General features: G+C 40.9%; 17 protein-coding genes and 1 non-coding gene across 20 annotated transcripts in view; 10 read left to right on the forward strand and 8 right to left on the reverse strand.

The window, feature by feature from the left end:
- Positions 1-39,806: 39,806 nt before the first annotated feature.
- tbc1d32 (TBC1 domain family, member 32) lies at positions 39,807-94,487 on the reverse strand. Its single transcript, XM_063901489.1, is given in 36 exon segments — positions 39,807-40,791; positions 46,937-47,125; positions 50,592-50,617; positions 50,620-50,731; positions 52,231-52,385; positions 54,959-55,074; positions 56,185-56,254; positions 62,836-62,919; positions 65,826-65,951; positions 66,025-66,118; positions 67,769-67,813; positions 67,815-67,878; positions 69,711-69,824; positions 76,702-76,790; positions 77,023-77,142; positions 78,780-78,898; positions 79,534-79,621; positions 81,148-81,286; positions 81,562-81,632; positions 83,155-83,356; positions 83,874-84,001; positions 84,897-85,039; positions 86,503-86,592; positions 88,243-88,380; positions 89,497-89,587; positions 90,638-90,697; positions 90,986-91,130; positions 91,219-91,280; positions 91,366-91,469; positions 91,691-91,769; positions 92,103-92,222; positions 92,773-92,844; positions 92,992-93,169; positions 93,302-93,466; positions 93,555-93,711; positions 94,433-94,487. Coding segments are annotated over 35 exon segments (3,873 nt in total). The 5' UTR covers positions 93,710-93,711; positions 94,433-94,487; the 3' UTR covers positions 39,807-40,671.
- A 328-nt stretch (positions 94,488-94,815) lies between these two features.
- hsdl1 (hydroxysteroid dehydrogenase like 1) lies at positions 94,816-98,430 on the forward strand. The gene is made up of 5 exons (XM_063902087.1): positions 94,816-95,253; positions 95,537-95,979; positions 96,101-96,184; positions 96,665-96,808; positions 97,073-98,430. The coding sequence occupies exons 1-5, from the start codon at positions 95,031-95,033 to the stop codon at positions 97,142-97,144; spliced, it is 966 nt and encodes a 321-aa protein (XP_063758157.1). The 5' UTR covers positions 94,816-95,030; the 3' UTR covers positions 97,145-98,430.
- An 871-nt stretch (positions 98,431-99,301) lies between these two features.
- gja11 (gap junction protein, alpha 11) lies at positions 99,302-102,049 on the forward strand. The gene is made up of 4 exons (XM_063902088.1): positions 99,302-99,421; positions 100,273-100,425; positions 100,621-100,806; positions 101,438-102,049. Exons 2-4 carry the CDS (start codon positions 100,297-100,299, stop codon positions 102,044-102,046), a joined length of 924 nt encoding a protein of 307 aa, XP_063758158.1. The 5' UTR covers positions 99,302-99,421; positions 100,273-100,296; the 3' UTR covers positions 102,047-102,049.
- Positions 102,050-102,861: 812 nt separating this feature from the next.
- Positions 102,862-105,048, forward strand: gja13.1 (gap junction protein alpha 13.1). Its single transcript, XM_063902550.1, has 2 exons — positions 102,862-103,060; positions 103,649-105,048. Exon 2 carries the CDS (start codon positions 103,676-103,678, stop codon positions 104,534-104,536), a length of 861 nt encoding a protein of 286 aa, XP_063758620.1. The 5' UTR covers positions 102,862-103,060; positions 103,649-103,675; the 3' UTR covers positions 104,537-105,048.
- An 828-nt stretch (positions 105,049-105,876) lies between these two features.
- Positions 105,877-109,509, forward strand: LOC134877190 (gap junction Cx32.2 protein-like). Its single transcript, XM_063902609.1, has 3 exons — positions 105,877-106,030; positions 107,224-107,362; positions 107,909-109,509. The coding sequence occupies exons 2-3, from the start codon at positions 107,234-107,236 to the stop codon at positions 108,524-108,526; spliced, it is 747 nt and encodes a 248-aa protein (XP_063758679.1). The 5' UTR covers positions 105,877-106,030; positions 107,224-107,233; the 3' UTR covers positions 108,527-109,509.
- A 316-nt stretch (positions 109,510-109,825) lies between these two features.
- Positions 109,826-120,115, forward strand: c15h1orf198 (chromosome 15 C1orf198 homolog). Of its 2 annotated transcripts, none has more exons than XM_063902181.1 (6): positions 109,826-110,192; positions 111,181-111,231; positions 111,601-111,726; positions 112,030-112,197; positions 112,761-113,229; positions 117,726-118,505. In XM_063902181.1, the coding sequence occupies exons 1-5, from the start codon at positions 109,875-109,877 to the stop codon at positions 113,211-113,213; spliced, it is 1,116 nt and encodes a 371-aa protein (XP_063758251.1). In that variant the 5' UTR covers positions 109,826-109,874; the 3' UTR covers positions 113,214-113,229; positions 117,726-118,505. The 2 variants fall into 2 exon arrangements, with proteins under 2 accessions (XP_063758251.1, XP_063758250.1); XM_063902180.1 differs by lacking the exon at positions 117,726-118,505 and adding an exon at positions 118,564-120,115 and having other exon boundaries at positions 109,827-110,192; positions 112,761-113,171.
- Positions 120,116-123,630: 3,515 nt separating this feature from the next.
- Positions 123,631-127,645, forward strand: clec11a (C-type lectin domain containing 11A). Its single transcript, XM_063902432.1, has 5 exons — positions 123,631-123,914; positions 125,135-125,240; positions 125,427-125,534; positions 126,150-126,233; positions 126,586-127,645. The coding sequence occupies exons 1-5, from the start codon at positions 123,828-123,830 to the stop codon at positions 126,996-126,998; spliced, it is 798 nt and encodes a 265-aa protein (XP_063758502.1). The 5' UTR covers positions 123,631-123,827; the 3' UTR covers positions 126,999-127,645.
- A 354-nt stretch (positions 127,646-127,999) lies between these two features.
- On the reverse strand, positions 128,000-134,695 carry selenol (selenoprotein L). The gene is made up of 9 exons (XM_063902431.1): positions 134,498-134,695; positions 133,563-133,641; positions 133,410-133,463; positions 131,719-131,764; positions 131,191-131,318; positions 130,944-131,058; positions 130,172-130,294; positions 129,750-129,887; positions 128,000-129,223 (listed from the first exon to the last, which is right to left on the reverse strand). Exons 1-9 carry the CDS (start codon positions 134,676-134,678, stop codon positions 129,092-129,094), a joined length of 996 nt encoding a protein of 331 aa, XP_063758501.1. The 5' UTR covers positions 134,679-134,695; the 3' UTR covers positions 128,000-129,091.
- A 572-nt stretch (positions 134,696-135,267) lies between these two features.
- On the reverse strand, positions 135,268-154,436 carry ttc13 (tetratricopeptide repeat domain 13). 2 transcript variants are annotated; one of them, XM_063902143.1, is made up of 23 exons: positions 154,256-154,436; positions 152,773-152,867; positions 151,301-151,376; positions 151,153-151,223; positions 150,946-151,011; positions 150,134-150,226; positions 148,760-148,876; positions 148,571-148,681; positions 145,838-145,920; positions 145,555-145,696; positions 144,657-144,831; positions 144,362-144,518; positions 143,878-144,008; positions 143,659-143,791; positions 142,760-142,852; positions 142,476-142,559; positions 142,081-142,165; positions 141,792-141,898; positions 141,230-141,365; positions 140,757-140,836; positions 140,546-140,624; positions 138,645-138,724; positions 135,268-138,543 (listed from the first exon to the last, which is right to left on the reverse strand). In XM_063902143.1, exons 1-23 carry the CDS (start codon positions 154,419-154,421, stop codon positions 138,429-138,431), a joined length of 2,475 nt encoding a protein of 824 aa, XP_063758213.1. In that variant the 5' UTR covers positions 154,422-154,436; the 3' UTR covers positions 135,268-138,428. The 2 variants fall into 2 exon arrangements, with proteins under 2 accessions (XP_063758213.1, XP_063758212.1); XM_063902142.1 differs by having other exon boundaries at positions 141,792-141,901.
- A 722-nt stretch (positions 154,437-155,158) lies between these two features.
- Positions 155,159-158,637, forward strand: arv1 (ARV1 homolog, fatty acid homeostasis modulator). The gene is made up of 5 exons (XM_063901488.1): positions 155,159-155,304; positions 155,513-155,632; positions 155,996-156,149; positions 156,470-156,694; positions 157,394-158,637. Exons 1-5 carry the CDS (start codon positions 155,209-155,211, stop codon positions 157,519-157,521), a joined length of 723 nt encoding a protein of 240 aa, XP_063757558.1. The 5' UTR covers positions 155,159-155,208; the 3' UTR covers positions 157,522-158,637.
- Positions 158,638-163,242: 4,605 nt separating this feature from the next.
- fam89a (family with sequence similarity 89 member A) lies at positions 163,243-170,208 on the reverse strand. Its single transcript, XM_063902144.1, has 2 exons — positions 169,793-170,208; positions 163,243-167,615 (listed from the first exon to the last, which is right to left on the reverse strand). The coding sequence occupies exons 1-2, from the start codon at positions 170,039-170,041 to the stop codon at positions 167,337-167,339; spliced, it is 528 nt and encodes a 175-aa protein (XP_063758214.1). The 5' UTR covers positions 170,042-170,208; the 3' UTR covers positions 163,243-167,336.
- Positions 170,209-175,364: 5,156 nt separating this feature from the next.
- On the reverse strand, positions 175,365-179,264 carry sprtn (SprT-like N-terminal domain). Its single transcript, XM_063902225.1, has 5 exons — positions 178,660-179,264; positions 178,060-178,159; positions 177,805-177,933; positions 177,435-177,717; positions 175,365-177,158 (listed from the first exon to the last, which is right to left on the reverse strand). The coding sequence occupies exons 1-5, from the start codon at positions 178,983-178,985 to the stop codon at positions 176,266-176,268; spliced, it is 1,731 nt and encodes a 576-aa protein (XP_063758295.1). The 5' UTR covers positions 178,986-179,264; the 3' UTR covers positions 175,365-176,265.
- Positions 179,265-179,808: 544 nt separating this feature from the next.
- exoc8 (exocyst complex component 8) lies at positions 179,809-183,549 on the forward strand. Its single transcript, XM_063902224.1, has 4 exons — positions 179,809-181,091; positions 181,698-181,951; positions 182,090-182,338; positions 182,531-183,549. The coding sequence occupies exons 1-4, from the start codon at positions 179,936-179,938 to the stop codon at positions 182,936-182,938; spliced, it is 2,067 nt and encodes a 688-aa protein (XP_063758294.1). The 5' UTR covers positions 179,809-179,935; the 3' UTR covers positions 182,939-183,549.
- A 3,493-nt stretch (positions 183,550-187,042) lies between these two features.
- On the forward strand, positions 187,043-225,626 carry LOC134876808 (E3 ubiquitin-protein ligase TRIM9). The gene is made up of 12 exons (XM_063901975.1): positions 187,043-187,881; positions 203,891-203,986; positions 208,548-208,670; positions 213,317-213,427; positions 215,639-215,792; positions 217,897-217,983; positions 219,700-219,863; positions 220,440-220,578; positions 222,665-222,789; positions 222,991-223,169; positions 224,354-224,516; positions 225,221-225,626. The coding sequence occupies exons 1-12, from the start codon at positions 187,087-187,089 to the stop codon at positions 225,266-225,268; spliced, it is 2,184 nt and encodes a 727-aa protein (XP_063758045.1). The 5' UTR covers positions 187,043-187,086; the 3' UTR covers positions 225,269-225,626.
- Positions 225,627-229,549: 3,923 nt separating this feature from the next.
- On the reverse strand, positions 229,550-233,529 carry c15h1orf131 (chromosome 15 C1orf131 homolog). The gene is given in 10 exon segments (XM_063901977.1): positions 229,550-229,987; positions 230,512-230,659; positions 230,907-230,941; positions 231,042-231,128; positions 231,231-231,326; positions 231,725-231,787; positions 232,250-232,350; positions 232,602-232,778; positions 233,303-233,350; positions 233,353-233,529. Coding segments are annotated over 9 exon segments (771 nt in total). The 5' UTR covers positions 233,369-233,529; the 3' UTR covers positions 229,550-229,987.
- On the forward strand, positions 233,499-243,163 carry gnpat (glyceronephosphate O-acyltransferase). The gene is made up of 17 exons (XM_063901976.1): positions 233,499-233,691; positions 234,420-234,611; positions 235,095-235,271; positions 235,346-235,475; positions 236,027-236,154; positions 236,311-236,386; positions 236,622-236,773; positions 236,857-236,987; positions 237,924-238,168; positions 238,706-238,804; positions 238,957-239,133; positions 239,421-239,500; positions 239,780-239,920; positions 240,090-240,189; positions 240,284-240,377; positions 241,082-241,143; positions 241,226-243,163. The coding sequence occupies exons 1-17, from the start codon at positions 233,668-233,670 to the stop codon at positions 241,267-241,269; spliced, it is 2,052 nt and encodes a 683-aa protein (XP_063758046.1). The 5' UTR covers positions 233,499-233,667; the 3' UTR covers positions 241,270-243,163.
- A 790-nt stretch (positions 243,164-243,953) lies between these two features.
- trnal-uaa (transfer RNA leucine (anticodon UAA)) lies at positions 243,954-244,036 on the reverse strand. The gene has a single exon. It is a non-coding gene; the product is annotated as a tRNA-Leu (tRNA).
- Positions 244,037-269,463: 25,427 nt separating this feature from the next.
- Positions 269,464-288,358, reverse strand: part of LOC134876603 (exostosin-1) — a 170,692-nt gene continuing 151,797 nt past the window's right edge. Inside the window, exons 11-14 of the mRNA XM_063901620.1 lie at positions 281,842-281,931; positions 274,734-274,894; positions 273,714-273,885; positions 269,464-270,254 (exon numbers count right to left, since the gene is read on the reverse strand). Of these exons, the coding sequence (XP_063757690.1) occupies positions 270,069-270,254; positions 273,714-273,885; positions 274,734-274,894; positions 281,842-281,931 (609 nt within the window). The 3' untranslated portion in view covers positions 269,464-270,068. The remainder of the gene's footprint in view (positions 270,255-273,713; positions 273,886-274,733; positions 274,895-281,841; positions 281,932-288,358) is intronic.

Below are 288,358 nucleotides of genomic sequence, written 5' to 3' on the forward strand. Positions count from 1 at the left end.
TAATAATTGTTCCTTAGGCAGCGCCCTCAAAAAGCCGCCTAAAACAGTTCTTCATTGTCCACCTCCCTCTCCTTGTATTGAGAGTTGTTAGATGCTTTTTTTCTCCAGAAGGTGACTTGGCTTTTGCCCAAAGCAAACTTCTATTCCTTTGTAAATTACTGGGGAAAAAAAGCAGAAGATCCTGCAGGGAATCCACCCAGGAGATTTCATTATAAGATCCAAGCTGGAGTTTGAGGATTCATCCATGCACTTTATTCCAAGCAGGATAAGACTCTTTGTAGAAGCGTTCAAACATCTGCACTGACAATTGAATATAATGAGCATCTATATAGGGGAGCTACTGTATATACAGTATATGTGACATGCAGGGTATGTTTGAGGTATAGGAGGCCAAAAGCAGTAGGTTGTAATAAATCTGTTCCTGTGAGGTAGATGTTTAACGGGTGGAAGCAGGGCATGTCTTCGCACCAGGATGAATGTGGTGCAGTTCAGCAAGTTAAGGGAAACGTCCGCCTGTTGAGACAGAGCTATCAATCTCTCCATCCGAAGGGGTCAATGTCATAATGGTCCGGCGCCAGTCAACAGATCGTGTAATCGATACGTAGACCAGCGAGATGCCAACCAAGCCTTCTTTACGTCACTTTGAAACAGACAGAGAATCTTTAAAGTGCTCACATGAGAAGTGTGTTCCCTCGGATCAATAATGAGGAATTTGTCCAGGATTATTTGTGGATTGTGATCTGTTTTTGAACTGGTTTCCTGCACTGCTTCTCCTGTTGGCATCTCTTGGGTTTTCTGTATTTCTTGACAGTGTCATCTAAAGCCTTCAGCAGGATTCACCGTGACAGGAAGCCAGAGACAAATGCTGACAAATATAAAGGTTTCAACAGTTGATAAGTGAGATTCCATCATTAGTACTAGCTCATTAGCTTCACAAACAACATATAATGTTTTAACAGGAATGGTTCCTCTCCGAAAAATAAGATGCAATACTAAGAAAATCAATGCAAAGATATAAAAACCCTGTAAATAAAACCAAACGTGTACAATAATACCTTCATAGTTAAAAGGGTATAAATATTAAAAGGCCAACTTAGAACGAAATGTTGCTATTAAAACTGTTCGATAAATAATACAAATTAAAACCCTTTAAGACCAATAAAATAATGTAAATAATGACCATTATAAAGACCATTTAAAGGCGGTTGTCGCTAATAAAAAGCTCATCTAAAAAAATGTCGTTTAAAAATGTAGAAATTCCACAAGGACTTAAATATCACTAAGGGGCGGGACATCACTAAGCCTTCCAATCAGAGCAGACTGGTCTCTGGTTTCAGACAGAGGGTGAAAAGAGGGGCTGCAGCACAGGCAGTATGAGAGAAATAAAGAGCTTTTTGAACATTAAGGCATGGAGACATGTAACTAAATACTAATATCAACCTAAAAAATGAGCTTAATAGGGCCTCAAATCTGTTGATTCAATCCTCAAACTCAGCTGCTTTAGCAAAGGAAAGCTGGACTGTTAATTATCTTGTCTTATATTCCAATAATAACCAAACTAAATATATATCTCTGACAGAACACACCGCCAGTTTTCATCTAATGTGATTCTATCTGCAGATGGTTGTCTCAATGTATCTAAGTCCTGTGATAATCAGCTTCTCCACGCCAATCTCTGCTCGTGTCTCTGCTCGTCATCCTGTTGATTCTATTTCTATCATGCTCTGGGATATTTCTTCTTCTGTGTGTGTGTGTGTGTGTGTGTGTGTGTGTGTGTGTGTGTATGTGTCTGTGTGTGTCACAGCGAGGCTGAGGGTGCGTTTCACAATTACGTGGATCTGAACACGGCCGTCTTGACTGACAGGCGCTCTGCTTGTCTCTCAAAGGGCCAGGGAGGATTGAGTCGCAGTAATCCGGCACACACACTGCTGGGATTTCACACCGAGACTCCGTGCCTTTACTCTGAATTACTTGCTGCCAAGGGAATTTCACACTGACACACACCAGGAGTCCCCTCTGCTCCTACTGTGTGTGTGGGTGTGTGTGTGTGTGCTGAGAGAGTAATTAGATGATTGATGGTGATTGATGTGGCTGCCCAGGGATTAAAGAACACACACACACACACACACACACACACACACACACACACACCCTTCCCTCTCCTCTGCTCCTCCCACACCGGTCACCATCAATCGGCTAATTGCTTTCCACTTCAGTTCGCTGAGGATTGAATCACTATTCAATTAGAAAATTGAGCCATTGTCCCACGAGACTTCAGCCTCAGAAACACACTCAGACACACACACTTAGTAGCCATTCAGATGTTGAAATAAAGGGGTATACGTGATGAGGCGTTTCATTCATTTGATTATTCCCCTTCTCTGAGATAAAGAGGTGAAGGGAGGGGGAAGGAACACTTCTGCAGATCAGTTTTGAGTCTGTACAGACCGAGGAGTATGATACTAGTCAGATTTAGAGATAGCAAGGTTAATAAATATAAAGCAGGGTTAACACTTTTTGAGAACGGAGGAAAAGCAGTTTTGAGTCTGTTCGAGTTGAGGTCTGTTTTATTGATGTCATCGACAAAATCAAGGACTAAATTGTATTCTGCAAATGGAAAAAAATGGAAAGCATAAAGTCAGATTTGGTAAAAAGGCACTTTTATTCCTGAAGCACATTTTAACAAAAAGGAAGTTCAAATAAAGAAACATTAAAAAGGTAAAATAGGACTAGCACTTTAAGGAAAAGCTTTCTGCAGATCAGTTTTGAGTTAAAATACATGCGCGTAAAAAAGAGACGTGAGGCAAAAAGCAGAATCTGCAAATGGCGTTTCAAAGGAAAATGTAAAGTCAGATTTAGTGAGAGTACTAACTAATGCAATGAAAGGCAAGTTCATATATATTTAACTACAATAGCAAGGCAATTCAGAGAGATATTAAAAGGAAAGACTGTGAAAATGTTACAAAAGTGCAAAAAAATCCCTGTTAGAAGGAAGTAAAAAGCAGGAAAGCCTTCTGCAGATCACTCGAGTCTGATTAACATGCAGCATAAAAGGCTTATGCGTTTCAGAAGATGGTCTCCATGTTTCAGCCTGCAGGAAACCGAGAGACTCACGTAATCCTGTCCACGAGACTATGATTGGCAGGTGTAGGTCTCCGTGTCCTTTCTGATAAGGTCTTCACTGCGGAGCCAATTTTTTTCTGCAGACTGAAAGTCGACAGAGTGAATCCTTTTTCAGAAGTCAAGGACACCGCATGCATGTCGATATGGGGAAAAAAATCCTCTTTGGTAAAGTTTTTATTGCCTGAGGATTAAATGTCTGCACCAAATCAAACTGCATTTCGTCCAGTAGCTGGTGAGATTTTCCAGTCTGGAGCAAAGTGTTACACTCATTACCTGGAGCCTCCAATAACCGCTGGCATGGGTAAAAACGATCAAACATTTTACTTATTACTGACCAGCTCTAGCCCAGTTTCACCCCAGAGCTACTGACCAAGATTTTGATTCAGAGCTTTCGATCTGGCGTGCTGTTTCATAATCAGGATCAAAGCGCTGCATAGGGATACGGTTAGTACTGCTCAGCATTAACTGTGCAAGAAAGTAGGTCTGATAAACAAGTGTTTGCCTGCTGCAGTCAATGTTTCCAATCGAAATCCCACCACTAATTAGCCTGGAGATGTTGCAGCGTTGCACTTTATTTTGTGAGATTCCCTTAATTCACAAACACACTCACACACACACGGACACACAAGTCAGTCGCAGTGTAGGCCCCTGTTTGCTGTAATTAATCAGCGATGTGGGACAGAATGTAAAACACTGAATTTAAATGGAGAGAGCAAATATCAGACGCTGGCTCTGGCCGCGCATACACGATCAGCTCCCCTCTCGCCCACCTCGTATAATAGGCCGTCTTTTCTACCAATTACAAGGCTTATCTCTGCGGGGTGATCAACCTGTTTGCCCCGTCAATAAATGAACTGTGGCTTTGGTTGTCTCAGGAGTATCAAAGGAGCCGTCCGCTTGATAGCATGTTAAAGATCGACAGCAGCACGGTGCCACTGAGACCCCCTGCTGAGACGGGATCTAAACTACAGTTTACTCCCCTGCAGACGCTTTGGAGAAGCACTTTTTCAAATGTTGTCTTTTAAACACAGGCTGCTATTATTAAAACACTGCCTCATTGTGTTAGTTAGTGTAAGGAAATTCAATTAACCCACGTGCATTCAATTTTAAAAGCAATATTTTATATATGAAGACTATTATTACTGTTGTGTCCGATGCCATGCTCAGGGCGAACCACGGCCGGGTCCAGGAAGTGAACTGGGACCTCTCCAAGAATTAGTCCACACTCCATATGTTAGATCTGTTCGGGGACTTGAACCGGCAACCCTACGATTCTCAGTCCATGTCATCTAAGACTGCCGCACTCATACTCGAAATGAGCAATGATTTTTTTATTTTTAAAGATATTATTTGGGCCATCAGTGTTTTGAAAGGGGTAGAAAGAAGGGATGACACACGTATTATTACAGGTTAGACCGAGCGTGGCAAACAGGCGCTATTGTCAAACTGTCTTATCTACAATTGTGATCTGTTACAATAGCATACCTTTCGAAAAATCCACCTTTGACTGAATATTCAATAAGAAAAGTGAGAACTAAAACGTTGATTGGACTAAAAAGCGTTGTGAATTCCCAGTGGGGAAACTCATTTTCCACTAATTTAACCCACAATATCGACATAACATTCACAGTCCAGAAATCTTGGGCCCCATGAAAGATTTCAATTTAGGCCCCAGCACGGTGCCTCGTGGATTCACTTCTTTTATGAGCAAATATTGTTAGACCACGGAGTTGCAGATCCCTTTTGAAAGCTAAATGTCGGCAGGTATGATCATTAGCAGCTAGCTAGCTAGTGTGTTGTATCATGGCATCGAGTGTCAGTGAATAATACCTTTCTTTTGGAAAAATTGAGTGACTAATTGTCGCCCTTTTCTTTCCCTCTCAGCTTTCTGCTCTTTCTCCTTTCGTTTTTGATAGCCGGACTTCATCACTGTTCATTCACGGAGGCAGAGCATACACATTTCTCGTGTCCGGCTGCCAGAATCATACTATACCATTCAGTAAAAAGGGAGAGGGGTGAAATGATAATATCATACATAATTCAAGGATTTTTTTTATAGCAAATCACAACCATATATAATTTGCTTATTTTAACAGATCAAATGATTTATTTCATTTCAAAAACTTAAACAAGACAATGCTATTAAAATAATATTGATAGCCCTCAAAGGGCCCCTGTCAGTGCTGGGCCCTTAGAATCATCCTAACCTTCCCCCCCTGGCGGCACCCATGCTGGGTATAATATTAAACTAACATAGATGACACGATAAAAAGCCATTCTAGATGTGATGAAAAGCTCAAAATAATAACGCTGTAGGAATATAAAGTCCTCACAATATGAACGAGACAACCCTCAACTTTTCAATTTAAGCAAAACACACAATATATTTGTTAAATGAGATTAATATCTGAACCATGAAAAGTTAAGTATTCTTTTGTCTCCTCTTTTGCGTCTCACTGTCTGTAAACCACAAACGGTTTTCCTGCTTGGTAAAGTAAACCCAGGAGAATGCTTTTTCTCCAGCGATGCTCTCCCTCCCGACATTAACGATTGTTGTAGCTGATAATATCTCTAATGAAGCAAAGCAGTGGTTTGAAATTCAGAGGTGGAGGGGACATTTTAATCAGCACATGCACTCTTTTGACAGCAGTTCAGCTACTTTTGGTTGAAAGTAAATCCCTTTTTATATCGAGTGAAAAGGAAGTGGATGAGATGCAATGACACACTAAATGCAAAGCTATTTCTGGCTCCATATGAGAACATTTACATCTTCAACTGATGTACTTTGTTTAAAACATTGGCGACTCTTTGTTTCCACTGGCTGGATGAGAAACTTTTGAGACGAGTGGCTCTCTAGCTCTTCAGCTTGGTCCTTTCATCCGTTTGTCCTTAAACTCACCTTCCCACACCCCAGTTTTTGCAGACAAAGGAGAGGTTGCAGCTTTTGTGAATCTGGACTTCTTGTAGTCTGCTACTACATTTTATTTTGTAAAAGCAGTGTCTTTGATGTTGCGTTGAGCTGCATTGTGGAGTGGCATGCTGCAGGACAAGTAATTGAGCTCAAACTGATCAACAAAAATGAGATTTTTATGTATACCCTCCACTAACGCTTGCATCTACGCGTACGCTTTGCTATCCTGCACACTAATAGCTTCTCATTGGGCTCTGGATGGAAACGATAGCTTTAGTTTAGCTGCTAAAAGCTCTCCGCCACAGGTGAACGTGAACAGCACATTGGGTGTGACCAACCAGTGAAACACACACAATGTTATCTCAAACGCCCCAAATAAAACCATCTGTCTGCTTTTAAACAACATGTCGTCCAATGAGTAAACACACTAAGGCCAAGGCCAGTTTTTCCCACCGCTAACCGCCTTTCATATCATATTTTATTTAGCATTTCCACAATCCCAGGGTCTGGCAAGCCTTACGCTCGGTTCCATGTGTTTTTCACTCCTGGAGAAAACACATCCCCTCCCTCCTGGGATACACAGATAACTTGTGATATGTACAGCGCTGTAATAATGTTCTCTCGGTCCAACAGCACAGCTTTATTACTGGCCCTATATCTTACCTCCGCATATGAAATTGAAAACAGGACTTTGTTGGAAGTTGTATTTTATTTCCTGTGTGTCTATGTTTGTGTATCTAATCATTGAGCCGATAAAAAACATTTATTGGAGTGTACAAACGAGGACTATACGGTACATGCTGGTGCGGAAGGCTTTATGAAATGACATACGGGATAATGAAAGCATGGCAGAGGGAATAAAAGAGGGTTAGCAATATTGCTTTATCTCTCTTTTTGGGAGATATATAGTATAAAGAAAGTAACAAGCCCTCCTTTTCGTTTCCTAAAAGCTGTGAGCTCAATGATAGGTTATTATTTGGCTTTTTTCTGCCACTGACACCCATTGTTGGACATGTATTGTATAACTTTAACAGGTTTTTCTTGCCGTGAATTCATGTTTTTATACTCCGTATTTCCTTCCCTGCACATGTGGAGATTATCTGTATCTGTGTGTTTTATCCCTGCCTTTCTGTGTGTGTGTGTTTTACGCTTTCCAAAGCTCACCGCAGGAGTTAATCAAGAGGCCCTGCAGCGTATGTGTGTCCCATAAAGCCTCCATACTCCCCCGCAGGCTTCTTCCCCCCGGTGTGTTTCTCCCTCACCTCATCTTTTAAGTATGCATTTGTTCCCTACGCCTCTCGAATATAACACTTGAATCACAATCAGCTTGAAGCTCCTTTTCCACCACCTCAAAGATAGAGTGGTCTTACACAAGCAACCACATCACCATCTATAAATATGTTATGATCACTGGTTTTATTGAGGTTCTTCATCCATTCACGTAAAAAGGATTCATTTTCTAAATTATTTTGGTTAGTTCCTGAACACAGTGACATCATCATGGAACCCTCGCTCTTCTATTGGCTAGCGCTCAGACACATTATACGTGATATAGGCTAAGGGGCGGGACAGCTCTAAGCAGGGTTGACCAATCACAACAGAGTCCACCAGCTCACCAATCAGAGCAGACTGGGCTCTGGTTTCAGACAGAGGGTGAAAAGAGGCGCTGCAGCACAGGCAGCATGAGAAACATAAAGAGCTTTCTGAACATTAAAGCACGGAGACATGTCCCAGTAGAGGCTTTCGGTCATGTAAAATGGATTTATTTAAATAGCAATTTCCTGTTGGTATGGTTTATAGAACACACCGTGTTTTTCTTGGATGGTTTGAGCGACAGAATAAGTGAGACAAAATGATGAAAGATTACAGCAATCACACAGATTGGTTGGCATTAGAGATAAACACAGACTAGTTTGTGTTTATCTCAATGCACAATTGTACCATCACCTCCGAACAAAAGGAAACATTAGATCGGGGGGTGGGTGGGGGGGGGGGGGGGGGTTTAGCAGGAAAAGACCACATTGCATAGTCTTTGAGTCCACTCTGCTCAGGCCTGGTGGTTGGAACAACGTGTCGTAAATGTCACGTTGTTTGATTAAAGTGTGGGAAATGTTCTGTGTGTATGGGTCGTTGCTTTTGTTTTTATCTCCGATCGCTGATGTTGGACTCCTGCAGGTTTTTGTTCCCCTCTGATAGCCGAGGAACAAAACACCTGGTGTTAGATTAGGCGTGGCTCATTACCCACCAAGAGGGAAAAGACACATCTCCTCCGACTCCAGAGGAGTGGAGATAACAGGTGAACTTTAAGATGTTTTACAGCCGAAATAACACTGTGCGGTATCAGTCTTTTGACAATATGTGAAACATGATGCTGCAATAGTCTGCAAGTCATCTGTATTCAATATGTCATATTCTATAACTCTCAGGCTGCACTACTGAGAAGCAACACTTTTGATAAAGTTAAATGTGTTTAGTGCAGAAAACACACACTCAATATATTTAAATGGGAATCATTTTATAACATGTTCAACACCTTTGTATAAAGAGGCCCTATTATATAGGTTTTAGTGCATGTAAACGGTTTTCAAAGGCTAAAATCCGAGGTGCTTTCTCTTTGACGCTCCAATAACTCCTGTTTTTTTTTCGGGACATAGTGACGTCACGACGTAAAACTAGGGCTTCTATCAGCAAGCGCTCCAAGACATTGTATGTGATAGGCTAAAGGGGCGGGACATCTCTAAGAGGTTGACGAATCACGACAGAGACGGCCAGCTAACCAATCAGAGCAGACTGGGCTCTGGTTTCAGACAGAGGGTGAAAAGAGGAGCTGCAGCACAGGCAGTATGAGAAGAGTAAAGAGCTTTTGGAACATTAAAGCATGGAGACATGTCCCAGTAGAGGAACAATATACACATGAGAACCTCAACAGTAGCAGAATAGGCCCCTTTTTGAATGATAATAAGAATAACTCCTCTAAATACTCGTAATTACTTCAGTCCCTTAAACCTTTTACATCACGTGTCATCGGGATAAATTGAGGTTAAAAGCTGTCCAAAGACACCCAGCTGCTTTTAATCAATAATGCATCACAGAGATATTGAATTAAACTCCCTCATCTCTGTAGCAGAGGTGGACCACAGTGGGTGGACGATATCTAATGACATTTCCAGTGAAAACACACAATCTGCCACCGCGCCAGATAACCAGTTCCTCTCTCTTTCGCCTTCATCAGTTCCCTGACAGCATTTCTTCTGATCTTTCTCTGACGCAGCCTTGCTCTCGCTGCCTCGCATTGATTAATTCCACAGGGCCGCCGTCTGATGCTTTTTTATGGCCCGTCCTCCCACCATCGCCCCGGGCTAGGCAGACGACCTGAGGGATACTGACTCAATGGGTTGCAGCTCGGAGAAATACAGAGAACTTTCTTCGCCATAGATCAAGACTCTTCTTCTTCCTCGCCGAGTTGTTGATAGAGAGTTTGGAGGAGAAAAAACGCTGCAAGCTTTCAGAGGGGAGACTGCTCGACAGGGAGGCAGCAGCTTTTATAAAACAATGCCCAACAGGGGGGGTGTAAACTGTGTAGCTATATGTTGATAGGGAGGTACAGTACACTGTGGCTGTCATGCTTTTCACAATAAAGCCCCTGAGTCTTTGCTAGCAGAAAGATTGGGTCAGGTAGCATGTCCCTTCTCAGCGGGGTCACATGCTGCCTCATACATTACCTTTTATGCAGCTATAAGACGCGTCTCTGAAAAGATTTCTGCCCTTTGATACCCCCCACCCTTTATTCCTCAGTGTGCTGTGTGTGAGTTTCAGGCTGCAGGATATACCTCTCTGATGAAGCATGAAGTGTGTGTGAGTGGGCGGCAGCGTGCAGATGAACTGTGTAGTGTGACAGACTGCAGATCAGCCAGGGTCTTAACCGAGACATGATGGGAAATGCATTGAAAACCATTTATCAGTGCACATTTCCACTTCAAGAAAAGGGTTCATCGGGAGCCATTTTCCTGCAGGCACTGTCCACGTTTGATTGCACTTGTTGCTCCTGGCAACAGATAGGTGTGACGGTGCACGCTTAGACTACATGCATTGAAATGTGTGACTATACTTTTGCCCTCTTCTGCCATTTGGATAATCAGTATTCATAGGACTTGGCCTTTCTTGGATTTCATGTTATGTGATAAAGAGGATTAGGACGTTATAGACCCCCTGGGAAAGACTTTCAGAGGGGGGAAGGATTGTAATGCTCCCGCTCAGACAGGATGTCAGACTCATCTGAGAGGGGATCAGTTGCTCATACTCCTACTGTCTGACATTTCTACAGAGATCAGATTTGGAGCAAGCTACGGTGTATAATGCGAAGCTTTAAAACTCAGTGAAAGCGATAGAGAGACCCCCGATGAATTGGTGAATCAGATTTATAAGTTCTTTTCAAAAGATCTATCCTCAAAGACTGTCAAAACGTTTCTCTTGTCAGTTCACACCATCTTTCATTCCCACTCTGCTCTCTCCACTTTGGGGTCAGTACCTTGCAAGACGGGTCCCGAGATAAGACATGAAGAGTCACAAGCTGATAAAGAAGACAGACAGTATTTCTCTCAGACAAAGTATGCCTTTTTGTTTTCTGGTATTACTCAAGTCTCAGACAAATTCAGAACTGCATACAGCCTAGACTTTGCAATACAACTTAAACCTGTGTGGACTTTAAACTGTACGGGATACTATTACAATTATTTATTAGAAATCAATCACCCACATGCAATCAATTGGCATGATTATTACATCTTTGTATCAAAAACAAGCCTTTAAAATCAACCAATACTTGACATCGTCCTACTTTGACATGTCGAACATGGATTAGTGGAGAGAAATAAAGGCAGCTTAACTTTTCTGCTGTTCCCATTTAATTATTGACTTGTTTAGGATTTGAAAAAAACTTTTAGGACTTGGTTTAGGACTTAACTCGGGCCTTAAAAGCCAAGACATACGTGTGTCGATACACATACATGTAAGTCTAGTTATAGCGTAATCTGTCCAGTGTCCAAAATGTTTTATACATCATTGATTCTGGGTATCCGCTCAGAAAAAAAGACCTGAATTGTTGTCATTTTAAGTGGGTTTATCTAAACAGATATGACAAAACTGCTTCAGATTCTTCTAAAAATGTGGAAATGTGGGCAAAGTGTTGTGCTGAACTCTTAAGGTGACTTTCCAAGAGTACAAACTGAATAAAAGTCCTCCCCACAAGAGCCTTGAAGCACTAAAATAATTTTCCTGAGAATATTCAAGGCTGCAGTGAAAAACATATTTCCCGAGCATGAGCTCCTGAAAAAGAAGGTCATAAGTCTCTCTGAGGATTGCAGCCTCGGTGGCCGGAGGGGCTCTTAAACCAGAACAGAATTTATTAGATATTATGTTGACTCATAAAAGATATTAACTGGGTTATGACACCCTAACAAAACTTTGAGAAAAGGCGCATCGTTATGACGTGATGAGAGGTCAGGAATGGGAGTAGATGAAGCTCGTTGTTTAGACGCAGGATGTCAAGAAGCTAATGAAAACGCCGCCACAGCTAAAGCTAACACCTCATTATGAAAAATACCTGAGTGACAGGTGAAGGACACGACGGAGGACAAGAAAGAACACCTTCAAAGCTCATCCCAGTGGATTAAAACACTATGTGATAAAGGGAACCTGTGTCTTTCCTCGGGAGTTATGCTTTACTTTAGTTAACTTTAGTAAACACCATATTTTTTAAAGACACTGCTCAGAGGATGCTAATGCACAGCGACTCAAGGCGGGACAACACATCCCTGGAGTGAAAGTGTTTCCTGGAGATAAGATTGCAGGATCTTGCATCATTATCCTTCCCCGTGATTTTTCCACATGGTGTCCTTTTTTTTTTTTTAAACGTTGTTTTTAATGTTGTACGTCACTTGCCGTTTACGAGCCTTTCATTTGCGTTTGGCATTTTTACATTTTGGTTTCGCATCTGGAGTGTTCTGTAGTGACAGCAGGGGGTCGTTCCTTAAAAGAGCAGCAGCACAGAGAGGTATCAGAGAGGACATTTGAAGTCTGAAATATGATGACGATGTAACGCTTTTACAGCTTAATGTTCAATTAGACATCCTTCAAAACCATGCAGGACAGCTACAGTGTGCTTAAGGAAGAGAAGGAACACCCTTAGGGATATAAAGACCACTTGGATAATGTAGGGGTTTATATTTCCTGTAGTGTGTTATATAGGTTTTAGTGCATGTAAATGGTCTGCAAAGGCTTAAATCCAAAAGTTCCCTCCAGAGGGAGTTTCAAAATAAGAGCTCAATAGTATATTTTGTTGTATTTGTTGTAGAAAATGTCATTTCCACCGGAGATCCGCGGCTCATTCTTTGCACAAGAACGCTATCAACCCTGTACACACACATCCGAAGAGCCTTCTCACACCACTGATGTTTGACACAGAATGTAAATATGTACAGCTGGATATTTGCATAGGAATTCAATTTGTAGGAGACAGGGTTGAATTATTTGACAGTGTTCATTAATCTAAATCAGACGAACATTGGAGCCATCGTGACACCTGGGGAATATGAATGACTCTTTTTTCTTCTGTGATACTAAACGTACTTCGACGATACATTGGATTTACTAAATGACAATCTGGATTTTCAAGCGTGCAAACTTCACAAGTAAAGTTTGTGAAGCCTTTTTGTATTGCTTGTAAGTGTTATTTGTGCGAGGACAGTCGGCTCGTTGATGTGTGTATTTCCGTCACGTTGTCAGTGTAGCTTCATCCGGCCTGTCTTCTTGCTTGTTACTAACTGTCATGTCATGAGCGCGGCGGAGAAAAAGCAAGTAAACAAAAAGCTGCTGGGCCGTGCAAGAAGCGACGGACAGGCTGCACCACACACACACATCGATTCATGGTCATACAAACACACACACACACACTCAACAACACTGCTTGACGTCTCTTCTTAGCTGTGCACTCTCACTGTCAGAATTTCATCCTGCTGGTTGAGCATGAAATGTTGGAAGGAGATGTGTGTGGTGATGGTAGAGGAATCAGGACATGTGGCATAACACACACACACACACACACACACACACACACACACACACACACACACACACCTGTAAAAGTATCACCCCCGCATGTTCAATCATTCAGAATAAAGTGTTTCAAACCAGTAAGTCATAAGACGGCCTGTCCTCTGCTCTCCAGAGTGCAGCAATCCTGAAGCTATCAATCTGTGTGTGTGTGTGTGTGTGTGTGTGTGTGTGTGTGTGTGTGTGTGTGTGTGTGTGTGTGTGTGTGTGTGTGTGTGTGTGTGTGTGTGTGTGTGTGTGTGTGTGTGTGTGTGTGTGTGTGTGTGTGTGTGTGTGTGTGTGTGTGTGTGTGTGTGTGTGTGTGTGTGAAATGAACCCTACAAGAGCACACCAGTTCACCATGATAGATGAAGCTGTAATGGCGGTTGCTTTAGAAACCTTATCATCCATCAAACGACTAAAGCTATTTTCATTTAGCACTTTACCCTCAACACTCATTGATGAGTGACCCTGTTGTTCATACCACACACAGAGACACACTCTCCCTCTGTCCTGGGATCAAGTATTGATCATCTCAGATTAATATCAGCAAGGCAAAAACGTATAGTACGCAGTTAGTGAGGGATACATTTTTTACAGGTAATACATTTTAAAGTAATCATCCCGACAGACAGAGGGCACGCTGATTGGACGGTTTTGACTTCCAGTATCATCAGCACAACACAATCCCACGTGGGGGGAATTCAAATTTGCTGGACTAAGAGCAAATTTCTCACAAGTCAATTTATTTTCTCAGGTGTCTGCTCAACCTAGCAAAGAAATAACCAATTATTACTCTTATCGAACTCCATGTTATGAATTATGACAAATAGGTAGAGAGAGGGCGATAAAACAGAAAATCTTACAAAGTAATAATAAGGTGAAGATTACTGTGGGTGTTTCTTAATGGACCTAATGAGCTGCTCGGAGTCGGATACAAGCATAACACCCTGCAGTTTTGGGTAAGGGGTAATGTGCATCGAGGCGGTCAATAATGAAGAAAGAACGGCGACATTACTTCCTGTCTGTCTTCTTCTGCTGTTCCATTTAGTGTTTACTTCCTGTCTGTCTCGTTCTGCTGTTCCCTTTAGTGTTTACTTCCTGTCGCTCTTCTTCTGCTGTTCCCTTTAGCGTTTACTTCCTGTCTGTCTCGTTCTGCTGTTCCCTTTAGTGTTTACTTCCTGTCTGTGTTCTTCTGCTGTTCCCTTTAGTGTTTACTTCCTGTCTGTGTTCTTCTGCTGTTCCCTTTAGTGTTTACTTCCTGTCGCTCTTCTTCTGCTGTTCCCTTTAGCGTTTACTTCCTGTCTGTCTCGTTCTGCTGTTCCCTTTAGCGTTTACTTCCTGCCTGTCTTCTTCTGCTGTTCCCTTTAGCGTTTACTTCCTGTCTGTCTCGTTCTGCTGTTCCCTTTAGCGTTTACTTCCTGTCTGTCTCGTTCTGCTGTTCCCTTTAGCATTTACTTCCTGCCTGCCTTCTTCTGCTGTTCCCTTTAGCGTTTACTTCCTGTCTGTCTCGTTCTGCTGTTCCCTTCGTTACGTCTGCTGTTCCCTTTAGCGTTTACTTCCTGTCTGTCTCGTCTGTTCCTTTAGCGTTTACTTCCTGTCTGTCTCGTTCTGCTGTTCCCTTTAGCGTTTACTTCCTGTCTGTCTCGTTCTGCTGTTCCCTTTAGCGTTTACTTCCTGCCTGTCTTCTTCTGCTGTTCCCTTTAGTGTTTACTTCCTGCCTGTCTTCTTCTGCTGTTCCCTTTAGTGTTAACTTCCCGTCTGTCTCGTTCTGCTGTTCCCTTTAGCGTTTACTTCCTGTCTGTCTCGTTCTGCTGTTCCCTTTAGCGTTTACTTCCTGCCTGTCTCTTCTGCTGTTCCCTTTAGCGTTTACTTCCTGTCAGTCTCGTTCTGCTGTTCCCTTTAGCGTATACGTTCTGCTGTTCCCTTTAGTGTTAACTTCCGTCTGTCTCGTTCTGCTGTTCCCTTTAGTGTTTACTTCCTGCCTGTCTCGTTCTGCTGTTCCCTTTAGTGTTAACTTCCCGTCTGTCTCGTTCTGCTGTTCCCTTTAGCGTTTACTTCCTGTCTGTCTCGTTCTGCTGTTCCCTTTAGCGTTTACTTCCTGTCTGTCTCGTTCTGCTGTTCCCTTTAGCGTTTACTTCCTGTCTGTCTCGTTCTGCTGTTCCCTTTAGCGTTTACTTCCTGTCTGTCTTCTTTGAAGTGTTTTTTCAGTCCGCATTGGAGTTCAAATGACAGGTTTCCCACTTGTCCAATAATTGAGCAAATGAGCCAGAGTTCCTTTTAGGTCAGGTTGTGAAAACACCCTTAAAGTCTGCCTGAGTTGAAACTTCAGAGTGGTAGATTCAGGGTTCATTTCTGCTTGTTAATGATTCAAAGTACTGATCTTCACATTTGCACATTTGTAATTACAGAAGTCTGTATCTCATGCAATCACAATCCCAACTGAAGCAAAAAGTGAAATCAGGACACTTTGTTTGAGTTATGTCTGTGTGCGCTCTCAGATCCTCACTTTCAGATTGATTGCAGAGTTTGTTTTTGTGCTCACTCAACAGTTTCCCATCAATACGCCTCCATAAAACATAATCCCAAACAAGACCGCCATGCCTGAACGAGAGATGGGGCAGAGAGATATGGCGCATAAAGCTAATCCATGAGCTGTGAATTATATTGCCACCAGCATTGCTTGTAAAAGGTCAGTTCCTGCGTGTGAAGCACATTGTAAACACACACAAATGTAATGTTTTCAATTAAATACGCCTGAACAGCCCGACTGAGACCAACAGGCAATAAACATCCATCCATCCATCTGTAGGAGCTTGTTTCAACAGCTGACATTTTGCAATGATATTAAACACTCATAATTGAACATTCAAAGTAGAAATATGGAGGCAATTGTGTAAATGCGGCCACTGGAGTGATCCCATCACTTTTCTCTAAAATGCTGCGGTTGACTTTTGTGGTTTTGGATGAAAAGCTATTGGATTTTCATGAGATATGGCACAGGCATTAATGTATTATCAGGATGATTTGTAATAACTTTGGTAATTATGTTTGTTAAAGGGTTTTTTAAGGGCTATCATGAGGTCCGATACCTTTAAAGAGGCCCTATTATGCTCATTTTCATGTTCATATTTGTATTCTGTGTCTCTACTGTGACAGGTTTAAAGCTTTAATGTTTAAAAAGTGTCATACTGCCTTGGTTTTTCCCTTTCCTGTAGCGTGTTCTAGGTTTTAGTGCATGTAAATGGTCTGGAAAGACAAATTTACAAAAAATCCCCGTCTGAAATGCCTCCATTGGACACCTTTGTTTACTTCTCAGACATAATGACATCACTGAGCAACACTCACGCTTCTATTGGCTAGTATACAAACACATTGTACATGATAGGCTAAGGGACGGGACATCTCTAAGAGGTCGACCAATCACAACAGAGCTGCTAACCAACCAATCGGAGCAGAAAAATAAAGACCTTTTTGAAGATAAAGACACAAAATACAAATGTGAACCTGAAAATGACGTTCCTTTTCAATAAAGACAAACTACACCAACATATTTTTGAACTTAAACATCTGCATCTCAACTGTGAGTGAGCATATAATAACATTTTGCTCAAAGCACATCCTCACAGAGCAGCTAGCATGTCAGTATAACTTGTTTGGTTGTGGTGGAAGTCATGATCATCAACATAATGTAGAGTTAACCAGAGCTTCATAACCCTTGTTGGGGGGGTGGACAAAAGCATCATGGGAAATGTAAGAAATCACTAACTGAATCAGGGGGAAGGGGAAGAGTAGCAAAAAGGTTTATTACTACACTTCATCTCAAAATATTATTTCCTGATACAATACAGTACAGCAAACAACTTTATTATATCAATATCAGAGGTGTGTGTGTGTGTGTGTGTGTGTGTGTGTGTGTGTGTGTGTGTGTGTGTGTGTGTGTGTGTGTGTGTGTGTGTGTGTGTGTGTGTGTGTGTGTGTGTGTGTGTGTGTGTGTGTGTGTGTGTGTGTGTGTGGTCATCCGGTGGTCTGTGCCGTCTTCCTGTTTTTTTTATTGCTACATTACTGTCACTCGGATGGATGTCTGTAGTGCAGATGCTCCGCTGAGCCTCCTAATAAAACTCTGTGGGAGTGTGTCTGCATCTGTGGCTAAAACAAATGACTGTGGAGACTCTCACAAACATAATATCACACAGACGTCTTGTCAAGCCATCAGGAAATAAATTAGGGAACAGGGGGGATAAATGGGTGCATTGTGTATGTGTGAGAGGGACTGCCAGCTGTCTGGATATCAGTAGGACATGTTTGGGTTTATTATTTTATATGAAATTGATTGGGGAAAGAGGGTTTTAAAGGACTGGGAAGGGAACAAAACAAACACTTTTCAAAAGCTGACATAAGAGGAGAGGAAGGAGAGGGAAATTTGGATTGTGATGATTACATTTTGACCCAAATGGGGCTTTAATATAATTTTGATTTGTAATGAGCCCCTTTCAGATATGCTCTGCAAAATGATCTTGTGGAGCTGTGTGTGAGAACTGGACATCAAATGAAATAACGTTTTATTCATATAGCCAAATGTCAAACCGGACATCAAACATAGGGTTACAAAAAGTTACCTGTGCTGAAATGAGAAAGCAGATTAACGTCTGTCTTCTCTGAGGTATCGAGCATTCATTCAGGTCCTTTCTATCTTTCTTTCTGAAATGGATGAACCATTTTCATTCAAATTTCATTCCATTCCCTGTATTTGGGCCTTAATAGAAAAGCAATTTGGCTCTGAAACTAATCCTAAAACACATTTGGATCGGCTCATTGTGCATAATGGGATTGATTTTTAATTTAACAATTTTGTATTACTTTTCCAGTAGTCGAAGGCCTGGCCTTAATGTAAAACTTTAACCCTCAGCCTCAGACTTGCTGGTAAATATACGTGGTCCTATCATTTGTTTCCATTTGGTTTGTTTTTTTATTCCCTCTTTTTGGCTTTCTTTCTAGATCCAAAACCAGTGAACTATGTGGAATGTCACCATATGATTTCACCCTCTGTCTGAAACCAGAGCCCAGTCTGCTCTGATTGGTTAGCTGGCAGGCTCAATTGTGATTGGTCAACCAGACAGATATGTCCCGCCCCTTAGCCTATCATGTACAATATGTGGGAGCATTAGTCAATAGGAGCGCAGTTCTTACAGAGTGATGTCACTATGTTCCGGTAGCAAACAAAGGAGTGTAATCGAGGCCTTTCAGCCACTTCTGAATTTTAGCCTTTGCAGACCATTTACATGCACAAAAACCAATATAGGAATGGGTAAACCTTGAAAAGCACTATAGAGCCTCCTGATTTGTTTCGTCTGCTCTGTCGCCTTGCTGTAAGGTTGTACAGTTCCCCACTGTGGGACGAATAAATGGTTTCTGATTTCTGATGAGACACAAGTGTCTGTGCATGCTACATCGATAGTGTCCCTCATCTCTCTCCATCTGTTCGTCCTCTTAACAAACTCTTTAGTCGAGACGGAACACTGCCTCGAATCCTCTCTTCCCCTCTCGCTGACATCCCTCCATTTATTCCGTCTCTCAGACAGTAATTACTGACACAGTGCTGCATGCCAATCAGAGACAGACTGAAGGATGTGGAATCTGAATCAGATACAGCACCAGAGAGTATGTAGTTCTTGACATGCGGAGTGATTTATTTTTGCGACTTGTCTTCCCTTCTTACTAAAGGGAAAAGGGGTTTCAGGAAAAAAGGAGGAGAAGGAAATTGTGTTGCGGTTGATTGGATGTGGGTAGAGAAATAAACCTCTCTTAAAGCCAGACTTCAATTACACTCACAGACACAGGAGATTGAGGTTGAGAAGAGGGGAAGGATGATGGGAAACATATTTAGATGTTTCAGAAGAAGATAGAGCCTGCAAAACATTTATTTTGGTATTTTCTCTCATCTTTTACTGTTTTGCACAGCACTTTCCAAAGAAAACTTGTCTTTTATTCGTATTTATGATATAAAGACATGTTTCTCTTCGGTAAATCTAAATTATTTAGCTGAATAAATATTATATATCCTTTAGTTTCACGCGTTTCTTTCATATTTCTTCTCATTTTTTCTGTTTTTACTTCTTCTCTCGCTGTGTGATGCCTGATTTTGACATCTCCAGACCAATATTAGTAATTAAAGCCACATTAATCTCTGACTCACACTAAACTTCCAGCCTCTGCAGCTGCTATACCCTTTCATTCTCTTTTCTGTAGAACAAAACACAGTTCCTCTCCTCCTCTGTATCTAATTAATGCTGCCAAATTACCGGTTGTGTCCATATCTTGGAGTGCAAAATGAGGGGTTTTCTTCTTCTGTGCTGCTGTTGCTGCTGCTGCATATTCAAGCAGTCTTAGTTTCAAAACGGTGAGAAAAACACGGTGCATAAAAACAGAACCTTCAATACTAAGGTTTAGATATTTAATCTTCAGTTTGCATCACTGTAGCGCGAAAAATGATCTAATTTAAATGTACAATTTGGACCCAGTCACATTTAGATATTTAGCTTTTAAATGTATTTGTTGTCGTACTTAATAATAATATTGTTCAGGTTGATTTGAGTTAGTTATTTCACTGTTTGTTACTTGAACGAATATCCAGCTCACATGACTTTGTTACAGTTGGATTACGTTTATTTTGTAGGGTGACTTTTTCACTATATCCTTACCCTAAAATCAACAGTAAATGCACATTTCAAAATGGTGTTTTCAACAATAAATATATATTCCCCGCTCATCTTTCTAATTCTTCTTATCCCAGATGAGTTTGGCTTCTGATAATACAAATAATTGCATCAAAAATAAACTTTTGGGGACAAAACTACAGTGGTTGGTATTAATAAAAGGTAGCATCACAAGGTTTCTTTAAAAACGTTTTCTCCAATGTCTAATCTAATTTCCTTCCATTCCCTGTACTTGGCCTTTAATAGAAAAGCTATTTGGCCCTGAAATTAATCCTAAAACATATATTTGTATAACCTCATTGTTCATAAAATAATTGGTTTTAAATTTAAGAATGGTGATTACCTTTGAAGTAGTCAGAGACATGGCCACAGTGTAACCCTTTAACCCTCAGAGTGAGAGAAGCTTTTATACATTTAAAAGCCAGAATGATATTTCCATTCAAATTTGAGATATTGCAGAAGAAAAGATCAGTGACGCATTAAAGTTTTGGAGATTATGTGTAGTAGATCAGTTATTTAAGGCATCTATACAAAAACACATTCAAATAACCGTTGAATTCAGAATGGAAATGTTTGGAAAGTGCTGACTCAAGTAGAGGTTGTAGGACTCATTCCTGTCCCTGAAGCTGGAATTTTTTAAAACTTTTTTTAGTTTTAAATAAGATTGAACTATTAGAGCTTATAGCTTTTCAATAGCACGCATAAATAGAAAAATAACAACACTCGAAAAAACAAAAATCAGTGTGAGGATAGCAGGAAGCCAGCATCTCTGTGGCATCTCTTCTTCATTATTCAAAAACACACTTTTGATCCAGAGAATCCAACAGTGTTGCTTTTTCATGTATATGATATGCTTTATTAAAATGAGCTCTATTCAATCCATATCCTAACTCACTACTGCTTCAGACAGTAGCAAGAATCCTCTCCACCCTCAACCTCCACCTGCATTTCCCCGGGCGCTGCACAATAGCTGCCCACTGCTCCTAGTACTAGGATGGGTTAAATGCAGAGGACCAATTTCACTGTGTGTGCTCTGCTGTGTGAATGTATGTGACAAATAAAGAGGGTTTCATCCTCCGATTCTATCATTAGGCTCAGCTCTGTTGTATGCGTGCTTGAGGCTTTCTATTCCCAGGTTAATTTCCTCTGCTCTCTGCTTGCTGCTATGTTAGGTAGCTGCCGGAAAATGCATCCCTTTGAGAAGAAAACATGCTGCCAAGTCAAATATGATTGCTAATGTATTATATGGTGACTGAAGTGAGTACTAATCAGGGGAAGGCAGGTTGTCTATATGGCTTCAGTCATTGTGTCTGAGTGGCTGTAAACCACTTCACATGCAGTAACATCTAGGTGGGAGGTGATTGTAAAGGATATCTGCTTATTGCTGAGACTATGAGTCAGTACACACTGTGGAGACAATGATAAAGAGGCATTGTCCTGCAAATAATACCACAGCAGCACTGTGCATTGCAAAGACCGAGTCGAGAATACTAGTAAAGCAAAATTGCAGCGTAACACATGGTTCTACCAACCTATAAACAAGAGCATTTGTTTCAGGGAAGTATAGTGCCGCTTTAATAACTTCACACACACACACACACACACACACACACACACACACACACACACACACACACACACACACACACACACACACACACACACACACACACACACACACACACACAAAACAACTGTGTGCTTGATATAAATCCTAGCTGTAACCTCATGACAAATTCAATATGCAGCCACAGATAAAACAGAACAGTCTGTTCTTGTTCATAAAACAATAAATGTGTCTTTTGGGTGCAAAGTTGAAAAGAACATAATATACTTCTCAGATATATTGACTATTTTCAGTGAGGTTCTTTTTATATATTCTTTTTTAGCAAAAATTAAGTAGCTTTTATTTCTCTGTGCTTATAGGCCTACATGTAGCAGATCTATGTATGTAAGGGCCCGTGAGTCCTGTGTGTTGCTAGCTAATGGACGCTAATCCGCACTGATAGTCTATCGCTGATAACATTTAACCACTACCTTTTTTTTCGTGGAAGTTTAACAGCTACCCTCCTGTTCCTCCTTAGCTTAACACTGCTAGCTCTGTCAGCACTGATGACGTTATTTTTACCATTGTGCTTTTATCAACATTAGAGGTGTCAGTTGTTAGCAACTTTAGCTGTAAGACCTGCTGTTAGTACTGTCAGCTGTTAGCAACGTTAGCTGTAAGACCTGTTAGCTGTTAGTACTGTCAGCTGTTAGCAACTGTATCTGTAAGACCTGTTAGCTGTTAGTACTGTCAGCTGTTAGCAGCTTTAGCTGTAAGACCTGTTTGCTGTTAGTACTGTCAGCTGTTAGCAACGTTAGCTGTAAGACCTGTTAGCTGTTAGTACTGTCAGCTGTTAGCAACTTTAGCTGGAAGACCTGTTAGCTGTGTAAGACCTGTTAGCTGTTAGTACTGTCAGCTGTTAGCAACTTTAGGTGTAAGACCTGTTAGCTGTTAGTACTGTCAGCTGTTAGCAACTTTAGCTGTAAGACCTGTTAGCTGTTATTGCTGTCAGTTGTTAGCAACTTGAGGTGTAAGACCTGTTTGCTGTTATTGCTGTCAGCTGTTAGCAACGTTAGCTGTAAGACCTGTTAGCTGTTAGTACTGTCAACTGTTAGCAACGTTAGCTGTAAGACATGTTAGCTGTTAGTACTCTCAGCTGTTAGCAACATTAGCAAGACCTGTTAGCTGTTAGTACTGTCAGCTGTTAGCAACATTAGCAAGACCTGTTAGCTGTTAGTACTCTCAGCTGTTAGCAACATTAGCAAGACCTGTTAGCTGTTAGTACTCTCAGCTGTTAGCAACATTAGTAAGACCTGTTAGCTGTTCGCAACATTAGCTGTGTGTACCGTCAGCAGTTAGCAACATTCTCTTTTAACACTGTTTGCTGCTATCCGACTCCTATTCTTCTGCTATGTTGAGAGCTGTGTGAAAGCAATCCCTAAAGTGTGGATATGCAACAAATATTGTCCTGAGAACAAGAACAAGCATAAAGGTTCTGCTTTCACTGTGAGATTAAACCAGTTACTGGAACTCTTTGACTCACAATAATGACGTAAGTTGCATAGTGCTTATTTTTTTTACCATTTAGTTTTCTTATTTACCTTTTCTGTACCTTAGTCTTTCATTAAGGGAGAAATAACATGGCCACCACGCTCACAAATGCACACAGCGAGCGGTCAATATTTCACATGAAATGAATGCTACTGTAAAGGGATTTTCTAAGCCTGCACTGCTAATGAGTTCTGCAATCACTTACTATTTCTTAAGGCACTTCCAGCGAGAGAAGAAGGGACGCACCTCCCTTTGTTCCTCCCTATGCTGCTGGTTAACTGACTGTTCAATCAATAGCAGCAAGAGGAGGCTGAATTTTCCTGAGGTGGTTAATTGGAGTGGAGACTGTTTTGAATGTAAATCACGAGGACATGGAGTGTGTGTGTGTGTGTGTGTGTGTGTGTGTGTGTGTGTGTGTGTGTGTGTGTGTGTGTGTGTGTGTGTGTGTGTGTGTGTGTGTGTGTGTGTGTGTGTGTGTGTGTGTGTGTGTGTGTGTGTGTGTGTGTGTGTGTTTCGTGTGAACTAAATTATAACCCTCTATATACCCATGCAATGACCTTTTATTATTCACACCCAAATACAGTCCATTCCTTTACATTTACTTTGATTTAAATCACCTCTGCAAACACTCCTACATGCATCGCACATGTATGCATTAGCATAACCTCTGGGTTTAATGGTGTACATCTATCAGTGCTAAAAAAAATCACATACCGTTACGCTGGTGGTGTGCTGACAGATGTAGATATATGCCTGGTGAATATTTTATATATACAAGGCGGTAATGATGGCATTAAATGCAAGGACACTGTTGCAGTTTAAGGAGTTGGCTCCCATGTTTACCTGCTAAAAATACACCATCACGACCAGCACAACACCAATTTGCAGACACAAGCAGAATACTTTATTATACATTCTGACCAAGACCTTGTTTACAGCTTGCATTGAAATAGGATTTGTATCGTAGCATCACATCTGCCGTCTTGATACTGAGAATCTATTATACAAATGCTGTGTGCATACTGTACGTACGCTTGTGATTACATTTCCTGCTGACATTAAAAAAAGGAAAGCAGTTTTGAAACCAGCTCATTGAAACCTTGCTCTTTCGTCTTATTAAATACAGGTTACATTTGTCCGCCTCATCATCCTGCACAAGCCTAAAGGAGACGGTGGTTTGAGGTTTTCATCACAGTAATGGGAGGCACTGAAAGAGAGAAGGACTTGTGCCTCATGTTTTTGATTCAAAGCTATTGTTAAGTTAAAAATCAATTCTCCATTCACTGCTGCTAACTTGAGAATCTACATGAATCCACTGGGTGCTAATTAAGGAGGTGTGGCAAATGATGGCATAAAAGCAAAGTGTGTATAGATACATAAATAATGTTAGTAGGATTAGAATTGCTGCCTTTTTATTGCAGAGACAATTTGTTCAACAAATCCAACAAGAAAGCTTGACACAGTTTGACCTTCATTTGGTGCTTTTTGCCATATGATTCATTGCATTTCATTCCTTGTATACGTCGGCTGACTTTCACTCAGTACACCAGATAACTGACCACATACAGTACCTGTTAACCCAGTGAAAAAGGGCACAAGATCCCAATTTAACTAAGGTCTATCTTGTTGTTTATATGTAACATTTAAAGGAATAACGGAAATTAAACTAACCTCATTATGGCTTCAGAGGATTTTACCCACAGTTACATTACAAGTCCCCACGATGTGTTGAAGCACCGTATCAAACCGGATCTAACAGCCCTGCAAATCTCTATTCCGGTCAGGTTTGGTTGAACTTTAAGAAACCCTGCAGAGATGATCATCTGTCTTCTATTAATGTAGAAACTCATCAGGGCCGCATTAATATAGAAATGAGCCCCGAGGCTTTAATGCCTTAATTTGTTTTTGGGCTGCCTGCAATCATCATCTCATCTCCGGACTTAACAGCCTCGCTCCATTATCTGACCAATCTGCATGGAAGACTGCTTCAATGGCCACTCTCTTCTCAGTGTGTGTGTGTGTGTGTGTGTGTGTGTGTGTGTGTGTGTGTGTGTGTGTGTGTGTGTGTGTGTGTGTGTGTGTGTGTGTGTGTGTGTGTGTGTGTGTGTGTGTGTGTGTGTGTGTGTGTGTGTGTGTGTGTGTGTGTGTGTGTGTGTGTGTGTGTCAGAGAAAGATGTATTGTGACCACTTCTGCTGTGTGTGTGTGTGTCAGTGTGTGTTTTGCCTTAGTTTCTGGGGCAAATGTTTACAGCTGAATGAGTGTGTGAACAGTATTAGGTTGTCTTTGTTGGAGAAGTGTGTGTGTGTGTGTGTGTGTATTGATAAGGAGAAGTTATCTTCATTTGCTCAATGTGTGTTACCCTGTATCATTGTTTTTTTTATCAGCTCGATAAGTGTGTGTGTGTGTGTGAAAGAGTTATTGTCTGTTTAGTCCCTGGGGGGTCATTGTGATCAATGAAGATCTGCCCTCTTAGTTTAGCCCCTTTTGAATTGCTTTGAAAACCGGCAGCAGCACAGAGAGACAAACACCAGTTTATCTTCCTCATTTATCTTTCACAGGATCTTGTTGTGCGTCCCACAAGGCCAGGTGTAGGTGTGTGTGTGTGTGTGTGTGTGTGTGTGTGTGTGTGTGTGTGTGTGTGTGTGTGTGTGTGTGTGTGTGTGTGTGTGTGTGTGTGTGTGTGTGTGTGTGTGTGTGTGTGTGTGTGTGTGTGTGTGTGTGTGTGTGTGTGTGTGTGTGGGAAGGACAGTGTTTATTTTTCCCTCCACTCTGAGACAGATAGGTCATAAGTCTCTGTGACTTTTTCTTTGTTTTCATGAATGATTCAGGCGTCAGACGTTGAATAAAGAACACCAACAGCAGCAGCGCCTCTTCAACACTGTATGTTTTGTTTTCTCCACTTCAATTTCAAAGAACACTGGGGAGATTGATATGATGCAAAAGATTTGTTTTTCATCTTCGACTAACATTTCGAGGGTCTGGTGGTGAATCATACTGCAGGTTTGAGGGTTCATCCTGTGTTATGTTGTGTCCTGAAAACAACTCCTCTGCTGTGTTCCTCACAACTAAAACCTCTGTTTGATGTCTTTGCAATGAGTTAGTTTTTTTTTCTTGGTGGTAAAGTAATTGATGTATACCCATCTACTTTATTCTTAGAACAACTATACTTTTATTAGGAAATCATGGAGGATTTTTTAGCAAAGACCAAAGGATATATTGTCTAATAATGGACTTTTTCATAGCATTAATGGTTTCTCACACATTAATTAAATCACACCTTTTCCAATCTTTTAGAATTTGAATTGAAATTGTGAATAAAAAGATTTAAGAAAATAACAAATCAAAATATAGTTCGTCCTCCTTTACGTGATTACTTCACTCATATATGTGACCTTTTTATTCTGCTAAGTTGCTTCCAATATATCAGCAATGAACTAAAGTCGATTGAGACATCAAATGATCTCTTCTTTGTTCCTTCTTTTTTCAAGGGTTGTTGTTTTTTCACAAGATGCAAGTTCACGTAATCCAATATACCCTTCAACTGTGTCAACATCTGGGATGAATATTATTTGCAGGGATTTTCATTTAACTCTGTTGCTTCTTGTTGTGAGCAGACAACAGAGAAGGGACGTAAGAAATAGTATTAATGTCAGTTAAAGCCAATGCAACCATACAAAACTTAACCAATATAAAGCCAAACTAGTGTTACAGCCCGGCTCATAGGCTGCAACGAAGATGGGAGACTAGTGCTATAATACTCCTCACCTGTACAGATTACCTGTTGGTGGTGTGTTTAATTATCAATGATTGACTTCCAGATACGACCTTATAAAGGGAGGGAGAGGTGTTTCATTTTCAGCATTTTTTCCCATGTGCTACTTGTGCAGCTCTGTGTGTGTGTGTGTGTGTGTGTGTGTGTGTGTGTGTGTGTGTGTGTGTGTGTGTGTGTGTGTGTGTGTGTGTGTGTGTGTGTGTGTGTGTGTGTGTGTGTGTGTGTGTGTGTGTGTGTGTGTGTGTGTGTGTGTGTGTGTGTGTGTGTGTGTGTGGGCTCCTGGTCTCCAGAGTGGTGACATTCAGAGACATTGGAAGGCGAGCCGTGCCATGCCGAGCTAACACTCTGACATTGTCCTGACATTTCCCTCCTGCTGGCTCCCACTCGCCTGCCCGCTTAGCTTCTGTGCGTGTTTCATGAGTTAGTTAGTGTGGGTGTGTGTGTGTGTGAGAGATTTCAAACTCGCTGCCAGCCTTCTAGATTCAAAGGAGAGGGCTCAGCAGTTCACTAATGGGGTCTGGAAAGAAAAAGCGTGGAGTCATTCACTGCAGTGGGAGTGTGTGTGTGTGTGTGTGTGTGTGTGTGTGTGTGTGTGTGTGTGTGTGTGTGTGTGTGTGTGTGTGTGTGTGTGTGTGTGTGTGTGTGTGTGTGTGTGTGTGTGTGTGTGTGTGTGTGTGTGTGTGTGTGTGTGTGTGTGTCATAGCAGCAACTTTTACACTTTCTTTACAAGCTAATGCATATTTTGAAATCTGCAGACAGAACATAGATGTTTTTTTCGTTTGACCCAAAACACATGCCCATCTCTGCAGGATCTCCGTCCAAGATAATGTATTACACACACACACACACACACACACACACACACACACACACACACACACACACACACACACACACACACACACACACACACACACATGCAATCATCCAACCCTTTTCATACACGTTTAGTCCCTCTGATTTTATAATTAAGCTCAGTTTTTGAAGGTTTTCATCAGGAGATTCTACCCAGAAGTTTCCTTTTGCTGCCATATTAAGACAGCTCATCTAAAAAATATATAGTTTACATCAGGCTTTTTTGCGTATCCAATTATGGACATTTTGTTTCACTTGGTTTGTTTTTTAAGTCCTACTTTACTTTACTACTAGCTGCCATCTATTGCAGGTGTTGCACTGACAATGGATAGAGATAAATAGTCCCAGCTCATGTGGGAAAATGTTTTTGAAAAGCTCCTGGAAAAGATCATTTTGTTGCTTAAACATGCAAACATCAACCAAATCTGAAAGTTTTGATTTGAGGACTTAAGAAACACTACTGGGAAGCTAAAAAAACCTTAAGAAGAAGTGAGCAATCAGCTGTGAAGGTGCCTTTTGAAAGTCAACACATGTATGTTTACAGTGTGGTATCACTGCTACTTAAATCTAATTAGCATTGAGGGACATCCATCTGTAAATGAATCATCCATCCCGTCACTCTGATGTCAGATAAAGCAACTCATCAGACATGATTTGTGATAAAAATGAGACCTGAACTCTAGAAAAACCCCAACACTGGTTTAAACGTTCTGCCAGGAAACTCAATTATCCGTCCTCGCAGTCGGAGAAGCTGTAGGGATTGACTTTAAGACTTAAGTAGTGTGGGCAGTCATGGCCGACGGTCTCTGAGTGTCACCGGACTCAACTTGGTGGTCCGGTACTCCGTGGACCGTCACACTGTGCAGAGGTCCCTTCGTGCCGTGGGGAAATGATGTGGTGGATGGAAGGAAGCGGCTTAGATACACTGAGCAGGCAGCCAAGGTTGGAGAGTCTCGGTAAGCCCTTAACTTGTCGGCCACGTCCGGAAGAAGTTTACTCAGGGAGGCTGGGATTTCAGTTCAGGGATTACAGCCGAGGAGTGAGATCAGCTGGAAGCTCTGACTGAAAACTGGAAGAACAGCGAGGAGCTCCAGATCCAAAACAGGAGTCATAACTACAGTTTTTGTAGGCTCTCTTTGTGCTCTTTTTTTGGTCTCTATCAACTCCTAAATAAAATATCTGGCACCTAATCTGCTACATAATCCACTTTATTCACTAGCTAGTCTCTCATTGTGTCTTTTACTATTTAAGGATGGACAGGTAGATAAAGTACATTTGCAAGAGCTTGTTTAGTCGTGTTTCTGACTCATCATGCTCTGTTTTTGGTTTCCTCCACTCACTTCTAAAGGAAATATCTTGCTCTTAATCTGCTAAATACTCTACTTTATTCACTAGCTACTCACTCATGGTGTCTTTTTACCATAAATGCTGGACAGGTAGTGTATAGGTAGATTTGCAAGAGCTTGTTAAGTCCTGTTTCTGCCTCTCCTCATGCTCTTTTGTTGGTCTCCTCCTCCCACTTCTAAAGAAGATATCTGGCTTGTAATCTGCTAGATACTCAACTTTATTCACTAGCTAGTCTCTAACTGTGTCTCTATGCTGTTTAGTGCTGTGCAGGTATATGTATGGTGAGCTTAGCAGAGCCTTTCTGCTGGAAATATGTGGAAACAAGGTTGAGGTATAAAGCCTTGCTGCACAGACCTCTACAGGTAGAAAGTGTAGCTTAGTGACTACATTTCTGCTGCAGGGCCTGGGGAAGAAGCATGTTGTCAACACTAGAAAATCAGATTTGGTGCAGTTACCCTCTGACCTTACACTTCTGTACTAGCTGGAAGAGAAACATCATGAAATAGTTACAGAATAGTCTCACTCGTTATCACCGCAGATCCACTCTGACAGTGGGAGCTGATGGTCAGCCTGCTCACCTTCTCTGGCTCTGCAATAAATCCCTTTCACTGCAAGATGATTGAATTATTCAAACCTTCGCAGCATCAATTATGCATAAATACATTTCTGGTGTTTCAGTGGGGGTTTTTCGTGTAGCAGTCAACAGCTCGTACTGGTGTTGGGAAGGGTAGTGTCCATATCGAGCTTCAAAGAAACTCATTCTTTTATTTTACTTTGAAGAACTGTGTGCAGCTTGCTGCTCTGTTCTCTGCAGCAGAATTTATGTACATGTTCTCAGCTCGTGTAATATGGATTAGTAGTAGAGTTGAGTTATATGCTTGGGTAGTTTTGAAGTGTTAAAGGTCTAAAAAAATGATATAAAAGCACCATATTAAAGCTAAAACTATGAATGTTATAGAGAATCAGGTCATATAAATGATCTAATTGCAATTTACTCAGTGTACAGGACCTTTTGCTGCCTGAAGCGCTAAAGGTCAGCCATCCCATCAGCGTATTGTCTTTAATTGTGATATTAATTAGCTTGAAATCCTGCTATTAGTTGAGTGTTTGGATAGCAGGGTAGTCAAATGTCAGGCTAATCAGTGCTGAGATGTAAGAGGGGGTTTAAATTGTAAGGATCAAGATGAGCTGCTGTTAGCCGGCTAATACCACACAAGCTAATGCTTAAGCCGGATAGTTCTACATTAGCATACAACGATGAGAGACGTTTGCTTTACGTTTAGTTTCGCTTTCTCTTTCATTAAACGTGGATTAGTGATGTGTGCCTGATCAAATTCATCAGCAGGCTTTTAAGAATCACTATTTGTACGTTACGTCCCCCGTTTGCTTCCTGCATGGCTGTTTCTCTGCACGCTGCTTTAAGCTGCTTCAATAGATATGTGGTTCTCTTGTGTGCACGGAAACAAGCTGTAAACAAAACATGCACATATTTCTATTTCACAGAGCTATAGTGAATGCACAGACTGTTTGTTTACACACAGAGACAACATTAGCATTCACGTGGAGTGGTGTTTTTCATCCCATGCTCTGAAATACTGTATATTATTGCCCTGTTGCAGTTTCTACAAACTCCTGAGGGAAATACGCCTCTTTAGCTGCTAAATGGTCCAATATGTTCACCAGATTGTTGCTAAATTTGTTTGTGGTTGCCTTTTGTGTCAAGGTTGATAAGAGTGACCCATAAACAGCAAAGTTTTAGGCCTTTGAAAACTAAAACAATTAGCTTGCAAAACTTGCAAAGTAATTACACATAGTAATCACTTTTTCTTGAGCCTAAAGGAGAAGACTGGGCTTATTTTGAAGGAGGTTTTAAGTTGGCATGTACTAAAACAAAAAGGTTCAGTCAAATGCTTAATACAGGCATATTCAGACAGACAGCAAGAAGAAAAAACTGAGTTTCTTCAACATTTAAACGTGTTCGAGATACGAGAAATACAAATATTTACCTGAATTTAAACATATTAAGTCCCCTTTAAAAAGAAACATGTGTCAGGTGAAGCTTTATTCTCGTAGCTAAGGTTAGATCCTTTGTTATTTGGTTTGTCTACTTAATTGAGAGGACAAATACCAGCTTATTTGAGATGAAAACTGCTCAATAAATGTGGATTTTTGCACAATTATGGAGGAGGTCGGGATCAGCATGTGCTTTTTTCACTGCAGAGGTTTTGACTTGATATAGGGATGCTGTGAAAAGCAAGAGTTGAGAAGATAGGGAGACACAAAAACTGAAGCAAGCAAATAATTCAGCCCTTGATGTTATCATGCAACAAGGAAACAGAGCAGTGGTCTCCAGGGGGGTGATTTTTGGATAATTCTATAAGGCATAAAAAGTCATTGAGTCAGAGAGAGGAAACTGTGCCCGTATGAAATCCAGAGACAGTGAAAGAGTTGTCAGAGATGTCACACGGCTGTCATTGCATTCTCCTCTTCCTACATCCATCATTTCCCCACCTCTCCTCCGTCAGAGCCTCCGGGTTTATTCACGGCACACCTGTAGGGGACTCGCTGCTCCGCTAACGATGCTTCTCCTCTCGCTGACCTTTCCTGCCGCAGAACGAGCGACCGCGTGGCGTTTGAGGAGAGACGACGGCTTTTCAGAACACCTGGTTTTCACACACACACACACACACACACACACACACACACCAGCATGTGAATATAAAAGATACTACACTTTACGACAAATCCCTGAAAAATATTGAATGTTGGACCTCAGTTTGACCGTGCTATGACTACATCCAGACTTCATTTTTGTCTTTTGGCTACACACGTGTTTCATACATGAATCATGCTTCACAACATACAGTATGAAGTCAAGCTACAGGGGTACTACTAGGGTGGGTTAGGGCCTTTTTCACCTTTTAAAAGCCAGATCAGTCTTTGTTCCTCAGTTTGGTCGTCCGGAGATTGAATTGGGGTTTCATTTTGTCCGTCTCAAGTGCATTTATTTGAAGCTGTGAAGACCTGACTCTTCTGTAGTCTAGGAGGTTCATATTCTGGCAAAAACATGACCCGGTGCTTCAGAGGGAAAGTTCACCCGGTCAGAGGTCATTGGTGAAGTCGTACATCTGCTTAAATAATGCAGAACACACACATTAACATAGCCCAATACAACACAGACTACCTGTGTGTGTGTAACAGCGTTGATGATCGATACAGCTTTGCAATCTTTAGGAAAGATCGGGGGTTAGAAGTGCAAACTAGGATGAACGCCTGATGATAATCTGTTATTATACTTCAGGCTTTTTAGGAAGGATGTTCAAACAGTATGCCTTGGTTTAACAAGAGAAAGGGGTTCCAGCATTAGGACTAAACTCTCCCATCTCCATTACTGGGCTTCTCTATGGGAAACATCCATGGTGATCTCCATGCAAAGAACAAGGCAATTCCAGTGTTTTGAGACTGTAGCACCCCCTCAATACTTCTAGAGTTCTTCCAAATGAAAGATCTACTTGTCATGCATGCTGTTCCTCAGATAGTTTTAATTAATGGAGCTGTAGTCACACAGTAATTGAATGGAGATGTGCTCAGCATTAAGCTCCCTCTCTCTGAGAACATCAGCAGTAAACAGTGGTTACTCTATATTAGCAAAATGGCTCTGAGCAACACAGAGAGAGAGGAAAGAATAACACACTTTATCTGTCGTGAAGCTCCACTGTCTTTGATTTTGTCTGTGATCATAGCATCGGGGAAAAGCAGCCATGGAAAATGTTATTTTAAGAAACATGGTGACAACATATAACAGGATAGCTCACACTTTAGTCTTGAGAGTGTGTGTTGGGGGAGCTGCTGCTCGGTGTGTCGTCGTACCTCTTCAGCTTTTCATTTCCCTCCTCCACTGGGCTGAGACATGGAGGCTGGGAGGCCGCCGGGGGAATGTCAGGGATCAGCGATACTTTGTCCCCAGACACGACATCGCATCAAAACCCCGCTGCTGCTGCTGCCGGGAAATGTGCTCACCCACCTGATGTTCTACATATTTATGCCACAAAATAGTGGAATGAATTGTATTTTTTTAGGACTTTTGGGGGCAGGTTTATATCCAGGGTTACAGTAGAGAAGTTTTACTTGAATAGAAGTCTATGAGAAAATGACTCGACTTCTTACTTGATTTATGACCTTGGAGAACATTTTGCCGAGCTGTTTATGGTTTCAATCGCTAGTTTTGAGTCTTCTTAAGTACAGAATGATGTTCATTTTGTAAAATACAGTCCCTTTTTAGAGTAAAAAAAGACAAATAAATGAGGTATTCTTTAGGGCTTGTGGTAGGGTGCTAACATCTTCACTTGATTCAACAAGTTGGCTGTAAAATCAATCAAAAACTTCACGTCTAACCTTCAGAGAACCTTTGGTAAAAATCTATGCAATCACCTCATAAGTCAGTTTAAAACTTCTTAACGGGATTTTGACGTAATATCTTTTTACTTAGTGCTGCAGTTCAGCCTCTGTGTCACTAATGGATGCCATTTAATTGCCTCCTTAAGAGAACAGGAGATTCCTCCCGTCATGAAATGCATTTTTTTTTATTACATTACTAGCAAGAAACGAGGGAAGGAGTTAGAATAATGAGACAAAAAGGCAACATTCAGAAAAACAAGTCAGAAATTTGAAAAAAGTCAAATCTTTCAGGAAAAAAGTGATAATTTTGAAGGAATAGTCAGAAAAAAAGTCGAAACTTTGAATAAAATAATCAAAATGAAAACAAATTGGGAGACAAAAGTGTGAATTTTGAAAAGACGATGATTAGGGCCACATGAAGAAGGAGTTAGATATTTCTATATCAAGTTTTTTATTGGCTATAATATCCACTGCTTTTCAGTCATAAATCCACCACTTATTAAGGTGACGTGTCTTGCCCAAGGACAGGACAGTGGCGGTCAGGGTGGGACGTTCCCTGTTCCCCAGCTGCCCTTATCCTTATTTATTCCAGAGCAAATGACACCTTTATTAGACGGGTATAAATCCCAGGCATTGACTGTTTTCTAATGCACAAAGGAGGTATAATTAATCAGTTTTGTCAAATTAATTGTAAAGCTTTTGAAGATCTGTGGTATGTTTGTGTGTAAAGGAGAAAATAAATCCTGTTAAGCCAGAAATCAGGCAGCGAAAACACTGAGCTGTGCGGCGCTGGTCGTTGGCCCTCTAAATGGCATCTGAGCTCTAAAGAGGATTAGGTGAGATTAGTTTCAATACCTGTGACAGTAAGTTTTAGGCCACTAAAAGGTGAGGAGACATTAGAGTTTTGATCTCTTTCTGTCTCTATAAAAAAAAAGGTCCAAACATCAGACAAATGAATATCCATGATTTAAACTAAACAGCCTTTAAAGACTGAGAGTTTTCGAGTGCCTCATTTTTGTCCAAAGGTTCCTGTGCATTAATGTGAATAACTTGGTCCAAATCAGTTTTCTGACTCCATCTTACTGGAATCCAACAGGTCTATTTTCTCCTCCTCAGAGCTGCAGACATGAGGAGCAGCTGTGGGAGTAACGTGTTAAACAAAATGTTAATTATGCATTTTTCAATACGCTGCTATATAATCCTGGGACCCTGTCCAGCCTAATGAGGCGTGGTGTGGTTGTGTCGGGGCTATGAGAACTGAGAACTTAATTAATGCAGGCATATTGGTATGAAATTAAACCGGCTTCCCGTTGGTTTTTGAAGTCATCTCCAGGCTGTACTGATTGCTTCGCCTAAGTCAATTTTCGAAGCCAATTTTCTCTATAAGACAGAGAATTAAGCCTCAGTCACTTCCACGATGATCCTGTCTGCTGTTTGTTGCCATGAGGTGACCAGCAAACCCGGGATATTTCTGGATTTACGGGGATTAGGAAGCAAACTCTTGATTTTTGCTCAACAAATCCGAGGCTTGGATGCAATGAGGGGAGAAGTTAAACCTGGAGTCTGTGCAGGGCTTTGGGTCTTTCCAACGAGGAGTGTGAATGGGAATTATTATTCTCTCTGCAGCCTCTCTCTCAGACTGTCTGACAGCAGCAGTGTTGATAGCGGCAGGGTTTGAAAAGAGGGACTCAGGGAAAAGCTTGTAGCATGCATCCCAAACAAGAGCGAGCCACACTTTAATCTAAGCGAGACAGAGCAACGAAACCAGGAGGAGGAGGACGGGGGATTATATCGTCTGCAGTTTTGAGATCGATAAATAATTCTAAGTTGGTGCCCTCATTAAAAAGAGGCAATAAAAATAAAATGCAAAGTTCTTGTCTTCATTATGAATGTCAGTGGTCTTTCTCTACATACTTATCAATAAGCCCTGAAATACATTATGCACCATTCAGCTCCAAATCCCCAAACTCCTCTGATTCACATGCACACAATGAACAATGCACTCCATTGTGGAAAAATATTGACCATAGCAAATGGAAATGCTAATACAAAAGTCCCCGAAGAGCAGAGCAGCTCCGGCGAGTGCATACACCATGATCAAAAATATGACATCTATGGCTGCTACGATTGGATTTTTGCAGGGAATCTGCAAACAAAAGCATTACAGAGGCTGGAAACAAGGAGCTACAGTAGCCAGAGGAAACAAACTGTGGAGAGGAAGATTAGAGATGTAGATAAGAGCCTGATAGAGAGAAAAAGCAGCATACTTCCTGCAGCAAATAGAAGAGATGAAGATTAAAATCAGAGGAAATAAGGTTGGAAAAAGTTGAGTATAATCAAGGAAACAGTGACAATTACAAATGAACATCAGCGAGATAAAAGCCAATGAAGATAACAACGCAGGGTTGATCAAAGAAAAGGGTTGGCAGACATCTCTAGGTGTGTCCTGGCACTGATTAATCAGCCTAATCACCTCCAATTATCCGCCTCAAATTGCTTGCTGTCAGTCTAAGTGTATAATTAAGATCAACAGCACAGCAGATCATTATACTGTAAAGGTTTCCATCAGAGTCATCATCTCTAAACTGTGTCCCCTTCTGAGGTCAGTCAGCTCCCGCTACCATAATGAGCTTTACGAGGATAATTGAAATAAACAGCCCAGTATGTCAATGGGTTCTGTTTGATGAATATGAGGGCTGATTTGAAGAGGAACTTTTTGGACTCTCAATATATTTAAAGGGGCCATATGACGCTCGTCTTTTAGGATCTTATTTCTATTTTTTCGTGCGTCTTCTGTGACGATGCTACCATGCTCTTCAAAAAGCTCTTGCTGACGAACTTCTTTTCACCCTCCGTCTGAAACCAGAGCCCAGTCTGCTATGATTCGTTAGCTGGCCGACTCGAGATGTCCCGCCCCTTAGCCTATATCACGTGCAATGTGTTGGATTTACTAGCCAATAGAAGTGTCAGTGTTACATAATGATGTCACTATGTTCCGGGAGAAAACAAAGGAGACAATGGAGGCGTTTAAGGAGGGAACACAGGGATTTTTGCCTTTGCAGACCCCTTTACATGCACCAAAACCTCGGTGCATGTAAAGGGGTCTGCAAAGGTCAGTGTTCGAAGTGTTAGGTAGTGATGTCACTGTGTAAAGGAAGTAAACAAAGGAGTCCAATTGAGGCACTTCAGGCAAAATGTGTAAGTTTAAATATGAGTTTATTACCATTATCAGTTGATTTCTGACATATCAAAGCATAAACTCCTCCCTGCAGGCCATCATTTTACATCACCACCACCATTGGCGTACAGCTGACTCAACTAGAGCCTTTAAAATACAAAATACAGAAAGATGAACACACCTTTTGCAAAACCTAAACACCAGTGAGCTGAATATGCCATCTAACGTGTGTGTAGCGTCAGTATGAGCCTCTGAGAGAGTGCCACTCCAGGTTCGTCCTCTCTGCTGCAGCAGCCATTGAGCGTGTCGGCTCATCCATACCTCAATAATGTCGTTTTGATCTCTTGAATCCAATCCTGAATATTCCACCAGTGAACCGAGTTTTACGGGAATGTTTAAGTCCGACATTGAACTCCTCGTGCCTCGGAAGTGTCCCCGAGGACTTGATTCCTCCGCTACCTCTCTGAGGACACGCACAGAGTACAGTTCATCAGAGGTCAATAGAGAGATGTTATTTGCGTCTGCTCTGAAGGCCTCTCGTGGAACATCAATAGACGCAGTTTGAAGCTGAATTATAAAACGTTCTTTTTATATTTACTTTGATCTTACTAAATGAGAAACAGAATGCTGTACTGCCTTTTGGATGCAGTTCATTAAGAGTTCATATTGTGTTAGTGCAAACAAAGCAAGATGTTTCAATATTTCTCAAACTCTAGAGAGGTAAACATTCCTTCTGCAGTTTCATTTATCCATCCACTAATGAAGTCCAAATCTTCCCGAACTTCTTATCAAATCCATTTGAACAAACACATCATGTCACTTGAGTTAAAGAGGCTCTATTCTGCTCATTCTCAGGTTCATATTTTGATTCAGTGTCTCTCCTGGGACATGTCTCCATGCGCTAATGTTCAGAAAGCTCTTCATGTGTCTCATACTGCCTGTGCTGCGGCACCTCTTTTCACCCTCTGTCTGAAACCAGAGCCCAGTCTGCTCTGATTGGTTAGCTGGCTGGCTCTGTTGTGATTGGTCAACTGCTCAGAGACGTCCCGCCCCTTAACCTATCACCTACAATGTGTTGTAATGTAGCCGATAGAAGCGTGAGTGTTACATAGTGATGTCACTATGTTCTGGAAGTGGAGTCCAATGGAGGCGTTTCAGGAGGGAACACAGGGATTTTAGCATTTGTAGACCATTTACATGCACCAAAACCAATATAAGATACTACAGGAAAGGGAAAAACCCAAACGTATAATAGGTGACCTTTATTGAGAATATTGGACTACTTTGGAGGATTTGAAATGCCCCAGTATTACTTCAAGAGAGAGACGAAACTCTTCTTTCTTTGTCTCTTCTTTCTTTTTGGAAGGTTATCTGTCGCCCCTACCTGCGTGAGATGCTGCGCTGCCAGGCTGTTTGAGTTTCATCATAAAAATGGGGGTCAGACGTCCCCTCACTCCACAGAAGTTTGAACAGTTTCATGAACTGTGCAGCGGTTTGTTTCGAGCCCGAAGTGCCATCCATCTTGCCGCTGTGAACATCCATTCCTCTCAGCAAAGCGGAGTTTGCTCACAGGGATAAAAAAAACAAAAAACTTCTAGATCTTCTGCAGCTCTGACAGATTACAGCCCCCCCCCCCCCCCCCCCCATCACTGTCTCTCCACTAAATCAATCTTACATTCTGCACGGCGCTGCGCAGCGTCCACATGGATTCAGCTGATGAAAACGCCGCTGACTGACACGTCTAATATCACAGTGCCCGCTCAAACTCTGGAAAGTGGAGCAAACGGTGACATCTGGTAGCAGACCGACGGGTAAAATGAGACACAGCCAAATAATGATCCAGATATTCCAAAGGACTATCACTGTCAACTAAAACAAGTGACTGATTTGAGCTTAAAGACACCAGCAGTTCCCCATGGAGGCCGTGCATGCACACTGTGTTGTTTTGATTCCATGTCTGCAACTTATTCACCAAGTAAAACACAAGGAATACAAACAGAGTTCTTTATTCCCTTTAAAGTGACGTGCACCTCCTGTGAATACCTCTCCGTGCCTCGGGGGGGTTTTTCTCTCCTCGCCCGTCTTGAACAAACTAAAGTCATTATCGCCGTCAGCCTCTGCAAATCAAATTGGAAACTCTCTTATTGGTTTTCATGTTTGTTAGCGGCCTGACATCTGCATGTTTATCTCATGCGCTCGTTCCATGAGAGACAAATATTAGTTTACCTCGAGCAGAACAGAGGCAGCTACAGTGGGACGTATAGCCTCTGAGACAGGAGCTCCTTTAAATGCATTTTATGAATATTAATTGGGCTTTTTCTTCTAGGTATTCATCATATAAGTTGATTTTGGGCTCAGGTTTGTTGTGTTAGGGGATGTTGAAGCAACTCTCTTGGTCGTACTTGTTGTGTAACAGCTCGTTGTGTTTTTTAAATCGTCCATCTTTATTAACTTATGGACGCATGAGCCCTTTATTCAATAAATCCAGCTGCTACAGCCTGCATAACAGCTTGTATTTAACTATAACATCGATTAAAAAACAGCTAGCTAGCTCTTTGAGTGTAGTTTGCTGTTTTATGAACCAAATCTTCACATCTGTTGTTTACCTTGAAAAATAACAACACGTTTCAGGGAATGAAAATTTACATATGAGCAACTGGCGTGTAAAAGAATGAATAATACACCTGAGTTTTGCTTTATTGGGCTGTGAGTTTCTCTGTTGATTCTCTAAATCGCTCTCAAATTTGTAATGGTTCACATGCAGAAATGTCTAGCAAACATGTACTGCTGTGATGTGACAATTCAAAAGTAGTTCCACAAAAAAGTAGACTTTTAACTCAGTTTTGATGCAACCAGTCTGCTGAATTCGTCAAAAGGCATTCGTTTGAAAGTCTTTCAGAGTGTGATTTGAAGTGTTGCCTACAAGTGGGAAACAATACACTGTACATGCAGCTGTAAAGTTTAACACACTGTGACCTGAATGTGCAACGCTCCCTGTGGTAAAGTGCTGTTTGTAACATGATAAACATTCCTCTGCCGCTGCTGGTGGATGGATGAGTTTCTCCTCGTTTGTTATTCAGGCCTCAGTCTGTCTGAAGAGGTACGGCAGGACAGCGGTGCAGCGAGAGGAAAGGCTGTGGGTACTAATGAGACTCTACCACAATGATAGAGGCGTCCTCCTCATGCATCTTTCATACAAAGACCTGCCCGAGAACACACACGAGAGAGAGGCGCTGCTGCATCGTTGCGTGTCCCGGCATTAATGATGTGTGTGTGTGTGTGTGTGTGTGTGTCGGAGCCATGAAACCATCACAGCGTGTCATTCGAAAGGTTGTTCGTCTGTCTGGACAATAGTTTATTCTCACTTGAAACACTTGGAACAGCAGCGTCTTGCAGGACACATACAAAAGGTCTGAGATATTTACACTGCAGGAAGGAATAAATACAGAATACAGGTTTGATTGTTTGATCTTTCAAACTGTTGTTCATGATCGTCACATATTTACATCGTGTGCGGAAGCTCTTTACAGGTCACGTTGTTGCAAGAAATCACACTTCACTGCATTTAAGGACAAGGCAGGTGGTATCCAATATGGCACATCCAATGAAAGATCATCCCAAAAAACGATACAGCCTGTCTCTGGATACTTATCGAGCCTCAGCCCTTGGCATTTTGGAAATATATTCAAAAAAGGCTGGAATAAAACCGATTTCAAGGGTAAAACTGGTTCAGTAATTACCTTTCACAGCTGGGCTCTGAAGTCCATTTAAAAGGTGAATACTGCTTTAGTTTGGGACTACTTTCATAGCAGATTCTTCCACATTTGTTATTCCACCGACACAGAAAAATGTCAATAAGATGTTTCAGTCTTTCCATGATTTGTTGTCAGTAACACAAGCTAAGAAAACCAACATGCTCATCCTTTAATTTCAAGTAGCAAACCTGAGTTATGTAGCGCACTCTCTCCAGAATATCGCATTGTTGTTGTGATGAGAGACTTTTATAAACACGAAGCATGTCGGTCTCTTCTCTGTGCTTTGCTGAAGTTACTTCAGAGAGTTTCGAGAGACACAGCTTCAGTTTCCTCACACCAGAAGACATTCCGGTATTTCCTGCCTCTGTCCTTCCTTTAAGCGCAGACTTTAAGAGGTCATACGTCCTGTAGTAACACGGGAACCCGCTCCTATGCCACCGGGTTGCGGATGGTTTTCATGTCGGTGAGGACGATGTGTCTGTAGCTGTGCTCCAGACCTTCCATCAGCTCCATGTAGTCGCTGACCTTAAAGCCCCGGATCGGCTCCTCCTGCAGGTAGGAAGACATTGCACCAAATTAAAGGGGCATTCTACCATGTTTTGGACACATAAAAGGTCAGTTTTCCTTTTTACTGGGGGCCCTACTCAACTAAAAAAAGCTCTTGCTTACTTTCGTCTGTGATTCTATAGGAATAAAGATAAAATGCATATCTCAAAATAGGCTTCAAGTTGACATATTTGTAACAAAAAGTCTGCATATCAAACTTGAGACGATGGAGATAGGGTGTACCTTTAAGACGCTGTAGGACCCAGGATTATAGGAGATGTAGGATCCAGCATGTGGTGCAACTCGACCCACACTAAGCTGCTTTTGCTGGTGAAGCCATTAATAGTATCCCTGCTGACTAAAACACAGCTTTTTTCACCTGGCTGTCAGGAGGCTGAACTCTACCCTGCCTCCCACCTCTCCCCCCTGCCCCTATCGGACCTGGATTTCAGCACCCCACACACACATCCAGCACCAGACACGTTCTATGCTGCTATGGACAGTCTTTTGCACATCTTTTACTGTAATATATTCATCATTCAAGTGACCTATGTTGTATATATTGACTGTTGTTTTCTTATCCTCAGGATTGTGGGAAACAGTATTTTGATCTCTGAACAAACAAATGGAAAAATTGACAATGAAGTTGACTTTGACTTGCCTCTGAATATGGAGCAGTGATGATACTAGACTTTTTATGGACATAAGATAAGAATCAATCAACAAAGATTCGTATTTGTAGGATAATCTGAAGCTTAAGGAGATAAAAGTGTATGTATAAAAACTAGTGTTGAGCAATAGGTATGTTTTATTTCTGCCTTTGACTATTTTTTACCATTTTGTTTATTTTGGGCCGTCCTGAACCCTAGTTTGAGATCCACATCCAGTAAATCTGAATCCTCCACTACCAAGTGTCAGTGGTTTGGTCCGGAGGCAGACTGTGGCTCTACTTTATCACCAGTCGCCTTTGTGAGGAGGTGAAGTGTGAAGGAATCAATTTAATCTTTTCATTAAAACAGCTTTACATTCAATCTATTTCAAAGTCACAGGAAATCAAATTAAATCTCCGGGAATCGAATGCTGCATCGCGTCGAGTAAACACCACTCTCGTTCAGGTAATGAGGTTTAACGTGTCCAGAGCAAAACAATACCATAATAAGAACTAAAGCACGCAGGTATACTGTGAGAGTGACAAGAATGCAAAGCAGGCAGAGTATATTTTATTTAGCTGTTTGTCTCGTCAGTCTTTTAATTACAGCTGCCATCACTTATGCTAAAGTATGCTTCTGCCACGACTCCTCACCTGACCTTATGAGCAATGCAAACACAGCGAGAGACTAAATAACACCGACCGCTGTGCATTATGTGGTGAGTGGCATTATCTAATTAACAGACTGCGCTTACAGAATACTAACGCGCAGCCAACGCCGTGATTTCCATCCCTCAGAATCCAGGCAAGGCCTAGAAAATCCCGTCAGCACTCTGCTAATTTACTTCCGTCAGTTTGAGTTTTTTGAAGAATCTAATTAGGCTTTCATTCACGCACCGACAAGGACGTGAGAGTGAGGGAAACAGCCAATGCTGAGAGTACGACTTAAGGTTAGAGACTAGGTAACGATTATTCATAATGCATTGAGGTCAAACCACTAAGACTAATTATAGGGTTCAAACGTTTATTCACAAGGTGAGGGAGAATCCAACGCATGTTTATTTTCAGCAATAATGACTCTGCTAGTGAACTATTAGGATGCCTTTATAGACTCTACATACTGTAGGTAGTGTTTGGGACGTCAGGTATTGTTTTTTAGACGAGTTTTAGATGGTGCAGTTCGATTTTTTGCAATGAAAAGTGTCGCAAGAGCAATTAGATGTGGGTAAGGCATTGATTTCTCCCTTTAGGTGAATCGTAACAACGTCCATCAACCGCTGAAGAGAGTGTGAGTATGTTAGCGTGGTGCGATTAGCATTTAGTGTGTAGCATCTCCTGTGCGTGCATGGCTGTATGTTCTTTAAACTCCACAACTACAGAAAGAGACGCCGTTTTGGCTAAACTCAATTTAAAGTCAACTTTGATTGGATTTGACGTCACGTGTAAACATGGCTGCGTTTTAAGAGGTAAAGCTCACAGTTAAGCTAACCCCTGAGCTAGATACGATCCGTGTCATTATGCTTCAGTCTCTACAATGAAGAAGGGATGTCCGTTTTTAATGCTTTTGAGCAGTTTAATTTAGCAGCCGTTACTGTTTTGTTTTAATGATCTTAATCCCTCATTTAGATAATAAACTTTAGAGCCTCAAGAGGTAAACCATGGAGTCTAATACCAAAAAAGCAAAGAATTCAGTCTGAAATAATACGGTTTTCTGTCCTAACTTTTGTTTTTGTTTTTGTTATCTATCCTTGAAATCATTTCCCCACCGCCGCCTTAGTTATCTCCCGGTTCACGATCTCACTGTCCCTTTTTTATAAGGGGTAATATCATGCGTGAAGATAAACCACATAGGAGAGAAATAGATTAAGAGCAAATGGAGCGAAAAGGTTTTTATTATTTAAAAGGAGCAAATAGAGCGGCTACAGAGGGGTGATCGCTCAGCGGGGAGTCGGTAGCGACGGGGAGGAATGAGCTTCCGTCTGATGGAGGACTCTGCTGCTGTCATTATTCCATGGAGCCATGAATCACTACAGAAAACACACTTTCTTTGAGAAAAAATCCCCTTTTAATTACATGCTGTTATAAATTAGAGGTCACACTCTAGACTTGATGTACGGGTGTTAATAAAGTGTGGCTTTATTATCAGCAGCAGCTACATAAATCTAAATGATATTAAATCCATATATCTTTCCCGTGAATCTTCTGTCCAGACGGTTCATGTACCACTGCTCTTCCTCCGGTCAAAATATGACTGCACTTCACTTCAGTGTTCATAAAAAGTTTCCCATTTAAAGAGTCCCTATTGTCCCCCCCCCCCAGCCTGAAACGCCTCCATTGGACTCCTTTGTTGACTTCTGGAACACAGTGACATCACTCGCGCTCCTATTGGCTAGCGCTCCAACACATTGCACGTGATAGGCTAAGGGGCGGGACATCTCTAAGCGGTTGACCAATCCACAACAGAGCCGGCCAGCTAACCAATCAGAGCAGACTGGGCTCTGGTTTCAGACAGAGGGTGAAAAAAGCATGGCGACAAATACAAATATGAACATGGAAATAATCTTAAGATGTCCTCAGAGACACAGAGATTTTAGACTGAGATTAATCTTGAAAATCACCCAAACTAGAGTAGCTAAACCTTTGTAATTATAGCACTGCTGACACGGTAGAGTAGAGTAAAGAAATACGCCGTGGAAAAGACTTGGGTGTGTATTTTCGGGAGTATTAGACAGAAAAAGCAAGATGCAAAGCGGTGAGCGTCTAAGAAATAAAGAGGAATATGAATTCTTTGACACACTATATCTGTGATTTTAACGTTTTTCAGGTGACACGAGCTGCTTAATGCTCTCTGTAATCATCAAGATGTATGAACCATTAGCACTTATGAGATCATTAAGTTTGCTAATTATTGCATTCATTACCAGAGGTTCCTACGTTTTCTTAAGCCTGCGCCCCACATGACAAATGAGTGGTATTAATCCTCAATGAGTTTGTGCACAGAAGTGGAAATGATCAGGAATGTAATGTATCTTAGAGCCTGACGAGTGCCATTGGATAGTCAAAAGACAAATTGAAACAGCGCCCTACTATGCTAATTTTCAGGTTAAGATTTGTATTTTGTCTCCACGCTTTAATGTTCAAAAAGCTCTTTATTTTTCTCACACTGCAGCACCTCTTTTCACCCTCTGTCTGAAACCAGAGCCCAGGATGCTCTGTCGTGATTGGTCAACCGCTTAGAGATGTCCCGCCCCCTTAACATATCTCTATCAACTCTGGAGGGATCTTGGGGATTTTAGCCTTTGCAGACCATTTTCATGCACAAAAACCGGATGTCCCACCCCTTGGCCTATCACATAGTCAATAGGAGCGCGAGTGTTACATAGTGATGTCACTATTATGGTTAAAGAAGAGTTGTTTCCTGAGAAATGTCATTGTTGTTCCCGCGCATTAGAAATGATTTCACGGACAAAATATAAATATCTTCAGTAATACTTCATGTATGTGGTGAAAGGCAATTTGTCTCTTGGATTTATTCTGGTCTGTGGTCTCATTTAACCTCTGTCTGCGTCTCCTCTCACCGCTCCAGCTCCACTGAAGTTAAGCTCCATCTACACCCATTGTTACAAGTCATTTGCCCTTTCAAACTTTAATTTAGATGAAATATAGATACACCCCCAGTGGGACAGGATAAGTGAAGGGGGGGGGCGGGGGTGTTTGTGTGTGTGTGTGTGTGTGTGTGAATATTTTTAAAAATCCTCTAACACCACGTCTGTCAGACTGAAATAATTCCTTCATATTGTTCCCGCAGAGAGAGACGGAGGAGAGGTCGTTGGAAACTTTTACCAGTTCAGCTCAGGACGAGGTAGTCTCTCTCTCTCTATCTCTCACACACACACACACACACACACAGTCTCAAAGCTGTGTCTAGCAGCAGCAGCAGTATCTGATGCTACAGCTCATTAGCAGAGCTTCCTCAGATAAAGCCTCCATAACTGATCTTTTATTCACAACAACTGTCAGCCGCGGCTCTCTGCGATGTTAACAGCAGAGCTATCAGCCGGAGACACGTCGGACTGAAGTGAGTAACGATGATGAGCGCTTCCTGTCGAGTCGGGCCTCGCTCACGCCACCGCTGTTTTGGATATAGGCGGAAAAAGACCTGTAACCTCTGACCTGTTGTGGAGTCTTCGGGGGCCACTCTTCAATCATTGGTTCTGAGCAGAAGTTATTCTAATTAAATGGTTATATCTCAAACTTCTCTTCACAGTACGCCATAGTGGGAGGTTTTGGGAAGAGTAGATTTTGTATTCAGCGTGCCGTGTGAATCATGGATGACTGCTGCGTATAAAAGAAGGATTGAACAATTCAGCAGAGGTCTCACAGCAGCAACTGCTTAAGACTTCTCATGAAAAAAACAGACAATTTATGAGGCCAAATAATGAAGGGTCCCTAATTTATTAAACTGGAATAAGGGAGTGCTTATTCCAAAGGCAGACTATTTCATAAAGCATTATAGCACGGACATGAATGTGCTGTGTGCAGAAGCTCTACAGGGATCAGACCAAATGGGAAATACTGGAGGCTGTCTTTGACCAGCAGAGAAGGGGACTAAAGTTTTTGGGATATGGACTCGAGTTGAACTTTGCAAACACAGTGAGTTCACAGTGACTTGTCCTCAAATTGAATTACACTCAAAAGGCCTTCTATTTTAGGCGTATTAACAGTAATTAAAATGTGAAAAGCTTGTTTTCCCTCACTATGTACTCGTAACACTTGGTAATGTTCGTCGACTCTGCACCCGTTGTTCCTACCTAGCTTTCTACATTTAGAAAACAGAGGAATTGACATGTTCTGCAGCATTGGCTCAGAGCCCTGATTCTTCTGAACTGTAGCTGTAGGTTCTGCTAAGAGGTAAACACAGTGTTTAACTTTAACGTTAAGATTGTGTTTTGTCATTTTGCACAAAGGAACCTGTGATCATATACCCAAAAAGAGTGGCATTTAGCCTACAGCAGCATTGGTAATACAGTAGTACTGAGTTCCTTAGATGTAAGCAGTGTCCTGAGAGTCCTGGAGGGCAGCAGCAGATTATAAAACCCTCGTACAAACATAGGAGGCTTGATACTTGACTTGCGGAAAAAAGAGCATCTCATGCATTACGCTGCATAGGTCCAACAGTAATTAATTGATTGACAGGAAATGTAAGCAAATAAGCAACAACTGTGTTATGATTCATCGTCTCGAGCTTCTCCGATGTAAGGATTTCTTTTATTTCCTCTTTTTTTATGGCTTTGTGAGTTCTTTATCTGTCAGATATAGGTGTGGACCGTGGGCTTTGTGGCATTTTACATTCATAAGGATTCATATAAAGAATCAGAACTTCATATTATTGAGTAACAAAATACTTCCTTACATTGACAGACTACATCTAGAAGTTCCTCATGCATGGAATACTTTCAAGGCCTTCAAATATACTGCAGTATTGTTGCTTTATCCCACCTTGAGGTAGACCTGCAGCTCCTGGGACTGTGTGTGCTGCAGGATGTCGGGCTGCAGGTGTTTGAAGACGGCCACACACATGTACACCTGATAGTCCGGACCCATCAGCACACAGGTGGAGACGTAGTGGCAGATCTCAGTCCAGTCCAGGTAGTTCCAGAAACACTGAGCCAACCAGTGCAGGCACATCTGACGAGACAGGATTTAGTAGATCAATGAAGGATAAAGGAATGAAAATGAATGATTGTGTAATAAGAAAGATCTACTTGATGCTTCTGACAATTAATGAACATGTTTCAGATGATCATTCTCCTCCCGGTGATAAATCAAATGTGTCAAATATAAAATGTCTCCACGCTCAGGCGCTCATCAATCTCCACGGCTCTTTTAATATACTCTTATCTATATATCGTTTAACTAAATATTCTAATTACTAATATACAAATGACTCACTAAGTGTATTCTAGATTTCCACATTGACTTAAATCTGTTTAAAATCCTCCAAAATTATCATGCATGCACGTAAGAATAGATAGATCGTTTTGAATGGCTCTTTCCTTGCTTAAGAACTCAGAAATCAATATTAATAAAAGCAACAAGAACTACTGAGAAGTAAAACAGAAGCCAATAGGGATTTAGAGGTAATTTAAAACAATGCATGCTGCTCGAGTAATTTAAGAGGTGTCTAGCAGACTGGGAACACAACAGCAGAAGCTAAATAACGTTTAAAAAATCAAGTAAACTAAAGTTTGGGGGAGGAAAGTTCACAAGGTATTGAGCAAACTTAAGAGATTACAATGTCTTCTGTTTTACAAGAAGCCATCAGTCACTGCTAAGCAAAGGTGAGTCATGCTTTGGCTTTTATAAAGGGTTTTATGTGCTAATGTAAATAATTAGGCTACAATGAAGAAGAACATCTTTCATCTTTAATTCACACTCAACAAACTCATTCAACTGGCTGAAGAGTGCACCTGTAGATGAAGTTAGACCAGTTGTGTAATAATCCACGGCCCTAAACGTGTCGGGTTTATTGTTATTCCTCAATAATTCAATGCTCTCAGTATTTATTATAAAATAGTTTGAGCAAACTGTTCCCATTCCTCGTGACATTTACCTGATGGAGATAACGGGCGAGAATTGTTGGTTTTATTATCTGAGCCCACGCTGATGTACAATCACACTATGCTCTGTCCTATATGTCCATATGATGCTCACTTGCTGACTAAGCATTTCTAAATGAGTCTTTCTGGGAACACTAAGCAGCGGGAGGAGCGATAACTCGCAGCAGTGCTGTATATTGAGGTGGGATTAGGAGGCAAAGAGACAAGGGGGGATGCATGCTAATGTATGTCTTCCAGCAGTGGCCTCAGTTTCAGATGTGTGATATTAATGCAGCGGCTCAACGAGGGGTGGCTCCCTCCTGTCCTCCGTGGAAACGACATCCTTTCTGTGCGAGAGTTCAAGGTGAGAAGATGTTGTTTTTCACTCGCTCAATCATCCCCATTGTGCAGGCTGGAGCTTAGCAACAAGTCCCCACAGAACTTCCTTCTGTTGTATTCTATATCGCTCTATGGTCTCTGTGATATCTATGTTTAAAGAATGGAAATATCAAATCCTCTGGTCGTTTTTATTTTAACAGTATTATTTAACAGCTGTTTCGTGGGGACCTATACTGTAGTGGTTATCCCTTTCCTGTAGTGTGTTCTATAGGTTTGTGTGCATGTAAATGGTCTGCAAAGGCTAAAAATGTGTTCCCTCCAGAGGTGATAGAGATATGTTAAGGGGCGGGACATCTCTAAGCGGTTGACCAATCACAACAGAGCCGACCACCTAACCAATGGGGCTCTGGTTTCCGACAGTATGTGGAAAAAATAAAGAGCTTTTTGAACATTAAAGCCTGTAAACGTGTCTCAGTAGAGGCTGAAAATACAAATATTAACTTGAAAGTTAGCACAATATGACCCTTTCCCTTTAAGTGAATTTTGAATGCACGAGTTGTCCTCTGCTCTGAGCACTGACATAACTTTAAAATGTTATAATACATATTTTTCCCATTACGTCCACACACAACCTCTATTCTATGAATGTCAGATGCATCATTTGCCATTGCTGCTTTGTCGGGTGTTCAAAGCTCAAACTTTTGAAATACATATTTCCATTTCAGACGGAAGAATAGGTGCCCATTACTGCCTTGAAGAGCAGCAAAAGATGAGCTGAATGTTAACGTTTAACTCCACCCCGGAGACGGCGAGTTCAGATCTTTTTGATGCAAATGCAGCGAGTCTTAAAGCGCCCCTGCTGCCGTACATTATGTGAGCCTCTGTCAGCTGCTGACACACAGCAGACGGGATCAAACACCAGAGGATTCAAGGTGAGGAGAAGGAGAAGCTCTTTTCCACCTCAGTGTTTGTGAGAGAGTCTGCGTCAAAAGTGCTAAAGAATAGGTTCTAACTTTCCAACTGCAGAAAGGATGAGGAATCAATCTCACACCCGCAGTTCAAAATGAAGTCAAAGCAGGATAAAAAGGGAAGTCATTCACAGGGCAAGTGCTGTTATAAAGCCTCTAAGCCCTGTTCTGGGTCTCTCACTGACGACGGCCTTAATGAAATATTCAACAACAGTGACAAAACTAAACGGGCTGCCGACGCCAACTCCTTCTGTGTTTGCTATAAACCTAATCCAAACTCGCATCCTTTTATTTCCCCCATCAGTAGGCATGAGTGTCATGTATTGATCTAAGAAGCTCACAGAGTGGAAATTAGAAAAACAAAGACAGAAGAGAAAGAATTAAATGTTTGATTTAAACTAATTGCCTGCTGGATAGATGGAAACTTTAGTCTGCAAAGCTTCATCAGTCTTCACTTTAATTTTCTCTCCAAAGTGAATTTATATTATCACTGCAGATTCTTTCTGAATCTCAACATTTGTCTAATAAATCTGAATTAGGGAATTAGAATGCATCTGTTGTTCCAAACTTCAGCACATAAAGTAATGAATTAAGTAGAAGAAGTAAACTTCCCCCCTGGCATTCACAGTGGGTGCATTTATAATGGACTTAAGCTCATAAATCTAGGAATACTTTAGAAGTGCGAGTGAATTAAGGGGCTATTTTGTCATAAAAGGACCTACTTCCAACCCTTCTGATAAAACTAATTAGCTTTTATTTAAAAAGTTGCTCTCAATAAACAAATACAAATAACACATTGACTGTGACCTCTTCTAACGGCAGCTAATCTTCTATACTGACATTTCCAAGCCTCATTACCCCTTTCCTTAATTCTTATTTAATGGGATGCTGGCCAATTATCTGTGCGTAATGATAGAGAGCACCGCTGTATGAAGGGCGTGGCTACAATTCAATTAACTACGATAATTAAAGAGCTTTTAAGACCTTTGTCTTGTTTTATTAAATAAATAAATGCATGGTTTAAAGGTGCGATCCTGTTCAAAACACCTCTAATTCATGAGGTTAACTTCCCTTGAGCTGACTCTTTGCAACCCTGATAAAGACAGAGGACTACAAAGAGAAATTCAATTCAATTCTGACCAAAAAAAACACAGCTTCATTGCAACCAGATTTACCTACAGGTACAAATAACCAACCTGAACACTTGGACTTTAAAACACCTGTAGTCCTCTATGACGTGTTGGTTACCTGTGACGGGGTGAAACCAGACATCTGAAGGCGGAGTGGACCAGAGGAACCTCAGCTTTCAGCAGCATCTCCACATAGTGCGCAGTGCACCAGTACACAGGAGCGATTCCTGACTCGGCTACTTCCACAGGAACGTGGATCTGTCCGACAAACAGAAGGATTCAGAACATCAGATTCAAAACAGAGCTTTAGATATGTAAATGATCTCCAATTTGTGTGTTCTGCTGGGGGATATTTAAACAAAAACAACAATAACATCTATTAGAAACTCCTTGTTGTATATTCAGGGCTGATAGAGAGATGAAAACTGCTTTTTACTCACTTTTATCGAGCAATAACATCAAATAAAATGCTGTTTTGTGTTCCCACATTCCCTCCTGAGCTTGCTGCTGCTTTAATTATTTCTGCCCTTTCCATTTTCCCGTGATATTGACAAAATAGCCCACGTAGTGTAGTCAGGTTCACCGCGTGCCTCCGATACACCGAGAACACACGTTCAAACGAGTCCAAATTGAGCTGTATTGACGTTGACAAGACGACAAGATTACAGAGGTTGGTCTAATGATAGCAATACGTCTCCCCTGCAATTTAAAATGATTGAAACCAGACTTCATTTCAGACTTCTAATGCTGCCGTAAATTAGTTTCACTCTTTTACTTCTTCCCTTTTCCCCTCATTTATCTCTTTTTATCTTGTCATCTTCCTCCTCCCACAACTCCTCCTCCTCTGGACTCTGTGGACATGCAGGCACGCCTATTTTCATCTAGATTAATGAATAGGTGTTACTGGACTTTATCAAACATGTATAGGGAGGATCATAGCTCTTTGAAATGTGATAAAGACATTGTACCACACTTCTGGTCAGCTGTTGTCAAATGAACTGGAAAAAGAGCTCATTAAGAGGTTTCTTAATTGGTTAATTGGTTATCATACCAGTGGAGACCAACCTATCCTTACAAGTGTGTTTCTGGGTTAAACTGGGTTAAATCAGCTTATTAAATGAAGATGAGCTGTCCAGGGCAGCTTATTTGAGCACCTATTCCATTGAATATTAATTAAAATGTTTGAAAACTATCCAAACCCCAAGCTGGAAGGTATAGATAGGACATAGACAATTGATATGTTTCACTTAGGGGTTAACCTTTGGGTGTAATATTGTGTTACCCACTGTGAAAAAGAATAAGCAGGTCATTTAAATCATTTGCATGTTGTTTGTACATTTTAAAATGAATGAGAAATAAAATGCAAAAGACAGATTTGAAAAGGACATTTAAACCCCAAAGTTGAGTCTAAAAGGAAATCTCTGGACGATATTTACGCAGAGATGTGGAAAGCTGTTCTTCTTAGTCTTCAGAAGGAAAATATGTCACTCTACTAACTCATTTAACACTTACATGAACACTTTGTGGCCCACATTTACATTTTGCTTGTTCAAAGGAGTCTCTTGGCAGCAGCGCCATGACTGAAGTCTTCACAAACCAAAAGCAGTGACAATACATTAAAGCAGAAAAAAACCGCTCTGTGGGATAACGCGTGACTTCAGGAGTCCTGCTGTTTTATACTAAGTTACTGCATATTCAAATCCTATATATTGCACTTTTGAATGCACAGTACTGCAGTTGCACGTTGTTACACTCACAGAGGCATGTATCCTCGCCGGCCAGATGAATGCAGAGGTGAGCAGACAGGACAGGTTGAGCAGCAGCTTCAGAGAGCGGTCCACGTCTCCCGCCATGATGAGGAACACCGTGGAGGTCAGCCAGTCGTGGCCCGGATACCCGTCCTGCTGAGCGACTGCAGGCAGAGTTAAAGAGCCAAAGGACTGACGGAGAAGACACTCAGACTCTCAGCAGAGCTAAACAAACATGATGGATGCATGTGGACCCATACAGTGTTTACGTTACCTTTAAAGGAGCCTTCTGTACCCTCTGCATTTTATAGGCAATTAATAATCTAAAAAGCTGGGAATGCATAAAAAAAAATCTGTGAATTTGTCCAGGATACTGGGCTTTACTCTGCTGTTGAGCGTGCATGATTGTGTGCATGTAAATGGTCTGCAAAGGATAAAATCCCTGAGGTAGTTTCTCTCCAGCATGAAACGCGTCCATTGAACTCCTTTGTTTACTTCTGGAACATAGTGACATCACCGTGTAACACTCATGCTTCTATTGGCTGGTGCTTATTGTACGTGATAGGCTAAGTGGCGGGACATCTCCTTTTTTGAACATTAAAGCACGTAAACATGTCACAGTAGAGGCAAACAATCCAAATATGAACCTGAAAACATGTCCCCTTCAATATCTTTGAGTACAGATAAGGTGTCACAAGAACCTGATTCCTTATGCTGTGTTAAATTAAGCGGTAAGCTAATATCGCGTAACTGTCGGCTGCCATCGCGGAGAGGCAACCGCAGAGCGAGTAATGCTCCGACAGGCAATTAACCCTCTTACACCAGGCCATTATCTCACAACAGAAACACATCCTACAGTATGATGGAGGAGCCAGTTCTCTATTGGCTGTTTTATTTCGTGCATCAGACGGCCTGCCTGGCTAGGGCTTAGTGGGAGATGTTTGGGAGGCGTTGAGTGTGAATAAGTGAATCACTCACTACAAAGACTCCCAGGTGGCAGCTGTGCATTGTGCACAATTCCAAACACCAGGTTGACGACACAATCAGTCACTTAGGTTTCCAACGTAGAGCTTTCTAGCCTGAAGTGCATTTACACTTTTTAATCTCACTTTTATACAGATTCTGCTAGAAGCATTCAACCGCCTTCATGCGCATCTCTGTCTGAGTGTCCCTTTGCAGGAGAAAGAGGAAGAGATTAGCTGGTGGTGAATGAAATGGAGAAAACAACCCCAGGCTATCGACACATCCTGCTTCGATTGTCTCGCCGCTGATTGGCTGCCTTTTTAAATAATGTTCACTTTTTTACTTGTTTTTGGTAGAATGCCAAAGAAAAGACGCCCTGAAGACATTCACTGGGAATAATTAAACAGATGTATGAAAATATGCTTCACAAACGCCTGTTCTGAATACTGAAGTGTGAGGACAAACCCCCTGCATGCTCTTTGAAACGGACTGACTGACACGCCTCATCTCTGTTTGTAGTTCACTGTCAAGACGTCATTTTGAATGATACAGAATTATAAATAAACCAAAGCTTCAAAAAATATTTTGATCCACCATCACTCAAACTAAAAATAGACTCCATTTAACGACTAAAAATCACTGCTTTGTTTTGCATTTTCCTCCCTTTAACGGAGACTTTGGAGAAGTTAAATCACCTCAAATGTCTTCAGTGCACCAAAACATATATAAAGCACTGTATTTTGTACCTGGCGAAGCTTTCTGAATGTTAGTACTTCTCCGTGACAAATCTTAGTGGCTGTAGTAAACCTGCACACGGCACACTTACACGTTATTGCTCGACATTAAAGATCTTCATTGCCAACTTCTTGTTCATATTAGTTTAAATGTCAGCGTAGTGTGAGAATCAGAGGGAAAATGTCAGTGTGCAGAGTCTCTATCTCTGCTCAGTGTTTTCATGTTCAATTGTCCACATACAAAGGGGAGACTTCCTGAAGGAGAGAGCAGGCCTATCAGTTGCTTTGTGGCACAAAAGGCGGCTGAATTACTCACTGAGACACAGATTAGGAAGATTATCGGTATTGTGTTGATCAGACAGAGACGGACACTATCAGTAACAAATGTTCCCCTCAAAGCCTGAGCGCTCTGATGAATTACAACGAGTAGCAGTGTATAAGGGAGTATAGCAGTTGATGGTAAAGGCAGAATACTTTTGTGAGTATTAATGCATGTATTTTCTTTTGTCTTCTCCCTGTAACATGCCTTCATTTTTGGGAGATTTGCGCATTTCTAGGTCCCTCTTTTTTAATGTTTAAGTCATTAAAATGATTCCTAATTATTATAAGATTCAGCAAACTTCTGCATTAGTGTGTATTCACTATTGTGTCATGTTTACATTTCAGAAAGACTGTTAATCTGTTAAAACTAATATCAATACTTTAATGAGCAGGATTCACACCTGCTAATCTGTCCTGAATGTTAAAACACTTAAAGCTTTATTCCACACAATTCAAATATTAAAAATGTAGTTACATGCTATGTTAAAATAGGCTGAATTTAAATGGAAGTGTCCCAGAAATGTGGGATAGTGTCTCTAAAACATATTTCCAAACACTTTTAATGAATAGACTTTACCTGGTCAATAATTCAGGTTATGTTGGGACTGGTATGATCATGTTTGAACACTATACTAATGATGTAGCACAACAGAAATGTGCAAAATGGGTGTGAATGCGTTCATAGTACCACATTATAAATGTGTGTGTGCGAAGGATACTGAGCTGTGAAGCGGTTTTGATTCTCTGCGTGGACAAGAAGGTCTTTATATTCTTCATCAGCAGCGTCAGGTCGCTCACAGCATCTTCTGTCAGGAGCCTCAAGTAGCTGCCGTACCTGTGGATAAATGAGGAAACAGACCTAATGTATGTTATTTCTACCAAATAATCTCACATAAACGTTTCCGTCCTATTATAACAGAGAATACTGTACCACAGCTTAAGGTCTAAAGGCATATTTTGCAGGAAATTCCTTTAAATTAAAGTCATATTTTGTACTATTGCTCTTTGCAAACAAAACCCAGTTTGTTTCACTGTAAAAAAAAAACAAATAAGTAGTTTTTCTATTAAATCTTACTAATTAACTCACTTAATCCCTTTGTTGTACTCTAAGGAAAGTCCCGCAACACAATTGGGAGATATATATATATAAACAAAGAGACAAAAACCGAGGCCTCAGGCAAACACACTCAACTCATCAAACATTGAATTCCACAAGTCCACTGTGTAGATTAAACTTCGCAAGTGTGACTCTTCTAAGGAGCGGATTAATTATAATTCATGTCTAACAGCTTTTAATCCTATAAGACACATTGCTCTGTTGAAAAAAAAACGCTGACACAGTTTTCTGACGATACAGGAGAAATGCAAACAGCTGTGTTTCTGAGCCTGCTGGGAGACTTCAGGGAAGATGAGCAGGGAGACTTGTGTATCAACTATGTAATGTAGCAGCGGGGTGTCATTAAGAACATATAGGAGTGGTGTCAGAGCGTCAGAGGGCCCACCTATAAAGAGCAGACTGAGAGTTATGCACAGCAGGAGGTGTGGGTGGTGTAATGCTACTGTAGGAGCAGAAGGGAATACAAACTGCTTATTCTGATTATTTATGTCATTATAATTTGTACAGCTTTAAATATATGGACCCCTGCCCTGTTAAAGAAGGACATACATCTTACTGTTCCTAGTAAAAATTAGTGTGACTGAATTCTAATGTTCAAAAAGCTCTTTATTCTTCTCATACTGCCTGTGCTGCAGCTCCTCTTTTCACCCTCTGTCTGAAACCAGAGCCCAGTCTGAATAGAGAATAGAGTCAGAGAATAGGGTCGCTTCATTGGGTTTCTCAGAGTGGATACCAAAGGAGATTCACACGGCAGGTTTCTCCTCCCGTCTCAGGCTGTCTAATTAAACACAGGTTTATGAGCTATAGAGAAACCTTTACGGTGCATACCTGAGACAGGTGTTGATCCCCAGCTGCTCCACAGATGATAATACTGCACTCTGCACACTCTTCTCCTCAGCTGTAAAACAAAGTGATTAAAAAAAGGAGAGAGGTGGTTATTATCTGGCAGAGAAATACTCTGATATGATGGCTGGAGGTTTCTTTTTCTGCAGGAAAACACTCCCTCGACATCTCTAACGGCAATCGTTACGACTGTGGAGAGTGTGGGGGCAACATGACAAACTACTGTATCATGACTTGCTGCTTTCAGGGCACTACATATGTGAGGTTGTGTCTCGGTAATTTCATATCTGGCAGCTTTACAGCGCGCCATTTAATTGTGATGTTTGCGAGGTAGCGTGGCAACAAGGTGAGCAAGGTAATCGGACGCAGGGTAATTTCACAGCGGCCTTTTGATGGTTTACTGCAGCCGAGTCGTAAGTCAGGATTTTAGGAGTGTGGTGGAATTTTGGAAGGAAATACAGCATGAAATTTAGAGCCCTGTGAGAAAGCTCTTTTATCTCAGGACTTTATCTGTGGAGCGAGATACTGAGGAAACTGCAGCAGGGCGGATCCACATGCCACAGATTGTACGGATCTTTGAGCTATCAGTCTCACCAGCTGCTCTCACTGGCTTCTTATTTAGCACCATTAAAGCGTGCAGAATCATAAGAAATATATTAGTTTTTCAGAGTTGGAATTGTGTGAACAGAGTGATGAAAGAAGCAATAACTGCGGCAGGACTGATATTTTGTTTTGGAAGATGTTTCCACTGATTCCTGGCTTCGGGGGAAAACAAATATTATTACATCCGAGCTATAATGGATCCCCTGCTTCAGACAGTTTGTCGGAGGAGGATGATGAGAGGATTTCGACAATTAAAAGAAGAAGAATTATCCGGGAAGAATCAGCAGAGGCGGAGGGGGAAAACTTTCAAATCCAATTTACAGACTGATGGTGCAGAAATATGAAAGGGGAATGATATTACATACTATAGTGAAGTGATAATTCTCCATTGTTCCCCTTAAAGAAATCACAGCTCAGGAATGTGCATTAATTACAGGCCATCACATCTTGTATTAATTGGTAGAAAATAGCCTGTGATTATGAGGAAGTGCCAGAAAAGTAGTGCGGTGTTTCCTCTCTCACTCTCCTCTCCTCAGATATTAACATCTCCAAAAACCTCTCCCTGATGGCAATTACCGCCTAATGGAGATGAATGCTCTCCTGTTGTATTTATTCCCTGCCTCCTCATTCCCGTCTCTCCAGCATTAAGCCAGCACGGTCTATTTTACAGTTTGTAATAACTTTAATCACAACCATTTAGATTGTTTTGCAAAGACCGACCGCTGAAAGATTGCACATTAACCGTCTCTCTGACATTAGTTGTAAAACTTTTAGATGAGCACAACAAGAAAACAATGCTGTGCAAACTTTATGTACTGACAGCATGTGGTTTGAATTGTGACAAATGCATGTATAATTTATACATGTTTAAATAACTGTCCTCATATTTAGTATGTAGTGTCTCTACTGACATGTCTCCATGCTTCAATGTTGTGCTGCAGCACCTCTTTTCACCCTCTGTCTGAAACCAGAGCCCGGTCTGCTCTGATTGGTTAACTGACCGGCTCTGTTGTGATTGGTCAACTGCTTAGAGATGTCCCGCCCCTTAGCCTATCACCTACAATGTGTCGGAGCGCTAGCCAATAGAAGCGTGAGTGTTACGTAGTGATGTCACTCTGTTCCGGAAGTAAACAAAGGAGTCCAGTGAGATTTTTCTTAGCAAGCTGAAAGCTCTACAACCAGTAGGATACATTAGTGTATATTAGAGGATGAAGACATGTCGTACGCAGAATTGTAAGAACTATCCTTTTGCTTTCCTGAGAATCGTTCCTGGAAGACCAAACCCATACACATACAATCTGTTGGAGCGCCAGCCAATGGATCCGTGAGTGTTACATAGTGATGTCACTATGTTCCGGAAGTAAACAAAGCAGCCCTTTTGAGGCATTTGTTGTGATTTGGGGCTTTAACACATTTTGATTTGATGATTTGAGTCCAATGGAGAAACCTCCCCAAAAATATAATAGTGTTAGGGTCTTTTAGTGTACTGACGGTGTTTCTAAATTTAGTATTTTTAAAAGGTATTCCTTGCTTTGCATTTGGCTTCAATACAGAAGAGAAGGAGCTGAAGGAAATCTATTTAAATTAGGACTCTTTGAGAAAGTGTAAACCTCCGTCTGAGTTGTACTAAGATGCAACCCCCCCCCCCATAAAAAGGTGCTATCTCTCCCTCTGTTTGTTTGAAGCCATGCTATTTCAACAGGCGGGTGAAATAAATGAGATTGCTGGACAGCTGGTTTCAGGAGTCAGGGCCATGAAGGGTGAGCAGACACAGCTCAGAACAGCAGACTGACAGAGGTTAATGTCGGCCAAATGAATCCGCTCTCTCCATACAATGGGAGCACTCAAGTAGGGCAAAGTGGATGAGACTGTATTCAACGTCCATCAAACTCTCAAAAGGGTGCTCCCCTTCCACACACACACACACACACACACACACACACACACACACACACACACACACACACACACACACACACACACACACACACACACACACACACACACACACACACACACACACACACACACACACACACACACAGAGCCATGACAGTTGCCTGATCTCCTCAGAAGGAATATTACAGGGGTCAATGGAAAAAGCAGAGTGTGAGTCTGAAATAGAAACTACACAGAACAAACACTTTATTTTAGAGCGTTGAAGAGACGCATTCAGCCTAACACGGCAATGTCATAAGTGACTCTTGGTGTGATCCTGTAGCAGAGAGTGCACTGCTGTTTTCAGGGTGTTTTATACAACAGCTTTTATGCAACTCTTCTGCCACGTTGTACTGTGTCTGTCCAAAAAGAACTGCTTAGATAAGACCAGTCGTTATATTATTTTTATAAGGTATACACAAGAGGCTAGAGATTTACGAAAAGGGATAATTAAAATGGAAAACACAAGATATTCTGCTTTGCATTTCATGAATAACCATGTGTAAAGGACACATGCAACAGTCCATTTACGTTTCTTAAATATAACTATTTACAAGCCTAAAGACACAGCTACAACAAGTACGTAACTAACTATAAGTAACCATAAAATTAAATACAGAAAGTAGCTGAACGGATTTGTTAAACTAGCTTCATAACCCGTTGATTATTTCCCAAATAAAACATGTAAAATACATCTGAAATTCTTTGATTGCTGTTGAAGCAATAACAAGAGGCGTAATCACACAATTTAGATTTGAATTAGATTCAATACTCCTAATTTTGCATTTCTAGTGGTTCTGTTGGCTCCACTTGTTCTCATTGAGTCTAAATTAACACAATTGTATTCAACAGTTATGCCTGATTATTCATGTCATCAGAATTTGTACAGCTTTCAATATATGGACCCCTGCCGTGTTAAAGGACATACATCTTACTGGTCCTACCTGGATGATGGTAGAACAAATGTGACTGCTTTCTAAAATTGAACTATTTAAAGAAATGAACAACTTTGAAGCGTGAGTGAGTGAACTCAATGAATAAATCATCAAAACAAACACTCAGAATTATGACTCTTCATCAGCGTGGCCCCAGAGGACACACGTCTCCCTCTGATAAAAGACTTCTGCACTGGGGGGAAACATTTCATCCTTCAATGGAAAAGTCTAGCTGACACGTCTGTGTGTTTATTCAATAAAGAATAATAAATAAAAGCATTTTTATTCACTGTTTTACATTACTTAGCCTTTCAGAAACATTACAGGCGCATTATCTGCCCTTATCAGGATCTCAGGGACTTTTGTCTGAATACTTACATACTTTAAAAGCAGATCAAATTCTGCGCTATAATTCAAATATATTTTCTTCCTCTTCGTCATTTGAAAGACCAACGTGAACAATAACTCTAGGGATAATTTTACCCAAATAACATATGCAAGAACTGGCCTGACTTTCTTTTTTTTAAAGATAGAATTAGGATAAAATATTTAAAATATAGAAAGAGTTTAACGCTTTTCTAGAGAACACGTAAAAAATATAGGCTGCAAACTAAATATATGACTGTTGATGATTTGATTCTGCAAGACGGTAAAACCAGAGTCATTCAGTTATTATATATATATAAAATAAAGATTGTTGCCAAGAATTTTAGAGCAGATCATAATTGAAATTAAGGTCCTGTTTTTGAGACACTTCAGCCTAAAATGCTCCTGTGGGTATTGTCCACATTATTGATGTATTGCATGTCTAATATATATGTAACGTAAAGCACTTTTAAAAGCGCTAAATAAATGCAAATAATAATTATATATAAATATTTGTATAGTCCTGATACATTAAGTAGATATCCAGCACAAGATATACCAGACTGATCTAACTGCTTCATTAGTGCTTCATGCTCATTTTGAAATCCCAATACTCCGGAATCAGTTTCCTCCAGTGCAGTGCAACATGTTCCTCCATGTCCAAATGCAACCAGACATTTTGAAGGAATACTGTCGACACCACCGTCTCTAACGGTGCAGAAGAATCTCTGACAGTTCAGTTCAAGTTTTATCGTTTCGTGCTGTACTTCAGATTTGGAACAAACTTCCTGAAGTGTTGAGGTCTGCTCTAACTCACAGCTCTTTAGGTTTAAAACTTTTCTGCTGGCTACAAATCTCCTCTTCTTCTTCTGCTGTGATCCTTGTCTTTTACTTCCTCTGTTGTCTTCTGTAATGCACTTTAAATAAGCAATCAATTAACCTAGCATAGCCTTTATTGTCAAATCTCCCATCGCTGCTCTAAAATCTAGTGTTTTTTATAGAAACAGCCCAACATAACGGAAATGACGTTCATTGTATCGTATTTTCGGTCAACACACCTACTGAAGACTTCATATATTGTAAATAAATTACAGCCCAGATCACATCGTAGCGACAACAAGAATAAAACATATTTAAGATATTGTTGTTGAAAGCATACCATAAGACTAGATCAATTTGTCACAGCTTTTAACTTTTGACACAACTCTGTGTCCTTTAGGCCGTTTTGTGAGTTTGAAAAGCCTAAGTGAACCAAGAAAAAAAGAGTGATGCATTAAGTCGTATAATTGCCAATTACAATCAGGAGATGTGCGAGGACAGCTGAGCTTTCATCATCAGGCGTTTTCCTTCAATTGGCCACCCAATCAAAACCGGAATATTTTACAGTTCTATATAAAAAAAAGCAGAATGTGATTTCAGTTTTTCACGCCCGCTTTTCTTCTCGTAGGGACTTGGTGGCTATAGCTACAATATTACAGTCATATTTAACTCCAATAAGTAATACGGGGACCAGATTTGATTTACACCCGAGTGCGGACCCTGTTTTGCCCGGGACAAGATTAAAATATTTGCATTTTTGCACGGCTGGCATATTTCCTCTTGAGTTCAAATGCAATATTACATGATTGACATCTGGCATGACAAGTAGCTTTTGCAATAACTTTAAAACAATAAAGAAATACGCTCAACATTGTGCAACATGTGCTACCTGACTTTACCTGCTACAGTATCAACATAATATATTTATAAATATAAATGTGCATCTACTAATCCCCGAGTGGCTGTGTCAGGGACAGGCCGCTGACCCGATGACACCAATTTGCTTATTTAGTCTCCATTTATTCTGCAGACATCACGGTGCTCTCTGCCTTCTGCTCCTCACTGTAGTAGTGTAAACCTCTTTGCCTTTTCGCTCTCTCCATAAATGCATTGTACTTGACTCTCCGTCTGATCTGTGCACTTCGGTGCATCTCCTCCAGTGCTCGAAGCAGCGGCAGTGTCCTAATTATAATAATATTTCTAATCGGTGCCAGACCATTGCACAGACATCACAACAGTATTTGAGCAGTACTATCGAACCGTTGATTCAACGTGTGAATGTATTTAAAGCTACAGGACTGTGTTTTTTTAAATGTGTGATTGTTTAAACTCATGTGGGAGATCGCATGTTAAATGGTATTACACATAAAGGACTTATTCCATTTATTCAGTTAACACTTACTAAGGGTATTTGGGAGGGGATGCATGAAGAAAACAGCTGTTTTTGTTGCAACTTAAAGGGACTGATGTTACCAAAACCTTTACACTTTAAAACTGTAAAAATAAGACTGGGAAGTATGCATTAGCTCTTCAGTTAGCATTGTTTTTCCTTCACTAATTAGCAGCTTTTCTTTGGAGCTGCCATCAGTCTGATCAGGTTGTTTAGCCCGCCGGCTACCAAACACTCCAACGTACAGAAACCATTCATCGTTTGAGTTGGGGAACGCAACACAGTTTCACCTGGGGTAAAACTCTGCTCTTGAAAGGAGGAGAAATTGCTCCATTTGTTTTTCCTGCTGCCAGCCTACAGGGACAGTCCCGACTTTCACACAACATTGAAGAGCAGTGTCAACCGAGACACATTTATCCAAGTAATACGTTCATGTCATTTTCATAACCCAAGGAGTAAGTAACAGGAACGGTGACCCCGTGCACAAGGATCCTGGCTCACTTCAGGGATGCACACAGTACCCTTTGTGTTGTTGTTTTTTTGACTGAATTGTCAGGAAGAAAAGTGAATGTCTTCTGCACTGACCTTTGTAATGCGCCGGAGAGAAGAAGCACTCTGAGGCAGAGCTGGATAGATGAGCCACAACCTTCTCCAGAAGGTCAGCCAGCACTGGGGAGGAAAAGTAAACACATATATATATATGTAAGTAAAGCTCCAATTCAAGTGCAATTTATCAATCAAAATGATGCATGTACGTAACTTCCTGCTACGGTACAGTACTATGCAGCCCAGGTAAGTGAAGGGGAAAGACACATTTGCTGTGAATAATACAGCATGCGTGTTTAATGTAGCGGTAACTAAGTCAGTGGAATAAAAGGAAGGCCGACAGAGTCTCTAGTCAGATGGAGCACATTTTAAATCTAGTGCGAATACGTGTCTGAACACAAGATCATAGTTCAGCTGCAAAAACATGTTGACAATAACACCGCCGCTACACTTTGTAGTGAAATGTGCATCCACTCGTATCCATTTACGGCTTCACTGCCCCTGACTGTCCCTGAGTAAACCCCCTCAGCTTTTAGTGTCATATCACCGCGGCGCACTGAAACCACCCACAGTCTCTGGAGATCTGACTGAGGGACTAAAGAGAAAACATGATGTCTCGTAAAAGTACTAAAGATAATACAACTTTACAAGAACGTAGAGGCACTGGAGTATGTTTTCTTAGACTTTCTGAACTGATCATAACTTTAATGTTTGCTTGAATGACTATATAACTTTTATTAAGTTCAGTAGGTGGCAGGAAAACCACACAGTAAATGTGACTCTTTGTAGAATAGAAAGGAGCTCCGTAAAGAAAAAGCTGTCTCTGCCGTCTGACGCTTTATTTGACAGCATTTTCATTTTGAAATAATAGAAAATATTGTTTTGTGGAATGGATGGATGGGTGGATGGATGGATGGGTGGGTAGGTGGATGGATAGATAGATAGATAGAAGTACTTTATTGATACTGTAAACAAAAACAAAATATGAAGAATATTTTTAATAAATGTTTGAATGTTGAGTTATTTTAATTGATCTGCATTCTTCACTGTCCTCCTGATATATTTCCCACATATCCCTCTGTATCTGGTACCAAACACTTTCATATATACTGTAAGATTTAACTTTTAATATTGAATCACATTCAATTATTTTCTCACTCGCATTGAAGGCACTGTAGATCGAGAGAAGCCATTTAAAATCCCACTTAAAACAAAAGCTACACTTTCTTTTCTTTTACATTATTATGGAATATTAATGCTTGAATTGAGTGGCATTAAAAACTTGTGTCTTCTTACATAACAACACTTCTGGCACAGGAATGTTGAAATCTATATGAATCATTTATTACATTTGTACAGGATCGTATGCAAACATAAGCTACAACTAGCGTCAATTCACGCAATCCTGCACGAAAGCCCTACAATAAATGCTACAATTTGAGATGCTAATATGTAAAGTACCAGCTCCACTTCTGGTCTACTTAAAGTACTGCATTGAATGTGTCACATTTGTATTTTTTATGTACTTTTTCCATGTGTAACTTCTGCTTAACGACCATTAATAGCCACTCTTACTAAGCCTTTACCTTTGGTTCTGCTCCAGACAAACTATCGGGTGCTGTACTTGAAAAGATATCTTCTAAAGTGAGCCATACCACAAAATATCATCAATGCTTAATAAAAGCATTCATCAAATAATGGAAATCAAGGCTTTTTTATATGTGATGATAGAATAAGCTTCTTGTTGAAATGAAAACAAATGTGCAATAACTCCTCTTTATGTTGGCTTAAGCACTTCAGGTCACTCTCTTTCATTATTTAAAATTCTACATGTTAGATCTTCAGGCAAAGAAGCAATGGATGCATAATCATAACAATGCAACCCAGTGACTCTGAGCACCAGTGAATGCATCTCATTGACATGCTGTTCGGGGAGACCAATTAAGCAATCGATACGCTGACAAGATAGAGAAGTATTGGGGTGGCAAACAGTTCTAATCATGAGCGTTTTTGATGAAGAGATAGTAAACTTAATCGTTTCTATCTTGCAGCTGTGTCAGAGACAAGAAGCAATCACAGCGCCTTCATACACGGAGCGCGACATAAGTAAATCCCCACTAAATTGCCTGGGAAGAAGGTTAATTTAGATCATAAATGCTACAATTTCCGTCATTGAATGTTTCTTGAAATGTTGAATGCCAGGTTTGTGCGTGGTTAATAACATAAAACAGCACTTATGAAGCAGAGGGAAGCTTAAAAGATAATCTTGATCAAGGTCTTTTAGTGAAAAGCCCTAAATGAGTGCTGTAGTGTAAAGCGTGGATGCTTTCACAGGCGGGCTTTAAGGCCTTGCCGATGAAAGGGAGCAATCACTGTACTGTGCATTAATGACGGGATCGTCAGCCCTTTTTCAAGCTGGATGTATTTCTAAGAAAAGCATCAGTGTAGCGTCATGGCGGCTGTCAATGGCAGTGATGAGGAGGGTTTAACGTGTTCATGGACATCTGATTTATGTAATCCTGGTGTGTGTGTGTGTGTGTGTGTGTGTGTGTGTGTGTGTGTGTGTGTGTGTGTGTGTGTGTGTGTGTGTGTGTGTGTGTGTGTGTGTGTGTGTGTGTGTGTGTGTGTGTGTGTGTGTGTGTGTGTGTGTGTATGTGTGTGTGTGTGTGTGTGTGTGTGTGTGCGTGTGTGTGGTGCACCTGCAGCATGATGGAAGACATCAGCTGTTAATGTAGTCACATACAGAATCCAGAAGTGGAGTTTGACTGAATCATACAGATATGTTTTGCATGTAGTACTGAACTCATCCATTGCTTTTGGATAGTTGTCAACTGAAGCAGTAGAACTTTTTTTTCCTTTGCTACTAGACGCATATATATATATTTCAGTCTTGCTTCCCATGCTTTAATCATCACCAAGACTCATTCACCTTTACAATCAACCCTGTTGGCCGCTGTATTGTTGCTATGCTGCTATGGTATAAAGTTCAAGCCACAAATTTGTAGATACCAAGTAAAGCATTAAGTCACCTTTCCCAGTGAAGACGTTGGGTTTGGAGTTCATCATTTTGCAATACTGTCTCCGGCAGTCGTCCATCCAGCCCTCCTCACTCTTGGAGTCTTTAAAGGATGCCTGAAAGGTCTTAGTCTCAGAATCTGTCAAATGAGAAAGACCCATTAATCAATAAGCGTGAGTTTTGTTTGGCAAGTTCCTCAAAGTTCTTCTTACCCTGCGAGTCATGGTGGATCTGTGGTGGCTCCAAAGTGTAGCAGGTGGGTAGAGGGTAGTTTGAAAACATGGGCCAGGGGTAAGGATCCTCTCCCTGTAATAAGCAGATGAATTATTCACTGATTACACATTAATAAAGTTATTATAATTGTCTTTATTTTACTACTGCCAGGCTGGTAGTAGTTCATTAAATTGTTTTCTCTGCCTAAATATCTGTTTTCTGATCCATCTTCCTCCCTTAGTAACCCACTGCCTTTTAATCTTGCATCCTTCCCGCTTGTCTTATCTTAGTTTTGAAGAATCGTCTCATTTGAGTCAGCGTGTGACGTGCCGGAATGATGTGCTCTGACTGTGAATGGGGTTTAGAGAGCAGGACTGTTTATCCGATTGTCTGTGCTCTGCGCTCTGGATAATCCCTGTGGGTAGTCTGCCTCTCAGGTGATTTCCCGCTCTCACGACGTTCAAAGGAGACGCACAAAGCCTGTTAGGTTAGAAAGGAGCCTTTCTTACACGGCTTTAGGACTCTGATGTAGGTAACAATTCGGGATGCAAAATCATTTCAGGGAGAGTAATTACAAGAAGAAAAAGCCCAATGCATCAGGTTCATAATGTCCCAAATGCAGTTTTTTTTATATACTCAGGTTCAGGTAGTCTATAGTGAAAGCATTTAAAGATATTTAGACTGAAAGATTTCCGAAACAGCCTTTTAAAAACCCAACATGTCAAATAACTGAGGAATCGTACGAAGAAATGTGGGATAAAAACGTCAAAATGTCTCTTTTTTTAGACAGTTTTGTATAAAAACATGACCATAAACTACCTGCAGCCTAACAGGTCTGTTGAACTGTGACATATTGGATATTTTGATAAATATATAGTGAATGTTTTAGCTTGTTAGCAGCATTTGTCATTTTAAAATGTCAGGAATAACCATAGTATTTAACACAATAATGCTTCATGTCATTTCCCACAAAGTGATGATTAATTTCTCCATTTGTTTTGTAAACCTCTTCACACAATCAGTACTTATTTAACAGCTTCATGGTCCCTGTACGCCCTACAGGTGAAAAGATTCAAGCAGAGCTTTGGAACGCGCTCACTAAACTCATTTACACCCCCTTTCTTCACAACGTCCTTCATGTCTTATCCTTGACCTCAGCGTAAATTAGTTTCCAGCAAAAACAACACGTTAATAAGTTATATCTGTCTCCAGACATGCTGAGTAAATAAAGCTGCAGGCGACGACTAAAGCCCGGCTGAAGGACAGATAGGGAAGAAACAGACCATTATCGTAGTCAAATTACTCAGACTGAGGAGAAAACAACTAGTAACTTTGAAACAGTGTCATAGAAAAGCGTGAGGTGTTAATGGGTTTGTTTCAGGAAAACAAAGATAGTTCTTAAGATGCTGTGGAGCCTGACACGTCTTCATCTACTATTATATATACTTTGTTTACTTCCGTAACAGAATGACATCAGTATGTAACACTTAGCGCTATTGGCTAGTGCTCCAACCCTTTGTATGTGATAGGCTAAGGGGCGGGACATCTCTAAGCAGTTGACCAATCACAAGATAGCCGGCCAGTTAAACAATCAGAGCAGACTGGGCTCTGGTTTTGGACAGAGGGTGAAAAGAGGTGCTGCAGCACAGGCAGTATGAGAAAAGTAAAGAGCTTTTTGAACATTAAGGCATGGAGACATGTCCCAAAACACAAATATGAACATAAAATATGAGCACAGCTGACCTCTTGCAGGGCTCGAGGAGGAAGCTTCCTCTCAGACGGGCCTCCCTACCGCACTAACCCGAACCAGCACGTGATTCCTCTCCACTGACAGGTTGTCTATGATGAACTCCCTGAGAGGTTTAACAGAGAGGGAAGAAGATTAGACAAACAGGAAAGTGAATGTGGTGCAAAAGGAAAGTTAGGATAGGCTCAGGCCATGATGTAATGTAATGTTCTTGCTCAAGACGTGTTTGTGCTGCGGCGGATCTGCAAGATTACCGATGAGCAACACATTTAAAGAAGAGTAAAGGTTGAAGTAGAGGACATTATGTATCTAGGTATATCTTATAGCTAATTGTACGCAACCCCAATTCACTAAACTGCCATCGTCCACTTATTTTCTGGAGCTTAGATAACTTTCTTTCAGAAGAGTTTGAAGAATCTGAGTGATAATAGGACTGCTAGAAGACAATTAAGAAAAGAAGGAGAGGCTTTCAATTAATAAATATTAGATAAGATCAGAGAGTATTCCAATTCTAAAGGTACTTCAGGGTCGCAGGGTGTCATTCTCAGAGGTTATAGCCGAAGCAATTTGGAACTGACACTTGTTGAGTTTGCTCAGCCACAAAATGTAATTTTCACACATTTCTTTGGGAGTAAAATCACTGAGAGAACACACAGCAGGGGTCAAATAAAATGTGAGATTGCCTTTACAAATTCTTTTGGTGAATTTTTCTCGGATATTGAAAAGGGCACAGCATAAAACATATAAAGAGCAATGGGGGAAATGAACGACTAAAGATTCCATCAAAAATCTGATGAAGGAAGTACATTTTAAAAAGAGAAGTAGGAAGAGCAGACAGAAAAGAGATGATGATGTCTGTGATTGTAATGGTAGCATGAGGGGAAGAAAGGGCATTAAAGGTTGATGGGAGAATAAATTAACAACAGTCATCATTCTCCAGAAATCGAGCCACGACTCAGACTTGCAATTGCATTTTTGAGCCATTTCAATTCAGAACCAAGACAGAGAGAGAGGGAGGCTCTTGAACAGCCACTTTCAGAAATGGGATTTTTACTTATATCATTATTTATCTGACAACGCAAACAAACAAACAATTTATCATCCTGAGCAATGATTACATTGAAAGTGAAAAGTGAAAACCTCGGCTGAAGGAGAGTAAGAATAATAGTGTGCTTGCTCAGTGTGTTTAATGTGGATGCTTTTGAAATGTCTTAATGTCTGAAATAACATTAAACTATGCTATTGGTGGATTAAACTTCTAGCAAAGCCATGATGGAAATGTCTTAAATATGCTTTTTTTTCTGAACATTTCCTGAGACGTTTATTATCAAGCTAATGCCTGTGTTGAAATCAGGATGTGGTTAGCCTAGCTTAGCATAAATACTAAAGGAAGGAAGGAAATTAGAACCCTGGCTCTGTCTAAAAGTACAAAATTATACCTACTAACAACTGTGGTGGGTGTAGTGACTCCCACCACGTACGGATACTAGTTTCTACATATTTGACGTTAATAACCATTTTTTAACCAGGTTTTCTGTTTACCTTTGCTTTCAAGCTTTTTGATAAGCTAAGCTAACTAGCTAAGGCTCCATAGTTTGTGCACATATGAGATTTATAGTTGTCCTTTCATCATTCTCAATAAAAAACTAAATTACATTATAAGTTTTTGCCCTGCTGTTACAATATATATTACAATAAATGTAATTAAAGTACAAGACGTTATGTTACATTCTAAACTAATAAAACATTAGTCTCTCAATGCTTTGTGACTCCCTGTGACGAGGAAAAGTTATCATATGAGGGATAATTCATATGCGACTGTATTCTTATTTAGGATTTACGTCAGAAGTCACCTTTGTTTTTGCAAGTTCTAAAGGCTTTAAAGCTGATCTCTGAGAATAACAACCGGTCGTTAGCTCTCTGTTCGCTGGTACGTACCCATCGTTGTCCTGCATGTTCTCCCTCTGACTCTGCAGCAGCATGGAGCAGATGTTGTACTGACTCTCCAGCAGCAGGAAGGAGTCCAGATTACAGCAGAGCACACTGAGCAGTCTGCAGACACACACACACACACACACAGAGACACAAAGACACACACACACACACACACAATACATCATGAACCCAGAGGGGACTGGCGTTTTGTCGTACAGTAGCAGATGGCAGCACGGGGCAGTTCACGCTGTATGGTAGAAACATGCAGACCACATTTAAATTGTCTGCTTCCCCCTGGCATTGTGTGTCTGCAGGTTCTGGATCAGTCAACACAATTTCCACCAGCTCGCCGTAGCCAATTGTGAGCTTAGTTAAGTAGGAACCCCTTGGGACAAGCGTCATGGTTCAATTTGAGTTGCTGGTAATGACACCGGGCTCAAGCAGGCTGTTGAGACCACAGTGTGTTTTAGCTCTGTGCTTCATATGATCCAGCACCTGTACAGAGAAAAAGCTTGCTCTGATTGACTTTTTAAAGCCTGTGTGATTGATGGTCACGGCAATTTTTGGTGGAATAATCATCAAGATCCCAAGAAAGCAAGTGTTAAAATCCATTTCCCTTCCTGACTCACCGTGTCCTCCCATCGGCACTAGAGGTCACTTTAATTTAGACTGGATTTAAGTGGCTATCAGGAAAGCACTGTGTGTGTCAAAGCCTCTGTGCAGCACTCATTAAAACACATCAGGTAATTCTCAGATTGGCTGTCTGCTTTTTGCTCTGGCCCTTCAATAATTTGGTTAAGGTCTTTAAAATACTTTTAAATAGGACTTATCAGATTAAATATAAAGAACCTGCTTGATTCTCTCCTGGGTAAACCACTCTACACCTAACAACTCTCCAAACGGTGCTTCACAAACACAGTAAGACCAATTACGTTGTAGAAAAGGTACACAAATAGGACTATTATATTAAAACTGTTCCAAAAATTGTTGTCAATGATACCAGGTTCACAATTTTGTTCTTATTTAACCCATTAATCCCACTTTAATAAGGCCAGGAAGGTGAAATTGTTCAGTAATGTCCCTGCGACTTTTAGATTTTTGAGTTTGGAAAAGGTACTGCAGAACCACAGAAATGTAAGTTTGAATTGATATTTTAAAAGTGTGGAAAATGCTTTCAAAAATCTGCTTTCTAGTCCAGAAACATATTGAGGAAGATCGATTCCACTCTCATATGTGTGAATCTGAATACTGCTTCTGTTTGATCTTAATCAATAACCGTCTCTCTGAGAACCGACGCTTCAGGTCATGAGAGTCTTACATCTTTTTAATTAACTCCTACTTTGTACATGCATAGTATGACTTGCCAATTGGTGTATTTTTGGACAGTTTGATGCATGTATGCATCCAACTTTCCTTCTTCAATATCACTGCAATTAGTTAAAAGAAATTGGCTCCTAAAACAACAAAAGCACAATGAAACAGAAATGCCAGAGTTATTTTTACACATTTAAAAGGCTGTTAAAAAAAAAAACAGATCCAGCTTTCCAAGAATGTCATTTCAATTTCTAAAAGTGTGTGTGTGTGTGTGTGTGTGTGTGTGTGTGTGTGTGTGTGTGTGTGTGTGTGTGTGTGTGTGTGTGTGTGTGTGTGTGTGTGTGTGTGTGTGTGTGTGTGTGTGTGTGTGTGTGTCCGGCGTGTACTAAGACGAAGTGTTGAGCGCAGCATGCTGTTTGGTGTGATAGTCCTCGTGAACCACATCCTTTTTAGCAGCTGATTTATTTCCTGATGTGCCGGGGCAGTTTCTTGGACTCCCTGTTTGATTGACAGCTCTCCTCAGTCACTGTGACAGCAGCACAGCGAGAGGCTGAGAGTCTGTCAGGCCTTCTGACCCCTCCCTGTGTGAAAGTAAGCAACGGAAAACCAGGCCTGCTTCCACTTTGTCTCTCTGATGGGCTTCTCTTATCGAGTGGGGTCAATCAGAGATGTCTAGCTGTGCTCAAAATTCATGGGGTGCAACTAATCATTTTTTCCCACTGCCAATAATCTGCCAATCATTTCTCAATTACTTGTTTGATCTTTAAAATATCTAAAAATAGAGCCTAAGTTAACAACTAAATAGCTGACTTGCTTATCTACGGAAGAGGATTAGGGCCACGTAAAAAAAGAGTTTGGGGTTTTGAGATTGAAGTCAGAATTCTGATTGTGTGGCCCTAATCCTCTTCTGTACTTATCTGACCAAAATACAACATTATTTAGTTGGTGACCATCAACCACATTTTCGTGTCCGCATCCATTTGTAAACCTAAATGAACCAACAATGGGTTCAGCTGGGGAACAAATACGAGGATTAGAGGGCTGGCTGCAGTAAGGACAGTATGTGACCATTAAGGCATTATGGAGACAGTTCCCAGCATGTTTCATTGTGCCAAGCCATTCAGTTAGCTCAGTGAGGCTTGTTAACAACACAGGGTTTGACATAAATAGCCGTTAAATATAAAGGAAGATCAGAAGAGTTACTGAATGGATGCATCATCTTTCAATTCTACCCATAATTTCAGATGTATTGTGTCCATTTTGTAATAACACACTTTCTACACCAGGACACAAAGCGTACCAGGGTACTTGCTTATTTCATATTGAAACATCTCTTAATGACAGATGATTATTCATATGATTAGGTGCCGAAATGCATTAGAGATTTATGAATAAACCAATCAAAACGGAGGCGTATCTGCTGGCTAGTTAGACTGCAGATCATACTGCTGATTGATTAGTCATAATTGAGCAACAATGCAATTAGTCAATTTAAAGAATGTACTATTCTGGAAGCTTAAAGTATATATATATACCTGCTGAAATCGATCGTTAAAAGGTGTGCAATGAAAATCTGTAGTACACAGCATGCATCTCCAAACAACGCCACAAAGCTTTAATATACTACGGAGCATATTTGTCTTTTTAATCTAAAGTCAGTTCTTCCGCGTTGGTTTCCATATTAAGGTGCTTTTTCACTTTTGTGTTGTTTGTCACCATAAAGCAGATAAACTAAATTAGAAACCTTTCTGTTTACTTGGTCTAGGGAGGAAACACGACTCAAGCAAGGACAAAGGAACTTTCTGACCTACCATTTAGACTCTCTTGTCTACTAACTTTCCCTTGTACCTTTTCAGCTCTAACATCCTGCAGAACAACCATAATCTGTATCCTCTCTGAAACTCCAGCTCCAATACAGACTGAGACTACTTCACCTCGGTGCAACAAAAAGTGCTTTGACTTTTAGACGTCAATGGGAGTAACCTAAGAATCACAACAAAACAAACCCTGCTCATCGGGCCTTTTGCTTATTATGTATTTGTTTGATTTAGCAATTAAAACTATCCACATTGAAGTATTCAGACAGTCTTCTGTTGCCGTTCTGCAGCTCATATCTAGCCTTTAAATCCATTGAATATGTTTCAGCAAATTGCTTTCCTCCAATTTATAGCTTTCATTTTCTAAGCCATCAGTAGAACTATGCCTAGTATATATCTTGAGTCTATGTCTTTTACATTTTCAGGTTGCTCTGGAGGTAAAATATTGGATATAAAAGGATCCATTGGGACGGCAAAGGGTCATTATTTCATTTCAATCTCCTCTTTTATACAGTATATTACCAAAATCCTATAGCAAGGCCATCATAAAACTGATACCGAACCTTCAAATATTGAAACTATAATGGAGTACAAATCTAAATTGTATCCTCCAATCAAAAGTCCTCCAAGTGCTGCTTTCTCTAATCATTTATTCTACTTAATTAACTCCCATTCCCCTTTTATACATGTTAGCAACATTCCCAATGCATGTCCCTCGTCTCATACGTAGCATATTTGAGAAGGATTTCGAACACGTCTATAATAATCTCTCTCGTGCTTAGGGCTGAATTTGCGGCGGACATTTTTAAGCAAAAATAAAGGCAGGTTTGTGAAGCTCGGCACAAGCACTCACACTTGACACTTGTTCAGAGAGAGAGAGAGAGAGCGAGAGAGAGAGAGAGAGAGCGAGAGAGAGAGAGAGAATAAAAACGGGCAGCTAAAAAAAAGCAGAAAGACAGGGGGGAAAACAAGGGGGATGGAGAGTTGGTTGCCATGACAACAAAGAGGCTTTTAGCATCATGGAGAAAAGGCTGAGGGGATTTTGGCTCTCATTAGCCTGTAAAGATCAAGAGGGGTGGATATTGGGAGGACCCTTTTCCTTTTTTTTTTGTCAAGAGGAGGCTGCACTTCAGGAGCCGGTTTGCTTGGCAGCGGTGCAGGTAATTAAACCTGCCATGAATATGTTAGGGAAAAGTTTCAGAGCCCATCTATGGAAGTTGTGACATCCAGGTCGCATTGGTCCAGTTCAACGAAACAGGTCAAACCATCTTCTTAGGTTTCATTCAGAAAGCTGCTTTTAGGGTAGGGTTGTGGTTTTTGTCATCAAATCCCATTAAAAGTTACAATAATATTAACCTTACTGACAAGATGTCTGCATATCCAGCTCCTGTGTTATCTGTGCCATAGAGCTCCATTCTTTCCTGCAAAACTATTACAAACACACCAATAAGCTACCCTACAGGACACTAGTTAATCCAAGACACACCAATATGTAGCTCACTAAATTCAAGCCCCTGCCAAACAATACTGACTAAGTCTTTCGACACCGGTAAAACTGCTCCGTATTAGATCATCTCTTCCTGTGCACATGTGTGACTTTCCTCATTCCTCTGCACATAGTTTCTTTATCATATGGTGCATTCACTCCAGATTAATGATGCTCCTTTGCTATTTTCTCTCTCATATGGTAATCAGTTCAACACTTTGAATGTGTATACATCCACTGCTCAAAGTAGTCCCCAACAAAAGGTGCTATTTACTCCTGTTGGAGAACTGTTTGCTCAACATGACAGTGGAGACAATGCTCTTAGATCCCTCCATCATTTCTAATACATCACTGAGAATATTCCTACAGTATCTTTGTAAACATTGAACATCTATTATTTATAATCTGCATACATGTTAGAGACTAATGATTGCAAGTCCCTGTATCCCTTTATTGGTCATATAATCACAATAGCAGTGTTAGAAGCTGCTGCGTTGACCTGACCAGTTGTTTGTATCTCATCGAAAAGCATACGAAGAGCTTACTTTAAAGTGTATTCTTAATAAGATTAGAGAACTTTCTAACTTAATATAAATACAACACATGCACAGAGACTCTTAATAAGACAATTGTTTGGTTGCAACTTTATGTCTCAGTGGAAAATACAGAAATAAATATGCTAAATCTTTAGTACCATCTGTCGGGTAAGAGTGTCTGTGGGTTTAACGTAGTCAAACTTTTTAATGCCTCCTGTAACTCTTGCTTAATACAAAACAAGCAGAGAATAATGCAACACAACGGAGGATTTGGATCAAACACAAGCAGGTGTTTCTGAAGCCGCTCTAGGCTCATAATATTCACAAGAAAGGGAAAAGATGTCCCAGGAAAATTCAAGGCACACTGCTTTGTTGAAGTACAAAATCTACGACAAATCTTTTGTTATCAAAGCTAAATTGTTTTTAAGAAACAAGGCCACTGCCTAATGTGTGGGTTCGGCACTGAGAGAGAGCAGAGTTCAAAAAGTTTTCTTGACAAAGTAGTTTGCCTTGAATTTCAGAATTGAGTCTTTCCTTGTAGACAGTCAAAGAAGAATAAATGAATTTAGCATTTAATAGTGTGATAAAAGATATGTAAGGAGCCTTAAAAATCACATTTAAGAGCATTTAGTTTGAGAGCTCAGTATTTTGATGTTATTTACTTCTGACTTTACAAGCAGGGGGCGCTGTTCTCTACGGAATACTAACAGAGCCAATGTAAGTCCACAAGTCTAACCTATAATACAAGTCATATGGCTTTAAAATGCTAGAATTTTAAACACAATAAATCAACATCCATGCTCAAAACATCAGCGAGTGTGACATAAATGGAAATGTGGAGCATGGGCCAATAAAGCAAAAATAAATGAAGCTGTGTGAACGTATATTTACTTAGAATTCTTAATGTACTTCATCTTGAAAAAGGGTTTGGCTTTGATCTATTGAAAGTAAAGCGCTACATTTAGAAACCCCCCACGGTGTCACGGAGCGTTTGTCAGTGAATCCATCAGTCTGGGAGTCAAATGAATAAAGCATCCTGTTCCTTTCACTCGGCTTCTGGATGATAAGAGGAGTGGGCTGACTGACAGTCACAGACAGAGCGAGTGAGTCAGCAAGCCTCCAAAACAAGGCAGAGCTATTGTGATTCAAAAAAGCAATGCACAGCGGCACCAGAGCACTGCAACCAGGAGACACGTACGCACCTGTGTGTGTGGAAACGTTCTCCTTCACACCGATTTTCATCTCACTTCAACACGTTTTAGCCATTTGTTGCTCACTAACTTCACAATCAACTTTAGTTTTCTGCCTGGCAAAGAAAGAATCTATCTAAAAATGGTACATTTCTCACACAGATATAATTAAATGTTATACAGTTTAGTTTTAACTTAAGCCTGTACTGAAACCATAAATCTCATCTGAAAATGTACTCAAAAATGAAGATATCTTTTCAGTTTAGCTGGATTTCACCCACCATCACAACCCTTCTCACTTGTTATGTCCGATCTGTATGGATATAGTAACACACACAAACACACACACACACACACACACACACACACACACACACACACACAATTTTTCTCTTATCTAGAGAAATCCTTTTATCAGCCTCTCAAAGCTGGGTAATCAAAGAATAAAGAGCCATGTCAGTCTGCTATTGCTCGAGGCTGAAGTGTGTGTGTGTGTGTGTGTGTGTGTGTGTGTGTGTGTGTGTGTGTGTGTGTGTGTGTGTGTGTGTGTGTGTGTGTGTGTGTGTGTGTGTGTGTGTGTGTGTGTGTGTATATGTATATGTGTTAATGTGTTACCATGTGTTAGTAATAGGGAGAATATACCAATCTCACCTCAGGCCGAATGTGTGCGACTGCTCGTGGTGGAACAGGGAATGAATCTTAGCATCTGTATTCACAGCAATCAGCCTGTCAATCATATCCTGTGGAGTAAAATGAGAGGCTTTGAGCAAAATTACAGCAGTTAGGATGCGAAACTGGATATTCACAATGTGTAAGGTGAGAAATGTACATCAGACTATGTGTATTAGGGTGTTTAAGGGGGAGGTCTTAAACAAATGCGTAGGTGGTGGATGAAGGCGATATAAAAAGTGCAAACATGCCCTCACATGGCCGAGAGAGGCATTGCATGAAGTCTGTGTGAACATCACTCACAGGAATGCAGGTTGGCATCTCTCTCAGGGTGTATTCACTTTTGTTGGCAAGAGGCTGCCGGCCAAGCAGCTCCCAGATGGCTTGGGAGGAGGAGAGCAGGTTCACCAGGGAGAGGAAGGACTGCAGGGACAGACGGGAGGGAGAGAGAAAGGAATATACAGACGGTGAGACTATAACTAAACTCAGAATCAAATCGATCATTACGTATGTTTTCATTGGCTTTTTTATTCTAGTTTTTTAAATAATTTTTGGGATTTTATTGATCGATGCTGTGCTGAGAGGGGGGAGACAGAGGGGAGGACATTTCCTATAGTTCCGGCCCATTTTCTACTAGATTTAATCAACTTTTATTGTGCTTTTATAATAATGTGCGGCAAGTATTTATTGTTTTTTATTTTGGGAGTATTTTGTAGAAATACCTCTTCAATCTGCTTTCTGAATATAATTAATATACTATTAATGTGAATAATAGGTAGAGGGTTAAAGAAGTTTGGTTTATTTTGCTCATGATGGAATTTAAATTGACAAAAAACAAAGCAACCATTAAAGAAGGGATGAAAACATGCTGACAACATGTGAGCACACTCACACCATGAAATTACATTTGAACATGTGAACAGAGCAGTAGCCTGAAGATGAATCATAATAAAGCAACTCCAACTGCTCTCATCACTAGATCAAGGAGAATTGGGAAAACTCAAAGCAATCAAAGTAAAACAATACACACGCACACGCACACGCACACGCACACGTATTTATAACAAAGCTTTGACTATTGCAATGATTTTTGTAATATAAAGAGTAATGAGTAACAGAGGTCCATTCTCTCATCTGCTCCTGGCTGTTTGATGTCTGAAATGTGCATATCAGACTTTTATTATCCATCTGCTCATGTATTAAGACACAGAAGTGAATCAAACACATTAATGCAATTCAAAATCCACTAGAGAAATGCTACCGCTCCCCCAGATCAGCTCAGTCAGTCAGTAGGCTCAGTCAGTAGAGGCTTGGACTGGGAATCGTAGGGTCGCCGGTTCAAGTCCCCTGAACAGACTTGAAATATGGAAGGTGGACTGCTACTTGGAGAGGTCCCAGTTCACCTCCTAGGCCCTGCTGTGGTGCCCTTGAGCAAGGCACCGGACACCTCCAATCCCCCCTCCCCATTGCTCCCCGGGCGCTGCACGATAGCTGCCCACTGCTCCTAGTACTAGGATGGGTTAAATGCAGAGGACCAATTTCGCTGTGTGTGCTCTGCTGTGTGCATGTATGTGACTAATAAAGAGGGTTTCATCCTCCGATTCTATCTATCTATCTATCTATCTATCTATCTATCTATCTATCAGAGCTCATTTGCAAGGAATTGTTGGTGTAATGCGTCTGTGCTTCATGCTTTGTTTGCTTTAGCACACATTTTTACTGTGCGTTTATGTGTTTGCAACAGTCTCTCTGGCTCTGTTACCAGGATGTAGCTGGGATGTTTGAAAGCTGGCAGCTGACGCACTGATACAGCTCCTATATTCACTGTGCTACGTTCACTGAGAGAGAGAAGACTGGGCCTGTCCTAGACTCAAACACACAGCAAAGTTGTTTCAAAACTAAAAATGCAGCATCATGCAGGTAGGAAGACTTCTCAAGGTTTGAAACACTTGAGCAGAAACATGCAAGGTTACATTTTCAATCAATCAATTCAGCTTCCAGAATAAACAGCGTGGTATAAATCTGCTCTTTCCACACACACTCAAACACACGCACCGTACCTTCAGGCAGCTCCTGTCTATGGGTTCCATGGGAGTGGGCGTGGGACGGACCACCCCGACCTCTTCAATCCCACACTCGAGAACAGACCACAGCTCTACTACTAGCGCCCGGACAAAACCTGTAAACACACGCCGGGGGTATTGATATGAATTAGTGTGGAAGAATACAGAATAAAAACACACAACATGTATTTCAATCTCTGAATTATAAGATTGTTTTGTACCGGAAATGCATTTGACATTTTTAGATCAAATAGTTTATGCATATTTCATTATGGGAAACTTTCTTTTTTGTGTGTCATTATTCTAAAAGTCATGCAATAAGGATTACTCAGATGTTAAGAGGTTATTTATGCCATTTTAGCCTTTGGGTCCCGAGCCACATTCAATTTGTGGGAATGACATTATTTAGTAAACCGTCTCCATCATTCAGCCACTGATTTTACTGGTTGTATGCCACTCTCTCCTTTCCCCATATGTACCTGATTATCTATGCTATGTGTTTCTGAAATAAACATCATAACCGGATTTGCAATTCTTGTCACACAGATACTTAAATCACACACCGTCGTAATCCTTTAAAAAAACCACAACGTATATTGCGCTTTCTTTCTCCACATATGCTGCCATAAAGGATTTGAAAAACATCTTGTTCCCTGGGCTTCTCCATGGCTGCTTTTTGTTGACTATAACACCTTTTTGCATACAAGCCTTGAGCTCCACATCTGGCCAGTGTCTGTGAGTGCTTTAGTACCTGAAGTGTGCAGAGCTGCCACCCCTGAAGCCGTTGCTGCCACCTGTGTCACCATGACGCCGTATCCAAACTTCTCACAGCGGCTCACCTGCAGAAAACACAAACGAGACACAATAATCCCCGACATTTGTTTAGGTATGTACCATTTTTGGTTCTGCATGTCAAAAGTGAATAAGAGTTTGGACAGGATTCATAAAAAAATGCATAAATGTAGCAAAAAAACAGGAAATGGAGAACATTGATTGGGCATTCATTATGCAAACCCCACCCTGACGCTGCTAGAATCCTGAGAAGGCACTTAGTGATGTAGTTTAGTACGCTAAGCAGAAATTGCAAATAGAATTTTGATTGTGCCGGCCCCTCATTTATTACAAAACAGCTAAAAATAGACAAAATATAATTATACTCCTTAACTAAAGTGAAATGCAAAACGAGAGAGAAGCAATTACCAGAGTGCGTACATTGGCAGTAAATGAATCCCACGGGGGATTGCAGAGAGACGTGGTCATGTGTGCAGGCGTCATGGACAATACTACCTATATAAAAGCATATGTACAAATCAGGGAATTTTATGTGGGAGTCTGCATGCAACAGTCTCCAGGCTATTGCATATTCCTCAGGAAACATGGCTGTGGCCTTGAGTAGCAGAGGCAGCAAAATAATCCTCCTGCAGAAGGAGTTAGGGCTAGCGAGGACGTGCAAAAAAGAGGGTTTTAGGATGCATAGTGTCCTGCAGGGTGGGACATTATAGGACACACAAGCCAAGAAATATTGCATGCATATTATAATGTACATAGAAATTGTTCTACATTTCAAATGCAAGGGTTTTAGGTAGTAGGGTACAATTATTGCCATCAATATGTTTACACAAGCTTAATAGCAAATCTAAATATTAAAAAGGTACATTCCACTTTCCCTGTGTCACTCTACCAGCTCTGGGGGGGGTGCAGCTGTTCCTCTTGCTCTGTGCTTGATGTAACAGTCGATGTGTAAACACTTATTTATTCCTTATCCTGCATGCTGGCTTCAGGGTTGGCTTATTGTAACTCAGTCGCTGTGGCAGAGAATCACCTGAGCAGTGTGATATTTCTTTGGCGCATTGATGTGATCAGGAGGGATTAAAAAACAGAGCCTCTGCCGAAGCTAATTCTTCCAGGGCTTCCATAAAGGAGATGAAACACTTCCATCGGAATATGTCAGCACTGATGATTATCAGCGCTTCTGCAGTGAGGAAGTCACAGTGTTTTTATTCATATGACGGTGGCACAATAATACTTTTCCTGTAAACATGGCTTACAATTTAACTTGTGCTTTTATAGACAAAGGATCGGACAACATCTGCAATCCCTGAGTAGTGGTATCTTACATCAGTTGTTGCACAGACAAAATATAATACCACAGTTGAGGTTCCTTTGTGCCATTTAACCCTGAAATGTATTCAGGGGTTAACTGCAGTTAAAGTTGAGAAACATCCAGGTGTGTATGTGGGGAGCAGGGTGTAAAATAACTCGGGAGAATGATCAGTTGTTGGAAAAAAATCCTATTAAAAAGAACCAAATTGAAAATACCTGCTCATAGTTGTGTAGCTTTGTAAAGCACAGTGTTTGTTTTCACCTGCAGTTTCTTAGTGAAGCGAGAGAACATGTAGGAGACACACTCGTTGATGGCTCCTGTCTGCTGGAGCAGCAGCAGACCTTTAGGAGTTGCAGCGAAGTTCAGCAGGCTGTCCAACAGCGTCTCCTCCCAGATGAGCCTGCTCCAGAGTCAACGAGTGAAGCACAGTGAGCTGTAACACAGAGCTAAAGCACTGGAAAGGAATTCTTTAGACAGGGGAACAATCAAGAGGGAAGATGAAGTAGTATTGAACCATTTGAGGTCAGATTCCCTTCTTAATTGCTCATTATTACAATGACTAAAAACATATTTCTGTGTTTCATTTATCCATATGTAGTCTCTGTAATACCTTGATTAAGACTAACCACTACCTCTACCATTTCCAAGGATTTAAATAAAATACTCAAACCTTACATGTTCTGGGTGAATGTCCCAGCAGGGGCTCCAGGTACCGGGGTGGGAACCCTTTCTGAAAGGGAACTGGTCTAGAAATAAAGAATGCAAATGTGTTGTTTACGTTGGGTTTTCCTTTCATATTACTCTATGAACATCTGAAGGTTTTGACCAGAATTAGTCACAGTTTTAGGGACATCATGGTCCTAGAACAGAGGCAGTGTAGAAGCAGCTCGGGTGTTTTCAGATTAGACTCATTGAAACCTACGAAGAGGTATTGGACTATTCAAATTGTATTTAGTTGTCCAGCTGTTTTTGTGGCTCTCACTTCTTTAAAGTGCTGTACTGTTGTTCTATCAGCCTCATATGTAATATCTTGATTTTGTAATTGCTAATACATCTTGTGCTTCTCTATCAAGCCAAATAAAGGCACTGGCAGACTGGATTCATCTCCTTCTACCGTCTATTAGCTTTGTTTATAAAACCTTCTGGCACCATCGAAAAACATTGGAAATCAGGGTCAAAACTGTCATTCTGATCAATGTAACCTTGAACTGTTTTCCCCTGTGACTAATTAAATGCACCTTCATTAAGATGCCTCCCACAACTCTTTTGATAGTGGGTGACTCTGGGTCAGCTGTGTTGTTACATTGCGTAAGACTACAAAACAGATGTGGACTTGGATTCCAGACAACATCTAGAACACGCTGTCTGCCGCATGACAGCGTGGTACGTGCAAGATGATTATTAATCTTTAACAAACAATGGGGCGAAAGTCATGAGGAAGTGAGTGTAAAAATACTGAATGCTGATACCACAATGTCTCAGGAGTTAATTTTTGACATGAAATGTTTGAAAAACAGAGCAGTAAGGCGTTAGGAGGGACTGTCTGCTGAGTTTACGGATATCTAACAGACATTAAGGATATGTCCTCTCCTGCAGTTTCACTACGTCTATTTCCTCCGTAATGTTTCCTCTGAAGCTCTATTTTATTAGGAGTTGCTGGGAAGTGTTTTTGGTTTTGGTTGCAGTTTTCTGTTTTCAGTTTTTCATTTCAGACTATATTACTCAGATTTTGATGAATTGCTACGACAAAAGCTGCATTTTAAAACCTAAATGGAGCAGATTACAATGCTTAGTTAATTCCCTTCCATTTGCGAGCGGCTCTTCCTGCCGCACTGAATGAATGAACAGAGAACACGGCATTCATCAAGCAAATGAAACATGACAGGAGTATTCTAGCCAGTGAAACTCATCATTAGACATGGACACCCCCACATTAGATATTCACGGGGAAAAAAGATTTAAATGGAACTTTTATCTGCCATCTTTTCTCAATGTTTTTATGGAGAGGATTAGTCAGGCAGTGTTCTGAGAGAGGATCTCATTTCTTGCATTGACTCAGCCTGTAATAAACAACCAGTTCTCTACAGCAGCAGCACATTTACGATGCTAAATGGTTTTATAATGTGATAATAATTTGGTTTTTAATGTGTTTATTATCTTTTTTGGCCTTAAGTACTTTAATACCGCAAGGTGAATTTACAAACAAACAAGTTTCCCAAGTTAGTTTCCAAAGAATTGTAATCAGACTGATATATGAAGTGCAGGTACCTTTTTCCACGCAGCAGCGACTGCTTTGTGCAGGCCGTAGGGTCGGAGGACCTGCAGACCCTCACAGGTGTTGTACATCTGCCTACAGACAAAGATAAAGGCTCCACAGGATGTATGGGACATGTACGAGTTACCCAGTGAGGGCAGCCCCTTATCCAGCAGCCTGAGGGTGAACTGTACGATGACATGAGCGGGAAAAGTTCTGCAGAGGAGAGGGGAACAAACATAGAGAAATACAGTATGCTGAAGGAAAATGTCACACGTGTGTAGTATGAGGTGTTGAAGGGATATGGTATATTTGAAATACTTGCACTTATTTTGAGTCACCTACTTGCATTGCTTTTGTTTCCCTGTCCAGAGAAGTCCTTTAAAGGGGTCCTATTACACTAATTTCCAGGTTCATATTTGTATTTTTTGCCTCTACTGTGACATATTCACATGCTTTAAGTGCTTTATTTTTCTCATACTGCCTGTGCTGCAGCACCTGTATGACCCTGGTGACCCTGAACATCTTTTTTGCTGTAATGATTGAAGAAAAATATCGTCAGTGAGTGACAACAAGTCTAAATCTGCTTTCTGTGCACAACCAGAGGGATTAGATATGCCAACTTTACTCGGAAGTCTTCTTGCTAAATCATAAAAAATATATGTAATTTATTCATTACCATCAAAGATAAAGAAACTATGTATAAAATCATAATTCAATCACGCTCTCTCACCTCTCATTGTTGGACACGACGAGGTTCTTCTCGTACAGGAAGAGGGATAATCCTCTGTCGGTGTTTGCGATGCGAGCCAGAACGTCAGCGATGAGAGTCAGTGTGGCTGCCGGAGATTTTAATTCCACCTGCAACACACAATAACACAACTGCTTTAGAAGCAAAGTCGAATCCCAGATGAATAGGTATTGTAAATTAAAATACCATTAACTTTGGAATAGATGGAAGTAAGAAAAAGCCATTACGTTTTCATAAGCAATGCATCCGGAATTACAAACCATTTTTCAACGAATGATGGATGTCAAAATCTGTCCTGCTGTGACAAGTTAACAACAGCTGACAGGAAACACTTTAGGCAAGTTGGTTTGGGGAAATGGTTGAAGTTAGACCTTGCATTTATAATCATTATTAGGATCCATATAAGGGAGATATGGTGAAGGAAAATGTTATGCATTTAGGGCTGAGGGTTAAAATTAGAGCTCCTAATTAGGGAATTAATCAAGTTAATGGAGGTGGGAGTAAAGGCATTTATTAGACTGAAAAAAAGCCATGTCCTAATATTACTTCTGACTCTTTTAACCCTGGAAGTAAAAATGTATTACACAGTGATTCAACAGAGTATGTATATCAGTTTCTTAAAATAAAATGCATTTTACTACAAAGCAAACCGACATGTTTGTGACATAACAGGATCTGCGGCTATATAGGTTTTTCATGGCTTTTCTCATTAAAAAAATAAAGATTAACAACTCTTAAATAAACAAAATCTTTGCTTTTTACCAACCCTGTCTACTAGCAAAAGAAAAAAGGGGCCAACGCCTATTTTTAGCATGTCTTAACATGTGTACAACTCCTGCATTTACAGTACACGCCCATGTTGATGGAAAAAGTGTATTTATCTTTATTTTTCATAAATATTATTTGTGGTTTCTATTCTTCTCACAACTGTGTGTGTGTGTATATATGTTATGTATGTTGGTGTGTGTGTGTGTGTGTGTGTGTGTGTTCAGTGAGTGTTTTCACCTGCTGTCCATTGAGCAGAGCTATGACAGGAGCCAGCAGTGTCTCTATGACAGCCGTCTGGTGGAGACAGTCTGCAGCACACTCCGTCCTCTCACACAGCATCCACAGCACCTCCATCGCCAGACAACTGGGCGTCAGAGAGTCTAACACACACACACACACACACACACACACACACACACACACACACACACACACACACACACACACACACACACACACACACACACACACACACACACACACACACACACACACACACACACACACAGGATTATACAATACATCTTGCAGTATTTATTTCCTTTTAACCTGACACTAGACACATTGTCTGGATAGTACAGCCGACTGGTTGATAACCTGGAAATCGAATTTGGGAAAGACGCCTGTACCCAATCTGCTGGAGGCCTGCTGTTTGTTTTATATTCAAACAGAGGATGCATTTTGATGTCCAGTATCAATCAGATCACCCAGACACAGGTCTACAAAACTTCCCACTCATACACATTTAATCAAGAACCAGACTTAAGTTTAATTTAGAAATGTTAACACTGGCTGATGTATTTCCTTTTAAGTGTGATCAGTTGGAGCTGCAGTAGCTCAGTCTGTAGGGATTTGGGTTTTGGAGGCAAAAGGATACTGGTTCAAGTCCCGATCGGATAAAAATACAGAGTTCACGTCCTCAGCACTGCCAAGATGTCCTTGAGCAAGGGACCAAAACCCCGTTAAATGTGGTGAATTGTTATGCATGAAACTACCCTAAAGTGTGGAGAGAAGTTCAAATTTGATCGAGCTGCAACATTAACAGTATTACAGAATACTTGATATCTTACAACACAAAAGGAGTTATGCTGCATAATGAGTTATTTATTACAAACTATAGGAAATAAACTAGTGTTGCAAAATGTATTTAAAAATAATAATAATACAGATAGTTTCGAGACATTCACCTCCTTTGGATAGTATGCAGAAGTTCAAATAAACTATAAAGCAATTAAATAAATCATTACTTTGGAAAAACAGAAGAAGGCTTTGAACATCGGGAAAGTCTCATTCTTGTTGAAACATTTTTGAATTTATACTTAAATATCTGCTCCATGTCCACGTCATGTGGACATGGAGCAGGAGAGCTCCTATAGTTCGTGCATCCCCTCCTGGCACTTCCCGTTAAAAATCTCATTGCATTGAGTCACATCTTGATACTACACCCTCACAAGAGGTGCAGCTGATCGTCATCAGACTGCCGGTAAAATACTGATATGACACGATGACTTGCTCAGCCTGACTCTCTGCTGCAGCAGCCAAAAGAGAGATGATCCTCCTCTGACAAAGTCAAGCCAGGGGACACTATTGATCACTGGCAGGGAGCACTGCTGCAGTGTGATTCACGAGAATAAATGGGGCAATAAAGGAGAGTCTACCAGGAGACAAGCAGAGAAGTCTATGACTCGGTACAAGGTTAAGAGATAAAAGATATGGGTCTGAAGGAATGCTGCTCCACCTCATAGGGAGGGTCACTGTGTTCCTGACTCTGCCCAGAGAGACAGGGAGGAAGCCGAAACTCTGTGACACATTTTATCCAGCGTGTGTGTGTGTGTGGCCTCACCTGTGTGTGAGGGGTCACTGTGCAGGGGTTTGGGGTGTTGGTACACGATGTTAATCAGGATGACCACCAGGTCCGTCAGGCTGACTGGGTCTGCAACAGAACATGATGAATGCAATGAATCAGCCTGGTTACTCAGTGTGGACAGAGACAGTAAAAACAGGGATTGTTGGGAAGGAAATAGTTGAGTCCAGTAGCTTATTGCACTGTCAGCTCATCTTTTTATTTCCTGGATGAGTTTTAGTACCTGTTTATCTTTTTACAGCAAAATTGTCATTAAAGGCGAACTGCTGGTTCCAAGTTCCTAAACGTGCAGATTTGTTGCTTTAATAAGTTTTGCATTTGGACTGTTGCTTGGTGTTACCTTCCTTTGAAAACTATGGGGACACAGAGAAGCAACAAAATATAGCATACCCGGGAGAAAAAAAGAGAGAGGAAACTAATTGGCAAGAATTGGGAGATTTGAATTACTCAAAATAAGGCAAACTAACGATAAACCAAAACAACGACAGCAATAGCCAAACAACACTTATCAAAAGCTGTTGAACATGGACAACTCAAATCCACGTTAACAACAACAATATAAAGAAATGTATTAAGGCTGTGAGTAATTGTGATGAGCATTTTCAAATATTTTTGGAAGATTTTATACATTTTACAATCATTAACTGAAAAATTATTGTGAGTATTAATGTCAATTTGACAGGCAAGTAATATAAAAGTTGTTGGTAAGACCTATGATTTGTTGTCATTAAATACATATTTCCCATTTTGTAAGGAACCTTGGTACCTAAGGGTGCTCTGAAAATATGGAAAGCACGATTAACTAAATCCCATTTCAATTTATATAAACTGCTTCAGTGTGTCTACAAATCAAACGCTCTATTTAGTGAGAGTTAAGTAGTACAGCTTTATATAAATCAATTGTCACTGTGGCAAAATTATGAACTAAGGCCTGGGATTTAACATAAAATAGAGAAAATCGACTAAAACGTTTGGATATTTGATTGAAAAAAATCAAGACTGCCATTAAAACTTCTTTAGGAACTGATTCATATTATGACCCATATTGGTGACGAACGGATCCGGGCGCCCACTTAAAAAAAAGGTGTGGACCCAAACACTGTGTCTAATTCGATATATAAACTACTCTAACGTCAGAGTTAATTGCCTCCAGAATGCCTTGGAATGAGCGTCATGTATGGCTCAATAGCTGACAGAGCCGATGAGTCTGTTTGAATGGTTCACTTATGCATCGTTCCCAGCGTACATAACGTTGCTTAGTGATTAAGACAGAAGGAGGGATCGATGATGGAGGCAGACAGGAGGGAGGAGGGAGTGGCACCGAGGGTAAAATTATCAGAGGCATTGCCACATGACATTATCTGCAGTAAAGATTAAAAGTGATAGTTTTGTTGGGGGGCAATAAACTATCAACATCTGTTTTTCCATTTAACTCAAGTCAGTCATTGCAACCGTGACTGGATTCCTTTGAGTCCTGCAGTGCCAACAATGGTCAATACACAGTATTCACTATCTTTGTTTAGATACTAGCATATTACAGGACAGATATGAGAGGCTTTTAGCTCTTATCGCCCTCTCCAAACCTTTCCTTTTACTACTGCTCACTAAAAACATTATACTTCCTTAAGTGAAGATGTTACGCAACAATTTAAACATTAAACTGAGATGCTTTTGATTGGCTGTGTCTAAAACGGTTTACAGACCAGTGTAGGTTTGTACCTTTGCGCTTCTTCAGTGTGATGGGAAACAGCTTTCTGCCGTTTGTGTAGATGAGGAGTTTCCCCAGGACACACAGCGAGTGGACGAAGAAAGCATATTTCAGCTCTTTCCCCGTGTAAACGCTCCTCTGCTCCGAGCCTGAAACATTAACACAAACAAGGGTCGAAAAATGGTTGACAATAGAGGAAGGAAGACAAAATGATCACTTTTTCTGTCTGATGGCTAAATAATTATACGAAATTGTTTTGCGTTTGAAACGTAGATCCAAAGTTAGAGGGGATGAAGTGGTAGAATCAGCTTGTGTGGTCAAAGGACATCCACAAAAAGGGTTAAAGGCTTAAAGTGAAGATGTAGTTTGTGTTGATTATATTCCAATTGATTAAGAGACTTCATACATCAACCCAGGATGAATGCCCCTGCTGTGATGCTATGAAGGACAGAGAGTGTAAAGACATTTCATACAGCTGCTCAAATAGAATGAGATTGACAAATGGAAAACGCCTGCAGGGCCTCCGGGGTGCAGGAAATCAAAAGGAGGCTCGGTTTATTATATCATGAGGAGTGTATCAGTGGCGGGGAGGCACAGACCTCAAGTTGACAAAGACAAGGTCAAAGTGTTTGCTCTCCAGGAGATAACACACCGACACACACTGTCCCTTTAGCCCATCTCCAGCTGCACTCACTCCTTTTATTGAACTGTAGCATTTTACCATCAACCTATACAACTCTTAATGTTAAAATTGCAAATGTAAACAAATAAATAATCTCCTGCATTATTTGTTGCAAGACATTTGTATCACCCTGATTATCCAGAACTTGAGTTACTTACAACAAAGTGCAAAAAAACTTTTGGTGCAAGTCAATGGTCTGCAGAGGCTAAAATCCCTGTGTCCCCTAAAGAGGGAGTTTCTCTCACACACACTCCCCCTCTACCTAAAACGCCTCGATTAGACTCCCTTGTTTACTTCTGTAACATTGTGACATCACTATGTATCACTCGCACTTCTATTGGCTAGCGCTCCCACAAATTGTACGTGATAGGCTAAGGGGCGGGACATCTCAAAGCGGTTGACCAATCACAACAGAGCCGTCGTCAACCTTCCATCATCCCCTTTTGTAAGCTTCATCAGCATTACTGCAAATGTGTGGAAGTTAACCACAGAGAGCGAGCGGGGAAACTTGTTATTCAGACATGCCTGAGAAAGTACAGAAACCTGTTGAGGAAATCACGAGTTTATGGTCTGTGTAACTCACCGGGCTGCTCCGCTGACTGGGGATTAGTCTCATTTGTTACGTGTTCACAGGACTCACTGTAATGTATACACTGCTGAAGGGCGGCTACAACCTGCAGAAGAAATACAAAGATTTAAATATATATATATACATTGTGTAAACACCTGATTGGTCGTGACAACTGCTAATCCCCCTCAACTCTTACTGAACCCTTTAATCAAAGTTCACTTTAATCTAAATCCTGAAGCACCGGAGGGAATTTTAATACACTGCAATGCAAGAGTAGTTTAGGCTCTGAGTGCTTTGGAAGAGTTATTGACATTTACTTTAGAGAAAGTTTCAGGGGTGATTCATCAGTAATCCTGTCTGGAGTCAGAGAGAGAGAGCACAGAGAGAGAGCACAGAGGGGGAGCATAGAGGGAGGTTTAGGATTAAACAATCAATTCTTAAATGTCAAAGCGACACTAAAATCATTGTGCCCCTTTATATTGACCTTTACTGTTTGGCTATGTGAGTCACACACACACACCAATAGGCAGGAATAGGAATTTTATGATGTGGTTTCAGTTAAATACAGGTAGTCTAATGAAGAATCCATACAGTAACACATACAGTATCTTGCTACAGTAAAGGTAGGAACTAAAGCAGAAATGGGGCTTCTCTACTGGGGTCTAAGGTCTACTTTTAACTTTTGCTGCTTTCATTTCCGTCCCACTTTTTCTTAGCTCATGCACGGTGTTTTGCTTTTTTGTCGGATGCTCTTCCTGATGCCTAAGCCTGCCTTCACACCAGATCAGGCTCTGGGATTAAGATGCGTGGTGGTGTGGGAGTGCCGCTTAACGAAAGGCCCATTTACTCAAATCGACTGTCTTTGGATTCCCTCAAGCCAGGATTGTACAACACTGGATTTCTACACAAGTTGAGTATCAATTAAAAAAAAAAATGTCCAAGAGTCCAGTAGGTTTTATTTAGTATGTCCTGCTGTACCCACCACTTACCCTAATTTTAAATGAATGAAAGTACGAGTGTTTCTGCCTGTGGGTTTGGAGCTCTCTGAAAAGACTTCTCATGCTTGTTTCAGCGTTGTTTCTTTACAGTGTTAGACGATTAAAAAGTACAAAGGACTCAGTGAGAGATATTGATTTAGGAGTGGATCACTCACCAGAGACTTGTATTTTCTTTTCAGGAGTCTGAGAACCACAGTCCTGCTGTAGTATCCATGCTGAGAGAGGGTAAAGGAAACACATCAGGATAAAAGAAAGTGCATGTGCAAGATAATAAAGGACAAAGAACATTCTACTGAGTAACAAAAGAACACCATAGTGCATCATGGTGCCTACAGCTCAAAGCAACTTTCCATGCAATTGGTATTTGGGGAATTCTTTAAAAGAAATAGATCTAACCAATGAGGAAACGTCCTAATCCTACTCACTGTCTCTCAGTATTATGGATCTGTAGGAGCCCTTTTCATAAACAAAATGCAATAAAACGGATTATTTCTAATACATACCATCCACTTTTTAAACCAGTTAGCTTTAACATCCAGTAAGGCCAGCAGGTGAATGGGTTCCAGTGCGTTCTCTGTCCCAGGTGAGCCATGTTCATGATGTAAGGACAGCAGAGAGAAAGTGCCCTCTATAACTTCCTCCATGTACCTAAAGTAGCGTGGAACAGATGTAAACTTAAATCTGGGGACAAAAGTGGACCTGGCAACCCTGACTTCATACTGAGGCCAAAACTCACTTCTCAGGATGGCGGATCCAGAAGGTCGTCACCTCCTTTTGAAAGTCATTCATCAACCGAATCTGAGACAAGACAGACCGAAAGAAAAGCTGTCATGTGTTTGTCTGGTGATAGACTTTACGTAGTGTAAGACGAGAGATGCTGTACCTGTTTGAGAAGGCGACTGATCTCAGGTCTGTTGATGTCGATGGTAGCTGAGCCAGTTGGAAAGCTGAGCTTATGGGACAGGAAACTCGACTCCACACTTTTAGCTGCACATTAAAAAGCAAAATGTACTAATTAGGAACCATGCAAGATAATATTGGTGTTCGAAAACATAATAAAGCATAAGAACAGTTAATGAACAGTGCACATCAGCCTTCCACAATAACTCACTTGTTGGAAGATGTATTCTCCCAAAAATAATATTGATTAAAACCATTTTGTGAGTCATTTTAAGATCATTTCATGCCACAGCCTGAATATGACTCACCCAGGCTGGTGTAGATCTCTCTTGTCACATTCAGGGGAGAGGAGGAGAAGCTTTTAGCAAAAAACTGCAGGACATTATCCTGGTGGAGATAACGGGCAGAGGCATAAGTTATCAGCATACACACACACACAACCAATCAGCCGTGCCTGAATAATCAATTATAAGAAATATAATCACATGAAATTGTACATCATTATCACAAAATAATCCCAGCCTCTGCTGAGCGTGGACATTGTTATCTTGTTTTTTCCTCAAACAAATCAGGCGCGACTGGATTGATTATACGATTCACATCATGTTTTCTGTGTTTAATTATAAAGTCTGAAATCGTTCATAAAAAGGACATGATTATTATTGATTATTTTCTAACTGAATGAAGTGTGAATGTGTAGGAGAGGAGGTCCGGACTCACGCTGAGGTCGGGGTCAGTCAGAGCGGCGCACAGGTTCCTGCGCAGGCTGCTCCAGCTCTCACAGATCAGTACATCGGAGGGGGGGGCACCGCAGAGAACCTGGAGCGCTTCCCAACGCACCTACACACACACAGTCACATCTCTTCACCTGGAAATCTCTGGTATTAAAGCGTCTTTGAACACCCGGAACTATATTTATATTATGTGTCATTGTTACTTATATTCACTTTCTACACTTTGTGGCTCGTGATGCCTTCAAACAAAGTCATGTTTCATTACCATAACCATTTGCTTATGTCCACATCTCTAATAATTCAGACTGCTGACTTTTCTATTTAAGTGTGGTGTCGTGTCGACTGAGCGGTTTTTCAAACGTGAAACAAAAGACCAATAAGAACGTTTTAGGCATGTGTAAAAATCTTAGCTTATTTTCTATCATTTTTAGATGCCTGAAAAAGTATATTATTTTGTATTTTAGTAGATCATTTGAAAACACCAGAGGAAAGTCAATAAATAACATATAATAACTAACCAAATGTTCCACAAATTTTATAACCACTTGTTTAGATCTAACCCGCAGGTTTGACACACGTCTCAAGGGTCCTGACTAAAAACTATGCAACAGCACGATAAAGCATCATGGTGTATTTGTGTAAGCAAACATTTGTACCTCTTTGGGTCGGCTGGAGTCAAGTTTTTCAGCCAAAACTTGCAGTTGCTCTTGTCTGATGAAGGCATAGCTCTAGGGAGGAGAATGGAGATAAAGCACAAAGCAATTATTATGATCCATCATAAAGTAAAATAAAAGAGCTATATTGGCACTCTATATGACTCGTTCAGTAATAAATAAGGCAATAAATTGATGAAATTGATATATGTTCTTTCTGACCTGGTTGAAAGAGGAGTCGCTGTCGGAGCAGTTGTCAGTGTACTGGCTGTTGGCCTGGCTTTGCTGCTGCTCTCGGTGCATCTCATCCTTCCTCATCTGCTCCTCCTCAAATTTGTTGATTAAAGACTCCACCACCATGATCATGGTGTTTTTTAAAGTCTGCATCATCTGCTGGTATCTGCCGCAAAGAAAAGAGTACAATATTTCAGGAGCGTTAGCACAATTAACACTGTATGACTTGTAAATTGACTCCACATTTAATATGCCAAGATCATAAGGAGAAAACCGAGGAAATAAATCTCAGTCTCACTCTGCTGAGTCTCTGGTCTTCCGGGTGATAGCATGAATCAGGGTGTCGTGACCTGAGCCTATTGCATGTTGTCCGTCTCCTCTGGTCAAGATCTTGGTCTCTTCTTCCACCACAGTCCCCAGAGAGCTCTCCACATACTGACGGAGATACTTGACAAACTCATAGCTGAAGAAGAGAAAGGAAAAATAGCATAAATTACTTTAATTCAGAACTTAAAAGTATATTCTGCACTATCTGACTCCGGTGGCCTTACTTGTGGAAGTTCTTGTCAGTCTCCTCCAGGTGAAGGAGGATCTCTTCAGCACATTCGGTTGATGGAGCTCCAGAGATCCTGTCGTTGATGCTTCTGAGAAGCTGCTTCAGCAGGGACTGCAACTCCGCTTCGTCTTCAGCCGACAACTGAGACATCTCTAATGTGAACATTTATGAGGGTGAAGGCGGGTTAATGCTGTAAGGGATACCCAGGGTTTAACAGACAACTGTTCAACTGTTCAACTACTATAAGATGCATAGAAAGAGTAAAAAACACACCAAAGATTAGTAAAAGAGTTTATGAATATAACCTTATGTACTTTTTCTGAATTGAGGTTATCATTTGTTTGTTTTTGCTTGTACTTGTTTAAGATGTAAAGCCATTTAAGTGGTGTTGGGTATTAACGTTTTTGAATTTGGGTAGGAAATATCCTTTCTAAATGAAAAGGACTCACTTTGAATGCTCAGCACACAGGGGAAACATGCTTATGGTTTGGGTCATGCATAATTCAGAAACAGTGTTCAGCAGTTCATCACTGACAGGTGTGATTACGGGTCCGTTCAGTGGGAATAACGTGTTTCATTGTCACTACATAGCTGTTTGCACACCACAACACACAAATACAATTACAAACAGCCACAGTTAATTGGTCTATGATGTTCACCCAAACTAAATATATAATATTTAAATGTAGAGCCAAAAACAGGTAAATACTTGCTTCTGTTTAGCTTGATGAAGCTGTAACACAGCTAGCTGAAGACAACACAGCACAATTTTAACTTAAACTGCAGCTGTACGAAAACCAAAATCTCGCCGCTGCACAAACTGAACGCCCGAACATCAAGACATCATATGAAGGATATTTGAAACCCGTTTACCTTGTTTAAACCCGTTTACTTGTAAAACTGTTTCATCCAGGTAGCATTTTGGACGAATTTGCTACCGAGTGCTGCGTCTCTATGGAAACGGTGGTGCATTGTGGGTTGTCAGATGAAACTGCGCGCTGCCTTTTGAGCGTTGGAAATATGAGTTTCTTCGCTGAGCTATGTGACGTTTCAGAAAAAGCATCCTTGAAAATACAAGATCTCTCACAGAGAATGTAATGGTAATTTATTTTGTCATAGATGATTGTTTATTATCTAGAACCTGGAGTTTTAACATGGCTGTTATAAGTCTGTATTCTTCTGAAACATTTCTGTCGTTTTTTCTCGTGAGGTCATAAAGGCAGCACCACCAACTACGTCACATGGTTCAATGTTTTTGCTCTTTTGACATGGTGCTGCGTGGAGACATCTCTGCCTGCTGAAACCAGCTGAAACTCTGCTAAACCTTCATTTTTTATCAGAACTTTACTATGTCGTAACAAAGAAACACGCCTGACTTACGAGTTAACTTTACGGTTAGGAATCTCAACGCTAAATCAGCTGTTTAAGCTTTAGCTATATCAAGCTAGCATCAGCATCAACAGTGTGGGCTATGGCGTCGGTTGACAGCTTTGAGCTTTTGTATAGAGAGATTTCTAGATCATGCAATCCTTACTTTGAAACCCTCGCCCTGGTCGGTGCCATTTACACGGCCAGCAGGGCAGTAATCCTGCTCAGAGGCTGCTGCTCTTTGGTCAGGGTGCATTTTCTGCCCAGAATAATCCCCAATAAGAAGAAGCTGAGCCAAAGGTTTGGAGACTGGGCCATCGTTTATGGTAAGGATGCAGAAACAAGTGCATGATGTTTTAGATGTGTGTGGCAGAGGTAAGAGGAGAGTCAGTTTCCACAGCGTATTCTGTATGCAAATATTCATATTCATCGTTGACTAATCAGTTACTCATTTGGTCTAATAATATAGGTGATCTGATTAACTCAGTAATCAAGTAAATTGTTTCTAAATTTGAAGCCATATCCATGTTAATGTTCAATAACCTCTCAGTTATCTATCCTTATTTCTTCCTCACATGATTTGATAGATGTTGTCCTCTCTCATGTCAGGTGCATCAGAGCCGGTGGCCAAAGCCTATGCAGAGGAGCTGGCCCGACATGGCATCAGCATCATCTTTGTCACTCAGAGCAACGCCTCCGTTAGAGACATCGCTGCTTTACTCTCCCAAAGCTACGGGGTGGAAACTGTGGTCCTGCTCGCTGACTTCTCTTTGGACCAGGGAGCCAGCAGTGCCATCAAAGAAGCCCTGAAGGGCAAAGAGATCGGCTTCCTGGTGAACTGCGTGGCGTCTTTGGATTCCCCTCAGAGCCTGATGGAAATGCCCGAGCAGGGCCTGCTGGATCTGGTTAATCAAAACGTTGCGGTGGCGACTCTGATGACCCGGTTGGTGCTGCCTGGGATGCTGGAGCGCAGCAGAGGAGCCGTGGTCAACATATCATCGGGTGCCTGCTGCAAACCTCTGCCTGGAAGAGTGACACTCACTGCCTCTGCTGTAAGAAAAACACTGACAATAACTGCCTCACAGATACACATAAAGTACCCTTTTTAAAAAAAGTAAATTCACAATATATTTTTTAATGATCCTATTTTCCTTTTTTCTCTTGACATTTCAGGGCTATATGGATCATTTCTCAAGAGCTCTTCATCTGGAGTACAGCGGCAAAGGAATCTTTGTCCAAAGTCTGATTCCTTTCCAGGTAGATCTCTTATTAGTTGACGAATAAGTAGGCCAGCCTGCTGTACCTAAATACATTTAAGGGGCCAACCAAAGTGTGTCAAGCTGGGAAAAGCTAGTTTCAAATGCACATCACGTTATTTTTGTTTGTATTTAGACAACATTGAACATTTGAGAGTTTTGCGTTGAAAAAATGTGTGTTTGGTTTATATTTCTCAAAGTAATTTACCAAAAATAGTTGGTGTTTTTACCAAAACTGGAAATAGCTGGAAAACTAGTTGATCAACAAAAAATATTGTAGCTTTTCTAAATTGTATTTCATGTTAAACTTATATAATATGGATCTATTTTAGAGACCACACGATTATTTGATGAATACAGAAAATAATCACATCAAGATTTCTGTCACACACGAAACATGACTATTATTATTAAAAATGTTTACCCTGAGTATACATTTCTATGTCAGTGTTTGATAAACAGTATGTATATGTGTTCCCAGATAAGTGAGCAACCACTATCATCATCATCACCGTCATCACGACTCAACTGGTTTGAACCGCAGCCGGACGTCTACGCCCGGCACGCCGTCTCCACCCTGGGCGTCTCCAACAGGACCACCGGCTACTGGCCTCACACTCTGCAGGTCAGCACAACACAGGTCATGATGGGTGTTCACATTGAAGGAATTCTGCTTTGTAGAATTGATGCAAAGTCTACATAGAATTGTCGTTAAATTCTACATCTATGTTTATTGTTTGTTTGCAGTCCTTATTCTTTCTCTATTTAGCGTTTTTCTCAAACAGTAACTCTCACAGTAACACAGAGAACATTCCAGCCTTTGTGAGAACAGGATCTCAAACATATTTCTGTGTGCTGATCCGTTTCCCTCTGCTGTTTTTCTTCACAGTACGGACTGATGAGACGTATCCCAGACTTTATTTGGGTTCTTGGATCACGTGTGTGGATCAGTTTAAGCTAAGAGCTCTCCTCTCCTGCCTCAAATACAGACTTAACCCACTTACTGGATCTCCTGGTTACAGAGTTTTAGTTTGCCATTAGTCTAAATTCATTAAACGTGCAGGCTCAGTTAAGGTTGGTAGGTAAAGATAATCTCATCTATTTATTTGGTTTCTATATTTATTGAAGCTGCAGTGGAATTTGCCTAAATGAATGAATCAATATATGGTCTGACAAATGTGTGACATCCTTTAATTACCTATAGACACTAGACAACCTTATGATACATGTCATGAAGGGATAATGTACCCTCAAAATGATCATCTGTATATCAAAACCTCACCCTGTGTCACCTTGAATTCTTAAAGCACATGTTGTGTTTCTTGCAAGCCTCCATGGTGAACACAATACAATCGGGGCCACGTTCAACAACTAGCAAAACTATATTCAACAAATCAGTTTACAAACTCTTACACACCGTGTGCACTATAATCCAAGTGTCATTCATCCAGTTGTATGCTCACTACTTCCTAAACACATTTGTTTTAGCTTAAATCGTTCTTTTTAAAACACTTCTGTATAACAGTCTCTCTCTTAAGCAGGCACACTGCTCCGTCAGACAAGGCCTAGGTCATACCATTGTATACTGAATGTATAATTATTCTATTTTATTATATCTATGTATTTAAAAAGGTTTCACACTGATATAGCTCAGTTTAGAAGTATAGGTGAGTTTCAAAAACCTCAGCTCAAATGTTACATGAAATAAACACAGCTAGGAAAAAGCAATAAGAAATCTGCCACCTTAAAATAAACAAAATCTTACTTCAGTTTTATCCAAAGGGTTTACTTTGTGTGGGCTCAGATGCTCCCTATGTTGTTGTTTTGTGCTGACTTTCCATTATCTCTGCTTGTTCCACTGGTTACTGGTATCTACGTACCACACCCACCGTATATAGGACGCGTTCAAAGACCAAATGGCATTTACCCAAAAACCAACCCGACATCATTCACAGCGAGAGAGACGGACTAATGTCGTAGGATAATTCTGTCTCAGTGTTTTAGCGTGCAGAGCTGTATTAAACAACAACGATTAATAGAGTTATAAATCTCAACGTGATGTAGAGTGAGATTGTGATGTTTGTTTCGTTTAGAAACGGTATTTGAGATATATTTAGTATGTGTATATATTGCTCTAAATTGTGGATCTGTAAACAAATCAAGATGTGTTTTCTGAGTGGTTGCTTACACTTATAACTCAAGTGTGTCATCATAATACGAACAAACAATAAATATCTTTCTCCACTCCCTGACTGTCCTGTGTTTTATTTAGAATATATTTGAAATGTTGACTGATTCTGACGGCCACGAAGGCTTTGTTTTTCTCCTAAATGTCAGCATGGTGTCAATCATTTACCTGAACAGACACTTCTAGAGTTCACCCTGTGACCCCTTCACATCAGCCGGGTCACAGACTGTTTGTACACCCTAGTGAAAGAGAGTGAGGTGCAGGCTGCCGTGAATCCACGTGGTGCAGAGCCAGCCTGGCTTAAACACAAAACCAGTATCTGTGAATCCATTGGAGGTGTCATTATCTGCAGACAACTAACTCAGATTACTTTCAGGCTAAATTGGTGCATTTAATAGGTTGTAAAGCATTTCCATTTCCTAGCAACATTAAGCTTCATAAGACTATGGATGGATTTTAGAGTTTCTAAACCATTTACATGCACTAAAACCTATATACACACTACAGGAAACGGTAACCGCCAAAATAAGGCCCCTTCATGTGCAGAAAATGAAGATAAAAACGTGCATGATTTTGCATCCCAGCTGCTAGGATCCCATGTAAGATGATGCCTGCTTTTCCTGCCTCTTAGTGAATCCTGGAAGCATCTGCGTTTGTAATCCTCATGCATCAATCATCCGTACCTTTTATACTAAACGTACATGAGGTATTTTGTTCTTAAACAATGACACAAAAGGCTCCTTACAACCTTGATTCTGGCCTGTCTCCCCCCCCCCCCCCCCCCCTTCCTTCTGCCTCTGTTCCTTCTCCTCTGTCAAAGTCAACCGAATTGTCACCAATGTAAAACACAGGACTAAACAAGGTGTCCAGCAGCCACTCAGATGCAGTGTTAGGACTGGAGGGGTTTTGTTGTGGTTAGGGTGGTGCCCTTCCAGATAACACACAAAAGGAACGATGAAAGAACTTCTTCTTCTCCTCTTATTCTCCTCGTCTTCCTCCTGAGACGTTTGTCTCTTCAACCATCTTTTTCTCTGTGGGTTTGTTCAACTGGTAAGTTCTTATTTTTATATATACATGTGTATTCTCCTCTAGGCTGTTAATGGACTGGAATCACTTGTAGTTGGTAGGTTAAAGGGTTTATCTTGGTTGGTGTTTTGTAATAATGTACTCTGCAATATATTGTACCACGCACAATTTGAAAAAATAACAATCTGCTAGCTTTTTGTACTTGGAAGTGAATGCAAAAAACATAACAACAAGCTCAAAAGGAGAAGCTATGTGTAGTGGATATGGTAGGGATGAAGTTATTTTGTTAATAAAGTTAGAAATAACTTAACAAGCGTAGAAAATAACACAACAAACTGCATTCTTCTAATTACCGGTTGTGAATGAATGCTTTAACTATGATTCTGGTTAAATAAACACATGTTAAACACATACAGTAGAAAAAACAATACAACATTAATGAAACAACCATAAAATATCAATAAAGGCTTTATTGTGTAAAATAAACCTTTAACACTGGATGTTTTTGAAAGCTTTGACCTTAAACTATAGCCGTGTTTTTAGTCAATCTTTATTCGTCGTTCCTGGAGCTGACATTCTTTGAATTAAGATTTGCAACCGTTACAATCAAGGTTAAGGTCTTATAGTTTGCAGCAGATTAGTATGTTTTGGAGACTTTAAATCAGCAGCTGTGGCATCTATCAGTAAACCCACAAGCCTTCAGGAAGTGATAAAGATTGGCCTTGTGAGAGGGGCTGTGTTCTGGCTTTAACTACAGTGATTCTTGTAAGAGTGTTTGTGAAACTGCAACAGAAATATTCTCCTCTTCTCAGCCAATAATACTTCTGTATACTTCTCAAATAGCACATGTATGATGTTTTTATCTCCTCACTCAGAAAGCAGGACAACTGGCGACTGAAATGGGCGAATGGGATCTGCTGGGTCGCCTGCTGGATAAAGTGCAAAGCCACTCCACGGTGATCGGCAAGGTCTGGCTCACCGTGCTGTTTATCTTCCGCATCATGGTCCTGCGCACCGGCGCTGAGAAGGTCTGAATGATGAGCATTTTACACACACTTCCCCGAGCAGTAGCTACAAAGAAGGGATATGGAATGTCATAGATGCCAATGAGCTCTTCAGTTCAGTCCAGTTTAGTACAGTGCAGTAGATATTGTCCCTTCTATAATTTAAACTCTTAACGTTTGCATTATGTATGAGATCTCTTTCCTCTGACCTTCCTCTAGGTGTGGAGCGATGAGCAGTCCGACTTTGTCTGCAACACCCAGCAGCCCGGCTGTGAGAACGTCTGCTACGACTTGGCCTTCCCCATCTCTCATGTTCGCTTTTGGGTCCTTCAGATTATCGCTGTGGCGACCCCAAAGCTGCTTTACCTAGGCCACGTCCTCCACGTTATCCACATGGAGAAGAAGGTGTGTAGCGAAGTAGTTTGGCAAAACACTGGCACAGACATTAAGATCGGTTTTACTGCTGATCCTTTGTTGGCGACTTTAGGCGACTGTTTCCAGATAAACTGCTCCCTAAAGGCCAAAGGTTGATTAAAGCAGCTTTAATGCGACACTTCAATTCAATAAATGATCTAGTTGAGCAAAAGTAGTCCAGAGTGCAAATGAACAGAGACATCCGTACATACATAGACATATATACTAATCCCAAATCTATTTTTTAGCACATAAAACTCACTTCTTGTGATCTTTACCTTGAAACCTTGAAACCTTTAAGGACAGTGGAAGTATTTGTTTTCAAAGAATTGCAAAGAGCAGAGGTATGCATGACAGAAAACACTCATCATCTATTTGCTTATCTTTTATATTATGCTCGTACTTTTTGCCAAAACGTTGCTAAAAACACAACTGCCTCAAGGTTTCTAGGAGATAAAAAGCACTACTTGCAATAAGTCTTTTGAAATAATTGGATAAACTGAGAGCTTAACTTCTAAGGTGTGATCCATCTCATCTTTCATCTTATCACTTTCGCACTGCCTCAAATCTGTAGGGTTACCAACACATGTCTAACTCTGTTTTCTTGTTCTTCATATCCAAGGTGAAGGAGAGGATGAAGCAGCAGGCCGAGTTGGATGACCAGGCCAGTCTCTTTCTCAGGAGGACCTTCAAAATTCCCAAGTACACCAAGAGCACCGGAAAGATCAGCATCCGCGGCCGACTCCTGCGCAGCTACGTCCTGCATCTCGTGGCCAAGATCGTCCTGGAAGTCCTGTTCATCCTGGGTCAGTACTTTCTCTACGGCTTCACCCTGCAGCCTCGCTACGTCTGCGACCGCTCGCCCTGCCCCCACAAGGTGGACTGCTTCCTGTCCAGGCCCACGGAGAAGTCGGTCATCATCTGGTTCATGCTGGTGTCGGCGTTGGTGTCGCTCGTCCTCAGCATGATGGAGCTCCTCTACCTGTTTGTGAAAGCCGTGAAGGAGTGCATGGCGAGGAGGCAGGACTACACCGTGACCCCGGTGACGCCCCCGCCTTCGGAGAGGAAAGCTTTTAAGACCCGTGACGAGATGCTCCAAAATTGCGTCAACCTGGAACTGGAGCTACAAGGACGAAAGTTAGGGCTGAACGGGGTCACGGGCGGGGTCAACGAGGGCGCTAAGATAGTTCTGCCTGAGAGCATCAGTTTGGGAGGGGAGGTGCACATCTGAAGCATGGGGGTGTGTGTGCAGCAAATAAAGCTAGAGGGGGGGGGGGGGGGGGAGTAGCCAGCTTCTGTAAACAGGAGTCAGTCACAGCCTTTTTCAGGCCAAATACAAAAATGACTAACAGTAGACAGATCCATTACTAATGTTGGTGTGTGTTTTTTTATTCAATAAACCTCCAGTAATAATATGTGTCTGAATTTTACCATTCTTATTAAGAACAGTGTCATTGATCCAAACCTCAATCATATTGAATGGGTTATTGGTCACTGAATGATTTTAGTATGGCATATAATATTTGCCTATATTTAAAAAGATATTGTTTATTTTAATCAATTAGCAACATTTTTATTCTTAAAAGCATTTGTTCATCAAATATCAGCTAAGTTCTTACAAGTAGAGCAGATAAACATGTCTGCTATGCATGATATTGAGAAAAAGGTCTTATTTTTTACTGCTGTACAAAAAATCAAGATTTTGTTTAAAGGGACTTATTTTATGATAGATCAGTACTTTATTGATCCCAATTTGGGAAAGACAAGGCATTGTACATTAGAGAAATTAAAAGAAGTAAACTTACTTTTACATCTTTCTGATCTGCAAAGCTGTTTAGCTTAATATTTAGCTTATTATGATGGTAGCAACCAACAGTAAATGAGTTATTCCCAATATGTTGCTTTTATTTCATCGTGTGCCTATTTGTTATCAACTGAGAGTAACAAGATATGGTCTCCAAAATAAAATAGACACACCTTTCCTATTTTTTCTTCTAACATCCAAGGCCATTTGGCTGAGATACTGCGAGCACCTGTCAATTATTACACATTTCCCGTCGTTCAACAACTTTTTTTTCTGCTCTCGTTGGCTGACGGGTACAACGTGACATTTCCTCTCCAGATGTGTCTTGTGCAATGTGCATCAGTCCTCCTGCTGTCCTCACACAGCTCCAAACTCCAAGGTCCAACTCTAAAGTTAACCATCTGTCCCAAACGCAGACAGTCCTCTCTGACAGGTCGGCAGGTAAGATGCAACCATTGTTCTCTGCTACAGATTTGGAAAAAATATTTGAATATTTGTCAAGGACACAATCCAGACTGGAAATGTGGAGTATTGGTATTTCGTTCATATACATAATAATATTTGTGAGAAAGCTGTAATGTTACTTTGGTCTTTTCTGTACCTGTATTCATATGACTTATGACATCTGACCAATGATGGAACAGCAGTACTTTTCTTGTTTCATTAGAATTAGAATATAGATTTTTCTAGAGTTACATTTACAAAGAGGAAATGCTTTTATTTGATTTCAGTCTTACCATTGTCTTGTTTGATTTCTTGACCAGCCTACTCTGCCTTATTGGTTTAAAGCCCCTGGGTCTTCTTCTTTTCCATTCAAAATTCCTATGATTATTTTAGGAGAATATTGACCGGCTTCCTCGTGATTCATGGGGCTCTGATATTGTCATTTTTCTCAAGTCGCCAATGAGCGCCTTTCTTCCAGCAGCAGCGTATTGATTAAAGTTAATATTTCAGTAATTCATTAATAAGGTGTGGTTAAGGATCATGCGAACATAATAAACTCATGAGTATTTCTCTTTTTTATCACAGATTAGTAACTGATCATCACGAATAAAGATGGGAGACTGGGGATTCCTGTCGGGTTTGCTGGACAAGGTCCAGTCCCACTCCACGGTCATCGGGAAGATCTGGATGGTCGTCCTCTTCCTGTTCAGGATCATGGTCCTGGGTGCGGGTGCTGAGAGCGTCTGGGGCGACGAGCAGTCGGGTTTCATGTGCAACACTCAGCAACCTGGTTGTGAGAACGTCTGCTACGATTGGACCTTCCCCATCTCGCACATTCGCTTCTGGGTCCTGCAGATCATCTTCGTCTCAACGCCAACGCTGATCTACCTGGGCCACGCCGTGCACGTCATCCACCAGGAGAACAAAATGAGGGAGCGCATGTTGAGCCCTGGTGGTAGCCGACCGCTCAAGATGCCTAAGTACACAAACGAAAAGGGGAAGGTGAAGATCAAGGGGAACCTGCTGGGGAGCTACCTCACACAACTGGTGGTCAAGATCCTCATCGAGGCTGCCTTCATTATCGGCCAGTACTACCTGTACGGCTTCATCATGGTCCCCATGTTCCCCTGCTCCAGGAAGCCCTGCCCCTTCACCGTGGAGTGCTACATGTCCCGACCCACGGAGAAGACCATCTTCATCATCTTCATGCTGGTGGTGGCCTGCATTTCCCTGTTGCTCAACTTCATCGAGGTGTTCTACCTGCTCTGCACCAGGGTCAAGTGCTGCTCCAGGCGTCAAACTCACAAGATAACCTCAGCGGAAAACCCTGCCAGCCTGACAGGTCCGAGATGGCCGATCATAGACGACGCCCTGAGGCAGAACAAGATGAACATCGAGCTGGAGAGCAGCCAGAGCATCGGTGGAAGCCTGGATGGGGCCAAAGAGGAGAAACGGCTGCTGAGTGGACATTAAAAAAACATTATGATGTGTTAAATGATTGTTAAGGGGTTTCTGGTTCCTTCTTCAGATTCATCTAAAAGACTCAAGTACAGTAGGGCGTACAAATCATGACACAACAACAAGGGAAGGCATTGTTAATGTGTAGTTAGGAAATATTGTTGTTGAGAAAAGTCTGCACAAATCTGTCATTTTTTAGCGGCACTTTGTTGGAATTTTACATTTATTTTTTATTATTTAACAGGAAATCTAAAGATGGAAAGTGTGCAATATGGATGGTGTTCTTATGCTCTTCTTTTAGTGAGCAGAGTTTGGTCTATGCCTGGTTTTAAATGTGTCCTGTAAGTTATTCCCTAATATCCAGAACTAATGTTTTGCTCACAATGATTATGATGTCGATGATTGAGGTGTTTTCCACTGTATGGCTGAAACATGTTTATGTGCTGTGCTGTTTTTAATAAATGGTTGATGTTGGATTGAAAAGAAAAACTGTTTTTAATGACTGAATAAATGATCTACACTTTCAAGCTGAAAATAAGTGGGTTTTCTTCATTACTGATGAGTTATAGATTTTTAAAATGATTGAGTACATTTTTAAGTGCATAAAATGTCAGAAAATGATCAAAAACCTCGGTTTGAATCAGTCATTTTTCCGTCTAAGAGATATTCATTTAAAAAAAACATTTGGATTCAAAGCCACTTTAATGATAAGCAGATGTTTTGCCAATTCACTGTCTGGTGAAACTATTTATCTTTGCATCTTCATGACAGTGTTTTCGTGCGTCAGAACAGGGAGCGGTCAACTGATCAATAAGTCAACCTGTGATTCAGAGAGGGTTTAATAAGTTCATATACGGCTAAGGGCATTTACATAAGATGGACTGTATGTCACGCACACCTGCAACATTTTGCAAGTCAATACAAAATCTAAAAAAGCCTCTTTTTGGAGATCAAAATTGCTTTATTTGTTAAGATTGTGGGTAAATTAAGCAGCCTGAACCAAAAAAAAACTTCCTCTTGATGCAATCTCAACCATTAATGAACGTGTCAATCCTCACGTAGTATTTATTATTCAGGGTTGAACTGGATTTCATGAGTGTGTGCAAGAGTTCGTGCCCATGTCCTTGAATCCCGGAGATTTCATCTAAAACAAAAGGCCTTTCTTTCCATTAACTGTCAGAGTTTTAAAATAGCATCATTAGTCGAATCTGACCCCGCTGATGATGGTGAACAGTAACCTAAATAAGCAATAAAAAAAAGTTCCAGAGAACCTTATTTGCCAATCAATCATTAACCTTCACAATCTTGTCCGTGTTCTGCCAAAAAAAATGGTCCACTTTAAATCTATCATTTCCAGATGTCAGGATAACGTGTCACTGTTGCGCAGCGTCACCTAATCTAAAGTTCAAGGTACCACAGACACAGTTTGGCTTGGCTCATCGGGCTCTCCGTCAGTCTTCTCCACAGCTGGTGAGCGCTGTTTGTCCGCAGAGGCCTTTAAACTCAAAGGTAAGCTGGTACTATTACTTCTTTCCTACACAACATACAACATCTAATGAATTTAAACTTACATTTGGTGGTGTTACTTTTGAAATAAACACCACTACAACACCAACCAAAACGCTATGTTATGATGGTTATGAGTTTGTTTTTACATTGGCATAGTGGTGGTAAGCATATTAGCAAAAGTGGGTGAGTGAGTACAGAGAAACTAGTCAAAAAGTATATAATAATAATAATAATAATAATAATAATTAATCATAAAAATCCCTATTTTCTCCATATTTCCAAATGTTTTCTTAGGATTCAGAACTTTATGCAAATTTAATTTGAACTTGGTCCAGATTGGGCCATGTTGTGTAACGAGGATACGTGCGCTTTTATTATTCAGAGAAATATCTATATATCGATAGAATCAGCTCTTCAAAGTCACAAAAACATCTGCGGAGGATGAAGTCCTCTCCTATCATTACATCTGACCTCCTATAGTGAGAAAACTTGAGATAAGTTGTTGTTAATGGATTTTATAGATCCTTCTTTACGATCCGAACATACTACACTATAGATTAGAGGGGCTTTACAACCTGGTTTATGTCTTCTAAGCAATACTAAGACATTCTGCTGTTGTTGATGTTCAACCCTCATGTTAAATAATAATCAGAAAACGCCCTATGGGTTCAAAAATAACCAAAGGCTTCATCCTATACCCTAAACATTTTCACAAATGATGACACTAGATTGATACTATGCATCTGTTTAACTTAACCATGATCTGCAGAAAGATTTGAAACCATTGAGCAAAGTAAAATGCCACTAGGAGATAGCAAACCTTTACAGTTAGCGTCTTCTTTCTTAGCACATGCTTAACCCTTTCTCCAAGTTTCATGAAAGTCAGGGCACTAGTTTTTATGTAAAAAGCTGACAGGAGACCAAATCTAACAAAAAAGCATTTCCTTTCTTGGCGGGTGTTTTAATCTTGGGTTACTGAGTTCACAGCAGCCTCCGGTTCACTGACTACATGCTTTGTAACACTGTTTAAAGTTGTGGGGTCTGCATGTAATAAGTAAACGCTTAAGGTTAGGATGATGGATATGTTTCTCCTCTGTCTTTTTCTGAGAGAGTCCTCAGTTTATAGATGCCTTTAATATCATAATCCAGGCATCACTATCATAATTCATTTTTTTGTTTGCTTCCCTCACCAGATCAGAGACCATGGGAGAGTGGGGATTTCTGTCCTCTCTGCTGGACAAGGTCCAGTCCCACTCCACCGTCATCGGGAAGGTCTGGCTGACTGTGCTGTTCATCTTCAGGATCATGATCCTCGGAGCTGGAGCAGAGAAGGTCTCCTTTTGTTCATCGATACTTTACTTCTAGAAGTGTTTAACCCAACGGATGACTCTCTGTAGTATGTTTAATGAGGCGTTAAAAGCTTTGAGGTGAAATTCTCTCTCTGTTGGCCGTATTAGGGTCCACAGCTGAAATCAAGACTACGTTTTGCTTTATAACAAACCTTATCCCAATACCATTAACTTATCTGAAGTTTCCAGTGGAAGTCCATAATGATGCAAGTAGAGGATCATGGAAAATATGTGTTATAGATAAATAAAAAGCCTCCACATATGTTCACAAAAGTAACATCGCACTATAATTACTGTAAACTGCTGGATTTAGGCGAATGGGGGGGCATGCATTTGAAAAGAAAATGCAGCAAAAGTAACATCAAGAGTGCCTTTCCAATAGAAAACAATGATCAAGTGCCCAGGAAGGAAAGCTTTTTGTGTGCTTGTGCCCAAAAAGCATGCCTCTGGTGCTTTTTTATTTGTATAGCTACTGATGTGTCCTGACTCCCCCCCTCTTTAATATCAATGTCTCTTCTGAACATTACAGGTGTGGGGTGATGAACAGTCGAACATGATATGCAACACCAAACAGCCGGGTTGTAAGAACGTCTGCTACGACCACGCCTTCCCCATCTCACACATCAGATTCTGGGTCCTCCAGATCATCTTTGTCTCGACCCCAACGCTGATCTACCTCGGTCACGTCCTCCACGTCATTCACAAGGAAAACAAGATGAGGGAACATATGAACACGCACTCCAGGAGTGAAATCGCCAAAGTTCCCAAGTACACCGACGAACAAGGCCATGTTCAGATTAAAGGCGACCTGCTGGGGAACTACATGACCTCCATCATTTTCAGGATGCTTCTGGAGATAGGGTTCATTGTCGGGCAGTATTATCTGTACGGGTTCATCATGGACCCGAGAGTAGTCTGCTCCCGGGCCCCCTGCCCCTTCACCGTGGAGTGCTACATGTCTCGCCCCACAGAGAAGACCATCTTCATCATCTTCATGCTCGTAGTGTCCTGCATCTCTGTCGTGCTCAACATCATGGAGATCTTCTACCTGGCCTGTTTACGCTCAGCCAGACGGAAGCAGAAAAAAAACCTGTCCACGGCCATCGCCCTTCACCCGCGTTCAAACGGAGGCAGTCTGATTAAGTGACAAGAGGAGCCTCCATGATGCCTGAATAATGCTGCTTAAATAGTATTAAAACATTGTACACAGCTGCATAATTACTGAGAAATGTTTTGACTGAAATTAGCAAAGTTATTTATTTATGTGATGGTTAATAATTTCTGAAAATGACAAAAAATTGAACTTTGTTTGTGAATAAACAATTGTTTTGAAGTGCACATGTATAATAGGACTACAATAAACTGTACCATTGCAGCAACCTTTGAAATGTGTTCACAAAGTCAAGTTTTGTTTTGTTCCTTCCTGTTTTTTGTACTTAAAAATGTATTATTGACAAATTTCCACCGGCTAAAAGCCATTTGGTATAGCTTCGGGCTTTTTTTGTGCCATCTTGCTTTTAAGTTTCTTCCATAATGTTCAAATCTCAGGTACAACTTGTAATATTTCATTTTGTTTTTTCCGTGTTTCGCATTTGAATATGATTGTATGTGCCTTTTGTCTGAGTGTAGTGTAAAAAGGAGTCAACCCATGTTTATTAAAATATTTTTTGCCAAAAACATTACAAACTGCATCTCAGTTTTTGTCTAATAATCTCTGTTTTCATTTACATCCATAATTCCAAATGTTCTTTTCGATCAGTATCCAGTATCAATGAAATATTTTAAATGGAAAACTGAAAAGAATACAGAAAAATAGAATGTAGAATAATTCCACTATTAACGCAAGATAAATGAATGTGTTGTTTGCCAGATGGCCAGGACATCAAATAATGGAAAATGTGGCTTAATTATTGCTGGACGGTAAATAATTCATGTCAATTTTAAAGGTGAACATTTGTAAACCTTGGGTCCACACCTTGTGATCTGCTGCCTCCCACTGGCAAAACAAATCAATGCTACTGGGATGAAAACTACATTCCCAACACCTAGGGGTCAAATGTTGTTTTGGCTGTTGTGCATGTCACAATGCATGGTGTGTTCTCTTATTGTGCAAATAAACCTACAACTATTCTCATTTGTTACTTAACATTTCTGGGTGCACATTGTTGACCAGATTAAATTAAAACAGTTATGCTTTTAAAAGGCGAGGGGGACAAATGTGCAACTCCAGAAAGTCCTTCAGCCAGTGTCAAGGAGGAAACCAACCCCATAAATAAGATTATATCGTGTATTTTTTCATTCGTGTTTTGCCTAAATCTGTGCACACGCTCTTGCTTGGAAAGACCACTAGATGGCGCCATTGAAACATCTGGTTCATCTGTGTGACGTGAACCTGACGTAAACCGACGTCCCGCCCACGCGGCGACCGAAGCACGCCAGCTTCCTCTTCCTTCTTGTCACAAAAAAAAAATAACAACAGCTGGGAGCAGCTAAAGATGGCCGCCATGATAGCCTCCGCCAACACGGCGGGGCTCAGCTCCCACAGGATGGAGGAGAAGAAGTTTGAATACTTCTCCTCCATCAACTCCATGGCGAGGAAGATTATGCAGGAGAGGAAGACTATCGAAGAGAAACACGGTCCTACGTGGGAGAAAATGACGCCTCAGGAGCAGGACAGCGCCATCGATAACGAGATGATGGATCCCCAGATCCGAGCCCGATACGCCATGCACAGAGTAGACCGGGAAGAAGTGGTCTGTTACCCTAAACTGCTCATCCAGACGGGTCAGAAGATTGTTCACTTCGGCGAAGAGGTGATTTAACAACATTTTTTAGGGATGTTTGATATGTTTCTAAGTGTTTTTCCAGGTCACAATAGCCAGTGTTGTCATGGTTGCTAACTAGCCACGTAGCCGTTGAAATATGCAGGTAAACGTCATAGTGGCTAAGTGGTGACGTAACGTAACAAAGCTACCACAGTGATTGTAGACCTTAAGAAATATCTATATATAAGTGGAACAATACATAATGTTGGGTAGGAATACACTCTCCTCACATCACAAGTAGGCTAAAACAGGTTCTCCCAGACAATATGTGTTTCTGGTTAAGGCTAACAACGTAAATAATGTATGTTCTAAATCTAGAAGACATTACTATATAATGAAGGGAAGTCCGTGGGTGTTGGCATTTGACCTATCCTGTTGGTAGTTGTCAGCAGCCCTGTACAACTCACACATTAGGGAGGTGGTGGCGAAGTCCATAGGGGCTTGGCCTGGGAACTGGAAGGTCACCAGTTCAAGTCCCCGAAAGACCAAGTGCCACCGTGGTGTCCCTGAGCAAGACACTGGTTACCTACACTGCTCCCCGGGCGCCGTACATAATGGCAGCCCACTGCTCCTAACGCTAGGATGGGTCAAATGCAGAGACCGCATTTCGTTGTCCTAGTACTTGTACTCTGTGCAATGACAATAAAGTTGAATCTTCATCTTCACATTCACTGCCTATTTCATATTATCATTGTACAGTTTGAAAGCAACAGTTTTCTGAACGTGTACAAATAATAACTATTTTTGTGGGGTTTTTTGTGACTTGTATACAGAAGTTATTGTGTTGTTAGTGGGTTTTAAAATGTGTTTGTTGTGTACATAGTCCTGTCTATTATACCTCATTTACCCAGCTTTGTTCCTGGCAGTCATGTCTATAGTGTTTGTTTAAGTAAATTGAGAGCAATGCAACACAACACAAAAACATACACACACATTAGGTTAATAAAAATGATTCTGATGTCGTGTTTCTTTATAGGATATTACCTGGCAAGATGAACATTCTGCCCCTTTCTCGTGGGAAACCAAGGTAAGAATATTAAGTTTAAGTCTTAGTCTGTCGCTTGTGATATTTCTGTCTTTGATTGAATCGTGTATCTGAGTTCCTTCGAAACATGTCCAATGTATCCTCTTCCAATATCTTGTTTTTTCTGAAGAATATTCTTAAAAAAACCTCTAATATTAGGTTTACAATTACAAAAATCTATGAATGATCAAATACTTTTAGATGTAGACAATGTTTGACATTGTGGTTTGATAATTTAGTAAATGTTCAGCAACTGACTCGTTATTTCAAGTTCATCCCTGCAGTGCATTATCGAAATACCTGTGCCTTTTTATTGCCTTAAGTGTACGCTTTGAGCTCCAGAGATGAGATAATGTCGCTTCCATCTTTCAGAGCCAGTTGGACTTCAGCTTGACGTCGGGCCCTGCAGAACAGGGAGTCTCAGCCTCTCAGGCCGACTCAAAGCCCACTAAGGCTCCTCACCCCAGCCAGCTCGGCAAGAGTACTCCAGGAACCAAGGTATGTTGAGTGGAGTGTACTGTAGTTTGCTGGACCAAAAACACTTAAACCATCACAAGTTATATGTACTTTAAGGCCTGTCACTCCAAACTTTAGAGGAAGATTATTCATAACTTGAAAGTCTAGATTTGGTCTGATTAAGGCGTATCCACGGTTTACTCCCCTAGCCTTTTGATTAGCCTTTACCTTGAATTAAATCCTGATGCCAAGAATTTTACTGGAAAGAGCAAAGTGATTCATAAAAACAGACGCTAAACTTTGGAAAGTGTGACTCAAACCTGTTGTTATTGTGTGATTGTGAAGGTGTCTGTCAGCGAGAGCCGGAGGCCAGAGGAGGAGTCGTCTTTCTGGAAGATCAGTGCCGAGAGATCCAGGCTGGAGGGAGAGAAGGCCGACTTCCAGTCCTTGACCCCCAGCCAGATCAAATCCCTGGAGAAAGGAGAGAAATCCCTCCCCTCGTACCTCCGACAGGTTGGCACTGAAATCTAACACTGTTTCTCACTCTGATGTTGTATTCAGTTCAGCTGCCAAAAGGTTTTTATTTTGGCACAAGTACAGCATGTTGTGGTCTGCATAGCTTCCAACAAACAACAGATTGAAAGCTAGTCCCACCCAAACACTTGTCTTATCGAGCTGTGTGTTCTGAAATAGAGCCTGGCCCGAAGCTGAGAAAACTGGCATCTGTGCAGCCTCGGAGAAACAGATGGTGGATGCCAAAAAAAAAAAGGATCTCTAGACGGTTTCTGAAGGCTTTAGTTGTTGGTTGTGAATTGTTCTCTCTCCTCGACCACCTGTGTAGTTCACCAACTCATACAAGAAGCCTGAATCCATTTTACTCGTATATTAATCATGTAGATGCACATATTTCACTATAGATTTAACTGTCCCTTTTTGAAGGAGATGTCAACAAATATAGGAATCATTTTTGGGACAATGAGTTTCAGGACCATAACAAAACATGCACTTTTTTTTAACCTTTTTATTTGAAGTAATAAAAGCTCTTTGTTTTAAAACATATGATGCTTCTTCCACAGGAGACCTCTGTCAACACCAAGGAGCCTGAGGTAGTGGAACCCCCCCCTTCAGCTCACTCCAGATCCACCAAGCAGCGAGCCCCGAAACCTCCTGCCCCTCCACCCCCCGTTCCTGTCGCCGTGGCTGTCAGCGCTACACCGGCCTCCATCTCCATCTCCCCAAACCCTCCCCCGCCGGTCAGGGTGTCGTCGTCTGTGGCCGGCTGGGAGCGGTCTCAGAGCACGCTGCCGTCGGTCGGCACCACCGTGGACGAGGTGTTCTCCTCCGGGATGATGCCCAAGCCCTCCAAGCCCTCCAACACCTCCAAGCCCTCCAACCCCTCCAAGCCTTCCAAGCCCCCTGCCAGTGTGAGAAGAGAGAGGGAACAGAAAGAGGACGACGGCTCCTCCGCCAGCCCCACCTTCGGCCAGGTGAGTGTGGAAACAGATGTCGGTTTCAGAGCTCAGTTTTGAACTTCTTTGGGTATTAGTCTAGACGGATTTCAGAAAAAAGGCCTTTTATAAGAAGTAAGGAGCATTTATGGGTACAAGTCGGGAACCGGCCTACCTTACATATTTCAAGGGTGCTGAGTCCAAAAAAACCGGTACCCGGGTGAAATTTTGAGGTTTTGACCTTCTAATTTGCATATTAAAATGGCCGCCAAATTGCCCATCTTGCACAGTTATTGGACCATTTCCTCCTAGTTTTTTTTGTAAGTAGGCAATCAAGATGAGGAAATTAAGTTTCTAGATCGATAGTCAAGGGTCAAACAAGGATATAGTGGAGGCTCAGTGCCTTTTTTATGTATATATATATGCAAAATACCAACTTTTAAGGTGAAATTAAGCATTATTTGTGTCATTTTTTAAGGCCGACATAAATATTAAATAAAAGTTACTCTGAAATTTTCCCTGTTGATATGACATATGATGTACACCATATTATATGATAACAAAGAAAAAAATCCATTGCAAGTTGTCTGAGATTTCATGTTTTTTTTTGTTTTTTTTTTGCAAACTAAGCATTTGTTCTCTAAATTCTAAGACGGGAAAAACCCAGGTGAATAGGGAAAAATATTCAAAAAGAGACCACCATGAAACGTACCAAGTTGAATATTTAGATCAGTACATAGCATGGTCAGTCCCATCGCTGAGGACCCTTTGAGGACCCAAGCCAGTATTCACATCACATGTTAACAAGACCTGGTTTACCAGACCTAAAGGAGACAGTGAGTGTGTGAAACAAGCACAAGCAACAGACATGGCTTTCTTCCTGCGACGTCAGGATTCTGAACCCAAACCTTCTTGGACCGTTTTCAATCAGTCAGTCTCGTCAAAGGAACCAGAGCAGACAGCAGTAGGATATTTGCCAATAGTCCTTGCTCCAGCTCATGAGTATGATACGCTCAATACAGTTGTGAAGAGGTGCATGGCAATATCATCACATTTTGGCCAGGAGCATACAGTCATAACAGTGGACCAAGCTCTTTACTGCAAGCTCATGGAACTGAAGTGGTGTGTTGAGGAATATCAGGGCAAGTTAATCCCTCGGCTTGGTGGACTTCATATTGCAATGAACTTCCTAAAGACTATCGGAGATCACATGGCTGGGTCTGGTCTAGCTGAAGTGTGGCTGGAGAGTGGATTGCTGGGGGAGGGTGCTGTCATGCTTGTCATGTCAGGGAAAGCATACAACAAGGGTATGAGAGCTCACAAACTGACCTTGCAGGCCCTATGGCAGCTTTTGTTGCCAACATTCCTCGCGTTTGCTGCAGAATCAAACAAGGAATGCCATGATGAGATCTCTGCTATGGCTGCTGATGAAAATCCTGAAATGATTCCTCAGTTGATAACATATCTGAAGCAGGAACAGTTTGACAGTCTCCTCAAAGATTTCATCGCAAGTAAATCTGAAGATGTCAACTTTGTCTTCTGGTGGAACTACATGGATATGGTCTCAACACTGTTGCAGTTTACACGAGCTCAGCGTGATGGACTCTGGGAGCTTCATCTTCACTCCTTCAGCTGGATGTTGCCGTACTTCATGCGATATGACCACCTGAACTATGCAAGATGGGGGCCAGTGTATATTGCTGAGATGCACCAACTCCCAGAACCTGTACTATCTGAGTTCCAAAGAGGCAACTTTGTTGTGAAGCGGTCCGATCAACGATTCAACCAGGTCGATCCAGACCAAGCAATGGAGTGGATCAACGGAACAGGGAAAAAAGGAGGGGGGATCATTGGCATTACTAAGACACCTTCAGCCCTTTCCAGATGGACACTCTCCTACAACATGAGGTCCCATGTAGCAGAAGAGACACATTTGATGTTCAGCAACACACCTGAGAAAACCTACGTCCACAATGAAGCTACCAAATCCCGTGAAAAGAGAGACAACAGAGACGAAATGGCATTGGTTTTAGTCTTCAAAGGGTTCAAGGTGTTTGATTCAGTCTCCTCAGGCTCATTGCAAAATCTCGCCACGAAAGACGTTGCCACAGAGGCTATCCAAAGCTCATTACTTTCTGCCAAAGACCTAGGACAAGAAAAAGTGAATTCATTCATTGAGAAAAGGATGATTGTTCCTGAGGACAAAGATAAACCAGAGGTCCCAATCCATGCAACCCTACATAAGAGCAAAGCTAAAACATTTGCATCTCTGTATGAAGTGGCCAAAAATCCTAAAATCAAAGACAACAGAACTGTCATAAAGGCTGACCGAAACATTCTCAAACGCCTTGTTACGGCCTATGAGGCAGGTCGTCCAGTTGACTTACCAGCTGTCCTAAAACACGAGCTTCTGCCAGTTCCCATATCCCTTGCTGAAATGAATGGGACACTTCGCACTGGAAACAAGTCTGTATTAGTAAATAAGTTAACTGAAGACATAGTCTGTCCTGAGGCTATTGAACTTCCCGACATGTCATCTTGTCTCATCATAGATGGACAGGCACTTGTGGTTGCCCTTGGAAAGCCAGACAAAGCAGTAACATTTGGGGATCTGGCCGACACATTTGTCAGAGCAGTGTTGAAAGCAGGATGTTACTATAAAAGGATAGACGTTGTGTTTGACAGATACAGAGAAGAGACCATCAAGGGTGCTACCAGGACACGACGCACAAAAGCAGCTCAACCAATCAGACGACTTGTTGAGGGTCGTGATGTGCCTCTTCCAAAAAACTGGACCAATTTCCTGTCCCTCCCTGACAACAAAGCTGATCTTGCCAATCTACTCTCTGAAGAACTATGTGCTCAGGCACCGGATGATAAAGAGATAGTAGTTGCTGGTGGGTTCAGAGACGAAGAGACGGAGGTTAGGTCATCAAAAGCAACAACCAACCTGACTCATCTGAGAGCCACACACGAAGAGGCAGATACCCGATTGGTATTACATGGAGTGCACTGCCAGTCAGACACAGTAGTCGTGTCATCTAGAGACACTGATGTACTTGTGATTCTCGTTTCCCATTTCCCACACGTAGCATGTAAAAAACTCTGGCTGTTGTCTGGTACCACAAGGAAGCCACAATATATACCAATTGATGCTGTTTTTAACAAACTGCCAAAGGATTCAGCACCAAGCCTTGTAGCATTTCATGCACTAACTGGTTGTGATACCACATCATACATTGCAAGTCACACCAAAAGTACATCATGGAAAGTCTGGAAAATGCACCATCAATTGCTCAGCAACCTCGGAATTGGTGATCTCACGGAGGAGACTCAAAGATCTTCAGAGGCTTTTGTCTGCAGAATATATGATGTGCATAAAACAGACTCTGTTGATGCAGCAAGGCATATACTTTTCTCCAGGACAGGTAAACCAGAAGCAATGCCGCCTACAAGCGATGCGCTCCACTTCCATCTGCTGAGAGTACACTACCAGGCAATGGTTTGGAGAAATGCTCACTATGCCACACCTGAGCTTCCTTCACCCTTGGACATGGGATGGAAATATGGTGATTCAGGACTACAGCCCATTCTTATGTCACAGAACCCAATACCTGAAAGTTGCCTGGAAATGATCAGGTGTGCCTGTAAAAAACAATGCACAACACGCCAGTGCAAATGCCGAAAATCGGGGCTGTTATGCACTGCAATGTGTACATGTCAGAGTGATGACCAATGTCCTTGTTTAAATGTGGAGTTGTAGTCCTCAAGCATACCAAGGCAATGGGTAACCAAAGAACTTGGAAAAGGACTGCAGAAAGAAATACTAATCAAAATGAAATTCCAAAGACAAATGGCACACAAGCAAACTAGAAAGGTATAAAAACAATTTACCAAAACAAGTGACCTATGGAACTTACAGAAGACAGATGAAAGCAAAGCAATTCAGCTAGAAACATGAAAGAAAATATACAGAAACAAGATGTGATCTGTAGAACTGTTCAAGGGAAGTTTCATGTTTTTTTTTTCCCTATTCACTTGGGTTTTTCGATGTTTGAATTAAGAGCATTATGCTTTGTTTGCATAAAAAAATGAATTCTCAGACAACTTGCAATGGTGTTTTTCTTAGTTATTATGTAATATGGAATACATCACATATCATATATACACTGGGAACATTTAAGAGTGATATTGACTGAATATTTATGTCGGCCTTAAAAAATGACACAAATAATGCTTAATTTCACCTTAAAAGTTGGTATTTTGCATATATATATACATAAAAAAGGCACTGAGCCTCCACTATATCCTTGCTCTGACCCCAGACTATAGATCTAGACACTTAATTCATCATCTTTGATTGCCTACTTACAAAAAAACTTGGGGAAAATGGTCCAACGACTGAGCAAGATAGGGAGTTTGGCGGCCATTTTGATATGCAAATTAGAAGGTCAAAAACTCAAAATTTCGCTCGGGTACCGGTTTTTTTGGATTCAGCACCCTTGAAATATGTAAAGTAGGCCGGTTCCCAACTTGTACCCATAAATGCTCCTTACATTCACTTTTTGGGTACATCCCGTCTAGTCTATATAGTGAGTTGAGCAATAATAGATTTAGAGTTCAAATCACAATCCATATCGGCAAAGAAACTAAAAGGTGAATACCTTATTGCGTCATAAGGATGTAGTCAGTAATGCAACATGCTTTACAATCAAGTTCAGCTTTTGTGTACCCCTTTTATTTAGAGGGCCACAGGTGTCAATGCATTCTAACAAGACACGTCAGTACTAAACAGGATAAGTAAGGAAATAAAAAGGGAAAAAGTCTTGAGAAAAGCAAGCACGATGGATGATGGATGTACTTTATTGATCGCAATTTGGGAAATGTTTGCGTTGCAGCAGCATAAAAACAAGGCATTGTACATAACAATAAAATAGCATTAAAAAATGTACACAAAATATAAACTAAATATAAAGCAGGACATAATGAAAGATGTAGCCAATAAATACATTGTAAGAATCTTAACAAAGATAAATCTAATAAAAAATGGGAAACAAATCATTTATTAAGTCGAATATTAATCCTTCATATCACCTACACTCGAGTCAAGGACACCTGTGAGGACAGGGTTTGTTCAGAGTCTTGTAAACTCAGAAAAGGCTCTGTAGTTTATTCATTATGTTTTCAAGGTTTGAAATGTGCTTGAATCTGAATACACCCCTTGAGAAATGCTTTATGTTCAATATAAGCTGTCGTTGAATGTAACATACATACATTTCTGTGAATATCAGGGCCTGAGATTATAAATGCTTTAACTAAAGAGCTGTATGAACCCTGTTTTCCTAGTCTTACCCCATCCCCGTTATATACTGAACGGTGTCTCTCTCCTTCCTCCCTTTTTCCCTCCTCCTTCCCTCCTCCCCCCCCTCAGTACAACACAAGCAACAACATCCTGAAGACCGGGTTCGACTTCCTTGACAACTGGTAAACCACAGCTGGGCTCATTCCCCCCCCCCCCCCCCACCATGAATGAATCATCTCTCTGAGGAATGACCACACCGCCATGACGACAGACATCCACGTCTACATTCAACAAACACCAGTCTTTAGCATGACCACTTTATGTTGTTGTAATTATCTCCCGTGGCTTGTTAAGACATTATCTCTCTGCCCCCCTGAGCCCCTCTCTGATTAGCTTTCAGTCTCTTAGATTTTGTTGCCACTGAAAGCAGAGGAAGAAGGGGTTGTTTCCCTGTGCTTTCACACTGCAGCCTGGACCACACATGAGTTTGGGAAATGTATAATATATGTTGTGTCATTATTTTCTCTGAAGTTTTTCAATTACAAGGGAAATTGGAAGGCTTAGGGGATGAAGACGTGTGAAAATCCAATGAAGAACACCTTAATTTGAAGGGCTAATTTGTTCCAAAGTAAACAATAACCTAAGACCAAACAAAGGGTTTCATCACAGCATAACGTAGCATTAACTTGGACTCCACAAATAAAAACGCCAATTCAAACTATTTCTAACCTCTAAAACTGTCTTTAATTATATTAGAAGAAAAAAAGAGGGTTTGTGGTTTAACATCGTGGGGGAGGGTGTCCTCACAGTTGCTATAAAAACCTCCTCCATTTTTCTTGTAGTACACTTCTAAAGGCTTGTCGGCTGATTTTTTTTCAGCCATTTCTAATTCAAATCCAGCGATGGATGGGTACAAAAGTTTGGGATGTATCTGTTACTGTTGATCGTGCTGCTTGTAGAGAATGCACAGCTGCCTTCACGTATAGTTCTAAGACACTAAACTAGCGAGCGAACACGTGTGTACTGAAAGCATGTCCGATATTCATGTGTGCAAAACACTAGAACCCTCATCCATTTACTATGTTTTTGTTATGAAGATTATTTATACGTTCGGCATATCCCCGATGAAGTGTTTTAGAGTTACAGCAGCGCTCAGTCGTGGCCAACATGTTGCAATTATTACAGATGTTTCCTACGGTTCCTGGGAGATGGGATTTTCATAAGCTGTTCCAATGGGAAACATCGTGGACCATTGCATCACTCTGAAGAATGTATTCAGCAGCTCATTGAGTTAGGAGTTCAGCAAAGGTGTTTAAACGCGTGCTGCAGTGGGAGCCTGCTACAGATGTCCTGTTTGGATTTAGCGTCTCACCCACACTTCCTCACCCCCCTCCTCGCTACCGTCACCTTTGACCTCAAACTAGTGCTGAGCAAAGCTAGTGTGCATTTGTAATAAAAAGGAGACGCACTCGATCGTCGTGTTTTAGATGAACAGGCAGGCATGTAGTGTTTTGTACCACTTGTGTCGTAGATCTAAAATCCAGTTTACATGACTAGAGTACTATTTTACTGAATTTTATATTTATCTGCTGATTGTATCTTATGCTATACATGTATACCGCACACACGCATTAGGAGGTCACAGATTGGAACGAAGTAAATAAATAATAAGTCAAACCTGTCTCTTTTCTGTTTCCTGCAAAACCATTTCATTTTAGGAGGATATGCTAAGGTTTTATAGGTGTATCATCAACGTGAAACATCCCCAATTGATCACCTATATTTGATATAGTGTGTTCTATATTGTGATGATTATTGTGTAGATGATTCGTTTTTCATACGTCAGAAGAAACACATACAAAACAGAAATGCAGGCGATTTCTGGAGGGTGAAAACAGCATGTTCAGCTACTTTTGCATAATGTTAATTCAACCAATTCATTGTTATTACAATAAATCATATAATTAATTAACATTATTTTGGTTTAAATATGCAAATGAGGCCTTATCTCGTTTCAGCATGCTTATTTATATAGCACCTTTCAACACGATGCAATTCAAAGTGCTTCACAAAAGAAGACATTAAAATAGTGCAGCAGAAACACATTATAGAAAGGCATTTAAAAACAGATTGAAAAGCAAAGAATAAAAAACAACTCAGGTAAAACAAATACACGAGTAAAAGTCACAGTGCAGTTAAAGATATGATGAATAGCTCAATTAAAAGCAGTGGCAAAAAGAAAAGTCTGCAGCCTGGATTTCTGGGAGTTTGTTCCAGATATGTGGAGCATAATAACTGAACTCCTCCATGTGTAGTTCTGACTGTGGGACATTGATGTGAATAAAGGAGGAATCTACTAATGCAAATTGAAACACCTAAATGCATTTTGGATGTTTTCTTTACACAAACAGACTGTTCAACATATCTTTACACATACTGAAGCCGATAGGTGACGCTGTCAAGGTCACAAACTCCTTTCTTTTGTGAAACTGTTCCAAAGCTGGTTTCCCCTCAATCTTAATCACAGACTAATCATATTTTCCAGCCTTAATGAGGGACACATTGGTTCAGTTTCTGCAGAATTCCTGCACGGAGGGAGAAAGGAGGTCACTGCTGTTATGGATACAGATGCAACACGGCTCACAGATTGTTTGCATTCTTGTTGCGCTCCCTCTCCATGACATCAATTCCTCCAGCTGTAATCCCTGCCAGATCCAAAATGCCATTGAGGAAAGGGGGGCGGAGGATGTCCAGTGCTCAGAGGAAACTTTGAACACAGTGGCCCAGTTTAAAATAACCAGAGCTCATTCGGGCGGCTCCCTCGGCACAATGCGGCCTCTCCTCTGAGTGTCTCTACAGAGGGAAGAGGATTTCTGTGTTTCATACATAATGAAGTGAAGCCAGGGCTGCCTGAGTTACACCGGCATGAAGTGGATGGATGATTGAATGACTGCTATTCCAAGCATCCCTGTTGGTTTTCAGACTACTGTATGTTTGTGTCCATCACCCCTGCAGCACTGAGAGACCTTTGTCCAGGCCAGCCTCCTTCCTCCTCTCCTCCTGCTCTCTGAATGGCAGCTTTGTGTTGCCGCTCACCTTTTGAGTGAATTAAAATCATCGCACACTATTTAACTCACAGAGGAAACCCAAACGAGACTGATGTTGTGTTACCTCACGACTAATAAGTCAGCCCTCTCATCAGACATGGCACTTCATTAAACTGAGAATAAATCCACACAACTCATCTGACAGACGCTTATTTATTTGACATTTAGCTGATATTTTATCACTTTTTAAGCGCTGTGCAAGTCCTATAGGTCTGCTGATTGTTGGAAATGTAAAGGAGTCCTTCAAATGTTTAAGTACGATGAAATACCCGGTGGTTAATGAGCAGAGTGTGGGAACAATCTGCAGATCAATCCTATCATATTTAGGAACACACAAACTCTAATTCTATTTCATACATGTAATCCTTAAGGTCCCAAAGAGAAGCGTTGTGAATTTGGGGTGCTGCTTTTGAAATGCAATGCTTATAGATAAGAGAAACAATTATATGATATTATGATAACTACAATTATATTAAATATCAAGTTTTTTCTTCACTTCTTCGGTTCATTATGCAAGAAATTCCTGTTGTGATTCCATAAGATACCATCTTCAAATTGTATTTAATGTATAAAGAAGAGTCCACAATTCCAAAGTGCTGAATTTAACATCATTTATGACATTAAATGGCAGGAAGTTGTCATATTTTAGACACTGGAATTTGAAGATGTTGGGGTATTTGTGTTGAAAGAATGCATTCAGATTTCAGTCTTCTCAACGGTGGGAAATCAGCACAATCGCCAAGTGTTAAAAGAAAGAAAAACACTTATTTTCAGACCTTTATTTGAATCTACACTGAAGTCTGGAGAGCTCTTGCCTCCCTGCTACAGTGTGCATACTGGAATGTGTGTTTGTGTGCCGTCGTGCTGCAGACTCTTACAGCCTCTGCTCTTCTCCAGAACCCATGGCCTCGCTTTCCCTGGAAACTCTTCAGAATTCTTGCCATTTTTAGGGGCATACCTCCCGTACACACACACACACACACACACACACACACACACACACACACACACACACACACACACACACACACACACACACACACACACACACACACACACACATTTCACACACATAATTTCCTCTTAAAAGATACAGCAGGCCGACATATTTCTCCATTAGGAGAGCTTGGCAAGCAGGCCTGATATATAGCCATATTAATACAAGGGCTGTGTGTGTGTGTGTGTGTGTGTGTGTGTGTGTGTGTGTGTGCGTGTGCGTGTGCGTGTGTGTGTGTGTGTGTGTGTGTGTGTGTGTGTGTGTGTGTGTGTGTGTGTTTTGGACCATGGCACGCTCATGTGTACAGACGTGTAGTGTTTTCAACAGTTTTCAGCAAACATTTAAGGCAGAAGTAACCGTGAGGAGGTTAAAACATCATGAACGTTTTTCTAAACCTTTAAAATAGTCTGTCAGGAGTTCGACAGTTTCGTACAGATGATTTTTGCTGCTTGATATCGGATTTACAAAACAAGAAGTGGTAAAACAGATAAAGAGAATAGAGAAACAGCCACAGGGCGGGCACGTCAACAGGTCCATCTCTATGACAATAGAGTAAACAGCTGTGATATACACTTGGACAGCTTTACAGAAGAACATGTTTGTGATAAAGAGAAGAGTAAACTTGGTTTCTGCTGATGTAATAAACCCAAGGATGCTATTTTTAATTGGATAAAGTAACTTTTATACATTTTTGGACAAGTCATCCTCCATGGATTGGAAAAAATGTCCTGGTTTAAGGCTGGAAATAATCCTTGCAGAAGTTTAGAATGAGCGTGTTGACATTTTGGAGAAGCACGGTTTACTGGACAGTGAAACAGGGCTTTATAAACTTTAAAAGGGCCTCAAAAATGCACTACCTGTGATGTTCTCCCCCTGAGTAAAACCACAAAGTTCACACAAAGAGTGGAAACAGGAGGTGGGAGTAAAATCACAGATCCTTCCTGTTTGTCACGAGGAGAGACATCCTGCACAACACAGACAGAGAGAGAGAGAGAGAGAGAGAGAGAGAGAGAGAGAGAGAGAAAGAGAGAGGTCAGCAGGAAGAGGGGTTTCTTCTGTGTGAATACCTTGGATATTCAGCTTGTGTTTCCTCTCTAGCAATGAGGGATCTGTAATGCTGCTCCTGCTTCATTGAGTCCTGGATCACAGGGGGAAGGAGGGGGAGAGAGCGAGAGAGAGAGAGAGAGAGAGAGAGAGAGAGAGAGAGAGAGAGAGGGAGGGAGAGGGAAAGGGAGACTCAGAGGGAGTTTTTCTGCAGGAGAAAAAGCAGAGTTATTAGGAAGCAGAAAATGGGACCGGCTGCCACCTCGCTCGCTCTCCTGTGTTTATGCTCTGTGGGTGTGTGTGTTCCTGCAGGGACGACTGGCGATACACAGGTACCGACCGTATGTGTGTGTACTGTGTGCACGGACTCAATCATCTAGATTTAAATGTTTCATTGCTGCTGTCGATGCTGTGCTTCTCTTTGTCAGTGGAGTTTTCAAATAGTTGAATTAAGTAAAGGCAGGAATATTAAAGCATCCTGAAGTCAAACTTCATGAAGCATCCAAAGTAAAAGTACTAGTTATGCACAGTGACTACTGTCAGTTTTACTGTTATATTACTCAATCAATATTATGTATGCATTGATTGACATCAAGCTAACTTCAGCAACATTTATCTTTGGTAGTTTGATCTGTAACAATAGGTTTTATTTTGAAAAATAGTTGCTATAGCTCCTAATTCAGTGCAGTAGCAAAACATGGAAATAACCAAATAAAGGAATGTACCTTAAAACTGTACTTAAGTAAACCAATTGAGTAAATACTTGGTTACCTTCCACCACAGCTGGTTGTTCGGGTAAATACCTGTTTCCATTCCCAATGATCATCGAGGGTATTCACTGTGCATGTGTGTAAGAGGGACTCAGATCTAGCTAAGGTCTAGCAAATGTTGTGCTGAGATTTATAAGATAATAATGTGTGCCCACAGAGGGCGAAGTTGTCATTAATATGAATTAATGAGTAGCAATCAGACTAAGATCTAAGACGAAACACCCATCTCCCTCTGTCAGTCCACGGTGAGAGAATGTTGATTCATGTTATTATAACGGTGTTGCCGATTCTGACCTATGCACAGTTGAAAGCTGAGATTTATAGATCGATATGTTTATTTTTGACAGAACTAAAGGTAAATACAAGATTGCAAACACTTTACTTCCATTATGTTCCTGATTAGAGAAGAGTAAGAGGATAGTAAAGCAAACAGATCTACAAAACCAACACAATTACCTCTATCTATTTTATTACCAAGATGGTTCAATGCTGTATACTTTTAACCAAAGCAGCTTTTAAATCTATGAATACTTCTGATATATCTGCATTTGTTGGCAAAGTTTCCCTACTTTATTCCTAGTTTCTACAGTAAGTTAAAAATCTGCACAGGGAGGTAATTAGCATTGTGGATTCAACCCTATAATTATTTGAGTTGAGCATCTGATGCTTGTTAGTGGAGACGCTTGGTTTCGTTTAATTACATCTAACAGAACTTTATTGTGGTGGAAACAGCCTCTGTGAAACGTTGACGTAATGTCTCCCTCTCTCTCTGTATGTGTCAGGAAGAGGTGAAGAAAGCGAGAGGAGACGTTCCTGATATTCTTCCAGAGCCTGAACCCGAGCCAACCAGCCCAGTGTCAGACTTTGAAAACTCATACAACTATGTCTGTGAGTCTCCAGGTTCAGGTCCAGATTCAAAGCTTCCTTTCCAGAAACGCTACGACAGAACTGTGGAAAAAAACTGCATCACGTTACTCCACATGAGCTTTAACAGCTGTACTTTTAAATAGCCACGCAATATTTCATGAATGCATTTCTCTTTCCTGTTCTTCTCTCTTATTTTCTGTTCCTCAGTGTCTAGACTAGCCGGTATGGACCAGGCGATCCACAAGCTGGATGTGGGTCACTACACCCTGGATGTTAAAGTCAGTCAGCTAATGGACCGTCTGACCAGGGTGGATGGTGAGACGATCACTCTCTACCACAAATCTTCCATTTCTGTCTCTTTATGGATTTGTTTCCCAGTCCAACAATTAATTCCACTCCTCTTTCATGTCTATATTTCAGCATTTGAACTGAGTCTGCTAGCTTCATTGTAAAATTGTGAAATGAAGGACAGATGCAGAGTGAATTTTGGCTGATTAGCAGTGATATACATCCAAATATAATCAAATTGGTTTTGATATTGCCCAAGTGATTTAGCAAGATGATTGAAAACAAAACAATGAGTTAAATGTCAGAAAGTTCATTGGAGGAACTATATTTGGTGTCCTCCATCGACTGATATTATCATTGAATTGCCCATGGCGCAATCCACTTGTCTTGGTTGCAACCATTGGTTCTTTAACTTAAAACAAGCAGGAATTCACAAAAGCTGCAACCACACACCTACATGCAACTAGGTTTTCATACATCCACAACCTCAAAAAATGTCAGCTTTCCAGGGAACAACTCTACCAAGGGATGGGGAAATCTTTACTACAAAGCAAGCTTTAAAGCGCCTGTTTGCAGCTTTAAGTTGCCTATTCTGAATTAAACGCCTCTTTTGTTTGTTGTTTCCCACCGATAACATGACAGCTAGAGTCGCAGAGCTGGAGGACAGCATCCAGGAGGTCTACCAGCACAGCAAGGTCAACCGCAAAGAGATGGGAAGACTGGAAGGTAATGGAGATAGTTTTCTACAAACATGACTCTGAGGTAATGCCACTTTAGCAGAACCTAAATCAGAAATACTTGTTTCAATTGTTGGGAAATAAGACTTCAAGACAGTAGAATGAAATAAAATACAAACGTAGGAATTTATAGCAAAAATTTCCATTAAAAGACTAAATAAAAATACACTTTGAATGGTGATAAGTGTGTCAATACTGTATTTACAAAATGTTGCACTGCCCCCAAGTGGCCAGAAATAGATCTGCAGGTTCACGTTTTTTTTTTCCTTTATTTTTTGGTAAACATTTTTAAACAGTTTTTCTTTGATAAATAATCCGTCTTGTTTCTCTTTGCTTCTCAGGCTGCCAGAAGGGACACAGGTTGGGATACAAATGCTATCTCGTGTACAATAACCTCGCGGACTACGCCGGAGCTTCCAGGAAGTGCCAGGAACGCGGCGGCCGCATGGCGATGCCCCGCGACCGCAAGGAGCAGGAAGCCGTCGCAGACTACGTCAAGTCCTTCTTCCACCCGGGGAACTGGCCCGTGTGGCTGGGCATCAACGACCTGCGATCTGACGGCTTGTACGTGTTCGACGATGGGACGCGGGTTTCGTACTTCCAGTGGCGGAAACACTTCCTGTCCAGCCAGCCGGACGGAGGGAGGCGGGAAAACTGCGTGGCGATGTCGTCGGACGATGGCGACTGGTGGGACCACTACTGCGACCGCACCATGAACTATATGTGCGAGTTTGACAACAGGGAGGCACTTTAAAATGAACTTTACTTTGACCACCAGTCATTCAATATAAGAAATAAAAGTCCACTATATCTTCAAATAACTTATTGCCCTTTAAAAGAAACTCGTGTGTTTTAATCAAAATATCCAGTATAAATTCATCTATAAGTGCAGCATTGTTTACTGCAGGTTAAAAACATTTCCCATGAGAATTGTTCACTGTATTTTAGTTTTTTCCAGTAAAACACTTCTGGCATTTGAGCTTTACTATATTCAACAGTCCTTAATTACGTTTTCATGCAGCTGTGGTGACAGGAATGTAAACCAGACAGGACTCTGTTATGATTTCACGCCTGGAATTCTCGAAACCACGAAAACCTGGAGTAACTCTGTTCACAATCAGCACACTGACCCTTCAGATATAATCAATGTGTGTTTGGGTTTAAAAGGAATTAGGCTTTCTGTGTTTGTTACTTTTGAAGATGTGTTAACAGTCTGATGGTGGGTGGGATGTCCCTGTTAAACTGCTGATTCTTCATCACCTCTGGCCAGAGCGTTTTCAGGTTTAGAGTCCTCTTTCCGCTCCAAACCGGACACATGATAACTGTACTGTATGTAGATGAGTTCTACTGTACATAACACGCTGAATGTATACATTTTCATAAATCTTTACCTGATGTTAACGTGTTTCACAGGATTGTTTTCTGATCACTCAACGAAGGAGATTTGCCTCCTCAGTGGCTGCTATTGTTTCAAATCTTTTGATTTTGGGCCACAACAAGAAATGCTTTTCCATACTCTCTGATTACTTACTTTGAGAAATATATGGATGTATCTTTCTACAAGAAATCAAAGGAATCCCAAGTTGTAAATGTTATTTTTGTTTTAAATCCATGCAGTAATAGAGTACTTTTTTCAAAATAAAAGTCTAAACCTCTGATCCGAGTCGAGGAGAACTGGATTACAAATCTAACCAGAGACTATATTTACTTTCTTCACTCATTGACACCAAGGCATACAGAAGAGGCAGCAACATCTGCAATGAATCATGTATTTTTATATTTTCTTTCTGTAATCAAAACATTTCATATGGTTACAAAAGGTTTTGATACCCAGCCATATGAGAGGTCACCATGATGATAAACATCAAACTGCTCTCAGATCATCAACATTTATACTTAATTTTTATACTTCCATTTGTTTCATTCTGTAAAACAGCAGAATGAGCTAAAATGTTAACTTCATTAAGACATTTAATCAGAAACATTTACCCTAAAAAGGCCACATGGAGATACAAACACGAAGAGAATAGAGATAACATCATGTTGCAGGATTCCTGGGTAATGTAGTTTCCCACAAAACTAACCTCTAGCTGCCACCTAGGGCGGCTGAAATCCAAAGCTTCTCTATGAACCTTACAGAATAATATACTGTCTATCATTACAGTAAAATTGATAAAAATCAGTCTTTTGCAAACATTAAATGCTATTTATATTATACAAAATGTACTTTTTGTTGTGGAAATTCCACACTTAAGAACAAACCTACAAGTTTCAAATCAAAGTTCCAGCTGGAGGCCAGATAACATGCACAACCAATGTCGTACAAGGATCTGACCCCGATCAAACATTAAACCAGATTCTTAAAGAGAAGGAAGAAGGGGAACAACCAATCAAATTCTACATTACATGATACTAAAACAAAGGGTGATGGGAAAGGGGAAGCTAAATCAACGGACAGAGGGACAGACATTTGTCTTTCTCAGGAAGTCAATACTTTAACAGCTTGATGTGAATTTCATTAGTGAGATGTGGATTGAAACTGTGGGAAAGTCAAACTGCGGAAGCAACTTACAGTGACATATATATAATTAAATGGGACTATAAATTAAACTGTAATCCAGTTGCAGCACTCATTTAAAAAAAGCTCCCATCACGACACTGACAGGAGAGAGGAGCTCAGCTGTCTGCCTCACCGTTCTGCATCGGCCACATCTCTTCATGGAGTCATGAGAGCGAGACGTGACGTCATTAACGTGAGTCAAAGAGCTGCTCTTCTTCTGTGGTGTCAGTGAGGTGGCAACCACTTTAACCCCCCCCCCCGCTCAGCGTCTGTAATGTTCATATCTTTTACAGATGTGCAGAGATGGAGGAGTCGGCGGCCCGCAGGATGGCCTCCACACTCGGCCTGTCCATCGGGTTTTTAGACGGGTGACAGAGGAGGACTTTCCCCGCTTCATCCAGCAGAAAGTCGCCTCCCAGCTGAACAGAGACATAAGAACAGCTCCTTCATTAAATGCTTTTTATGTTGATCAAATGACTCAGTTACATGCAAACGGAACAGGTTTCAGATAATTGTCAGCAGACTCAATAGTGCCATGTAAAAATGTGGTGACTTGGTTCATTTTCCTGCTGATATCTGTTGAAAATGTAGCTCACAATTCTCACATTCAAGCCAGAAAAACATGAAAAACGATATTTTAAATGCAATTATTAACAATATGTTTATCTGTTAAGGAATATATGTAAATGTTTAATAGCTGGAATATTTCTTTATCAAATATTTACATCAGCGCTTTGTTTTTTTGAGTATTTCATTTTTTTGTTGAAATTAATTAAGAGCAATCATAGATCATACGTACCCTCACTACCATTTCCCTATTAAAAGTCATTAAATGCTGTTTAATACAAATACAACATAACTTTTTGGTGGTTTTAACAGTAACCAGGAAGTGTCTTCTAATCAACACATCAGTGTCAAAGTGTTTTCCGTGCTGCACATCTGTACCTGGTAGATGTCTTCCAGCATTTTGTGGGGCATGTCGGGGAAGTCTCGGTCCACAGCTCCGTACTCTGAGTACCGCAGCAGGCAGCCGAACTTCATCACCTTAGCGTAGGACGAGCCGAGGCCAAAGCTCCTGTACACCTGAGGCAGAGAGGACACCATCTATCTCTGCAGGAACACATGCTGGCAGCTTCATGCACTCACAAAAAAAGAGAGAAAGGCATCCTCTGTGGATACTCTAATATATAAAGTGATTTTTTATTCTGCTTTCAGGACAAATCATCAATCAGCTGCTAAATCCTCTGGTCCATCAGATATAATCTTCTTTAGCTGGGTTTTATTTTATTTTTGAGAACAAGGCAAATCCCTTAATATTCCTACGACACCCTTCGTATAGACTTTATATATAAAACACACTTCCTGACCTTCCTCTGTGGATCCAGCAGCATGTCAAAGGTAGATCCAGTCTGCTCTCGCCACATCTGAGCGCCCTGCAAACCTCCGAACGCGACCACCAAGACCCGCACTGACCGAGCCTCCAGGACAGCCTGCAGCCACAGCATGAAAAACATATATATTTGGCTTTTAAAGGATCTGTTATTCTTGCTTTTCCACATTTTGGTTTAACTGTAAGTCATTTATTTATAGGAAAGTTACTGGGTCCTGGCTGCAAGGCCATGGAAAAAATGTTGAATCTATTTCAGGCAGGAAATAACATTTAGGAATGCATGTGGGTGAAGGAACTCAAAATACAGGGAAATTGATGAGAAGAATTTGAGATTATTTATGGGCAGATAAAGCCGTATGAAGCTTGGGGTTTTGTTTCTATTTGTTTTGAAGACATTCAACGCTTTGGTTACTGTAAAGACAGTGACACCTGGTGGCCTGCCAAAGGAAGAGCACCATGATTTGAATGGTTTTATTCTCATAGATCTGCAAAAACAGTCAGATATTTATAAATGAATGCGGTTTAAAGATGGTTCATCGCATGAATGCTGATAGTATTGCATCTAACGTATTTGAATTTGCTTTGGGTAAGAGCATCAGCTAAATAAATGTAATAATAAGGATATAATTATTTGTATTTATTCTTGGAAAATGGTCTTTATTTTTCTGTATTTACATTTGTATGTTTGTGACATCTTGTATAGATTAAATAAAAATACACTTCTCTTTTTGGATTGAGGCTGAACCGACCTGTCTGTCCCTCAGCTCGGCCACGTGGTCTCGTCACGGTAGTCATCCGTAATGTCGGATTAGAACCAGCAGCGGCTTCTCCCCCCGACCCAGGTACTGACCCAGAGTCACACTCCTGAACGACACAACAACACCAGCAAGTATGTCATCTAATCAGCCGTATGAAAAAGTGTTTTTGTATTAACACTAAAAGTAATTAAGAGCATCAACAATAGCCCAGGTTCAGAGCGACGGTGTGTGAACTCACTCTCCGCTCCGTCCGTCAGTGAAGGCAGTGTCCGGGCTCAGGCTGTCGGCCATCTTTCCTCCTGACAGCTGTCTGTCTGTCGTCTGCAGACCGCTGTCCACGCTCTCCAGGAAGGAGTCCCACTCATTCTGCACACACACACACCCACACACACACACAAGGGTTAAAACCAGATACATACCGGTACGTTCAGGCAATCTTCCTGACAAAAATACAACAAAATAATGTAAAAATAAACACTGAAAGTCTGTGACATAAGTCCTGTCCTTTTGTTTCTAAAAAACAAGTCACATTTATTGTATTTCAATAAATAAAATAAAAATGCTAACCCTTTGCAAACTTGTATTACGTATTTTATAACCTGTATTTATCCTTCTATCTTTGTATCTTGTTTATAAAATATGAATTTGTACATGAAGTGGGATATTTGCGTCGATGAATCAGAATTTAAACTGTTGAATTTAGTTCATAGTATGCACAATATATACATAAATACATAAAGAGACAGAGAGCTCCACACATACAGACCTCCAGCTGCAGAAGCTCCTCCACCTTATCTCTCACCGTGGCATTGCTGGAAAAATACAAAGTGGTGTCACCCAACTTTATTATTAACAAAACAAAGAAGAGTAATTGATTCACGACAGTAGTTGAATCTTGGCATGGGAAAAAGCAACGCCCACTGGCAGGTATTTTTTAATGAAGGTTCAGCACAGTGTTGTTGACTACGGATCAGTTAGGGTGGAGCTCAATGTCAGGGTGGGAAGTGTGTACATTTTGCCTGATGAAGGTGTTGGAAAGAAATAAATGTTTGCACGTTAGACAGTGTGCTGGAGCACGTAGATAGATATGCTGCGTGTGTTTTTCTCAGCATTCAGACCATCACAGGACACAAAGTCGTTCAATACATGTGATCATATTTGTATCATCAATCCCTTTGGCTATACCATAATCGTGGAGTGAAAGTCTGATACTGTCACAGCCCAACACACAAATGTACACTATTCCAAATTCTGGAGGCAGGGAGGGCAGGCATGAAAAGGAATTATAAAGAAGCCTGTAAAAGCCTGAAGTAACTGGGATGGAAAGTTCAATGGAGATGAAACTCAGAGAGACGAGGGAGAGCTGGAACTCGGTGGCAAACACTGAAGGTTGATTTGAAGTTAACGGCCGGAGAATTGACAACACATTCGCTGCAGCCACGAGTTGACACAGCGGTTGCCCGATGAATTCTACTGCAGTCCGAGGTTTTAACCAGTTCAGATTGTATAAATCAACATTCCTCATTAGCGAGACTAAACAAGTATGGTCCATGGCAAAAGAATGTGCGCCTAGATCCAGATAGGAAGTGTTCCTAAACAATAAACGATCTCAGGTCAGCTTGTGCTCGGCCATAAAACGGGCAACAACAAGGAGCCCAGGCTGCCCCTCCTTAATGGAGATAAAAGTGCGGTAGAGGATTAGGGCCAACAATATTTTAGAAGTTGAGATTTTACCAATTAATCAGTCAGAATTCAGAGATTTTCAGAAAAAAAAAATCACTTTTGATCAAATCCTTTTCCATTTTTAGATCGTTCACTTAATGAAAGTACTACTACACTGAAAAAAATACTACTACAAGTAAAAGTACTGCATTAAAGTGATAAGTAAAAGTATTTATCAGAACAATTGTGTTAAATCAATTCAAATTCTTAAAAGGAAAAGCAGAAAAAGCACGGGGCTGTGTTTTTACACAACGTTCTGTCAATCCACTCATTGTTACAGTACTTAAATCCACTCATTGTTACAGTACTTAAATCCACTCATTGTTACAGTACTTAAATCCACTCATTGTTACAGTACTTAAATACACTCATTGTTACAGTACTTAAATCCACTCATTGTTACAGTACTTAAATCCACTCATTGTTACAGTACTTAAATCCACTCATTGTTACAGTACTTAAATCCACTCATTGTTACAGTACTTAAATACACTCATTGTTACAGTACTTAAATCCACTCATTGTTACAGTACTTAAATACACTTTGGGATAGTTTATCTACATCAAAACGTCATTTTAAAAGTGTTTAATACGTTTTGTGTGAAGAAATGTACAAGGTAACTAAAGCTGTAATTACATGTAGTGAGGTAAAAAGTACAACTTTAATGAAGTGGATTGAAAATAAAGTAGTTGAGTAAATGTGCTTTCCACCACTGGTTATATACTTGTACTTACTGATGAAACTTCTGCCATATGGCCTCTGCTTCGCTCCTCTTCTTCACTCCGAGGCTGCACAACAACAACAACAACAACACACACAATCAAAGCACATCAACCAGACTTCATTATACGTATTAACGTTCCTGCAGGTGTTTGTGCTCTCCTCACCTTTTGTAGAAGTCTGCTCCGGCTGTGATCAGGCCGAATAAAATGGAGATCTTATGGGGGACAAACTTCTCCAGGGACTCTGCAGGAGAACAAAGGGGCACAGTGATTGGTCGAGCTGCTAATGTGCAATGTCACTGTGTTGGCAATAAAGCATGACATGGATTAGATTTCGACACCTTCAGTCCGGAGACCTGATCACACTGATCTGCTTTACAACTAATGAGAAGCATGGTAGCCTGCCTTTAAATATTCAAGAGGAAACTTGTGAATTATAATTAATAATGTAATAATATGTTATAAACATGATAAAAAACAGTGATAGCGAATGTTAATGTAGCTTTAAACTAGTTTATTTTAACTACATTTGACATTTTATCATACATTTTCATAATGAAACCACTGCATAATTGCACTTAATGTTGTTTGCGTGTTGGGAAAACAAACAACTGAACCAATCGTATCTCTTATTAATTGCCAATGCTTAAAAGTGCGTTATTTAATTAATTTCCACTAGATTTAACATGTTAACTTAAGTACTGCCAGTCTACCCGCGAACTTCGATTACATTTCTTGCATTTTAACACTTGTGTGCATGTTGTAACCAATATAAATGTACCAATAATAAACTAATCATTATATCCGATCTATTATTAGCTCTTCTTTAATTCGGCGTGCATATAAGCTATTTAGCAGCACACATTACAGTAAAATATTGTCTTTTATTATTGGTTTACGTGCTTCCTGCTGTCTAAAGCTGCATAGCACAGCATTATAAACGCTCAAAAATAAGGAGCTTTTGGTGTTTTATATGAGGCGAATTATTTATAAGACCAAAATAATGCACTCTACATTAATAGAAGTCATAGTTAACGTTGCGTCTACCTTTCTTGGCAACAAAAAAATGTCCTAAAAGTAAAAGGAGTATTTCATCCTACCTGCGGCGTCCTGCTGGGCTGTCTGCAGCAGCACTTTGTTAAGGTTGACCAGCAGACTGAGAGCACTGGTTAGAGTGTCCTCAGAGACAGAGACATCCTCAGCCATGGTCACCGGCTCTCCTCTCACCGGCTCGCACACACCGATACTGACCGGGCAGCCATGTGAGCTAAAAAAGTGCATACCGAGAGACCACGTGACATCATGACGTGGTTTTAAAGCCAAACCGTGCAGTCATTGGTTTAAGCCTGACTGTTGCAACACTGCGGGGTCAACTTTTAAGTCAAGGTACTTTACCATTTTATTTTACTTTGTGCTTCTACTCCACTACAATTCAGAGGTAAATGGTGTACTTTTACTCCACTACATGTATTTAATAACTTTAGTTGCTAGGCAGATTAGGATTAATGATGGTAGATATAATGATCCCTTAAATCAGACTGTAGTTCACCTGCAGTAAATCCAGCAGCTACCCTGCAGTATACAAAGCCATTCAAACTAGCTGCACCTTTACCAGCTCTGAGAACACTTTAATGATCAATCATTATAAAACATATCAGAGATATTATTCTGAAATGGACCAATCAGACAATGAGTACTTTTACTGTCGCTACTTTAAGTACATTTAGAGGAGAGTACTTTCTACTTACACTGGAGGAACATTTTTACTTGTAACTTTCACTTTTTGCTATTTATTACATTAAACCCATATTTTAATTGCATCACAGCTTATTTTTCATGTATTTTTCCCACAAAAGTAACACAGAGCCTGTTCACATTATCAATCAGTTTTATTGACTGCTGAACATTCATTCACCCACTCAAGGAAATCCAATATAAAATCCCTCCTTCAAGTTTTAAGAGCGCACCATAGCACTGAGTGACCGGGTCGCAGTGCAAAGATAAAGAAGACGAGCAGTCAGCACAATCATTGATATAAAAAAGGAAGCAGACTGTGAGCTGGAAATAAATTAGATATGCCATCAAACATGAGTTTGTTCTTTGTGGATCTAATAAAATGCTAAATTTGAGGAAAGCTGCCGTTCAGTTAAGAAGTCCTGCTGCGTTGAGATGACTTTCAGTAGAAAAACTAGCAGTAAAGGCCTTTAAATCAACAAAGCTGTGAAAAAAGAGATGGAAAATGTGTTGAGATTTGTTCCAAAAACGGAATACTTTGGGTGAACTTCCTGCTGAGCTCTTTTCCTCCTTGTGCTTAAACTGACATTGATCGTGTAGCCTCAATATCACTCAAGTATGTTTGTTTCATAAGGTTGTAAACATCAGATCCCATTCATAGTAATACACTTATTTCCTCATTTTATCTCAAATAAACCCCCCCCCAAAAAAAACAGCATCAGGTTTCTAATTTGTAAAGCCAGAATTAATCTCATAAAGTCTCACTAAAGAGAATCCCAAACAGCGGTAAATATTTGGTATTTATCAACCAATTAAATGTGTTTTTGAAGATTTCCCAGACCTGTTAATCCACTTTATTCTGGCCAGATTTCCCCCTCTTTTGGAGGGTTTTTTTTAAGCTCTTTTTCCCCAAAGTGATCCTCTTAAAGGACAGCTTGTCACAGCACATTTCATCCGTGGAGGTCCAAAGGAAATCCGGAGATGCGAGAGACACAGATGGCATCCAATTCAAGCTAAAGGAATAATAGCAAAGACGATGACAGTGTGTGATGTGCTTTTACCGCCATCTTTAATTAATCCTCTACGAGGCCCAACATTCAGAGGAGTCAGAGAATATTCAGGACACTTTCCAAGTTGCTCATATTTTGATTTGTTTACATATTTTACTTTTAAAATGGAGATATACTGCTTTTCAAATGAGACTACTATAAAATAACCTAAAGCTAAAAAGACATAAAACTAATCGATTATTATTAATTATTCCATTAAATATCCCCCCAAATAATGGCTGCTTTTGCTGCTTATTATAGGTTTGTGTTTTTGTCTTTTTAGATTCATACATTTATATTTAATAACATAATTATTTAATCCAAGTCAAATTTTGTTGAATTTTAAAAGGTATTTCTTTTATTTTGAAAATCCTTTCTCTTTTATTTTGTGGTTTTCGTATTTTTTTTTTGTTCCAATCTCAAAAATCTTTTGTATTATCAGTGTTATATATTTGTAAAATTACATCAATGGATGTGAACACAACAAGCCTCTGTTGAATATTAAAATAAGTTAAGAATTATTTATTTTGACATTCATTAAATGGTGTTTTCTTCCATTTCTCTGCTGTGTCAAATTGTAAATGTAAAGGAAAGTATTGAAGAACATTTCACAAAATATTTAAAATACAAAGAACAATTTCCCATAGTCGTTATTCAAGTGTCTTTTTCCATAAACTCAAATAATTCAATTTAAAATGACATAAAACTCAGAGAAACAGCATTTCTTTTGCTTTTTGAAAGAAATCATTCCCTGAAAATGATCTGAAATCCTCTGACTGTTGCTCTCATAGTCGTTCAGCAGCCAACCCCTCTTAACACTAACCCCTTTTATTGTTCTTGCTAAAGGAAAGCGGGGTTCAATACCCCGATAAGACATATGCGACACTTCCTGTCACGAAAACCCAAAATAAAAAAGAGAGACTGCTTCAAGTATCCAGAGTGGAATTCAATAGCCCTGAAGGTTTTTGTTTCATCATTTCTTTCCCGTAGATCCCAAAACTCTTTCTCTGCTGATAGGCTGGACTGTGTGTGTGTGTGTGTGTGTGTGTGTGTGTAGTAGTGGTTAAGAACATGGGTTTTAAAAGGCCAAACAAACTTAAATGTTTATAAGAAAATCACTTTTAGGGGCCAAATTAAAAATGAGTCTTAGGTTTAAATCCAATCCAGTGCTGTTATGGAGGACTGTGTGTTTTGTGTGTGTCAGTGCGAAGGCCTATAAAGCAGAGCAACAGTGCGGGGGGGACAGAATCCGTTCTGCATCCCAAACTGTGACACCTTCCCCAAAACAGCTGGAGTGTGTAAATATTGGGACTGAAGATTTCATTGTGTTTTTGTACCTGAACTAAAGTCTGAAGCAAAATTAAACTGAGTAAACATGACATACAGCTCAACCAAAAATGCCAAAACAAATATTTCTACTCTTACCTGTTACGCAATCTCGATTGTATTATGGGTGCTTCCCCAAATGTTAGAGATACTAATCATAGAGACGTCTGCCTTGTCTAGAACATATTGGACCTAAATGGCACTCAAAGTGACAAACATGAGAGAAACCTCAGCGGGTCATAGTCCGGTAGAAAGAAAACCGTTCCTCCATGAAACGGCTGACAACAAGGTCACTGGAAGGTCATTCCTCTTGAGTTTCTTCAACATCTTTGGACACATTGAGCTCAACGAACAAAGTGCCATGTTGAAGTTTTACATTAAAAAGAAGGCAGGCATCTCTATGGTGAACAGTCTCTAAAACTCTGCAACTCTTACCAATGCAGAATGATGAATAGCACTGCAGCTAAGAGGGAGAAAGTGTATCGGATATCACGTTGACACAAGTAACGGAACAAAGGTTGCTGTGTTTGTTGTTTGCTAAAGTAGAGTCAGTGTTTATTTAACTAGTCCTGCGAGCCAAATTATGTTCGGATTTTGTGACAACATCGAGTGTGTACGTGCTGGATGAATGCTCAACTATGCACGAGTTTAGAGCGTGAATCTAAATAAGAGGATGTTTCCTCAGAGGAAAAGTCTTTAAAAAACACATTCATTGCATTTTTTACTCCCTTAGTTTCTAGCCAAGGCCAATAGACCTGCTTCCAAAATGTGTCGACTAACAGTATGAATTTAAAATGTAGGGAACGACCGTTAGAGCTCGGGTGCTTTTGGGGTTGAGTTGAGTTTGGGATGCAGAAGGAGGCGGCCCTTTATTCTGCTCAGTGCAGCAGCTCTGTTATTCAGACTCCTGTTGGAAGTTTTGTTAGGACTTCTTGGGACAGTGTGAGGAGGAGTCCGTGTTGAGAACCTCTATCATCGTTCTGCTGGACGGGAACGTCTCTGCTACAGACGGAAGACTCTGGTACCAGCCCGGTAAACTGTTCAGGGAGACAACAGATATGAATGCACTGCACTGAAGAGTGACCAATAAAACCTTGAAACCTTGATTACAAAAAAAGGAAAGGTTCGGTCTCGTTACCTTTTGAGGTTCATCCAGTTCTTCGCTGTTTTACTGAAGCTGTCTGGACTGGGTGTGGTCATGGCTTCAAAATCCACCAGCTGAGAGAATGTGTAACACACAATTAAGAGGATACACACACTGGGGGTGCATGTCTTATAAACATTTGATAAGACATGTTGTGTCTTTGTGTTGACATCTTTTCAGACTAAGCAAATGTTCTGCACGACAAAAAATGGTGCTTTTGGAATCCTTTCATTATTGTTTAACTTGTGCACTGCAAAAAAGATTTACAATTACACCCAACGACATGCATTTACTTATTTCACGATCGAAAGGGAGCAGGGAGAGGTAACATCTTATCTCGCAGTCCTCTGATCCAAATCAGAAATACACTTGCCAGAAATTCGTTGTTGCGAGCCAAACCTACATTTTGACAGAATTGCAGCTTGAATCTTCATAGGAATACAAATCTGCTGTTCGTTACCTCTTAAAGCCTCTACACAATCAATAAAAACACTTTTAAAGAACCTCTCTTAATCTACTGCTCTGGCAATACAGTGTAGTCCATTTCTGGATGAAACCAGAAAAGGGTAATATTTGTAGTCTCGGTGGGCAATTTTGATTCATTTTGGGTCGATTTTGAAGATTTACAGGACTCTGGATCAGTTGGACCGAACAGATTGCCAATTTATTTGAAGAGAAATTGTCCACAGTAGAGGTAATCATTGCCTTCTTGTGCTCTCTACAGTATATCCAATGGTCGCAACATTACTCATGGTACGCAAAATCAGCCCATCGCTGCTTTCTGGTTAAAACTGCCATCTTTGATCCTGAAAATGGATTCAGCTTCCTCAATAACCTCCAAAAGTGTCCAAATCAGCCAAGCATTTTTTAACTATTGTTCACCTACAGTAGGCTTATACTAATTTTACTAATTGCCATAAGTTAGCATGTGGCAGTTTGTATGTGCCGGGGGCCCGTACTATACATTACTAACATACAACTTAGGGGAACTCAACATCTCCGGGTTCATTATGCTGGCAACCAGACTAATCTGTCTACTAAAAAAAGGTTCTCAGGTTTTATTTCATTAATTTGAGAGACACACAAATCACCAGACATCTTTAGTCAAGCTAAGACAAGCCTGGACCTTGTGAGGACAAACAATAAGCTTCCTGGCACCTGAGCAAGATCAGTAACTCTTTACTGTCCTGTTTCAGGAACAATGTGTCTGCTTGGCGGGTGAAACACAAGTCAGAGTTTCAGTCGAGCTCTGTGACCAACAACAGACTCTTTTATTCGGAGACAATAAGAAAGAAAGAGTTACTGATCCTTAACTCTTCTTCTAGTACTGTCTTATATGTCTTTTCAGCTTCACAAATTGCTGACTGTCACTGCATTTGGCGTAAAGTTGATTATTGTTTTAAGAGCTGTAGGGAGATGTAGCGCCTGCTGTGTGAGAGAGGGCAATATCACAGATAGAGGAAACCTTGGTGAGCTAAAAGTGAAAGTGATACCAAAGAGAAAATCTTCTGGCAGACATTATATTCAGACTTTAACTTTATTCCTTTTCCCAATCTCACGACCTTTAAGTAAAGCTGAATATTCAATGACGCAGTTGGATGTCAAAGGTAGACGGGTGCTGCAATAATTACTGTTGTCATACAAGTGTTCTTATTATGCTTAACTCTTCTGCTGGGGCAAAGTGTGTTATGGACCCATGACTATAATCCCTGGAACAGAGTCAAATCATCTCAATGTTTTGTAGTTAAAGTGCAGAAATGAAACGTGCAAAGTGTTACAGTGATCATGATAAATGCAAGGGAGACATCCGTTTCTTCACCTCTACCTAACATCTATCTGACATGTTATAAGGTCTGGCATACTCAGAGCCGAGGTGTATATCTGTTTATGTTTACCTTTCCTTTCGGGATCCTGCCGATCACCTCTTTCCCGCTGGCCATCAGAGCCCCCATCACCACGGAGTACGCCACCACACTGAGGAGAAGATCATCAGAGAAACACTCTCACACACTTGCATTATAAACTGGACTGCTCTGTAGCGTGGTAAAAGTATGAAAGGTTTCCTCAAAAGTTTCAAAACCAAGTGTAAAGTTAGGAAACACTAACCTGGATCCTCTGGAGAGGGGCATGAGGTTGCAGAAGTAATAAACCAGGGAGAGGATCAGGTTGCACACGGCATCTGCATCCTGGAAGACAGACAGGCGACAGAGCAAGACTTTACAGACACATCCTTCATTTTAAAACTGTCTTCACTGGGGACTGTCTCTCATATTGTTCCAGGTATCTGTTTCAGCTGTTACAATAATACAGATATTGTCTACACAGCTGTCAGTCTGGATCGAGTAACGGAAAGCTGAACAATGAGAGGAGTTGAGCCTAAGTTGAACTGACTTTTTATCAAGTCAAAAGGTGTTCGATAGTATTTCTCTCAAGTCTGAATTCCCTCTAGCTGCTGAAGCCATAGACATCCTGTAATTGATCCATTCACAAAGGATATTCTCTAGAGGAGATGTGATCTGTATTCTGCTTTCTGTATGAAAAACAAAGAAGCTGTAGTTGCCAGCAGAGGTGAATCTTACCCCGAGCTCAGTGGACAGCATTAAGGCCTTCCCTTTAGCGGTGAGGTCTTTGTAGATGGACTCGATCTCTGACTGGTACTGCTGCGTGCGCTCTTCTGTCGTCTGCGTCTCGACTGAAAACAACATGTTGCCCACCCTGAAAACACAGGAACCAGTTCAACCATCAGAGTATGAATCAGTTACTTCTGTCCTTACAGAGTCCAGCAGTGGCTCAGTCAGTAGGGGCTTGGACTGGGAATCGTAGGGTCGCCGGTTCAAGTCCCCGAACAGACTTGAAATATGGAAAGTGGACTGCTACTTGGAAAGGTCCCAGTTCACCTCCTAGGCCCTGCTGTGGTGCCCTTGAGCAAGGCACCGGACACCTCCAATCCCCCCTCCCCATTGCTCCCCGGGCGCTGCACGATAGCTGCCCACTGCTCCTAGTACTAGGATGGGTTAAATGCAGAGGACTAATTTCACTGTGTGTGCTCTGCTGTGTGCATGCATGTGACAAATAAAGAGGGTTTCATCCTCCGGTTCTGTTCTGTACAGGTCAAACACAGTGGCGGTCATTTCCTCGTACCTGTCTCCAGTGATGGTGATGGTAAAACCGTCAAACTCTTTCCCAAGATCCTTCATGCTCGGCACCTTGGAGTTGACCGTGAAGCCATCTCTGGTTTTACTATTGAACTGCTTCAGGAAATAAAACACACACACAAAAACATCCGAGGTTTTCACTGCTGAAGACGTAAAACAGCTTAACTCAAGGTCCTCTTTTTATTTCTATCTGAGCCCTATATTATTATTTTAATCCATGAGCACGTCTTCCGTTCGCTTTCCTCTGAACTAATGTTCCCGCTTTTCGTCCTTACCTTCATTATAGGAAGCAGATCTTCTACTTTATTCACATTTTCAAGAGCCTGCCGCACCTCTAAGAGTCCTCTGGGGTTGTACGCCCTGAGACGCAAAACAGGAGGAAGTCGGTGAAGGAGCAGCAAGAAACACAAGTTAGGAAACATGTTCATTTATATTTGTACATTAGAAAACTCTCATGCTAAATAAATAAAGCCTGGAGGAAATAATCGTTTCATTATTCTGCTTTGTGAGAGCATAGGAAACATAATACCATACATCTTGTGGACATGCTAAAGCTAGTCTTTTGTAGCTTTTTATTTCAGTTTTCCAACGAAAGCAAAGCTGCAACAGAGGCAGTACAGAATACATGATAATGGTTTATGAAAAGTGTTTTGGTTTTGGTGTAATTTACCCATGATACACCAGTATTCTGTCTTTGATGAAGTCGAGGATGTTGTCAAAGTACGCTAGGTATCTGATGTTGATAATCTGTCCCCTGAGGGAAGAAGAGGAACAAAAAAAATACAATGAATGTGTGAAGAAGACAGCCCTCAGAGTCAAGGCTACTGTACGGAACAAACAGCGTCGTATTACCAAGAATTTCCATAACAGTTTTACCGATACAAAGCTGAATGTGGAAAGTCAAGTCACTCGAGAGACTTTAGAGAGCTTCTGTCTCCGGGGGAAAGCTGTTACCTGATGAGGTTGATGTGATTGTTAAATCCTCGACTGAGACTCCTGGCAGGCATCTGGTCTAACCACAGGACGGGCTGGTCTGGATCTGCAATCCTACGAGCAGAAGAGGGAAAGATGGTTAGTCCGTTAACACAGAGCTGAGGACAGAAGACTCTCCGGTTGAAAGACAGAGAGAATGCATATCTGTATTTGGCTTGTCAAAGTTGATGCTATAAGTAAACCGTGACACAAGGCATGGAAATATAAATGTTTATTATTTACCGGCTTTTCAGTCCTCTAATCTGTAAATCACTTTTCTAAACACCACATGAAGATGAAGAAGAAGATGATTCAACTTTATTGTCATTGCACAGAGTACAAGTACTAGGACAACGAAATGCGGTCTCTGCATTTGACCCATCCTAGTGTTAGGAGCAGTGGGCTGCCATTATGTACGGCGCCCGGGGAGCAGTGTAGGTAACCAGTGTCTTGCTCAGGGACACCACGGTGGCACTAGGTCTTTCGGGGACTTGAACCGGTGACCTTCCAGTTCCCAGGCCAAGCCCCTATGGACTTTGCCACCACCGCCACCACATGAACACAGAGCTGGGTATGAGCTTCATTCTAGAATTGACTATGCTATGTAAGAGGGTTAATTGGTGGCTATCATGTATCAACATCTGTCTTCTCATCCCTTTAATCCTGTGTGTTTTAGGATGAGTTTTCTGGACATGAATATGACTCCACAGTTGCTCCCGACCTGCATTTCATTCTCTTGGAATATAGAACATTTATAGGTGTGTTAATCATTGTTTTCTCCTCTAGTAAAAAGACATTCACACAATTTTCAGTCAATAAATCATAGTGTGAAGTGATGTAGTTCAACAGTGTTTATAACAACACAGATCATCAGTTCTCACCTCCTCCATTTCACAGCTATGTCGAACATGTCTCTCCACTGCATTTGCCTCGTTTTGCCGTTGACTCTCACTTTGGAGTTGCTCCAAGTCCGATGCATGGCCTGCATCACCTCCAGAGTGGCTAAACCCATGGCTGAAACGGCACAAACATCCTTATTGTTTACTGCCTTTGTTAAAACTTCAAGTGTCTGTCTGAGCTGCAGCGTTCATCAGTCGTACCTCTGTGTATTCTCCTGTTGGGAAGGAAACCAGGTGTGTCGTATTGCATCAGTGCCCCCAGGTGGTCGGCGGTGCAGATCAGCTTCTGAACTTCACTGCTGTAGCTGTCGAAGTTCTGAGGCAGCACGTCTCTGCAGAACACACACAGGAGGAACTTCATCAGAGCTTTTATGACGGTGCGCTCCTTTAATCCAGGACTGTTCTGTTGCTACTTGCCAACCTTTTCAGATGTGATTGCAAAACAGAGTCAAACATTTTAATCTAGTGGCAGAAAACTTGTGTGGTGATGGATCCTGACTTCTGAGATGAAAATGTATAAATGTTATCTGTTATTATTTCTGTTTGAAACCCCTTTAATTGCTCTACAAATAAAGCACCTTATTATATTGCATTTCACTAATATCCTAAGCATTAACTGGAGTTTTTGTGATCTCAGAGCAATATTTGAGCATCATATCAGCTGTAAAGGAGCCCTCAAACCTACTTGATGTGTGGCTGCAGGCCGGGCTGTTCTTCATAGTCTTCTATTAAAAACGGCAGGTTCTTGGCCCAGTGGTTCTTAAAGTTTCCCGGTAAGTCCTGGTCCACGTTGTACTCCGCTACTGGGATGTCGAGGTGGGAGTGCAGGTAGCGAGAGTACTCTGGTGGGAAAATAAAGAGGGGGAAAAGCAGGGAGAGGATGCAAGATATCATTTCAAATGAACTGGTTTAGTGTAGAAATGGAGGTTTCTAGTTATAGGACTAATTAAGGTAATGTGTGTGCATGCATGGACACTGACCTCGGAGGTATTTCACTTTGAGGTATTCAGAGCTGGCCTTCTGTCCCAGCAGAGGGTCATTCAGCATGACTTTAGTCTGAGCCTTGATGCCCTCGTAGAACTGACCCATCGCCACGTGGCTTAACCCCTTCATGTACTGACACACCTCGTTGTACGGCTCCAGCTGAAGACACCTCTGCAGGGGAGACATTCAAAGAGATCAAGAGTAGAAGAAAGGTAAGAAGAGTTACAATTGTTTGTGTTTTTAAGTAACCCAAGGTATAAAAGAAGCTCCAAGTGTGGTATCATGGGAGTTGTTGTTTTCACCCCCATTGCAGTTGTCCTCTACCTCGTTAGCATTACTTTATTGTTCATCATCTAGGAAGCTTGTTACTGGAAGCAGAATATTTAGCAGATGTCTCATCCTCTCGAAAACAACGTGCCAGGTATTTAAAAAATCGGCAAAAACACAAAATAAAGATTTGTGTTTCTCCGTCTACTTCTAACAGGTTGTGATCCAAACTGCTCCTTACATTTTCTCAGCTTGTTTCTATGATCACTTACAATAAAACATGTCTGATGATGAAATCCTTCAACCAGTTAAAATATAAAAGTAAAAACAACAAAGATCATTGTGAAAATGTGGATTAAATGATGACGAAACTTTGCCATTATAGGCGACAAAATGCAACAGGCCTTGAACTCAATTACAATTACTCATTTTTCTAGGCTGAAAATGTGTGGAAACAACTCAACCAGATGTAAAACACAGGTTTTGGTTTTTACACGGAAAAGTTACAAATGATACCTTTAAATCTGCAGTTTAAATTAGTACTAGGCCCAAAAAATGTATCAGACAGGATTGTGTAAAATGATAAAGCCTAGCTATATTATTCCACAGTGTATCCCCCCCCGACACCTTAAAGTTGCCGATGGCCTCCTGCAGCGAGCCGTGGTGGTACAGCATCATGCCCCGCAGCTGCAGAGACTGGATGTGGTTCTGGTTCAACATGAGGGCTTTCTGGAAGCTCTCCATCGCCGACTCAAAGTCACCCAGCTCTCTGCAGGGAGGCAGGAGAGAAACCGAGAGAGCAACATGCACATGCTGTTAGCAAAGCAGAGGGGAGAGGTGGGTAATCTCAGCTCCTTCAGTGCAGAAAGGGACGTGTGTTTGTGAGCAGGGTATAGGACAGCCGCTGTACCTGTAAGCCTGTCCGAGGCTCTTATAAGCATCTATGAAGTCGGCCTTTAGTTTCAGCGCCTCTTTGAACGTCTCGATGGCTTCCTGAGGATAGACACAACACAACAACCCTTCAGTGACAACACAGGACACTGCAGGGGAGCGTGAGAACGGACCCAAAATGTTATACGCGGCAGACCTTATATCAGATATAACCGGATCGTGTTGACACAGTTTTAGTTTACAGTACAGATGTCGTCACAGTGGAACTCATAAGCGCCGTTCTGCAAACTCTTTTCGTGTAGATGCATAAAAGACTGTTTTGTAAAGTGTAAATACAATACAATTCCACTACGTAATCCTTGCAAGGAGTAAGATCTTATACGTAATTACAAAATACCAATTCACAAATGTAAAAGTACTCCACTATGAGTAAAAAGTGATGTATTAAAATCCTACCCAGGGAAAAGTACAGTTAAACTCACACTGTACATTTCACATGTATATTCAATTCCTTACACACTCAATGTATATATAAAATATCCTGCTTTATATTTAGTTTGCTGTACATTTCTTATTTCAACATGTATATTTTATACTTTTTTCTATTGAGATGTTTACATTTTGAATTGTTTATCTGTTGTCACAACGCCTTGTCTTTTTACGCCGCGGCAACGCAAACGCTTCCCCAATTGGGATCAATAAAGTACTTCTTATCTTTTCTTAATGTACTGAAAGTATCAAAAACACATATCTAAAAGACATTTGGGGATGCTCCCAAGATAAATCAGGGAGGACTTGAGACTATTTTTTGGGAAGGTCGAAGACGACAAATACATTTCTTTAAAAATATGTTTATTTATTTTGGACTTTTCTAAAAACCGTGGATCATTTGACTTTAACAGATGTCTAAATGAAAACATCTGACACATTTAGAGGCTGGCTATCGGGAGGCTCCACTCTCTCCCCTATCTCCCACCTCTCCCCCGCTGCCCCCATTGGACCTGGACTTTAACACCCCACACACACATCCAGCACCAGACACTCTCTACGCTGCTGTGGACACTCTTTTGCACTCATTTTTTTAATGTAATATTTTCATCCGTTTTGAAGTGACTGTTATTTCTGTTTAAATTTACTGTGGTGTTTTTTAAAATATATATACACATTTTATTTTTAATCCTCGGGATTGTAGGAAACAGTATTTTTGTCTGTACACACAAACTGAAAGATTGATCAAAAAGTTGACTTTCACTTCCATGACGAAAAAAAAGTACTGAGTAATTGAAGCTGGATAGTACATTTAGGGCCTGGATTATAGGTACAATGGAAATGTTCCGAGTAAAAAACAAGGACCCCCAAAGTTGTATTTGAGTATATAACACGAGTAAATGGAGTTATCTTCCTCCACTGGTCTCAGCTCTTATGGCTGGAACAGGGAAGAGGCCAGCTACTGGGTTGGCAGACAACCCTTCCCTCTTTCACATACAGTAAGGCCTGTCACAGTTTCCGCTGATTAAAAGCATGAAGAGATGCAAAGCAGATAAGAGTTACATCACTATACTGCTCTTTATGAGGAGAGTGACTGGTTCTGATAATCAAATGTTCTACTGGCTCTATTCTCAGTATTGCTCAAACTGATGGCTGTCGGTAGCCGCTGCACAGGGCTTCCCCCAGGATATTGGTTAGCAGTGGGTTAGCAGAGATGATAAGCACCACCAAAAGAAAACCACACACATGTGACTAAATGAAACAGAGCTACTGATGCAGCTTTGCAGAAAGTTTTGCAGCAGAAACCCGACAGATTAAACAACTGTACTTAATCGGACATCTATTAATCAAAGTGTGAGGAACTCTGAGTGTGCTGTGATCGAGGTCTAAACAGACTTACAAAATAACAACAAAATTAAGAGTTAGGAAAACCTTTTTACGTTGTTTTATAAAGCCAGAATCAAGCAACTCTAGTGTGTGTACGTACGGTGGTTTGGGACTATTCTTGGTGTGTATTTTCTATGAGAATTGTACAACATAATGAATGTAAGGGTCAGCTGAGACGGGAAGTCAGCTATGCATCAGGCCTGCCTGGCCCTCAGGGAGCCCTCTGCTTTTGTCATCAGTTTATAACACCCTGAAGGTCTTTGAGGTTTCTTATGACATAACAGAGCGCCTCCACAACAAACAGACAAAGGAAACGGGTGTGAAACACAGCTTTCTCTCAGATTCAGACAGCTGTATTGATCCAGAAAGGTCACCTCTCGCTACTGAGAGGTGTGCTCAAACCCTCTTATCTTGTAACCTACAAAAACTAAGGCTTAACTTCTAAAAATCAAGAAAACCCAGTCTCAAAATGTCTCCCCGAGCTGTCTACTTGGTTTAACTTGCAGCTGCTCGTAGGTGATTAAAATGTAAGGATTGAATAGTAATCACATTATCAGTAAGGCAGCTTGTTTTGATCAATTCCCACCATAAAACAAGCTCATTTTCTAAAAGATGTGCTCTTAAGCACCCACCGATGTTATATTTCTTTCAGTGAGGGGTCCCTAGCTAGAGCAGTTTACCTTTAGGCACGTTAAGTGTGCAGTAGTTGACAGCGTGCCGATTTTGCCCAACTGTCCCTCTAAGTAAGGCAAAACGAATCTTAGACGGGATGTTTGTGCTATGAATGCTATTTTTAAAGCCTGATTTGCATCGTTTTTTCTTAATAATGACGAAAACAAAACGTAATTCCTAGGTTTTTGCTTTGAAATAAACGTACCTTGAGCATGCCTCTGTGGAAGAAGGTGAGGCCTTTATACAGCATGGCGATGGGCTGATTCTTCTTCAGCTCTAAAGACTGCTGGAAGTCTTCCATAGCTGCCACATAGTCCTGGTGAGAAAGCACAGGGTCAGCATATGGAAGAAGGAGGACATGCATGTTCATATGCAGAACGTGTGATAATCAGACCTCTGAAATGAAGAGCAGTGTTCCTCTGTGTCGATAGAGACGGGCGGAGGGCTGCAGCTGGATGGCTTTGGTCAGATCGCCCAGAGCCTCGCTGATACGACCCAAAGGAGACAGGATCTAAACATGACATGCAGATGTAAAATAGAAAGCATACACTCAAAAAGAGACAATATATTTTCATATAACTCTCGCAGAAATCCTGTTGCTTATCTAACAAGGACAATGGCTTTCCTAAAATTACTTCACCAGTTACTAGGCAGACAAATAAACAAAATAATGACGGCAGGGTTTTCAGGAAGTGTTGCCTTTGTTAGCTATTAATGTGCTTCCACTATTAGCAAAAGCTGGTTTGATAATATCAGCGGAAAGAAGAAGATGATCCTCTGCAAATCACACCTGTCACATTTAGTTGACAAGGTGAATTAGATCAGAAAAATACTCTGCCGAGGCGAATCCATGTCCCATTTTGCAACTCAGAGTGCAGAATGTTCACACGATTGAGGAAGTCTATCACATTGTGCTCATAGATACTTCTTGTTTTAAATAAAGTACACTTATGGGCAACTGGCTACTGAGGAACAGCTGAATAAGACAGAACATGTTTTAAATGACAGGTAGGATGTTGAAGAATATGACTAAACGAACATCTCCTGAAGTTCTGAACAGGGTCTTCGGGCTGCACAGTGTTGTTGAAAAGTTCTTAAAGACTTAATGAAGCGACATAAAGTGACTCTCTGTTGGGGGGGGGGGGAGACAGGGTTGTGTAAGTGCTTTCTTGCATGTTAGATTGATTTCACCAGAGATGTTTTTCAAGTGGTTTTCAAAGAGGAAACAGCTCATAAGGAAAAGCCTCAGAGTGAAACCTTGAGGTGTGAGTGTTCAAAGTAGAAACTCAGAGTTTTTGCATGTCTGATATGACCGGCAGAAAACAACTAGTCTTACATTTGTAAGGAACAAGTCTTTTTACGTAAAAATCAACACTGATAAATTCCCCTTCTTTTCGAGTGTTGTGAACTTAAAAATAGGCTTCTTTTTTTTACATCTCACACCATCTCTGGCTTTGTGTACTTCCTGCTAATGTTTCTTTCACAGTCTTAATGTATAGTGAGCATACTGTATATTTTCCACAGTACAGCTTCTCTCTGCACCAGAGATGGACTGTGAGAATGACGCCATCAAGACACCAGTTATGATTCGCTGGCGGACATCTAAACATAAAATGATCAGATATAGTGGTGATAAATGATCAGTGGGATCAGATACATGATATACATTTTTAGTTTGGAAGTGTTTTATGCAAATTAAAATCACATTTAAGAACAGAGGTTTAGAGACCAAACCATATGAAGGATTTGCTCTCTCTGTTAACCTCACCTCTGCTCGCTGCTCGTAGACCTCTGGCCAGTTAGGCTCGAGGGTGATGACTCTGTTGAGCTCGAACAAGGCCAGGTCAGCATTCTTTATGTCCTGGCATGGAGAGAGGCAGAGGAGGCGTTTACATTTTGTTGACATAAACCTTTATATGGTGAACAAAACCAGGAGCAGAGCCACAAACGACTGAGAAAGATAAAGACTGCTGTCCAGTGTTTTAACTGGAGGTCACTCTTGAATTTGTATTCATCCTGCACATACCGGAGTGCTGCTGTCATCAAAATGCATGATGCGACAACAATGCCTAATCTTGAGACAAGGGAAGTTTGAGTTTAAGGGTGTAACTAAGGTTTTATTCTTCAGCAGGCTCACCATGTATTGCAAATAAAGGAAGTCAATTAAAAAGAGAGCAGAAATGGAATTACCTGAATAATCTGAAGACCGCTGACAGCTACTGCTACTGTCTGTCTTTCTCATAAAAAATCAAACACATTTTTCCATCCATATCATTTTGGATATAATCCCTTCTTATCATAAGGGGCGGGACATCTCTAAGCAGTTGACCAATCACAACAGAGCCGGCCAGCTAACCAATCAGAGCAGACTGGGCTCTGGTTTCAGACAGAGGGTGAAAAGAGGGGCTGCAGCACAGGCAGTCTGAGAAACACAAAGAGCTTTTTGAATATTAAAGCATGGAGACATGTCCAGGAGAGGTAAACATTTAGTGGGAAATTAGTATAATATGCCCTCTTTAAATTTAGTCAATTGTAAAAAACAACACCATTGTTTTAAAAAAACTTTAATCAAACACTCACCTGTAAGCTTTTCTTCCCGTAAGCTATCCCCCTCCCATAGATGGCACTGACCAGCTCTGGGTCGCCCTAAAATCAAAGATAAAACGTCAAGTCAAAAACATGTTGTAAAAACGCAACACAGAGAGGGGAAGTTGTACTCGAGGTTGAAGGGATGTAGGGGTTGACAAAATAGCACAAGTGCGGCCTAGTTGAAGCATGCAAACACACCTGTAATAAGAGCGAGAAGTGTTTGATGGCTTCATCATACAGACCATTGCCTATCAGAACGTAGCCTATAGCTGCAACGACAGAACAAATTACGATGAATAACTTAGCCAAATAAATGCTTTGTTTTTAGAAAAACATGCAATCTTACCAAGTTCTTCGTTTGTGTTGTGGTTTTCTACAGGGAAGGGGATTTTTTTCTGCTCTATAAACAACTTGGCCTGGTTCTGTGAGAGGTGGAGACAAGAAAAAAAAACATGTAGGGGTGAAAAAAACTGACAATTATGAAGATGCAGCACCGGCATGCAAATAGAAATAGAGCTTCCTGTGTGAAGCCAAAAACAAATCAACAAAATGTGGAAGAAATTCAGATTAACAAGAAGGTTATCGGGGGGGGGGGGCGAAAACATGCTTTCTGTTCCTCACATTGTACATTTATATTCTATACCTTATGCACCTAATGTATATATAATATCCTGCTTTATATTTTGTGTACATTTTTAGTCAGACATATCCATCCCTCCCTCCATCCATCCATCCCTCTGGAAACAAGTAGTGACACTTTGCTACCAAACATACTGAAATTACTACATTTTTCAAAGAAATTTTGAGGTGAGTTAAAAAGGGTTTGAATCAACGTGAAGATATAGTGCAACATGATCAAGGTTATTCTTAAAAATCAACCCCCAGAGAATGAAATCCTTCCATTGCAAAGGATGTTTACTAAAGCCAAGCAATAAATACTCTGTATAAAGCTATGCTGTCATTCTCCCTCTCACAGTGCCACATCGTATCACTGTGTGATCCCAAAGGGAGAACGGCAGCATGACATACACCATTACAGGATGCAAACCTGACAGCATGATGCAAATGTTGCTGTAGGCGGCATTTTGGGTTTTCAAAAACTGCAGCAAGACAGATGACAGGACAAACACTTGCCACATTTATAGCATCGGATAAAGGAACAGTAGCAACATCATCAAAATCACAAACTGGTAAAAAGCAGGAGGTGTTTTTCTCCTATTTCTCACTTGCATGGCAGATATTTCCTTGATGGTTAAGGTGTCAACATTTCAGGTTTTTCACACTTTTGTGGGGAAGCGGCTCACAACACTAGCTAAATCATTTCACCTCCAGAGGCAAGGTGCGGTCAATACATCTTTATGTTTTGTAATCATTATTGGGTGTTGTTAGAAGTGCAACAGACATGGTAAAAAGCATGGCTATTAAGCTGTTTGATATGCACGCAGCAAACGTGTTGTGCATCCTCAGAAATAAAGAGATTCTTTGAGGCAAAACAGTCATGCATCCTGGGATCAAAGAGTAAAAGCATCAAACCAATAATGCGCATCAAACTGAAACATGAGCAGAGCGTACTGGTTCATTAATAAATAAGATTAAATCAATCCATAATGTACAGCAGGGTTTCTTTCTAGATGAAAGACTGGAGAGCTTGTAACACAGAAATGTAGCCGTAGTGCAGGGCTGTTATAATAAAACAAAGCTGTTTATGCTTGACTCAAAAACCTATTTTTTTCCCCTAAAGCAAACACGTAAAGACTTCATCAGATTAGGGTGTGTGTGTGTGTGTGTGTGTGTGTGTGTGTGTGAGAGAGATCTTACCAGGATCTTCTCTGCGTTAAGCGAGAAGACAGACTCGCAGGGTGGGTTGCTTCCCTCCTCACAGTCTGGGTCTTCCAACTGTAAAATAGAGGACTCTGAAAAAGAGAAACATGCTGAGCATTTATAAAGGGGTCGAGTCACATTTAAAACATCACCGTTTGTCAAAGAGGAAGTGCCACAAGCAGACCTGACCCCACTTATAGAGGCACGTCAGCATTGCAGTCTGAATGGCTCCACAAAGCTCTCGAGAATGGAAAGCAATTAGTTATTTATTGCTCATTAATTCTAACAGTGTTGGAAGTCTTTGGCCGCTTTTAACTGCGTAGTTTAAGCTTTAAAAATATATATTTTGATCATTCTTTAGAGAGAGAAACACACCCGGTTCCATTCAAATATTGGGAAGTTAAAATTGCAATTAAGGTTTAAAAAGAGAATAAGAAGTAAATTGAATGCAAAGCACGTGCATTTTGCCAAAACTTTTTCCAAATTAAGGTTTGTGCAAATTTTAGGGGTAAAATGTAATCAATTATCAAAGTGATCACTGTGTCACTATGTCTGGGTTATGTTATGAATGTGTGGTAAAAATGAAAAGTTTGAAGCATGGACAGGGATTAATTTGTTGCGTTTTCATTGCATTAATGCAAAAAAGCCTAACTTTAATTATAATAATAAATAAACCAAGCATGTGCTTTGCCTCGGAGGCAGTAAACACATTTTAAAAAAGCTTAAAATGCATGTATCAAGTCTATGCTCTTCAGCTCCGCACACACGTGGATTCAGCCAAACAGCATAAGTCTCAGCACAATGTCAACTTGTACAACCAGTTCACCTGTCGTTTATTTTTGTCATCAACCACAAAAATGCAGTGCCATGTCCCAGACTGTACTACCTGTCACCTCTATGTGAATGATTTGATAAATAATTGCACTACAACTCTGCAGTATCATTTGCAGTTAAGCTACCTGCAGTATGCACACCTCACACATGTACTATGCAGTTTGCAGGGAGTAAAACAGTACAAAGCTTCTTTTAAATTCAACTATATATCTGGGGGCTATAGCAGAATCCAGCACAAGCTTATTGCCTCCTCAAAAATGTTTATGTTATGCTCTTTACGTTCTCTGGAGCAAGGCAACACCAAAATTGTATATTTTCTAAATGGAGTTTGGTGTTGACCTTTGAGGGTGAGCCTAAAAAAATCATTTTGTGAATGGACTCTTTGGTTCACTTAACTTACTGTTCTATACACAGACATGCGCTCACTCCTATGCTAATGATAATTAATTTGTCACCATTTCAAATCCCATTTAACCTCTACGGTCGTAAGAGCCAGAGCTTATCTCAGTTATCTCCTGTGGACTGTCACCGCTTGTTGTTATCAACTCATCTGTTAGCTTACAAACGGTTAGGCTACTTCCACAGTGACAGTTGAAACAGAGGGAAGGACGTGGCAGGGTAACAGCCGAAAAAGAGACTTTATTACCGCAGTCAGCCGCGTACTCTTCCCACTCCGACAGCGAGCTGCATCCCTGCTTGTGGAGCTCATTGTTGAACAGGGTGAGAGTGGAGAAATACTCGGAGGAGAGAATTTCCCGGCTCAGGTAGAGCAAAGAGAGCGCTACCACAACAGCCCGGCTGGCAGGGGCCATGTTGTGCTACATGTGTGACGCGAGCAGAGAGAGCGGAAGCTGCGGCAGTTCGATCCGAACCAGAGGGACACGCCCCCCTCACGCGCGAGAGAAGAAGAAGAAGAACACTGCAGCTGGAGATGATGATTAAACTACAATTCCCAGCATACTATGCGGCTGTCAAACCGGTCGATGTAATGCAGTCAAGCAAGCCGGACAAAACGAACACATTTTCAAAGTAAAATCAAATTGCACTACGTTTAGTTTTAATATCTCCACAATTTTCCAGATTTTGACAGATATCTTTATTGATTTTTTATAATTTTTTATTCAAGAACAAATATGAACATCATATATTGTGTATACAAAAAAGTTCACTTCAGAGAAAGACATACAAAGCAATAAAACGGGTTTTTTTTAACATAAAATAAATAAATGAAGGTAATAACTACAATTAATTGCGGGGGAATACAAAAAAATAACTTTAAATTAACTACTCATTTGTTTTGTCTTATTAGAGTCTGGTGTCACAACACACCATTATCTACCATCAATACAATAGAGACTTTCAATGAATGTTTAAGTGTAAAAATGTTCATTTAGATCCTTCACTGCAGTAGAAATAGTTTGAAATAACAGTAAATAAACAGTAAAAAATGTACGAGAAAACAAACAAATAAATATATTGTCAAACTGCTCACTATTAGCGCTTTTATTTTGAAGGCGGAACTGTTTGGAACACCGTACTTCCGCTTTGATTCACCAACATGCTAGCTGTGTTGTGTAGTAAAGTTATCAGTTTAGAAGAATGGGGAAAGATAGCTTTAGATGTGTTGAATGTAACGAAAAAGCACCAGAGTTACACCGGGATTACAGCAACGGGATCCTGAAGATAACAATATGTGTACGTTAATTTTCTAAATCCCTAAATTAGAGTGTTTTTGTCACTGTTTATGAATGAAATGCTACATGCTATAAGATGTTACAGCTTAAATATATCTCTATATGTATATATAGATATGTTTGATCATAACTTTTCAGATTACTATGCCTCATATCATCGTGGAATTCTAAAACAGCAACATTTTAAATACAATTGTTTGTGTTTGCAGGAGTCGTGCCAGAAGCCAGTGGACAAATACATTGAATATGACCCAGTTATCATCCTGATTGATGCCATTTTGTGCAAGACGCAGGCTTTTAGACACATTTTGTTCAACACAAGTCTGAATGTAGGTCTAATTTCCATTCACATGTTCACAAACAATAATAAATCGATATAACTATTCTGTGTATCAACAGTTTTAGGATGTGTGCATGCTCTGTGTTAACAACATGACTGTTATGTGACACAGAGCTTATTAAAAGTAGTGTTCACTTACAGAGAAACAGTATATATTATACAGCATACATTGCTTTCTCCATGCTTTGTTTTTGAAGGTTTTGCTATATTTATTTACATAACTTTTACTTTATTAAAGGATCTGAGTACCACTGGTGTTCAGGTACTTCATGTGTGTGTGTGTGTGTGTGTGTGTGTGTGTGTATGTGTGTGTGTGTGTGTGTGTGTGGGTGTGGGTGTACATCTCCTCCAGATCCACTGGAAGTTGTGTGTGTTCTGCCTGCTGTGTGAGGCGTACCTCAGGTGGTCTCAACTCCACGGCACCGAGCAGAGCAGCGACCCCGCTGACATCATCAGGTACACCAAGGAATGGGAGTTCTACGGCATGTTTGGATTGGCCGCCCTCGGTAAGATGATAGAACCAAAGCTACATACACATCTGTTACTCTGTTACTGGCTATGTTCACCCGGGAGTGTGACTGCATTTAGACTATATATTGATTAATCTCAGGGTATTTATTTCCCTTATATATAACACAGAGAATAGCTGCAAATCTTCATATTTGAGTTGCTGGAAGCACAGAATCATTAACACTTTGCTTCATGAATAACTTTATCACTTTTATCAATTTTCTGAATCAGGCTACATCTTGCCGATACTACACTTCCGTCAAAGCCTTTTGGACAAACTTATCATTAAATGTATCTGTGTGTGTTCGTGGCGCAGAGCTGGCAGCGTTCTGCGGCGGCGTGCTGTGCTTCCTCTGGGTGGTGGTGGGTGGTCTGCAGGGGAAGACCCTCGACTTCAGCCTGCTGCTCCAGGCTCTGCTGCTGTCCTGCTACGGGAAGGTCCTCCTCATCCCCGCCGTCATCTGGGAGCACGACTACTCCCCGCTCTGCCTGGGCCTCATCAAGATGTTCGTGCTCACCTCTAACTCGCAGGCTATCAGAGGTACGAGAACATCCCTCACCCTCCTGGTGTTATCTAGACAGGCGGACAGTGCTGCGGTCACTTGCTCGGGTTTTGAGATAAGCATTTTTTAGATGTCTCCACTTTGATACAGTGGACAGAACTGGCATTTAGTTTGTGTGGCTCAGAGAATTTAAAATATAATATAATTATTTTAAAATGTTCCCTTAACTCTGGATAATCTACAGTCTCTCAGTGACTGCTGTAGGTGTCTTTGTTTGAATATGAACTTTGAAATAGGAGCTTTTAAAATAATATGATTAATAACTTTGCATACATTTTAGTATGTAGTACCAATAGTATGTAAGTGGTCATGCATAGATGTTTTTCCTGTGCCTTCCTAAAAAATCAGTAGGCTGTAAGCTAAACTTTAAGCCAGATTTTGACCTTAAAGTGGAATACATGTTTATTTTTAAGAATAGATGCTGATCAAAATATAACAGGATGTTTATAGAAATTAGAAGTCATTTTTAATCTGAATAATTACTTTTTCCAATACTTGAACCTTATACTTCAGATATATAATTCTTCAAAACATTTTAAAGCACCAGCAGGTGGCAACTACCTCCAACTTTGTATGAAACATCCCCCCCTGCTCCTGGTGCTTTCACGACAAAGACCCCCAGACAGAATCTTTTTTTACATTTTTCTCCTTCTGCTCTCCCTTGTTCTCCTCTGCAGTGATCCTGAACAGCAGCAGACGGTTGTCTCTGTTGGCGGTGTGTGTGGGTCTGCTGACAGAGACCTGCGCGTCTCAGGCCTGTGAGAGTCTTCTGTGGAGCGGCCAGGACATGTTGACTTTTGATTGAATGTCGTCAGACTGAGAGAAATGTCAGATATCTCAGGGATGGACGAGTGATGCCAAACTGTGCCCTCTACACATGAGGTGGGAGAAGAAATGTTTTTGCTGCTCTTATCCAGTTCTCAGTCTGAGTCAGAGAGCAGCAGAAGCGACATTCATATGACATTTATTCTGCGCTCTATATAGAGATATCATATGTCTTCATTTTGGAGAATTATTTAGGAGGTGGCAATGGTCATCTGGTTGTTTTTTTTATCATGGTTTTAAAGTGGACAAAGATTCCTGTCATATTTTTGACAATAAGTACTTCCCTGTTTTGACAGCACAGAGACTACACTCCTTACATCCTTTGGTTCATTGGTGAAATGCTGATACACATACAGAAACAACAGAATAAATGGGGGAACATTCATTTGAAAAATAAAGCAGCCAGGATTGACTTATTGCAATGATGAAAGCTTATATATACTGTATTTTTTAGGGAGTGAAAAATGCCTTACAGAGCCCAAAGTGATGGCTTCACTTTGCTTGTTTTGCCTGACCCCAAAATATGTAATTTACATTTACATTTGAGAGGTTGGAAGCTGAAAGATGAGGCTTGTTTGACATTTCCCATGAACAAAGTAATTGTTGTACATGTACTAAAACTAAGCAGTGGTATGCACACTAATGAATAATAATATTTTTATGAAAAAGGGCAAAGTTTCACCTGATTATCAACACAAGTGACAACAAAAACACTCCTTACTCGTCTTGAATCCAAATGTTGGAATAAGGTGCTAACGTACATTATATGATATGCCAATAACCGGGACCAGCCTTCTTAGATTAGACACAGAAAAAATGTGCAGACTGCATCCCAAATGAAGTGCAGATGAGTTTAGAGTAATACATATTGAATACAGTTGTGATAAATATGTGCACGGAGCAGTGTAAGGTCCCCGGGTGTGAGGCGCTGTAGGTTGATGTGGATAAACTTAATGAAATCTTCACTTACTTTCCCTGGAATGTGTGTGTAAACAGAGTAAGTCACTAAAACAAACGTCCCGAGCAGACTGTGGAATGAGGGGAATTCATCAACTGCACTTTTGTATAGTAATAAAGACAGAACCGGCCCCCAGGAGTCTTTGCAGGAGTCTGGTTTGTTATGAGCTGCTGCAGAGCCGGACACGAGACGAGAGGCGAGGCTGAACTCTCTCTGAACAAAACCATCTGCTGACAGAGGCCTCATGAGATCTAATGATAATCTCTCAGATAATGTGATGGAAATGTAATGTTTTAAGGGCTATAGTATGAGAACTGTTGAGTTAAGCATCAACTTTTCACATATTTATCATAAAGTTCTATCAATTGAAAGTGTTTTAGCCTTACTTCACATTGTGTCTTGTCCTCAACATCCTTTAGGTGTTGTAGACTTATAACAGAGATAAAAGGGGGTATTGGTTTTGCCATTACTATATTTCCCACCTGCTGTTTATGTGAAGCAACACTGTCAAAATGTCCCCCATTTATAAGAAATGTACACTGTAAAAGTCAGTTAAGGTTGCCAATCTTTTCTATGATGATGTTAAGAGCCGTTATGTGTGTGTATTCCGAAAAAATATTGATTATAGAATTACGTTTTTGCTACTTCAAATGGAATACTATACGTGCATCTGACTCCTGAATATTTCCAGTTGCACTACAGTCATGTGTTTGGAGATTCAATGAAAATATTTTGTGACGCACTTGTGACGTTCTGATGTCTGGCAGGAAGTCGAGTTGACATATCTGTGTCTCTCTGTCACAGACCAGCCCTGATGTCTGGCAGGAATTTATATTTTATGATAGATTATAAAAATGAACCTGAAGAGCCAGTTTGCCACGAGCTGCAGAAAAACACTGCAGATATATGTTGCAGGACATGCTCTTTAAACTGTTTAAATAAAAGTATGAGAAGTTGAAATAAATCCATAGAAGTGTGAGTTATTTTTTTGTGCATTCATGTTCGTATGTGTGTGTGTGCTGCGTCTGCACATGGATACGTGTTACTACAGGGCTGTGAATAGCTGAGGAGACAGCGCACGACTGAGGAATGTTTTGTTAAGGTGTCCCTCGCTCTGGGTGGATCTGTGCTCCCGTCTCTGCAGAACAACACAGTCTGCATTGTTTGCAGATTAACACAGAAATGTACCAATCTTACTCTGCAGGAGATACACTGGGGTTCATGGAGCCACACAGCAGAGAGATTGGAAAATGGTCCAGTTTGCGGCTCATATGTCCAATTTGTGTCTTTTTATCTGTGTTTGAAATTCCATACACCCATTAAAAACTCAGTAAAATGCCAAATTAGGGTTAATGGGGGTTCTGAGGTCTATGGATACCAGATTTTCCGATGGCTTGCCTGTTAGTATTTCAATTTGACACTTCTTTAGTTTAATTGATTCATAAAAGTATAAATAAGCATCACACCGACACAGTATGTCTGCCAAACATGTTGATTTTGTGTAAACAAACCCTGAGGGAGTTCCTAAATGTTGAATCTGGAAAGTGTGGCTCAATTAGTGTGGCATGCAGTGGTTAAATCTGACTAATCAGATTACTGTCACAGCAGCACTGCCATTACACAGTCTGCCCCAGTGTTAGCCGAGGAGATGAAGCTGGAGATGGTAAATCCAAACCTAAAGTCAATCTTTCCTCCTCGTGCAACATGCTGGTCCAAAACCCTTGGCCTTTGCTGGGAAAATATCAGATATTTGGTAATATTGTATAGACTTATTTTGACATTAATTTCACATTGGTAGTCATGGTTGATGTACAATTTCTCCTTTACCTACCCCCCTCTTTTACGCATCAATAAAAATAATATATTAAGAGATTTATTTAGTCATTTTTTAGCTTTGAGCTTGCTTGTCAAATGCTAATAACATCAGAATGCTTGACCGCATGCTAATGTTCACAGCTACCATTGTTACCCGTGTAGCTTGCTAGCATGCTAACAATTGCTAACTAGCTCCAAGGCAAGGTACGTTTATTTATAAAGCAGATTTCAGGGTGTATTAACAAAGCCAGCTACAAAAGAGCATTGAAGAGTTTTTAAAAGGCAAAAATCATAAGCAAGTTATCTAACAGAGATTGAAGTTTCATTTAAAGGCAGGATGATGAATATAAAAGTCTCCAGAGTGTTTGTAAAAGTAGCTATAGTAAGTACATATTTTCAGAGGACATCTGACGGGAATTTCTTTATAAACTCAAGTATCAGATACACAGGGATTTATTTAATGTCATGGCAATCCATCCAATGTTTGACATTTGACCAACAAATCCATGAGCTACCACCACTAGCATTATATAACGTAAAACAGAAAAAACACTCGGCCAGTTAAAAGTACTGTGATTAAAGCTGTTTCATTATCGTTGAGTCTTGATGTCAACAGGAAGCAGCACACTGATGGAGGAACTTTTAAATTAGCAGGAACGAGGCCTAACCAGCAGTCCTTTGTCTCTTATCCAAAGAGACAGCAGGTCTGTTGTAAACTGGCCTCACTGGGATCAACAGACTGAACAGAAAAACACAAAGGAAGCACATTTCAACAGAAGTGGGGCTTTGGTTGTGCAGAGAGACACATTCTGACAATATTCTACAAGAATTAACTAAATAAATCACCACCAGTCGTCCAATTAACTCGGTTAAATCCCATTATTGTATTTGTTATATCTGGTCCACACAGACTGACTCTGACAGGGCAATCTGTCCCTCCCTCCCTCCCTGTGGAGAGAGTGATGCGCACCTAGGATTTGGTCTCGGTCAAGATTATGTTAATCTGCTCTAATCTCCGGACAGACGTTCAGAGGGACGGCCGAGCACAGAGCAGAGAGAGAAACACAACACGGGCTTCACTTGCTGCTCCCTGCACCACTGTCCGTACAGAGGGCCTTTACTGGGAATATACAAACACCCTTTCATAAAGCTTCCACTGGTTGTTTGCCTTCTGGTGAATTGGGCTTTATGTAGTCATTTCATTTGACACCAGAGTGTAGTGTTTTTGGAGTTTGAATGAAAAGGTTTCAAGACCTAAAAGCAGCTTTTGGGCTGCTCATATTTTCTGAAAACAAATCAAAATAGAGTTTTTTTAAACACAAAACAAGAAATCGCTCAAAGTTGAAAATCTAAAATGTATTTTTTTTACCATTCAAAGGTAAACCAATAAACAGTACAGTTAAAACATGTAAAATAATGTAATATACTGCATGGATAAAATAACATTACATTACATTAATTCCCCTTTTTAAGTAAAAATGTATTTTCTTTTAGATATTGATGCATTAACTTTGATTTTACCCTATTTTATATGTTGTTGATTGGTTTAATTTACTGTATGACAATGCCTCATATGTTATTTTTGTATTCATAGGGTTTTTAAACTTAATAGGCAAAGTAATTAGTAACTATAGCTGTCAGATAATTGAAGTGCAGTTAGTAAATGAACAACACTGGATTATTAAAGAGCTGTATAAATGATATGTAAAAACACTTTAACTGCGTTTATAAATCCTCTGCTAGTGAGCACTATATATTTTTTGACACTTAAAGAGACACTCTCTCGTTATTTTAGACTTTAGGTTCAAAAAGACAAAGTAAACAGTATAGAAAAGCAGAGCAGAGAAACCAAACCAGTAGAAAACACACTCAGAGTTGCAAGTGTTGTGACCCATTTCTTCAGTCTCTCAGGGAGAACTGAAATACCGTCTTGGAGTATGAAAATATAAACAGTGTTATCATCATCAGTAATTCATTTGAAGCTGCTGAGGAGCTGCGACTTCAAAGCCGTCACATCCTGCTGCAGTAATGATCAATTAAAGCGGAACTGCTGCGGCATGGCAGAGAGTCGGGACCAAAATGCAGATCGGTGCATTTAAATGCAGGTCAGAGGGAGATGCATTCAGGGGAAAGAAAGAAGAAGTAGGGCAGTGGAGAGAGAGGAGGAAGACTGCAGTCTGGTGAGAGAGACAGCTCTGAGTTTTACTGGGGTTGATTGAGATTTGGGGGAAGAACATGCTCAATATTTCACATTCAGTTTATGTTTATTCTCTTCGGGGTTTCCCTTTCCTGTTGTGTGTTATATAGGTTTTCTGCAAAGGCTAAAATCTCTGTGTTCCCCCAGAGGAAGTTGTCTCTCCAACACTTCCACCCTGCCTGAAACGCCTCCATTGGACTCCTTTGTTTACTTCCGTAACATACTGACATCACACAGCGCTCCAACACATTGTACGTGACAGGCTTGACCAATCACAACAGAGCCGGCCAGCTAACCAGTTATCAGAGCAGACTGGGCTCTGGTTTCAGACGGAGGGTGAAAAGAGGTGCTGCAGCACAGGCAGTATGAGAAACATAAAGAGCTTTCTGAACATTAAAGCATGGAGACGTGTCCCAGTAGAGAAACAGCTAATACACCGAGTTATTTCAGCTGTACATACAGTCGTAAAGCCTCTGAAAATCTTGGATCAAAATGGGGGCATTAAGATTCTCAAACAATACCCAGACTGGTGTCCTGTGAGTCGGGTAATGTGAGGCTACTGATATTTAAGGCAAGGTATCAGTGAAACAAACTTTCAGCAAGCTTTTGTGTTCTCTCTTTGCTGTTCAATGAGACTTAATGTTGACTCAGAGCCAATTTAAACTCAACACACTCGTCATATCAATTTCTACTCATATTTTCTGTAAAGAAAAAATCTCAATCCATTCCTGAAAAGTATGGAATCACTTTATTAAAGTCAAATCAGTAGAATAACTTTGATAGCATCGAGACAAATTGTCCAGTAGTATGGAGTAATGATGGATGGACACAGCACGGGTTTAACACATAGTTTGAATAACATTTACACCTTTGTTTCCACTGCAGTGATTTAATGAATGATGAGGATGAATGATTTACAGCATCACACATTTTCCTGTCAAATTCAAACACATTTTTAACAGCTACAGCCAGCAATTAGTGGATTATAATCCACATTTTCAGGATTTCAAGGCTAGTAATTGGCTGTCAAGATGATGGTATATATATTTAATACCTCTAAGGCTCTCTTGTGTTTCTCTTGGCTGAATAAAGCGCAACAATTAGCAATTAGCATGTCACTTAAAGGTACATAAATTGGTTATTTTTTGGGTCTTTTTTCAACATCTCTCCTAATAACGTTGCCCTCTAGATGCTCCTGAAAACCTCCTGAAAACCTTGAGTCTCTTTGAGTTATTTTGTTGAGCGAGTCCACATAATGTCCCAGAATGCTTACCACTAAAGCCGGGGTGTGAGGTGAACACTGAGGCGTGACTGTGATTACAGTAATAACCCTCAATTCAGTCCAAACACATGACATCTTTGTGGTTGCATTGCATTCTGGTCTATTGGCGCCACTTCAGGTAGGAACTCCCATCTCGTTTCTTTAGTAAGAAAGCGCTTTTGTGGATATTTTGAGAGACTGATTCTAAAACTTGTCACATTTAAATAAAATAGCAGTACGACATCGGGTACAATTTGCTGGCGTTTTCAATTGTAAGCACATTTTGAGTCTCTTGTGCTCGTTTTAGTTAGAGTAGAGTTACTGAAGAAGCACCGTGTGTGTGTGTGTGTGTAATACAGACCGACTCAAAGAGGATCAGGTGTTCTATTGGGGGAGATTAACACACACAAATAGAAAGAGGTGTGAATTAAAACCCCTTTAAAGCAGTAAGCAGCGCATCCTGAAATTCTTTGTTGCAATTGACTTTAAGGCTGGTAATAGTTTTGGAAATAAATGCTGCTTTATTTAGAAGATTACTTTTGATTTAGACATAATTCATAATGTAGGAAGCTGAGAACTTCTCTGTTCTAGTGTTATATTTCTGGAAAACATCGACCAAGACAGGAAGAGAACTGCTTCAGCAACTCAGATTTCATGGAGGGAGGAAGCATCAGAAACCACACGGCTCCCAGCAGCTGCATCCTCGTCGATAACATGAAAAAGGAGCCTTTCCAGCGCCTGGAAACGACCGCAATCTCTGAGCACACCTTTAAATCAGCTCTTCATGATGTCCTTAGATAATAGTGGGAGCTCAACAACAACAACAACACTTCCAGTAAGGGAATTAGAGATTCTAGATTTCCACGTAGCAGCTTTAAGAACAAATTGCATGTCAGCAAGCGAGTCACATGATACAACCCTTTATTTATCCCCGTGGTTAACAGCAAACATCCAGTGTGAAGGTTTGCAAAAGGCACTAATTGTGTAGACATCCAATAATAAAACATCAGGGGGTCAGGTTTGTACAGAAGGGTTTCAAACTGCATCGATTACAGGTGGGTCATTTGACGGGAAATATTCAGATACAGATTCACCACACAGCTGCGTAAAACTGCGGAGGAGATTTGTTACAAATAAAACCGAGCAAACATTCAATCCAACGTATTAGACGAGAGAAAGCACCGTCAAATTTGACTGAATACTGTTTTTGCATGTATTGTACGAGCCCAAGGTTTCAAAGTGAGCAAGAGGTGGAGTTTGAGAAGAGACAGGAAGAAAAACCTCAAGAGATTTGTTCTCAATTCTCTCTTAAAAATGATCAAACCGTTGAAGGGTTTGTATTTATTATCCGGGGTAAAACACGCGTTGCTTTCTTCCAGTCCCTTACAGCAAAAGCATGATCTATATATAGTTTTTTGTACAAATTACACAGCTGAAATATAGTACGTAGCTTCATATTTACATTAGATATGAGAACCAATTCATAGCTTATCATCTAACTACAAGAAAACATATTTCCCAAAGTGTTGAACTCATCCTTTAATGACGCGGCTGTAATGTGTGTGGGATAAATACTGTAGGTCACTATGAAATCATGGGGAACAGACACTATAATCTTGACATCAGGGCCCTTAACTGTGTCAATGAAGCAACTGAGGCTGTCACATGTCGGTCAGCGACAACAACCATGAGGAATATATCTGTTTCTGAAATATCTGTTTCTTTGTTGAGTCAATATTATCCCCACAGTGAAATATGACAGACGATGTGTGTGTGATAGCTGTGAAGACATTCATCAACCCATCAGATGTCATTTTGTACTTTAACTTTTAAAGCACATGTCATTCAAGAGCAGTATCTTTAGCACTTTACCCCAAATACATTTCATGTTGAGTGCTGTTCCTTCTTTGGTTTGACACACACACACACACAGAGACACACATACAGAGACACACACACACACAGACACACACACACACACACACACACACACAGGGGAGGTGGGTGTTGACAGTCGTTTAGTAGTGATACAACAGCTGCTTTGCTACAGGATCAGCTAAAAACCGTTGCTCTTTTTTTAGTTTTTAGAGATAAAGGAAGACCATGCTGCAGAGTCTTTGCACATCCAAACATTGCTGCTTGTCGCTGGATAGATGGAGCAGAACGGCAAAGTAAACAGACTTTGTAGTCCAAGGAAAGGCTGCTTTTGCAGAGTGTTTCAATCAGAGACGGCAGGATTGAATACACTTGCCGTTACAATCTAGTTAGTGCGCAGTATTGAAGCTATGTTGAAACACTGGAAGAACACCCCTTACATCCCTCTGACACGTCATAAATAATGTCCAGTTAATATATTTTTATATAAGGATACAGAAGAGATATAAAAGTACCCTGTATTCAGCATTTTGTTTACCGCGGTGAGCATTCAGAGTCGAACACAAACACGTTTTAAGTTCTTACACCTCTCTGTCCATGTCCCTGTGATTAATACACACACATTTCAAATAGCACGTGTAAATATTATGGGAGAAGTATAAACGTCTCAAAGCTGGTTATGTGGAAACTTGCTGATTATCCAGATGCTGGTTAGTAATCACTTGCTACTGGGCTGTTGATACAACGTGAGCTTTCATTTCATAGTAATGTCCATCAGTTTAATGATTAATAGTTACTTTTTCATTCTCACTTCCAGATTTAATAGCAGTATGTTTGAGTATACTCATAGGAATGATGTATGAGAACAAGATGCAAGTTGTAACAAACTAAGATTATGCTTTAACCCTTTAGTTTGTGTATAATTAGAGGATTTACAACCAGCCTTTAACACCAATGACACATCAGAGTTGTGCGTCACTACAGCTTTCGTTGGGTCCAGGTTGAAACTGTCTCCAGCATTTTGAACATTTCACATTTTCAGAGCGAAAATCTGCTCCGTCTGAAAGGCAGAAAAATGTCGCCCTCACCCCTGATCCAAAACTCATTTTTACACTGTGATTACTTTCTCCACTCTTCACCTCTTTTGTTCCTGATTTGAGTAAATATTGATCTCAGCGCTTAAGGTCGATCGTCTGAGTCCCTTGTGTTCCGTTGTGAAGCCTCAGTTTCTGGTATTCCTTGTACCTGGGTCAAGTTGCAGTACAAAAACATCCGTATAGAGAAACAGGAAATATCTGGTTATTTATATTATATAATAAATAATACAACTTTCTTCATATATTTTGTAAATGTAAAAAAAAGTTCTGCCAAAAAAAGGGTTGGAGAAACCCCTCGATATAGAAGCAGCAGTAGAGTTGGGTTTTTTTTAAAGAAGAAATAATATATATTGCCTAATTGTGAGTATGCGGAGTCTGGGAATATAATCCATCTGGACTCCTGAGCTCTGCAGTCCGGAGAAGATCCTGGGATATCTTTCTGAGCAGAGGAGTGTTCCACATGAAGAGGCCTTAAGCTGGAGTCTATTATGGTAAAAAAATACCACAAGCTACCTCTAACAAACCAGTCCCTTCTCAGACTCGTCCTCAATTCGTTCCCCACAAACAACATCTGCAGAAACAAGCTGAGGCCTCAGATGTTGACGTGAAAAGAGTCCCAGCTGTCGTCTTTTCCGACGCCGCTCCCGTTCTTTGCCGCTCCGTCTCCCAGCTCTCCGTCCGGCTTCTCCCCGGTGGGAGTGGCGCCAGGCTCCGGGTAATCCTCGTCGTCCTCGTCAAAGTACCCGTTCTCCATCATGCTGAGGCTGGAGGCGGCACTCAGGTCCTGGCAGCTGCCCTTGTAGTCCTGGATGGACTCGTGGAGGGACCACAGCTGGCACAGCAGGGACATGTCCTGCTGACGCAAGCCCACCTGGAGGGGCGGCATAAAGAGCATGATTAATACATCAAGCCTTTATCCATATTAATTACATGGTTGTCCTTGCTGTTAAAGGGGCCCTATTATGTTTTTAGGGTTTACATTTTGAAGATATTCTGTGAACGGTTCTCTTGACTCTGCATACAGCCTGAGACAACTAAAGCTACTAAGGATTATCTTCTTTATTCTAAATAAAGTACGCTTATTTCCGAACACCAGTACAAACCCAAAATATATTCTCTCTAATACAAAATGAGCTGAGCTAATGCAACATGACTTTTATTGTGAAATGACTTAAAAAAGCAATAAATTAACGGACAATTTAATCGCTAATTTGATCAAAACACAAATGATAGCCAAACTGTTAAATAATCAATTCATTATTACGTTTGTTTTACTAAGAAAATACCAAATGATCACGAGTTGAAGCCTTTAAAATCTTAGAATATTTTGCAATTGATATTTACTTGTAAACTGAATATACTATATTTGGGGTTGTTTGTCAGACAAAACCACTGGGGCATGGTGGTCATGTTTTAATCTAAAGTGAAATCAACCAATAGGAGATCCCTAGCTGCTTCCCTACCTGACATGACTAATGCATGGCAGACAAAAATGATACATCCCCTGGCAGAGTTGAAAAGTGCATTTCTGCTGCAAACGGTTGAGCTGACAGAGCAGTGTGAACCGCAGGGTCACTGCTTTGTCTTCCACACAAATCCCTGTGCACGTCCCCGTCAGTTCACACAGCTGAAGCCGAGCCTCGTGCTCCATAAACCGGGGAGCGGCTCACAGATTCAGAGGACATTGCAACTTATTAAACAACCTCACAGTTACACATTAACATCAACAGAGCAATACACTTTGATCAGGGAGCGTGCTGCGGGGAAAGTGGGGTTTAGTGAAGCCTGGGACAGTAATCCAAATGGCACAGAGGTAGAGTTTCATACAGTTTGACTCTTAATTACTGGCTCTGAGGAATGCTTTTGTTATGTATTGACTAAGAGCCATGGAGGAGTCTACCTTGATACTAAGACTCTGTTATTAAATCCCTGCTGCTGGCAAGGGAGAGAGTGTGTGTGTCACTCTGTTTACACCCCAATTACTGTTGCCGTATAATGGATTGTATACAATACAGGTCAGGATGACAAGCTAGTTCATGAAAAAAACTTCTATACTGAAACTAGAAGGTATTAAATTAGATTAGAATATAAATCAGCAGGAGCTTAATGGCTTAATTGGTTTTAATGACTGCAAAGCTGTTCCTGATCCTGGTTTCTCTTTGATTCTTACAGCCGGAGTCCTTTCTAAATATTCTTGTTTTAGCTTATCATGCTTTCAAACTATGTGTATCATGTACAAATATACACTTTCTGGGTATCAATAGGGTCTTTTCATAACCTCTGTAAACATACAACTCATGCAAACAGAGCTGATATTGTACCAGAACAGTTTGGGGCCTGTCCAATGACTTTCTATCACTAAAACGTAATAGGGCTGCAGGAAAAAGGGGAAATCCACACCTGAAGATGATATTTAGGTCATGTAATTTGGTGTATGGTTAATAAAATGTATGCTGAATTAACTATGAGAGTCTTGTACATTGTAAAAAGCCTAAAACCGTAGGTTAAAAGGTGTGTCAGTATGCCAGACAACATCCAAATACCAGTTTCTTTAGGGGATTTAAAGCAGAAACATACATTTTAAACATGTAATTTAGTTTATGGTAAATTATATGAATGGTCAATATAAAAGGAGACTGAAATCATGTGTAAAAATCCTTAAACTATGTGTTAAAAGGTTTGTAAATATGCACAAAAGCCAGGTAACATGCTAACACTATATTCCCCTAAAAAGCAGGTGGGCTGCTGGAAAAAAAGAGAAATGCATACCTGGAGACGATATTTAATTCATGCAATTGTAAATGGTATGTATGCCGAATGAACTGGGTGACTCTTATAATTTGTACAAAGCTTTAAAAAAGGGTTTAAAGGTGTTTAAATATGCACACAACCCAGACAACATCCAAATACCAGAGTTTCTTGAGGGGATTTGGCTAGGTCTGAATGTAGAGCGCGGAGGGATTAAGCATGTCGACAGAGCAACCGACAGGGAAAAACTGACCACTTTCTACTCGTTAAAATACAACAAACCCCCCCACTAAATATTACCATTTCTTTCCTGAGCAGAGCCAGGGCAGCGTCCAAGTTGGCCGGCTTGTGGGTCAGCAGGTTGTCGGTGTTGTTCCTGCCCCGGCTCAGGTCGTCCTGGATCATGGTCTTCTTCACGTACATCCTCTCCATGTCTCTCCAGGAGCCGCCGCTGGAGTTCAGCAAGCCGCTCAGGCTCTTCGGCAGCGGGGGAAGACCCTCGATGCAGGCCATCCCCCCCAACGAACCGTTCGTAGACTTACCATTCATGGTCCCGTGAGTTACTGGCCGAAGAGGTGCTGGGATTTAACACTAAAGTTGACTGTTTGTTGCGTAGAATCCTGGAAATGTGGGGAATAAACAGCCGTCTCTTCCACACCAAACAAACTGAGCAACAGCCGTGGTTTTCTCTGCTTAGGGCGGTCAGTGACGCCACGTTAAGGTACCCGGATTGAAGTAATTGTATTTCCGGTTTGACCATCAAAATAAAAGCACCGCTGGTCAGGATCACCTATGGATTTTTTCATTCTAAAAAATAAAATAAAATACAAGATGGAGGAGATTATTGTTTCCATTCCACATTAAGAAGTTATACCAAATTAAGACCACGTATTACTGTAACAAGTGCAATATATGATTTTACTACGGTAATCTACCACACTTGTAACTACTGACTGCTTACTTGTCTACCTCAATGTGTAATACTTTTTGATGTATAATGCCTTTTATCTAATAGTGTTGTTTTAGTATACTTTGTTTTAATAATGTTCATTTCCCCCCTGTGGGACGAATAAAGGAATTCTGATTCAAACCTACATTTTCATCTTGAGCAGAACAAATAAAAATGAAATGAAATGAAATCTTGAATCAGGTTTAGGAAGACAGTAACCCATTGGACGTTCCCCAACCATGATATGATAAAGGCTTGTATAATTGAATTGGCTTCGTATAACTCATTACTTTCAGGAGCTGGTCCCTCCGGATGCATTTAAAGGGATTTTAAATGACTTTGAAGCAGACACATCTGGCTGCTGACGTTTAGATAGATTGGTTTTGTTAATGTTGGTTCGAAAAAAAGGAACGAGGTATAGGTTTTGTAAATATGCTTCCTGACTCACAATTCTACATTTTTCATGTTGAGTCAGGTTTAAATATAGTAAACAATTCGACCTTGATAATATAATTGCAACTATAATCAGATTGGTTTCACATCATTTATTAAACTAATGAGAGATGGTCCCTCCGGAGGCATTTAAAGGGATTTTAAATCACCTTGGAGGTAGACACATCTGGCTGTTGATGTAGTGATTGATTGGTTATGTTAATGAGGACTTTTGGTTTTTTGACATCATTCCACGTTGATGCAGATAACAACAACAACCTAGAATTCATGGTTGCTATTGAAATATATAATGTATATAATTTTATACAACTACAAAGCAGCAAAATATAAAAGGCATTGCAGGAAAAAAAAATCGACCTTTATTTTGAATTTGAACTTCCGGTCTTCTCATGGGTCGTCATTATCTTGATGGAGCTGGATTGTGGCTGAGAAGTAAAATCCGCTTCCTGTCCATTTAACACTGTGGCTGCTGGGCGTCTCCCTACCAGCAGGCAGGAAAACTGAGTCTGTCTGATCTTTTTCTGTGGTTTTAATATACTATTCTATCCTATTCTCTAAACATAATGATTTGAACACCAGAAAATATATTTTAAACCAAATATAACCAAATAAAAAATGTATTTTTTTTACTATGTTAGAGAACAAACGAGGCAAGATGTTTGACAAACATTTATAATAAGTCATAAGAAACATACATATGACATTTGCCTTCATACAGATGAATTGATATACACTTTCTATTTAGATAAATAAATAACTATTGGAGAAAAATAAACACAAGTCTGAATAAAAAATGACTTTAAACAAGAGAGAATAAGCTAAGGGATGTATGATCTTGTGTAAATAATTTCAATCTATTTTGTTGTTTTAGCCCCTTTGATGTTTGTACTATCATATTGAATCATTGAACACCCTATACTTACTTAGCTAAATGCCTTCCTTTCAGCTTAATGTTGGAATATAGAGTTCATTTGAGTGCCTGCAATAAACCTAATTGATATATTTCCCCCCAGCTGAGTGCAGACATAGAGTATGAGGTCACGGCAAAAGAGGAGCTTGTGATGTACCACACACACACACACACACACACACACACACACACACACACACACACACACACACACACACACACACACACACACACACACACACACACTCGCGTGGAGTCAGGCAGATGGATAATGCCTGATATTTGTAATCCTCTGAAATGAATTGAACCTGATTCACTTCCTACTGACAGCATCATGTGCTTCTGCTTATAAGCACCCTGCAGAAGAGCTTCAAAAACGACACGTATTGCTAAAACAAATCTTATTTATTTTACTTTCATATGCTGTTAGACAAAAAGGTGCAGCTCTCAGATATAATGATTTATTTACCTCATGTGGAGAGGGTGAATAGATCAATGCTCATCTCTATATGTGTAAAATGGTTTGCATTGACTGACAAAAAGAAGTAAAGCATCAGAAATACAACTCATTTAAACAATGTTAATAGTTTAGGGGTTAACATGGATTTACAAAAGGAAACGTATCCTTTTCCTTAAACCCATAATTAGTTTGTTAAAAATAAATGAAAAACTATAAAGCCAATACTGGGCAGCAAATGCTAACACTGCTAGCTCGTTATGGTGTGCTAAAATCAAACTACAAATGAATAAAAGTTGGATCAAACCTGTATTTAAAAGCACCTAACAGTGTTGCTATACCTGTTTTGGGCTAGATAATCAAAAATGTGACGTTTTAACTGTTTACTCCATGCTATCAATCCAGTGTCAAATACTACATTTGCCCTTGAAAAGCATCTACACCCTAATCCTGCTGTCAAAAAAAATAGCCATCCACTGACAGTCCACAGCCGCAGACCAATCAAGGACAATCTGTTTTGTGTGAGGCTTTTAGGACCCCCCTTTAAGCTTTCACAATAACCATCACCATCACCACCATCATCATCATCACCACTGCATCCAGAGATCAAAGGATTAAGCATATGATGCCCCCCCCCTTCCCCCCTGAGAATGCATGTAACCTTAGCAGGCTTGTGTTAATCTGCCTTGCTAAAAAGCATCACTTAGCATATGGTGGCTAATAATGCTCTAAAGATATCCGCTTATGTCTCTGCTGGAAAGTGATATGAGTCGCTAAAGGCCAAGGAAATTACACTCAGCACTCATGCACGCTGCAGAAAGGCACAAATTAACCCAGATTTTTAACAATAAGGGTCTCATTGCTTGTGTTTTTCTGCCTTAAATGTGACTTTATTCTCTTTTCCTTATACGCATATATCTTGGGCATTATTATTTGAAGCCCTAGAGAGCAAATACTATGAACTGTCTCTCCCTAAAGATATTCTCCCATCATGCATAGAATATTAGCTTGGACATTTTGCCTGATAAATAAGTGATTTGAGGTGGATGAAACGCAGACGTCCACTGAACATGGCAGGGTATGACAACGCCATCACTCAGCCTTCTGGTGCACGCTGTTAGTGCCTTTAATAGGATTTGCTGTGACAATTCATCTTAAACACACACAATAATAGGTGAGAATTTGTGTTCCATTAATCACTGTAAACGTACATAGAGAAAAACCAACCATCATCTGAATCCTTGTAGACATGTACTGCCCATATTTCTTTACCCAAATGACCTTAATGGCAGTTTTGTGACTACTATTTATATTTCCAAAAACATACACTCTTGATATAACTGGCTTTTCTACCAGGATTAATCACTCAGAGCGAGCTTCATTCCCGTCTCGCTGCTGGAACAACCCCACACTGAACTTGGAGCTTGTCTGGGATGCATCATTGTCAGAGAAACACAATGGGGTCTGCAGGGAAAGGAGGGAGTGTGTGTGTAAGTGTGTGTTAGAAGGAGGTCAGCTTCCTCCAGTGTGTGAGTGTACAGCAGGTCAGGGGAGAGGAGTGTCCGTAAGAGCAGCTGCTGTCGCTGACCGAGCTTCCTCTGGAGGGTGATGTCAGGATGACGTATAACTGTAGTGACAATGGGAGCATACTGCTTTGTTTCAAATATAAAATCACACATGGAAGAGCTGTTAAGAATAAAAAGGTAGAGGGTAAAAACATCCTCTTCCTGCTTTTAGGAGAGGAAACAATGAGTCATTTCTCTCTGTGGGAATGTGTGTGCTCCCACTCCTCAACTTCAAGGTGTCGATGTCAGTGTGATTTACATCAGTTCAGTTTCTGCTACATCTACCAATATTTACAGATTCTATTTCTAGTTACTTTTCTGCTGACATGGATATTTCTTTTTGAAGCAGAGGCAATAAAGTTTGATTTACACACAGTTTTTTGTTGGGATTTTTTAAAATGAGGTTTTATTTCATATTTTATGTAATGGGAGTTATTTAAGTGTTTTTATTTCCTGTTTCTGAAAAATTCATCATCTCACGACCCCTCACTCACTTTGTCGATGGGGGTTTATCCGGTAGAAATGACCTCTGATTTGATTGGTTGTGCATTCAACTTGTCCTTGTAAGTCATTACTTAAGTGCAGAAATCAGGATCCCGATCTTAAGGTTGGAAATAACAAAACAAAACCTGTTCTTATTTTCTTTAAACATCACATTTTGTACCTCAAACATCAGAGAACCTCCAAGCTTTCCTTCCCAGATATATTCTCCCCTCCCAGAGGATGATCAGAGGTCTGAGCAGCAGCAGCAGACTGTGGTGTTAGAAATGGTATGGGTGTTTGCTCTCGTGCTTTGTCACCCTCCTGGCCTCTCTCCAGTCTGCAGGGACGGGAGGGCGTAGTCCTGACAAGCAGCTGGCCTCCCGATGTCTGACCTCTGACCTCCCCCTCCTCCCCATTTCTGATCACCCACCAGCTTCGTTACACCCACTTTATGTCCCTCTCTTCTCCTGTCCCAAGTACAACTCCTTAAACTATGCTGGCACAGGTTCATCGATACTAGCTATCAAAATGAAAATACAGACACTAGTTTCCTGCTACAGATGGGTGTCGTGCGGTGATTTAGCACAGGTTAATAATAATAATACATAAGAATTATATAGAGCTTTTCCTAATGCTCAAAGACGCTTCAATTAAAATGAAATGAATTAATATTCAAGGGTATCCGTTAAACTTTCATCCGTGTTCAGTAAATAAAATGTGTTTTTTTAGAGCCAGATTTATTCATGATACTAAAATGCATATTTGTAGACATATCTAAATAAGAAAGTCTGAAAAAAAACCATCTTAAAAACCATGACTCAGTGCAGTCAGTGCTTTTCCGTGGTCTTACTTTTTAGGCACTCTACAAGACTATGTGTTGAAAACCGATGGTTAAAGCTGCTTGAGTTTACATTAACACTGGATTTAGAACTGATGATGCAAATGTATTACGTGTTTGATTTATTTAGCAATCAGAGTTTGAGTTTCTTTTATCGATGTGATGATAAGATGTAGATACCGGCACGCTCCAAAGAAAATGAAGTTAAAAAGTTAAATCAAACTGTAAAAATGTTTTATTTGGCAACACCATCTCAACATATTCAAAACTTTCCTCCAATGTATAAAAAAGAACAAATATATATAAAATGATCTGTAAGTAGCAGTAAAATTTACATTTTGAACTCTAAACATTTACCTTAAAACAGGTACAAGTTAAAAAAACAACCTTAGTGTGTCTGCTGTGGATCTGTAGCATCAACTGAATTACAGACACAGTCAGACCCCCCTGCACCTCCTGACCCCTGCAGTGTAAATGCAAAGACGTGCAGGAATAAATAGCTGGTCCGCCTGAAACCTGACTCCTGCAGATCAGCAGAGGTCAGGCGGTGTGTGCGGCTGAAGGGCAGCACCAGCAGATTTTAGGTGGAGGATCCATCCGACTACAGACACACATCCACCCCCGGAGGAGCTAAAAATATCCTTTCCACACACACAACACACAAAACAGCAGCTGCTGGATTCAAAACACAATCAGTCAGCTTTCACATCGTATCAATCCAATTAACCCTCATGAAACGCTTCAAAGTAGGAATGCAGCACCTTGAGAGCTAAAAGTAAAATGGTGTACATATGATAAAAAACAATGCTTCAATGTCTGATACACAAAGTCCCCTCACCTCCAGAGAGAATTACTGCAATTAGACTTCGCCAGATGGAAAAGAAATAATTAAATCAAGTCAAAGTACCTTACATTATGTGTGATACCCTGCTGTGGGCATTCAATGTCAGATGGCACTTGTGACAGTGAGGTAATACTGAAAACCACATAAACTGTGCCTAACCATCAAATAAAAGGTAAAGTATTTTGACTTGAGGGAGTCACTAAAACTCAACACCTGAAACTCCTCCTAACATTTAAACTTCATAGCAACGTCCCGTTAAGCCTCTTCTGCTCATTTAGGAGAGGCAGGAATCAAGATGCTGGTTGATCTTTGACTCCTGCACCTGCGCCTGGCACACAGGACAGCTGACCGTCAGTGCGGAGGAGGACGATGTGGAAGACGTGGGGGGGGTAAAAGTGAGCATCCCTGCAGAGGAAGGGATAGAAGAAGTAGAGGAGGATGCAGAGGAGGTGGCAGTGGCCGTTCTTTGCTGCATTGCGGGAGATTTTGTCTTCCCCAAGTCCCTCGACGCTGCTGAATCGCTGCCTAATGTTTTCTGGAAAAAGTCATGGATGCTGGAGGAGTTCCCACGGTCATCCCACGGCCTCTTCCTCGACGCCGGAGCAGCTCCTGATGTGCCGCCGCTGTTCGTATGACTGAAATACTTGGACTGAGTTGGTTTAACAGGGCTGCCTTTGGTTCCCGATGAGCCCCCAGAATGGCTGGGTTTACTCGGACTCCCTCTGGATGTTAGATTGTTATTCTGTTTAGGAATGACGGCAGACGCAGAGAGAGCCGCATTGGGAGAATCTCTTTTAGTTTCCGTGTCAGAGGATAGACCCGTTGGCTTCCTGAGGCTGGCGCTGTTGAAGACGCCATCGATGGACCTCTGACTGAGTCTACCTGCGTCTTGGCTTCGGTTGCTACCACTGCTGGGTTTGGTGATTCTCACTGGCGAGCCGTTGATGTTGACAAAAGCCCTGGTGTTGCTGACAGACCTGTTCTTAGGCGGCTTCTGCCTCGGATCCCGGGGCCGAACAGGAGAAGTAAGGCTTTTAGCTGGAGATGATGGCGGGAAGAGCTTCTTTGGAGAAGGAGGCACCACTGCTGTGAGGGAGGGATTCCCTCCGAGCAGGAAGCCTTTGCCACTGAATGGGATGAGGTTCCTTATGTCCTGGGATCCAGAAACTGAGAAAGAAAAAGTATATATTTGAGACAGGACACAGGCTTTCTGTGATGTAGACCACATAGATTATATCAGTAGGCGTTGAAATGATTCTCTAAGACCTGTTGCTAACCTTGAGCCTCTAAAGATGTTGTTATCTGCCTGAAAATTAACTTTTGAACATTCTTTGGTTTGTTGTCTTTGGGAAACATGTTTTACCTGATTCAGCACATAATACAAATGTATTCAAACGGTAATTTAAAGGACTAGCTTTTAAAACATACAAACAAGCTCATCACCTGTAGTTGTGCTCCGAGGCTTTTCCTTTCCCAAAGCCTTCTTCTCTGAGGTCTTCTCGTTCTTCTTGCCTTTTTTGCCGTATCCTTCCGGCTCTTTGACCTTAGTGTAGGTCCCTCCACACGTCCTCATGTGGTCCCCCCACCACGGATCCTGAGCAGAAGGGGCCCGGTTCATGGCCCTCTTCACAAAACCGAAGTAGGGCTTGCGGTTCTGACAGGGCCCGTCACATTTCCACCAGTGCTGCCGGTACACGTCCACCTCATCGTGGAAACTGTGGTAGACCTGAGAAGAGGGCAAAGGTTAATTTATTATTCATTTAACTCTGCAACAAACTTAATACATAAAAGGCGTAATAAAAGATACACTTACAGAAATCTTTGTCCCAGTGGCATCGTTGATGCGGTTCATGTGTTTGCAGAACTCAGGGCCGTGACCGTCTCTGTCTCGGTTGTTCTGGGTCACGAACAGCAGCGCGTGAATCATTTCATGAAGGAGAGTCTGTGGACGCAAAAGAAGAACAGTTTACTTATTGATGCACTCATTTGTGTCTACTCTTTTCAGTGTTGTTGTACAAGATGTAATAAACCAAACACTTCTGGAGATCAGAGTAACTATCCACCTCACCTGTACCAGGTCTTTCCTTGGTCTAAGCTTCAGCAGAGGCTCACTGAGTCTGATCGAACACAGACCCCCTCGGCCCTCATAAGAACAAACACCAGCACACCTGAAAAAAAGCAGAAAAACAGAAGGAAATATAAGGGACAGGTGTCCTTTCATGAACCCTATTTGCACCAGCAGCACTGGTTTACTGGGCAGTGGAAGAAAGATTCAGATCACTTACAGCAAAAGTAAAAATACCACAAGTAAAAGTCCTGCATTGAAAAAGTATGTAATTATTAGACATCAAACGAAGTAACATGACTTGTGATTTATCATGTTTTAGATCAATATCATTGCTGCATTGATGTTGATGTTGCATTTTAGTACTGTATACGTTTAAAGTGTTCACAACTACGTCTCAGAAATAAACAAAAACATTCACATTTAAAAATAGGTACATGTGTTTCACTTGACAGAAAGGGCATAAAAAAGTGATCTGAAAACTATCTAAAATTGAGAGATAAATGTAGAACAATATTTTTCCACTGAGGGCATTACTGCACTTACACGTCAGCATGGTTTTGACTTTTGACAACAATGACAACACAGTATAGTGTGACTCACAGTGTCATCCTTGCGCTCCACTTCACCTCCACACCGCTGAGTTTCCCCCAGAAGAAGGTGTCATTGAACTCCAGAAACATGGCTCTGACATCGGGACTGGGGTCCAGCGTCTCCCAGGAGGAGTCTACGATGGACAGCGGCCTATCGGGCTGCGCTTTTGGCTTCCAGTAGGGAACAACACTACTTCCAGATACCTCCACTTTCCGCTTCTTACTGCTCTGTCCGAAGCCTTCATCATCAAAGGCACTGGTTGAATATGATGGTGTCTCGTATTCATTGTCAAACTGCTCCTGGAGCCGAAGAGCTAGCATAAAATCGTCATCCATCACAAAAACAACACATAAAAGATGATGCGTAAACTGAGGTAGCTAACCACTTAGCTTTGGTTGTTTACTGGAGCTAAATATTTAACGTAGCTTGTAAAAGGCTCTTAAACAACAAGTGACAGAATCACCGGAGCCAAAAAAAAGTCTGACAGATATATTACTGTAAATATATATGATTTCATTTAGAAACACACACATCTTTATGTTGGACGAAGGTTTTCCTGCTAACTGTCAGCCCGAAGCTAGCGCCAACGCTTTTTACATAGTCTATCACGATGCAACAAATAACATCCGGTAGAATTTCAAACTAAAACTTCTGAAACAATTAACAATATAACTACTTGTTATTAAGTATAAAAAAAGAATACACACACAATACGTATATTTTAAAATAAATATTAAATTGATTGAAATACATTATTAGGAGCCGTACACGTGAGCTTTTCTTAAGTTATTCGTCGACCTGTGTGTCATCATGATTGTTTGCTCTTATTGTGACACTTATTTCCGGATCTAGATTTGCTGTTAACGTGACTACACTTTTGCTTGTTTCAAACGGTTTCAAATCAAAGCGATGAATTGTGGGAGTTGCTGTCTTCTTTATTTCTTGTAGTCCGCTTGTAGTTGGTCAACATAAAATGCACCCGGTATTTTTCTGTTGTAGTCTACTGATAAAATAAACGAAATTTGGCATCAAACAAAGTGTTATTTATTATTTATATTCCAAATGTCTGTCATACAGATCAATGTTTAATGTTTTAAACGATCACAATTATTTTAAATATATTTGTTTTGATGACATTTGTTGGCCAGTTCAGTTCCTGAATCCCGTGACGTTTAGGGTGGCAACTTCCTATTTGGGTTGCAAGCGGATATGAACTCTTCTGTCTACATTTATCACTAACTTGCCTATATTTTGACAAAATAAGCGAACACACACACGATAAAAGATGTCTGAAACGGGGAATAGACTCCGCAAGCTGCTCGAATCGCAAAATTTCGACCCGCAGAATTACGTGAAGCAGCTGTCACAGCAGTCCGATGGAGACAGAGATCTGCAGGAACACCGTCAAAAGATCCAAAACCTGGCCGACGAAACGGCTCAAAACCTGAAGAAAAATGTCTACAAGAACTACAGACAGTTCATTGAAACGGCTAAAGAGATTTCCTACCTGGAGAGTGAGATGTACCAGCTGAGCCACATCCTGACCGAGCAGAAGAGCATCATGGAGAGCATCACTCAGGCCTTGATTTCCACAGATAAGGATGAGACTTCTAAAGAAATGCAGGCTGCTTTCCCCAAAGAGACAGAGGAGCTGAAGCAGAGGACACTCACCTCACTGCTGGAGAAAGTAGAAGGGGGTAAAAACATCATGGACACCCCAGGGAGGCACCTGGTCTACAATGGTGATCTTGTTGAGTTTGATGTTGACAACATGTCCCCTATCCAGAAGGTGCACGCTTTCCTCATGAACGACTGTCTGCTAATCGCCACCTGGCTGCCAAACCGCAGAGGAACCGTGAAGTACAAATACAACGCCCTGTACGACCTGGAGAGCTTTGCAGTGGTCAACGTGAAGGACAACCCTCCCATGAAAGACATGTTCAAGATCCTCATGTTCCCAGACAGTCGCATCTTCCAGGCGGAGAATAGCAAGATCAAGAAGGAGTGGCTGGAGATCCTGGACGAAACCAAGAAGAACAAAGTCACCAAGGACAAGCACAAGAAGGAGGAGGAGGTCCCCACTTCTCCTGTGAGAGTCGAGGTGTCCACCAATCCTTTCGATCAGGAGGAGGAACAGGAGCCAGCAGGTGAGGCTGAAGAAAACGTGGACCTCAGCCTCGAGTGGATCCAGGAGCTGCCCGAGGATCTGGACGTCTGCATCGCCCAGAGAGACTTCGAGGGCGCCGTGGACCTGGTGGACAAGCTGAACGAGTACCTGAAGGAGCAGCCGGTCACCCAGAGGGTCAAAGAGCTGAGGCTGAAGGTGGAAGAGCGGGTGCGGCAGCTGACCGACGTCCTGGTGTTCGAGCTGTCTCCAGACCGGTCCCTTCGGGGAGGACCTAAAGCCACCAGGAGGGCCGTGTCCCAGCTGATCAGACTAGGTCCTGCTCTGTTTTTGGTTATGATTCATTAATAGCACATTACACATCAAAATAAGAGTAAACGTTGCTTTCCTGCAGTGAAACTACAGTGTTCCCAGGTTAAAGGGCACCTTGACAGTAGTGGATAAGGGAGTGTTACTCATTTACTTCCCACTCCTACATTGTTTGCAATCATTTTGCATGTGGTAGTTAGCGCAAATTGTCCCAGCAGAACACCTTTAAAGACATATTTGTTTCCCCACAAACAAAAGTCTTATATTTGCTGAGTTGTTTTTTTTAAATCACTAAATTCCAAATAGTATTTATTCATTTCCCTTCCCTTTATCTTCATATTTTATGTTCTAAAGTACTTTCAAAGTCTTTTCTGCACTGCTAAGTACTAACAAAATCTATATGTTTGAGCTACAAACAGTAACATTTAGGTCACACTTGATTAGATCATGTTTTTGCAGTAAATTTGAATAGTTTTTCTCAACTCCAACAACAAATGTAGCCTGAATGAATGAATCCACTTTAAACCCCATGTGTATGATTGGTCATCATAACATCTTAAAATGCCCTGTCATATTTATTATAAATTTGACTTCCTCTTCACTGTGTGTGCAGGCCAGTCCACCAAGGCCTGCGAGTTGTTCCTGAAGAACCGCGCTGCTGCGGTACAGACGGCCATACGGCAGCTGCGCATAGAAGGAGCCACGCTGCTCTACATCCACAAACTCTGCAACATCTTCTTCACCAGCCTGCTGGAGACGGCCAAGGAGTTCGAGATGAACTTTGCTGGGAACACGGGCTGCTACTCCGCCTTCGTGGTCTGGTCCAAAACCACCATGAGGATGTTTGTGGACGCCTTCAGCAAGCAGGTATGTAGAGGATAATACATACAGGGAGTAGTCATAAGTAATACATGATGTTTGTCAACTGAAGCCAGTAAAAGTACATTTATTTCTGTGAAATTTCAAAGTAGCATCCTAATATGTGTGACTTTTTGGGTTCATCAGGTGTTCGACAGTAAGGAGAGCCTGTCCACAGCAGCAGAGTGCGTTAAAAAGGCGAAGGAGCACTGCCAGCAGCTGACGGAGATCGGCCTGGACCTGACCTTCACGCTGCAGTCGCTGCTGGTCAAAGACATCAAGGCGGCACTGCAGAGCTACAACGACATCATCATCGAAGCCACCAAGCACCGAAACTCTGAGGAGATGTGGAGGAGGATGAACCTCATGACCCCCGAGGCCCTGGCTAAACTCAAGGTGGGTTTCAATTAAACTTGTCTCGTTTTTTTCTTGTGTGTTGGTTCTCAGTCCTGTTTTGAACTACTAGTTTTTTAGCAATCATGCTAACAGCTAACAACTTATCGGAAGAAACCTACTAGAGGCTTAGTGGTCATGACGACCCTAGCTTTCATAATGAGTCACTGTAACAATATAAATAATTCTCTGCAGGACGAGATGCGCAGCTGTGGCATCGCCAGCTTCGATCAGTACACCGGCGATGACTGCTGGGTGAACCTGAGCTACACCATCGTGGCCTTCACCAAGCAGATGATGAGCTTCCTGGAGGAGGGCCTGAAGCTCTACTTCCCCGAGCTGCACATGGTGCTGCTGGAGAGCCTGCGGGAGATCATCCTGGTGGCCGTGCAGCACGTGGACTACAGCCTGCGCTGCGAGCAGGACCCCGAGAAGAAGGCCTTCATCATGCAGAACGCCTCCTTCCTCCACGACACCGTGCTGCCCGTGGTGGAGCGGAGGTTCGAGGAGGGCGTAGGAAAACCCGCCAAACAGCTGCAGGACCTGAGGAAGACCACCAGGCCGGTTCGGATCAACCCAGAGAGCACAACGTCCATGGTGTGACACTGCCAAAACGGTGGCCTAAAAAACACTATTTTACTGAATGTTCTGCCAATTTCAACTCCATTATAAAAATAACCGCCAGATGTTGGTTGTTTTGAGATTGCATGGCAAGAATTAACAGGATGCATCAAGAAGTTGCACCTGAAGTTGTACAGACTCACAAACATGCCTATTGATATTGGCTAATATGGATGAAACCTGATGAGAAAGCCTTGTTTAAAATGTTCCATTTGACATTGGAAAATCCCACCATCAGTGACTATAAAGTAAGGCACACTGAAATATCTGTGTGTTCATGTTACTGTGTGATGATAGCCAACAAGAGGACAGTTCCTCAAACTTGTGTAAGTGCAATAAACACAAGTCTCTTTAGGAATTTCAGAGAAACAGATCATCAATTAAATGTGTAATATAATTTGATGTTTGATGCAAACTCACCCAGCTTTGATTTTGACGCTACTGGACCGTCATTAGACACTAAATAGTTGCAGTAGCATAGGACTGATTGAAAGGGGACGACTGAATATAAAATGCACTGGTTCACGCTCACTGTTATAAGAGGCTGTGGTTACCAAAAACACATGACACTGAATAAAGATCCTTATGCACAAGCCTGATCTATGTTTTTTTTTGTGAAGAGTCTTATGTTGTCCGAACAAATCTGGATCCTAGACCTTTTTGCAGCAGACATATAATTAGTTCCACCTGTGCTTTCCGTGCAATTACAATTACAAATGCCTGTTACAATGCTTCTACATTAGTTTCATTGCACCACAGAGGGTCTAAGGTTCCCTAAGGTTTGCATAAACAGAAGAAAAGCACTCCGGGTCAGATACCAAAACAATCAAATGTATTTCCGCATCCTTGTTTCATGGCTATACTGCCCTCTTGTGGCAGCTCAGAATCTCAAACATAGTGACTGACTTGATTATTTAGATGATTAGAGAGCCTGTCACTAATGTTGTATGGATTCAGTTTATAGTGTTAAATTCCATATTCCATGGGGAAAATCCTAAAATCCTTATACAGTTTTTGATTATTTCCCCTATACTGGGAACATGTGTCCACTCTGCTTCCTGTTGTGCTGGTGAATGGCAAAAAAACATTTGAAATTTAATAATTTAACATTTCTCTGTTGCCCCTTTAGTAAATCCTATTCTAACCTGTAAAACAATTGCTCCTCTCTCTTTTTAAAACATCTCCCAGCAGCTACGGGCCCGGCGCGCCACGATAGCAGACAGTTATATTTTTAGACTTCCTTCATGATTCAACACATGATTGTTCTCTCTGCTTCACAGCTCATCTCGTTATAATCACTGATGTGATGGAGGACTCGAGGAAAGCCTCCGGGTGAAGTTATCAGCTTATCCTCAGAGAAGAAGCATCAGGCTGTTGGGGGTTACTCCAGAGAAATGCATTCAGTCAACACTGAAGGAATATACAAGAGGGAATGAATAGGTAGTTTCTAGACTGAATGTGCTGTGTTCTTGAATACTTCATTTCAGCATTGTAATCCAATCTCACTTCAAACACAGCATGACAACATATTTTATATATGTTAATCAGTGTTCACAGCTTACGTCTACATTTCATTTCATTTAGCTGATGCTTATATCTAAAGCGACTTACAATAAGTATAATCAACCACGAGGATTTAAATCAAAACAGCAAGAATCCTGAAAATAAGCCAAACCTTTTCAACACAGGAATGAGATGTTCTATTTATATATGTTATATATGTCTACGATTCTTTTATTGGCCAAGGTGCATTGGAAACAGGATTTTTTGTGTTTCTGATCTCAATGGGGAGCTCTATACACCATTATGGAGCCAGGATAACTGCACATACATAAAGCAGTCTGTCAGGAGCATATCAACTTGAAATATAGGCACATTTATCTATTGCATGTATTTTTTTTCTATTAGGTAATTGAATTAATTCTAATTTATCAGGTTTATTTGGTTTGTACTGGTTATGGAACATATTACCGATTTTACACATTTTGATCATATTTATTATTAAAGTAAGAGCAAAATGACCGTGTGGGAAAAACAGCATTGCGCATGCGCGTCTCTGATTGGCTATTGCTCCGCTGCAATTTGATTGGCTATTTTACAATTAGCACTGTTGTTATTTGTTCGTAGCTGGCAGAAGTTAGCTTTGGTCATCACAATTTAACCTTTATTAACGTCTACAATACATTTAAAAGTCTGTATTGACATGAAAACCATGACACCTTGGCGCCCACTGACTGCAGGATGTTATAAACCAAACGTCTCGTAAATAAAAAGGAGATTTAACCCGGAGTGTTTCAACATGACAAAACGGCTAACTGCTAACTTGTCAGAGATTACTTTAGCTTCCTGGGTGTTGTTATTCGGAGGAGATGGTACCTGGCTTTTAAGGATCTCAAACATGTCTCTGAGAGGTTACAACATTTGAAAGCAACAGGACAAAGTGGAAGGTTGAGCAGACAGGCTAACCAAACTGATAGCTATTACAACTGGAGTTGAACAGCAGGCAAGGACAACAGGTACCATATATATTTATTTTTTTGAAAATGCAAAATACTACACTGTTCATTGCTCAATATGTGCCCAGGTTGGCCTCCACTCGTGATTAACTTTGTGTGAGAAATGTGGAATAGGCCTAGTGCTTCTTTGGGATATTTACGATAATGCATCTGTGCAAAGTAGGCTAGTTGCCCCACCATTGTGTCATGTTAAAAACAACACTTATTTTACAGATGTTTCAACAGTGCAGGAAAGTCAAATATTGTCTTAAGAAGGCTTCCTTTTTGGAGACACAAACATTGAAATACTCCATTAAAGTACATGTTTTTGTGTGTTGATTTTCTACTTCCGCAATGCGTTCATTCAGAAGCAGATATTATACTTTTCACTCAAGATTCAGAACAATAACAGGATACCTATCAACAAATACATAATTATATATTCTTCTAAGATGAGGGTATATTCAAAAAAAGACTTTTATAGACATTGAACGACAGTAAATAATGTATGATTTTACGCAATTCAATTTTCAAAACCCATAAATAACTTTTGAGTGTAATTTTAGAGGGGAAGTGCTCTTTGACAGTTTTGATTTTTTCAGGAGTTTCCTACAATGATGGCTACACTTTCAAAGCCATTAAAACTTCTGCACTGCTGTCAAAGTGACACTTTTACTCCACCCTTTATCCCTCACTATTACACTGAGCTGTCATGCTGTGATGTGAAGCCCTGCCTTTAAAACTGTATGAGTACATGTCCTCAAAAATGACTGGAACAAGAGGAAACTTAACCCACTTGTTAAAGAGCCTTAGGTTGTGGGTAAAGGTTAATTCAGGCGATGAAGGTATACTTTCATAAGTATGTGGACATAAATCCTTCTTTAAAGTGATGCTAACAGGGCTAATACTGTATGTCCCAGTGTGTGGGATTATTGCTGCACCCTGAGGGACTTCAGTCATGGCTGCTGTCTGGTCAGTTACACAAACAAATGTCCACCAACTTTAAGCAACTACTCTCTTTTATTGCATCTTAACATCCATTTGTTTACATTCACAGAGTTTTATGGTTGCTTGCTTCCTCTCTGTTATGTATGTGCTAGTAATTGTCACTATGATCATTTGTCTCTGACTGACAGGCAGAACAAATGCAGAGCATCAGGCAGTCACAATAGACGATCATCATTATCATCAGGACCATTATCACTGTTGAAATGATGATCGACAATCATTGCCTTTCTGTTCACTGCCAGGATGGCTGAGGGGAATAGACTTTACAAACAGAAAGGTAATTTTCTTATTTTTAAAACTGTATTGCTTAACGATACACACACATGCCATATATAGGATTTGTAAAAGGGCAAATCATGATGAAAACACTAGATTAAAATAACACAGATAAGACAAAATGCTAAATAAATAAAAAGATAAATGAATGAATGAATAAATAACATGGCAATCTCGAGATCTGTGGTGTTTCAGAGCCTTTAAATTAACTCGATCAATCAACTCAAGCCACAATCCCCGCCCCCTTCGCGCATGCGCAGAGCCGTACAGGGAGCTGTCCGTGTCAGTCGGTGCTGGAGTGTTTTCCTGCAGCTGCTTCTCCTCCCCGGTCCACCAAAACACACGGGAGCGATGGAGGAAGAGTTAAAATGCCCGGTTTGCGGTTCTCTTTTCAAGGACCCCATCCTGCTGCCGTGCTCCCACAATGTCTGCCTGGCCTGCGCCCGGAACATCACCGTGCAGACTCCGGACGGAGAGACCCCGGTGCAGAGCCGAGCCTCGTCCGACTACGACTACCTGGACATGGACAAGATGAGCCTGTACAGCGAGACTGACAGCGGGTACGGATCCTACACTCCGTGCCAGCTCAAGTCTCCAAACGGGGTGCGGGTGTTTCCTCCGGCCAACCACCACCGACACTGCTCCCTCACCTGCCCGCTGTGCCACCGGAGCGTCTCCCTGGACGAGAGGGGGCTCCGGGGTTTCCCTCGGAACCGGCTGCTGGAGGCCATCACCGCGCGGTACCAGCAGAACCGCCGCGTTGCTTCTACCGGGTCCGCATCCACCGCGGTGAAGTGCCAGCTGTGCGACCGCAACCCGGTGGACGCGACGGTGATGTGCGAGCAGTGCGACGTGTATTACTGTAACGCCTGCCAGCAGCGGTGCCACCCGTCCCGCGGTCCGCTCGCCAAGCACCGCCTGGTTCCGCCGCCGAACCGAGCGGCAGGAGGAGGCGGTGCGGCGAGCGTCGGTCAGCTGCCGCCCGCCACCGCGCGGAAACCAGCGACGTGCGTGGATCACGAAGCGGAAAACTTCAACATGTACTGCTACAGCTGCAAGGCTCCGGTGTGTATGAAGTGTTTGGAGGAGGGAAAACACGCCAAACACGACGTTAAACCGCTGGCTGTGATGTGGAAACAACACAAGGTGAGCAAAAACACACACACACACACACACACACACACACACACACACACACACACACACACACACACACACACACACACACACACACACACACACACACACACACACAGAGTCCAATATAGCCCTATGCCCTTTAAAGCCATGCATGTTTGGTATAAGATTGAGCTTGAAACCAAAGCCCATCACTGCACGCATACCAACACTATTACACACACACACACACACACACACACACACACACACACACACACACACACACACACACACACACACACACACACACACACACACACACACACACACACACACAGTCTTATATTTATATTTTATGATACCAAATCCTTCCTCATCGTATGCTTTCTTGTTCTTGTTGGTTATTTATAATTAGGCTAACTGCTTCGTCATGTAGGGAATTTAGTGTTAAGGGAGTGAGAGGATGCAACACTGGTGGAAATGTGAGTCGCAGAAAAGGGAGAAATCACTTCAACCCTGTTCTGACTTTACTGTATGTGGGGCAAATTGTGAATTAGAGAACACTGACAGAAGTGCAAGAACTACTGTAGGCGTAAAACCCTGATCTGTGTGTGCAGTGTGACTCACATGTACTGCATGTGTGTGGGATGTCAGTAGTGACTGTGTGGGAAGAGCAGTCTGGTGTATTTTCTCAGGCGGGATCAGGATGGGGATAGGAATCAAAACCCGGCTTTTATTGAAGTGTGTTTAAGATTTGTAAAAAAAGATACTTGTTTGAAGGACGTATTTGCATGTTGAGTAACTAAGTACTTTAAGTTTATTTTTGACATACTTCAATTGAGTATTCACTGCATTTCAAAGGGAAATACTCTTCTTTCCTCCACATTTAGATGTTTTCTGTGTTACCTTGACAACATTTTAACATTGCTCTCATGTTGGAGTATATTCTTATAGAGTAACACTCCAAAGGGAGTATTTTATCTACTGATGCTTTTACTGAGTCAAATATCTAAGTGCTTCTTCCAGCAATGCATCCATAAATGAAAATTTGGCTCCGTTCTATATCTCACTTTTATCAAAGCTAATCTCTGGCAGCACAGTTGGGTACTGATGTTCTCCCCTCGAGGTGTTAAAGATTGGCAGATCAAAAACATTTAAGAGGTAAACAGATAGAGCTGTGTGATTTTAGAGAAACGGAAAGCACATCCCGTTTTCTTTCGAGTTGGGCGCACTATGCTGATTTACAAGTGCAATACTCAATTGAATGGCACGATTAAGACGTTCAAAGATTGGACTTGTTGTTTGTCTAGTGTATTTACTATTGCTAGAACAAGAAGGCAAGTTTTAGTTTGTATTTCTTAAGATTTTTAAGGTCTAAATTGCATTTATTTTACAACGCTTTGTAGTTCATTTGTTGTACAATGTCTGGCACACACACATAATTAATAATTTACTGTCAAGTCTGCTGGAGCTAAATTTGGCTAAACCTGGTGCTAACTCAGTGTTTTCCCTTCCAAGCTGAACTTCCCTCTCTCCCTCTCTCCCTCCCTTCCTGCCAAAAACCATCCGCCTGATTCATTAAAGGATGATTAAAGTGATTTATGATTTAACTCATTTTTTATGACACTTTCATTCATTTAAACGTAGGCTAAGGGGTTGGGGTCAACTCAAGTTCACTCCACACGCGGGGATGCAGTGTGATGCAACTTAGCAGCTGATATTTAGAAATGTAAAGCCTCATTTGATTTTGCAAGAGGCGATATGTGAAGCATTTTGAGATGACTGTGAAAAAAGGCCCCAGGGGCACAAATCGAAAGGGTTTAAAGGAAAATCAATACACTACTAGTATTTAACAGACTGTGGGACCAGTATTGGATTTAGTTCAAGCCCATTCTTTAAAGAGGACCCATTCTGCTCATTTTCAGGTTCATATTTGTATTTTTCTCCATGCTTTAATGTTCCAAAAGCTCTTTATTTTTCTCATACTGACTGTGCTGCAGCACCTCTTTTCACCCTCTGTTTCGCCCTGTCTGCTCTGATCTGTTGTGATTGGTCAACCGCTTAGAGATGTCCCGCCCCTTAGCCTATCACGCACAATGTTTTAGAGTGCTAACCAATAGAAGCGCAAGTGTTACATCGTGATGTCAATGAGTCCTATGGAAGCGTTTTTTAGGCAGTGTGTGTCGGAGGGAAATCCCATTGGAGGGAACTTCGGGATTTTAGTCTTTGCAGACCATTTACATGCACAAAAACCCATACAACACACTGCAGGAAAGGGAGAACCCCCAAAGGCATAGTAGGGCCTCTTTAATTACTTCCTGTGTTTAAAACAGCATTTCATCACACCCAGACTTCCAAGTGTAAATTAAAAGCCATTTTCGTCTCCTGCTAAGTGGGTCATTTGGACTAATCCCTTCGTCCCTTCTATTTTTCCTCCAGCCTTTTTCGCCCTCTTTCGCTCATCCTTCACCTTCGGTTCGTCTGCCTCCCTTTACCTCTCCATCCCTGCTTCTTATTTACTCTCCCCATCCCCCCCTCTTTTACCCCGTCTTCAACCCTCCCTTCCTCCATCTTCCCCTCTAACACCCTGTCCCATAAATGGACCGTGAAAATCCCATCAGAGCGCAGGAGTGAGAGGGCGCTGATAAGTAATGAGCAGCGTATGAATAAGAGATGGCCACCACTTAGTTAATATGGTGTCCTTCTTGCTGAAGGAGATCGATGTCTGGCTGTCTTCATCCTCCTCGCTCTGCCAGCTTCATGTCGCACAGCTGAGATGGCTTTTTGGGTTTTAAAGTGTCAGTCAGAGCTGGATTTTATTTCAGTGGGCTGCACTCTGCTTCAGTTGCTGCATCTTGTAAGCATCCCTTTCCTCCGTCCCTTTTTGTTCCACTATTGATTGAACACAAATGGCTTGTTTTTCTCCTGTGCAGCAGCAGGATTTTTCCAGATATTGGCTGTTTTTTTGTAAAAGCTTTCCAGAAACAAACATTGATTTATCGGTGGCTAGCATTTATAGTTTTTACAAGACACCAGGCAACCAAGGTGATCGCACAAGGACAATAGGACAGTCTAGGCACCTCAATCAAGGCCATTTGAGTAAGTGGAAAATAGTGTGTATCTATCTGCCTTGTGATTTGGATCTGCTCCAACATGTAATTGGGTTATTCCATGGTCCAGACTATGCCCTTCTTTCCCACACACTCCCCCCCTGCCTAAAGCATATTTTGAACCTTAACGCATGTACACATGTCAGAGTAGAAGCACAAAATATAGCCAAACCATACTGAAGAATGGCTGCCGTGATTAAGCAAACGATGGCTGTGTTTATTTGTGTGTGTGCGTGCTTTAGATTGGCATGCAATACCGTGTGTGTAAACCATAGAGCAGGACTCGGATTCAAGCTTAATTGTTAATATTTCCAACTCAATTATGGCTTTAAAATGCATTTAGGCTTGTGTGTGTGTGTGTGTGTGTGTGTGTGTGTGTGTGTGTGTGTGTGTGTGTGTGTGTGTGTGTGTGTGTGTGTGTGTGTGTGTGTGTGTGTGTGTGTGTGTGTGTGTGTGTGTGTGTGTGTGTGTGTGTGTGAGAGACCTGGGGTTGTGTACTGTACTGTGAGCAGCACTATGTCAAATTCCTTGGGGAGTAAACATGAAAGAGCTGCACAAGTGTGAGCCTTTATTTTTTTCGTATGTATTGCACTCTATATATATTATTTCTGAGTCTCTGTATGTCTTGTGTTTTATACATTTGTGTAAGAATTCACTAAAGCAGAAAGATCTTTAGCAACGATCGTATTGCATTTGTTGCAAATCAAACACTAAGTACATCATGGAGCAGCTCGGGGGCTGACCATCCAACTGCTACACACTCAAATGCACACACACACACACACACACACACACACACACACACACACACACACACACACACACACACACACACACACACACACACACACACACACACACACACACACACACACACACACACACACACACACACACTCACACACACACACATACGGAAGGCATCAATATGCATAAGTGAAGCGGATGAACTTTTGCAGAGGAGAGACACACTGATCCAGTTTCCTCTGACCAGTTGAGCAGAAAACACACTGTCTATTTAAAGCTGTGTGTGTGTGTGTGTGTGTGTGTGTGTGTGTGTGTGTGTGTGTGTGTGTGTGTGTGTGTGTGTGTGTGTGTGTGTGTGTGTGTGTGTGTGTGTGTGTGTGTGTGTGTGTGTGTGTGTGTGTGTGTGTGTGTGTGTGTGTGTGTGTGTGTGTGTGTCGCTCTGTCCAGCTGGCTCTGACCATGCTCTGAGTTAAATATTAAAAACCACCTCAGCAGAGATGCTGCTTCTCCTGCTGTGTGTGTCATTGCATCATCAGCTTCAGACTGTGTGATGGTACTAATTGACTTAGTACCATGTTAAGACTTTTTGATACCAGCATTAATATGTATCTGTGACCTGAAGCTAATAATGAATACCTTTGCTGTTATCATGTCAACTCAGATTCATCTTTAAAAAACACCGTCAGTTTTTCGAGCTTCAGCGTATGCCAAGACTGTCAGCTCCTAAACCTGCAGAGGTGTAGGCTGGGAAGAATGAGCAAAATAGCTCAACACTTTCCTTTAAGACATGTTGCATCCTTGGTACAAAACCTGAGGTATTTGTGTTGGCTTCAACCCTCCCTTTGTCATTCCCACCGTTCACATCCTCCTCCTGAAAATTATAAATCCATTCTCTTCCAAACACCTTCGCTTCTTCCTCTTGCGTAATTGCATTTTTTCTGGCAGCTGCAGTCTTGTGTCTTTAAGGATAAGATCATTGTTCAAGCTGATGGTGTATCTTCTCCTTTGCCCTGATGGCCTCTTAAAATGTCTGTTTGGTTCCCCAAATACGATCATTATGAGTGAGGAATGATATGGAAGCTGCTAATTAATCATTTCTCCCAGGGTGTTTGGAGCTGCTCTGACAGGATGCAACATTTCCTCCTGACACACGATTTGTCCTCATGTCGATCAGCTGGAATTTGTTCCTAAACTTTCAGAACACAGACAGTTGTTGTCTGCTGCTTTAGACTGTGGAACAAAGCTGTTGTTGTACAGTATGTTGACTCTTTTAAAAAACATGAGCTGATGTTCCGCTTGCATGCATTACAGTAGGTCTGTTTGCACCTCGGTCTCCTGCTGAAAAAAACCAACATGTTTCATCTCCTGTGAGTGCTTCTGGTTCACTTTGGGACCGTTTTTCTTTCATTCTTCAGAAATAGGATCTTCATTTAAGGACTTTCTTGATTGGGGTTCAGCTCAAATTGCTGTTTTGCCAACGAGGGTAGCATGTCGTCTTTCTAGTTTTAGTCCAGAAATATAATTTGAATAATTGTTACGTTGAGATCCTCAATAAAGCAAATAGGATGCTAACCACAATCTTTTTGGATAATTCTGAAGCAATTACAGATTAATGATTGCTTAACCTTTTCAGTTCCTGGTTTCAGTTCCTTTCTTAATATGTTTGAGGTGACAAATAGGCTGTAAAGTTTGGGAAGCATGCATCATTTTTCAGATTAAGGGATAGATAATTATCTTGTTTTAGTTTAATGAGATTTAGGTCGTTCAGAAGTTGAGCTAGCAACTTCCTTTTTGACCCTTTTCAGCCGACTGCAATCTGCTGTCCAAGATAATAAGTTCGTATCAATTCAAATGTAACCAAAAAGATATTAATTGAAGAATTTTAGTGACATGTTTCGGCAAGTTCACAGAAATGTCAGCTCGTGTGTTCAAAGCAGATTTGGTTTGGTAAAAAACATAATGGATATCACCATTTTGCACTTATTGCACTTTCCTTTTTAACATGGCCTCCAACATCTCTCTAACACACACTTGTGTGGGCAGAGGATGAGGATTTATTCTGGTATAGTAACATGACTCACAATTGACACAGTGTGTGTGGAAGGAGGCTCCGACTTGTGTTTATTCTAGGAACCACACACCAGGCTCACTGACTTCAATCGTGAATGATCAAGACGAGGACAATACTGCGTGTGTCAGGTTTGAATCATTCACATACACTTTTAAAATGCATCTCCGGTGCCAACACAGAAATCAGATTGGGTTTCCTCTCGCCAGATTCTTGTCACTCATGGTGCATCATTTAATATTGACAGTAAACAATTTGTCTTGCTTGTTTTCCTGTCCACAGGGACTCTGAAACAAAAACACAGACAAGCATGTTAGTCTGTGAGCTGCCAGTTTGTTGTTATCTGTGCTGATTCATTTCTGTTCATGGAGCTTTAAAGTGGATCCGATGCTCTCTTCGCCTATACTGATACTACACAGAACAATGGGATGCTTTCCAGATCTATAATTCACCATGCATTGGAGTATAAGATCACAGAACCACATTGTTTCAATTCCTCTCTGGGGAAAAGAGTAGTATGTCAGAGGCTTGCTTTTTCTCTTTTTAGGCACCGTACGATATATAAAAGCAGAGAAGCAGCTTTTATCTCAGTCAGACTTTAAATAACTATCCCGTTTGCTCACTTCCTATACATTATTACTCATTATTTCGCTACAGTCTGAACATTATTGCATTTAAATGGTGACTCGTCCATATTAAAAACACCAGATGACAAGATGAACAAACAGTACTGATTTTCAGAGAGTAACACGGATTCTTCTTTGCTATGTCCTATGAAATTGAATTCAGTGCCTCCGGCATTACTACCAGAAATTACAACAAGTCTCTCAGCAAAGAAGGTGCCTTCAACTTTCAGAGACGCTGTTACTGAGGTGATTTAGAGCAAGTGCTGCAGTGTGCCGGCTGGCTGTGCCTGACTAACCTCATTCCAGATGGCAGCGCGCCGACCATGACGGGTCAGCCTCACTCGCTGTTTCCTCAGGCCCAGCTACACACACTAACACACACTTGTACATAAAGCACAGTACTTACGACGACATGCTTTTGATTCTCAGACCCGGCCAAAAATGCTTCCTTTTACGAGCCACTTAAAGTTTTTTAGAGCCTCTTCAAATATGGATGTGTTGCATTTTGTTTTGAAACGGATGTGTGGAGAGTAGGAACAAAGTGAGCTCACCAGACTTAGCTTAGATAGCAGTTAAAGGCTAATGGCGTAACACAACAGGGCCCGGTTAGATTGAAATCTTACATTTTGCATTAGGTTTTTTGCATTGTTTCCAGAATAACCAGGACTTTGAAACGTTTGAAACTGATGTGATTAAGGGGTGTGGAGTTAGGAAGAAGTGAGTTGTAGTTTAAGGCTTCATGGTATGTCACACCTGAATCTCAGACTGTCCTGTCAGCAGTACAGATGAGATGAGATAATTCTCAACCAACGACAGCAACGTTTTTGACCAATTCTAGTTTTCTGTGCTGCCACCAACAATCGTGCAGCAGCAGTCCTAAGAATCTTTCTGGAAGCCGCCAATGTCTACGGTGTGCCTTCACGAGGGAGGTCAGATAAAGGTGGAGAAGATGTTGGCGTGGCACGCTACATCCTCTTCCATTTTAAAGAGGATGTGGATCCACATTTTAATCCCAACATTAATCCTTCAAAAAAGTCTTAACCCTAAAATACATGGTTAACCTGGTGGATTTACCCCATGGGCAAGTCAGTCCCTACAATGTGATTTTTGTCCTCAAAATGTCATGAGTACACACACACACACACACACACACACACACACACACACACACACACACACACACACACACACACACACACACACACACACACACACACACACACACACACACACACACCGTGCACATAGTAACTCAGGGCTGTGCTGCTGGACTTTTGCATTGAATGTAGGTTAATGCACACTTTACTACACTTCCTCTCCTCGACGTACTCTGCAGAAAGGGTGTGTGTGTGTGTGTGTGTGTGTGTGTGTGTGTGTGTGTGTGTGTGTGTGTGTGTGTGTGTGTGTGTGTGTGTGTGTGTGTGTGTGTGTGTGTGTGTGACTGTGACTGTAGTAAACCCAGTGTAGTCCTGTGAGCGTATTTCTGATCTATTTCTGGTGACAACATGAGTGCTGATGCCAGAGCTTCGGTAAAGGAGCGCGTGGACATCCCATAGTGGAACAATGAGCTTTGTTACCATGGTTACAGGCATTTTCTTCATTCATTAGGAAGCCATATAAATTAAACAGCAGATTATGCTTATAGATGAGTCTCATATGAGTGTGGTAGCTACTGTAACATGTTTTTCCGCACGGCAACAGTGATCGTAAGACAAATGGACCCACGGTAGATCGTAATAGAGTCATCATCCCCAACAAACCTAATTTGCAATTGTTTCGTGACAATTACGCCCCGGGCACTTTACCTACCCTTGTTATTTATTAATATGAAAGATGCCCTGATCCATTATTGATCAGCAGGGCTGTTCTTCATTGCTCAGCAGCCCTTTTGTTGCTCTCCCCTCAGAAGCTTGTGAAAAGTCTGGATAATAAAAAACGAGTCTTCCTCCTCCTCCCCCTTCCTCCCCCTTCCTCCTCCTTCCTCCTGGAGCTCGTTCAGACAGTTATGGCTGTAGCCACTGATCCATGCCACGGTTTATCTAAGACGACCGGGGAGGAATCTATTTCTCCGGGGAGCGTGTGACAGTGTTGTCAAACTGTGAAAGGTCTCATCATAGCGAGCAGAAGTGGAAGCATTTCAAGTCTTCCTCTGCCGGGACATGCTTTGGATTTATTGATAAATAAAAGCCACACCGAGTGGAACTTGAGGTTTACACAACACATTAATGTATTAGTGATGCATTTGATGGTTTATAAAAGGCAGGAAGTTTAAAAGTTACTAGTAAGAACAAAGGCAGTGACTTTGAAAGATGAAGTAGGTTTTTGCACGGCTGAACCGGACATGTTAGAGCAATGATCCTCTTGTTATGAATATTCATGGGTGGCATATAGATGGTGCAAAAAGCCTCATTGAGCAGTTTTTATGTCGCTTTTCTGGGTTAAGAGTAAGCAACACTTGCAAAATCCTTAGGTGGTGTTGGTTTGTTTATCATGCTGGTGGAGTACGTGTTGATATGTAGGTCATTTTGTCTAATTGGTCTGGTTTAAATGACAACATATTAACACATTTCTCTTCTAATGCTCTTTAATTAAAACTGCAAATAGCCACTATGAATTCACTTCACCAATACTGAGCAATTTTCTGAATTTGAATCTACTCCATCTGATGGATTCTTGTTTTGTTTTGGTCGAGCTTAAGCTAAATATGTCATTGGCATATATCTTGCATTAGCCTTAAAATGGCTGTGTAGCAGAGCAGCGGATGATTGGGTGGCTGTGCGATGAGAGGATGAAGAGGAGGAGGAAGGGGAGAGGTGATTGCTTTTGACCTCCACCAGATGTGAAACACTAATACTGTAACGCAGTCTGTTGACTTGACTGAGGACGGGAAAGACTACAGCTGTATAAACTGTTTGAATAGAGTTCAAATCTGCTTTTTATATCAGGTCTTTGACTGAGTCTAATGCATGTGATGGATGAACTTGGACTAGACCAAAATAAGAGGTTGCTGTGAGGTTTTTATCAAGGATTATTTATGGTCATTGAGCTACTTTGGTAAAGGCGAAAGTGCCATGTATAAACAGACCTTTTTATAGTGTATACAAGGCAATTGCCCCTGTAACACTCAGCTGTAGCCCCCCTCCGAAAGAAAAACATATCATAATACAATTTGTGAAAGTGTGTCAGCAAAGACCGCTTTAATTTGGGCCGAAAAAAAACAGCAAATGTTTTCTTATTTTTTCAATATTGTCTTTTAATAAAAAGTAATTGACAACTTCTGTTACTAAAACAAAAACCAACCTGGTCCTTTTTGGAGGGCTATGACTTTATACTGAGCAATAAATGCTGAAATCTTGGACTCTGTGAAAAGTCCCGCATGTGACCCTCTCAAAAAATAAGTGGCCCCAACACAGACCCCTTCAGTAAAACTCCACTTGAACCGTCACCATCACAAAATCCTCTCTAACCATTAATTCAGTTGACTTCCCACTTGTCCAATGTTTTGCTGAGGACCTGAGGAAGTGCAGTGTGTGTGTGTGTGTGTGTGTGTGTGTGTGTGTGTGTGTGTGTGTGTGTGTGTGTGTGTGTGTATGTGTGTGTGTGTGTGTGTGTGTGTGTATATGTGTGTGTGTGTGTCTGTGTGTGTGTGTGTGTGTCTGTGTGTGTGTGTGTGTGTGTGTGTGTGATGCAAGCGGAAAACACCGGAGGCCAAGCAACTGCACTGCAATCGTAGTGTAAGTGATTGACATCAAACACAGAGCCGTGAGTGTGCACTGTGACGCACACGGTGGAGATTGTGGGGGCAGCTGCAGCTCCGGAGATATATCAGGAAACTGGCTCCCGGATGTAGCCCGATCCACTCTGCAAGCTGCCTCAGATTCTCTTTGGATCGTCATGCAGTATTACACTTTTTCTTGCTTTGCAATGTGAGAAGCATCTTTCTAAATGTGCTTTATGTTTCTGCACAAACACTTCTTTTGGGGGAAGTGGATTCGTTCTTCTTGACTGCCTTTTTCTACACACATTTGTCAGCTTGTAATGTTGCAAGCCTTGAAGCAGTAGAGGTGATTTGATTGGTCAGCTCCTTCCACACCTCTGCATTATTGATTCAAGAACTAGAGCCCTGTGTATCACAAAGTATGTCTTTTGCAGAGAATATCAGCAGGTGTTAAGGCGGTAACAGATTGAACACAATGTGAGGGTTCATGAATGCGTATGAGATGAATTAAAAGTGAGGGGAGAAATGACGGGGGGTTCAGCTCCTCCTCCTCCTCCGCCTCCTCCCCTGCCTGGTCCCCAGGGTCTCATTCGGACAAGGTCAACACCAGCATCACACATTAGCCGGCTGTCAGCCAAACACATAGAGGCTGCCTATTGTTCTCCTGATGGTCACAGTCACCCCCATCTTCTCTCTCTGATCACTCACCCACCCTGTTTCTAAAAGTGACTGAGAATGAAAGAGTTTACTTATTTCAAGCACACGTTAAAGAAGAGTCCCTGAATCATATTGGATCATGCAAGTGGTTTCCAATGTGTCTAAGAGTTGATTTATGTATGAACTTCTCTGACGGTTAAAAACTGATCTCAGTCCAGCTGGAGGCCTCTGTTGTAAGGGGCAGAATATCTGCTCTGACAGATATTCACACTGAAACTCCTTTCTTGCTCTTTAGTTAGCCAACACTTCCCCTCCTGAATCAGTTTCACTCTGAACTTTCCTTCATCTTGTATAGAGAGGTGCAGAGAAGTATTTTTGACGGCCGACCCAGAAGTTAGCATCACGATGGTTCCCTCAAGAAAAGCCAATTGGATTTTTCCATTGGATTTTGGATGGTTGCAGAAAGTAAGATGTGGCAGAATGCTTTTTTTGATGCTCAGCAGAATCCTCTTTACATATTCACACCACTTTTATATAAGTTAAAGCAAAAATGCTAGAGAAAAGCTAAGCTATTAGCTAACTACATTACAGTCACATGACCTCACGTCACTACCGCTAAGATAAAGACGCCTAATGTTTGCCGTGATGATGTTGGGTATTCTCATTCAACCACTTGTTAGCCTTTTTAAAAGCTTCAGACATTCACAACTTGGGTGTTTACTCTTGTGTTTTCTGAACTTTGGACTTACAAAACGTGTAAGCATACAGTATATTAACCACGAGTCCTATTTCAATCATCCAACCAAAACCTAGATAACACGACAAATTCATTTCCAGGTTTCAGACTCCTTCCTGCCCCGCTGTACCAACACTCAGCTGCACCTCCACGAATGTCGTGGTCTCTGTGAATGTCACAGACTGCATAAACGGCCCTCCATCGCTCCCATAATAAGATAATGAGATAATAGCACTTCACTCTCTAAGAGTAGTGCTGAAGACTGCTGACAGCATGAAAAAGAAAAATGACACCCCCGTTTGGAGGAGCAATAAAAGATGGAAAAGGTCAAGGGGAGGAGAACAAAAGAAACCAGAGCGGGAAATAAATTGGATTTCTGAACGTGCCGCTCCGTTCTGCAGGTGCGACGATTCTCGCTGAGACGTCTTGTTGTTTTACACTTTCCATTTCCTTTCATCTGCGTGGTTTTCTCATGCTTCTGTGTTTCTCCTTTGTTCCACATCTCCTCAGTGGCTCGTGCTTTTCCTGCAGGGCCGACTTGTCACATTCCTACACATTTCTGCACAGTTTTACTCGGGTCTACTGTAGGGTGACGCATTGTGGCTGAGGCCAAATATAGACCTGGATATAGCAACAGTGCATTCAGGCTTGCTATGAAGAGGTGTCTTATGAAGTGGCGTTGAAAAACCTCTAAATATTGAAGGTGTTGGCTGTATATTCTTGCTTTGGGAGCATTTTCTAGGTTGAATCAATAAAAAAGTATAGCATTCAATCAAAAACTAATTATTCAGTTTATTTCTGTTAATCTGCATTATTAAGAAAGACAACAGAAGCAGCTCCATAGTATTGTGATGTGGGTGAAAAACCAGTTGAGGGACAATTCAAAGAGCTAATCAGCTGTGTGATGATGGAGACTTGACCTTGTTTGAGTTGACGAATACAAATCTTCAATCTATTGAGACTGTTGCTCAATTACAGCTCATTTATAACATGTACAAGAGCAATTTTGTTCCTCGTTGAAGACACATTTTAACATGAGGACAGTCGGGATTTCTGCAACTTAAGCAGGTATATTTGTAAAGCATCTGACAATAGAACATATTTCCTTGGGTGGAAATCAGCACATTGCAATTGATGGTGTAATATAATTTCTAAAGTATACAGCTAAGAAACACAGAATACAGCAAATGTTGAGGATGAGGCAAAACTGTTGTATTCAGCCCTGTGTCAAAAATAAAGCAAAATAATGTTTGGGAAATAATGTGGTTTCTGTTGTATGTTAATAAAGTAAACGCATCATGTCTTGATCAAATCACAAATAACCTGTTTTATACCAAGACCAAGATGTTTCGCTTACATAAACAGGTGGCTTTCAGCGCTTTCATGCCTTCCTGCATGTCAACTCTTTATTACAAATGTTATTGTGTTTTCTACTCAACAGACATAGATGACGGGCTTGTACCTGTTCCTGTATTTAAGCTTAACTGGGGATTATTTATGGTCTTTTGTGGTGTGTGACAGCAGACCTTTCTCTCTTTTTATTGTATTTGTTGTTGTCCCTATGTCTAGGAGAAGACGTAAATGTCAATAAGACTTGGTTAGACAAAGGAAAGAGAAAATTGCCAACATTCGCTCACTGCCAGCCTTCCAAGCAATGAAAGCAGGGATGAAAAATAACTAGTTTGTAAAAAACAAATCTCTGAATGAACAACAAAGGTTAACTAAAGTGAATGAGGACGCACACAGACTGGTGGGGGGATGCAGATCAGGACTCTGACCTGATGTGTGGTTAAACAAACAGACCAACATGAGGAGGGCGGGGTGCCAGGACGACACTCACATGCCACATCCGTCATCCCCTTGTTAGCATCTTGGCATGCAAAAACACACACACACACACACACACACACACACACGCGCTCAGGCCAGACAGCTTGCTGGGCCAGATGGCCTCTTGGAGTGGAGCAGTACGAAGCTCCACGGAAGGGGTTGGCTTGATCTGTGAACCATGACCTCCACACGTCCCTCCTCCCTGACTCCGGGCAGCACGTGCATAGAAGAGGGATGGACAGGGTTGAGATCAGTGTGTGTGTGTGTGTGTGTGTGTGTGGGGGGGGGGAGTGGTTATTGTGGTGAGGGAATTATACATGCAGAGACTGAATGTGCGGTGGGAGATTTACTTCCAAACATAACCACGGGAATACCAATAGAGAAGTAATCTTTATTTTATAGAGCGCTTTTCAAAATCCAGTGCTGAAAAGAAAAACAATATAGTGCATAAAAAAGGTGGAAACGGAAAATAAAACACATTTTAAAGAAACAAAGATGACTGAAATCTAAAGTCAGCAGAGGCTCTCCAATAAAAGTATGTTTTATAAAGGGATTTAGAGGAGATCAGTGACTCAGCCGACCTGATTTCCACGGTTAAATCTTTTTAGAGCCTCGGGGACCTGACTGCAAAGCTCTGTCCCTTTTAGTTCAAAATCCCTTAAATGATCCTCAAGTATTTACTTAAAGTACTTCAGTTCAAAATCTTGATCATTAGTCTATGATTTAATGATACTGCTTTACTACATGGAGCAAATACAGCTGGTAGTATGATTTCTGTATCGTGTAATAGTGTGTGTGTGTGTGTGTGTGTGTGTGTGTGTGTGTGTGTGTGTGTGTGTGTGTGTGTGTGTGTGTGTGTGTGTGTGTGTGTGTGTGTGTGTGTGTGTGTGTGTGTGTGTGTGTGTGTGTGTGTGTGTGAGATAAAGAGGAGCAGGTTGGAAATGTGGGTGTGGTCACAGTGGAGCAGATTCATCACAGCTTGGCATGTCTATGGTCTAACAGTGTGTGTTTCCTTTGTCCTGTCTTTTCTTATTTACCATTGACTGAGGCACACACACACACACACACACACACACACACACACACACACACACACACACACACACACACACACACACACACACACACACACACACACACACACACACACACACACTCCCCAATCATGAAAGTTTCTCATGCATTTTTTTCCCTACATTTTATTGGATTGTAAATCCTTTGAAACGTCTGTTTTAAATATGCAGAGGAAGACCAGAGGGGTTAATCATATTAAATAACTCGTGTTTAGAGTTTGCACAGCCGCAGTTTGATTGGCACCAGCTGTGTTTTATCTGTGGCTGCAGGACGGAGATATTTTGAGAATTAACTCCAGGTTCTCTGGCATCGTTTCACATGCAAATGATCTGGTCAGTATAAAGGATTTAAAGGTGCTTTAAGCTATTTTAGATTATAATACACATCCCCTATGGCCATCCTGTGAAAATTAGGTAGAAAATTGGAGGAAGTGATCCATTTAGAGACGATTTAGTAGGTATCAAAGAAGGTCAGTATGGGATGAAAGCACTTTCGGAGAATTTTGATTTGTATTGAAGATCATTTTAATGTACTTTTTTACTTATTTGCTCTTAAGATGGCATCATTGCTTTGAGAAGAATATCTGAAAAAGAGGAACAATAAGTTAAATGCTTTTAAGACTCTAATCTAGATCATAATCAAATCTAGAATGAATCAAACAATGCAGAGTCTCGAGCTGTAAGAGGGGGTCCAAATGATTTTGCTCTGGGCTAGGATTACATGTAATCTGAGCATCCAGCGGGAATGGTCTGTGGGGTTAAATGATTACATAACCATCCTCTCATGAAAAGCCTCAGTGCTTACTGGTTGAACTGGTTGCACAGTCTTCCCTAGAAGGAGAGGAAGCTTATCCATACAGGGTTACAGTAATATCTGACATGTACGTTATATTGTTTAGAGGTGAAGGCAGCAAAAACTAGAAACGAATTGGCATGTTTTGAACTGGATTACATTTTTTTGTCTTCTAAAGATTGTTGATTGATACTGCTGATTTTCGGGTTCATATTTGTTTTTAGTGTCTCTGCTGTGACATCTCTCCGTGCTTTAATTTTCAAAAAGCTCTTTATTCTTCTCATACTGCCTTTACTAGAACGCCTCTTGGTTTGCTTCCAGGCTCTCTTCTGATTGGTCGACCACTTAGAGATGTCCCGCCCCTAAGGCTATCATGTAAAATGTGCTAGCCAATAGAAGCACATGATTTTTATAGTGATGTCATTATGTAAGGGAACTGAAACAAAGCAGTACAATGGAGTCGTTTCAGGAAGTGTGTTGGAGAGAAACTTCCTCTGGAGGGAACACAGGGATTTTAGCCTTTGCAGACCATTTACATGCACTAAAACCTATAAAACACACTACAGGAAAGGGAAACTCAGCAAAGCCTAATAGGGCCTGGCTCTTTAAGATAAGTAAAATGTAAGTCTTCATGTATTTAAATTCTTGTGTTTGTTTTATCCCTGTGTGTCTCTGCAGTGCCAGATCTCCCAGGCCCTGAACGGCGTCTCCGACAAAGCTAAAGATGCCAAGGAGTTCCTGGTCCAACTGAAGAACATGCTGCAGCAGATACAGGTAACACCAGACACTGAATCCCGTGTGAATCCACTCTTCATACATGTATTATCAACTATAAATTACAACATGTCATGGGATGTGCTTTGATAATTAAATGTTTGCTACCAGTGAAAAATCATAGGAGGAATCATAATTAAAGAGGAAGTTACAAATGACCACGGTTCAGTCTGTGTTTTGGCTCAGGGTGTTTTGAAGCACAAAAGTTTGACATAAACTAAATGAATGTTGATTATAATCTGACACTTGTGAGACTTTAGCAGTGACCCAGTTCCATACTAATGCTAATCATGTCTTGATTGGGTCATGATTAGGCGGCAAATGTCACTGAATTCAGTCTGATTAAGTCTGCATTGTTCAAGTATGTTAGTGTGGTGAAACGGCTACAGAGAGATCTTTAGAAATCCCACAAAAATACAGTTTGAGATCCAAAGGGTTTGTTTCTTCTTACAGTCAGGGAGCTGGGATCATGTCTCTTATTTTTCTGAAGCTCCAACTGTTTGTTTTAAAGCCTCCGGATCCCCATGAAGGCCTGGCTGTGAGAGATTGTACCAGAACCAACATCCATGTCTGATCAGTCTCCCCCACATGCAGGGGTCTTTACATAATTTTACACCAGCACCGACATGTTTTTATCTAGACTAAATACATTTTTGCTTTGGGGATGCTGGTAATGGGTAATAAGCTCCAAATAAATCAGTCACAGAGTCACACTTGGTCTCCTCATACTGAGCAGCAGGAGGGTAAATCCCCTAAATCACCCAAATAAAGCAAACCATACCAGCCAAATGTGAGCAGTGTGTGTATACTGTGTGTGTTGGTGTTTGTGTTCTCCCTGTAGACAGACATAGCTGTGCAGCTGATCTCTCACACAGCATCTGCCAGTCATGCACACACACTTGGTCACACACACTGCACCGTCATATCTGCAGGCCGCAGCCCTGTGAGCGGGCATTAAGGGTCTTACTGCACAATGAAGAGGATTGCATTTTAATGAAAACAACAACTCTGACGCAGAGAGACGGGTGGATAAAGAGACACAAAAGTGTAATAAAGATCTCCAGCTCTCATCCTCTTATAGATCTGAACCGTGATTGGAAATCTTTACTATCTAAGACCTCATCATGTGGGTTCAGACAAACAGAAACCTGCCCCTGTGGATTCCTCTTCTATTTACTGCAAACTACTGCAGTGCAGACCCTCAGTACTTCTGATAAATGGACTGCTTTTATAGCACCTCTCTAGCCTTTAAGAGCACGCAAAGCACTTTGACAAATACAAGTCAGCATTCACCTATTCACACACAGATTGGGAGCCATTTAGGGTTCAGTATCAAGCCCAATGACACTTAGATTTATGGACTGTTGAAGCCATCGTTGTACCACAGCCCTGACACTTCTATGGTTAATGCGTGGTTAGCTCCTGCCACAGAAATGACTTGGTTATGTTTAGGGAAACATTGTGATTTGGGTTGAAATGGAGACTTTCTTTAGACTAAGCTGACTTCTCAAAAGTGATCTGTTTCAGTTTGAAAAGTCAGCTTTATAAAATCCAACATGGCTCATTTCAAAATGTTGTTTCAAAACTAAACTCCTCATCTCTTCCCCGACATGATTTGACATAAAGATGATTTGCTACCACTATTTGTTCACTGATATTTGTTCGAACAGAGACTGAATCCGTCTCTGGATTTAAATGATGGGGGTATATACAGCCGCGGACAAAATGAAGAGACCACTCAAATTTTTTTCTTGAACCTTTATCTCTACATGTATGGCAGCCAGTCCAGTGTCTGTTGAATTCCAAAACAGAGAAAAATTGCCAGAAGTTTATAGAATACAATTTCAAAAACAGACCTATACAAAATGAAACAAGAGAAACTGATAATGCTGAAGTGGTCTCTTAATTCTTTCCGTGGCTGTATGTGCAGAAAAATAAGAATGAGAATCCAGCTCCTTAACATCAGTCATTAAAGAAAGGTATAAAATAAGACGTGTCTTCTGATGAATCAGAATTGACGTGTTTGTGTAGTACATCCCATCATTTTGAGGACGATCCTCTGTGCCTAATTATCAAATCTTCAATTAACTTCCCCTAAAAGCTAAAACAGTGCTGCTTTATGATGCCTAAAAAAATACTACGATACATTTTAGAATACAAAACTTTCATTAAGAACTATTCACATAAATAAAGACTTAGTAAAGGTCAGGTAACATCATCACGTAAAGCTGTTTCAGTATATTTCTTATTTAGGAGAAAATGGGGAGGAAACCAGAGGAGAAATCTGTCTTTTATTCAACTTATAGACATATGAACATTTCCGTACAACCCAAACCATTTTTGTAAGGGGTCACAAAATGTAAAAATCTACTACTCAATGGTAACTCCAGATGTAAGTGAGTGTAGAGGAGTAAAACGCACCGTGTGAAGCTGTGAAATTGAGTGAAATTGGGGTATAAAATATAGAGAAAGAATATGTGGTGGAAATGTCACACCTTATCACCTTCTGGTAGGAAAAGAGCAAATCTACAAGCTTCAAAGTTGTGTTATGTAAGAAAAGAGTTTAAAACATTTAGCTGCACTGGAAGGCCAGATATCCCTGCAGCAATGTGCGCTAAATAAATCTGGACCTCGATCAAACAAATGACAAGACTCTTAAAGGGAGGAGAGCAAAACATGAGAAGGGGAACAGCCAATCAAATTCTACATTAAAGGGTATTGAAGTGTTGGCCAGATGGGCGAAACTTGCATACATGGGAATTACAAACCTAACACCAATCAAGAGACAGCCTTCTGTCTGCTCCAAGGAAGTGAATATTTAGTAGCTAGATGTGAATTCAAACTGTAGGAAGATCAAAGTTACAGTGACATATTACACACTGCCCGGCCAAAACAAAGCTCACACTCTCATATTCGTTGGACTGCCTTTAGCTTTGACTACGGCACGCATTCACTGTGGCATCGTTTCCACGAGCTTCTGCAATGTCGCAACATTTATTTCTGTCTTGAATTCATTTTTCGCCAAGATCTTGTGTTGATGACGGGAGATTCAGACCACTGCGCAAAGTCTTCTCCAGCACATCCCAAAGATTCTCCATCGGGTTCAGGTCTGGACTCTGTGGGGGCCAATCCATGTGTGGAAATGATGTCTCATGCTCCCTGAACCCCTCTTTCACAATCTGAGCCCGATGGATCCTGGCATTGTCCTCTTGGAACATGCCCGTGCCATCAGGGAAGAAAGAATCCACTGATGGAATAACCTGGTGCTTCAGTATACTCAGGGAGTCAGCTGACCTCATTCTTTGGGCACGTTGCTGAACCTAGACCAGACCAACTGCAGCAACCCCAGATCGTAGCACTGCCCCCGACAGGCTGGTGACCTTTTTTAAGACGTATGATACATTTCTACGATAGTATAGTTACCTCAAAATGTCAATACTGCTAGTAGATGTCCATCTCTGTGTTTCCCAATGCTCTAAGAAAGGCTACAATGTGGCTGCAGGGTTGTGGTTGTGAAATATACTGTAATCCAATCCAAATACAACAGTTTTATGAATAAGGATTGTTTTTTTGATTGATGCATGCTCTAGAAAATACATTTTGGATGACAAATCTCTGCTGTTAGTTGACCTAATGTGGCTAAATTGCAGCACACCCTGCAGCCTGGTTTCAAAGTGCTGTGGAAAGACTTTATGAACTATACTGTTATTGCAGTACATGACTGCGATTCCCATTTGGTTGTGTTTATGATTTCTTTGAGAACATTATGTGAGGATATTATACAGAGATTCCAGAGTACATTACACAGATCAGGGAGGACATTATTGAGGATAAGCAGTGAAACACCCAGAGAGGGCATTAGATATTCACACTGAAAGCCCCCTGCGTACTGTGTCTGTGTCGTTTGGGAGGAAGTTTACAAAAAACTCCGACAGATCATCAAAAAGCCTCTCGTTCCCCTTCAACACGGAGCTCATGCACTCCGTCAGCACCACTTTAAAGATGTCTCCGCACCGCTGCTTAACAGTTGGAGGTTGGGATAATCCACCGGAATAGAATGCATCTTCTTGCTGATAGGAGAAGCTTGTTCTAAAGTTTTTCCCGGATACATGTCACAGAAAGCGCTCCACATAAGGTTTAGCTGAAAAACAACCCGAGTTATTTATATTTACTTACTAAAATAGTTCTATAAGCTCCATTTGTATTGTGTGTGGGCATGTAGCTTAAGTGAATTGAGTTCCCGCTGTATATAAACACATGGTTAATACGATGCATGACTTCCTCTGCAGTGCATTGAGATAATGAACACTGTATACTCATGTTTGTGTGGTGGAAACTAAAATAGATCTGGGTTGTGCATTAACATATCGGGAACAAACACAAAGCTGTGCCGCTAAATCAAGAAGAAAACACCAACAGATCTATTCTAGTCCCAATGTTTATGTATTGATTATTCATCTCTTATAGCCCTTATTCAGAATGCATTAAGGACTCTAAACTAGCTTTATTTTACGGGCAATCGACATTTCGGTGCTGATTTCTGCATGTGTGTGTGTTTCAGGAGAACGGCGTGGAGTTCGAAGCCTGCCTCGTGGCTCAGTGCGACTCTCTGATCGAGGCGCTCACCAGACAGAAAGCCAAACTGCTCACCAAAGTCACCAAGGAGAAGGAGTACAAGCTCAAGGTGGGACTGATTGATCATTGTGATGTTTATCAGTGTGTAGCTGCGTGTCCGACTAGCATTTAAACATCTGCAAAGACACGGTAACACCCTCTGTCCTTAGCATTACACATGGAAAGTCTCCCAAAGAAATCCCACAAATAATGGGGAAAACACGGAAGAATCTGGAAGGAATCTGCATGGGAATCGTGCATGGGTTAAAACATGGAGAATCCAATTATGATATTAACTTTTAGGAAAAAAGATGGATCCAGGATGTTGTCTAAAAGTGCAGATAGAAAACATGGAGCGTCATCTCTTATTATTAGTTTGGTTTTCCTTGTTGAGTAAAACAAATGAACTTCCTTCCTTCCTTCCTAACCTGAAGCATTCAGTATATTTGGGGTTATTTGATTTTAAGGAAAAGGATCTTGCTCCCTGCTTTTGTCTTTAGGTCTGTCTCTCTGCTCCCACCAGCCACAATTGCAGTAATGTGTGGCACCTGTTTGCCTCTCTTTCTATTCCAGCACTTATTTGTGTATAATTAGTAAGAAATCCGACAAACTTCCAAATAATTCATGCCAAAAATGTGTAACCTGTAATGGGAATTAACCAGGTGAATGTGTTGTTTCAAATATAGGTGTTTCCTTTGAACATTAAACGTTTATATGATTCTATATGCAACAAAATAGGACATATACATTCTTACTTATATATTAATATACAAAACACAATGAGAAAACCACTCTCACAGTCAGTCAAATATTATGAATGCATGATAATATCTGACCCTCCTCTAAAATAAATTACGCACAATTAATAAGTAAAAAGAGTTCCTAAAAATCACAAAAAACATCCCTTTGAAGGATGACAGTGAGCTTATCCCTGACAGTAAGAATCCGCTCAACAAAATTAGGAATACAATCATTTCCAGCTTTCTCTTTTTATGTGGCTTTCTTCCATGAATCCACCTCTGGGGTTTTCTAAGTCGTGGTGTATCTCATGGACGCCTGCCCGGCCTCAACGTGCACACCGACCGACGGACCATCTTGCGGGGGAGGCGGAGGAAGAGGGAGGAGGAGGGAGGAGGAGGGGTATTTGGACGGAAGCCCCAAGGACAGCTGTTGTGATTATCTGCAGGCTTGGGGGTTGAGATTCATCCAGAGGGCAAAAGAGCTGCAGGCTGCAACAAAAGAAGAATGGCTGCTGGGAGATAAACGCCTCTGAGTGAAAGCATATTTAACACATTGTTTCATCCAGATGAAAAATTACAGAATCCTATTCCTGTTAGAAAATACACACAATGGCTTAATTGCGAAGGTCCAAATCCAACATTTTGTAGCAGCTGAATAAATTAGGCATCAAACATTTAGTATGATTTCATAGACATGTAAGATTTGGCAGAAAACTTAGATAGTAGACGGATAAAAAGAGGCATAAAAGGGTGAATAATTGAAGGTATTGTACTGATAGATCGATGGATAGATTTACTTTATTGATCCCAATTTGGGAAATGTTTCCGTTGCGGCAGCATAAAAACAAGGCAATGTAATTACAATAAAATAGCTTTTAAAAAGAAAGTAAAAAATATACATTTGGGACAAAAAATGTACGGAAAATATAAACAAAAACAAAATATAAAGCAGGATATGATGTGTACAATAAGTGTGAAGGGTGTGGAATATATAGTAGAATAACTATAGAGTGTATGGTTTAAGTCCAGTTAACACAGTGAAGCTACGGATGCATTTATATTACTACACTTCATTTGTATACAGCCTTTCATAAACAAAAGTGCTTTACATTGAATTAAAACAAATCACATTAACAAATAAATGAAGATCGGCAAATAATATTTACCCAAAACTTGGATTAATTGTTAAGATAAAGAAAAATAACACGTAATTATTGCAGGCTTGTTGGACAGCAGCAATATGACTAGTTACCAGACCCTGAAATGCAGTATTTGCTTTATTTATATTATTATTACTGAAGCAAAACGCTCCTCTAATTCCTCTTTTTATTTTCCTCTAAACCCTCTAAACTTCACCACAGTTTAGCAAATATGATACTGGAGGATATCTCAAAAGCTTATATGGTCATGTTTTGCAATTTGAACCCTAACCAGGAATCTTCACACTCTACTTTTTCACACTACACCCGCAGCTCAGAAAAATTCCATACACCTTTTCCATAAATAACTTATGGGGCTGAACGCAGCTTTTATTTGTTCTCCAAGCTACTGTTAGTTATGCAACGGCAGTTCAGAGACAGAAAGAGGAAGGAGTCGGCTTTAAAAACACCAGTGAATCAGGATATTTTCTGCCTGTTCATTAAAATATTTCGAAGAGTAAAGGTGTGCACATGGAACTACAATATATCCCATGTATAAGACAACATGTACAGTGACAAAGTGAGCAAAATCCTCCCTACACACTGCTCCAACCTGAGCTGAAACGTGGTTCAGTGTGAAGAAGAGGCTGTGAGGCGTGAACGCAGGGTGTCAGGAATCTGAAATCTGGGTCTGCATGAACATGTTTCCGTATTTGCACCCTCAAATTAATTTCAGATGCATGTGGAACGTATTGAAAGCCCTTCATCCTGCCTGCGGGGGCTCCGGGGAGGCAGCCGACGGCACTCCTCGGCGGGGCGCGAGGAAATTGAAATAAATCTTGAGATTTACTCAGGCTTCACACTTCACGTTGTTTACACAGCAGATAAGAGCGGGGCTCTAGCCAACATCAGATGAAGAGCAAATGTTCTCCTGCTAAATAATTAGAGTGGCTGTGTGTTTATTTAGCTTGAAGGGGATTCCAGCTGTGTGACAATGTCAAGGTGGCTTATATTAACAAGCATGGTTTCTTTTGATCTTTTATGACCTTAAATTGAACCCTTTCTTTGCCTAAATAATTAAACAAAAGGCCAGATAATGCTGTCAACTGTACATTTCCACAGTTTCTAACATAAATAATCGAATATTTAAACTGTAAAAGATGACTGGGAATGAGTTACACAACCAAGTTCTCAAAATCAAATGGAAGAAAATAAATGAATGTTTTACGAGTCACAAAGCAGCGTAGTCTGAATATGAAGCACCTTGCAAACATCAATGTGCTTCACTGTCAGGATATAAAATACAGCACAAAGAAACAATATGAATGAACACATTGAGAGATAAGAACAGGTGGGTTTTAAGCTGCTTTTCACGTTGAACATTGATAAGAAATTGACAGGAATTTGAGTGTTTTCAGGGGGTGTTTTGTACCCGCTTTATCCCATAGTTCTGCTGTTTTCTTCCTGTTTTGATCCTCAATCCTTAGTCGACTCTTCATGGTCTTCACATATTGGTTTGTACAGCAGTTGACAGGTGGATAATTAACTGTGATCTCATTAACCAGCACATAAATGATGAGCCTAATTTCCAAGACAAAGTCTAATTAACTGGTTGAATCATTTAGACGTCCGTCGGTTAACCGTGTCATCAAGTTACTATCATCACCGGACGTCTTCTGTCAGATCTCATGCATCTGCTTTAAGAAGTTGATGCATTTATCACTTGAATATGTGTTCTGTACATATTATAAACATGTATAAGTTGTGCTTTAAGCAGATAATGTTATAGATCAGTTGAAATGTGCTGTGCAGCAAGGTAATGTAAACAAAAGGCTAATCAGGAGGCGACAGTTCGCTGGGTTTCAATTAGCCTTTAACGACTGGATGCGACACCCGTCTAAATCTCATTTCCCTGCTGCTCAGAGTTCAGCCGGCTGATAACGTGTGTGTGTGTGTGTGTGAGAGAGAGAGAGAAAGAAAGAAAGAAAGAAATGAACAAGACATGCAACGAGATAGAGTGTGTAAGGAGTCACACTTGTCTGGTAATGTCTGATAACACTCTTTTAAGCTTATAGGCCGTTTCTGTAAAATACTTCTCCTCACCTTAGTGTGGAACATGTTGAACCAGGGTTCCTGCTGCTGATTATGTGCCAGGAATACTATGGGATGGATGATGCTGGCAGACATATCTTTCTTTCTGTTCTGTCTGTTTGGCCTCTCAGCCAATCACCTGATCCACACAGCTGCTCTCCATCCCCTAATCATCTCCTGGTGCATAAACAAAAAGCTTCTAAATGCCGGTGTTAGTCACATATTAGCACGTTGAATTTTCTCGCTGCATTCTCCGTGGTTCTTTGTGTGATTTATTTTTGGCCTCCTAGTATACGCTACATCCCATTTCCTCCTACAGCCAGCTGGATCATCTTAAGAGCGATCCTAGCTGCAGGGTTTGAGTCTCCAGCCTGTCCTACGACCAGAAGCCCTGTCACTGGTTCCCCTTCGGACTGACGTATTTGAATTGGCTGTCCTTTCTGATTGGTTAACTATTGATCAACCGCTTAGACATGTCCCGCCCCTTAGCCTATCATGTACGATGTGTTGGAGTGCTAGCCAATAGAAGCGTGAGTGTAACCTAGATGGCAGTATGTTCAGATCAAAAAGAAGGGAGTTCAATGAAAGTGTTTCAGGCACAAAAGCACATTGGACCCCTTTAGCAAAAATGGCACGTCTAATTACTGTCTTTTAGGAGCTTAAAAGCTTTGGCAATATAACATAAGCTCTGCTCTTTATAACTACTTATAACATCTAACTTCTCTAATCTGCTTTAATTTCCTCAGGTGGTGCGTGACCAGATCACCCACTGCACCATGAAGCTACGTCAGACCACCGGCATGATGGAGTTCTGCCTGGAGGTCCTGAAAGAGAACGACCCCAGTGGATTCCTCCAGGTGTGTGACCCACTGTGTGTGTGTGTGTGTGATGATGATGTGATGTCCTCAAAGCAGCAATGGAAAACCAAATGTATCAAGTAAAACATTTCAGTAAATACTTTTTATGAGAGTCCAGTTTTTGCTTGTTTGAATTTAAAGTTGCAAGAAAAAAAAAGAGATAAACAAACACCAGCCTTCTCTTCAAAAACTTCCAAAGATACGACATCACTTTCAGAGAACACACACGAGCTGAACACAGCATGAGGCCTAACACTGCATAAAAAAAACCGATGATACTTTTCCCACTGAAATTGTAAAAGTTGAAAGGAGGAAGGAATCATGAAACTTAGTTCCTTTGAGCTTAAGAGCAGATATCAGCTTTGCAGGGAGGCTCTGATGTCAAAGCAAGCACAGATAAAAACACACACACACACACACACACACACACACACACACACACACACACACACACACACACAAGGTGCATCTGATTTGCTAATGTTGCGCCGCTGATCTGTCTTTAATTGATCCGACATGTTTACTTCAATCAGCAGGCAATAGTTATTGATCTGTGTGTTGTCGGGTCGAAAAGAGAAAGGTCGAATGTGACATGAACACCTGCTTGGAAAACAGATGTGAGAGTGAAGGTTTGAAGTTGTGTTTGGTCCCTGTGACTCTTTAAAACCCCAGAAAAAACCAACCAAACATTATTTTATCAGCGTGAAAATGATTGAAAACATGGTGGAATTGTAGGGATGTGTCTCCGTGAGATTCCCTTTATATATACGGGTTTTAAATAAAAAAGATTTAGTAAAAATTGCTGCTTTTTTAAAATAAAATATTGGGTTTTTATTTATCACTTTAAAAATAATCTAATATATTTTTAGTCCCTATTTGTTTACCTCTCTGGGGTCTCATTGGCCCTAACATAGACATACTGTGCATTCATTTTGATATCTTTATATAAATATAGCACATATATTATTTAGACTATTAAACAGTTTCTAATTCAACTTTGTCTATTTACACCTATTGGAACCAACAGTTCAACAGTTCAAGCTCAGTCAGTGCTGTCACTTCCATACTTTTCTCTATCAATATTTGTATTATAACCATTTAGACGTGCAGCTGTGGTGTGTTTCAACCTGAATGGCCACTCCAAGGGTTACAAGCCATAGAAATACATGAAGAATAAAGGTTTTTTAAACTTAGCGTTACTCGTTATCAACATTCATTCATTCTGTTGGGATTCCCTCTGAAGGATAACAGATGAAAGTTTAGTGTCTCTGCTCCTGGTTATTGAACATTTCTCAGAAAAGAGAGAAATAGAGTAAGGTGAAAATGAGCGATGAAAAAAAAAGATCAAAGACGCTCCTGAGACACACACACACACACACACACACACACACACACACACACACACACACACACACACACACACACACACACACACACACACACACACACACACACACACACACACACACACACACACACTCATACACACACACACACACACACACACACACACACACACACACACACACACACACACAAACCCTTTGCTCCCACTTCCTCTGAATATTTTATAATGTATTGATCATGTGGTTCATTGCGGTTTCCGACGTCTAAATCCTGACCAGCGTCTCTGAAGGAGTCAAAAGTGCATATCAGTGGTTAGTCAATGCAGGAACAGTTAGGAAAATGAAGCTAAATTAAACAATTTATCACGCTTGAGGATACAAATCGTGGCTTCATGTTTCCAGAAGATCGCATCCCAGTTTCTGTGTTGAGTGTAGTTTAATGTAATGTATTCACTTATCTTTCCCCCGGGGTGGTTAAAGCTCTTACCAGCAGAAGAGGGGCTCTAACTCTTTGCCTTAAATATTTGAACTGCACTAATGCCGTCCTCATTCCCCTTGTCAGACACAATGTAATGAAACCAGGCTAATAGAGCAGGGGTGGGGGGTGGGGGGTGAGGGGGGGAATCACAGCACTAAAAGCATATTCAGATGGATGTAGAGTTTGGAGATGCACATGCTCTCATTTCCTGTGTTTGTTTGACTGTGTTTTAGCTTGATCTACATGTCTGCACACCTTGACTTGTTTTTTAATGTGTGTGTGTGTGTGTGTGTGTGTGTGTGTGTGTGTGTGTGTGTGTGTGTGTGTGTGTGTGTGTGTGTGTGTGTGTGTGTGTGTGTGTGTGTGTCTGTGTGTGTGTGTGTGCAGATTTCAGACCCTCTGATCAAGCGGGTCACATCCTCTCAGGACCAGTGGGTGAAAGGGGCCCTGGAGCCCAAAGTAGGCTCCGAGTTTGACCTCACCCTCAACACCGACTCGCTGCTGCAGACCATCCTGCAGCTGGACTTCTGCCAGGGCAAAGGTGAACACACACACACACACACACACACACACACACACACACACACACACACACACACACACACACACACACACACACACACACACACACACACACACACACACACACACACACACACACACACACACACACACACACACACACACACACACACACACACAGACTCAAATGGTGCTTTTAATACTGCGTTACAGCTGCATTTGAGTCACGATTACAAGAGTTTTTCTTTGCAATCTGCCATTAATTCTCCTCCTCCTCATTGACTCTCTGTCTATTAAACTTCTCTGTGTTTATATATTATCGTGCTCCAATTGTTTTTACTAAAGTGCTCAACCAATTGGGGGTTTTACGGGAGACATATTGACAAATTGAACGCTAAAAATCAATGTAGCCATTATATAGGTCAAACCCCAACAACACTGGATCCTACATTTCCCATAATGCACCTCAAATGTCTCATTATACCACATTAACTTCAATCTCCTTTTAGAACAACCACTTACAAATAAACACAATACATTCGGCTCATTGAATTTTCAAGGATTTAACGAACCGTCTCAATGATGTCATGTCATCTCATTACTTATATCATTATAAGGCAAGTAGGGGGGTTAAGCAGTCAATAATAACACTCTGTTGTTCCCATTTTGTCAACATTATGCAGCATCAAACCTTCCCTTTACCTCATGTGTAAAGGTGTTGGACTGGCCCTTTAAATACGCTCTATAAATAAATCAGCTTGCCATGCAAACATCGACCTGAAGCATTATAATACCTTATAATTATCACCCCGTAATGATGTCATTTATGACCGGTTGACATTTAGTCGCTGTCTTCCAGCAGCGCAACAATACACACACCTGATTAGATATTCATTGGCTGTTGCTACCCAGCAACCAGTATGCATAAGTAAACACAGCGTCCTTTACATTACCTCTGCCCCAGCCTCGGAGATTACCCAGATGTACATTCAATAAGTACTCCTCAGTGCTGTGAATGTTTTATTTTGAGGCAGGTGTTTCCCCTTTTTGCAAGATGGATTCAACCCTTGGTCGAATACTAAATGATGCTCATTATTCTCTGAGTGCATTGTGATCCATTATTGATATGACAAGCTCCCTGATTGAGTCACACTTCAAATCCCAATGAGCTTGTGTACATCGTTCCGGTCGTCCCGGTTTTTGTTCTTTAACACCGTCGACTTGAAACCCAAGTGTTTGTTTTCCCGCCTTCACATCCCACTTATGATCCGGAACAAAGCGATGGAGTTTAAAGACGGGAGTGTTTTCACTTCATGTCTTTGAATTGAACTCCTCGACACCCTGAGCCACAGTGTAGGAGGTGTTCTGGTTCACAAGTAGCCTGAAATGATTCCCCTTCAGATCATACTGTCATTCTGAACTGACTGAGTGCTCTGAATCATGTCTTCAAGTAGGTCTTTGTATGTAAATGAACTTATGAAATCTGACTAAACTTCAGAAATGTGTCTCCTTTGATGTGATTGGTAACAGGTTACACAATGTTTTCCAAGGAATTTTCCAGGAAATTCTTAGAAAATTACCGACCAAATCTTCATGTTTGTATTTGGGGAAAATGTCTTTATGTCCAAATATGCAGATGATTACATTTTTTAAGAAGCTTCATACAATGCGGACATCATTTTTGAACTTAACCTAATAGATTTTGGTATTAAAGGTCTTAAATAAATGTTGGTTAATGGGTAATAAGGCCTTTATAAGAGCCTTATATGATGCTTGTTAACATAGTGTGTTAATAAGACTATAATAATGGTTATAATAGTGTCAGAAATATGTTTCTTTTATACAATAAGACACTTGGTACCAGTTTAACGACGGTAAAATAAGTTGCTCAAAGCCGTATGAGTTACATTAACATTTCATGGCATTACAAACACATTTACATAGTTATTAACCAACCCACCTAACCCATTTGTTGTTGCTTTTCTAAGAGTCGTACGTACTCTCTTACTACCTGAATCTAACGGGGCGACTGAGATTGTACATTTTAGATGTGTTACTCATGATACTTTACTCCCACTTTCAGCTGCTTCATGCTAACATGTAAACCCACGTCATATTTCCAGATGTGCAGGAGAGTCCGTTATTTATACAAATGCAGGCAGCAGACAGTGGTGAGGCTGAGATGGAGGCAGAGACAGAAAGCCCCGGAGGTATTTCAGAGACTTTCCCACAGTGAACCTCTGTCTTTATCCTCCCCCCACCCACCCCACCGAGTTTATTTTGTCACTCCTTCCTCGTCCCTCAGCCCCCGATTCCGGTTGGAAACTCACCGCTCTCTCTCTCTCAGTCCCACGGCGTCTCTCTGGTCTCTCTCCTCTGCATGGTTTTTTGTTTTCCAGATCCTCTCCACTGAACGGCACCTCTCTCTCTCTCTCGGCAGGAAAGTGCTGCCTTCACTGGAGCACTGGAACACAAAGCTTCCCCCCAAAATAAATTACAGAAATATGTAGCCTCAAGTACTTCTCTGTTTCAAAAACTACTATTCTGTTACAATTTCTGTGACTTTTTAAAAATGTAAACATAGTATTTATTACCAATATTTCACTGCTTTTTAATTCAATATCTGTTGAGGGTCAGGTTGCATTAAAGTCATGCAAAAAAAGTATGAAAATATGAATTATAATCAGATTAAATGTGTATTTAACACAATGCTCTCAATGTTATTTTATTAATATTGATCATTTTTTATCAAATTGTTGAAAAAAATAAATAATTAAGATTCAAAATAAATTAAAAATAATTGGTAAAATATCCAAAAAATATTGATTTACAGTAAAGCAAAGCAAAGGACATGCTAGTGCCAAAATAAATAATATAAAAAATATATATCACAAGATAAATTCTATATAAAAGATATGCTATACTGTCTTTACCATAAAAATAATCATAATCTAGTTGTCAATGAATTAAAGCACAATAATTAATACAAATAATACAAAACATACGTACTTTCATCATACTTCTGTTTAAATACAGCACATACAACATATTTTATAACCTCTAATCATTATCTGGTTGCTGTGGATGAAACAAAGAACTGCTTGGGCTGAAAACACTGTGACAAAGTATTCAATGAAATACCGATATTGACAACCTGAACGTCATCGATCCTGCTCCCTCCCCTCTGACTGCTGCCTCTCCTCTGTGTCTCCACTGCTACTGATTTTGTTCTAGAAAGATCCGATAACAAAGAAAGTATGAATGAGCCGACCTCATCACCCTGTGTGTGTTCACTGGTTATTGTTTACCCTGTGTGTCGTCTGGGTGTTTCCTTCACACAGGGTTGGACAGATGTGTTGTTTTATTAGGAAATGTATTTGATATAGTGTTGGTACTTTTCTTGCTTGGCCTTTAGCTCATTAACTCATTGTTTTTGAACTAGTTTACATCCCAGGACAGTGCACACATCAGTTAAGATGTTCCTTGTAATCAGAGGAGCATTTTTGGCCCGAAATGAGACAAAAACTGTTCAAAAGGAAGGAAAAATGTAGGGTATATTGGCCAACCCTATGCACCACGACTACACACTAGTGTTTAATGTAAGCACGTGGCCTCGTTAAAGCCTCTATTGACTCCCAGCTGTTGCCCTGTAAACGAACCCGGAGCTCTTTCACCTTTAAGGCTCTTTTATCTCACATTAAATCCACATTAAAGCTCCCCTTCTCTCCCTTTAGCTTATTTAGCCAGCTGACAATGTCCCCCTGTTGTCTTCTTCTTCTTCTTCTTCTTCTTCTTCTTCTTCTTCTTCTTCTTCTTCTTCTTCTTCTTCTTCTTCCCTTCAACCATCCACCCTTTCATCTCTCACCTCCTCCCCCCATTACAATCCTAACATCTCATCCATCTTTTTCTCTAACCCCCCCCCTCAGTGGAGTCTGGCCCCTCGGTGCCGGCGGCCCCTTTCCTGCAGCTGGAGAAGTGCTGTACCAGGGACAACAGCGCCACCCTGGCCTGGAGGGTGACTGTGCCATCCCCCAGCCCCATCGAGGGCTACATCCTGGAGCTGGACGACGGCAACGGGGGACAGTACAGGGTGGGTGCATGGAAACAACACACACTGAGTTGAAATATGTAATGTGTGCAAAACAGAGAACAAGGTGACACTAGTGACAGTAATTTCATCCAAAATGATGTCCCTTCCTTCTGTAGCCAGACTTTGTTAGTGTGTGTGTGTGTGTGTGTGTGTGTGTGTGTGTGTGTGTGTGTGTGTGTGTGTGTGTGTGTGTGTGTGTGTGTGTGTGTGTGTGTGTGTGTGTGTGTGTGTGTGTGTGTGTGTGTGTGTGTGTGTGTGTGTGTGTGTGTGTGTGTGTGTTCTCATCCAACCTCTGCTCTTTAGTTGGGTTTCCGGCCTTACAGTTACAGTTTCTTGTTCTCTTTTCCTGTTTGTTATTTTTAATATCCTTTTTAAATACCTATCATTATCAACCACACACTCATTGATGCCTCCAAGGTGTACGACTTCACAAACTGTATATCATTTATGATTCATCGTATGTGTTTAAGCAACAACATACTCTACATGTGCATACACTTAACCTGCATTTGTAATGATGCTACGGAGATGTGTGTGTGTGTGTGTGTGTGTGTGTGTGTGTGTGTGTGCCCTCAGGAGGTGTATGTGGGGAAGGAGACGGTGTGCACAGTGGACGGCCTCCACTTCAACAGCTCCTACAACGCCCGGGTGAAAGCATACAACGCCGTCGGTGTCGGGCCATACAGCAAGACCGTGGTGCTCAAGACCTCTGATGGTAGGGTGTGGTGTGTGTGTGTGTGTGTGTGTGTGTGTGTGTGTGTGTGTGTGTGTGTGAGTGAATGATGTCCCTTTGATTGTCTCGATGTTATCGCTTCTCCGTGTTGAAATGATTAGACAAGCTTCTTAGAGGATGAGTGTTGAGGTTTTTTAAGGTAGAGGAGGAAGAAGAGGAAGCATAACGGGATTCATTCTGCAGGACAGGGAAGAGAGTGGAGGAGATGAAGGACGAGAGGGGAAAGGGGGAGATAATAATAGAAGCAGAGAGAGAATATGATAAGAAAGGGGAGAAGTAGAAGGAAAGGAGGAAAAAGGATCGACGGGCAAAAGAAAGGACAAGGAAAAGATGTGAGGAAGAGAGTCAAAAAGAAAAGGAATGAAGAGGATGAAAGGAGAGAAAAGGAATTGCAAAAGACAAGCAGACAGGAAGGGAAGAGAAGGAAAAGACTGAAAGACAAAAGAGAGGACAACAGCTGTTCAACACAACAAAACATTACATTATATATTTCACAGCAGAAGCTTTTGTCCAAAGCAACTTCAATCCCCCTCTATACCGTAGACCAAGATGGAGCTAAGTATCGCTCAAGGACCCTGCAAAATGTTGTCTTTGGGGATCGATCCTCAGAAAATAGGTGACTTTTAATAACAATACCTTTATGTGTGATTCGCCGCTGAGGGAGAAAATGGGAGAACTTGTTTTTGATGCACTTTCAAGGAGAAAGGATAGCAAAGGAGAAAAAAGGAAATATAAAGAGGAGACTGAAGAGGCTGAAGGAAGAGTTGGAGAATAAAGAAGCCCGGGAAAGAAGGAGGTTAAAATGGGACATCTTTCATAATCACAGAGGGATGGGGGGGGGGGGGGGGGGGGGGGGGGGCGCCACACTGAGTGCCACACTGGTGCCAGCCACCAACACAATGGGCATCAGTCTGTTTCCTCTCCGATAACGTTCCTCCCCCCTCCCTCTCCTCTCCTCTCCTCTCCTCTCCTCTCCTCTCCTCTCCTCTCCTCTCCTCTGTCTCTCTCTCTCTCTCTCTCTCTATCTCGCTCCTCTCCTCTCCTCTGTCTCTCTCGCTCTCTCTCCTCTGTCTCTCTCGCTCTCTCTCCTCTCCTCTCCTCTCCTCTGTCTTTCTCGCTCTCTCTCCTCTCCTGTCCCCTCCCTCTCGCTGTCTCTGCCAGCTCGCCCCCTTTTTTTCTTTCTCTCTTCCTTTACTCCCATTTCCTCGAGCACTGTTGCTTCCTCCAGCAAGGACATTATGGGATGGGAGCATGTTGGTAGCATGATGAGTATTAGAAGAAGAGACAGAGGCTGAAAAACTCACACTGATTACATCGGATGTGTCGGAATTTTTCAATGATGTGGTTGTGTGTGTGTGTGTGTGTGTGTGTGTGTGTGAGTGTTTGCTTTTACCCTGCAGCTAAACTCCCACGCACACTTTTGGCCCGCCAGACATGACGATATATAAATATAAAGGCAGATATGGATTTTCCTGTGTTCCTCAGTCTGGAAGGATCCAACATGTGCTTTCTACCAGACATTTTATGGACTGTATTTTTATTTTGTATAATAAAATAAATGTATATATCATTGTCATTTAAATTAACTAATAAAACGGGTTAAATATTAGTGGATATTTTTTAAATTCCTATTAGTTGAAATGTGCTGTTTTTTAATGTTTTCCAGAAGATTATATTGATTATCTTGTAAAATTAATATAACATAAAAGCTGTCCTGACAGTGGAGGAATATGCATGTTAAAGACAGCAGATAGGTTAATTAACTATGAGGAATAAGGGACTATTTTCTTATCGCTGCTGCTTTTCTGCCATAAAAGTTTATATCATTTTAAACCCTGAATAACATAATCTAGTTTACAGAACTAACAGCTGTTAATTGATGCTATTGTGTCCACAAAATGCCAAATAATGATGAAACAAAGATCTCTTTACATGTCAAAACTAGATGAATCTCACGGGTGACGCAGACTTCCAGAGCTTCTTATTTTGTCTTAACTATCTGTCCTAAAACAACAAAGATGAGCAGGCTTTGGTACCATCCTGACTGTCCGTTGTTTCCTCCCTACAGTGGCCTGGTTCACCTTTGACCCGACCACAGCTCATCGGGACATCGTTCTGACAAATGACAACCAGACGGTCAGCTGCAGCAGCTACGACGACCGCGTGGTGCTGGGAACCGCCGCCTTCTCCAAAGTAAACACACGTTTGTTTTTCTGTTCAATGGATTGAAATCAGAATTCAGAAACCAGAAATCCTTTATGAGTCTCACAGCTGGGAGATATACGGCATTTCTGTGCAGATAAGAGGGGGAAATACAAAGATTGGACAATAAAAAAAAGGCCTTTATGGGTTAAGCATGATGACCAACAAAATCTACTTCCTCTTGACTCCAAGGGCATCCACTACTGGGAGGTCCGCGTCGATCGCTACGACAACCACCCGGACCCTGCGTTTGGCATCGCGCGGATCAACACGATGAAGGACATGATGCTGGGGAAGGACGACAAGGCGTGGGCCATGTACGTGGACAACAACCGCTCCTGGTTCATGCACAACAACTCCCACACCAACAGGTAGGGGTTAACCGTGCACACTCATAGATACACCTTACATATTGTACGTTTACTTATATATCTGTTATACTGCACTGGTAATGCTTCTGAAGGTCATTGGTACTTCTGCTCTTGTTATTTGCCTTGTTTGTCCTATTGGAAAGTACGTGGCTTTATTTATTTTTGAAAAGCACTATGTCAATAAGCACAGCAGGTGGAAGACGCTTTTGTAAAGTGCAGCTCTCCTCTTCAATTCATCATCATGTGTTCTGCATTCAATCTCACACGGCAAATGACACACACACACAGGATAACAGAGGGACCCCCGGGGCTCGTACAGTACCGACTAACTATCCCACCAGGGAGCAGTGAAGGAAGAAGGCTGCAGGAGACATCTCAAACTATCAAACCCTCATTAAAAATGTATTTACAAAGAAATATTGTTATTCTTCACAAGGAAACAGTTGACCCTTCACAGGAATAATGCAAAACCCCTGACGCTAATTCTCTTCCTCTGTCAGTCCGGACTAGAGATGTATTTACTCTGCCCTCTGCTCATTTATCACGTCATGTCCGTGTTGTTATTTACAGCGGATTGATTCCTGCTCCTCTCGCTCAGCCCAGTCCTGAAGCAGGCACTCCATGGCTTTTTACATGCTTACATTTACAGAGGAGGTTTCACACGTCAGCTTCGCAGCAAACACTCTCTACTTTGGTATCTTAGGGTCACTTTGAGGTTTAAATGACATGCATTTTGTAGCAGAAACCTATACTGTTCTAAGGGAAAAACGAGAAGAAAACGGGCATACTCTCTGAGATTTTAAGTGATACGTCTACAAGGAAAAAAGGAACCTCATTGCTTCATTTTGCAAAGATTCGTCAAGCTTATGGAACCACAGACTGTAACCAGGGAATGCCACACGCTGCACATGTTAGTGAGGAGGAGGAACAGTGTGGAACATCTAATTTCTCCATATCCAAATCAGTATGATGTTGGGAAGAGTAGTGAAGCAGTTGTTTTTTCCTAGACAAAAAAGCACTTTCTTTCCCCTTAAATATGTGATTTTTACCATCATTTAACCTGTTTAACTGTGTGTGTGTGTGTGTGTGTGTGTGTGTGTGTGTGTGTGTGTGTGTGTGTGTGTGTGTGTGTGTGTGTGTGTGTGTGTGTGTGTGTGTGTGTGTGTGTGTGTGTGTGTGTGCAGGGCGGAGGGAGGCATCGCTAAGGGCTCCACTGTGGGTATCCTGCTGGATCTGAACCATCACACTCTGACCTTCTACATCAACAAGGTGCAGCACGGACCCACCGCCTTCGAGAGCCTGGACGGGGTCTTCGTCCCCGCCGTCAGCCTCAACAGAAACGTGCAGGTGTGTGTGTGTGTGTGTGTGCAGTCAAAGCAAAAACTGCAGTTCTGCTTTCACTCATAGACTTTTTTTGGTACGTGTCCTCTGATTTTGAGGTATCTTTAACTTTTATTATGCAGAATGGAAATTGTTATTTATATTACCTGGATTATGTCACTCTTAACCTTGGGGCTTCATTCATTATTGTATGTTGAGTCAAGGCGTGTAAAGTTAAATATGCAAATAACTGTTGGCAGTAAAAGAAAGCGAGGCGACTGATCGCTCCTCCATTACAGACATGAAATACTGTAGGTGTTGCATGGAAAGCGCATAAAGATGTAGCAGTAATGCATAACAATACAGAAACTCATTAGAGTAGTAGAACCACTAGAGTATAAGTACAACATTCAACATCTAATGCATCAATAAAATGAATGCATGACACAGTACATGCACCACTTTGGACAGAAATGAGAAGAACGTGTGTGGAATAAAGAAGTAAATCATATATTTGCAAAATCAAGCCCATTGTTATTCCGAAGACTCAAAGGGGTCGACAAATATGCTCGTTAAATTCAAGTGTTCATTGAGTTAATCCAGCTTGAATTGTATCTCAATCCAACTCGTTATCATGTGATAGTGTTCTCCCAATTAAACTACTTTCCCAGATCCAGCTTTTACAGTCCGTCCTCAGTCCCCCTCTCTGATCCTCTTCTCTGCTCTTACAGGCGACCATACTGACGGGCCTGGAGGTGCCAAAAAATTCAAAGCAGTAGGACCCCCCCCCCCCCACAGCGAGGCCTGGATTTACAACAACCATGTCACAGGCGTTCGCTCCTACATGGACCCTTTTTTGAGTCACATCAGATGAGATTCACCCCAGTCCATCCCTCAGAAGGTGCCCTTTCTCTTGGATACACTTCAACATGAAACCCGGCTCCAGAATTAAGGATGAAGGAATACATCGGGGTTGTTTTTGGCTATGACTGGACATCACTACAGAGAGAACTGGAGTTGCCATACTTTTGTCACACACCAGATTCAACTCCTCCAACTCCGGGAAGCTACCATCTTTTATTTTACTTTCCAGCTTTAAAACAAAAAGGAAAACACAGCCTGAGGTGTTTTCCTCGAAGCCTCTTACCCTCTTACTTATGAAGATTCCCGCGTCTTACTTTTAATTCCTCTATTTATCTTTAAAATATAAACCATCAGGAGAAACCATCACCATCTGTTTCTCAAACTCCTGGAGAACAAAGTGCTTTCAGGAAGAGCAGGAGAAAGGAATCCTCGTTGCTTATTGTCGCTCTGCCCCTCTCTCAGGTGTCTTTATAGCTCTCAAGTTAGAACTAGATGAAGAGAGTGTTTTGTAGTAGCGGCACCGCGGGGATGTTTTTCCACTCATGAAATATTTAAAAGCTTCTCTTTCAGTGCTCGCTTTTGTCCCAGTTGCTGTCTGTTGTGGTTTTCCTTCCTCTATATCGTATTCAAAGGTTGTTGTCAAAATAGATTTTACACACCGAGGTTAAGAAGCTGGGAAGGACTGGGCTCGATTCCATTTCATTGTTCAGTTACACATCTGAAAGCCTGCAGGAGTTATTTAGCAACTTTAACGATTTAGTTTTGTGCATTTTTTGGAAGGCAGTAGTGTCTTGGAGAGGATTTGTTGTGCAATTTTAAGTTGAGTTTTCATTTTTGTCTTTTTTTTAAGAAGGGAGTTATTTTAAAGGGGCCATATTATGCTCTTTTTTAAGGGTATATAGGTTTTTGTGCATGTAAATGGTCTGCAAAGGCTAAAATCCAAAAGGTAACTACAGAGGGAGTTTCTCTCGCCCCTTTACCATCTATATAAATTTGCACTGATGAGTTAGCTGATCCGAAGACTCCATGTTTTAATGGCTCGATTTAGTTGTACATTTTTGATCCTCACTTGAATTTACAACTAATAATATTGGCTGAACAGCATCATGACTAAACAGGCATGTCATTGAGGTTAAAGGTCAAAATATGCATGTAGTATTTCCTTAAAAGTCTTTCCTTGGTTGCTACAAACTTGTTGAATTAATCAAGTGAGGGGGAAAGGGTTGATTCATTTCCTTCCTTGATGTTCCCCCTGCAGCCTCTCCCAGGCTCTGGATTACCCATTCGTCTTCGAGGAAATGCTCCCACCTCGAGGGATGAGTTTGAACAAAAGAAATGGAACCAGAGCCGAGCTTCACTCAGTCTTTTTTTCTGCTTTGCTTTGTTTCATAAGACCAACAGCTCCTATAATATATCAAAAGGTAGATGAGGAGGTTGTCTCATGGTAATTCCCCTCTGTGCTCATCTCTCAGTCTCTCTGTAGAATCGCTTTCAGGCATCTGCGATGTGTCTTGCTCAAAATGAATCTTGAAAAGTCACGTCAGGTGAAGCTACTGCTGCGTCTCTCACCATGGCAGCCTGTGGAGGGGAGAAGCTTCAAAATCCAACCAAACCACTGTGACTGCGGTTTAACATATGTTTGTTTTTCATTACCCATGTATATAGTTCATTGCAGAGGAGGATGGAGTTATTAAATTAACCTTTATGACCACATCTGAAATATTTATAACCCCCTATAATGTTGTGAGGGGGGAGAGGAGACGCAGTGTGGGTTTTGAGAGAATGGAAACACGCACGAAAACTGTGTAAATATGTGAGTAACGATGATGACGAAGCATGGATTAAGCATCGAACAAGTTTACAAAAATATCTGAGGCTGTATTGTAAATAGTGTTCTGTATTTCTGTCTTTGCGTTGAGTGATATGAAAGCCAATTGTTATGACAGCTCGCCCCCTGCTGGTGGGTGGAGGCAACAGCAGGATCGATTCTAATCCCGATGACTGTATCATACCTTCAATCTGTGGCTTTTTGAACAACGTTGGCAAAGATTCTCCTAATTTCACTCGTTTTATCAGCTTTCATGATATTAAAAAGTCTAATCAGGGACGTAAAATAGCAGTCATTTACATTTTACACGTTTTTATATCAAATCTTTGGGATTACATGTTATTTACCCCACCCGTATTATTTGTAATCCTCTGTTCAACACCAACTTTAAATATGGCACGAAAGAGAAATAATCATTTAGGTATTTCTCACTGGAATTCATGAGGTCTAACAGCAGGGACAATATAAAATGTGTTAACCAGTACATTATTTTTTTAAAGAATTCATTTAATTGTAGTAAAGTAATAGCTTTCATTTTTTAATTCAACAAGTAAGAAATGCTAGTGTAGAATATTTATAGAGCTTTGTTTTGGCAGATGGAGATGGGATTATGTATTTATTTAATCATGTATTAAGTGGTAACCTATAATCTTACAAACTGCAGCTGTGTTAGGGAAGTCTGAAAAAGCCCTTCTACTTTACCTGGCTGTTTTGGACTTCATGCTGCATTCAAGTTATGTGGGAAATATGATTCTTCAGTGGCTAAAATGTAAACTTTTATATTAACAATGAAATATGTAATATGTGAGTGTGAGGGGGTCGCTTAAAGTGATGAACCCACAGAGAATAATCACCACACTTTTCAGCTCAACCACCCATTTTAGTGTCTTTCAGCCCTGTTTTGGTTTTAATGTACATTTGTCAAGCACTCAACACATACTTTCAGCAGTTAACTTGAGCTATTCTGCCAAGAGTTGATTAAAAAATTCAAAAAAGCGTAAAGACAGTTAATATTTAAGCTACGTTTGACTATTGGCGAAGAAATGACCCACAAATTAAGCGTTAAAAATGGTCTGTATTTGCAGGTTCCTGTTCCTTCACCATATCAGCTTCGAAGATGATGTTAGTATTATCAACTATTTTCTTCTACTGCCCTCAAGTGGCCAAAAAAAGCAGTGTTTTTAATTAAACAAGGCATTATAGTCCAAATAAAATCATTATATATGATTATTAATTGGAATTCAGTATACAGTCCCCCATCTGAAACTGGTGCCTACAGTTACCATATTTCCCACGTGACATGAATGCAGAGTGAGTGTCAAAGCAGCTTCTCCCGACCCAGAACGCCAACATCTAACTCTCTGCCAAAGGGATTTCTTTTCTGATGTGCACCAGACTGCCCTGCTGACATTTGCATCATGAACGTCCTCCACATCAGAAGAGAAAACTCCCCCCAACCACCACCCCACCACCCCCCCGGGCTAAACTTTGCTGCAACCAGTGATAGACTTTAGGCCCAGGAGCAAAGTGAGACATCTCTCAGATAACCAGAGGTGAATCGTTCATTCATCTGAAACTCTGAAAGAGGATTTTAGGGGAACGCGTCTGCGGGCTGTGTCGAAGTCAAAAATTATGCAGAGGAAATTATGACTGGAGGGAGTAATAGCTAAAAGTGTAGGTGGAGATTCAGGAAGTCAGACGATGCATCAGGTAAAATATTCCTTTTCTTTTCTGAAATTAATATATCAAAACAATACCCAGTGTGACGGATACAAACATATTTAAAGTCACGTTGGAGTAAGAGTGCATGTCCCCTTTACCCGACACCTATACCCACCCATGAATGTGAGCTTTAATTTAACTGAAGATATAATGCTGGGGCAAGCATGTCACTGCTTTGAGCCCTGTGAAGAATGGCAGATTTATTTACTCTATAAAGTATGTAGATATATTTATTTTATTTTGTACAGCGCCCTCTTCAATTTGTCCAGTATTAAAGTTGAACGGCTACTGATGATATATATATTTACTGTCTATGGTTGGCTAACAAAATCTGAACAGGTTTGCTTCGATGTGCTGCAGATCAGCTTTCCTTTTTATTTAATGTATCAATTATACAAAAGCTGCTTTGAGAAAACGGTGTGAGAATTTGTGACCTCACCCAGCCGCACACTGCCAGATCACACCTCTTGTTTCGCCATCATCGCTCAACAACCGTCGCCTCGTTAGTGTCGTCCCTTTGGATCTGGTTCTCTGTAATGATCTGAAACGTCCACACCATGAACGCAGCTTCTTCAGGCGGTCAAACGTGTGTGTGAATAAGGGGTTTACAGTGAGAGTGTGTGTGTTTCATCATGGAAATGTCTGCTTGTGTGTGACGTTTTTTTAATTAAATAATTACCCCTCATCTGTCCTGTTATGATCCCCCCCCCCCGCCTCCTGCCGATGTAAATGTTTTGTACGACTTCATGGTTTGTAAATGAGAAATGCATTGTAACTGAAAAAACCTTTGCAGTGTAAAACACGGGAAACTGAAATGTCTTTTTTCTTTTGTTATTTATAAAAACAAAATAAATTAACTGTGATGGAAAATTATTTCACAATAGTGTCCGGGTTTTGTTCACTGACGTCCTCCCACTGTGTCCATTCTGGAGACTGGTAGAGTGGAGCCATGACTCAGCGACCTGTAGCACCTTTGGATATTCTGGAAACAGCCTCAGGTTTAGCGCTCATCCAAGGAGTCACTGACGGTTGTCTTCCTCTGGTCCATTCGGTTCTTTCTATCCAGGAGGATTTAATCCCTCACCTACAAACACAAACGCATCTCAGCGACCACATTCAGTACGTTCACTTTATCTCTGGATGGTCTACAGCTGCCTCCTCTGGTTAGTTTGTCAGTGTGATTGTGTTGTTTTACAGGCTTAGTTAAAATAGTTTGGGTTCTCCAACACAACGGACAGATCGCGGTTGTGGAAGACAAGGAGCTTCTGAGTTATGAGAGGTAAAATGACTTAGTGATTTTGAAGAGAACATAGATAATGACTTCAGTTCCCTGTCAGAGAGGACTGTCGGAGAGTAAAGCATTTAAAATATACTAAATATAGAGTTTAGAATGATTTGTTCAGGTGGAAAAATATGGCTTGTCCACAGCTGTACAGCCTTTCTGTTTCCTTAAACTGGGGGCATGCTGACGAACATCTGACAACAGATAATTACATCATGAAAAACACAATTCTAAATATCTAAACTATCCCTTTAAGTCCAAAGATACCACCTTCAGTTGTCCTTTTTATTCCTCGTCATTTGCTACAAGTGGAAGAACCCACTCACCTATTTGCGCCTCTTGTTGCCTTTGATAGTCTGGATCTCCTTGGAGCTGAGGATCAGCATGCCGTTCTTGAAGCGGCCCACCTGACCTGAGGGGCCCGAGCTGGAGCCAGAACCAGAGCCAGAGCTCACCTTCTTCTTCTTCTTGTCCCTGGAAGGAGAAACAGCAGCACAGGAAACGGGTTTAACCCACTGATATTAAGATGAATTGTTTTAGGATAAGTAGGATCGGTCCGTGCTTGTAATTATGCAAAATGTTAAATCCTTTATATATTCATCGAAACTGTTTGTTGGTTTGAGTCCGTTTAATTGTTCTTCCCACCACCGTGTGATCTCTACCCGTGACATCCTGGAATAAAACGTTTCCAGATATATTTAGAAACCTCTGTCTCACCCACCTCTGATTACCCGGCTTCTTCTTTTTCTTCAGTTCCTGCAGAGCCACGACATCGGGTGCAAAATTAGACATTATGATTAATTTTCTTATTTATATTGTATTGTTTAATTGGTTTCAAAATGCACGCAGGTCTCACCGGCTGAACCTCCTCCTTTGCTTTCTGCTTCTTGTCTTGGATCTGCTGCTGCAGCATCTTGTAGTTGACGTAGTCCTTCTTAGGAGGCTGACCAAAGACACAATAATGAAGTTATGGATTTTTAAATCAGTTTTTTAAAAGGCTGTTATGCTTCTTAAGGTGTACATCGTATTCATTAGTTAATCTTACTCGGGCTCCCAGCATGACGGCTCGGTCCTGCTCAAACACTCTCTGCTGCTCCTTCTTATAGCCTGTGATTCCAAACCGATGGACCTCAAGACGGGCCTGATGTGGAACAACACAAAGACAGTATGAAGCCAAACATGTTACAGATATAAATTGGGATAAATGAAAGGTTATTATACGTGGGCTTCACCAGGGGTTTGAAGCTTTGTTCAGTTTTCTGTCGGACGTTTTTTTTGCTATTTGTATTCCGTATAAATCTCCCCCATTTTCTTTAAGGGTAAGACGTCATAAAATATGATGGCACACTCTTTGTAGCTTCATTTAAAAAAACTCAATAAATGCTTTGAATTAAAAACAGACGTACTCTATAGACCTAAATTATAAATAATTACAGAAATAACGATTGAACCCACCACAAGAAGAATCAATTCACAAACCGCAAAACTGAAAGTATAAACGTAACAAACACAACATTAAATTGTGAAATGAACTGTCACCTTTTCCAAACTGAGTTCTTCTGGCACGTCGCTCTCCGTCTTCTCCGCCATCTTCTGAGGAGCCTTGAGGTGAGGACAGAACCAAAGACAAGAGGAGAGGGGAGAGAAGTGAGTGGAGGTGACAGGAAGAACATAAACAGAGAGGGTTACTGGAGGTCACACATCTATATTTTTTAATGTCAAAGAGGAAAAAAGTTCTGCATTTGCACAACTAGATTACTTGCTGTCACAACTTTTGCAAAAGAAAATTCAATTCACAACGTTCAACCATCTACTTGTGTCCCTAAATAAGTGTTAATGCCACTGTTCTATCCTGTAAATGTCAAGCAGCAACACACCAGGTAAAACATAAACCGTGGGTAGAAAAATACAGACACACACAGAGTACTATTTCTTTTTAAATCTGTACCACTAATGGGGCAACAACACACACAATTAATGCCCCTGAAAACATGTCATATTGTGACCTGAATCTTAAAGATTTAGCACAGGTACACAGAGAAAGCTAAAGGAGCGTAGACTTACAGGCTTTTTCTCAGGGGGAGGCGTCTGCTTAATCCTTGGTTTCTTTCTGGGGTCCTGAAACGTCACCACCTCCACATTGCTCAGCAGCTGGATGTCTGGAGCTGAAAAACACATAATATGTTAAGCAAATGCAAACATAGGGAGTGGAGCTGGGAGCTGGAGGAAGGGTGAGATAGAAAACACATTTCAATGACAAAGGTGCATATGTATAGCTGCAGTCATTATTTATTATTAAGTTTAAGCAATTTAAATATCAGTATAAAAAAACCCTGAGGACTTTTGGATCGATTAACTGAAACAAGACAGTAGAGGGTATCAATTCTTGATCACATGTGTGTGTTGTTGCTGCCACCTGTCTGTTCCCTCTGTGCATGTTGATGCTTGCTTTTAGTTCCAACACGATCAGCTTCTTCAGAGTCACTGCACACATCCTTGGCTACTGGTAACTCTTCCTCCTCCTGTTCCTCACATCTTTTTCGTTTGTTCTTCTTCTGAGACTTGAGCTTCTTTTTTGATGCCGGTCCATCATCTGCACCATCAGGCAGAAACAAAAGCAAGAATTAAAACTATTATTTCACTCTGATATACATGATTAACTTGTCTCCTATCGTCAGAAAAGGAACAATATGAATACGATATCACCATTTGTTCCTGTACACATGAATCCATAGCAATTCAATATGACATCAGCCTGACATTCAACCTCATTGGCATACATTTGTTAGTGCTGGGTATTATATATACACTGTTGGATTGTTGTTGTTGTTTCTGAATGTCTACATAAACTGCAGTTAAACCATGGGTAAAACTACATGTGTGCATGGTTGCAGGTTATTATAAAATCAAGCTAACGTTTGCTAACATTACAGTCAGTTCAATTGCTGTACTGAGTTACATTACCATAAATAACAAAACTAAAAACGTAAGTATTGTCTTTAGCAGTTAAATTAGTCCAGTGGACAAACTGTTAAACAATTAAGACATTACTAAAACACAATACCAGCCTCTTAATGCATGCTAGCAAACCTAGCATATATAGCTAACAGCACTTACCAAACTCATACAGTTTATCCAAAATGTTTTCAAGAAATAGACAATCTCGTCTTCTTTCCCGTTCATTTTAAGATAATGATTCAAGCAAGATAAAAGCAAGAAACACCCGAATTTATCGGGATTTATTGATCACAGCCAAATGACAACAAACTGTCTGGTAAAAAAAACACGTGTGAACACCGCCGGGCGGAATGAGCCTCCACGGCTGCCGTAGTTGCGGAAGTGCCAGTTTGTTACACGCCCATGTAAAGAAGTTCCTCGGTGTTTTTATATCAAGATTTGAAGAGGCAGGAGTCGGACAAACGTCCATGCGTGTATAACTTCCCTGGATGCATCGTGTATGAGTTTGTAAAGCGTGATAAAGGATGCCATCCAACGCAGTTTATTCGGTATGTATGTTTTGCTTTGCTTGACAGGGAGCTAAGCTAATGTGGCTAACTCTCTGCTGTGTGACATTTGACATTTCATAGAAACAGGGTGAAACACAAATGCATTACTACTAATGTACAACACATACTGGAAACAAACAGAACAATAACGTGCATATTAGTATTTTGCACTTCCCGTGTTTTCAGAGCCTTTTCTGTTTCTGCTTCTCCACATTTGGACTGTTTACATGGTGAAGTGATTTCCTGGCTTTAAATGATGAGACCCATGTGTTTTCTAATGCTGCTCCTCCAAGTGTTGAACATTTTGACATATAAGACTGTTACCCTTAAGTGTACACCATGACAATATTTGGACAACTCATAGAGCTTTTGTTGTAGATCAGACAGAGAATTGTGGACCAGAGCTGATTCTGTGATTTCTTTAGTCAGTGCTTGGTGCCATGAATTGTCATCAATATATTAGAATATTTCAAGCTTAGAAATTAAAATAGATTTGCAGGCCTCTACCAAGGTATGTGTATCTGCTGTAATTCAGATTTGCACCACCAAACTTGTTTTGGTTTTCATGCTACCAATTTTCTGGAGTGGAAGAAGTGCAAGAGTGGAAATCAGGCCAATTCCTTTGACTACTGTCAGACAAACAAATCAAACAGTAAACAAGATCTCATTGGCTGAGGAAACTGTGCACTGTTTACTAATGCATTATGATGTTTTAAAAAAAATAATAGCACAGAGACCCTATGCTGAAGAAGAGGGATGACTTTGAGGACATTTTGGAGGAGAGGAGGACCTCCAGCGACCTGAGGTACGCCCTCAGATGTTACACCCCGGCTCTGTACAAGGGAGAGACGCCGTGTCAATCCAGCCTGCTGAAGAGCATGGTGCTGCAGTCTGACCAGCTGCACTACGTCATCAGTCAGGTGAGAGACAGGGGCGTCTGATGGATGTGGAGAAGCACTACTTTGTTTTTGTAATTGATCCGTTTTTGTGATTTAGAGGCAGTGACCATTTTGTTACGGCTAATACTGCAAACAGGATTTAGTCGACTCTGTTTTGTTCCAACTACAATTTTATTCACATGTTTAATGATTAAATCTTTATATATTGCAGGCATAGTAGCTAATACATACAATATTATAATATCAGAAACAGAGCGAAAAACACAATTTGACGAATAAAAAATGATCAATTTGAATTCTTTTCTTTTGTGATTTTATTTCTATACATATTTAATAAGCATTTTAACTACAGTTTTAATATTCTATTGCCAGTCACTGTATTTGTCCTGCATTTAATGAAACAATAAATAACTTGCTGTCAGTGTTCAGATGTCCAATATGTTTACCAGATTGATTCATGGTTTTTGCTGCACGTGTTAAACATTTCCCTTTTTCTGTGTCAAGATTTCCAAAGAGACGGGCAAGGCGACTGATGACGTCCGGGACGAGGCGTCGGCCATCCTGGAGGAGATGGCTCACTCGCTGCAGCTCAGCACCGTTCGCTTCTTTGCCTTCTCGCTCTGCAAAGTCTTTAAAACCTTGTTCAGGAGCATCTGTGTCAACGAAGAGGGAATCCAGCGGGTGAGAGAACACACTCCTTGAAGACACCATTAAGATGAAACGCACACCTGATCTGCTATGTGTTTTGTTTGTAGCTCCAACAGGCCATTCAGGAGCACCCGGTGGTCCTGCTACCCAGTCACCGTAGTTACATGGACTTCCTGCTGATGTCCTACCTCCTGTTCACCTACGACCTGGCGCTGCCTGTCATCGCTGCCGGCATGGGTAAGCATCGAGGACTGTACGCACGGATTTACCAAGTTATGATAAAAACATGCCTGTAATAGATAGATGGATGGATGGGTGGATGGATAGAAATATAGAAATGTAAACAAAACCAAAATATAAAGCAGGACATTATATGTACAGTAAGTGTGAGATATTCTGTCTTCAGTTGTCTTTACACTATAGTTTTTTTTTAGGCTATGCATACTAAATATAAAGGCATTTTGAGTAGGAGTTTCCTTTTGAAAAACACATTTCTGTTCTTGAACCTCTTTTAAAATACGGCGACCAGATGTCAGATCGTAAGCACGAATCAAAGAGATAGATGCCAATATAGCAAAAATGCTTTAGGGATAATGTTCATCTAAAACAGGAGTTAGTTGTTGAAGGCCAACTTTAAAAATGGCCGACAAATCCTTACTTTTTAACGTATTTCTAATGTTCTCATCAATTTAGGGACAGAATATGGCTAAACCTTGACGAAATATTGCAGTCCAGAACCACCATGTCTGCACATAACCCTGATGAGAACAGTGTCCTTGTTCCTGCAGACTTCATGGGGATGAAGGTCATCGGGGAGATGCTGCGGATGTCTGGAGCTTTCTTCATTCGGAGGTCGTTTGGAGGAGACCAGCTGTACTGGACAGTCTTCTCAGAGTACGTCAGGACCATGCTCAAGGTGAGGATTCTGTTTAGTCCTGAATGATGAAGTCTTTTTCGGTCCTACGGTTGAGGACATTTTGGAGACATTTAAGCTGTTGTAACAATAGTATATGTCATTGATATGCGTTACATGGCAGGCGATCATTTCAGTTTTCTTATATTTGTTTCCCAGATTGGATATGCTCCAGTTGAATTTTTCCTGGAGGGGACCAGAAGCAGGACGTCCAAGTCTTTGACTCCAAAGTTGGGTGAGACACTAGATTTCAAGCTATTAAAAAATATAGGAAACTTTTGATTTAATAAGGAGTACTTTCCATTGTGAACCTCGATATCGTTAACGAAAGTCATAGAAACAAATAAAAGGGATAAACCTCACTTCAGATCCTGTGTTTATAAAATCAGTGACTCACAAATTCATTATTAACTAGAAAAATATCAGACAGTCCTTTTTCCCTGACTGTCCCTTCTCCCTCTGTCCTCCAGGTCTGTTGAATATCGTCATGGATCCGTTCCTGAAGGGGGAAGTGTATGATGTCCACGTGGTGCCGGTAAGCATCAGCTACGAGCGGATCCTGGAGGAGACGCTTTACGCCAGAGAGCTGCTGGGTATTCCCAAACCCAAAGAGTCCACCTCAGTGAGTCACTCGCACATCTGTTTACGGACGAAGAATAGAACATGGAGACCTGTGTAACGTCATATTCATGTCTCCTTTTGTAGGGTCTGTTCAAAGCCAGAAAGGTCCTGAGTGAAGACTACGGCAGTATCCATGTGTACTTCGGTCAACCCGTGTCCGTCAGGAGTTTAGCCGAGGGCAGAGTTAACCGCCGGCAGTTCAACCTGCTACCACGGTACTATTCATCAACAGTACTTTATGTTTGTAGTCTTAGATGTCTCATGTGTACCTCATGTCTTTGCATGCATTTAATTAGGTGATATGCATAAACCCCTCTCCATCCAATTGAACTTTATTGCAAAAACAGTTCAAGCTACCAAGTTTGTTCTGAAATATCTTGAGCGAAACATATCCAACGTGACCTTGAGACAGGGCAGATAGCGACTGCAACCCGTTCTGTGTGACTGTGCCCTTCAATGTAGCAGCACGGATAGTTAAGTCAGTAAAGCTGTTATCTTTTTTTGGTAGAGGACGCCAGAAGGTGTTTTCGAAGTAGTATTTTGGAGCTGCATTCAGATTAGATGTGAGTCATGTGTTGCCATAGATGTGTCGCCGTGTCCCTGTTAGAAAAAGAGGTCTTCCATTCTTGAAAACGGACATCCAAACAACGTGTCTAATCAGAAATATGCTTTGAGTCTGGTGTTGATTCTGTCGGCTGTTTCTTTGTTTAGTCTAAGTTTCAGGTGTCAAATGTCCTTGTAACGTTTCAATCTAGTTCAGCCACAATATCTCCTCTTATCTTTCTCCCAAGACCCAATGTTGTCTTGGTTAGCTAGACATTAGATAAGGAAGAATGTGCAGCTGTGGAGAGAGAAATGCTGGTAATATTTAGTCTGATCTTTTTGTAAATGAAACTGATGAGAGATTTTGGTGATTTATTTTATTTAATTCAAGAACATTTAGTCTCTTATTTTTATCAACAGTATTTCAGAGAGTGTTTAATGACGTCATTGCTTTTATGTCCGAAAGAAAGGTTGTTACGAACATACTGAGTCATGTTTTGCTATTGCAAAGTTAACCCAGGTTTCCTGCTGTGTTTAATGCACTCTCACTGTAATCACAGTCCCATGTTTTCGGCTCTTAAAGACACGGATACACTTTCCACCTGCAGACACATCTCCAGGAGGCCGGGCGAGGACATCCACAGCTTTGTGAACGACTCGGCTTACAAGCTGGTGCGGGCCCAGGAGGAGAACATGGTGCTGAAGCCCTGGGTCCTGCTGGCCTCGCTGCTGCTGCAGAACCACCACCAGGACCAGGAGCAGGACCAGGGGATGGCGGTGGACCAGCTGACTGCACAGGCCCTCTGGCTGCGGGACGTTTCCAGGCAGTACGGAGCCTTCCTCCACTGGCCCGGTACAGAACCAGTCCAAATGTTCGCCGTCACACTGACTCTCTGCATGCTGACTTATGAGAGCGCTCTGCCTGTTTTTAAAATGTGGTCCTAAGCTTATTGGAGCTTATTTTAAAATGCCAGAACATTAATATTTAACAGTGCGATTTTAGATAAGAATCTGAACGTGATATTTCGGAGGATTTTGCTATTTTTTACAAACATTTTTGCCATGAATCCCTCAAATTTCACTTTTAAAAAAGGTCAAATTTGACATGGATTTGTACTAAGTTAAGCACGGATTTATTTTTAATAAGAGCAACGTAAAACAGTGAAACTAACAGGAAATGGTATGTTATATTTCTAGCACTTTCTGGAACAGTTAACTTGGCTCTAAAGTCCACAGAGGAGACAGTAATGCATCCGTTGGTAAACAAACCTATTTATTGTGACAGAATGAACCTCAAACCACAGGCCCTAAATCTAAATTTGGAGATGTATACTTTCTTCTTCCTCGTCCAGTTCTGTCCCTTCTGATTTGTCTTGTTCCTCTCCCTCAGACCACATCCCTGCATCAGAGGTGGTTTCCTCCAGTCTCTCTCTGCATAGAGGTCTGGTGAGGCTCAGTGAGGGGAGAGTGCAGCTGGCTGTGGAACAAGGTGTGCTTTCTTCTTTTAATATCTTTATTTCAGGTAGTGTGTCATTCTTATTTTAAATAACAGTGAGGCAATTCCACAAAGTGAAGTTACAGAGTAAATTTAGATCATTACCAAAAGTGATTTTCAGTTTGACATCTTCTGACTCTATGCAGCAGGAGGACCGGCGGTACCAGGGGAGGCTCCCAGCACCACCTCCCCAGAAGAGGAGCTCCTGAACCAGGCAGTGGTGATCCTCTCCTGCGCCTCCTACAGGAACCAGGCGCTGCACGTCTTCCTCCGCCCAGCCCTGCTGGCCTCAGCCATCCACACCGCCTCCTCCACCCTGAAACGTAAGGCTGGGACACAGTTCGCCTTCTTTAAATGAGCTGCTCTCTGTGGAAAGGCTCCTTTTTACTCGAAGAAATGTAGGCAGTGATGCTCTAGAACTTCCATAAACGTATGCTAAGCTTTCATACACCTTTTTTACAGGATTAAAGTGGTGCTTTAAGATGTTTGACTTCATTTTTGGTATATTTCTTACAGTACAAGGTGGTCAGTTTGTCCAATTTTGGAGAAAGAGACAGGAGTGTGTACAGTAAATCTGACTGCTTGATATTCCTTATGTGTGTTTTTCCAGAGGACGTCTTCAACAGCTTCAGCTTCCTCAGAAACATTTTCTCCAATGAGTTCATCCTCTGTCCTGGAGCCACAGTGCAGGTGAGGAGCAACATGTATTTAGCATTGTGCCTAAAATATCATTTTTTTAGAAAACTGGTTAAATGTTTTTTTTCAACACTACTTGTTCTTTGTTTTTAAACAATGTGTGAATAAAAAATATATAAATATAAATGCAAAAAATGATAATAAAAAAACAATTATTAATCTAATTAATTGAATTGATAATATACAAATAAATAATAATCATATTAAGAACATATTTAAAGTTATTTTAGATTGTTTGTTTATAATACGTGACTCCCGCTGTGTGTCCTGTAGGACTTTGAGGAGGCCTGTTTCCTGCTGGGGAAGACTGGAGTGCTGCAGGTGACCCAACAGGAGGTTCTGGTCACAGAAAGCGGACACAGAACTCTGTCCTTCCTCACCAACATGCTGGATCCCTTCCTACAGGGATACCAGGTGAGTACTAACAACCAGAACTATTTGAAAGTGTGTGTGTTAGACTAAAGATGTACCCTAGAGGGTGCTGCTGATACACGTTTTAAGACCTGAGTGTGTGTGTGTGTGTGTGTGTGTGTGTGTGTGTGTGTGTGTGTGTGTGTGTGTGTGTGTGTGTGTGTGGTATCAGGTGGTGTGCAGGTTCCTGTGTGAAGAAGCCACTGAGACTCTGACAGAAAAACAGTTTATCCCTGCCGTCCGGAAGTTCATCATCAAGCATCTTTTAGCAGGTTTCTCACATTATATCTACTTTTGCTTTTATCTCAGTCCTCGACAGAATATACTAAGTGTGTGTGTGTGTGTGTGTGTGTGTGTGTTGTTCAGGCAGTTTAAGATACACCGAGGTGTTGTCGTCTGACCTCCAGAAGAACTCTCTGGCAGCTTTGCTCAGACTGGGAGCGGTGCGGAAAATCAAAGGGTATGTTGGTTTTGATCATCTTTCTGTCCCTGCTCGGTTGAACTGGCCGGCATTTCAAAAACATTCTCTGCAAACTACCTGAACCCTATTTTTACATGCAAGTAGTTCTGCTTCTTTATGCACAAAGCCATCATTTATGTCAACCCCTGTTTTTCCAAAAAATATGCTTTCATGCAATGCATTCTGGGAGATGTAGGCACAGTTCTGCAAGCAGGATAATTCAGCTTTCTCTAACGATGTAGCAAGAAAGGAGGAATTTATTTCTTCAACTGATGAACTGATTGCATTCCCACATAAATGGGGAAAGATGTTACCATTTTACAAGATTTTATTAAATAATTATTCACATTATAACTCTCATGATAGGAGCGCCATGCAGATCATTTTCTCTGAATTATTCTTATTTTTTACTGTATTTTATTTATTGATTTCTTGTTTTATTCAATCCTGTGTTTATTGGCTTGTTGTGGTTTCAAGTGTTCAATAAATCACCAAGTTTTGTGTTATTTATTATCTGGGAATAGGGAGTATTTTTTCATTGTGGTACCGTTTGTGCATGAAAATTGTTTTATAAATAAGGTTTGATAAATTGATTGAACGTCCTACAGAAAGAGCTGTTAAAGTTTTTCACTTCTACCAAAGAAATAGTCCCTGTGAGTTTGATTTTGTGCTGAGAAATAACCGCTGAATGTTTTTCACCTCAGCGTGGAGCAGGGGACGCTAAAGGTGGACAAGGTGATGGTGAACTCATTGGAGGACACTTTAGGTGAGAAATAATCAGCCAGCGAGAGAAAGAGTGTTTTGTTTCTCTTGAGGAACTTTAAATACAAGTGTCTCTCTTTGTCTAGGAGGAAAACTTCCCACTCAGAAAGCTGTCGCCGCTCGCCTCTAATTCACCGACCTCGTTAAGCAGAAAGGAGACAGAGGAGAGTCACTTTTTTTTACCTGCATCGACGGAGTCTCTGCTTTCCTGTGCGTGGTCGGGTTCACTCGCACTACGAAACAAAAGAGTGGAAAATCTGGTGACAGCTCAATTTATTTTGCAATGTTTTTTATTCCCCCACCTTCCATTCACCTCTCTTTCAGTACGCCTTCTTTCTTCCTCTCAGAACTTTCTATTAAAAATGTTTTATACAAATTTATAACGCCAGATGATGGGTAAGGCCTTCAAAATAAGGTGCATCTCTGAGCTCCGAAACACTGACCTTTTGCTACGAGCGGCCTTATGAAAGCTCCTGAATATGCCAAATCCACTTAGGCTGCTGGACGCTTTCCATTAATGTGTTTTATGTGTTTCCTTTAACATTCAGCGTGGACTGGTTATTATCTGCGTGTCTTCTCTCTGTCGTTCTGAGCACTTTAATGAATTTATTTATGCACGTTGGTGTGGGCCTTTATCTAACACTCTTTCGACTCACTTCTTTTTTCTGTTTTCTGTGAAACAGAAGTTGCTCATAAGAAGATTCGGCTGGTTAAATATTGTATCTTTTGATAAAGAAACATGTTTTCCTGAACTGAACTTGCCACAAACCCAATGCCTACATCGACATTAGCTTGTGGGTGTCATTTCTGAATTTAAAACCCACCCTGTGATCTTTTGCCAACACTCATTCGTCGTCGTTTACATATCGGAGAAAATGCTACGTGATTAATGCGTAGAATATTTGCCAACGACAAAGTTTCACTGAACCAGCTACACCAAAGGAACACGTTTCTATTTCCTGTTTGATATCATTCACATCTTTTCCCGTATGCCTAGAATAGTTAGCCACGTTGCGTTATTGTTGTGCATCAGAGTAGTACAATAAAACAGTTTATTGTAAAGTTTATTTAAATTCAAAGCCAGAAAAACGTGGTATAGTTTTGTTACAAGGGAAGAAAGAGAAGGCAACATAAAGGAAGATATGAGCGGTAGCTGTTACGGAAAGTAAGAGGGACAATGCTAATGAAATGCTAATGAAGCAGCAGAGTGATAGATCAGGACTTAACGTAAAAGGATCAATACAATTAGAAAACAGCTGATTTTTTTAGGTCTCAGGTGGAGCTACTTCGCTGATATGATGTTCATAAGGGTGTCATTTATACAAGAACATTTCCAATTGGATTAGTTAAAAAAATATGAAATTTAAAGCTATTTATTCGTAGCAAATTAGCATTGTTGTATTTTGTTGAATCCCATTGCAGCGCTCGAAGCAGATTTGTTTTGTTTGTTCTAAAAGCAGGCAGAGCTGGGTGGTGTTTTCATGTTGTTGTTGAACAAAAAAAAAAACCCAGGTTCTCCGACACTCAACGAAGAAGAGGTTTAAATTTGGTTCTTCGGCCATAACGCCCGCCCCTGTAGCACGGCGGGTGTTGATGGAAATGTTTTCGATGCCAATATGAAACCTTAGTTGCCTCAACACTTTGATAACCTTTTGAGGAACATGTTCCTCTACCCAAATTCCTCCTTACAGCGTAGCCAGATCGATTTCAAAACATTTAAATGCCACCTCTAACTTTCATTGCCAAATTGTACTTATTGTAAAACGTCTACACACTGATGTTTACTCAACCAACAACAACTCTGACACGTCCAAAGTGTAGTCTACATGTGTTTCTGTTTTTATTAAACAAGTTTTATACCGTATGATGTAAAATATTTCCTATGTGTGTGTGTGTGTGTGTGTGTGTGTGTGTGTGTGTGCACTTCTATGTGTAAGTGTGTGCATTGGGTGAGGCCTTTTAGTACCGACTGTACAGGCTGATGAAATCCAAAAGCATGTTAATAAAGCGTGTTTTGAAGTACACATCTCAGCCCTCATTGCATCTTTTTTGAAGATAAATTCTGCATCTAAGTCCAATTAAAAATTGGACTTAATTATTCTGATTTATCCAAAGTGTGTTTGAACCTCTTGTGACAAACAGCTGAGAGAAATAATTTGATCTTAATGAATAAAAACATGATCATATTCAATAATCCTGATGTGTTTATACATATTTAAAGAACTTAACTTAAAGTAAAAAGGGCTGAGAAAATACTTGCATTGGAACCATGAAGTATTAATATGTGAATATTATTTGCAAAATTCCCTTAAAATATGAAAAGTAAAATTGTGGGGAGAAATATTCCCTGTAGTGTTTATTGAATATATGTGATGTTTCTGAATAAATGTTATAGCTGCATTAATGTCTACGTTGCATGTTACTGCTGAAGATGTGTAAGTTTGTCCTCAATTGGACTTCTTTATATTCTAAAAGTGATTTTAATCTATTAATTTGTTATCTTTTATAAGATAATCATATATTTCTCAGAGTTTCTCAGCAAAAATATACCTTTTTTTTCTACTTTTAGGCAATGCATTTTCAAGCTGATCCAAAATGATTTATTTACAAAGAAAAAGGAACAGTTTCTCAATTAGTATCGTATTATCTCAGTACATAAAGGAACACTTCACATTACAAACAATGAACACATGAGACACACAGAAGTTTGATTAGCTGTAAGGCACTTTTAAAATGACCCACATCCGCATTCGCATTGACCCATCCCATCTCGGCACCTTTCAGGGACTTGAACCATCCAAGCCACCGCCATTTTACCAGGAGTGGGGTTCGAACCCACGAGGGCTGATGCCCATTGGATCTTAAGTCCAACGCCTTAACCACTCGGCCATCCTGGTTGAAAAATGACCCACTTTGCATTGTTTCTAAAGACAGTACTTGATTAAATGTTCAAATTCACAGCTGCAAATAATTAATAACAAATCAGGGAGAAACTTTATTCTGCAAACTTCTGATGCAGATAACATAGGACTGACCTCTAGGTGTCAGACTTGCCTCTCTGTGAGCACGTTGTGCATAGCATAACACACACACACACGCACGCACACACACACACACACACACACACACACACACACACACACACACACACACACACACACACACACACACACACACACACACACACACACACACACACACACACACACACAGAGCAGTATTTTTCATCATGTTTTGTGACTCTTGCTGCTGAGTAAGAGACTGCTGCCACCACTTTCCATCCATAGTGCCCCTTTCTCTCACACTCAGTCAGTCTCTGACAAATTATAGGTTCATCTAAAGTTACCATACCAAATTGCTTACACACACACACACACACACACGCACACACACACACACACACACACACACACACACACACACACACACACACACACACACACACACACACACACACACACACACACACACACACACACACACACACACACAAACACACACACTCGGGTCCATCCATCCATACTAGTGCTGCCTTCTCTTTCTCTCCATCCATATCTGTCTCCTTGGTGCTTGGTTTATAATAGTGTCAGCCACAGCCATATCAGCACTTTATCTGCTACATTATGACAAGCTGTATTGAATGAGGGGCACACACACACACACACACACACACACACACACACACACACACACACACACACACACACACACACACACACACACACACACACACACACACACACAGTAGGGCGTAATAAACTACTTTCTGACTCGTGGCAGTCGCTGGGAAACAACAGCAGCAGACAGAAGTGCAGTGTGTTTGGTTTTGTTCCTCTAAATCTGGTCTGTTACTCCTTTTCAGTGTGTGTGTGTGTGTGTGTGTGTGTGTGTGTTTGTGTGTGTGTGAGACTGAGTGCTGGAACCCTGAGGGGGTTGTGGAGGTCTATATGTAAGGAATTGATTGGAAGAGAAAGGGACCCTTGTGTATAATGTTTCAGCGGTTAACCTTAGGTAATGGTCGGTTGATGGATTCAGCTCATTTGCTGCAGCAGATCCTGTTTATCAGCGCTGTGCTGCAGGCTGTGGCATTTACATAAAATGCTGGGGGGGGGGGAGGGGGCAGGGATCTCTGAGGAGAGTCCCGGTTATTGTAACTACTATACTTTTATGTTTACTTTTACATGTCTCCATGCTTTAATGTTCAAAAAGCTGGCCAGCTCTGTTGTGATTGGTCAACCACTTATAGATGTCCCGCCCCTTTAGCCTATCACATACAATGTGTTGGAGCTTGTTGTGAGTGTAACATGCTGATGTCACTATACTAGGAGTAAACAAAGGAGTCCGATTCAGGCAGGGGTGGAGTGTGTTGTAGAGAAACTCACTCTGGAGGAATTTTAGCCTTTGCAGACCATTTACATGCACTAAAAACCTATATAGTACAGTACAGGAAAACCCCCACAATGCATAATAGGGCCTCTTTAAACGCCAAAGTCTGAAAGGGACAAGACTTAAATCTGGATGTTTCATATCGTGTTTCTGGGATAGTTTTTACTTCACAAGCATCTCACAACTTCTGTTGAATAATGCAATGACGTGCATATGAAATATTGTCTTGATACGATCAGCTGCCTCGCTCATTGTGGGGATATGATGAAAGTTAAGTGATATAATTACAGTATTCTTATTCCCTGCTAATACGTTCCTCTTCTTCTATTCTATAATGCATGAAAGATAAGCTTTTTCGAAGATCAGTGATTAGTGCTGAATGAAAACATTAGCATTTTTAACTATAATATTTGCATAATGCAGACGTGCATGGATCCAGCATTCTGAGCTAATGTCTGCAATTAGCCGGGATATGAATTCCCATTTTGATCAACACATTTGTTTTAACATTTTAATGCCAGAGACGCGCCCCCCACACACACACACACACACTCTCAGTCTCAACGGGGCTCCACAAGCTGCCAGTTCTTGACAGCAAGATAAATAATAATCCTCTGATGGATGCTGCTGTGAAGTGAAAGCTCAAGGAAGATTTAATAAAATCCAATAGAATCTAATTGAAGTGGCTGTGTGTGTGTGTGTGTGTGTGTGTGTGTGTGTGTGTGTGTGTGTGTGTGTGTGTGTGTGTGTGTGTGTGTGTGTGTGTGTGTGTGTGTGTGTGTGTGTTTTTATTTATGTATACACTATACTTGTGTCTGGGACTGCCTGTTTAAATCAAAGTTTGTTCTCTGAAACTGAATTGTCTAACATATTTTTGCAGGCTCAGTGAACACAGCTGACATTTTGTCCTGTTTTTATTTTATTTTTTAAATTCTCTGAACCTTTTGCTGTTCATACGACACCCTTGAGTGCCTAGGTTTGCTTACTGTGCATCATGCAGTTATTGACAAGAGTTCACTTGTTAAATTAATTGTTTAAAGTCTTGAAAAAATACATGTGTTTGCTATTCTGATAGAGGGTTGAATTGAAGGTTTCCCTTTGTTATCTAACAATGAAGCCAGGGCCTGCAGGCAATTAGCTGAGTGTCACCTCTAAGAAATATCTAATTACATTTAAATATGCTCTATTGGCATGAGTGTTACAAAGACAACATCACCAAAGGCTCAAGTAATTATGAGATTATTAGAAAACGAGTTAAAATCCATAAAATCAATAAAACAGCGGAAGACAAAGTGTGTCAGTGTTAAAATAACAGCATCTGGCATGATTAAGAGTGTGTGTCATCTTTCCTTTCCAAGAATACTTTATTTATTTAAGAGTTGTGAGTCACAGAGAGGATTGCATCTTCTGATCTTTAGAAATCAAGAGAGAGATCTGCAGACAGCAACAATAGGCTGCAATTACAACCCTTTTTTGAAGGACAAAATAGAGACGTACCGCTGTAAAAATGTTCACTTCATTGGCCTGAAATGTTCTCTAGTAACACAAAGACAAGTATAAGCAAACATTAGAATGATCTTAGCAATTGTCCTTTTAATTTCCTCATTATCTATAACCTGATTGATAAGAAAATCATTCTTATTTAATGAATTGAACTCGAGAGGATGAGAAAAGCTCAGTTATCACGATGAAACATGTCACTCAATTAAAGCCAAAAGTACAAACAACCTCTTCACATGAGTTGTATTGTTGATATCACACTGTGTATCGGAGAATAAATCCACAACAGCATCTGCATCTTCCACCACGAGGTGTGAAAAAGAACTCTTGTCGAGGGTTGAGCTGCGATTCCCAGCCAACTTCCTGTCTGCTGGCAAACTGTGGTGGAGGCTCACACACTAAACCTGAAGCCAAATGCACTTCTGCAGTCCTCAGTGGGGCTTTTCACCACCGTGGAAGGTGAATCTGGATCTAATTAAAATGACAGGATGGGTAAACTTCCTCTCTCTACATTGTGAGTGCTCTCCGGGGCCAAAATAACTTTCATAATTATGAGTGAAGTGGTCGTTGACTTTGCCTCTATGGAGAGGAGAGCGTGTGTGAGGAGGACGGCGCAGATCTGCTCGTGAATGTAATGCATGGTAAAGGTTTTCAGCAATGCAGTATTGCTGTTCACACAGAGCAGTGAATGAAGGAGAATCTACTTTACTTTTGACATTATTCACCAGTCGACGTGGCTAATTGTGATTTGTTGCATTTTGTTCAATTTATGCGATGTTGAATCTGTCTCAGAAATGTCATAAAGTGTCCTTTACAACGATCACAATAACATAAAGACTTTCATTAAAAATGTAATAATGTCATTGTATATCGTATAGTGTGTCAAAAAAATGTCATGGAGGAACTCATAGTATAGTAGTAGGTAAAAAAATAAATAAGTCAGAGTAAAGTATGTCAAAAATAATTACGGAAAGGTCATTTCATACTATTTCAAAAGAAACATCATGAAAAAATTGGTATATTAAACCAGTAATCACATTTTAAAGGACTACGTACAGTTTGAGTGGATAGAAGATGTAACTCTTTCATGTCTGTTGATAAATGAGAGACTGTGTAATGTGAACCCAGCTATAAAATGCATGCTTTGGAAATGTCCAGCTTATTGGTGAATGTGATTGTGAATTGATGTCCAATGGAAGAGTTGAACTTTTTATCAAATGTGCTAACTTACTTCCTTTTAAATAGTCTCGCTGATACTGAGAGGGTGCCACTCTCATGACTCTGGAGATAAAGCAACAAAACAATTAGCCAAAGGATTAAGCGAGTATTATAAGTCTCTGTACTCTTTATTGTTGAACTTCAGTGCTTCCTTACTCTATGCTAAGCTAAGCTAATAGTGTCCAGCTAGCTTTGTACTAAATGCATAGACATAAGAGATATTGATATCTGTCTATTCTTTTAATTGGAAAGACAGCACTTAAGTGTGTTCCTTTAAAATGGAAATGTAATCTGATTTATTTTGACTTACGGATCTAAAGTTAATACAGGGAGATGAGAAAGCGGGTGGTCTTCAAACAGCACGCCTGAGTCTAAATAGTATTTTGGGGAAAGCTGGACCCTCTTTTATTAAATATTTTCCTTCTTGGTTCCATATCAGAGTACAACGCGTTACCACCGAAGGAGTAGAGCGACGGAGTGGCAGCTCATCAATAGCGCCACACGATGTCTCGGAGGGCTGTGTGACTCTCCGTCTCACCAGCTCTCATCTGGCTGCTGTCAGGCTCCTGCCGCGATGCTGCTGCCAGGGCCGGGGAGTTGAGGGATGACAAGCTTGCTTCTTCCTGTGGATTTAATCAGGTCCTTTTTTCATGGAAGGTGTATAATGGAAAAATCCAAGCTTTGCACTTACATCCAAAACATGAATATATCTGTGATAGGAAACAATGCACACTTTACAGCTGTTTCTGAATTCAAAAATAGTCTCATTTCTGTCACATATCTATCGTCTGACATTTCTTAGTGATGGGATGCACTATCATGAACACGGTCATTAATCAGATGATGAATATATATGTTCTAATAGCGTTACTTTATATGTAGCCAACCGCAGGAGGACATGTGTAGTTCAGAGGGAATCTCCTTGAATACATTTGGTTCACACCTCCTTCCTGAATAAGTGTTTGACAGATATTTAAACTCAAATCAATGTGGACGGGTTTCTTATCTTTGATGCATCTTTATCTTGCAAAAGGTAACAAGCATGTTGAGGGGAATTTGCAGAATAATAAAGTATGGCAAACATTCAACTGGTAAATGATCCCTTATTGCCAAACTCCAAACTCAAATTCAAAAATGAAACAACAATTCCAAATTCAAATTTTCCATTCCAATTACAAATACCAATTGCCAATTCCAGGTTTCAATTCCAATACCTAATTTCAATTAAAGGTACCATTCCACATTTCAAATATGGATGCACAACATCATATTCAAAGTGAATCAGTCAGCAGGAAGTTTTTGCTAGAGAGAGAGAGAGAGGACCACGCTTGGAGGACAATAAATACAGTAAGATTGAACTATTTGAATGCAACCCCAGTCCAGCGATTATCCTCAGCTTCTCCCGGCTCTTCTCTCAGGGCTGAAGGTCAGGAGGCAGATTGTTGTGAAAGTATTTGTGTAATGATTGTTACTTTGAGAACAAAAACGATGACTAAGCCTTTTTGTGCTTCATTGCCCTAGCATAAAGTGTACAGGTATTTGAAGCATACAGCTTTTCACACGAAACAAGGCACACACACTCAATACCACATGCACACACACTCACCTGAACTGCAGCCTGTCCGAACAGATATGGTGTTAAGTGGAGGAATGGGACTTAGTGAGGACAGGGAAGTGGTCTGCGATGTGGCGGGGAGAGAGAAAAATGGGAAAGAGAGAGACAAGAGACTTTGTTATTCCTGTGATCTGTGGGCCTGAGAGGACACATGTGGCACCACAGCAAAAAAGGAAGACAGTAAGGAGAGAAAAGAAGTGATGCTAATACACAGAAAAGATGAAAGAGATAGAAAGCAATCAGTGTGAAAGCGAAAGGGAAAGAGTGAGGGAGAGCACTGGGCCAGGCTGACACTCTGTCAGAGGCAGAGCTACTTGTCAGATGGGCTAATGCCGCCTCGGTTCAAGTCCCTCTTAAAGACGTCAGATCACACAGGCAGATTGTCCGTGGAGGATTTGAAGCAGACGCCCGCCGGGGGAGCTGGGAAATTGCATTTGCTGCCTTCTACAAGATCCTGATAAGAGCAGATTTGTTCTAAGAACGCAATGACAGGGCAAGGTTATCACAAAGCTGCCTGCCCTCCCCACTGCAGAGGAGAGGAAATAGGAGAGAGGAGGGGAGAGGCTTACCTACACTCCTCAGAGGAGACGAGGAGAAACTCACAAGAAAACTCCATTAAGGGGACGCTCGGCCGTATTATCCTCCACCGGCAGAGAACGGTGTGTAACCGTAAAGCTTAACATATTTCCCCAAATGTAGCCTCACATCGATATTATATGGAGAAGATAGATTAGAATCAGAGCTTTAGAAAGTTTAGGGTGATTTCTGTCCAGAACAAAACATCACAGAAGTGTCTGATTCTTCTCACATTGACCCAGAATCTGTTTTATTCCTGAAAGATACATCAGGCATGTACCAAGCAAATATTATGCTTCTGCACACCATTGCCCTTAACTCAGCATGTTCTTAAGCACACTTTTCTTTTAGATTTCTTAAGATATTTCTCCTCTGAGTCACAGCAAGGTGTTTTAGTACTTTTGAAAACCTTCTTTTAATTTAAATGAAGGCAAGCTCTCTTTTGAGTTCTAAAAGACTTACTGGATCTACTCGAATCGTCTCTTTCCATGCAATGAAATGCTCCAAATGTCACCTGACACTGTCTGGACTTTTACTTCCAGTCAATCAATCAGTGAACATGCAACCTCACTTAAACTAATCTGTAGACCCTAAGAGAAACATGAGAAGGGTTACAAAGGGATTAGGACCAAACATAACAAAATACAAATGAGTTTAATTAGATACCAGCATCAGAACAGGCCTAATTGTGGACAGTGTGTATCAGTTAGAGTACTTTTGAGCTATCATTGTGTGTGTGTGTGTGTGTGTGTGTGTGTGTGTGTGTGTGTGTGTGTGTGTGTGTGTGTGTGTGTGTGTGTGTGTGTGTGTGTGTGTGTGTGTGTGTGTGTGTGTGTGTGTCTGTTTTCTCTCCGGTTAAAGTGCTCAGTTTGCCCAAGTTGAGTGATTGCTTCTTGAGTCAAGACAAGCTGATGATAGGCACCGGTGACAGAGCACGACGGGAGAGGTGTGTGTGTGTGTGTGTGTGTGTGTGTGTGTGTGTGTGTGTGTGTGTGTGTGTGTGTGTGTGTGTGTGTGCGTGTGTGTGTGTGTGTGTGTGCGTGTGTGCGTGTGTGTGTAAAGGCAGACGTTAGACATGTGTCAGAGCTGCCCGTTAGTGAAGTTAAAAGCGGACAAACTAAAGATTTAAGCTCGTGTAAAGGGAAGTGGGCGCAGCGTTAGCGTTACTTTCAGTCTGTCATTTTCTAGAACGTTCTTTAGATATTTCAAAAGTATGACTGTGTTGAATACTTCCATCCTGTTAGCCATCTTAAGCTTTTCTATATTTACTATCTACACTAATGCGTCCATCATATTACCTAACTAGGTATCTGGTCTGCTCGTCCTCTAGCACCAGGGAGTGATAAAGGGAATTCAGATTTGTCATTTGGCAAATAGGCTCAATGAAATGACGACACAAAAGGTGAGCTTTCTGTGATTGGTTCGATCTGGGATCAGCGCTCATACCAACCCAGATGAACAGCTTCAAGGGGTTAACCCTCCATGTTCGGTTCAACTGGACCAAACGAGGCTGGTGTGAGAGCATCCAAAGAAGTAGGAGAACCCAACCCTAACCCTAAGGTTTAGATTGTTAGAATGATTTCAGCATTCCTTTATCCCCGAGAGCTAGTGCCCTTCGCAGCGCTACGCCTTTCCCTAACCTGACCCCGCCAGCGCCTCAGGGACCGACTCCCCCTGCCATTGGGTTTTCATTGGGATTTAAATTTTATTATTATTTTGTTTTATTTAATATTTTAACTGGACTTTATAGATCATTTTTAGAACATTTTAACATTCTTTTATGACTGAGATGACATCCTTACATTTATTACAAATATTTCAGATTTGGAAATACATGGTTGACACTGGACAGAAAGGAAACAAAAAGCATTGTATTTTCGTGATTAAGTAGGGTAGCATTATAGTTGCGTAAAATGGAAAATACGTTAGTAAAGTGGCTTCAATTTGTACCTAAGTACAGGCCTTGAGTTAATGGACTTACATTCCACCTGTGATGGTTTCCCGTATCAGCAACATTCATTATAACATTTCTACAACTTGCATGTTTGAAGGTTGTGTGTTCAAAAAGACAGACAGGTCAGGTGGGTTCAGAGGAAGACGTGTTGTCAGTCTGTCAACACACAGGTCATTCTCAGTAAGCATTGGTCAAGAGACAGCGGGAGCAGCAAAGTAAAAGTTAGAAGCAGAATGTGTAAAGGTGTGAGCTTTGAAGGCTTAAGGCTGTCAAAACCTTAATCTATCTGTCATGAGTCGTGTGGACGCCGGGCTTAAAGTTGCCTGGATGTTGGACGGATGTCATTTAGACATTTCAAGCTGACATTTTATTCCCCTACACAGGACCTTCTCTTCATCCTCGCTACGAACTGCCAGGCATCAGATGATGTGCTGTAGACACATCTGTCTCAAAGGTAAACTTTAATAAATGCAATTAGATAGTGCGGGGCAATGAAGCATAAAGAAAACTGGGTTATAAAGACAAATAACTGATTGTTTTCATGACAACATTTGACTAAAATCCAATTAAAAAAGGTATGTCTACTTGTTAAATGTATCTATACATGTCCACATTAAATGGGAGTCTCATGACACAGAAGCCGTTGAAAATCAAGATAGAGAAACGGCTAAAATGTGCATAAAAAATACAAAAAGCTCTTAAAACAAATAAAAAGAGGTGTGTCTTACTGGTGTGGTTTGAGAGATCACATATATGGAAGCTATTTAAAAAAGAAATACAATTAATAACCTGCTGATTATTCATATAATAAATAGATAAAGCACTATGGAAAGAGGTGTGAGAAGACAGAAGAAGCTCCCGATAGCATGTAACTCTGAGGAAGACAACGCCGGATCCAGAGGGTTGAAGATCCACCCTAAAATAAAGAAGTGTATCAACACCACGAGGATGTGAATTTCCCCAAATCAGCAGAACCAGCAGAGGGACGGCTAGTAGCTTGATGTATACCGTCTTGTCAATACGTGTGTGTGAGTGTCAGGTGTTTATGTGCAGGGTGTGTGTGAGCAAGTAGATATTCTTACTGGGTGTGATTTAATGTCTGCAGGGCTAAATTAAATCATTTCTCAAGGCCTCTCCTGTCCAGGGTGTCACACAGAAAGATAACGCTGTCGATGCAAACTCAGCGTCACAGAAAAACACTCTGAGGGCGGAGCCGAGAGGAACTTACACCATCAAACTGAAGAAATAGACATAGAAAATGTGAATGATCCAGCTTTACCTTAATTAGGGTCAAGATTATGTAATGAAAAGCAACTCTGTAGTTATTGTTTTCATTAAAACCACATGATGTGTCAGAATCCCTCGATAAAATACTCAAGCACTTGTCTTTGTTGTGGATTTAAAAACTGTTGTCTCACATCTCTTTTCAGTGAATCGTTGTGTTTACAGTACATTTACATCCCTAACTTCACTTTATAACGTCTTTATCCGAAATGTGTTCACCCATAAGACCGATACAAGAAGGAATCATTTGGTTGCCTGACTTCCTGATGAGTAAATAAATACTTTGTGTTGTCATTCACTAACAGTAGTCTACACACAGGTTTTTAAAAATAGATGCTGAGCAAATCTGAACACCGACACTAGCTGCGGGTAGTAATCCTGTCATGCTATAAATCAGACTCTTATTAACCCCTGGGCGGCTGAATTTTAAAGTGACATCAACACATCTCAGGGGGAGCATTAAACACTCTTTAATCCTGTGATCAGGGTCAGATTGTGCCCTGGATTTAAAGGGAAGTTGTAGTTCAGAGACACTGTGTAAATGTGTGGATGCTGGAGGGCACGCATGACCATAAAGTATGGAATTTCCCCTCCAAACAGAACACTATGATGAATGTTTGGTACAGGAACGCTTTTGATTTAATAGCTCTATTTATTTGCAATGACTTGTTGTGAAGAGAGGGTCACATTTCAAACATCATTTTAAAATCATTTTAAAATCCTGAAATCGTTACTTCATTAAAAGCTGATAATAAAACCAATATTTTCCCCTTAACAAGAGAAAAGTGTTGCTGAGTTCTTAAGAAATAAAACTATATGAATGTGATCCTTAAACTTTCCAAGAGGTTAGTTTTAAACACAAGAAGATGAACAATAAAAAACGTGCAGAATTTTGCTCCAAATTTTGTCAATATAACTTTTCACATGCTGTCATCACGTGACGATTGTGGGTTTTCATTAAAGGCTGATAATTCCACCAATATTTTAAGACAAAAGCTCTATTTTAGTTCAAATGTACTTCCTTTAATTTTAAACAAAACTCTAACACACAAGATATACAATAAATCTACGGTATATCTTAGTGTAAAACCCACAAAGCAACTCGACAACTGGTAATGTAATGTTTACCTTACCTTTTTAATTCCCTTACACACACACACACACACACATACACACACACACACACACACACACACACACACACACACACACACACACACACACACACACACACACACACCTTTCTACCTGCCAATATATCACAGCCTCTAGGTAGGAAGATTGATGGCATTAAATTGCTTCTATCCAGGTTTTTTTATCAGGATTTACAGGCGTCGCTGTACCTAGAGCTTTCCAGCACCACTCCCTTCCATAAATCATCTGTTTTCACCTTACCACCACTCTCTCTCCACACACACACACACACACACGCACGCACACACGCGCACAAATCTACACACACATAGACTTTGGGATATGGTTTTAACAAGATGGATGACCTCTTTGCCGTCTGCTGCCAAAATGAACCTTAACCCGCACACACACACACACACACACACACTCTCACACACACACACACACACACACACACACACACACACACACACACACACACACACACACACACACACACACACACACACACACACACACACACACACACATACACAGCAGCCCAGACGTAGCAACACATGTACATTTTGACTCTGTAATGGAAAATGTCAATCTCTGTCGATAGTGGCACCCTGCGAACGCACCGATTCCTTCGCTTCCACCCATCGCTCTCATTACAGGAAAATGTCACCTCATTTCCCGAGTACACGTCGCCTGATTAATTTCTGAAAAGGGGAACGAGAGGGACGGCGGGGTGAGGAGAGGTGGCATCTGTCCCGGGGACGGTCGATGGGGTTGTTTCTTTGGGTGTATGGGTTTGTGTGGCATTAAGCGGCTGTGTGTGTGTCCTGAGGATGCGATAAGGTGGCTGAGCGAGGTGTCACCCTGAAGGTGTTTCCAGACCACATGGAACAGAGAGTCCTCAGGTATGTTTTGAGCCAGGGTAACAGTGGCATGGAACATTTTTTGATCGTTCATAAGAGAACGGTAATGTATTTACAACGTAATTTACGCTGGGGATACTAGGGATACTGGGGATACTGGGGATACTGGGGATACTGGAGACATACCCCACCACTCTTTGAAATGCCCTGACTGAATGATCCCAAGTTTCTTGTTTCTTCTGAGTCTTCTTGAATCCACTCAGGTATTACACACTTTGTTAAAGAGGCCCTATAGTGCTTTTTGGGGGGTTGCCCTTTCCTGTAGTGTGTTATATAGGTTTTAGTGCATGTAAATGGTCTGCAAAGGCTAAAATCCCAGTGTTCCCTCCAGTATTGGTGAGGGTTCCAACTCATTTTACGTGATAGGCTGAGGGGCAGGACATTTTCGACACGTGTCTAAGTGATTGAAGCGGCCAGCTAACCGATCAGAGCAGGCTGGGCTCTGGTTTCAGACAGAGGGTGAAAAGAGGGGCTGCAGCACAGGCAGTATGAGAGAAATAAACATTAACATTGAACATTAAAGCATGGAGACATGTCCCAGGAGAGACCTGAAATGTGCAGAATATGTGTTCTTTAAACAGAATTTGGACCCGAAATTAGAATCGCCTGACTCTCAACTGATGTTAAGTTCATCTTCAAACTCTTTTTGACTCACTTATGACATTTATTGACCTTCTCATGCAGCCATATACACGAAAGCCCCTACACAAACTGTCCAAAAATCTGGGAGTGTTCCTTTAAATGGCAGAGCTGCCAGTTAGAGGTGAGAAAACAGGGCTAAGGAAGCAGGAAAAAAATACGATGTCAAACAAATGAGGCGGAGGCGAACTGGAGAGGCAGCGACAAGTGTTTTACAGCGGCTAAATAATTACCATCAGATACAACAGTGGCATTCTCCCTCCCCGCCTGTCATAAACTGGATAATGCAAACAAATGACCCTCAAATTGAAAACTGCAGCACAACAATGGAGAGCCCCCTGTCACATCAGAACCACACACACACACACACACACACACACACACACACAGACTTTTGGGCCCTGAAAAGACACAGCTTACAATCCACATTACATTGCGATGACAGTCCAATTCTTTTCAATTTAAATACTGATTAAATTCCCCTGTTGCTTTTTGTTATCACCCCCCATGCGTTCTGTGTGTGTGTGTGTGTGTGTGTGTGTGTGTGTGTGTGTGTGTGTTTATGTGAGTGAAACTCAGCACAAAATTGAATATTGAATTACTGTACCTTCAATCAAGTATAAAGTTCCCGCTGCCTTGTTTTGAATACCAATATTTCATCAGTTTTCCATGCAGGACTCATTGTAAGCTACACAGAATGTAACCTTCATAATCACGATCGACCTAATGCCGCTTCACTGATGTTAATGAACACCATTTGGAGCTTCAATTGACCGTATCGCAGAAAGAACTTCACGTCTCCTATAAGTAACCATGAATGTGTGGAATAATTGCTCGCCTGCTATCGTCCGATACATCTAAGATTGATTTCCATTCAGCTGTCCAAGAGATTAAAGTTAAACTGAGGTAGAAAAATATATAGATAAAGGATGAAAGAAAAGGAGAGGGGGGGAGACGCAGTTCACTAACCAAAGGCAAAGACCATTTATTTCTATCATTGTGTGGAAAAGCTAAATGACGTAAGAAAATGACCACTGATCCTTAGCATGTTTAAAAAATTATATATACATCTTACTTATATCTTGGATGTAAAAAGCACTCAGAAAAATGTACTTTAAAGTTTCAAAAGTACTCATTATTGTGCTGCAACTAACCACTTTACAAATGATCAATTACTCTGCCAATGATTTTTGAGATTAATCAATTCATCGGTAAGAAAACAAAAGACAGATCTCAGTTTCTTGAAAGTCCAGGGGGATGTCTTTGAAAGTCTTGGTTTGTTCGACGAAAAAACAACGATATTCAGTTGAAAATAAAATAAATAAATCTGCTACTTTGTGATGTATACTTCTATATCATTATGTTTCAGAAGGAAATACATTACTTTATACATCTGTAAATGATTTCACACATGCATGTACTTCTTATTTGGCCTATATTAGACTTTCAGTATATGCTTCTTTTTTGTCATTCATGTCTTTTCCTTTTTATTAAAACACATTTTAGTTTGGTGAATAAATACCTGCTAGTGCAAAAATAAAAACATGAACATCTGTGTCTTGTATTTAAAGCAAATGCAGATTTTTCAAACCCTACACATTTGCATATATCAACAACTACTTGTAGAGAAAGTTGCATCAGAAGTTAGGGGGCTCCAGGACTCTGAAGGTTCAAAATAAGTTGTGCTCATAGCGGTGTCACGCTTGCAAACCACTCGCTCTTTTAGAATAAGTTCCCTCAGACTGCACAGCCTGCACGCCATGAATAAAAGGAAAGCTTCCAATTTGAAGTAAAAAGTAAATTTAGAAGAGCTTTGTTCATATCGCCGGGCGGTTTCAGTGGACAGTGACACTTTGCTTTGTTCCGTCACTCCTCTGCAGCTCCCTCTTTCTTTATCTCTGCTCAGTGGTGCAGGGAGTGTACGGAGAAATTGAAACACTGACAAAAGACTGAGAGATTAAAGATGAGTTTCCTGTGTGTGTGTGTGTGTGTGTGTGTGTGTGTGTGTGTGTGTGTGTGTGTGTGTGTGTGTGTGTGTGTGTGTGTGTGTGTGTGTGTGTGTGTGTGTCAGAGGTGAAGAGAGGCTTATTCGCTACCCTAGCTTCTCTCTGTTTGAGACAAATGGAAGTGTTTCCTTCAAAAGACAACGCTTTGCAAGAAATATTCAAAGGTGGAGTTTCTATTTCAAGGTGCCATCGCTTCACACCCACACACACACACACACACACACACACACACACACACACACACACACACACACACACACACACACACACACACACACACACACGAGGGAACTTTGCAGACCATTTACATGCACAAAGCCCTATATAACACACTAATGGAAAGGGAAACCCCCTGATAGCATAGTAGGGTCTCTTTAACCATCTGTGTTCCTCTATGTCAACAAACATCAGCAGTGAGGGTTGAATTTTCATCAATTCACCATGTTTGCACACAGTTTTCTGACACCATTAATCTCCGTTTATGTGACGTGTTCTAACAATTGATGCTGGCGTCCAGAAACCTTATGCTGGCAAACATTCGTCCGACTTATCTACACACCTGTGTGCACTCTGTCTCAGGTGGGGAGCCCGAGTTCAGAGCTTATTGGAAACATTGACACTGTCACGAGCTATTTGCACAACGTGTGTGTGAGTGTGTGTGGGACTCAGTGCTCATTGAGGAGTGGAGGGCTCTTTTTAGGCCAGAAAAAAAGGTAAATGTCACCTTCCCTTTGGGGTTGCTGCTCTCACACGGTCGTTGAGGGAGCTCTGACAGTGTATCTGTCTGTAAAGGTTGAAAAGGTAAGTCTGTTCTCTTTATCTCCTCACCTCTTGTTCTCGCTCCCTGACCTTCTGCACAAATTCACAACATCTTTAAAACATTTTGGAGAGAAAAGATTTATTCTCCCAAACCATTTCAAACCTGCTTGGGATTGTATGAATGTTTACAAGCATGAAAAGATGCAGCTACTGGGTGTAAGGTCTTTTTCTCTCAGGTGAACGTGTTGACATGCACCTGAAAGCAACATCAATAAAAGCAAACAACAGAGCGGAGTATTTCTGTCCACCTGCGGCCTCTGATAAAACAGTCCACCCACAGAGCTAGCCCCACCAGGTTACCGCTTTGATTTCCTTATGTTTACTTCATATACAGGGAGAAATAATCAGTCTGATAACAGGTCACACGTAATGTTTCAAACTGCACTGAAAAGATATTTCACATTATATTGAGACAGAAACAAATAGCAGTGTTCTCATACTCTGTGAAAGAGAATTAAGACAATAATTGATGCATGAAAGCTGAGGTGGTATTTGTCCTACTTTGTGAGATATAAAGTGCTTTTCTCCATGTCAGGTATTATTAGTGTTAATCTGAACTGAAATGACAAGACACGGGAGGCAGAACACTTGTGTTTCAGGTTCACATTTGTATTAGCTGTTCCTCTACTGTGACATGTCTCCGTGCTTTAATGTTCAAAACGCTCTTTATGTTCCTCATACTGCCTGTGCTGCAGCTCCTCTTTTTCACCCTCTGTCTGAAACCAGAGCCCAGTCTGCTCTGATTGGTTAGCTGGCCGGCTGTGTTGTGATTGGTCAACCGCTTAGAGACGTCCCGCCCCTTTAGCCTATCAAGTATATTGTGTTGGAGTCCGGAAAAAATGAAGAGACCACGCATGTATGGCAGCTATTCCATTGTCTGTTGAGTTCCAACACAGAGAAAAATTGTCAGTAGTTTATAGAATACAATCATGAAAATACATTCATTTAAGTCAAAGTAATAACTATAAATAATTAAACTAGATAAACTGATAATGCTCAATTTTTTCCGCAGTTGTATGTGTTTCATTCGTCCAATACATTTCTTCCAAGTCATTTAGCACGAGAGTCTTTAGCAGACAAATTAACACGTAGAGAATAAAGGTTCCAGCCATGAATGAATGTCAAATCAGCATTTACTTGTTTGAATACCCATGTCCCCCATAATTAGGACCAAAAGACTGCTTCTTTTTCTCCTCAGAAACTGTAAAAGGACCTTTAAGTGTACGCTGAATCACGATCTTTAAAAAGGTGCTGCTTTTTTACTTCCAACTGCTGTGTCCGATTGCATGTATACACACACACACACACACACACACACACACACACACACACACACACACACACACACACACACACACACACACACACACACACACACACACACACACACACACACACACACACACACACACACACACACACACACACACACACACACACACACACACACACTTATTTGAGTGGTGCTCATTTGTTTGGCTTATTTTAGAATCCAACTTCCTCCCCTCCTGATCTAATTTCCTGACACTCAGCTTCACCGGGGCAACACACATGATCACATTGCACCCAAGAGCTGGAAACACCAGCACTTTGCAACCAGTGCAAACAACTCAACTGCAAAATAGCTATGGACACCACGGCAGGTGCTTTTTCTCCTATGAAGTCACCTTTCCATCACAGACACACACGAGACTTTTTGCGTGACAGTGCTCGCGTCTTTTGTCAGACACTGAAGATTCTTTGCAACGTCACAGATGATCGATGCCTGTCTGGTGAGGACAGTGTCTGCACATGGTGCTGCATTGCTCCACTCAAAGTCCATCATCTTTCCATCTCGCTTTTTCCACCTCAGTCCCCACTCTTCACTTCCCCTCGTAATAGGATTCATAGATCCAGACACACGTCCTATTCAATTCAGACAATGGGGGACTCTCAGCACTCACCAGGAGGAAATAAGAACTCCGAAGCAAATAGGACTTTCAGACTCCCTGTGTGTGTGTGTGTGTGTGTGTGTGTGTGTGTGTGTGTGTGTGTGTGTGTGTGTGTGTGTGTGTGTGTGTGTGTGTGCGTGTGTGTGGCCCCCATACCCTATGATATAATCACGGGTGACTGCCCAATATGACACATGTGAGGTGACAGACTATAATGAGAAACAGTGTTGGAACAGGGGGAAAAGATGGACGACTGAGTATCCGTTCATGTGTGTTTCTGCAAAAAAAAAGAAGTAGCTACAAGTGAGAGAAAAGAGAGGAAAAATAAATTACGAGATGAAAAAGCCAGAGCAACAGGCTTGTCCTAATGACTTTCCCTTTGCCTCATCTTCTCCCCATGCGCTCATATCAACCCTGTAACTCAGCAGAACTAATATCTCGACGACTCCCAGAGAAGGTGGGAGTATTTCTGGGCCTCCCGACTTCCAATTATAAGTCCATTTGGTCACGGGTGTTTGAGGAGCGAGAGCAGAGACAGAAAGAGAGGCAGAGAGATTTAAATATTTTTGCAAGTTGGTTCCTCTCTCCATCTCCGCTCCCGCTCACCGATCAATTTCCCCATTTCACAACCTTGGAAACTCTTCGGGGGTCACGCCAAATCTCTGAGTGCCCTCTCGTGAAAAACTGAATAATTATCCAAACTGTATGAATCAGAAAAGATTGTCGATGATTTATTCATGTGTTATTTTATTGAGGCAGAGCTGCATAATAGAGCCGTAACGAATGAGATAGATGCTGACTGCTTAAAAAAAAAAATACAGAGACAGCGATGAAAGAAGAGGAGAGGCCGGCTGTCAGGAGTGATTGAGTCAAATGGACCGACGGAGAGACCAGACGGATGTTACAGCTTCACTCAGAAATGTATGATGGAGTCATTCAAAAATACTTTCCAGCTTTACTTCAGATGTTTAAATGTCTGGCTTCAGTCTACTAACTGCTGACAACTTTATAACAGTTTGAAAAATGAAAGTTAAATTCACACTGAAGTCAAATTAAGATACTTCGCCAGGAAGCAAAAGGTACATCCTGTGTTTTATGATCATGTTTGTGATCTTAGCTTCACCATCAGATGTATTAAACCAAGTGCGTCAACTTTATCAAAAGTGCCAGCTTCAAGCGATCATTTAATACAGAAAATTGCCCAAAAAAAAGTGCAATTAATCGTCTATTATGTTGAAGTTAAAGGTGGTGCTGTGGTTGAATATTGTCTAATAACAAAACCGTACAATCAGTATTACTTTAAAGGTGCCATAGAATGCATCTATCTGGTGTTTTAAATTGTTCTCTGATGTCTACAAAGAAGGTATATAACTTTGGTTGTGTCAGGATTGGGGAAAGGACCCAGGCGCAGAAGCGATAGGGGAGGCAGGGGTTCAAAGGTATAACAAAGGGAGAGCTTTTATTAATAAAAAGCTGGTGACACAAATGCAAAACTAGGGACAAAGGAAAAGTATCGAATGAGAACAAAGGCAAACCGGTGGAAAAAGGAGGGCTGAAAAAGGGCAATCCAAGACATCACGGAGAAACAGCAAGAAATGACGAACAACGCAAAGGAAAGCCCAGAGTAAATACAGAGGAGGGTAACCACAAGACAAGAAACAGCTGGGAAGGGGGAGGAGAAACACAGGGGCAACAGGTGAGCACGATCAGACAATCAGACAGGAGGGAAACTAAAGACAGGAAGTAAACAGACAAGACAGGAAGTGACAAAACAAGATACATTTCAAAATAAAACGGTAAACTATAAATACAACAACGGAAATCCTAACAGGTTGATCCAAAACATGTCCAGATGCGGTTTTACAGACCCATTTACAACCCTATGATTTGGTCGTGGAATGAAACGAGCTGAATTGCCTTATTTGGGGCTCATTTAAATAATTATGACGAGCTCTGCTCTGATTGGCTGGTTTACAAGGAGCAATCCATGGCTGCCTCAGAGCCCACAGAAGTAAGTGAAGTACGTGAAACTGTGAGAGATGAACCATAGAGGCTATTGGCATCCAACCTTACATGTTTGAGCCTTTATCGGAGCAGGAAACCGAGGAATCTGAAGAACAGCCAGTTGGTCGGAGATTGGAGAGCAGCGTTACGGAGTGGTAAGTGTTAGCTAGTGTTTCCAGCAGCTGGTGTATGCAAATGGTGGGGCTAGACTACCGTATGTGACGTCACATACAGGGTTGGTTTTAATCCGCCCATTTCTCCGCTGTGATATGCATATTCATGATTTGCACGTGAAGGAGGAAACAATGGTGTTTGAGGTTCACGGTATTTCAGCTCAATGTACCGAACTCTCCTTATTCAACTATGCCAAGTGAAATACAGTTTTCCATTCTACGGCACCTTTAATAATAATTACTTCTCTGATTTAGATTTTTATAAACACAAGTGGAGCCAATTAATCATGAAACTGTAAATACTGTGTCCATTAGATAACAACATAGTCCTGCTTTCCTCAGGACATCATTTTGTGAACAATAAATGGCATGAAAACCCCAAAACGCAATGCAAATTTAAGTAGGAACTCTAAAACTATGTGTAATTTCTTTGCACTTTAGAAATAATGTCACAGATTCTGGAGTAGGTTCAAACATGTATAAAAAAGTATGTTGTTTTGGAAAATAAAAAGGCCTGCATTTCACTCTGATATCAGCCATGATGGTGGATCAGAGGCTTGCTCAGCCCTGCTGTCAGAAGACTCTGAACCCCGTTAAGATTAATCAGCAGTCATAAAATCCACTGCAACTGAAGCTGTGGCTAAGCAACAGCAAAGCTTTAATCATAGCTATACATATTACTTGCTGTCACTTAGTAGACTGTTTGCACCTTCATAGACTTACAGGCATTCATGTATGTCTAATTAAAACAGAAGAAGATCTACCTTGGAGCCTATTACATGCAGTTTTAAATTAAAGAGGACATACATTGCTCTATAATGTGCTCTCCTTGCAGACTTTAAATATAGTTTAATACTCAAAAGTGAATTCATATTACTGATCAGACACGTCTTCATGGATCCCTGGAGAAATCTGCATTTGTTTTACGTCACTGAAAGTCATTCAGTGTCTTTATACTCTCTGAGAGTCTGATTGTTTTTCTAATGTGTGTTGGTGACTCTTCCTCTGATGTTAGCAGGTAATTGTTCACTGTCCAATAAGAGCAAACGTGGACGAAGTGAAGCGCCACAGTTGGCTCCTGAGAGGCGCCGAGGATGATCACATCTGATGACTCACTCTGACCTGTATTGATCACAGAGGAGAGAAGCCCCCTTTAACATGCTCTTACAGGGAGAGGGGCTTTGTGTGCCAGATATTGTTATGGTCTGGACTCCCTGGTGACAGCTCTTCACTGACGGGAAGCCTTTTCTCTGTGCTTCACTGACGCATATTCACAGGGCACAGAGGCAGACAAAAGAGGAACAATAGAGGAATGAATATGCAGCACTCACAGCTTTTTGGGGTTTTACGTGTGCACCTTTTTTTTGGCTTATTGTCTTCACAAACACAAACGCAAAACAGTGATTATGCACTAGAGAGTGTGAGGCTGTTAAGGGAAGCCCAAATATAAAATTCAAACCCCTAATAAACTCCATATTCACCAGAAATGTCAGTAGTCCATGCATTTCAATTTGGTGCGCTTTACATTTTTTCTCAAATATGTTGAGGAGCCTCAAAGAAACTCTTTCTGCAAACTCTCCATCCAAAAGCTAAACATATCAACACAAGAATATGTGTCTGTCTTCAGTTGCAAATGTATTTTTTTATTGCTTTAGCTGCCGGCAAAAAAGGTCAAATAACTAAACACTGATTTGGTGATTATTTATGTACACAGGCTGATTTAATATTCATCAGGAACACATTTTCCTCACACACCGTGGCGTTGATACTGGTCTCAGGAGAACTCTTAAACACCAATGTTCGACATAAGATCACACACGCACGCACGCGGCGCGCACACACACACACACACACACACACACACACACACACACACACACACACACACACACACACACACACACACACACACACACACACACACACACACACACACACACACACACACACACACACACACACACACACACACACACACACACACTGTGTTACTGGCTGCGGGGACCATACTAATGCATCATAAGAGCAAAAGGAGAATCCCCTAAAGCAAACGGAAATGAAAGCCACTGTAGCTCACACTAAATCATCGGTGGGAGTTGCTGGTTTGCCAGACTAGAGAACCAAGAAGGAACAATGAGAGGAAAGAGGGATTGTGATTGGAAAACAGTTCACCTCTTATGGAAAATGGATGATTTTAGTCTGAACACATTTGAATGAAATGCAGTGTGAGTTTAATAGAACCTGTTGAATCGTGATCAAATATGAGTTTATGGGACGTGTTGTTAGGGGTAGATTCAGTATTCAGTGAGATCGTATTCAAATTAAAATGTGTACACATATTTTGTAGCCGGAACAGGAAGTTTTGAGGTTGTGATTGAGGTAAATACAACAACTTGAAATCTATGATTAGTTAGACTAACACGTTGGTTCAATGTCTTCGAGATTAATTGGAAGGCATTTTTGCATTTTAATGGCTGCAGCCAATAAAAGCAAATATATATAAGTCTATTGTTTCAATTTCATTTACCTATAGGTCAGAAAGAGTCAAAGAAATTGCAAAAAATCCAATTTCTCAGGGAGGCGTAAGGGACATCTTCACAATTGTTTACAAAGAATTATCCAAATCTTTATTTGGCTTTAAGGCTACAAATCCATACAATTTAAAAGGCTTCCACCAGTTTTGCATTTGTGCTTTCTTAATGACTTTATCAACGTGGCTTTGAATTAATTTTCCATCAATTTACTTAAAGATTAATCAATAAACCACAAGTATTATTAGTATTATTAATTAATTAATCACACTATTTATTTAGATTTTTGACTTTTTTAGAGCATTTGAATTATCCAGAATATTTTATATTGTTTATGTTTGATATAATGTATTTTTTATTGTTAATGGTTTATTCTGTATTCCACTTTTTAGGTTTTTTTTGTATTTTAATGTCTGAACACCCTGCTGCTTTTTTAACGCAGTCATTTCCCAATAATCCATCCATCCATCCATCTATGCTAATTCCAACCCATCGCTGTCGGTTAATTAAGGCATATGAAAACCGTATTCATCATAAAGATTAAAGCATTATTTAATATATAATACAATATCGTGCAAGCTTCTGGTAGCTCATGACATCATGTGACCTGTTGATGTCTCATTATTTTAATTATTAAAAGATGATAGCTGGATTTTGTGCAGCCCCTCATGGCTCTGCTCAGAACTCACTTTGGAGAAACATGTCACCTGAACAGAGGAGAAGTGTGCTGACCTTCAGATGATGAAGAGATTCTGGTTGTTGGTTGTGAGAGAGGCAGCAACCCACAGAGAACAAAACGGGGTTAGGTGAAGGACTGGTGCACAGGGACAACCGGAGAATAAGATAAGGTGATTATAATTATTGTGTCTGAGAGGAGGGAGGAGAAGAAAGGTGAGAGGGGAAAATCAATGAAACATAGATGAAGGCAGAGACAAATGGAGAGTGAGAGGGGGGAGGAGGAAGATACGGCTGATTGGCTCCTATAGTCATGGGAACAAACCTCTATACTGTACATGAAAGAGGTGTGTGTGTGTGTGTGTGTGTGTGTGTGTGTGTGTGTGTGTGTGTGTGTGTGTGTGTGTGTGTGTGTGTGTGTGTGTGTGTGTGTGTGTGTGTGTGTGTGTGTGTAATCTAGGGCAGGGGTGGCCAACCAGTCAGAGACTAAGAGACAATTATTTGACTGTGTTGCTGCAAAGAGCCACATCATACACACATCGTGGATGTATGTCCGCCCACTTCTCTCGTGCCGTTTCTCTTTTGCTCTCACCCTTTCTGTGTGCTCCAGGGGCATAGCTAGTTTTGAAGTTTGAGTGGGGTGGACTTCACATCCTCTAGGGGGGTCCGGGGGCATGCTTCCCCGGGCAGATTTTTAAAAACACTTTGAAGTGAGTTGCATGCTTCTGGTGCACTTTGAGAGCAAAATTAAGAGGCTACACAATACAACTGTGTGGTCTTGGTAGGGGAGGGGGCACAACTCTCAACACTAATGTGAGACATAAAAAATATATATACATTTTCTTTTCAATTTCAAAATGTTCATTTGGGTGGGATTATTATTTTTTTAGGTGGGCTGAAGTTCACCTAAAATAGGTATAGCTACACCACTGGGGTGCTCCCTCACTCTATTCCTCTGTGCCCCTCTCTATCTCTCTCACATAGAAAATGAAAATCTAAAAATGTACAATAATTGACACAGACACACACACTCAAAGACACACCCTCCAATAGAGACACACTCTGTCACACAGACAGAAACACATACCTCTGCTAAGCCAGATTTCTTGTAAATGTCACACACCATGATATTGACAGAAAGTATTAAGACCAGAGGCCAGTTATTTTCAGCCATTAAGATTGTGTGCACTGCCTCACACACACTCTCACTTCATCATGTGAAAACTACTTTATATTACTGCATGTTGCTTCTTTGAACTCAGTTGGCAATCATTGCCTTGAGCAATCCTTTACAAATCTGGCTTACAATATTTAAGTGTTTGTATTTAAAACAAACCCATGACTAAGGTTGGTTCAAATACTGCTTCATGAGTTATTTAAAAATAACTGAAGTGTATTTTAGTTAATTATCCTTGTATGATAACTATCTGAACGTTTACCCTGTGACTGGCAGAAGCTCTGCTGACAGAGATGCACTTTCTCTCAGGAGTCCTTCTGTGTCGGTGGCCAGCTTTCCGTGATCAGGCCCTCTCACACACATCTACAACTGCAAAGTGTTACCGTTTTGATTTGACAACTTTGTATTGAGTTATTTCGGTTTTATTTTTCACCATTCAGAAGCAGATCTCTCCCTTCACTGTCACATCGCGAGTTCAGTAGAACCCGCATCCTGTACTGCAGGATGTGCATTCTGATTGGCTAAAGCACTTCTGTGTCGAAAACTCTGTGTAACAATAGGCCTGGAACTTGTGTGTTGTTAACCCTTTTTGAACTTGGATACATATGCGCAAACCCCCCCCCACACACACAATTAAAATTCCATATGTACTGAGGAGCCGCATGAGACTGGGAGCCGCGGGTTGGCCACCCCTGATCTAGGGCATGCTTATGACATCTACTCGTTACAATTAAGTGTAACTGTTATTTCTGAGGGTTACAACATGTTGTTTTCACGCTTGGCCTTGTACTTTGATGTGGTCTGACCATGTAAATGCTTAACTCATAAAATGTTAAGCTAAGATGTTTCAGTTTGCCCTCAGACAATGGGATCATCTAGTGTGTTGTATAGGTTTTTGTGCATGGAAATGGTCTGCAAAGGCTTAAAATATTCCCTTCCAGTGGGAGTTTCTCTACCATAACATTCCCTTCATACATAAGTAGGTCCATCAAGCACATACCGACAGCAACAACACTCACCTACCATTGCAGGGATGTTGAACTTCTTGCAGGGTTGCAGCTTGGATTCTTGGTGGAAAGTCAAGGAGGGATTGTTACTTTCCTCTGTAAAAAAATGACTCTTGCAGGTTTCACATAACATGAGTGAGCAGCTGGTTAATGAGCAATATATACTAAGCTACCTGAGTTTCTGCTTTTAACAACTCCACAAATGTCTTGCAGAGATCCTGTCATCAGCAGGTAGTTCCTCTGCCTCCATTGCACCCCATGGGACCGCATTTCAGAAGCAAATGTACAGTATTTAACAGCAAAGCATGTTTTGATCGCGTTCAAATTGCGCCGTGAATCAATCATATGTTATTTCTTCAATTTACAAAATTAATTTGGAAGTCAAAAAAATACTTCTCTCTTTTTTTTTTTTACAAGATATCCCCCACACTTGCTCCGTATGCAAGATAACTATTCTCAACTCAAGAAACTTAACAGCAAAGCAAAATAACCTTTTATATGTTCTAAATTTTGGTTCACGTTTTCTTCAAAGCTGTACTGTTATCCTTCCAGCTGCAAGAGGCTGCTGCTGCTGAGAATTTTCATCCTTTTCAATTTCACTTCTGAGTATATTTACTACAGTTATAACTTTTTACTATATATGGGGACATATTGTTGATTTCTTTCATGGTGACAATTTGAAGAGTCGATTTTGTATAAAAACAAACTACCAAGGAAGCAAGAACTTCTGTTGAGACCTAGCCTCTTGTCTCATAACATAACATCTCTTTATTTCTTTTTTTAAATGCTTTATACAGACAGGAACTGCTGTTGAAAATCTACAATAGTATACAAGAGGCATATTGCCATTGCTCGGGGTGTTTTATAGCAGCGGTCCCACCCAAAAAAAGTCTTTACTGTACACACACAACCCCAGAGAGTTTATGAATACAATCTATAACCCATACATCTCTTGACATTATACTGTATACTCTACAGTACAACTTCCACAATAAACATATCTCTGGGAGTTTCTATTTTTTTTTCAAACACAATGTTTTTCAGGTCCTTGTACGGCTGTCTTGTTCAAACCATGCAACACACACTGTATCTCTGTGGTCTAACTGAATGAGTCCGGGTCTTTGTTGCATGTGTGTCCATGCATTTGTATTTTTGTCATAGATGGCGGGAGTGCAGAGTCACCACGCATATAGAATCTGTGTTTTTTAATTCATAGAAACACGCATTTAAATGCCTTATGCGTACCATAGTGTTTCATCATGTAATGTATATGTGTGAGTTTTCTCTTTAAAGCCTCACAAATGTTCACATTCAGCGGTTGAATTCTTCTGACGGACACACACACAATGATTTGGTGTGCAGGCTATCGTGGTGCATTCACAGCCTCTCGATGTCTCTGTATTTCTTCCTCAGGATGGAAACCTGGTCCCTGAACAACACGGGGTCCAGCCTCATCTGGGAGTGCACCAGGGGCATGAAACCCAGCCAGTGAGTGAAGGTGTTCATGCAGGTCTGCCGCTGGGCGAAGTGGTCCGGGTCGGCCCAACGAGACGACTTGGAGCCCTGGGTTCAGAGAAACACAGATGGAGAGGGTGATTTTAAACCTGAGGAATTAAGCAAAACAGCTGACACTTATTTAAGGGACAATGCTGATCATCGTGTGTGTGTTCCAAATCATGACATTAAAAATACACACATAGATGTTGATGATGATCAACAGAAGACCAGAAAGTCCAAATGGCTTCACACATCACTGAGTAATCTTCCTAGGACTGAATGGCCTTTGACTCTCTATCCAGGAGATACTAGCTACCAAATCATCATTCCAATTTTCTCTCTACGGGGCTGTTAAATCCCCGCTGGCCTTCTATTCTCTGGACTCCACATAATTTCTGTACTGATAAGAGAAAAAAAAGCTGTCCCTGATGGAACAATAAGTTCACACAATTTATTAAAGACACATAAATCAAACCATTGACTCCTAGGGTGAGTAATTAGTATACAATAAAGGTTTTTGAGGGGTGAATTGTTTCTCTAAAACAGCCATTTCGATTTGATTGGCTTATTAACCAGCGTTCCGAGAACTGAAGACAGCCCTCTCGCTAAGAGAGAGATTTGTGATGTTTCAGGGTCGTATATAGGAGCGCCTCCATGCTGTTGAAGCAGCTCTTTATCCCGGACAGCTTGTCCAAACGTGGCAGGACGTGTAGCTCATAGTAACACGCACTGCATCTCTCGCTATTTGTTTTCACCACCTGCTTCTCCGGAGAGTCCAGGTTCATCACGCTGACGGGGCTGGTGGACCTGAGCAGCTGTTTCACTCTGCGGGAATCCCCTGAGTAGTTGTTGACACTTCGGCAAACAGCAGAACAGAAAGTCAAACTGGAAAACAAACGCTGAAGTTTCACATAGCGTTACTGCCAGCTTTGGCACTTTCCGGCTCCAGCTGTAGCAGGATGTGTAACTCACTCTGTCAGTACAGCCATTACCTGGGAGTTTTGCAGAGTGAAAAATGTTGCGGCTGATCGCAAATTGCCCAACAGGCTCTCGTCGTTGTTTGCTGCTTATTGGACAGCATGTCACTTTCCTTTTTTCAGAAACAGAAGGACAGGAAGTCCTTGGTGAGAGGAGGGGATGAGCATTTGGAGTCAGGGCTCTTCAACTCAAATCTCTCCAAAAACAAATAGCCTTGAATCGCTTGTTTTTCCGATTGACTTTTTATTTTTACTGTATTCCTCATAGATCGCTTTTCATGGTACTATTAATTAGGTTTGAACTAAAATGTAAGGTTTAATGTACAGCACTTCCGGTTGGGATCCCGATCAGCTTGTTGGTGTCCTTTTTAATGAAAAAATGAATCCAAAGTTTCTTTCTCTTCACAAATATAAAATGGAATATTCAAAAAGTATTCAACGTGTTTTCTGATTGAGAAAACGTTCATATTTTCTTTCAGCTGGCGTTAAATCGACTGGACCTCCTTTTGCGGATGGATATGACTGCATATAGTCCCTTAGTAACGGTCTGTTCTCCTTAGCAACAGTCTGTTACCAAAATGAACAGACCCCTTGTATATCCAGATTGACCAATCAGAATCGAGTACAAGTAGATCATGTAATAATTATTTGAGAATTGCTCTTACTTTAGTTCTTGGTAAAGTGCAATTAAATAAAGCATTATTATTATTGTTGCTGGTTAGCGCTTGAAAGCTTGCTGATGTTTAAACTCGATGATGATTTACCATCCGTCTTGTTTGAAGACTTTCTTTGGCGCACACACAGATTGGATAGCGAGCAGACTGCGAGGGGATCACTATATTTGACATTTATGGGAATAAAGTCACTGACTGCACCTTTATTTGAACATGTGAGCTATGCAAAACTAGAGTACAGTACATCTAATGCATCGACCCAGTCCTTTATCAGCTCTGAATCTGAATCTGTCCTCCAATCTGGATCGGCCGAATGGAAAAGTTCCAGTAAGTTCCAGTTCCAGGAGGTCACTGAGATATTAGATTGCTCTTCGGAACAGTGCAGTTGTTTCCCGTCAGTAGTGTCAGCATTTGAAGTTTTCTGCATATCAGCTGGACGACTGCGGGATGCTATCGTCTCCCGCTGCTGATATCTGATATGGACAGCAGGGAGGGAGGGGTTGGGTCCCCGAGAAGTGGCTGCTGGAAGATGAGTTGGAGAGGGGGCAGTGGAGTGCAGCAGACCCTTTTATAAGCGGTGGCACAGGGGCGTGGAGCTGGAGCAGATTCATCCCGTCTGCTGCAGGAGGGTGGCAGCCGGCGGTACAGAGGGTCAGGTAGAATAATGAAAATACCAAAAAATCGAGTGCAAGAAAAGCTACGGAAATTCGAAACATGAACCTGCCCTTGAAAACAAAATGAATAAAGACATGGCCAAAAAATATCCAGCATTGCTTCGGTTGGTGTACAGTTCCTAAATATTCCTTCACTTTGGTGAGAGACACTCAGCAATATCCTGCCAAAATAATCAATCAAATTAAGGATTTCTGTTGTTGATTTTCCTTTCCTTATTTACATTTTTGTCAATGCACCGGGTTAGGAAAGGGGACGCGGGGTGAGGGGTGTTTAGGTTGAATTTAAGTGCATTTTAAATGTTAGAAAACACATTATTCTACTTTTGAAATCCAGAAGAAAGAAAGTGAGAGTGCAAAAGAGAGACGGAGTAAATCTAGGTCTGCCGTGCTGCCTTCACAATTAAGACATTAATCACTGAGTCCATACTGCCGAGTCATCGTCCTGCCTGTGGTCAGGCCATCAATCAGACGCTGACAAAGGGCTGGCCACACCAAGCATACACACACATTTTCAAACACACACACAAGATGCACATATATATATATATATGGATGTGGCAGAGAGAAGGTCAGTGCTGTTTGTAGCCTGAAGCTTCTCCACTATTCATTCAACACGAGGAGGTGAATCTCTTTGCTATTCGTTAAAAGGAAGGTAAAACATATTAAATCCACCATTAAGCTCCTTAAGGTATCGAATGGACGTTTTATACCATGAGCAATGCTGTGCAGCAATGTTTGGATGGAGGACGGTCCATTTTGTTTACTCTACTAGAGGATGAAGCAGACATGATACGTGTTCCTCTTGATGTTTGATTCTACTCCACTGAATTCTGTATGCCAAGGCACAGACATTTGCAAGCAAAGGACAGGTAGGAAGCATAACTGAATGTGAAGACGCAGTTTTTAATGAATGAAACACTTGCATTATCACCTCAAGGATGCATGTCAACAAGTTAGGCTGCAGTAAACAATCATATCTGTCCACAATGTCTTTATCTTATCAACTTATCCCTTTAGATATTTGTGCAAAATTGTCATAATTAGCATTGGAATTCTTGAGTAATGACCAAAAACGTTGACCTTTGTGCATCAAAATCCAATCAGTGTATCATTCTTCAAACTGGACGTGAACGTGTACTCCAGGCTTTCCTAACATTTCTAGAGGACAGGAATGGTATTGATGGATGAGTAAAGCTGTACCTGGCTCATCATGGTCTCCTTGTACTGCTTCTTCTGAGTGACTTTGATTGGCGGTTGCTTGGTAATGGCTGAAACCAGGAAGTTCATCAGGATGTCTTCACAGTTCGCCATGCGGTCCACCATGGTCAGCAGGCTGGCGGGGACGTAGTGCGTGAACAGGTAGTGGTAGTATCTGACACACACACACACACACACACACACACACACACACACACACACACACACACACACACACACACACACACACACACAAAGGGAATAAGACAGATGAGGTTAACTGTCTATTTATTTCTTCTACAAAAGCTTCCGTGCTATTCTGTTCTGTATGGGCTGTTGTGCTGCACTCTCAGCAGTGTTGGAGCACTAGATCACTGTCAACCGTTACCTCCCTGCCAAGGTCTGCTGTCCCCGCAATCACACACTCACACACACACACACTCACACACGCACACACAGTCATTTTCCACTTTTCCTCTTCACTCTGACTCATTTTTTTTTCTCACACATTTACACAAACCTGGGCTAGTAGCCACTCTTAGCTACATTGACATTATTAGCATCTTCAGAGATATAACGGAGCACACGGAAAGACTGGCATATCGATTCAGTTTATATTTAGACATTTAAAGTTCCTTGTGTTTTTTAGGAATGCCTCTGCACCCTTTTGGTCATGACTTGTAGCTTGGGGTCTCAAAATGTACTTTTTCTCTCTGACTTTGTATCCCTACATTCATACTTTGCGATAAGGATAATTGAGATCAGATGTAATAAATAGAAAAATTGCACTCAGCTGCCAAACATTATAGCTTTTTGTTTGTGCTTTAATGATATAAACACAGTAAATATTGCAAATCGAACCTTGGGAATAGGCAGGAGTTAATTGGTATGTAGTTAATTGGATTCACCCTCTGCAATTAAGTGCTTTGGTTGAATTAATGTCCTCATGTTTACTGTTGATTTTTTAATGAATGTTTTAAAGCAGCTGTGGATCATCTGCAAAGATCATGTGTTTGTCTTTACCTGTGGTAGAAAGCGGCCCCCGTTAGGACCATGGAGTAGTCATTGGTCCATTTGGAGGTGTAGCCCCAGCGGGATCTGGAACTGTCCCAGTAGTGGCTTCTCGCCGGATACCCAACGATACGCTCCGGAAAGCTTTGCCATACTCTAAATGCGAAATCTACCTGTGGGAGGAAAAAAGTACAGAAAAGGAAAGGAGAAGAGAGAAGCAGTGTTAGGAAGTGATACGGCTTATTGAAGATACACAAAATATACTGCAGCTTTACACAGCTTGTAGAGAGATACGTCGATATGATTCGGAATTCAGAAAAGCTGTCTGCTGTCGTTAAGCCTGCAAAGCTGTCGTCAAAACCTCTCCGCCGCTTTACAACCTGACATAAAGCATTTCAAATGGCATTCTAAGCAGCGTCCCACTCAGCTGAGAGTTTCCCATTCAATCTGATGTCACTTCAAAAAAAACGATTCCCCTTTAAACTGTATGAAGTCAAACTCTTGTTTTCGCTCTGAATGAGCCTGACCTCATATATCCAGTCATTTCCTCAAGCTTGATCTAATTAGGTTGAACTTTTTTTCTTAAAACAAAAGCGTTAAACACAATCTAAATCTGGTTAATAAACATCGGGAAAAAAGGGATCCAGGAAAACAACCGACTAAATCTAAAACATTTAAATTCCTTAGTTTTTTCCACTTAGAGCAGATCCATGTTTGTTTTCAGTCACTTCTTTTTATTGACTCAAAGGCTGCTTCTACAATACCTTTTGCATTTTGTCTAAACACACCATTAGTGCAAGCACTGAGCTGTGAACAGGACACAATGACTGGGGCTCAAATGCAATGACTCAACACAAAAGTACAAACACTTCAGTCTATACTGAATTTAAGAAACACAATATTACAGGAGGAAAACACTTAGCAAAGGAATACGGTAAAAAAATACAAGACTTAATAACGTGGTGTGTGGTACAAACAACGTTTAAAAAATGTGGCTTGGAAAACTCTGGCTCTCTTAACCCTGCGTGGAACAAGACTAACCGGCACTGGACACAGGGAGACAAGGACTATTTATAGAAGACTTAGTGGGACACAGGTGGCAACCATCAAGAGTTGGGGCTGATAGAGGCCCAATTCCAAACCACACCCTACCCACTCCCACTCCGTGATGGAGTGAACTCCGTCTGTAGTCTCACTCGCAGCTGAATGAGGCTCCCTTCTTTCCGGTGGAGGGTGTGAATACAGCGGCAAGCATTGGGACAAACTCCCCTCTCTCGGGCCTCAACAGGAAATACCGTGACTTTTCGTGACAACGGTTTCACATCAGCATCTCTTGGTCAGAATATAAAACAATAACTTAAGTAAAACTCCAAATATCTTTAATGGCGTTTCTTTATTTGCAAACCTCCCCTATTTTTAAAATGTTTGCAGGAACTGTTTGCACACAACACAACACAAGTCAGGTGCGATGCAGACTCGCTGTTGGAGGGCTTGATAACCCACTCCCCCCCCCCCCCCCCACACACCCGTTGGTTTGAAACGGCACTTAATGTGGCGGACCGTCGGCGGAAACGCGCAGACGGAGGGGTAGGGTGTAGGGGGCGGTTTGGAATTGATCCAATAACATGGCAGGAAGTCAAGGGCTCTAAACGAGATGGATTTCAAAATAAAACAGGAAGTGCAATGAAAGACAGTGCATGACAAGACTTAAGTGACTTTTACTGATCGAGACATAACTAAAACATATATAACTAAATGTAAACATGGACCATAAAATACATATGAAACACATATCATTAACCTGAGATGAGAAAATAAGAACTGAACATGGCAAAATTAGCAAACTTGGCGTGATGTGAGCAACTCAAAAGGAATCTAAATGCTTGATTCTCTACGCTAAAGTGCCAAGAAGGTGTTCATCGTTTCTGGAGCAGCTTATTCTTCATCCATCTATTGGTTTCTCTACTTGAGCTCCTGGTGTCCTTGAAGAGGCTGGATCCACCTGTGAAGGGGCCCCTTTAGAATTCAAAAACACCACTGAGACAACGGGCAGACACACCTGAGAATAAGGGGATAAGCCCCTCATGCAATACAAGGTAATAGACACACAAACACAAACACACACACGCTGCCTCAAGAGCCGGGGGAGAAAATTAATTACAAGACTGGTGGAGGTAGAGAGACGTCGGGGGGAGGGGAGAAAGTGTAGGTTCTTTAGCGATACCTTGCGGCCTCTGTCATGAATCGTGTGAGCAATTACTGTAAAACGCCAGCGCTAAGCCGAGAGAAAGGTTGGAGCTGCCATTCTGAGTGTGGACCCTGATGATGATGTGTATGTGTGTGTGTGTGTGTGTGTGTCTGTGTGTATGTGTGTGTGTGTGTGAGAGATGTGTCAGATGTCTCCAAAGTTGTGTTGAAAGGATTAATGATATCATGCAAATATAATTTAGCCTTCAGAGATTAAAAGGTTCCTTAGAATGGGAAATGGCACGTGCGACCGAGTGTGTGTGTGTGTGTGTGTGTGTGTGTGTGTGTGTGTGTGTGTGTGTGTGTGTGTGTGTGTGAAGTCATAATCTGTCTGTCTTAATTACGGTTTAAAAGAGAGGCTTGATACAGCAGAGGAATTTAAAGGAGGACTGAAAGTTGGACAGTGTGTGTGTGTGTGTGTGTGTGTGTGTGTGTGTGTGTGTGTGTGTGTGTGTGTGTGTGTGTGTGTGTGTGTGTGTGTGTGTGTGTGTGTGTGTGTGTGTGCGTCATACATACTAATAGATTCTACAAGGCCAGCATTGATCCGAGGAGCAGAGGGTCAATCCAGCAATAGATCTGTGACAAATCTCTCCCGACATTTGGGTTTAAGATGTCCGATGTTATCAGATGAAAAGAAGCTACATCACATTTTAAAGCCCTTACCCCCCCCCCCCCCGCCTCCCACCACCCCCCCCCCCCCCCCCCCCTCAGTATGTGGTCTTTCTCCAACTTGTTTCAACAAGTTTCCAATCTGTTTTTTATTTTATTTTCCCTCGATGTGAAGCAAAGCCACTGGGGCGTTTCCACTGTCGTCCACTATCTGATTCAGGGTGATAAAAGAGATCTTCAACTGCGCCGGTGTCCTGCAGCTTCTGAGTGCTGCGGCTCTGATGAAGTTTACCAACTTTCCCAGTTTGGTTCAGAATAACCAGCTGGGGTGTGAGGGGCTCACTGCGGCCACAACAACATCATTGAAACACCAGGTTCCTCTCAGCGCGGCTCAAAGTGTTCTCTCACATTTATACAGAAAACTTTCCACTAAAAAGCTGCTCTTTCCCGAAATGAGGTTTATTTCATCGCTTGTTTTTGAGTGTTTTTGTGACAGTTTTGAACTCCCAGGCAGTTGTCTTGTACAGTGTTCCCAACATTTTGTAATTAAAGGCCCTCTTCTGATTGATACACCTGTGGAAGGAGTATTTTTTTACGGTGGCCGACAGGCTACAACTGTCATGATTTTAGTTTTTGTGTTCTTGTTTTATTTGAAATGGTTTTTCCTTTTTGTGTCTTTTAGTTTCCCCCTGATTATCCGATTCAAATTCACACTTTAAATCATTCAATCACCCACACTTATTGCAGATGGCTCATCTTTTGAAGGAATCACATCTTTACTGCTGGATCAGCTGGAAAATGCATCCTCAAAAACCTATAAAAAAATGGCTGTTTTTCTAGGAAACTCGTGAATGTTCTCATATCTAACAGTAGAATATATAAAGGAGTTAAAATGAGCACATTAAACCTGCAATAAAATACAAAATACACATTAAAACAGCAGTGATATTAATCCAAAAGCATCATATATTATAGTAAAACCAGATTCTAAAAACGTCCTACAACAATTCTTCCAAGATCCTGCAAACGGCCCTTAAATAAAAAAGAGGATTCAAATCGAGCCATTTCTGTTCAAGAACTTTTTCCACATCCACCGTATTGTAAATGTCTTCCAAAGGGCAGAAAGCAGCGGCATGCACGGCCGCCCAATCAGAGACAAAAGCTTCGTCAGGTTTTTTTCACTCGTATTCCCTCCTCTAATCTCTCTTCATGGAATAATCATACATTTAATGAGCTGAAACAATGTAATTATGAAATTGGCACAGCCATTCTTCCACTGAGGTATTATAATACGAAAAGTCCTATTAAAGTGGAATGTTCCCCCTTGCACATTTTCACTCACTTGACATATTTCATCGCCATTCAATAAATCCCCTCACCATGTTACAAAGGGCAATTAGAGTAACGGGTTAGTGAGCACAGCAAAATATTCCCTCCACTCCCCCTTTATGATTCCTCTCTCCCTCTCTCCCTCTTTTTCTGATATCTTCTTCTTCCTCCCGTTTCATTAAACAAGCCGTGAGCCCATAAAACTTTAGTTGTACAAACTGGCTCGTATCGCTGGTGCCATAAAGTGTAATTGTGATCCCGCCGGCGTAGAAAAAGGTGAGCATTGACTCGCTCCCCATCAATAAAACATCTCGGCGTTTAAAGATGTATTGGATCTCTCGGGCTCATTGGCCCTCACAATCCATTATGGATCGCATCTTTTAGTCACCGACAAGCTGGTGAGAAACCGGGTCGCCACTTCTAATGACTTTCAAATTAAGAGTCACGCATTTAGCATCACGAATGAGCGTTTTCTGATCATTTGTATTGTGTTATAGGTTCATTTTCAGTTGTGTGTTTCTCATCTGTGTCGGAGGTTGAATGGTTGCGGAAGGGATATTTAAAAAACGGTGATTAAAGACTTTAAAATGTAGTTGAATTACTAATAAATGTTGGTAAGGTAAGAGATAGATTGAGATAAATACCGTACATGGAGTAGAAAGGTTATTTGGGGGATAAAGAAGTTGCCAACAACCTAACTTAAGCACCATAGCTGCTTTGAATTAAGTATTACAGAGTACATTTAAGAAGCCCAATTATGCTTTTTGGGGATTCTCTCTTTCCTGTAGTGTGTTTTTGTGCATGTGAAGGGTCTGCAGAGGCCAAAATCCTTAAGTTCCTTCCAGAGGGAGTTTTCTCTCCAATAACACTCATGCTTTATTGGCTAGCGCTCCAATACATTGAACGTGATAGGCTAAGGAGCGGGACATATCTTAGCAGTTGACCATTAACAACAGAGACGGCCAATCAGAGCAGAATGGGCTCTGGTTTCAGACAGAGGGTGAAAAGAGGTGCTGCAGCACAGGCAGTCTGAGAAACACAAAGAGCTTTTTGAACATTAAAAACAACTGACCTGGAATTGAGCAGAATATGGGATCTTTAAGTGTATTTCTTATATTGGCCTGGTATACCCGCGTGCGTCTGCCATTTATTTTCAAGTTTCCCATGCTTTCCAATCCTTAAGAGGCATACCACAAACTCTGCTAACATGTCAAAGCTTTGATTAAGAAAGGGGGAATAGAAACATTATTTCTGCTCTTGACAACGCTTGAGACAATTCACTGGTTTCTAATTTGTTCTAAAACACAGTGTCAGTGTAACAAACCGTGGGCCTGTGTCCCATCCTCTCTCCTAAGTAACAAGTGAGACTTTAATCAAAGAGGTGCTCTGTGTTTTGACAATGTGATGATACAGACACAGAGGTAATCGCTCTCGTAAAACTCCTGACACTGTGAAAGCACTTTGTTTTTCATTATACCCTTTTCAATGCGCTAGTCTCCTTTCCTCATTTCTTCTTTTCTTGATTTCCATTTGATGTCTATCTTTTCCTGGTTTTATATTCCCCTTTTGTTTCCTTTTCTCTTCCGCTTGCACTTCTTCCTCTCCTCTCTCTTTTCATTCCCTACTCGTTAAGTTAAATCAAATCAACATGGTCTTAATAATATCGATCCTATTACAACACCTCGCATTTAATTTAATTAAGACTGGGTCTCGAGCATCCTGTTACCGGGGTAATTCATTGCATCTTTCCCCCTCTGTTTTGTATTTTAAATCTGTAGTCGCACTATGTTGCGGTTGTTAAACTTCCCATTCATCGTACCTGGTTCAATTTCATCTGCTGCATCTGAAATGTTCCTTTTAAAGGCAAAGCACATTTTCCTCCTATAGTTCAGCGGCCACTGCAATGATTGGCAATTCATTTGTAATGAATGGTATTCATGACTGTGCGTTGACTGACTGCCCCATTTCAGAAAGGATCGATACCGTGTTAAGACATCAGCACCTTTTGCCACAGGTTGACGTAAAGCCATGCAGACTGCAGCTGGTTATAAAAACAGGGACAGAGGCGTTGTGTTGGCAGAATTATTCAAAAGTGTTGAGATCCCTTGATCTGCAGTCAGTAAGAAAACAAAAAAAGAAATGTGTGCAAATGTACAGAAGTTTTGATTTCTGTTTCTGGCGATTCCCACCCTCTGCAAAGCTGGTTTTCAGATGTTACTTGGAAGCCTTTTTGGAAAGTTTAAACTCCAGCCTGCTCAAGCAATGCACACAGTATACTCCTCATACTAAATGTGACATGGATAGCATGTAGGCTAGGCTAATTAGCCAAACAGGGTTGCATATTTTAGGTTTAAATATAATACTCAGACTGTAGGGTGAATTTAATGCTAAAGAAATTCAAGCTAGAACAAGTATGTTGCAATCAAGTCAGCTGCAAACATTAAAAAGTCAATTGGAAAACAGCTAACATGCAGCTAACGTTTGTTTAATTAGCAAGCTACCTGCATGTTAGATAATTCAGCATCTAAATTGATGGTTCCCAGCAGGAAATGCATGACAGCGTGCTTTTGTCTCCCTCTGTCTGAATTAAATGACCTATTGTTTCAAAAGGAGACTATAGATATCCAGTAGTAGTGCTGCCATTGTTAGCATTTAAAGTGCATATGTGCTTTGCAAGAACAGAAACCTTTACAGTGCCATTTCAGTTGAAAATATCCTGAATGCTTTTAGACAGTCAGCTATGAGAGAGTGTTTTCTTCACTGGTCTGCTCGGTGAGTAATTCAGTAATCCAGATGTGTGATAATGGTGTTTTGTTGGCCTTGGGATTGTGGCCGTCACACCTAATTCTGTTGATTAAGCATCGGTGTCTCAGCTCACCAGTTCCTAAAGCGCACAAGTCGTGTCAATTGGTTTCACAAGTCACCAGCGACTCACCTCATTTGTGGAGAGAACCGAGTCTTCATCCAGACTGAGAACGGCGTCAGTGAGGATGACGTCGTGGGGGAAAAAACGACTGCTCATCGTCTGGAGAGACAGAAGAAATAACAGCCAATATGTCAGCAATATTGTTAAACAAAAACAACATACGTTTTATTTGTGTAATGGCCTCACAAAAACTGACCTGTAGGCATTTCTTGTTGTGTGATTTAGCTTCATTTTTGTGCATTTTATGCTTTTATAAGACTGATAATAAGAAACAAAGAAGAGGGGTCAGGCCTGGTCCGTTTTAAACCATTATCCATGTTTTTCTATAGTGTCATTTGTAAGGTTATTGGTATGGAGGTATGGAAAATCAAGGCCCAAACAAAAGGCCAATGAGAGAATGTGTTTGTTTCACACCCTGCTGTGCCTATCGATCTTCGAGCTACACTAACAGGTTTCTTGTGGGTCTTTATCAATTCACTGCCTAACAGAAAGTGTAGTAGGCTTTGATCCATTGGTCAAAAAGAAGGCTGATGATGCTGTTATTGACTTTTAATTAAGTGTGAATTATTGAGCTGTTGAGTGGAAGAGGAAGACACGGATCTTAACAATGTGGAAAATAGTTTAGCAACTGCAGCGGATTCACACCTCATTATGCCACCACACGACTAAACTCTGTGTCACACTGTTTGTACCGTTACTGTGATCGCTCTGATCCTAATTATTTGATAAACTGGAAACATGTCCTTCTTCTAAATGCTGAATGTAGGCAATGTTAAATAAAGGGTAATGTAGAACAGTGGTTCTCAACTGGTCAAGCCTCAGGACCCACTTTTTCCTTTGTCAATAAATCACGACCCAAAGTGTTGAACCACTGCAGTAATCTATATCTATATCTATGTCTATGTCTATGTCTATATCTATGTCTATATCTATGTCTATATCTATGTCTATATCTATGTCTATATCTATGTCTATGTCTATATCTATGTCTATATCTATGTCTATGTCTATATCTATGTCTATATCTATGTCTATATCTATGTCTATATCTATGTCTATATCTATGTGTATGTCTATGTCTATCTATGTCTATATCTATGTCTATATCTATGTCTATATCTATGTCTATATCTATGTGTATGTCTATGTCTATATCTATGTCTATATCTATGTCTATATCTATGTCTATATCTATGTGTATGTCTATGTCTATATCTATGTCTATATCTATGTCTATGTCTATGTCTATATCTATGTCTATGTCTATGTCTATGTCTATGTCTATATCTATGTCTATGTCTATGTCTATATCTATATCTATGTCTATGTCTATATCTATGTCTATGTCTATGTCTATATCTATGTGTATGTCTATGTCTATATCTATGTCTATGTCTATGTCTATATCTATATCTATGTCTATGTCTATATCTATGTCTATGTCTATGTCTATGTCTATATCTATATCTATGTCTATGTCTATGTCTATATCTATATCTATGTCTATGTCTATATCTATATCTATGTCTATGTCTATGTCTATATCTATGTCTATGTCTATGTCTATGTCTATATCTATGTCTATGTCTATATCTATGTCTATGTCTATATCTATGTCTATATCTATGTGTATGTCTATGTCTATGTCTATATCTATGTCTATGTCTATGTCTATGTCTATATCTATATCTATGTCTATGTCTATATCTATATCTATGTCTATGTCTATATCTATGTCTATGTCTATGTCTATGTCTATATCTATATCTATGTCTATGTCTATGTCTATGTCTATATCTATATCTATGTCTATGTCTATGTCTATATCTATATCTATGTCTATGTCTATATCTATATCTATGTCTATGTCTATATCTATGTCTATGTCTATGTCTATGTCTATATCTATATCTATGTCTATGTCTATATCTATGTCTATGTCTATATCTATGTCTATATCTATGTCTATGTCTATGTCTATATCTATGTCTATATCTATGTCTATGTCTATATCTATGTCTATGTCTACGTCTATATCTATATCTATGTAGCACATATTTTTTGTATGAAATAAAAAGACAGACTTGGAGCTCATCCTGGATCACTACCTTACAGCAGTTTTCAAAACCGTTTCTGGTCTTTCCGACATTTCCACTCAAAGGACTACTGCACGCGCAGCATTCAAAATTTCGGCCTTCAAAAATAAAAGTGGACTTTTTTCCGTCATTGTTTTTTTTCACTTCCACTACCCACTTTTGGGTCACGACCCACCAGTTGAGAACCACTGATGTTGAAGTACTATTAATGAACAGCAGAGGCACAGTATAATAAAGTAAATAGTTAGACTATTTGAAATGCTACTATACGCTTCTACTTCCAAACATATATGAAGCCTAAATTAGACTTTTTGCCCCACTCCATTTATCTGACAGCTTTAGTTACTTAAAAAGATCAGATTATTAGGTAATACAAAATACAATTCAACTAATAAATAAAGAGTGACATCTAATTACAGGTAAAGACTTCCAGTAGCAGAATACAAAGTAATTTAAATCAGCTCCAACTTTACAACCTGTGATAGAGACATTATGATATAACCCTGAAGACTCATTTATTACACGGCTCAGTTGGATTCTTGATTCTGATTTACCTGTGACTTTTACAGTTTAGTATGTCTGCCTATGTCTCTTCTTATACCTGAGATGGGCAGTGGCTTGGTGGGTTCAATTTCAGCAGATTGAGCCTGAAGATTCTTCTCCTTTTATAATCAAATAATGATCCCAAATGTGCAGCAGATCTTATTTCTGGGTCCCATCTCTGTGTCCAGCGCAACAACTCAATCACTGCTGACCTGAAGGTTAGTTGTGTACTTAAAAAACGTTAATGGCTGTCTTCTTTACAAGGTAATGTGTTAAATGTAATCCCACTGTAGGTCACATGTAGTTTAACAGTCTGAATAAATCTCTCTTGATTTGGGAAACAAAACTCCTGTAAAACCGTAATTATCTTGGTCAACTACGGTTTAATGTAATTGATATAGACCTCCATACTGTCACTGTCCTAAATAAAGTAGATTTAATTTACACCCTCAGGGGAAATATTAAGCGGCTTATTTTGCATTTCCAAGTTAATATCAACTTCCACTTCAGCTTAATGAGCCAATGGATGCCGACTGCCATCTCATCAAGAAATGGAGCGTAGCACAACCGCTAAATGATTTGGGAGTGCCACATTTAAAAAATTGCATTAAATCAGAGCTTAGAGTGAGAACTTTTGGCAGAAAGTGTATTTTCTTTGGATGGATGCCCTATAATCAGCCGGCAGGTAATTAGTTCAGTTAGGACGGTGTTCGTGGTAGTGTAACGTCTTCTTATAAAACCACCATTGCAGTCTAATTGGCTTAACTAAATTAGATACTTTCCAGATAATCAACTGCATTCATGCTGGGCTAATGCTCTAAATTAAATAAATTCACAATATTGAAAAGTAAAATCGGAAAAGAACCAACGCAAAAACATAATTATGGGCTTCATTTCTTCCAATTTGGGCCCAGATAATCACAAAGTGTCAGAAAATACGACCTTCTCTCTTTTCCTCCTTACCCACATCTCTAAAAACGGGGGTACAAACGAGCGGATCCAGATTTGCTGCCGATATGACGTCATAACCGAAATGTGGGCTGGCTTTACACTGAACGACTGGCAACGTCCCGCCCACGTGACACGTCCCAACATATCATCCCCCGTATACAGTCGCGAGCTGAATCCCCTCCGCAGCACCTCTTGTGTGTGTATGTGTGTGTGTTCAGCAGGATGTCTGCAGGAGGGACTTAGAGTTGTTGTATATATAATGCATATAATGTCTCTGTTCTAGTGGTAAACACTGAGAAGCATTTCAGAAATAATGCTGGATGTGGTTTGGAACATAATATGGGGTTTCTTCACGGCAGCTTTTGGCTGAGTTTCTCCTTTAGAAAACGTCCCTCTTCAGACAGAGAGATCAATCCATAAAAAAAACACAATAGGAGACCTTTAAGTTTCCTCAAGTAGCAAAGGCAGGGCAAATGTATTCACTGATTTAATGAAACAACATTTTCACATGAGACATTTGGTAGGGACATTCAGCTTATACATTGTGATAACTTGGGTCATCTGCTAAATCATCCATACTGCTAATGACATCTACATCAACTTTGGCATGCTTGAACAATAAACTAAGACAGCTTCAATGGAAAAACTACACTTTTTAACATTATAGCATGTACAAATAATGCACAAATGTGAACCTGAACCTGATTTCTACCTGTGCACATACACACAGACACTGCCCCCCCCCTCCCTCTGGCTGGTGTCAATGGTTTTCTGCCTCCGGACCGAGATAAGATCCCACTGAGATCACTGGCAGTTCAATGGTCTGAGCCTTATCTTAGTGGCCCTCCATCCACCCATTTCCTCTCTTTAAAGGAGGAGTCATTGGAGATCTCCATTCTGTCTTAATGTCATCGATGTGTCTGTAAATTACTGCTAAAAGACAAAGATCACATCTTCACCCTAAAAATGAAATCTGACAGTGTTTACAGTCCGATACTGAATCTAAATTATATTTCGAGGTCAAAACGAGACTATCAATTCACCCCTGCCCTGACCCTCTGTCCAATCACGTTTCGGCACATTCACCTTTGAACCGGTCACTTTTATGCTCCTTTGGTATAATTGAAATGCGCACCTAAGGATTCAGGATCAATGCTGAAGATTTACTTATCAATATTCACTTCCGGTAGTTGGGGCATACTGCAGGGTGATGGATGAAGGTGAGATGCAGTCGACACATTAACAGCGGTAGTGGGAAGTCCTTTGATCATATTGATGTGAGGGGGTCAGAAACGCAAAGCAGGCAGGTCGTCACTTATAGAAAGACCAGGCTGAACGACCCGATCCACCTGATGGTAAGCATATCATTTAAACTTGTGCAATCCTGAAACATTAAGGAGGCTTTGAAGCCATCCGAATCCCCCCAGTGCAAACTACAACTATATGCTAGTTGTGTACATACTCGAATAGAAAGCAAACAAGAAAATGAAGGTCAGAAACATATGACAAGGTCAGGATCAGCATGTCTTTCGTGTATAATCGATCATTCAAAGACTGTAAATATATATAAAGTAAGTTGATAACTCAAGTAAGGTCAATGCAACAATCTCTAATGCCAGATTTGAAAAGTTGCATCAGTAAAGAAAGTCGTACACTAGTTTTATAAGTAAGTAAACAAAAGCATCTGTGTACTTAACAGAAGGAATGACAAGGAAGAGGTCGTATCAGATAAAGATCCTTTATTGATCCCTGAGGTGAAATTTGGATCTTCACGCTGGTGATATTTCACAATTACTCTATAGGCTCGAAATACAACATGCACAAACCGGATCCAAATCCACCCTCTGTATTTTTGGTCCAATCGGGAACCAGCAATCCTTCGGTTCCCTACAAACTGACCTACTGGGACTGAAAATGAAATACTGTGCAGCCAAAAACGCAGGATTTAAAAAAAATAACAAAATATGATTATTTATTTATTGATCCTAAATTTAATCTATATTATGAAATGGTCTTCAAAAAACCTGATGACAAATCATTACACTTGATTTCATACTTTTTCTGTGTGTCCCTATGCAACATTTTAAAGCTGTTTTTGTCCGGCAAGTACAGTTTCAACTCTGCTTTGCTTCCTTTTTGTAACATCTTTAGGGATTGATTATGATTATCTGGTAAGTCAAATTCCTAGTAAACATATTCGGACGATAAAGCTGATTCAGTTCCTTTGAAACTCTATGGTACAGATGTATTAATAAGGCCAGGTAAAAAAGGCCAACAAGGAAATTCCTGCCTCCTCTCAATCAATCATTCCTTTTTTATACCATGACGGACAAGCCACCTATTTTTCTCATTTGTGTGAGGACTTGTGAGACAGTATTGAAATGGATTAAAGAGTACATATGCTATTTGATGAAAGGAGTGTAAGCAAACAGAAGTAAAGAGGGAGACAGTATTGATCTGAAAACTTTCTGATGGAGTGTTTCCACTCAGCATCACACTCCTAACAAACTAAATTAGTCCGCTGCTGCGCACTGTCGGGGCAGAGTGGGAACTGTGTGTGTGTGTGTGTGTGTGTGTGTGTGTGTGTGTGTGTGTGTGTGTGTGTGTGTGTGTGTGTGTGTGTGTGTGTGTGTGTGTGTGTGTGTGGTTATTATGGAGCAAACAAACACAGAGAGTGTTTAGTGGGAAAACGCTGAAGAGCATCTGTCTGGGCTCTACGACAATACACCAGATGACTAATTATAGGCCCAAAGGGTACCGACACACACACACACACACACGTTTTATTGTCGCCAGTGGAAAAATCATTCTTGGGTTTCAACGGGGACACATTTACATGAAAACAAACAGAAGGAATTAGAAAGCAAAGCGTCGGGATTAGAAGGGGAGAGAAAGAGGTTGGTGTGTGTGTGTGTGTGTGTGTGTGTGTGTGTGTG

Source organism: Eleginops maclovinus, chromosome 15, assembly GCF_036324505.1.
Source record: "Eleginops maclovinus isolate JMC-PN-2008 ecotype Puerto Natales chromosome 15, JC_Emac_rtc_rv5, whole genome shotgun sequence".
NCBI lineage: Eukaryota > Metazoa > Chordata > Actinopteri > Perciformes > Eleginopidae > Eleginops > Eleginops maclovinus.

Coding starts and splice junctions, on each gene's coding strand:
- exoc8 (XM_063902224.1), top strand. CDS start 179,936: ATGTCTGAAACGGGGAATAGACTCCGCAAGCTGCTCGAATCGCAAAAT. Junction 181,092..181,697: donor GTCCCAGCTGATCAGACTAG/GTCCTGCTCTGT, acceptor CTGTGTGTGCAG/GCCAGTCCACCAAGGCCTGC. Junction 181,952..182,089: donor TGGACGCCTTCAGCAAGCAG/GTATGTAGAGGA, acceptor TGGGTTCATCAG/GTGTTCGACAGTAAGGAGAG.
- fam89a (XM_063902144.1), bottom strand. CDS start 170,041: ATGAATGGTAAGTCTACGAACGGTTCGTTGGGGGGGATGGCCTGCATC. Junction 167,616..169,792: donor CTCTGCTCAGGAAAGAAATG/GTAATATTTAGT, acceptor CCGCCCCTCCAG/GTGGGCTTGCGTCAGCAGGA.
- LOC134876808 (XM_063901975.1), top strand. CDS start 187,087: ATGGAGGAAGAGTTAAAATGCCCGGTTTGCGGTTCTCTTTTCAAGGAC. Junction 187,882..203,890: donor TGATGTGGAAACAACACAAG/GTGAGCAAAAAC, acceptor GTGTCTCTGCAG/TGCCAGATCTCCCAGGCCCT. Junction 208,671..213,316: donor AGAAGGAGTACAAGCTCAAG/GTGGGACTGATT, acceptor TAATTTCCTCAG/GTGGTGCGTGACCAGATCAC.
- ttc13 (XM_063902142.1), bottom strand. CDS start 154,421: ATGGCCCCTGCCAGCCGGGCTGTTGTGGTAGCGCTCTCTTTGCTCTAC. Junction 142,560..142,759: donor AATCACATCAACCTCATCAG/GTAACAGCTTTC, acceptor TTCTTCCCTCAG/GGGACAGATTATCAACATCA. Junction 141,366..141,791: donor ATCACCATCACTGGAGACAG/GTACGAGGAAAT, acceptor CTGTGTTTTCAG/GGTGGGCAACATGTTGTTTT.
- hsdl1 (XM_063902087.1), top strand. CDS start 95,031: ATGGCGTCGGTTGACAGCTTTGAGCTTTTGTATAGAGAGATTTCTAGA. Junction 95,254..95,536: donor AGACTGGGCCATCGTTTATG/GTAAGGATGCAG, acceptor CTCTCATGTCAG/GTGCATCAGAGCCGGTGGCC. Junction 96,809..97,072: donor ACTGGCCTCACACTCTGCAG/GTCAGCACAACA, acceptor TTTTCTTCACAG/TACGGACTGATGAGACGTAT.
- LOC134877190 (XM_063902609.1), top strand. CDS start 107,234: ATGGGAGAGTGGGGATTTCTGTCCTCTCTGCTGGACAAGGTCCAGTCC. Junction 107,363..107,908: donor TCGGAGCTGGAGCAGAGAAG/GTCTCCTTTTGT, acceptor TGAACATTACAG/GTGTGGGGTGATGAACAGTC.
- sprtn (XM_063902225.1), bottom strand. CDS start 178,985: ATGGATGACGATTTTATGCTAGCTCTTCGGCTCCAGGAGCAGTTTGAC. Junction 178,160..178,659: donor TGGAGCGCAAGGATGACACT/GTGAGTCACACT, acceptor GCTTTTTTTCAG/GTGTGCTGGTGTTTGTTCTT. Junction 177,934..178,059: donor CAAGGAAAGACCTGGTACAG/GTGAGGTGGATA, acceptor TTGCGTCCACAG/ACTCTCCTTCATGAAATGAT.
- c15h1orf198 (XM_063902180.1), top strand. CDS start 109,875: ATGGCCGCCATGATAGCCTCCGCCAACACGGCGGGGCTCAGCTCCCAC. Junction 112,198..112,760: donor TCCCCTCGTACCTCCGACAG/GTTGGCACTGAA, acceptor CTTCTTCCACAG/GAGACCTCTGTCAACACCAA. Junction 113,172..118,563: donor CCAGCCCCACCTTCGGCCAG/GTGAGTGTGGAA, acceptor CCCCCCCCTCAG/TACAACACAAGCAACAACAT.
- gja13.1 (XM_063902550.1), top strand. CDS start 103,676: ATGGGAGACTGGGGATTCCTGTCGGGTTTGCTGGACAAGGTCCAGTCC.
- gnpat (XM_063901976.1), top strand. CDS start 233,668: ATGCCATCCAACGCAGTTTATTCG. Junction 234,612..235,094: donor TGCACTACGTCATCAGTCAG/GTGAGAGACAGG, acceptor TTCTGTGTCAAG/ATTTCCAAAGAGACGGGCAA. Junction 236,988..237,923: donor CAGTTCAACCTGCTACCACG/GTACTATTCATC, acceptor TTCCACCTGCAG/ACACATCTCCAGGAGGCCGG.
- gja11 (XM_063902088.1), top strand. CDS start 100,297: ATGGGCGAATGGGATCTGCTGGGTCGCCTGCTGGATAAAGTGCAAAGC. Junction 100,426..100,620: donor TGCGCACCGGCGCTGAGAAG/GTCTGAATGATG, acceptor ACCTTCCTCTAG/GTGTGGAGCGATGAGCAGTC. Junction 100,807..101,437: donor TTATCCACATGGAGAAGAAG/GTGTGTAGCGAA, acceptor TTCATATCCAAG/GTGAAGGAGAGGATGAAGCA.
- arv1 (XM_063901488.1), top strand. CDS start 155,209: ATGGGGAAAGATAGCTTTAGATGTGTTGAATGTAACGAAAAAGCACCA. Junction 156,150..156,469: donor GTTTGGATTGGCCGCCCTCG/GTAAGATGATAG, acceptor TTCGTGGCGCAG/AGCTGGCAGCGTTCTGCGGC. Junction 156,695..157,393: donor TAACTCGCAGGCTATCAGAG/GTACGAGAACAT, acceptor TCTCCTCTGCAG/TGATCCTGAACAGCAGCAGA.
- clec11a (XM_063902432.1), top strand. CDS start 123,828: ATGGGACCGGCTGCCACCTCGCTCGCTCTCCTGTGTTTATGCTCTGTG. Junction 123,915..125,134: donor GGACGACTGGCGATACACAG/GTACCGACCGTA, acceptor TGTATGTGTCAG/GAAGAGGTGAAGAAAGCGAG. Junction 126,234..126,585: donor AGAGATGGGAAGACTGGAAG/GTAATGGAGATA, acceptor TTTGCTTCTCAG/GCTGCCAGAAGGGACACAGG.